Source organism: Stenella coeruleoalba (assembly GCF_951394435.1).
Source record: "Stenella coeruleoalba genome assembly, chromosome: 6".
NCBI classification, from domain to species: domain Eukaryota; kingdom Metazoa; phylum Chordata; class Mammalia; order Artiodactyla; family Delphinidae; genus Stenella; species Stenella coeruleoalba.
The window spans coordinates 80,291,221-80,535,013 of NC_137151.1; the positions used below are offsets into that span (position 1 = coordinate 80,291,221).

The 243,793-nt window shown below is 35.7% G+C and overlaps 1 protein-coding gene across 1 annotated transcript; it reads left to right on the plus strand.

Annotated features, from left to right (window-relative positions):
* Positions 1-109,909: 109,909 nt before the first annotated feature.
* FSIP2 (fibrous sheath interacting protein 2) lies at positions 109,910-236,246 on the plus strand (the record flags this gene model as incomplete). The annotated part of the gene is made up of 21 exons (XM_079924127.1): positions 109,910-110,008; positions 110,329-110,454; positions 113,855-114,016; positions 114,708-114,797; positions 116,055-116,194; positions 117,281-117,422; positions 117,901-118,011; positions 137,037-137,160; positions 139,545-139,634; positions 147,691-147,806; positions 148,630-148,675; positions 172,482-172,539; positions 193,312-193,348; positions 195,928-204,901; positions 206,717-216,189; positions 218,701-219,201; positions 220,737-220,837; positions 228,010-228,056; positions 231,161-231,204; positions 233,835-233,904; positions 236,110-236,246. The coding sequence occupies 21 exons, from the start codon at positions 109,910-109,912 to the stop codon at positions 236,244-236,246; spliced, it is 20,688 nt and encodes a 6,895-aa protein (XP_079780253.1).
* Positions 236,247-243,793: the final 7,547 nt, after the last annotated feature.

Here is a 243,793-nt window from a genome sequence, read left to right on the forward strand (position 1 = left end):
ACTTCATCAAAAGTGGAGCACTTACCCATACTGTTTCATTGAAGATGGGTAGATGGAAGTTCAGCTCCCTTTGGTTCAGCCTGACACCTTCCTGGTGAGAGAGGACACTAACTCATATCATTTCAGTGCCTCCTAGTTGTGGGGGCAGGGTAATATCACCATCAACAAGGAAGGTGGAAGTGGAAGGATTGCTCACACTGTTTTGTTGTTGCAGGTTGGGAGCAGCAGCTTTTGTCTCCTTTGGGACCAGCTGACACCAGGAGACAGTGTGGAAGAAATACAGTGCCAACTAGACCTTCCTCATTCCACACCTTTCTGCTTCACTGATGCTGGTTGGTTGTGGAACCTCAGATATCCACTGGATCCCACTGATACCAAGAGGACTAGAGCACTGACTATTTCATCTTGAAGAACTTTGTTCTGCATTGATGTCAACTGTGTGTGGAGTCTCAGCTTGTCACTTGACTCACTGACATCACCTCCAGAGTTGATTACTCCCATCTGCATCCCCAGTTAACATTATCTTTAGCAATATATCTAAATATATGGCATATCATGTTACTTTCCCTTTGTAATAGTCCAAAAGCATTCTATTACTCTTTCAATAAAATCCAGATTCGTTATTGCTTCATGAAACTTTTTCAATTGTTTCTTGCTAATCTTTGCTTTGTCTCTGACCATTTCTCCATTTGTTGCTTGTGTTTTAGTTATTTTGAACAATTACAATGACCCATGCTCTCTAGCAGACAGTGCATTTTATATTGCCTTAGGTATGGGTTTGCTGTTATATATGTATATGTATGTGTGTGCGTGTATATGTGAAATACTTGTTGCTCATAGTAACATGTATACTGTGGTAGAGAAATACTTCCATGAAATTACCCTTAATTGGCCCTAATTTTGTCATCTAAATAACCAAAAAAAATCAATAGCTGAAATTTCAAATTTAGTCACTTATAGCACATTTTGGGAGATCTCCAAAATACAAATATCATACTACTACAACTATATAGATAAGTGAATAAATAAAATGAATTAAATCTTTTATTACCTGTATCTCATGGAAAATTCTTTCAAAGAAAAAGTCATGTACTATACAGTCTCATGGGGACAGTGAGAATCACTTCCCATGTATTGTTATACACATTATATGCTAAACACAAACACAGATAAAACTAAATGTACAGCTTGCTGCACAGGAATAGCTGACCGCATATATTACCAGCATGGCAGGTGAACCTTCCTTTTACTGCCAAATTAGTTCCAGGTATGAGATGTTGTTAGTGTCTCCAGTAGTCCTGACTGGTCTAAAATTGGACTGCTTTTGGATTTAAATCTGTGCCACTGTTTTGTTTGAGATGTGATATTCTAGTATTAATACATAATTTCTATAAACAGAAACTCAAGTGTCATCTGGTTATTAAAGACTCTACCTTCTACACGGTCACATTATAGTGGAAATAAATGTAATTATGTACATGTATAATATGATAATTTTACTTTTGATCAAAGAGGACAAATGTAGAACAGCTGTATTTTCTGTTTTAAAGTTCCCATCAGTCAATTACAGCACATTATCTGAAAACAGATGGCACTGAAGTCAGGCAGAATTCTCCAGCACTGAGTATTAACATGGAGGAATTTTAGTAATATAGAGTGTCACCCATAAGGTAAATCCTGTATGATATTTACCACTGTGCTATTACATAATATTTTTTTAAGTAAAATTAACCTGATTCTCTATTGTTGACTGATGTTGCATTGTATTTATAACCCATTTTCTATCCTAGCAGCCACATTACCTGGAGAGAAAGAATACTTATGTTTTCAGGGACTTCTAAATATTATTTTGGCCAGATGGCTATTAAATGGTCAGAGTTTTTGGATGAGTACTAAAACATCTGTTCTCAGTATTGTCCTGCTTTCAACAATTCAGCTTGTTAGTAGATGGAGAGAAGTTCCCCTATGAGTTATCTCCCATAGTTGAGACTTATAGGATTACATTTTGTAGGAATAATGAGAAAGAAATGTTAGCACCTATATTAAAACTGTATAGATTCATCTGATAAAATTTTCATACCACACTACAGATGCTCATTGAATTAAATCTCTTTACACAAAATGACGATTGATCTTTTTACTGCTTATAGAATATAAATGCTGACGTATAACATATTACATTCATTGCAAGCAAATTAATTCTAAAAACAATGTGCATATATACCACAACAAGCCTAAAAAAGCAGAGTTGTACTGATTCTACCACTTCACAGCTAAGTTCAATGTAAGTAGACATGCACATCTTGAGATAAATAACTAAGAAAAGAATACTGGCAAAACATGTCCTTTACAAGACAGTTCAAGATATAATTCTTAATATTTCAGTGACATAGGTACAAATAAAACAGGGAAAAATATTGAAATATTACTGGAGGATTTCTGATTCTACAAAGATTATTTCTTCAAGACCCTGTACAACTAAAACACTCTTGCCACAAGCAAGAACAGGAAGACTATGATAGATGGAAAGAAGAAGAAAATCAACTTAGGGACCTCCAATCATGAAGGATAACACATGGTGAGTTCCATGGGTTTTCTTATTGCCTCCCACATATCCTGATAAAACATTACAGATTATAGCACCTGCATTACAACAATAACAATTCTAGATGTCAGTAGGATAATATCTTCCTAAACCTAAAGCAAGCAAAGGCTGTTTTTCAAATAGAAAATGAAGAGGATGAATCCCGAAGAAAAAGTAAAATTTTAATTATCAAAAAATAGTGCTGAGAGTGAAGGGGAAAGGTATAAACTTTGAAGAGATATCTGTAGATCATAAGAGGCATAAATGACTTGTACCCAGCATATATGTCATGGCAATTTTTAAAATAGAGAATTGCATAGAAAACAGGTTAAAACTTTGAATGGGTATGTCACAAAAGAATATATATAAATGACTAATGAATAAAAAGGTATTCAATATCATAGTAATTACAGAAATGCAAATTAAAACTAAATTAATACACTACATATCTACCAGAATGATTGACTCACAGAAATTTTACTAGATTTAACCATAGATCTGAAAAATAATGAATTATTTTATTATTTATATCTCAAAAATAGAGTTTAACCTCTGCTGGAATATCATTAAAAATAAATTGTTGGGCTTCCCTGGTGGCGCGGTGGTTGAGAGTCCACCTGCCGATGCAGGGGACACGGGTTCGTGCCCCGGTCTGGGAAGATCCCACATGCCGTGGAGTGGCTGGGCCTGTGAGCCATGGCCACTGAGCCTGTGCGTCCAGAGCCTGTGCTCCACAATGGGAGAGGCCACAACAGTGAGAGGCCCGTGTACCACAAAAAAAAAAAAAAAAAAATTAAAAAATTAAAATTAATTGTTTATATCTGAATGTAAAATATCCATTTTTATTAAAGCTATGTGATGTTCCTCTTAAGAGTGAACTCCTGAAATAGTCTAAGTTATTATTTAGATGGGTTCTGATAAAACAGACTACTTTATTAGAGCTAAAAATGACAACTTTATTTTGGGTTCAACACATAGTAGAAGTAGACTTCAAAATTATGAATATTTTCTTCCCTAAAACAATTGCAACTGAATATCTGTAGCTTTCAATTAGTAATGCAATTTCAATAATATAAAATTGATGGACTGTAATGAACTAGAAGTATCAATTGCCTACAAGCTCTCACTGAAAGTTTTTTTATGACAGATGCCATATATAATTAAATTTCACAGTCAAAGGAAAAAGCCTTTCAAGTGCTTTTGTTAGTATGATAACTATACATTTTCAAAAGGAATACAGTATCAACCTTTGTAGTAACATTTCTGTTTTTCTTCCTGCACTCAGAATAGCACTGTCAAATTATAGTTAATGACCCATTTTAAATCCCTCAAATTATAGAGTGAATGATGTGAGTTAATGTGCTCCCTTACTTTTTTAACATTTCTTAAGTAGTTTTCTAAGTTTTTTAAAAGAGAAAATATGCTTTAGTCATATCAAAAGTTATGTTCAACTTTTCCAGACGGGGAAGATGGTTTTTCTAATTTTATTTCTTGTACAAAAGATTTGAAAGCACAGATAAAGCAGTACCTATAAACATATCAATTGATTTAACTCAGCTGAGTGAAATTTATGTTAAAGAAAAAGAATCAAAATATCACATTTTGGAAATAAAAAATATTTTATAATAGGAAGTGATGCTGAACTTTATACTCTTCTCTCAATTATGCACTCCACTTAATTAAATATTAGGTTTATAGTAAGAGAACACTTCTCTATTCTCATAGTGATTCCTATTTCAGATGAGTAGGTCTTTCTGTACGTTCCTAACACTGTCTGCAACTTGACAGAATTATGCATTCATAGGCAACGATTCATATTTGAAGGAAATGCCATAGAGGATAAGAGTTCACTACATGATCCTTAGCTAATAGGAAGGTTTTCGTGGAAGCTTCTTCCTAGAAGCATAATGGAAGCTTCTTGTGCATGTAACTTCCAAAATTACAAGATGTTACCATTATGAGTCTACAAAATATGAAGGGAGAAGAATTGATTAATAAAAGTTAGGTAACACTGAATATTGTCATCATGACATATATAACAGCCACACAATAAGCAAAATTATTTTTAACTATTTAGGGTCATGAAGCATATAACTATGGTGTCCTTTCTTCCTTTATTCAATAAATGCTTACTGTTTTAGTAAATTTGGCGAGGTGATGGATGTGTTAATTAACTTGAATGTGGTAATCATTTTACAATGTATATGTATATTAAATCATCACATTTGCATCTTAAATCACACTGTAAAACCTAAATATAAAAAACTTTTATTTATCAAGCATACCTCAACAAGCTAGAAAAATATAATAAAAAATAAGGTCGTAAATAAACACTAATGGTTCTCATAAAAAATATATTTTAAAAAAATGCTTACTATCTGTAATTGCCAAGGATTGGCAAGGTATTTATCTGGAGTGATTTAAAAAATGAAATACCTTTTTAAGTCTGTAATTAGAGTTTCCAATGTTGATTTAATGTAATTATTTTTTGTTTCCTTTTCTTCTGTGAATTACAACTGTGAAATGTCTCTTATTTGAATAAAGTAAAGAACTTTTCTTAACTGCTTAAAGAGACTGATACGTAGAATGTTTTGTGGTTATTGTAAGACAATGGATTAAATAAATGTAAGTATTCTCCTGCCATAAACATCTGGAAATCATGGGTAAAAACTAATATATTTCAAATTCAAGTCTGATCTTATCTTAAAGAAAAAGAAGTTTCCAGTTTCCAAGTATTAGGTGGAACACTGGAACCTAGTGAGGAAAGCAGATAAGCTGATACTGCTCCTGTGTGAGGTCTCGGCGATAAGAGTACACAGCAGGAGAGGGTTCCATCCACATAAACCCAACAGACTAGGCCTTGTGCCCATGTAGGGCAGAAGGTAGAAAATAAGATCACTGAAGATAAACCAGGAACCCCAGCTATCTGAAAACCAGGAAAAGTAGGTGGACAGAGAAATGCAGACTATTACAAGCTTCTCTGTATCTGCATAGGCTGTAGGTGAAAACAAACCAAAAAAATAGGATTCTCAGTTCAGCCTAGATATACCCTGGATATCCCCAAGCCATGAAATTAACATAAAAGTTGGTTATTGGCATTTGAATTCCTAATATGTCTAATGAAAGCAAACCAAAACCCACTGTGGAGATACACTCCCACTCAGAGACAAAATTTACCAGAATAGAAGATGAGATTTTTCAATGCAAAAAAGCATAAAATTTCAAGTAAGATAAACGAATAAAAATTCACAGCTGAACATATCTGAGTGAAATTCCATAATACTATAAAAAAGAGAATTCAAAAATAATCATAGGCAAGAGATAAAACTACATCTAGAGCAAAATTTTATGATCAATATGAAGCTAACTGAATATCTTTAAAATACTAAGATAGTCATCAAATCACAAGAGAAAAGAACAAGAGAAGTAGAAAAAATCTACAAAAACAAATCCAAAACAATTAACAAAATGGCAATAGGAATATAGATATCAATAATTACCTTAAATGTAAGCAGACTAAGTCCTCCAACCAAAAGACACAGACTGGATAAATGGATACAAAAACAAGACCTGTATATATGCTGCCTACAAAAGACTCACTTCAGACCTAGAGACACATACATACTGAAAGTGAGGGGATGAAAAAAAGTATTCCACGCAAATGGAAATCAAAAGAAAGCCAGAGTTGCAATACTTGTAACAGAAAAAAATAGACTTTAAAGTAAATACTGTTTCAAGAGATAAAGGACACTATATAATGGTCAAAGGATCAAACCAAGAAGAAAAAATAACAATTGTAAATATATATGCAACCAACATAGGAACACCTCAATATATGAAGCAAATGTTGACAGACATAAGAGGAGAATTTGACACTAACAAAATAATAGTGGGGGACTTTAAGAGCCCACCTACATCAATAGATCATTCAGGAATAAAATCAATAAGAAAACACAGGCCTTAAATGACTCCTTAGACCAGATGAACTTAATTGATATTTATATAGCATTCCACCCAAAAGCAGAATACACATTCTTTTCAAGTGCACATGGAACATTCTCGAGGAGAAATCACACGCTAGGCTACAAAGCAAGCTTCCATAAACTTAAAAAATCTGAAATCATATCAAGCATCTTTTCTGACCACACTATGAGGCTAGAAATCAACTATAAGAAAAAACTGCAAAAACCACAAATACATGGAAGCTAAACAATATACCACTAAACAACCAATGGATCACTGAAGAAATCAAAGAGGAAATCAAATAATACCTAGAGACAAATGAAAATGAAAACATGATGATCCAAAACCTATGGGATGCAGCAAAAGCAATTCTAAGAGGGGAGTTTATACAAGCTTACACCAGGAAGCAAGAAAAATCTTAAATAAACCACCTAACCTTATGCCTAAAGCAACTAGGGAAGAACAACAACAACAAAAAAAACCCCTAAAGTTAGTAGAGGGAAATAAATCATGAAAATCAGAGCAGAAATAAATGAAATAGAGACTAAGAAAACAGTAGAAAAGGCCAATGAAACTAAAAGCTGGTTCTCTGAAAAGATAAGCAAAATTCATAAACCTTTAGCCAGACTCATCAAGAAAAAAAGGGAGAGGGCTCAAATCAATAAAATGAGAAATAGAAAAGAAGTTACAACAAACAACACAGAAATACAAAGGATCATAAGACACTACTACAAGCAACTAGACACCAATAAAATGGACAACCTGGAAGAAATAAACAAATTCTTAGAAAGTTACAATCTCCCAAGACTGAACTAGGAAGAAATAGAAAATATGAAAAGACCAATTACAAGTACTGAAATTTTGAATCTGTGATTAAAAAACCAGAGACGGGCATGAGACACTAAGGCTGCTGCTACAGCCACAAAGAAGCCTGTGTGCAAGCACAGGTCATGACCACACCTCCACTGCTGGGAGCCTGTGCAGGCTGCCACCACCAGGGTCCTGTGATCTAGGGACAAATTCCCCAGGAGAACACATGGCATGCCTCAGGCTGTTGCAACATCACGGCAGCATATGCCACCACCATTGCCCCTCATTCCATACCCAGCCTGAGTGAGCCAGAGCCCCCTAATCAGCTGCTATTTTAACCACACTGTGTCTGGCCAAGGAAGAGACACCCTCAGGTGACCCACACAGAGGTGGGGCCAAACCAAAGCTGAACCACAGGAGCTGTGTGAACAAAGAGAGAAAGGGAAATATCTCCCAGCAGCCTCAGGAGTAGCGGACTAAATCTCCACAATCAACTTGATGTATCTTGCATCTGTGGAATAACTGAATAGACAATGAATCATCCCAAATTTGAGGCGGTGGACTTTGGGAGCAACTATAGGCTAGGGGTTTGCTTTCTGCAACTAATTTGTTTCTGGTTTTATATTTATCTTAGTTTAGTATTTAGAGATTATCATTGGTAGATTTGTTTATTGATTTGGTCGTTCTCTTCCTTTTTATATACATATATTTTTTTCTTTTTTTCTTTTTCTGAGTGTGTAGTGTATGCTTCTTTGTGTGATTTTGTCTGTATAGCTTTACTTTGACCATTTATCGTAGGGTTCTGTCCATCCTTTTTTTTTTTTTGTATACTTGTAGTGCTTCTTATCATTGGTGGATTTGTTTTTTCATTTGGTTGCTCTCTTCTTTCCTTTTTTTAATTACTTTTTTAATTTTTAATTTTTAATATATTTTTAAATTTTTTATTTTAATAAATTTATTTTATTCTTTTTTTTTCTTTCTTTTTTTTTCTCCCTTTTCTTCTGAGCTGTGTGGCTGACAGGGTCTTGGTGCTCTGGCCAGGTTTCAAGCCTGAGTCTCTGAGGTGGGAGACTGAGTGCAGGAAACTGCTCCACCAGAGACCTCCTGGACCCACATAATATCAAATGGTGAAAGCTCTCCCAGAAATCTCCGTCTCAACATTAAGACCCAGGTCCACTCAATGACCAGCAAGCTACAGTGTTGGACACCCTTTGCCAAGCAACTAGCAAGACAGGAACACAACCTCACCCATTAACAAAACGACTGCCTAAAAACATGATAAGTTCACAGACACCCCAAAACACACAACCGGAAATGGTCCGGCCAACCAGAAAGAAAAGATCCAGCCTCATCCACCAAAACGAAGGCATCAGTCCCCTCCACCAGGAAGCCTACACAACCCACTGAACCGAACTTACCCACTGGGGGAAGACACCAAAAACAACAGGATGTATGAACTGGCAGCCTGCAAAAAGGAGACCCCAAACACAGAAAGTTAAGCAAAATGAGAAGACAGAGAAGCACACAGCAGATGAAGGAGCAGGTAAAAACCCACCAGACCAAACAAATGAAGAGGAAATAGGCAGTCTACCTGAAAAAGAATTCAGAAGAATGATAGTAAGGATGATCCAAAATCTTGGAAATACAATGGAAAAAATATAAGAAACGTTTAACAAGGACCTGGAAGAAGTAAAGAGCAAAAAAAAAAAGGATAAACAATACAATAAATGAAATTAAATTAAATACAAGAAAAAATATTAAAAGCAGCAAAGGAAAAGCAAAAAAAAACATAAAAGGGAATCCCCATAGGGTTAACAGCTGATCTTTCAGCAGAAACTCTGCAAGCCAGAAGGGAGTGGCAAGACTTATTTAAAGTGATGAAAGGGAAAAACCTACAACCAAGATTACTTTACCCAGTAAGGATCTCATTCACATTAGATGGAGAAATTAAAACCTTTACAAACAAGCAAAAGCTAAGAAAACTCAGCATCACCAAACTAGCTTTACAACAAATGCTAAAGCAAATTCTCTTGACAGGAAACACAAGATAAGGAAAAGACCTACAAAAACAAACCCAAAACAATTAAGAAAATGGTAATAGGAATATGCATATTGATAATTACCTTAAATGTAGATGGATTAAATGCTCCCACCAAAAGACACAGACTGGCTGAATGGATACAAAAACAAGATCTATACATATGCTGTCTAAAAGGGACCCACTTCAGACCTAGGGACACAACAGACTGAAAGTGAGGGGATGGAAAAAGATATTCCATGAAAAAGGAAATCAAAAGAAAGCTGGAGTACCAATCCTCATATAAGACAAAATAGACTTTAAAATAACAACTATTATAAGAGACAAAAAAGGACATTACAAAATGATTAAGGGATCATTCCAAGAAAAAGCTATAACAATTGTAAATATTTATGCAACCAACATAGGAGCACCTCAATACATAAGGCAAATGCTAACCTCCATAAAAGGGGAAATCGACACTAACACAACCATAATAGGGGACTTTAACACCCCACTTTCACCAATGGACAGATCATCCAAAATGAAAATAAATAAGGAAACAGATGCTTTAAATGACACATTAAACAAGATGCACTAAATTGTTGTTTATAGGACATTCCATCCAAACCCAACAGAATACACTTTCTTTTCAAGTGCTCATGGAACATTCTCCAAGATAGATCATATGTGGGTCACAAATCAAGCCTTAGTAAACTTAAAAAAATTGAAATTATACCAAGTATCTTTCCTGACCACAATGCTATGAAACTCGATATCAATTACAGGAAAAATATCTGTAAAAAATATTAACACATGGAGGCTAAACAATACATTATTAAATAACCAAGATATCACTGAAGAAATCAAAGAGGAAATCAAAATATATCTAGAAACAAATGACAATGAAAACACAACAGCGTAAAACCTATGGATGCAGCAAAACCAGTTCTAAGAGGGAAGTTTATAGCAATACAATCTTACCTCAGGAAACAAGAAACATCTCAAAGTAACAACCTAACCTTACACCTAAAGCAATTAGAGACAGAAGAACAAAAAAACCCCAAAGTTAGCAGAAGGAAAGAAATCATAAAAATCAGATCAGAAATAAATGAAAAAGAAATGCAGGAAATGATAGCAAAGATCAATAAAACTAAAAGCTGGTTCCTTGAGAAGAAAAACAAAATTGATAAACCATTACTCAGACTCATCAAGAAAAGAAGGGAGAAGACTCAAATCAACAGAATTAGAAATGAAAAAGGAGAAGTAACAACTGAACTGAAGAAATACAAAGGATCATGACAGACTACTACAAGCAACTATATGCCAATAAAATGGACAACCTGGAAGAAATGGACACGTTTTTAGAAAAGCACAACCTTCTGAGACTGAACCAGGAAGAAACAGAAAATATAAACAGACCAATCACAGCACTGAAGTTGAAACTGTGATTAAAAATCTTCCAACAAAAAAAAGCCCAGAACCAGATGGCTTCACAGGGGAATTATATTAAACATTGAGAGAAGAGCTAACACCTATCCTTCTCAAACTCTTCCAAAATATAGCAGAGGGAAGAACACTCCCAAACTCATTCTATGAGGCCACCATCACCCTGATACCAGAACCAGACAAAGATGTCACAAAGAAAGAAAACTATAGGCCATTATCACTGATGAACATAGATGCAATAATCCTCAACAAAATACTAGCAAACAGAATCCAACAGCACATGAAAAGGTTGACACACGATGATCATGCAGGGTTTATCCCAGGATGCAAGGATTCTTCAATATATGCAAATCACTCAATGTAATAAACCATATTAACAAATGGAAGGAGAAAAATGATATGATCATCTCAATAGATGCAGAAAAATCTCTGGACAAAATTCAACACCCATTTATGACAAAAAGTCTCCAGAAAGTAGGCATAGAGGGAACTTTCCTCAACATAATAAAGGCCATATATGACAAACCCACAGCCAACATATTTCTCAATGGTGAAAAACTGAAACCATTTCCACTAAGATCAGGAACAAGACAAGGTTGCCCACTCTCAACACTACTATTCATGTAGTCTTGGAAGTTTTAGCCACAGCAAACAGAGAAGAAAAAGAAATAAAAGGAATCAAAATTGGAAAAGAAGACATAAAATTGTCACTGTTTGCAGATGACATGATAGTACATAGAGAGAATCCTAAAGATGCTACCAGAAAACTACTAGAGCTAATCAATGAATTTGGTAAAGTGGCAGGATACAAAATTATTGCAGAGAAATCTCTTGAATTCCTATACACTAATGATGAAAAATCTGAAAGAGAAATTAAGGAAACACCCCCATTTAGCATTGCAACAAAAAGAATAAAATACCTAGGAATAAACCTACCTAAGGAGACAAAAGACCTGTATGCAGAAAACTGTAAGACACTGATGAAAGAAATGAAAGATGGTACAAACCGATGGAGAAATATACCATGTTCCTGGATTGGACGAATCAACATTGTGAAAATGAGTCTACTATCCAAGGCAATCTACAGATTCAATGCAATCGCTATCAAAATGCTAATGGCATTTTTTACAGAACTATAATAAAAAACTTCACAATTTGTATGGAAACATGGAAGACTCCTAATAGCCAAAGCAATCTTGAGAAAGAAAAATGGAGCTAGAGGAATCAGGCTCCCTGACTTCAAACTATACTACAAAGCTACAGTAATAAAGACAGTATGGTACTGGCACAAAAACAGAAATACAGATCAATGGAACAGGACAGAAAGCCCAGAGATAAACTCACGCACATATGGTCACCTTATCTTTGATAAAGAAGACAAGAATATACAATGCAGAAAAGACAGCCTTCTTCAATAAGTGGTGCTGGGAAACTGGACAGCTACATGTAAAAGAATGAAGCTAGAACACTCCCTAACACCATACAGAAAAATAAACTCAAAATGGATTAAAAACCTAAATGTAAGGCCAGACACTATAAAACTCTTAGAGGAAAACACAGGCATAACACTCTGGGACATAAATCACAGCAAGATTCTTTTTGACCCACCTCGTAGAGAAATGGAAATTTAAAAAAAATAAATGGGACCTAATAAAACCTAAAAACTACTGTACAGCAAAGGAAACCATAAAAAAGATGAAAAGACAACCCTCAGAATGGGAGGAAATATTTGCAAAGGAAGCCAATGACAAAGGATTAATCTCTAAAGTATACAAGCAGCTGATGCAGCTCAATAACAAAAACACAAAAAACCCAATTCAAAAATGTGCAGAAGACCTAAATAGACATTTCTCCAAAGAAGATATACAGATTGCCAACAAACACATGAAAGGATGCTCAACATCACTAATCATTAGAGAAATGCAAATCAAAACTACAATGAGGTATCACCTCACACTATTCAGAATGGCCATCATCAAAAAATCTAGAAACAATAAATGCTGGAGAGGGTGCAGAGAAAAGAGAACCCTCTTGCACTGTGGGTGGGAATGTAAATTGATACAGCCACTATGGAGAACAGTATGGAGGTTCCTTACAGAACTAAAAATAGAACTACAATATGACCCAGCACTCTCACTACTAGGCATATACCCTGAGAAAACCATAATTCAAAAAGAGTCATGTACCACAATGTTCACTGCAGCTCTATTTAAAATATACAGGACATGGAAGCAACCTAAGTGTCTATCAACAGATGAATGGACAAAGAAAATGTGGCACATACATACAATGGAATATTACTCAGCCATAAAAAGAAACGAAATTGAGTTATTTGTAGTGAGGTGGATGGACCTAGACACTGTCATACAGAGTGAAGTAAGTGAGAAAGAGATAAACAAATACCATATGCTAACACATATAAATGGAATCTGAAAAAGAGAAAATAAATGGTTCTGAAGAACCTAGGGGCAGGACAGGAATAAAGATGCAGACGTAGAGAGAATGATCTGGGAGACTTCCAGGAAGATGGCGGAAGAGTAAGATGCGGAGATCACCTTCCTCCCCACAAATACACCAGAAATACATCTACACGTGGAACAACTAATACAGAACACCTACTGAACGCTGGCAGAGGACCTCAGACCTCCCAAAAGGCAAGAAATCCCCCACGTACCTGGGAAGGGCAAAAGAGAAAAGAATAAACAGAGACAGAAGGATAGGGACGGGACCTGCACCAGTGGGAGGGAGCTGTGAAGGAGGAAAGGTTTCCACACACTAGGAAGCCCCTTCATGGGTGGAGACTGCGGGTGGCGGAGAGGGTGAGCTTCAGAGCCGCAGATGAGAGCACAGCAACAGGGGTGTGGAGGGCAAAGCGGAGAGAATCCCGCACAGAGGACTGCTGCCAACGGGCACTCACCAGCCCGAGCGCCTTGTCTGCTCCCCTGCCGGAGCAGGCGGAGCTGGGAGCTGAGGCTCAAGCTTTGGTCGGAGCGCAGGGAGAAGACTGGCGTTGGCGACGTGAACACAGCCTGCAGGGGCTTAGTGCGCCACGGCTGGCCGGGAGGGAGTCCCGGAAAAAGTCTGGACCTGCCGAAGAAGCAAGAGACTTTTTCTTCCCTCTTTGTTTCCTGGTGTGCAAGGAGAGGGGATTAAGAGCGCTGCTTAAAGGAGCTCCAGAGATGGGTGTGAGCCGCGGCTAAAAGCTGGGACCCCAGAGAGAGACATGAGACGTTAAGGCTGCTGCTGCCGCCATCAAGAAGCCAGTGTGCGAGCACAGGTCACTATCCACACCCCCCTTCCGGGGAGCCTGTTCAGCCCGCCACTGCCAGGGTCCCGGGATCCACGGACAACTTCCCCAGGAGAACGCACTGCGCGCCTCAGGCTGGTACAACGTCACGCTGGCCTCTGCTGCCGCAGGCTCACCCTGCACTCCGTGATTCTCCCTACCCCCGGCTTGAGTGAGCCAGAGCCCCCGCATCAGCGGCTCCTTTAACCCTGTCCTGTCTGAGCAAACAACAGACGCCCTCAGGCGACCTACACGCACAGGCGGGGCCAAATCCAAAGCTGAGCCCCTGGGAGCTGTGAAAACAAAGAGAAAGGGAAATCTCTCCCAGCAGCCTCAGAAGCAGCAGACTAAAGCTCCACAATCAACTTGATGTACCCTGCATCTGTGGAATACATGAATAGACAACGAATCATACCAAATTAAGGAGGTGGACTTTGAGAGCAGTATTTATTATTTTTTCCCCTTTTCCTTTTTTTGTGAGTGTGTACGTGTATGCTTCTGGGTGGGATTTTGTCTGTATAGCTTTGCTTCCACCATTTGTCCGAGGGTTCTATCCGTCTGTTTTTTGTTTATTTTTTTCTTAATAATTACTTTTTTATTTTAATAACTTTATTTATTTTACTTCATCTTCGTTCTTTCTTTCCTTCCTTCCCCCCTTTAGACAGCGAATCATCCCAAATTGAGGAGGTGGATTTTGAGAGCAAGATTTATGATTTTTTCCCCTTTTCCTCTTTTTGTGAATGTGTATGTGTATGCTTCTGTGTGAGATTTTGTCTGTACAGCTTCGCTTCCACCATATGTCCCAGGGTTCTAACCATCCGTTTTTATGTTTTTTTTTCTCTTAATAATTATTTTATTTTAATAACTTTATTATATTTTCTTATTTTACTTTATCTTCTTTCTTTTTTTTCCTTCCTTCCCTCCTTCCTTCCTTCCTCCCTCCCTCCCTCCTTTCTTTCTTTCTTTTCTTTCTACTTCTACTAATTTTTTCTTTCTACTTTGTCTCCCTTTTCTTCTGAGCCGTTCTTCTGAACGGCTCTTGGTGTTGCAGCCAGGAGTAGTGCTGTGCCTCTGAGGTGGGAGAGCCAACTTCAGGACACTGGTCCACAAGAGACCTCCAAGCTCCACATAATATCAAATGGCGAAAATCTCCCAGAGATCTCCATCTCAACACCAGCACCCAGCTTCACTCAATGACCAGCAAGCTACACTGCTGGACATCCTATGCCAAACAACTAGAAAAACAGGAACACAACCCCACCCATTAGCAGAGAGGCTGCCTAAAATCATAATAAGTCCACAGACACCCCGAAACACACCAGCAGACGTGGAACTGCCCACCAGAAAGAAAAGATCCAGCCTCATCCACCAGAACACAGGCATTAGTCCCCTCCACGAGGAAGTCTACACAACACACGGAACCAATCTTAGCCAGTGGGAACAGACACAAAAAACAACGGGAACTATGAACCTGCAGCCTGCAAAAAGGAGAGCCCAAACACAGTAAGAGAAGCAAAATGAGAAGAAAGAAAAACACACAGCAGATGAAGGAGCAGGATAAAAACCCACCAGACCTAACAAATGAAGAGGAAACAGGCAGTCTACCTGAAAAAGAATTCAGAATAATGATAGTAAAGATGATCCAAAATCTTGGAAATAGAATAGACAAAATGCAAGAAACTTTTAACAAGGGCCTAGAAGAACTAAAGATGAAACAAACCATGATCAACAACACAATAAATGAAATGAAAAATACTCTAGATGGGATCAATAGCAGAATAACTGAGGCAGAAGAACGGATAAGTGACCTGGAAGATAAAATAGTGGAAATAACTACTGCAGAGCAGAATAAAGAAAAAAGAATGAAAAGAACTGAGGACAGTCTCAGAGACCTCTGGGACAACATTAAATGCACTAACATTCGAATTATAGGGGTTCCAGAAGAAGAAGAGAAAAAGAAAGGGACTGAGAAAATATTTGAAGAGATTAGAGTTGAAAACTTCCCTAATATGGGAAAGGAAATAGTTAATCAAGTCTAGGCAGCACACAGAGTACCATACAGGATACATCAAAGGAGAAATACGCCAAGATACATATTAATCAAACTGTCAAAAATCAAATACGAAGAAAACATACTAAAAGCAGCAAGGGAAAAACAAGAAATAACACATAAGGGAATCCCCATAAGGTTAACAGCTGATCTCTCAGCAGAAACTCTACAAGCCAGAAGGGTCTGGCAGGACATATTTAAAGTGATGAAGGAGAAAAACCTACAAGCAAGATTACTCTACCCAGCAAGGATCTCATTCAGATTTGATGGAGAAATGAAAACCTTTACAGACAAGCAAAAGCTGAGAGAGTTCAGCACCACCAAACCAGCTCTACAACAACTGCTAAAGGAACTTCTCTAGACAAGAAACACAAGAGAAGGAAAACACCTACAATAATGAGCCCAAAACAATTAAGAAAATGGGAATAGGAACATACATCTCGATAATTACCTTAAATGTAAATGGACTAAACGCTCCCACCAAAAGACACAGATTGGCTGAATGGATACAAAAACAAGACCCATATATATGCTGTCTACAAGAGACCCACTTCAGACCTAGAGACACATACAGACTGAAAGTAAGGGGATGGAAAAAGATATTTCATGCAAATGGAAACCAGAAGAAAGCTGGAGTAGCAATTCTCATATCAGAGAAAATAGACTTTAAAATAAAGACTATTAGAAGAGACAAAGAAGGACACTACATAATGATCAAGGGATCGATCCAAGAAGAAAATGTAACAATTGTAAATATTTATGCACCCAACATAGGAGCACCTCAATAGATAAGGCAAATACTAACAGCCATAAAGGGAGAAATCGACAGTAACACATTCATAGTAGGGGACTTTAACACTCCATTTTCACCAATGGACAGATCATCCAAAATGAAAACAAATAAGGAAACCCAAGCTTTAAATGATACATTAAAAAAGATGGACTTAATTGATATTTATAGGACACTCCATCCAAAAACAACAGAATACACATTTTTCTCTAGTGCTCACGGAACATTTTCCAGGATAGATCATATCTTGGGGTCACAAATCAAGCCTTGGTAAATTTAAGAAAATTGAAATTGTATCAAGTATCTTTTCCGACCACAATGCTATGAGACTAGATATTAATTACAGGAAAAGATCTGTAAAACATACAAACACATGGAGGCTAAACAATACACTACTTAATAACGAAGTGATCACTGAAGAAATCAAAAAGGAAATTAAAAAAAACCAAGAAACAAATGACAATGAACGCACGATGACCCACAACCTATGGGATGCAGCAAAAGCAGTTCTAAGAGGGAAGTTTATAGCAATACAATCCTACCTTAAGAAACAGAAAACATCTCGAATAAACAACCTAACCTTGCACCTAAAGCAATTAGAGAAAGAAGAACAAAAAAAACCCAAAGTTAGGAGAAGTAAAGAAATCATAAAAATCAGATCAGAAATAAATGAAAAAGAAATGAAGGAAACGATAGCAAAGATCAATAAAACTAAAAGCTGGTTCTTTGAGAAGATAAACAAAATTGATAAACCATTAGCCAGACTCATCAAGAAAAAAAGGGAGAAGACTCAAATCAATAGAATTAGAAATGAAAAAGGAGAAGTAACAACTGACACTGCAGAAATACAAAGGATCATGAGAGATTACTGTAAGCTATTCTATGCCAATAAAATGGACAACCTGGAAGAAATGAACAAATTCTTAGAAAGGCACAACCTGCCAAGACTGAATCAGGAAGAAATAGAAAATATGAACAGACCAATCACAAGCACTGAAATTGAAACTGTGATTAAATATCTTTCAACAAACAAAAGCCCAGGACCAGATGGCTTCACAGGTGCATTCTATCAAACAGTGAGAGAAGAGCTAACACCTATCCTTCTCAAACTCTTCCAAAAAATAGCAGAGGGAGGAACACTCCCAAACTCATTCTACGAGGCCACCATCACCCTGATACCAAAACCAGACAAGGATATCACAAAGAAAGAAAACTACAGGCCAATATCACTGATGAACATAGATGCAAAAATCCTCAACAAATACTAGCAAACAGAATCCAACAGCACATTAAAAGGATCATACACCATGATCAAGTGGGGTTTATTCCAGGAATGCAAGGATTCTTCAATATATGCAAATCAATCAATGTGATAAACCATATTAACAAATGGAAGGAGAAAAACCATATGATCATCTCAATAGATGCAGAAAAAGCTTTTGACAAAATTCAACACCCTTTATGATAAAAACCCTGCAGAAATTAGGCATAGAAGGAACTTTCCTCAACATAATAAAGGTCATATATGACAAACCCACAGCCAACATCGTCCTCAATGGTGAAAAACTGAAAGCATTTCCACTAAGATCAGGAACAAGACAAGGTTGCCCACTCTCACCACTCTTATTCAACATAGTTTTGGAAGTTTTAGCCACAGCAATCAGAGAAGAAAAGGAAATAAAAGGAATCAAAATCAGGAAAGAAGTAAACCTGTCACTGTTTGCAGATGACATGATACTATACATAGAGAATCCTAAAGATGCTACCAGAAAACTACTAGAGCTAATCAATGAATTTGGTAAAGTAGCAGGATACAAAATTAATGAACAGAAATCTCTGGCATTCCTATATACTAATGATGAAAAATCTGAAAGTGAAATCAAGAAAACACTCCCATTTACCACTGCAACAAAAAGAATAAAATATCTAGGAATAAACCTACCTAAGGAGACAAAAGACCTGTATGCAGAAAATTATAAGACACTGATGAAAGAAATTAAAGATGATACAAATAGATGGAGAGATATACCATGTTCTTGGATTGGAAGAATCAACATTGTGAAAATGACTCTACTACACAAAGCAATCTACAGATTCAATGCAATCCCTATCAAACTACCACTGGCATTTTTCACAGAACTAGAACAAAAAATCCCACAATTTGTATGGAAACACAAAAGACCCCGAACAGCCAAAGCAATCTTGAGAACGAAAACGGAGCTGGAGGAATCAGGCTCCCTGACTTCAGACTATACTACATAGCTACAGTAATCAAGACAGTATGGTACTGGCACAAAAACAGAAAGATAGATCAATGGAACAGGATAGAAAGCCCAGAGATAAACCCACGCACATATAGTCACCTTATCTTTGATAAAGGAGGAGGGAATGTACAGTGGAGAAAGGACAGCCTCTTCAATAAGTGGTGCTGGGAAAACTGGACAGATACATGTAAAAGTATGAGATTAGATCACTCCCTAACACCATACACAAAAATAAGCTCAAAATGGATTAAAGACCTAAATGTAAGGCCAGAAACTATCAAACTCTTAGAGGAAAACATAGGCAGAATACTCTATGACATAAATCACAGCAAGATCCTTTTTTACCCACCTCCTAGAGAAATGGAAATAAAAACAAAAATAAACAAATGGGACCTAAAGAAACTTCAAAGCTTTTGCACAGCAAAGGAAACCATAAGGAAGACCAAAAGACAACCCTCAGAATGGGAGAAAGTATTTGCAAATGAAACAACTGACAAAGGATTAATTTCCAAAATTTACAGGCAGCTCATGCAGCTCAATAACAAAAAAACAAACAACCCAATCCAAAAATGGGCAGAAGACCTAAATAGACATTTCTCCAAAGAAGATATACAGACTGCCAACAAGCACATGAAAGAATGCTCAACATCGTTAATCATTAGAGAATTGCAAATCAAAACTACAATGAGGTATCATCTCATACCAGTCAGAATGGCCATCATCAAAAAATCTAGAAACAATAAATGCTGGAGAGGGTGTGGAGAAAAGGGAACACTCTTGCACTGCTGGTGGGAATGTGAATTGGTTCACCCACTATGGAGAACGGTATGGAGGTTCCTTAAAAAACTACAACTAGAACTACCATATGACCCAGCGCAATCCCACTACTGGGCATATACCCGGAGAAAAGCAAAATTCAAAAAGAGTCATGGACCAAAATCTTCATTGTACCTCTATTTACAATAGCCAGGACATGGAAGCAACCTAAGTGTCCGTCAACGGATGAATGGATAAAGAAGATGTGGCACATATATACAATGGAATATTAGCCATAAAAAGAAACGAAATTGAGCTATTTGTAATGAGGTGGATAGACCTAGAGTCTGTCATACAGAGTGAAGTAAATCAGAAAGAGAAAGACAAATACTGTATGCTAACACATATATATGGAATTTAAGGGAAAAAAATGTCATGAAGAACCTAGGGCTAAGACAGGAATAAAGACACAGACCTACTGGAGAACGGACTTGAGGATATGGGGAGGGGGAAGGGTGAGATGTGACAAAGCGAGAGAGAGGTATGGACATATATACACTAACAAACGTAAGGTAGATAGCTAATGGGAAGCAGCCGCATAGCACAGGGATATCGGCTCGGTGCTTTGTGACCACCTGGAGGGGTGGGACAGGGAGGGTGGGAGGGAGGGAGACGCAAACGGGAAGAGATATGGGAACATATGTATATATATATTACTGATTCATTTTGTTGTGAAGCAGAAACTAACACACCATTGTAAAGCAATTATACTCCAATAAAGATGTTAAAAAAAATTAAGAAAAAAAAAGATGCAGACATAGAGAATGGACTCTAGGACACGGGGAGGGGGAAGGGTAAGCCGGAACGAAGTGAGAGAGTGGCATGGACATATGTACACTACCGAATGTAAAATAGATAGTTAGTGGGAAGCAGCCGCATAGCACAGGGAGATCACCTTGGTGCTTTTTGTCCACCTAGAGTGGTGGGATAGGGACGGTGGGAGGGAGATGCAAGAGGGAGGAGACACGGGAATACATGTATATCTATAGCTGATTCACTTTTTTATACAGCAGAAACTAACACAACATTGTAAAGCAATTATAATCCAATAAAGATGTTACAAAAAAAGTAAGTAAATTCAGTAATTCTACATAATGGCCAAGTTCACCAATGAATAATCCACCTAATTAATATAAACATTAGGTCAAAAAATAAGCAACAAACCTACCCTGATTACATATGCCATCATCACTTTCTAAATGCTTCATTTTACAGAAATCAGTCATAGAAAATATAGTGAGAAAAAAACCTGTTAACAAATAATGTTTAAATGGTAACATATATATATATATATATATATATATATATATATATATACACCTACACAGATATACATATGCATACATATAACAAGTTTCACTTCACTCACACTCCATTTCACTTTTACATTCTTTTAAAGTAGGGTTGACTCCAGGCTGATATATAAAACGTCTAGATCCTATGGAACTGAAGAAAACATGCATGTAAAGAGCTTAATGTTATTACATTTGTTTTCTTAAACAGAAAGAAAACATGCTTTTCCATATTGATTTACTTGGTTTTCCTAGTCCAGAAATAATTGCATATCTATCAAACAGAAACAAGAGAAAAGTAATCCTTTACTTTCACATATCTGTTTATTGTAGACTTTCACTATGTTACAAGACCTTTCAAATCTCAAATAGAGTGAAACAAATAAAATATTGGTGTTGGGTTCATTAGCATTTAATGAATAACAAATTAGCTTGCCTGGACTAGTAATGTGAATTAGTCATCCTCCTGAGTTTTTCATTTATGTTATCTTCTTTCATTCAAATGAAGGAAGTACACAAACACAATTAGATGTGGTAGCAATCTCTGTAGCAAGTAACAGGAAATGGGCTTTGCAAAATGAATTACAGATATATTTTTCCTCATACCAGCAACAATCAAACATTACACTTCAGGTAAATTTTAGACTTTTTCATTACACCATCTCCTATAAGTTAGAGGGTAAGTTAATACAAAGTAATGTTTTTAAGAAAGTGAATTAAGCTGTTTTTCTCATGAATAGTTGATTTCATGAAGTCTTGGGGGAAAGGCATGTTAGAGTACTTCTGCTGAATCCAAGGTTGCAATGTTCCTAGAATCCACTACTATCACCAAGCACAGGCATGAGCATAAACACATACATTCCCACTTGTCCATTTGATTTGGCTTTATGCCCTCGGTAGCAAAAGCTGAGTTGTTTAAACAAAAATAAAATTTGATTCTAGCTCAGCAATACTCTTTCAGACATAAATAAATAGTGACTGCCTCACGGCACAACTGGGTCCAGGTGAAACTGTAGAGTAAGCAAAATTTGTCTACAGTTGCTGTAATATTTTTCCACTTCTGCGAAAAACATCTCAGGCATTAAATTTACCTTAGTTGAACATTAACTCATTTTGCATGTGTTAAACAATTTAATCCTCCTCATAACATTGTGAATTAAAATGAACTAAATTTTAATTCAGAGGAGCTAAGTGAAAACAAATTACACAGCCAGTAAATGATAGAGCGAGTGCTTAAACACAAGTCTGAATAACTCCAAAAGAAGCACTCTTAACTCTTTATCACACTGCCTGCCAGAAAACTGGGTTTTTCACAATTTCTTGAACATGGGAATTTGGACTGAAGGCTCACCTCATGACATCCAATTCTTTAACTAGGTCAGTGCTGCTGGGTCTACTTCTTGACTTTTCCCTTAAGCTCAGTGACAGCCCACATTAAGTCCTTCATTGCTGTAGTCACTCATTTTTAAGCACCTGGTAGAAATGGGTTATTATTTTAGTACCAAAGGGCACGGCTTCTGTGCTAAAGTAGTTTGGAGTCCAGTGGGACAATAGATAGGTGATATAGTTCTGGAAAATTATGGATATTATGGTAAAGGTATGCAGAGAGGCCTGTGAAAAAAGAATCTAATGATTTCAACAAGCTCCTGCAAATTTCTGGGGAAAAACATTTACATGGTGATCTCTGGCTCATTTCTTTGTTCAGCCCCTTGCAAGTGTTGGTTTCTTCAGTGACACAAATGTGGAACTCAGCTCTTTTCTTTATATTACTACACACAAAACTAAACTTAAAAAAAACACTAGCCTAATCCTGAATGTCAAACTAGGTAACTGGGTAAAGAGAGGAGAAAGAGAAGAGAGTTAACTCAAAACAAAATGAACATTAGTCAAACATTACATATCTTTGTCCTTGAGGGTTCTACAACTAATCTATGTTGTCCTTACAATATCCTACTCTTCTCTCTCTCTCCTTTCTTCTATTCTCCCCCCCACCCCCAGTTTCCTGTTTGTTCTGTCAATTAGAAATCGAACGATATTTGTGTGTGTGTCTGTCTCTATAAAAGGCACTTATCTTTTATCCCAAGTGAATATCAATTGTATTTTCCTAAACAAAAGTTCTTCTCCATAATAGAAACTTCGATAAGTTCTGTAGCTCCTGAAGATATATAGGTAGGTAAAGTCTCTCAAAGGAGAGTATGAAAAACAGGACCGAGAGTAAATTTATAGAAGTTATCTGTGTAAGGCTTATCTAAGTAAGAGGAGCCATACATGTAAGAAAAGGATAAAAATAAGCTTAAAAATACTGAGAAGTAACTTCCAGTATGGTGGGTTTCACAGACCGCAGGATAGAAAAAACTTTCAGGAAGGACGAATGAGCAAACAGTGTCAGGGATGCCAGGGAGATGAAGGACAAAACAGGCCATGCCTCTGGCAATGTGGCAGTTACTGCTGACTTCTGCAAGAAGAGTTTCAGTATTGTATGTAATGCTGGCCAACTTTATATAAAGATTCAACCTAAAGATAAGTACTGTTCACAACGCAGTTTTCCTTAAAAGCTCAGCTAAAATAAAAGAGCTTGGATAAATAATTTAATATAAAAATATCTTAGTTTGATTAGTGTATTACCATTTTAAAGATCTCCAGATGGATCTACAGTTTTCACAACTTATACACCAGACAAGTGCACACACAATATTCTCTTCATCTGAAATAATTTCATTCCTGTATATAACTACAATTGTTATTTTTTAGGATAAAAACATCCTATATATAACTGAAGCAGGAAAAAAATGTAGTAAAAATTCTAATCATAAATACAAATGAAAACAGGAAGCATTTATATATGTAAAATGACAAGTTATTAGTATTATTCACAATATAAACATAACATTTTTGTTCATTATCATACCTATTTATTCTTAAGCATGATTATAGATGATAAAGTGGTGTAAGTATCAGAGGCTCTGATACAACTAGTTTTATCATACATACATGCCTTTGAGGGTCAGGGGGAATGAGTACAACCAGAGGAGTTACTGTGGCCCTTCCCAAAATGTCTAAGACCTCTCTGGTTCTCTCAAGGAGGATTTATTCCTTTCTGATCTTGACCTATATACTGGCATAAGCGGCTGCTTGGACCAAGAATGGAAGAGGACTGAAATAGCGTTTAGGCAGGAGCCTAGGTAAGGCACATTTATGCTGCCAGTTTCTTGAATACCCATACCTTTTTAAAAACTTAACTTTTATTAGAACATCTAACATGACGGTATTTATTATTAGAATATTTTGAAGTTAGGTTCTTCATGATTATTCATTTGAATAATTCTTATATTTTATACAATATTACCCATTTCTAATGAGAAAACTGTGTCAAATGATGTATCGACATTCTCTCAACATCGTATTTTGAAATTCTAACCCTCAACATTAGGAGGTAGAGACTTTGGGAGGTATTTAGGTCATGAGAGTGGAACTCTCATGATGAAGTCAGTGCCTTTACAAGAAGAGACAAGTGAGAGGTAATCTCTTTCTCCACCATATGAGGACACGAGAAGACAGCCATCTATAAACTAGGAAGGGGGTCTTCACCAAGAATCCAACCACCCTGTCAGTCTGATCTTAGGCTTCCAGCCTCCAGAACTGCGAGAAATAAATGATTGTTGTTTAAGCTACCCAGTCTATGTTATTCTATCACAGAAGCCCTAGGACATTCAGTATTATGAAAAAGACATTACTGCTCAATGCTTTGCTTCTTATTTTTGTGTTTGACCAAACGCTCACCAAACACCTGCTAACTTGACTTGACAAAACTTCAGTCAGGCTTCTGTCCTCTTACCAGACCCCTGAAATTTGTCCCACACTTGAGCTTAAGCACTGTAATGAAAACCAAGGTCCTGCTAATGGCACCTTCTGAAAATCAGCTGACCACAAAGACAACATTTTTTGTTCAGTTCTTTGATAATGCTACCTGCTCACACCACTCCTCTACACCTAGTCCTTTTCTAGCCTGATTTTGCTTCTCCTTATAAAAGAAAGAATCCCCTTCTTTCTTTACTCACAGACACAGATTCTATGGTCAGAGCATTCTCCCTCTACCACAGTCTTTCTGAATAAAAACTTTCCTTTTTTAAGTCAGGGCTTATTTTTATTATGATATGTTAAAATATTTTCTACATTGGGTTGACCCTGGATAAAGTTAGGAGAAATATTTTTGAGGGCATAAAAGATGCTTGTGTTGAAGAGAGCTTTCATTACTACACTGAAATCTTTAATTAAAAAAGATAAGGCGGCTTCCCTGGTGGCGCAGTGGTTGAGAGTCCACCTGCCGATGCAGGGGACACGGGTTCGAGCCCCGGTGCGGGAAGATCCCACATGCCGCGGAGCGGCTGGGCCCGTGAGCCATGGCCGCTGAGCCTGCGCGTCCGGAGCCTGTGCTCCACAACGGGAGAGGCCACAACAGTGAGAGGCCCGCGTACCGCAAAACAAAAAAACAAACAAAAAGAAAAAAACATGTAGCTGAGAACCCAGGCCACAGGAAGAGCAGAAACTAAACTTATTCAAGATGTTGGCCACTTCTTAATTTTTCTCTTTCATGGCCCTTCTATTTCACATTATCATTTCCCCTCTCACCTAACTAACTTCTGATTCTGCTTCCCTTTTTCTCAACATGCATGGAATTTACAATGACTTTGACTATGATATTTACTCCCTCTCATTAATACTCCACTTAAATTCCTCTGGCATAGCAGGAAATTCTCTCATTCACTCAGTTTCAGTAGCATGACCAGCTATATAATTTGAAAGACCCAGTGAAAAGTGAAAATGAGGGGCTCCGTCTTCAAAAAGTATTAAGAATCTCAAGAGGCAGAAATAAACCAGGGAAGGAGTCTTTCTAAAGGAGGACTATAAAGGTCACATACTTATGAAACTGGCCCTACCCAGGAATAAAATTAAATTACTCAAGTTCTTTTTATTCCAACCAAATCATACCTTTTGGCCAGTTAATGGATGAGCTGCTTCTGCATCTAATCTAGTGCATGTATCAATATTAGTTATAACTGTTAGAAAGAGTATGGTCACATGGTGTATTGTTCAGAGTAAAGCTAGATGCTATAACAAATACACCCAAATGTAAAACACAATAGAAGTTTCTTCTTATTTATATGATGATTCAAGAACCTGCATTCCTTCTATGGTATTGCTCCATTATCCCTTATGGCCTCATTGCCACTATATTTAGCAAGTAGAAAGGTAAAAGTTAACAAAGAAGCACCACATCCTCTCTTAGCAGGAACAGCCCAGAATGGCAAACAGGATTTCTATGCACATCTGATTGGCTGGAATGAGTCACACTGGCATACCTAACTACAGGGAAACCAGAGGACATAGTCTAGTACTGTTGCCAGGCAGAAAAGGAAATGCATTTCTGATAAACAGGTACTATTCTGTAGCACAAACGGCATACAAGATAGCTGCCTAGGCCAGCTTTATTACCATGCTATGAATTTTACACAAGGATTCCTTCCCAGATCCTCCAGTCTAAGTCAGCTTCCTTTATTATGTCCTCGTATAAACTCGCAATTTTCTTTCAGTGTGTCCCTCTCCAATAATATATCCATTAACAGTAATCTAATTAATATCTGCCTCCTCCACTAAATTCATGAGTAAGCATACCATGTGTGTCTTAACCTAATCATTTTATTCACTACCCAGTACTCACAGAATAGCTGACCAAGTCTGAGTCTACATTTGAAACCTGGACTTGGTGGAATCTAACTTCCAATGACATTCTTTCAATAATGCATATAGTTTAAACCTCCTTCAATTTTCCTGTTTTTGTGAGCCAGCATTAGGACCCAGAGTCCCATACAGGTCTTGGTCAGCAATGAATTACTCAGGTTTGCCTTAGACCCGTATGAGAGAGAAATCTTACAATTTTACCACAAAACCAAAATTATCAGTCAGTACTATTGCTGCCATGTAAGAATCAGAAGTGACTGAAAATATAAAAAATGAAAATCCCAAACCCTTTGCAACAGTGAGGGTATAATAGAGAGGTTCTTGGTTGCAGAGATCAAGCAAAAAGTCTAGCAGTCCTTTAAAATCTTTACAGCACCTAAATAACATAAGAAAATTAAGAATTCCTGATAAACCCTGGGCCAAAGATGGCAAATTATCTTCCAGTATAAAGTCTTTCCCTCAACTCTTTAAGAATAGAACTCCCTAGGCTTTCACCAAGCCCATGTCATCCACCTACAGATTATATTTCCCAGCCCCCCTCACAGATTCATTTGGTTATGTAACTAAGTTCTTAGCAATGAAATGGGAGCAAAAGCAATGTATACATTGAGTCTTGCCCATAAAGTGATTAGATGGGTAATCCCTTTTCTATTGAATTTTATTTATACCTTCACAAAGCTGCAATATAAAACTGTGCTAGTGAGATAGATTCTAATCCTCACTGACTATGCAGATGATGGAGCAGATATGTAACCTCGCAGATGGTAGACCAATCAAATTGAAGTAACCTGGGTATTTGGGTGACCATGTGAAGCATAACAGCCTAACAGTATGTCTGCATGTAGTTTCTCAATATTCCTCAACTGTTAAGCAAGAATTAACCAAGTTTTGTAATAGCTTGTTAGAGACTTATAGAGTTTTGGTATAGCAGTTTAGCCTGTACTTTTACCAATGCAGAGGTGTTATGCTTGATGAAGCACAAACACAAGGCCAGAATACCAGCTTGAACCAGAAACACTTCCAAGATTTCTTTCTTTTAAGCTGGTTGCATAAGAAATTCCAAAACAGGTACACAAAGTATCAAGATAAAGACATATTTTTGAAAACAAGGAGACTATAACAACCATATCTGATATTTGCCCCAACTGAGACAAAATATTTATAATATCTCAACCCATACAAAGTATTCATACTATGCTTAATATCCATACTCATGGAAAGTAATAAGTCTCAGTTAAGTTTTAGGACCGTAGCAACCCCAACATGTCAGAGAGTTCTGGTCATGGAAGAGATAAAGAAGCAACAACAATAATCTTTATACTTTTTGCAGATAGATTTCGCCTCACATGGAGACATCAGGAAGCAATAGAAAAGCTAAGCAAAAAGCACTTGATACAATCATTTAAACCAAAGAATTCTGAGGAGATATCATATTTGTAATAAATCAGGAGACCTATGCATGTTTGTATGTTACTTCAAGTGGCAAATGTTCTGTAATGCATCAGTAACCCAATCCTCTTTACTTCTTCCTATAGGTGAGAAAACAAAGGATAGATAACCTTTGGTCCCTGACTTTAGTCTTCCTAAATTTCTCCCCAGCACATGAGATGAAATGAGTAGCATAGTCCAAGGAACACCTAGGTGTGATGACTTTGATATGAACTGATTTTCTGTTCTCCCAAAGATCATGTTATACTTTTTCTCCCCTTCCTTGCAGTCTTTCCACTGTAAATTACAGACATGCCCCTCTTCCAAACCCTCTTTGCTCAGAAACATATTCTTTCTTCAACCAAACCACTTACCCTAACTTCCAACTATGATGGAATACTGTGTAAGCAGGACAATGCACAGATCAAGAACAGTAATAATATATTTTTCAATATTTATTATTTAATATTTTTAGTTTAAAGGAATCAGAGAACCTCAAAGGCCTACAGGGCTTGAAGGGCCAAGATCTTGAGAAGAAGGGGATTTTTTTTCAGGGTAAACCCAATTTTCTGTGTACAACTTTTCTCTTCAGGAATTTCTGACAGCAGACTTCACTAAAATATATAAAAGTCCCTTGGGTAGGAGAATAGGCTGGGCGAGGGTCAATGTTAAGGTAACCAGGACATAAGAGATCAAGAGCTTGAAAAGGAAAGAGGTTTGATTTCTGAGAGAATGGAGGTGAACAGAAGTAAGCATGGCACATAACAGTTTTCCCCTTGAGGCTTTTGTCGAATTCTTACTAAGCAGAGCAAGAGGCTAACAAGTCAAGAAAAAGCCACTGAAACGCAGAACAGTTTTTGGCACTCTCAAGATACTGAGGAGAAAGACTGTAATTTAGGATCCACCAAGAAAGAAAGGCACTGGTAAACTTTCCAAGCTTTCAGTTGTTATGCTTGGAGACTCACACCATAGGAATTACAATTAACAAGACATAGACTGAGCTTTCTAAAAGTGCAATGCCATCTAGTGTAAGCTTAGTCTAAGTTTGTTTGTGATTAACTTCCCCATTCTAGCTCTTTGAAGAAGGATAGGGTAAATGCTGTCTAACAGAAAATCAAATAAGTCATAGCTTCTAAGATTTGACATAGGCAAATGTGAGTTTGTTGTAGGTCTTTTTCCTATGGATGTTTACATGGCATCTCAAATAGGAAAAAGCCCATTTTCTAAGTGTCTGCCACTCATTAAAAGTATCTGATATGGTTCTGATAAAATTTGGAGCATGGTGGTTAACCATTATACCTGAAATCTCAGGCATATTTTTGATATATTGCAGTAATCATACCTTAGATGTTAATAAGAATTGAATCCTGAAGGAAAAGAGTGCTGTGTGAGAGTAGTTATATCACTGGATGTATGTTCCCAAACCCTGGCAGACAGATACCTACTATTTCCTGACTCTGTCATGAGTTAAATGTTTTCTTCAGAGCTTCTGAACCAGACACATTCTGGACTTAAAACTTTGAATACAATAGTGATCAGGTGTGAAGTGCTGAATTGAAAAAAAGGTGACTACAAGATAAAGACCCATCATCCTTGCCCATCATCTCCCTTTTCTGTCTTAATCCAAAAACTGGAGCTATACTTCTGTACTCCCAGTAGAAGTGTGTGGGATTTCTCTCTGCAGAAACTGGCCTAAAAGAAAGGATCTATACTTACTGGCAGTGGGATTCTCCATCGAAATATCTTTATCCCCCACTTGATCACTCTGCAGTAAAAGCCACCAATTAATTAGGCCAGCCCATGCCCGTTTGTCCCTCATTCTAAAATATAAATGGATAGTCACGGACCAGACATTTCGACAAGGCCTTCAACTTGGGAAGAAAAACAAAAACAAACAAACAAAAAAATTCCCTTAAATCAATCAAATAGGGGAAAAAAAGGGAAGAAGATGAAGGTCAGGTGAAAAAGACTAAGCATAAAAGCCAAGAAAATTTAAACGACCTTTAATTCATAACCTCAGAATTAAAAGAAGATGTGGGATCTTTGAAATATAAAAGGACATGATAAAATATAACATTTCTTAAGCTATTAGAAAAAAACATTATGATGGCATAAAGAAAATAACAGAAGTAAAAAGAGATAAAGTTAGAAAAATCTTTCAGAAACTAGAACCAAAATATAAAACGAGAAAGAAAAGAAAAGCAAAATTAAAACAAGAAAGCTAGACCTAAAAAATTCAGTAAAAATGCATGTGAATAAAATGATTATCAAACCTGCAGTGAATATGTATTGCCTATAAAATTAAAGAAAACAATGTCATTAATATGAAAAAAAATAAATTTTAAATAAATTAATAATAAAAGTTCATTAAAAAAACTGCACTTCCCAAAACGAATCATTTTGAAATAGACTTAAATTTCCGAGTTTCTGAATTTTATTTCAATATTAAATATTTAAATTTATTTTTGATGCAAACAATACGTTGTATGTCTGGGAATGTTTACTGGTAGCTTCTGAAATATATATATATATATATTCCTTTATAGATATAAATATCTTTAGAACAATGTTCCTGGCCTTTCTTTGGATTAGGGACAGTCTGAGGAGGTAATGAAAACTATGGAAGAGTGAATCCTCAGAAAAACACATAAGCACCCAAACGTGCATTAATTCCAGGCCTTTTTTCCCCCCTTCAACCTCGCCACCCATCTATGCCCTCCCAACTCCATCGTCACGTCCTCTTACCAAGATTAACTGGGTATTCACACCAGGTTAAACCCTCTAAAAGAGATGCTGGATAGCGTGTCTCTCTCTCTCTCTCTCTCTCTTTGAACTAAGTTTCCTATTGAAATCTTCAATTTCACTCTTTTTCTGATGTTTTATTTGTCCTTGCTTTTTTGCTCCTTTAGTTATGCATACATTTTCTCCCTCCTTCTGTGCCCCTTGCATTGTAGCAGTAACTTTCACTGAAATTGTCCTTGTATCAAAAAAAGCAAGGGTTTTTATAAAAAGCCTTCATCAAATCATTTTCAAGCTACATGTGTTATTAGGAAAAAAGGCCACGCTGAGTTTCCCCCTCCCTAATTCGATGGCAAAATTTTTAGTTCTTAGCATTGTTATCCGTTTGAAGTGAGACCACAAACAAGCAAACAACAAAAAAACCCTCTCCCATATAAAAATATATTGAAATAATTCTGACTTTCATGAACTTAACACAAAAACTATTTTGTAAGTAACATTAAATGCTTGTTTTTAACTGCAGTGTGTTTTTTAACTGTTCATAGCTTTCCAGATACTTTGTGATGACCTTAACAACATGCATTTTCCTTTCACTCTTCTTTCCCAGTAGCCTCAAATTATAGGTGACAAATAAATCTACCCTATTATACTACCAAGAAACCTGGTTGCAAAACATATAGAAGAGTTGCTTTATTTTTTCCTAAGAGATACTAACTTTTTACTAAATTTCTGTGGCAGGCACTTTTAAACACTGGAGGATAAATAAGCTGCTAACCCTAACCTTACAAACTGTAGTACAGGAAAAAAGTAGATAAGACATATATACAAAAAAATTACCCTTCTATCTTCTCATTAACATCAATTTCATATACTAATCTTTCTAGATGCAAGATTATAATTGAAATGTTTTTTCTTGATACTACAGTATGCGTCAAAGAATCAGCATAAAAATGTGGTGGTAAAATTATTTTAACATATCAACTTCATACTTTCACCTGTTAATGACCAGGCATTGCCAGAAAATTTATCTCCTATTGCAGGGTTTGGCATATTTAAGCAGTGTGTTTATACAGGGAAAATCCTAGATACCAGTGATCATTAAAAAATAGGAGATTAAGAGGTACAAGCTACTATGTATAAAACAAATAAGTTTCAAGGATACATTGTACAGTATGGACATATAGCCAATATTTTATAATAACTTTAAATAGAGTACAATCTATAAAAATATTGAATTTCTATGCTGTATACCTGAAAATAATATATTATAAATTAATTATACATCAATAAAAAATAGCCATAAAAATGATTTGAGAATAATTTTTAATTAAATTTTTATTAGAATAATAACACCTGCACCTAGTTTAAACATACAAAATAGTGTTTCAAGGCTTATAATGGAAAATAGCATTCTCCTAATTCACTAGTGCCATCTCCCCAGAATAGACTCTCAATATTTTTATCATTTATTAGATTCACACTTCTAAATAATAATAGATTCACACTTCTAAATAATAACACTTTACTGGTATATCTTGCTTTTTATCTTTCAAATGTATCTGTTGGCTCTCTATTAAGAAAATTATTTATCTATGTGAAATATCTCCTCTTTCTCCACACATCTAAATGTCTAAAGAAGTTTCATTGCCTTCCTTCCTCCCAATACAGTTACACCAAAATATTTGAGTAAATAAGTATTTAATTTTTTTAATTGTATGACAACATAAGTATTGCCTATAGATAAATGACAGGGTCAGTTGGGATTACCATCTACTTTTGTGTTTTCTCTGGAATTAATAATTTTTTCAATTTTTAAAAATATTTCTTGTTTTCTTCACTTATCATTAATTACTCTTCAAATTCTCCAACAGATTTCTTAAATGCTTATCAGTGTATTCAAATAATATAAGCCAAAATGTGTAATTTCCCTTATAGAGATCTTACATACAATCTTTGAAAAATCTACTTAAAACAATATTAGTTGTCAACTACCACTGGTTTCCTTGCCCCACTCCTCTCTGTTGGAATTCTCATTTCCTCTAACAACTCTTTCCCTTTGAGATTTTAATAGAATATATACTCTATTAGTCATAACTGGTTTAGTTAAGCTGTAATAAAAAAATATCAGTGGCGTTACACAACACAAGCTTTCTTATCCCTCATGTCATTTCTACTATGGGTCACCAAGGTAGAAATGACTTAGTCATTTGGGCTGCTTTATTCTTGTGGCCCTGATATCTCCAAATGAGGTCTTCTTTGTCACAGTGGAGAGAGAGAGGAAAGTAGGAAATACAAATTTTTTTCAATTCAATACACCTTTTTTTTTTTTTAACATCTTCATTCGAGTATAGTTGCTTTACAATGGTCTGTTAGTTTCTGCTGTATAACAAAGTGAATCAGCTATACGTATACATATATCCCCATATCCCCTTCCCCTTGAATCTCCCTCCCACCCTCCCTATGCTACCCCCTAGGTAGTCACAAAGCACCGAGCTGATCACCCTGTGCTATGCAACTGCTTCCCACTAGCTATCTATTTTACATTTGGTAGTGTATATATGTCAGTGTTACTCTCTCACTTCGTCCCAGCTTACCCTTCCCCCTCCCCGTGTCCTCAAGTCCATTCTCTACATCTGCATCTTTATTTCTATCCTCCTTCTAGGTTCTTCAGAACCTTTTTTTTTTTAGATTCCATACATATATGTGTTAGCACACAGTATTTGTTTTTCTCTTTCTGACTTACTTCACTCTGTATGACAGTCTCTAGGTCCATCCACCTCACTACAAATAATTCAATTTCATTTCTTTTTATGGCTGTGTAATATTCCATTGTATATATGTGCCACATCTTCTTTATCCATTCATCTGTCAATGACACTTAGGTTGCTTCCATGTCCTGGCTATTGTAAATAGAGCTGTAATGAACATTGTGGTACATGACTCTTTCTGAGTTACAGTTTTCTCAGGGTATATGCCCAGTAGTGAGACTGCTGGGTCATATGGTACTTCTATTTTTAGATTTTTAAGGAACGTCCATGCTGTTCTCCATAGTGGCTGTATCAATTTACATTCCCACCAACAGTGCAAGAGGGTTCGCTTTTCTCCACACCCTCTCCGGCATTTATTGTTTGTAGATTTTTTGATGATGGCCATTCTGACTGGTGTGAGGTGATACTATTGAGCTCCCACAGGGTGCATGAATTTAGGATCTATAATTTACATAAGTAGTTAAGTGTTACTTTAGTCTCTTAAAAATAAAAGTTAAAAAATTATAATTTCTCTATATATTTCAAGTGAATTATTTAATATGAATGAGGCTCAGTTTGATATTATCATAAGTATTAACAAAAGAAAAATGGGAAAGCATAAACATTTTCCCTTCTACCTAAAAAGGGTTTGGTGCTGAAGCTATCATTGGTCTAGCAATTGCTGATCAAAAAGGCTAGAGAATCTAAAAGTAAAAAATGTACTTGGAAGCACTGTTTTCTGAGGGCTCATTCCCCTGAGGGCAGCAAAACACTGAAAAAAATTAATTGGCTCAAAAATTATATTGAGAGATCAAGAATAGGAGTTAGTAGTCACAGCTTGGGAAAAACAACTGAGAATAACTGACACTAAATGTAGCTAGATTAATAATTCTGAATTTTCCCAGGAGTTGTAATAGCAGTCTGAGAAAAGTCCAGAGAAAGAGAAAAGTGGAAATCCACAGAAAAAGAAAAGTCTAGAAATTCACCATCTGCTTTTCAATTTATAATCCAAAAGGTGGCAAATGTCATTCCCACCACTAGCTCACTGGGTAACTGCAAGGAGGTAGGAAGTATAGTCATCTGGGTGCCCTTTAAAAAGAAGGGAGTCTAATATTGTTAAGTACTTTAAAATATTTACAACAGAAAGAAAATACTTTGAAGCTTTTTGTGTCTGAAAACATTTTTATTACATCACCATTTCTGATTGGTAGTTTATGTCAGTATTGAATACTATAGAATTAAACAGAATTTTAAATACATTTTCCCATTATTTTAATTCTTCCAACGAATAAATAGTTGCTTCCAGTAGTTAAATCAGTCCACATGATTCTTGGCCCTTTGAATTTTATAATTTTTCAAGAATGTGTCTTATGTTAGACATTGAAAGTTGGCATAAAATATCAATCTGTGGAATAATTTCTGTCCTTTATGAAGATTTTAAATTTTTTGATTACTAGTCCAACCTTTGAATTCTTTCTGGAAATATTATTTAGATACTGAACCAAGAGAATTGAGAACCTAGGTTAATTAATAAAAATATTTCAAATTTTTTGAAGCCTGAACTATATACCCCTGCCCTCACACTGTGTACTTGTGTCTGAATCTAAACTTCTTCAGCATTAGTCATCTCAGAGTTGGTCAACAACCCTATCTATCTTCCTCCACATACCAAGGCATTAGCATCACGCCTGTCCAAGTCTAACATCTTAAGTCAACACTTTTGTTTCCATCTTCTGATTTTTCCAGAAGCTTGTTCCTCAATCAATGACTTTTACGTTCCACCCCAACCTCCCTAAGCACTTGCATATTTTGTTTTCACTGAAGTGAAATTCACATGCTATAAGATTAGTTAGTTGAAAGTCAACAATTCAGTAGCATTTAGTACATTTACAATATTGTGCGGTCATCGCATCTATCTAGTTCCAAGACATTTGCTTCACCTCAAAAGAAAATATGCATTAAACATTTATTCCCCATTCTTTGCTCTCCCCATCTACACCCCAGCCCCTGGAACCAACCTGCACTATGTCTCAATGTATTTATTTATTCTGGGTATTCCATATAAATGGAATTATACAATAAAGTATCTTTTGTGTCTGGCTTCTTTCACTTAGAATAATGCTTTTGAGGTTTATCTATGCTGTAGCATGTGAAAGTCCTTCCTTTTTATGGCTGAAAAACATGCTATTGTACATATATATCACATTTTCTTTATCTATCCATCAGTTGATGGACAGTTTTGTTGTTTCTACCTTTTGGTTATTGTGTATAGTACAGCTATGACATTCATGTACAAGTTTTTGATGAGTACTTGTTTTCATTTTGGGGGGGTATATACCTAGGAATAGAATCCTGGGTCATACAGTAATTCTATGTATAATTTTTTGAGGAATGGCCAAACTGTTTTCCAAAATGGCTGAAACAATTTACATTCCCACAAGCAAGGTATAAAGGTTCCTATTTATCCACATCCTCACCAATATTTGTTATTCTGTTTTATTATTAAAACAGAAAAACAGGAACTGACGAGACAAACAACTGAATTAAATTCCAGAGAGTGATAAGCCTCACAAAAGAAAGACATCACCCACAAACTTTTTCAGCTCTGGGAAAGCACAGCAGGGAAAGGTGGCTGCCATACAAGGCAGGAAAAAAGAAATTGGGTAAAATTTTAACAAATTCATAAAGGAGTAGCATGAGATAGCATGTCAGTGTGGACTAACTGATAACTCCAGCTGTAAACAGAGTTCACATTTGCTTATAGGCTTTTTTCCATGGCCTCTTCTGAGTACTCATGAAAATAATTCAGAGCAGAGCAGATGCCCGGAGACAGATCCATGGTTTCACGGAGACGGAGAAAATTCTCTTCCCCACTTGGACCCTCTTGTGCTCCAGCTTCTTTTTCAGTACAAAGTAGAGGTCTGCTGCCATTGAGGAAGGTGAAGGAAACTGTTTTCTACCCAAGATCCACCACAGATACAGGCCAGAGATTGGCTTTCATGGAGAGAAGGGAAGGAATACTGAGAAACACCTACCCCCAAGAATCAGGCACATATGCCTAACTCTTAGGCACTACAGAGAAAATGAAGCGTCAGCTAACAAACATCACCAGTCTACCACTGGGAGAGGGACAAGAGCATGGAGCCAGGCCCCATTTGTGGCACAGACTTATATAAATTACTGGAAGATGAAGAACCAAAGCACTGAGGAAAACGTTCTGGCACCATAGATGCTTCTCTAAGCATAGGATAAGAGCAGCCCATTGCTGAGGAATCTGAAGTCTGTAGTGAACTGAATGTAACAGTAGCAAAAACAAAACTCAAACTCAGTTCATGTACTACTATATAGAATCAATTGCCCATGCTAGTGGCCTGACAGAATAGGCATGCCCATTTCTGGATACAAACACTAGTTATCTCAGTCTTCTTTCACATACAATGTATAATGCATAAATATTACAAAGACACAGTAACAAGGAAAAGCAAACCATTTTCAAGAGATAAAGTAAACTATATAGCCATACTGAAAGATGATCATACTACTGGTACTATCACACAGGAACTTTAAAATAACCATGATTTTTAAGTTAAACAAACCAGCAGAAACACACATTAATGTATAGGGAATTTGAAAACTATAAAAATAATTAAATAAAAATGCTAGGAGGGAAATCATGATGTAAGAGATGAAGAATTCCTTTAATGGACTCATCAACAGAATGATCATAGCTGGGGAAGAATCAATTAACTTGAAGATAGATCAAAAGAAATTATCAAAACTGAAACAAGCAGACAGAAAAAAATAAAGAAGAAAAATCAGAACAGAGTATTTAAAAACCACAGAACAATATCAAAGGCAAGACATGTATGTAGTTCAGATCTTTGAAGAAGAAAGAGAAAGAGGTAAATAAAAACCTTGAGATAATGGCAGAGATTTTGCAAAATTAATGAATGGCATCTAACACAGATCCTAAAAGCTCCTATTGTTATACTATTTCTTGGAATTTAAAATCTAAAGTCCAATGTAGTCAATCAGATATATAATTGGAATAGAATGTGAAACACAATATAATTTTATAAGAATTTAAGTGATAAGTGAGATGGATGAAAGCTTTAATTTCCGTCTTATAGAATAATATCAGTGTATTAAATGGCTTTAAATAACCATTGTGACTACAATAACCTCTACCATACAGTGGTTGCTAAAAAAATCAGTTTTGTTGTCATTCTTTCATCTCTCTTGATATCTTTCAGTCAGACATATTTTTTTAGATGCATTAAATAAGACTGACAGATGTATCTACAATTCTACTTTCTTTCTGTTTGTGAAATTAAATGTACATAATTTATAGTTCTTTCTACATTAAGAAGCAATCTATTACATGTTGCTGTGCACTATCATATAAACACATTTTCTTTATTTTTCAATAGATATTGAATTTTATTCAAGTTAGGAATTTGCCTAAACACTTTTGATTTCTGGAATGATATATCGGTACTTCTATTCTGAAGGCAATGATAATGAAATTTTATAAATTGCATATGTTAACTCATGTGAGAGGATGTAAAAAAGAGTATTGTTCCAAAAATGTTTCGAAACATTTTTTACTTAGAGTAGTTTTGCAATCATCAGAATACAAAGAATGCATTATTGCTGTAAACAAGGATAATATCGTACAAATTGACAGCATTACTTATTTAAAATTATGAGGCAATCATCATCATTATCATCATCATCTAACATTTCTATTATGCTCATTATGCATCACACACTGTTCAAGCCTTTCAGATTTATTTTATCAGTCCTCACAATATCCTTATAATGGTTATTTTCTTTATACAGATACAGAACTTGAAGCACAGAAAACTTTAAAAAATTGTGTAATATCACACAAGATACAAGTGTTAGAACTGGCATTTAAATCAGGGAGTCTGAAGCATTATGCTCATAATCACTCAACTGGTTCGTATATTTTAACTTAAGTCAGTTCAGGCTGCGCTAACAGAATACCATAGACTGGGTGGCTTAATTTATTTCTCACAGTTTTGGTGGCTGAGAAGTCCAAGATTAAGGCATCAGCAGATCCAGTGTCTGGTGAGAGCTTACTTCCTGGTTTGCAGATGGACATTTTCTCATAGTATCCTCACATGGAGGACAGCACAGGAGAGAGAAAGCAAGCTTTCCATGTCTTTTTGTAAGGGCATTAATCTCATTCATGAGGGCTCTATCTTCATGACCTAATCACCTCCCAAAGGCCCCATCTCCTAATACCATCGCACCGTCACTGGGATTTCAACACATGAAAAAATTCTCCAAAGATTTTCTGTTATCTACAGGCAAAAGTACTTCCATACTGTTCCCTAGGCCAAAAGAAAAAGCCACATGGCTCTCTAAAAGAGAATCAGACAGATTTCAAAAACATATTTGTGAGGTGGGTTAAGTCCTTGACACCAAAATCTAATTACAGGGACAGATAATCATTTTATCTCTGGAAATTGCCTAAATTATAGTTGGATGATGAGTCCTTACAAGAATCTTAAATGCTATCTCACAACCATTATTATGTCATAAGATTTAACAATTGATCCTACAGCAAAAGGAACAGGAGGGAACCACTCTAAACTAACTACAATTAACATTTTCCAGACAATGTACTGATCAACAGAATCTTGGCAATGGATCACAAGACTGATATACTGTGGCCTGTCTTGGACAAAATAGAGAAGAATGAGAAAGAGGAAAAAAATACAAAGAAAATAAAATGGCCCTGAAAGCAGTTATCAAATAGGCTATGGTATTCTCTACTGAACAAAAGTCAAGAAAAATTAAACAAGATCATTTTATGACTACGGTGGAACATAAACCTTCTGTAATTATGCCTGAATATAATACAAAGAGAAGGATTCTATGCTGCCACAAAAATAATCAAACAGTCCCCTCTGTCACCTAAAACAAATGACTGCTAATCCTTTACCAATGACAGCTCTCGCTCCTTACTCCCACCTCCTACATGTAAATTATTAAGAAATAAAGTCATTGAATTGCTATTACTTTCTGGCAGTACTGAATCCTTGAACACTCCCCCAAATCACCTAAAAAAATCCATTCTAATTCTTTCATACCAAGATGCTCCACGGTTCCCTTTGTTATGCATTCTCCTTGCTACGGAAAATTAATACACTCCACTGTGTTTGAATATAGTCAATGTGTTCCTGGTGCTCTTTGCACCAGGACTCCAACAATACTTCAATCTTTTCTCTCCTTTACTATCCAAACCTAATCACTCATTGGGTGTTTGAAAATTTCCTTCTTAAGAACTTTTAGATATTTCAAAATTTTACATCTCCATTGTAACTACCTAGTTTAGTCCACGTCTATTCTCTTTTCTGAATTATCAATCCCTAACAGATCTCCCTAAACTCAGGGTTAGACCTATCCACAATGCAGTAAGAGTTTCCATTCAAAATCCACCTTAAAACATATAAATTGGATTTCCACAGCCCTTTGGATCTGATTTACAAAGATGTTTACTGTGCAGTAATCACCTCCACAACCTTCTCACCAGCCATTCTTTTGCTCCAATCTTGCTGATTATTTACAATTAGTTGTTTTCTTCATGGTGTTGTTTACCTCTGGTCTATCTCTAATCTGCCCTCTCTTCACATATCCTTGCTACATATATTTTAGAACTCGGTGTATATGTCACTGTCTTCAGGAAGATGTTCCATAGTATATTTGCATTCCTCAAAGCACTTCCTACATATCAAAATAGTATCTTACAGGTGTCTTCCTCACCTCCCTTCTCTTTCAACCCTCAAAGTTCCATGAGGTCGACAACATGCCATTCTTTATCACCTCAATGTCTACATCTGAAAGAGGTTTCCAAATCTTTTGAAAATTTTATCATATATTTTATTAAGTTCCATATAATGTAAAAAGATGGATTAATTAACAAATTTTTGTGTGAGAATAACTGGTGTCTGGTACATCACATACATGTGCCATGAATTTTCACAAATTAAATAAATACTATAGGATTCAGTTAACTCATCAAAGAAGATGAAAATTCCTATCTCAAAGGTATTGCTCTGAATTTTAATTTTTGTATATTGATTGATATATTGAGTATAACATATACAATTTCCAGTATATGTAAATATATGTGCACAAATATACAGATGTTAGCTAATTTAATCCTTCATTTTTTTCTTTATAGGTATTCACGTGTACTTTTTTCTTTTAGATAAATTTATTTTAGACTAATAAATTCTAAATTCCTCTTTTAAACCCCAAGATCTTTAACCTTCAACAAAACTATTCAGTTCTTAAACATTTTCTGCTAAAGATTCCTTTACTTTCATAAAAATTACTGAAAACCATAAAGAGCTTTAATTTGTATGGGCTACATCTACTAATATTTAGTATATTGAAAATGGAAAAGTTTTAAACTATTAAATCATTTAAAAATAAAATCATACACCAACCACATGTTCATTTAGATAACATTTTTATGAAAAAACTACATTGTGAAAAATAAAAAATAGGGAAAGGGCACTGTTTTACATTTTTGAAAACCTCTTTAATATCTAAATTAGTAAAAGACAACTGGATTGTTTATCTGCTCTGCATTCAATCTTTTGCAAATATGCTGAAGAAAATCCAGCATCAAACAGATTATGTAGTAGGATATAAGAGGAGTATTTCAAAAGTCTTCTCAGATTATGCAGACATTATTCTTTGACACTACTCCGAAACTCAATAAATGGCGATTTCATGAAATGTATTCCCAATGCAGAATCCAAAAGCTTATTGATGTTACATTAAAATCCATTGGTCTGTGAAATAGCTAGTGGGAACCTGCTGTATTGCACAAGGAGCTCAGCTTAGTGCTCTGTGATAACCTAGATGGGTGGGATGGGGGGATGGGAGGGAGGTCCCAGAGGGAGGGGATATATGTATACATATAGCTGATTCAGTTCATTGTACAGCAGAAACTAACACAACATTGTAAATCAATTATACTCCAATAGAAAAAACAAATCCATTGGTTTGTTTTGTAATTTGAATGGATCTTTTACCCAAGCATAATTTTGTAGCATCAAGCATTAGTCATTTGGAAAATATTAGTTCACTGAATAATAAAGATCTTCCAATTGTTAATATATTTCTTTACACAATATTTTTCTTTTTTTTTTTTTTTTTGCGGTACACGGGCCTCTCAGTGTTGTGGCCTCTCCTGTTGTGGAGCACAGGCTCCGGACGCGCAGGCTCAGCAGCCATGGCTCACAGGCCTAGCCGCTCCGCAGCATGTGGGATCTTCCCAGACCGGGGCACGAACCCGGGTCCCCTGCATCGGCAGGCGGACTCTCAACCACTGCGCCACCAGGGAAGCCCCAACACAATATTTTTAATTACATTCATTTATATCACTACTATTCTCATCATAAAAGTATACTGTAGTACTGGGAGGCTGTCAAAGTCATGGTGAAGAACAGAAGTTTTCCAAAGTTCTAATTTTAACCAAATCTTACATTTTATCACTGGCAAAATATCTTCACTGTCTTCCTTGAAGTGACATCCATTTTGAGATCTAAATAGCCATAGTTTGCCTAGTGAAAAATGCTGTTCTATGAATAAACAACTAGGTCAGCTCACAACTCAAACAATCAAATTATTTTCCTGGAGACAACCACCATATTTTTACATGAAACATCATGTTTCTTTCATATTTTCCATTTTGTCATAGAGTCTATTGAAAATCATTTCACTCAAGGGTCAAGATTTAATAAAATCTTTTTCTGCTTTATCAAGAATATTCTTAAGTAAAACTGATATCTTAAAACATTGTTATAGTGTGGTGGTTACAAATACAATAATTACTAAGAACTGGAATGTACAGTGTTTTCACCTAGCTACATTTACAGGCTGGCTAGTTGTTGAATTTACAAGCAAATTGGAGCCAGTTTGTAGCCTGAGATAAAAGTTGGCAGAATGAGTCAAGTAGAAAACCCATGGAAGAAGGTACATTGAGAATCAAATAAAATACTTGAAAAAGTATTAACACAAAGAGAAGTAGAGAGAAAAATATCAAAAAAATTGTCCAAAAATTATAGATTGCAAAGTGATTTTGGAAAAGTTTGTAAACAGAGCCTGAAAAGATTCCCTAAAATATTAGCTAGTGGTAATCCAGATATCAAGCAGAGAAGGTAGTTGCATTGCTTCCAGGCTGCTGGTGCAAAGCAGCAGAATGGAAACAAGGGATTTAGAATGTTGAGGATGCTGGCAAGAACTTGTGTACAGTGTTGCACACTGGAATTTAGGCTACATAGGGAATGAGATAAGACAATAAGAAGACTGGCTTCTAGAGGCAGAAGAGTAGGTTAGGTAAGAGTTTTTAAAAAGGATCCAGTTTGAAGGTTTATTAACTTTTATAAAGTAACCACATTATATATATTATATATATAATATTATATATATAATATATATAATTACAAATAATTACAAATATATTATTATAATATAATATATTATTATAATATATAATAATATATAACCACATTATATATATTATATATATATTATAACCACATTTATAAGTAACCACATTAATGGGAGTGGATGAATGAAGTAACGTGTAGACATAGTCTAATCACAGTAGTAGTGACTATTAAGCATGAACTACTGACTCATTCACAAATAGGCACACAATTAGAATACTATATGAAGAAGCAATCCACCCAAAATGAGAGAAAATTATTGTGGCTGAGCCACTAGATAGGTCACTTAATTGAATGTTACACGTTTGCAGAAAAGCCACCTTACTTAAATTTAAAAGAAAAGCTATCAGTTTGTTTCCAAAGGTATTTATCAAAAGAAAGAAAAGTGTGGGTATGGGGGACAGGACATAAGTAGATGGTATCAATAGGATCAGTAAAGAGAAAGGAAGAACCAAATACATATACACAATGAAAAGGAGATTTTATATAATAGAGGAATATAAAGAGTGTAAAAATCATAGTGGCAGTCAAGGCATCTTCAGTGTCCTCAAATGGTAAAATCAAGGTGTGTACTGATGCTGGTTCTATACCTAAGGACTGCAGTATATGAGGTCAGTGAGCGAGACACCCATGAGAGATTTCTGAGAAATTACCATTCTCTTAGGGGAGCCAGGTTTGGTATCAGAATAAGAATGAAGCTTGTTTTGTGAAGTAATCCTGAAGGGGAGGTGTGGGGTTTAATTTATGTAGGACACAAGGAAGGAGATGTCAGTAATAAAATAAAGGGGCATGTAAAGAAATACAAGGTAATATGTAAAATTATGTGATAATATTGACTGGAATTGACCTAAGTGGTTTACATTTTGGAGAATGGTTGATGCTGAAGAATGAGCATAATCATGGGTTTACCTAGATCCAAGATTTTTGAACAGATGTATGCACACACCAGGAAATGTCAGAGGTCAGGTGAGATTCATGAGTATTCCAACTCTAATAATGGTGAGGGATTTTTGAAGACCCTAGAAGTGGATAGAATTGTAACATGAGGTTTCAAGAATACATCTGATCTTAAAGAGATCATTTTTCTACGGGTTTGTCAGATGAAATACACTATTTCCAAAGAAACTCACTGCCCAGAGAATTAGTCCCTTAAGACTTAAGTGGTGACAAACTCATGATAAAGAATCACTCAATTGTACCCTTAGTTCTGAGATTCCATCTCTTGGTCTCATTTATATGGCTGTTCCATGTAACTCTATCTGAGTTGGGAATGTCACTACAAAGTTATCCCTAAAATGAGGTAAAGACATTAGCAGATACATATCTCAGCTAGTGATTACTTAGCATGAACTACTGACTCATTTACAAATGGGCACAAAAATAGAATACTAGATGAGGAACATAAGAAGCTAAGAGAAAAATCTTGTGTAGGGATTAAAAAAATAACATACTATTTTTAATCACTTTAATACAATAGAAAATTCCATGGAGTTAAAGTGAAATTAAATCTTTGGCCAAATTGAGAAAGTGACTCACACTAGTATTTTTTTTTAATTATTACTCTGTTAATGAAAAACAAAATATTAACTATTTACATGCAAATCTCAGAAACTCAATATCAGTACTGAACAGTTTTAACACTAGTGCCTTCAATACTACATATATATTTTTCCCTTGCTTATAAAACTTTTATTGTATCATATAAACATTTGCAGATAAGTTGATCTGTTTGCAAAATAACTATATATATTCAAACATATGCATAGCATATGCAAGGTCTTAGAGTATTTTTCTCTGTGCTCCTAAGAAGTTTTTATCTGTGAACTTTGTCATTGACTATTGATAAATTAATAGATTATAATGAAGACTAAAATTTATTTCTGTTAAAAAACACCCATGGAGTTTATATATTCATCGATTACAACATGACATCATTTCTATGGAGCATTAAATAACGTTATATTTGATGAAAAGCTTTTATAATTTGAAGGGGGGTGGAATTAATGTCTTGGTACAATGCCTCTTTGTATTTGAAGCCCAGATAGTCCTGTTCAAGGAGTGGAAAACACTAGGAAAATGGTTTCTATAATTACAATATATTTATTACATAATCTAACAGAATAATTCAGCACTTGATTTATGTCCATAAAGCAAAATACTATAAAAAGTAAGGATATAAATACATTTTTAAAAGTCAACATTTATTATTATACATTCCATTTACTCCACTGCTCTTATGCCAGTTCCATAACATGACATTTGACCCCTGGGGGATGACACACTTGGTATGAATTTAGTGTGTTGTCTGAACAGTCACAGGTAATTTTAACATTTTCAGAATATATTGATTTTACTGCTTCCATAAAAGATCAAAATTATATTTCCCACAGGGATTCTTAACTGCTATATTAAGATGTATAAAAATATATTTTTTAACAAGAGAGACAGCAAAAATGAAGTTCGATTTCATTTTATGACAGATGTCATAGAGACAAAAGGAAATTCTAAATTAGTCTTTGGATATTTTCATTATAATTTCATCCATCACAATATTTGAAGTGCACATAGTACAGATATTAAAGAGAGAATGAAAATATATTCACTGCAAGTATCTACATAGCTTATCTTTCTCAATATCTTTCTACTTCCTGCTGGCTTGGTTGAGCTTCCTAATCAGCAAAATAAAACAGTAAAATGGGTATACATACAATTACATTTTAGAATCAACTATCAATCAACATGAACTTTTATTTATGAATCAATATGAACTTATTACATGCAATGTGAATACTTCATTGTCTGGGTTTTTAATCAAGGAGTTCTCCATGATTTGGTGCAAATCCAGAAAGGGTCCATTTGGCTTTCACATTTTTCTGAAATCTTATTCTAAAAAACTTAACACTCCCCCAACAAAGTACGTTTTAAATGTGGTTTATTGTGAATTTTCATCTTTTTCATCAGGAGTGTCTCTAATAAAGTAAAAGAAATGTTGAGGAATTATTGAGATAGTCTATTCAACCACTTAAAATTCTCAGCATGGTTTTAAGTACTCTAGTCACCTTTGAAAACAGAGATTCCCAGGTGTTTTAGGCCTTAAGAAAATATCTGAGATAAATCTCAAGAATACCTGATTTTGAGCCCCACTGCGTCGATTACTGTTGCTGCTTTTTTTCTGGTTTTTGTGGAAGGAACTGTTCAGATACCACATCAATATTGCAGCCATAAGTAAGACAGATGGCACAAAAACTGGTTTAAACTAAAAATGCAATAATGATTCAGTTTATATGTAATATATGTTAGTTACTCTTCAAATTCTATAGTGAAAAGTTCTTGGTGGGATAAATTAGGAGTTTGGGATTAACAGATACACACTACTATATATAAAATAGATAAACAACAAGGACCTACTCTACAGCACAGGGAATTATATTCAGTATCTTGTAATAACCTACAATGGAAAAGAATCTGAAAAAGAATATAAACATGTTTTATACAGATATATAACTGAATAATTTTGCTGTACACCTGAAACTAACACAACATTATAAATTGAAGTATTAGATGATGGTTTTATATCTGTATCTATCTATACATATATACATATAAAATATACATGTATTATGTGTATTCTACATATACATATATAAAGTTTATTAAATTGTAGAAATGTGAATGCTAATAAGTAGTTACAATAGGACCAAATTTTATTAGTATTTACATCTATCTCTCCTTCCCCAAAAAAGAGAGAAAAACAAATATATTCTGCTTTTAATAACATTTGATGTCTACTCAACTATTCCCTATTCCTTAGTAGAGTTTTTCAGCTCTACTTACATGATTTATGTTTTTTAAGTGTGAACAGATAGGATGTATTTTACTATAACTTCTTAACATTAGTTTATATTTAAATGCACTTTTAAATTACCTGATTAAGGAAAATTGTTCAGCAGAAACAATATTTATTTTTATTGCAACCTTTCTAACAACTCAAAATGATAGAAAGTTAAAGTGTGTTTTCCTTCCTTTTTATTTTGGTTTATTTTCTCTTAAAAAAATCACAAGGGGGGCTTCCCTGGTGGCGCAGTGGTTGAGAATCTGCCTGCTAATGCAGGGGACACGGGTTCGAGCCCTGGTCTGGGAGGATCCCACATGCCGCGGAGCAACTAGGCCCGTGAGCCACAACTACTGAGCCTGCGCATCTGGAGCCCGTGCTCCACAACAAGAGAGGCCGTGACAGTGAGAGGCCCGCGCATCGCAGTGAAGAGTGGCCCCCGCTTGCCACAACTAGAGAAAGTCCTCGCACAGAAACGAAGACCCAACACAGCAAAAATAAATAAATTAATAAACTCCTACCCCCAACATCTTAAAAAAAAACAAAACACAAGGGTATTATTCACATATTTGCATTTTATTTTCTGATATAAAACTCAGATATGAACTTGGAATGTTTATGTAACTCTGTTTTCCATCTGGACCATTAAAATTTACCCTGAACCTGGCATGTGTTTATAAACTTCTTTTCTCTGGTATGATGTTTTAAAAATTAATAAATTAGGGACTTCCCTGGTGACGCAGTGGTTAAGAATCTGCCTGCCAACGCAGGGGACATGGGTTCAATCCCTGGTCTGGGAAGATCCCACATGCCGTGGAGAAACTAAGCCCATGTGCCACAACTACTGAGCCTGCAGTCTAGAGCCCGCACACCACAGCTACTGAAGCCCGCACACCCTAGAGCCAGTGCACTGCAACTACTAAGTCTGCGTGCTGCAACTACTGAAGCCCTCACACTTAGAGCCCGTGCTCTGCAACAAGAGAACCCACCTCAATGAGAAACCCATGCACCGCAGTGAAGAGTAGCCCCTGCTTGCCGCCAACTAGAGAAAGCCCACGTACAGCAATGAAAAACCAACACAACCAAAAACAAATAAAAATTTTAAAAAATTGATAAATTAGATGTAAACATGGAAATATACATTAGGGTTAGGAAGCAGAAGGAACTGAAACAAAGGGGAGTTTTAAAATGAGAATGGAAAATTTTAAAAAAGATGCTAAAATGGATATGAGCTGGCAAAATTGCAATGTTTGAACAGAGGGGTAAAATGGTGATAATTCTAGGGAAAGACTATATTGGTAAGTTATTACCAGCTCTCTGCGATGAATAAATTAAAAGACTGAATATGCAAAGCTCAGAAGACACAAGGTAAAATGTAACCTTGCAAAAATAGTTCCTGAAACTGTAATTGGGGCATGGCTAATAATGCCAGATTAGTAATATTGTTGTTGCAGAAGATATCTGGCCTCCTGGCTTTGAAATACTATCTATAGCTTCATTCCAGACCTCCTGTCCAAATTCTGATTTTGTATTGCCAACTGACTACTCTACATCCTCATGCTTATGTCTATTAGACAAATCAAACACAGTATTTCCAAACATAAAACTCTTCCCTCCATGTTTGCCATCAAAGTTAATGGTAATTCCATTTTTTCCAACAGCTCTGGCCAGAAACCTTAATGTCGTTCTTAACTCCTTTATTTCTCTCTTACACCTTATATCCAATAATCAGGAAATCCACTGACTTTACCTGAACATATATGCAAACTCCTTCCCATTCTTTCTACCTTCACAACTACCATCTCACTCAGCCACCACCACTTCTCACTTAAAATACAAAAACAGCATCCTGAAGTTATTCCTGGTGCTACACTCTGCCCTACCACAGTCTGTTTTTAACAGAAAATCATTTAAAAATATGCCACTTCAGTGTCCATTTCACTTAAATAAAAGCCAAAATATTTGTGATGTCATATGATATCATCCGCTCCTCAGTTCCACCATATATCACCTCTCACATTCTCTATTCCATCCACATTGCCTCTGAAGTATACCAGGTCTACTGCTACATTTGCAGCTTTACTTTAGCCCTGTCCTTTGTCTGCAACACTCCAGCCTCAGATATCTGCATAGAAGTCCCTTACTCTTTTCAAGGAGTTTCTCAACAGTCAGCTTCTCAGTAAGTTCTATTCTTAACCACCAAATTTAATGCTGTAATCTGTAATATCTCACTCCACAAACTTGTGAGCCTTCTTCCTGCTCTACTGTTTATTTTCTTCCACAACACTTATCACCTTACAACATGCTAGATTATTTATTATCTTTATTGCATGTTATCTGCCTCTCATCCCTGAACTATAAGCTTCAGACAGGCAAAAATTTTTGTTTGATTTGGTCACTGATATATCCCAAATGACTAAAAGAGTATCTGGTACTTAGTGTGTATTCAATAAATATTTGTTTTCAAAGTTTAGAAATATATAGTTTATAATGATAACAACATACATTTAGACAACAAGGATAAGCTCAGTATACTAATGACACCTCTATGGATTTGTGTACTATAAAACCTAAGATAGTAAATAAATGCTTCATTATCTGGTTGTACAATAAATACACTAGACTATCCAACAAATAGACTAAGTCTACAGTTCAGTAATGTTTACAAAAATTATCAGACAAGAAAAATTATCAAATAAAATAGTGTAGGTAACAGAATTACTACAAAATTTTATTTCCGGGAGTATTTCACACAATTTTCCATAGTTGAGGTTCAAAATTGTGTTCAGTAGACTAACTGCAACAATATCACCTCAAATGCTTGTTTACAATGTAAGTTTCTTTGGCTCTACCTCAAATTTATAGCACCAGAATTTGGGGGAGTGGGGTGGATATCACCTGGGAATGTGAATTTTTCCCATTTTTTCCAGGTAATATTTTGGAAGCTAGTGTTTAATACAATTTTTTTATTTAACTGAGAATAATGACACAAAATCTAAATGCATCTGTCTTCCCTACTTACATTTTAATTAACTTCTCGATATATGATACAATTTATTTGAGATTCACTCATTAGATATACAGAAGTTGTTTCTAACTTCCCTTGTAATATGCTGCTGCACCAATTATATCCTCTTGGCTCTTCTCCCATATCCTCTGATATTTTACCTTCAGAATACAAACATGATAAAATCCCACCAATTTTAAACCTCCATGGTCTCTGAACTTTTACAAAGGACTAAACTGTTAAATCACACTTTCATGTATCAGACATCTTACCCAGTGTCAAGCTTTACTATAATTTCAAGGATAGAGGAAATTAAGAGCCACAGGTGGGGCAGGAAGTAGTCGAGGATTCTTAACACATCTTCCCAGGTCCTGCTTCTCTTTGTCAGATGAGGTTTCTAGGTGATGAAGGTGGTTTACTTTATTTACACGGAAGGAACTAACTCAGTTATGAAAATCTACATTTAATATTTAGATAGTTATGTACCTTATCTGATGTCTTTCTGGGAGAGAATCTCCCATAAATCTAAAATTTCATGTTTGTTTAACACAAGCAATCAGTCCATGGGCATCATGATAAAAAACAATCCCCAACTTTAACTTTCCCAATAAGAAAAATAATTTATTTTCCAAGTAATTGTTTACAAGAATGTTTATAAGAATATTAGACTGAGTCACCTGCCCTCTACACCCTCTCCTCATCATAGGAGAAAAATTTTTTCCAGGCCAGTTGCTTTCTTCTTTCCTTTTAGTTTTATTCCCTTACTTTTTTTTTTTTTTTTTTTGTGTTACGCAGACCTCTCACTGTTGTGGCCTCTCCCGTAGCGGAGCACAGGCTCCGGACGCGCAGGCTCAGCAGCCATGTCTCACAGGCCCAGCCACTCCACGGCATGTGGGATCTTCCCGGACCGGAGCATGAACCCATGTCCCCTGCATCGGCAGGCGGACTCTCAACCACTGCGCCACCAGGGAAGCCCAATTTTCTTATATTATTTATTATAATATCTTGAACTCTTTCTGTTGATTTAATTCTTATATTTTAAGAAATAAATGTAACTTACTATTATATTCATTTTTGTATAATTAAGGATTTACAACTATATTTTACAAGATTCTGTCAAAGAAAACAAAGAGATTTTTTTCTTGGAATTTATACCAAAAAATGACAAAATCCAAGGAAAAACATTTGTTTTTTGCCTTAGGGACACTACTGAGCTCCTAACAGTTTGTGTTTCCATTCTTGCTAAGCTTTCCATATCTAATAAAGTATTTTGTGCAATATCCCCAGGTTGGCTTTATGTTCCCTTCTAACTTTTTCTAGATTTTCCCATATCCTAATATAATTAATTTTTGTTATTTATTTTTCTCACCCTTTCTAGGTCACCAAGAACTAAGAATAGTGCTTGCCCAAGAGCTGGCAAGAAAACAGTGACCAAAATACAGTCAAAAAGAAATGAATTCCATCAGCAACTGAACATGGAAAAGGACTTTGAATTTCAGAGGATATCACAGTCCTTGCCCACACCCTGATTTCGGCCTGTCAAGGCCCTAAGCAGAGGAACCAGCCAAACTACACTTAGATTCCTAACCCTAAATCTGTGCTCTTAAATCAAGTTTGTGGAATTTGCTACACTGAAATAAAAACTAATATAGATTTTGGTATCTGTGGGGTGGTGCTCTAACAAATACTTTAAAAATGTGGCAGTGGCTTTGGATCTGGCAAAGATGAAGGCTGGAATAATTTTGAGAAGCGTGATAGAGAAGGTTTTTTATATTGCTTCTAACAGACTGTTAAAAACGCTGCTGATAAGACTTCTGAAGGAAGTGAAGAATATGCTTTTGCAAACTGGAGAAGGGGAGATCCTTGTTACATAATGGCAGTAAGCTTAGTGAAATTGTATCCTGCAATTATGTGCAAAGCAGAACCTGTAAGTGACAAATATGATATATAGTTTCAGAACTTTTTAAGCAAAAAGTTGAGGATGCTTGTCTGGTTTCCTCTTGCTGCATATAATACAATGTGAGAGAAGAAAGGTAAATTGAGAAAAGAATAGTATGACGAAAAAAAAAAGAACCAGGACTAGATGATTTTGAAAATGTGCAGTGCTTCCAAGTGGCAAATATTCCAAAAGTCAGAAATGGCTACTGAAAGTGTGGCATACAGAAATGACTAAGTATGTGACTATGTAACATTTTGTTAAAACCCCAGAAAGATGAAAGGTCAGATATTCAACATACAATGGGCTCTTTCCAGGAATGAAGGATGTGTCTTACGGACCTCAACCAAACCAGAGGATCTCTAAAACTTAAGGGTGCTGACCCTTAGCCATCTCGACAGGAAGCCATGGTAGAGAAGGAATTAACTCTAAAATATCTGTGGATCTGACTTTTACTATATGGGGTAAATACACGATAAATCCATGGAAGACCCCCAAAATTCTTGAGAAAATTGTTTCAGTAGAGACACTCCCAAATTGGACTAAAAGAGACAGAGAAAGTACAAAGTGAAGGGAGGCTGTCAGACCATCAAAATTCTACTGGCAGGAAGCAAGTTGATAAAACAACTCAGCTGCAAAGATACAGTAACTTTTTTGATAAAATAGGATGACTCAGACATGGGAAGCTAGAACCAAGACGACAGAGCTGAGAGCAAAGGAAAATTATTCCTAGGCCTTAATACCTAATGAAGAGAATTCTAACATTTGCCTGGCTGGATTTCAGAACTATTTTGGACCAGTGACATTTTTGTGCTTCTATTTCCCCTCTTTTTTGATCAATGCCTGTTGTATTATTCTATACTTGTCCTATCATTGTACATTGGGAATCCTGGGGGCAGATAACACATCTCTGTAGTTTCACAGTCCCACATAAGGCTAGGGATTATGTCCCAGGAGTTGATCATAATAGACTATGCTCAGGAGCCTCATCATAACCTTAGATGATTTAAATGAGATTTTGGACTTTGAGTCGATGCTATAATGGGACTAAACTCTTGGGTCCTTGGGAGGGAGTCAATGTATGCTACATGTGAGAGGAATGTGAATTTTTTATGGTCAGAAGGAAGACTATGGTAGGAGAATTCTAGGATGGCCCCCATGATTCCCCCAAGAGCTTATTAACTATGTTATACAAAAATTCATAGCTCTTATTATTTGTTTTCTTTATCTAGCAAGTTCTGAGGATGGTGTGTTAAAAATCCCCAATGATACATTATATTATATTTCTCCCTGCAGTTCTGTCAATAAATATTTAAGGCTATGTTGGTAGGTGCAAATATTTTGAAAACCACAGTAATACTTTTAAATTTATGAATCATTTTATCAATATTCTTCACATTCCTTAGGATATTTAGCCTTAAATACTTTTAGACATTTATCAAAATTGCTACTCTGAAGGGTAAGCTGGGACGAAGTGAGAGAGTGGCATTGACATATATACACTACCAAATGTAAAACAGATAGCTAGTGGGAAGCAGCCACATAGCACAGGGACATCAGCTCCGTGCTTTGTGACCACCTAGAGGGGTGGGATAGGGAGGGTGGGATGAAGAAGCAAGAGGGAAGGGATACGGAGATATATGTGTACATATAGCTGATTCACTTTGTTATACAGCAGAAACTAATACAACATTGTAAAGCAATTATACTCCAATAAAGATGTTAAAAAAAAATTGCTACTCTGGCTATCCTCTTGTTCAATTTTTTTTTTTTTTGCCACTCCATGCAGCATGTGGAATCTTAGTTCCCCGACCAGGGATCGAACCTGTGCCCCCTGCCTTGGAAGCACGGAGTCTTAACCACTGGACTGCCAGGGTAGTCCTGGTTCAATTTTTATGGTCTTTATTTACCATCCTTGAAATTTTCTATATAATCATGCCTTTTCATTTTCTATATATCAGTTATATAATATATATTATTAGATGTTTAAAATTGAATCTGATAATTTGCATTTTCAAATTAACATTATATTAAGTTTTAATTTTATTATCTATTTTCTCTTTACCATTACAATGCTCACCAGGGAATCTTTTCAGTATCAACCAAATGTTCAAACTGACAAGACTAAAAAGGTCACATCTGGCATCAGAGTTACTTAAAAGTATACAGGGTAAGAGAAAACTGCTTGTCATCAGGAAAGTATCAAGTTTCCTCTATGTTAAGAATTGTCTTTGCAGCACTTATATAGCTGTCCAGGAGATATTCTCTGAGCTCTCAAGTAAGTTCAGGTGTCAGGAGACCAGAATCCCACCAGTGGTAATGGATTCATTTAGTTTGGAAATTTCAAGTCACACATGAGCTGGTATCTCTTGTAACAAGTCCAGAAGAATAGCTCTTAGAAAGGCATGAGCTCCATCATCAGGAAAACGTAAAGTTCAGGTTACCTCTTGATATTTATAGTTCCTCCAAGTTCAGTTTCAATTTAATAACCAGTAGTTAATTTTACCATAAGTAATGCTGCCTAGTTGATATTCCAATTTTAGCAGGTTTACAGGCAGAAAAGCTAGAAAGTTAAGAGTCAAATTCTTATGAAGAATAGAAAAATGTTTACTTAATACCTAACCAAAATTAGATTTTTCTTTTGGTTTTCAATTATATATATCAAAAGATTCATATAATATTTTACTGGCTTGAAAACTTCCATTATTACTTTATTATTCTGATTACTCCTAAATAACCCATTTTAAGTTATTTTTACTTATTCATTTCTTAAGCTTAGCAAAGTTTACATTTCATCTGAAAACTACAGATATACCTTCTGTTACTTTACTTTGCCCATTCTCTAGCATTATTTTACTTTAAGGTTTTAGTGAGGAATGCTTTAGATATTTTCTTTCTTAATGTCATTGCTTATCATGCCATCGGTAAACTTAATTTAGAATTATTCACCCATCCTTCCCATAATTCTCCGTGATTTGTTTCTTCTTCTACCAGAATACTTTCTCCAAGAATTCGTTCAAAGGAGCCTTCATGTGATAAACATTCTGAGGCTGTATACGCCAAGGGATACTTCTATTTCTCCTGTTCATTTAATTAGCAGTTTTCCTGGATATAAACATAATTAATCATACGTTTTCTTGAACTTAAGTGTGGTAGTCAGAATTATAATGTTATCTCCAAGATTCCTGCTTCCAGGAGTACATAGTCTATATAATTCCTGAGTTCAGCAGGATCTGTGAACATTATGTGATGTCATTTCTGTGATTAGATTATGTTGTGTGGCAAAAGTGAAGGTGTGATTACGTCCCTAACCAATTGACTTCAGGCTAATCAAATGTGAATTATCTTGAGTGGTCTTGAACTAATCAAGTGAGCGCTTTCAAAGAAAACCTATTGGTTAGAGATTTTCTGCTTGACCTAGAAGAAATTAACTACCATCTTATGAGAGGGGGCCAAATGGCAAAGACTTGAGGGTGACATCAAAAGAGCTGCAAGCAATCTCTGACCAACAGTTAGCAAGAAAATGGAGACCTCAGTCTGGCAATTGCATAGGAGTAAATTCTGTCAAAAACCTGAATGAGCTTCAAATAGAAATCTGAGCTCCAGATGAGAACATAGTCTGGATAACAGCTTGAACTTCGTGAGATCATGAACAGAAGACCCAACAACTTACCCTTGCCCAGACTCCTGACCCCTGGAAACTGTGTGATCATAAGTTTGTGTGATCTTTTAAGGTAGTAGATGTTAGAGATTGATGGTGCCCCCACAAAAGATGTGCTGAAGTCCCAATGCCTAGAATCTGATACTTGTGAATGTGAACTTCTTTGGAAATAGGATCTTTGCAGATGTAATCAAGTTAAGATAAGGTCATTATGGCTGGTGTCCTTATAAGAGAGAAATGTGTATACAGAGAGAGGAGAAGAACACAAAGAAAATCATGTTCCCTGGAGACAGAGATTGAAGTACTATACCTGCAAGCTCAGGAACACCAAGGATTGCCAGTTAAGCACCAGAAGCTATGAAGAAGCAAGGAAAGATTCTCCTCTACAAGTTTCAGAAAGCTTGGCCCTGCCAACACCTTGAGTTCATACTTCTAGCCTTCAGGGCTATAAGACAACACATTTACATGTTTTAAGCTACCCAGTTTGTGGTACTTTGTTACAACAGTTCTCGAAAATTATTACAGTAAATTTGTCGTAGTTTGTTACATCACAATAAGAAACAAATATACCAGGTTTTGTGGAGCTGTCTGATGTCAATTTAATTCTTTCATTATTTTTCTGAAATTTTAGAATATCTCTTTTGATATTTTTAATTTCAAAATATTTCCCATTTTTAACTTAATTATGTTTGATAACAAATTATTTTTCAACCTAAAGTACTACAACTGTCTTAATTCTTGACAATTCTTGCTCATTATTTTTGCAAAATATCCTGTATTACATTCATTTTTTCACTCTTTCTGAAACACGTATACTTTAATGTCCTAAATATTATATATTTCATATTATGTATTTTTATTTTAATTATGTGTATGTATGTATACACTTTATATCATGGCAATAATATTAATAGTAAAGCACCCATGTATCTCACATCCAGTTTACAACTTAGAACATTAACAATAGTTTTAGAATCTCCTGTGTGCCTCTCCATACCATTTCTTTGATAGAATATCCAATGCTGCTTATTCGAGAGAACAACTCTTTGCTAAGTGTGTCATCCTGTCAGAAACTGAAAGTCCCATATTTAATTTCATAGCTTAGTTTAAGCAGTCTACTTCCTCATTCAAAATTAAAATCCCTAATTAACTCTTGGCTACTTCAGATTCTAATTACCAAGGCTTCCTTCTAGGGTTGGAATGTTTTGCTGGTTGGAAGTTTTTTTAAATGCAGGTAACTTCTCTCTCTCTTTTTTTTTTTTCCTAATCTGCTTAAAGTCTCTTTTTGTGGTAGTCTGAGATTATCTCAGGTAGTTCAATTTCCCTTGTTGGCTCAAATGATAAACTCCACATTCTATTTTAATAAACCATTTTCATTTTGATTGCCAACAGTTGCAAATTTTTGGCAAGGGCTGAATCCAAGCAATTCAAGTAATAGATGGGTTTTATTTACCATGTATGGGAGGTTTAAAAATTATGTTTGAATACCTTAAGTGGACATAAAACTGTTGGAGGAGGTCATTAAGAAGATGTGACTGCCCATTTGACCTGGACCTGGGCAATCAGAGGCTCCTCACCCCCACTCCTGTCCTTGGAATGTATGTTCCACTTGCTTTTCCTGAGCTAGAAGCTGCCCAGGGACACAGCCTTGAGACGGTAATATGGTGTTGAGACCAACCTGACTGTGTATGTGACTGAACCCAGTTAAGGCCTCTATATAAACTTTTAAGATTTGGCAAGCAAGTGCAGAAATCTACACATCTTGCGGCCACCCAAGACGAGCCTGATAAGTAAGTTTCCTTGCTTACTAAACCGGCCACTGGGAAGAGATCAAGATGGCAGAGTAGGACATGGCACTCACCTCCCCCCATAAACACATCAAAAATACACCTACATGTGGAGCAATTCTCACTGAAAACAACTGGAGACTGGCAGAAAGACACTAATACAACCAAAGCTGTGGGAAAGATCTACACAGAGTCAGGTAGGAAGGGAAAAGAAACAATCATGTTGGGACCTGCACCACTAGCAGGAAGCACACAAGAGGAAAGGGATTAACTGAGCTCAGATATCCTCCCTGGGGAGTGAGCTGTTCAAACCACACATTGGGCAACCCAGCCCTGGGGGTCCAACACTGGATAGACAAGTACCCTTAGGTGGTTTGAAAACCAGTGGGACTAACAGCAGGGCTGTAAGACCTATATTCTACTCATGAAGAGTGTGCACATGCTTGCTTACTCCCAAAACAATGTGGAGGAAGAATACTGACACTGCTCAGAACTGTGGTCAGTTTCCCATGACCACACTAGTGTATGTCCCAACTCACAATGGGTGCCCATTCCAGCTCCTCGTGCTACACAACACAGCTCCACACTAGAGTGAAGGCTGCCGTGTGAGGAGAGTGCACAGTTGTGGACAACAAAGCCAGCTCAGAACTGGTGCAGCATCCTCACAGGTTGAGGGCAACCATTACTGGTGTTCATGGGGGCAGCATATCAGGAGCAGTCTGGAACACTGGTGCACTGGGACCACCCCAGCATGAGCCCCGACCCACACAAGGGAGCTGATCTGGCCCCTCTTGCTCCACAGTGCATATCCCCACTAAGGCAAAGGTGCCATTGCTGAAAAGTATGTACTTTTGTGGGGGATGGATCTGGCTCAGACTCAACATAGCATCTCAGCAGGTGAGGGTAGCCATTACTGGAATTCGTGGAGGCAGCAGATGGGGAGCAGTCTGGACCTCTAGTACCCAGACTGCATCAGCACATGCCTTGGCCTGCACCAGCGCCCACTCCAGCCCATCCCGCTACAATCTGCTGCCCTTTGAGGAGAAGGTGCCAATGCTGAGAAGGATGATAGTGCACACTTAGAGGGAACGGAACCAGCTCAGACCTGACTCTCTGGGCTCCAGAAACTTAGGACCCAAACCTGCCTCTGAAAGGGTGGTGTTGGCCAATGAGCAGAGAAGGAGCCCTGGCTCATACCTGGCTCTGACTCCAGCCACTCCATCTCTAGCCCCAACTACTACCAAGGTGATAGCTACCAGCACACCCTAGGGGAAAACATGCTTACTTCAGATCCTGCTCTCCCACCAAAGCTCTGGGCCCATGCACATTCTATAGAAATGCTCTCACACAAGGACACCCCTTCAAGACCAGGATATGTAACTATTTCACCTAATTTCATACAGACAGAGAAAGTTAAGCAAAATAAGACAGAGCAAGTTATTTCAAATGAAAGAACAAGAAAAAAGCCCTGAAAAAATAACTAATGGACAGAGATAAGTAATTTAATAGATAAAGAGATTCAAAGCACTAGTAATAAGAATGCTAACTGAACTAGGGAAAAGAATAGATGAACACAGTGAGAATTTTAACAAGGAACTAGAAAATATGAAAAAGAACCAGTCAGAACTGAAGAATACAATAACCGAAAAAAACACACTAAAAGAAATTAACAGTAGACCAGCTGATAAAGAAGAACACATGAGTGATCTGAAAGATAGATAATGGAAGTCACCCAATTAGAACAGCAAAAACGGAAAACAAATTTTTAAAAAAGAGAAGAGTTTAAGGGACCTCTAGGACAACATCATGCATAGTAACATTAGCATTATAGCAGTCCCAGAAAGAAAAGAGGGAGAGAAGGGGGTTAAAAATGTATTTGATGAAATTATGGCTGAAAACTTCCTGAACCTGAAAATAGAAGAATGTATAGGAAAGGAAAAATTCCACTAATACAGGCAAATATAGAGTAAAAGCTGAGGCTCAACCACTTAAATAAGCTAGTATGAAGATTTTAAAAGACAATTGAAAAATGAACCATAACTATAATAAACAGTGAAGGAATAAATATGAAGATGTAAAATATGACATCAAAACACAAAATATGGGGAGGGGACTAAAAACTATAGAACTCATGGAATGTCTTTAAACTTAAATGACTACCAGTTTAAAACAAGTAGATATAGGTTAAAATACATGAACCCCATGGTAACCACAAATCAAAAATGTACAACAGATACACAAAGACTAGAGAGAAAGGAACACAAGCACTAATTAGAGAAAAACCACAAAGAAATTAGAAGACAAATCAGAGAAGAACTATTAAAAAAAAAAAACAGAAAACAAGTAACAAAATGGCAATAAGTACATACCTATCAATAACTATTTTAAATCTCAATGGACTAAATGCACCTATCAAGAGATAGAGAGTGGCTGTTTGGATAAAAAACAAGACCCATCCATACACTGCTTACAAGAAACTCACTTCAGACCAAAAGGCACACATCGACTAAAGGTGAGAGGATGGAAAAAGATATTTCATGTAAATGGACATGATAAAAAAGCTGGGATAGCAATACTTTTGTTAGACAAAATAGACTTTAGAACAAAGTCTATACTAAAAGACAAATAAGGGCATTATATAGTGAAAAAGGGATCCATACAAGAAGAGAATATATTCACCTAATATAAGGGTACCTAAATATATAAATATTAACAGACATAAAAGGAAAAATTGACAATAATACAACAATAGTAGAGAACTTTAACAGAATTTAACACAATATTGTCTATTGAGATAACACACTTACCTCAATAGACAATAACCCAGTCAGAAAGTCAATAAACAACCATAGTATTGAACGACACTTTAGACCATTTGAACTTAATAGATATCTACAGGATGTTCCATCCAAAAACAGCATAATACATATTTTTTCAAGTACACATGGAATATTCTCCAGGATAGATCACATTCTAAGCCCCAAAACAAGTATCAACAAATTTAAGAGGATAGAAATAACATCAAGCATTTTTTTCTGACCACAGCAGTATGAAACTAGAAATCAGTTATGGAAAGAAAAATGGGAAAAACACAAACATGTGGAGACTAAACAACATGCTGCTAAAAAACCAATGGGTCAATGAAAAGATCAAAGAGGAAATCAGAAAACACTTCGAGACACATGAAACTAAAAACACAGCTTGTCAATATCTATGAAATATGTCAAAAGTAGCTCTAAGAAATGCAAATCAAAACTGAAATGAGGTATCACCTCACACTGGTCAGAATGGCCTTCATCAAAAAATGTACAAACAGTAAATGCTGGAGAGGTGTAGAGAAAAGAGAACCCTCTTGCACTGTTGGTGGGAATGTAAATTGATACAGCCACTATGGAGAACAGTATGGAGGTTCCTTTAAAAATAGAGTTACCATAGGAGCCAGCAATTCCACTCCTGGGCATATATCCAGAAAAGATGAAAACACTAATTTGAAAAGATACCTGTACCCTAATGATCACAGCAGAACTATTTCCAACAGCCAAGACACAGAAGCAACTTAAATGTCCATCGACAGATGAATGGATAAAGACAATGTGATAATATATATATGTGTGTATACACACACACAATAGAATATTACTCAATCTTAAAAAACAGAGTGAAATAATACCATTTGCAGAAACATGGATGGACTTAGAGATTATCATACTAAGTGAAGTAAGTCAGAGAAAGACAAATTATATTATATCACATATGTGGATTCTAAAAAAATGATACAAATTAACTTATTTACAAAATAAAAATAGACTCACAGATAGAAAACAAACTTATGGTTATCAAAGGGGAAAGCGGGGGAGGGATAAATTAGTAGTTTGGGATTAACAGATACACACTATTATATATAAAAATAGATAAACAGCAAGGGCCTACTATACAGCATGGGGAAATATATTCAATATCCTGTAATAACCTATAATGGTAAAGAATATGAAAAGATATATATATATCACTTTGCCAAATACCTGAAACTATCACAACACTGTAAATTAATTATACTTCAATAAAAAAAGTACATTAATGTTTAAAATAAAAATAAAATAACAATACTTCAAAAAGAATAAAATATCTAGGAATAAACTTAACTAAGGAGGTGAAAGACCTATGATCTCAAAACTATAAAAAAACACTGATGAAGAAAATTGAAGATGATACCAAAAAATGGAAAGATATCCAATATTCATAGGTTGGAAGAATTAATAATAGTTAAAATGTCTATATTAGCCAAAGCAATCTACAGATTTAACACAATCCCTATTAAAATACCCATAACATTTTCACAGAACTACAACAAATAATCCTAAAATTTATATGGAAACACAAAATACCCTGAATTGCCAAGGCAATCTTGAGAAAAAAGAACAAAGTTGGAGGTATCACTCTCTGTGACTTCAGACTATACTACAAAGTTACAGTAATCAAAACAGTATGGTGCTGTCACAAAAATAGACACATAGATCAATGAAACAGAATAAAGAGCCCAAAAATAAACCCACAGTTATGGTCAATTAATCTATGACAAAAGAGACAAGAATATAAAATAGAGAAAAGACATTCTCTTCAATAACTAGTGCTAGGAAAATGGAACAGCTACATATAAAAGAATGAAAGTAGAACATTTTCTCATACCATATACAAAAATAAACTCAAAATGGATTAAAGACCTAACTGTAAGCACAGAAACCATAAAACTCCTAGAAGGCAACATAGGCAGAACACACATTGACATAAATCATAGCAATACATTTTTTTAGAAATGTCTCCTAAGGCAAAAGAAACAAAAGCATAATAAACAAATGGGACCCAATTAAACTTAAAAGTTTTTACACAGCAAAGGAAACCATCAACAAATCAAAAAGACTACCTACTGAATGGGAGAAAATATTTGTAAATGATATGACCAATAAGGGGTTAATACCCAAAATATATAAACATCTCGTACACTTAACATCAAAAAAAGAAAAACACCCCAATTAAAAAATGTACAGAAGAATAGATTAGACATTTTTCCAAGAAGACACACAGATGGTCAACAGGCATATGAAATGATGTGCAACATCGCTAATCATCATAGAAATGCAAATTAAAACCATAATGAGATATCACCTTACATGAAAAGACCACATCAAGTTATCAACAAAAAGACCACAAATAACAAAATGTTGGTGAGGATGCAGAGATTCAGGGACCCTAGTACACTGCTGCTGGGAATGTAAATTGATTCAGCCTCTATGGAAAACAGTATGGAGGTTTCTCAAAAAATCTAAAACTAGAAATACCATATGATCCAGCAATTCCCCTCCTGGGTATATATCTGAAGAAAAGGAAACCATTAATTTAAAAAGATACATGCACCCCAATGTTCATAACAGTATTAATTACAATAGCCAAGATATGTAAGCAATCTAAATGTCCATCAACAGATGAATGAGAGAATGTGGTGTATATATATATATATATATATATATATATATATATATATACACACACACACAGTAGAATATTGTTCAGCCACAAAAAGAATGAAATTTTGCCTCTTGCAAAAACTTGGATATAACTGAAGGGTATTATGCTAGTGAAATGAGTCAGACAGAGAAAGACAAATACTCTACATTATCACTTACATGTGGAATGTAAAAAATAAAACAAATGCATAAATATAACAAAAAAGAAACATACTCACAGATAACAGAGAACAAGCTAGTGGTTACCAGTGCTGAGAGAGAAGGGGTGAGGGATAAGATGGAGGTAGAGGATTAAGAGGTACAAACTATGCTGTATACAATAATTAACCTACAAGGATATACTGTAAAGCACAGAGGATTTGGTCATATTTTATAATAACTTTAAATGGAGTATAACCTATAAAAATATTGAATAACTATGCTGTACACCTGAAACTAATTTAAAATTGTAAATCAACTATACTTCAATTTTTAAAAATTAGAAAAAAACCTGCCACCTACCAATCTAGAGTACTCTGCCTCTTTCATTGGTCTCTCCTTGCCTTCTGTATATGCAGGCTGGTTTCAGATTACACCCAGGAAGCTCTGGAGGATGTTCAATCCAACAGAAACACAATCCTCTACAAATTTTGCCCCCTTAATATCCACTGTAATTGCTTGCATTATCTGTTTTGTCCACAAATATAATAGAATTTATACTTTATGTATTAGATAGCAAATCTTAGAGTGTCAGTTTAGAATCCACAAAGGAAGGGGGAACAACAGAATTGTCCCAAGTCTCATAGTGCATTTTAAAGCTTAATTATTTATATCATTCTCATTCTTATTAAGAATTAGGTGGACTACGGGTTAATGAGTGAACAAAGCCTATATTATTCCTTTAAAATTCAGTTTCAATGTAAACTTAAACTTTTCCTCTTCCATTCCTTTATATCTTGCATCCAGTATAGATTTAGATATCCCTAATATTATTTCCAATTTCCCTGTTTTATGTGTATATATTTTGATTCATGGAAACATATTGTGACACACACACACATATGTCTTATATATAATTACACATTCCATATATATATATATATATATATATATATATATATATACACACAATTCTTTTTTTATATAAACTTAAAAATATTTATCTATGTTCCTCTGTCCATCTAATCTACTGTTTCTATTTGGGGCACAAAACTCATGTTGTACTTACATGTCATTTAACTATCCTCTAATCCAGTAAAGGACACAGACATTTTCTCCATCTTGTTGACAGCACAGATAATTTAATAGACATTGTAATGCATGTCCCATTATTGAACTGTAAAAGAAGTTTGGTGGGAGAGGAGAGTAGAGAGTGGAATATATATCTAGGATCACAATTGCTAGGATACAGGGTATCAGTAAAATTAATTAGACTGAGATGTGCCAGACTGTTCACCTGAATGGCTGCCCCATTCTACGTTCTCAAAGGTGAAGGACTATTTTACATATTTCTACATCCAAGAACACTTGATTAATTTCTATATAAATGCCCTTGTCTCCTGCACTTCACTCTTCTGAATGAAATGTCTGTGTGTCGGTAGGAAATAAGTGGACAAAAGGTAAAGTTATAATTACTCTACTGGTGCATACACGTTCTGTGTGTATATAGGGAGAGCAACACATTTCCACTGGGGAGAGGACAGCTTAGACGCTGGGAGGAATGAGGAAGAGGAAGCATTAATGATCTTTTGTCACTGATGATCTTTTAGTACTGCCCCTGCAGCCTTGTTCATGAAGGGAAATACTCTGGTAGCACTCTCCCAAGCTGAATTCCCAAACTTGCAAGCATCACAAATTTAATCAACTGCTTGGTCTGCAATGCTCCTCCAGGTAATTCTGGCCATGACTTGCTTGCCATTCCCTTTAACCTTACTGAAAGGGTTATCAAAAAATTCAGGAAATCTCTCCAGCTTCTGTACCTCTTGTGCAAAACACTTCCAGATCTTCCACACTTTCACTCTCCATTATTCCACACGTGTGAAAAGAAGGCCACCTAGCTGGTGGCGCGGACAAATGACACATTAGATTAACTGTTTTCAGGCAGCAAACAAAAACAAGGATTAGACTCAATTATTTAAACTGAATTGGGGGACCCTAAGACTTACCAGCGTGTTGCAAGGCCACATTAGAGACACTTTCCAACTGTGCCCCCTGTCTAATATAAGTCCCATTGGAGGGGGGGAGGCCCAATAATTGTAAACACCACTTTCTAGGTGTATATATGTGCTCCCAGAATTGTACATCTTATGTGGAAGCCAGGCATAAACTCTCCTGTCTTCTGAAACACAGTGACTTTAACCTCAGGGGAGCTCATAAGCAACTTACAAGCAGATTATGTAGCTCTCAAATGACTGAAGAAATTTCTCCCAGATGAGGCTGCCCTTATTTACGTGTATGCTGCAGGCAGTTTTCCCTGCAATAGAAGTTGTTCAATTAAGAAAGTGAACACAAAATTTGTCCCTGATTTTAGCTGAAGCAATCAATGACACTCTTGGCTGTGGAAGTTATTCAGGTCAGCTTTGATTGCTTAGACAATATAGATAGAGATTATAGTATTGCTCAGATGGCCTCTTCATGGGCCAAGTTAAACCCTGTACATCTTGCTCTAACTAGATTAATGCCTTAGGCTAAATGGAAAGGCTAATACAGAAACTTAAAAAGATAATCAATCACCTTTCTCTCTGAGTTAGACCCTAATAGTGTATAGCATTTGTTCAATAAGTTGATACTGGTACCCTGCAGGGGAAGGCTGAAGTCAACATTGCAGGTTGACTCATCTTGCTGGTTCTAGTCTTGTTGATAGTGGCCTTAATTATATACTGCATGAAACAAATCTGGTCCCAATCCTTGTCAATCAGATTAATCAGAGTAATTTACATTCCCATGAAAGATTCACCAGAGGTAATGCAGTGTAGAAATGTGAGGTGGATATTGCTGAAAGACATTTCTCCAGGGGTCTCTTGCATTTCTGCAGAGACACTGACAACTTCAAAGTACCCTTTCAAGGATGTCCGTATAGCAAAGAATTTTGGAAGATGGAGATATTATCTCCCATTGGAATAAAGGAAAGACTTGTCTCCTGTTCAGTGTAATAAAGATAATGTCTTTCTCCAGGGCAAAGTTTGGGCAGGCTTGCTTGCAGAATCTGATAATGAACTTGGGTTTCCTAAGCTCAGGGTTACTCAGTTTTAACACAAACCCACTGTGTATTCAGCATCCACTTTTGTCCTCTTCCACTTCACTTGGGAGACTGGGGCCAAAGTAAACTAATACAAACATAAAATTCATATTGCCTTCTGTGCTGTGAGTAATAAATCCTTCATCTCTGACAAAGGAGTCTCAAGCTATATTCCATGAAGCCAAGTTGTTAACTTACAAGTAGGGTAGAACGTCAGCCCCATCATAGTACATGACAGTATTATATGTTTAACAGATGTCCATAAAGAAATATTGCTCTTACATCTACTCTTTCTCCCCATACTACAAGATCTAATTCATTTTTTAAAAGCATAACTTGCATTGCCAAACACAAGCATGCATTGTGCCTCATAATATCTAATGTAATATAAAGTATGCAACTCCTTGTATCAATATGGCTTTATTCTACTGAAAAGATATAATCACATGGAACATTACAAAATTTTTAACAAAGGAAAGTAAATGTTGGTATTTGTATGTTTTACAAACAGTTATATCTTGTATAATTATTCAGTTTGGTTTATTTCAAATTGAATTTTGTTAATTTAACCAAATATTTTAGGAATAAGTTGTAAATGCTATTGAAGGAATCTTGTAGGAATATTAGAAAAAAGTACAACGTGAACTCAGAATCTAAAAGTTTTACATTCTACAGCACTATCTCTAGAAATCCAACACACTCAGCATCATTTCAAAGACTTTTTTTTCTAATCAATACACAGTGATGCCTGAGAAAGAAGCATCCCTTTTCTATGCTTATTTACATATATTTATTCAATGAATATTAAATTAACACAACATGGCTAATTTAGAGCTGTGCAAACAAATGTCCTGTTCAAAGAATGATGATGGCCCACTTCTAAAAAAAGAAAACTACATCTTACTTGTCCTTTATTCCTTATGCTCCTCCTTATGTCATTTTATGAACTGTCTGAAATTATGTTGAATAATATAGTTGTCATATTACTTTGGTTGGTAGATACTGTAATAGATGCAACAGATGCAAACTAGTCTTCTTAAATAAAACACAATTTTTGTATTTTTAATTTAAAACTATTTTATAAACATAGTCACATCATGAAGTAAATATGTAAGCATCTAAACATCAGAATATGCATTTGGAATAATTTTCAATTGTCCCAAAATATGATGACGTTGAGGAAATCAGGATGGCCCTTTTCTATTACTCTAAGCTGATGATTAGCAAGCAATTTATGTATAAGCATGAAAACGCTACATATATTTATTCTGTTAATTTTCCACATCCATTTTTCTTTTCAATACGTTTTAATTTGTCAAACATAAAGTTTAAACCAACCAAAATACACACAAAAAAATAATTTTATGCTATAGATGGAGAAAATCATTTAAGAGCACTGATATACCTTCGTATCTGACAAAGAAATGCAGTAACTGCTGATTTTTTCTAAGGCAATACCTATTGAGCCCCTGAGATAATTTAATCAATCAACATATTTGAGAATATATACTCATGTTTACTAGATACCATGATTGGTAAATGATAAACTTCTGTAATCCTTTCCAAAAAAGAAAATATACATATATAAAATTATATTTTATAAATGATTCACCACTTTTTAGACAAACGTATTAATGAGGAAAAAATAAGAGAGATCAACTCTAAAAGAAAGTACATCATACATAGCTTCAGGCTTCAAATAAACTTCTTTCATATCAAATAAATTGTACAAAATATTCTAGTCTTTACATTCATGGGCAGCTTGTATTACTATAAAAAAATGGCTGTAAATAAACAATGTAATAATTTTGAACTTAGATTTGAAAATAGTTCATTGTAAACAAATGCCATGCAAAAATTAAAGAACTGTCTTTATCATTTGTTTTGTTCTACTATGTTCACCTCACATTTGAAAAAGAAGAGGGAAAATCAGCATGAGAAAAAAAGTAGTTTAAAAGTGATCCCACACTAAACTCTATGAAAAGTTATTCATCTTGGATTAAAAAGAAAAACAACTGTGTCTCATGACAAACATCAAATTGTTTTAAGAATGACGGATGAATACAAAGGTATTTCTAGTGTACAAAAAACAAATGAAAACAAAGATAAAGGGAACGTTTCCTGACTCTAAAAAAATCGACATTGGTAACTATATATTCAATTATAATTTGATTTTCCTTGTTGTTTGTGCTCATGTATAATGCAATGATAATCTGTGAGAAGTAATTTCAAATATTGAATAAGACTATTAATTAATACAAGTGTTACATTTGACATCCACGACTTCTTTCTTATATTCTGTACAATACTTGTCAGGCCTATAGTAGATACATAGCGCTAATTCCTGCTTTCATCCAATCTTAGGACTGGTTGCTCTATTTTCAGTAAAATAATTTCGGATATGTTAACCATTAGACTATATTTTTGTACATTTACTTGTTCTTGCTCCAAGGGCCCACCGTCATTCAACACTTTAACAAAATTGTTTTAATTATATGCGCGCGCGCGCACACACACACACACACACACACACACACACACACGGCACATACAACAAGCCAGATGCTGAAAATGTGGTCAGACAGGATTACTCAGGTCACCTGAATAATCTAGATCATATGAGTCCTCATATGAAAACACTATATTTTAAATAGATAATATGTGATGTATTTTCAAAACATAAAACTATATTTTATTAAGAAGAAATAGATATAAAGGGGAAAAAAAGTGAAAATAAATCAAATAAAGTTTCCCAAATACAAAATAACATAGAAGTTGCTTTAACTGTAGATGGATATATAATGGAGACAAGTCGGAAAGAATAAATGGAGAAGGATAAGGATACACTGTAAAATTCCTATGCAACAACCAGCTCTATGAAGAATACATGTTTGAATTATAGTGAAAATTGAGCAGTTGAAACCTTTGGGAGAAAACAATATGAGGTGTATACTACCTATACCTTGATAAGAAATGAAGTATACAGCCCAGAAATGAAGTATCCAGCCCAGATCCACTGAATTGAGAAGCAATAAAATATAAACTATTCAATTATACACCTGAGATAAAAATAAAGAGAAACAACCAAGTGCCAAAAAAGAGTAAATAAATTCAAAAAAATAGATGTAAGAAGATACTATAGTTTTGAATCAGCTATAGATCTTGGAGAGGGTAGATTTTTTTTATACCCATGTAGCTCCCCTTTCTGGCTCCATAAAGCAGGAATTGGAATTGCCATGACAGATTTCAAAATATGTTTTAAAGCTATTGTTTTAGAATAAATTTTCTTCCACATAAAAAGTTAAGCAAGGTTATATCTTTATGAATAAATAATGCTGATGAGAAAGGGGGAAAATGTTTCTACAGGTATACAATTGATTCATTCTAATGGGGTAACTGACTAATCTGAGTCTATGGGAATCTACATATCCAACAAGATTGCCAGGTGATTCTTGGTCACACTCGTGTTTAAGAAGCACTGACTTGGGGATTTGGTCCAATAAAAATAAAAGTATTCTATTCCAGATAGGTTAGCTCAAAGTGATTTAAAGGAAAGAGAGTTTACTCCATCTGATTGACCATCAACTCTCAGTTATTTTATATTTAATGCTGAACTAAGATGATATAGAGTATACACTAAGTAGAGACAGGAAAAACATTTTTCTTTCATAAGAATACCTAATAGAGAAATTATTCCAATAAGTCTGTTATATTTCAAAAGCTTTTTACTTATATTTTAATGGCCCAAGTAGCTAACTCAGTGTCCTATTTAAAAGCATGGTAGTTTCCAGAAATTTAATACTGAAATAAAATAAACTTCATAATCCATGGCAGATTTTTTTGTTATTTCTGTAGACAATGGAAAAATTGCTTTAAATATTCTCATGGATTCTTTCCTTTCTCCTGGGGACTCTTTAATGAACCAAGGACGTCACTATTTGGGAAACCAGTTTGATTATCAAGTGCTTAAATGATGTATCAATTCAAAATGATTTTGTGGATTCTGAATGGGAGAGATTTGACAGCTTGTTATTTTATAATAAATACTCATTAAATGTCATCTACACCAAGTAACTGAAAAATACACTCTGTGCCTCGTTCAATTTACCTTCCAGCATGGAATAGTTATAACTGGTTGAAATCAAGATGTGGGGCTGAAAATTTACTCATTTATCCTCCCCCAAACTGAGAGAAAATGAATATTTAAAATTGGATTATTTTGAAGTATGTGAGTTTATCTTCTGCAGGGAATTTGAATTTTGGTCATAAATGCTTACAGTACATCTGGCACATAGGATAAGGAAAATAAGTTCATTAGACAAATTGCAAAGGGTCACAATGGAGAGTGTGCCCATGCATGAATATGGGGACTGCACCCTGGGGTAGTACTGAGGCATGTTTGGCCGGCTGCTTTAATTTGTCCTACATGATTTGTTAAGCAAACAAAAGAATATGAGAAGCTTGTTTGCTTGAGTGTGCCAAGGCTGCAATCAGGCACTTCATCCATCCATTCCAGCCACCACCCCTGTGAGAGCTGCAGATGCAGAAAGGCTGGCTGCTGCACCAAGGTAAATATGGCACAGTAGCCAGAAAGAATTATGAACTACAAAAATGTGAACTGCAGATGCTGTACCGGAAGAATACACAAAGATGAAAAATACAAAAGAAAATTTAAAAGGCATAACATATTCATTGAAGGCAAAAACTAAAACTCACTTTCTTAGATATCTAAAGTTTGTGTATTTAAATACACTATAAGGAATTATGCAAACATTGTCATGAATCGTATGATAATAATATAGAAACTCTAACATGATGGAAACTAAATTTGTAGAGGAGAAAAACAGTCACCTGTGAGAGAAAATCGTGTGTCAACTCATACCATAAATTTGAGGCAGGCCTGAAATTACAAGTTGAGCCTCATAATTCCTAGTCTAATCCTCTTTCCATTGAGGCATGCTGCCTATCTCTCATCATCATCACGCTCTCTATATCACCAATATCACTCACCTTGCGTTGCTGTTCAACATGCTATTTGATTATTTATCAAATATTACTGCCTATTAAATTCAAGTTATTACTTGATGTTTTGATAATATATGAAATGAACAACCTTTGTTAAATTTCTCATTTTATTGAACAAATTATAATAGTAGTTTAAAATATTTTAATGAATGTAATATATATTATAATTTTTCCTGTGACAATATTGCTATTATTTAACCTTTTTGTTTTCAGGTTTTTTTTTAGTTCCTTAAAATACTGGACATACTGTACTCTTAATCCTTTTAAGGAATATTAATTACATTTTTTAAAATGTTTCTTCCATTCTTTACATTATCTCAGTATGTTTTGGAATCTCTGGTTCGGTTTTTATATGCTGATCTTACTCTTTCTGCTCCTGGCTTTCATCCTTGATTAGTATTTCATATTTATGAATAAAGAAATATGTTGCTTAGTATTGGTATTGGCGTTTTATTCCTTTGCAGGGGTGAAAGGTTGCAAACAACATGCAAATAGTACAAGGTTTGCAAAATGGGCAGGTTCTAAGTAGAAGCAGCCTTCCATTTAAATTATTTATTAGGGAGATGCTTAAGACTCTCCAACTCACTATAATCACAAGGAAGCTGCTCTGGGGTTGGCATATTTAATACTTATTTCAAAACTAAGTGACACTGAGCTCCTCTACTTTTTTTTTCCCTTGTTTATTTTGGGGATTGAAATTGTCTTAACTTCTGTCTGTTCTCCAGTTCCCACACTAGTTCCCTTCTGTGGAATGGTTAATTAGAAAGTATTTCTTGGGTCCAGCTAAGGCCATATGCTACAGCCTGTTGCTCCTTGTACACAGAATGTATGCATTTTTGAAGACAGTTCTTTAATTCATTACAGTGATTTCTTCTCCAAAAGCCTATCACTGCATTCAGATTTTCTACTGCATTCCCTTCTGTGCAAAATTAGAGTTACACATTCTACTCCTCAGATGTCTTAGTCAATAAATCATCTGCTCTCTCCCCTCAGGAATTTGTCAGTGTTTCTCTTCAGTTGATGGTACTATTTCTTATTTTGATACTGATATACTTTTGTGATTACTATTTTGTATATAACGTCAATCAGAGTTTATGAAAAAGAAAGGGTAAATTATGTACTCTGCCATCTTGAATTAAATATGCATTTGCTTTTTATCTTTGTTTTTCATTGTTGTTTTGACCATACACTTTAAAAATTCATATAAATCTTTGTCTATCATTTCCTTTTTTAGGTTCTGTCTTTGTAGTTTTTATTAGGAAGATTTTTCCCTCTCTAAAAATACACAGCATTTTCTTACTTAATTTTAATTATCTCAAGGTTTTATCAATTTTTTTCTCTTTCTGTATGATGATTAGAAACAAAATGGACAAAAAACCCCACAACATTATGGACATCAACATACAATTTACCTACCTCTACTTGGAGGAAGAATTAGTGTGTTCTGCACGGTATTGTGTAATGAACAAAGGATAGAATTAAGATTGTGGGGACTTGGGTTTTTAAGTAGATTATACTATAATGAGAATGCATTAGAGCATTTATGAACATCACAACCCTATAGTTTTCCCAACTGGCATGAGTTATAATCAGTGTAAATAAACTAAATATTAAGACATCTATACGTTTACATCCTCTATCTTGCCATTGTTTTCTGGACGAAAACTTCAGAGCTAGGAAATAATGGTGACATTCTCTGGCTTCAGGTGTGATCTGGAGTGGGCTATTACTATTAAAGCATCTGTAATAAGAAAGCTAACTGAATTAATGAAAAGAGTTGATGAACACAGTGAGAATTTTAACAAGGAATTAGGAAACAGAAAAAAGAGCCCATCAGAACTGAAGAGTAAAATAACTAAAATGAAAAACACAATAGAAAATCTATTTTGAAGATTTTCTTATAATGTTAGGATCTGTGTAGAAAAAGCACGTTTTCTGGACGCTATTTTAGTCCTTAAGTTCACTTTCCTTTCCTCCAAGTAATTTTACCTAGTGGAATAGATAAATTTGAGACCTTGTCTTATTAATGAAAGTAAATATGCAAGAATCAGCTTTCTTTTTTTCCCTGAAGATTGATATTAAGTGAATCTCTATAAGAAATCTAGTCTGACCACAACAAAATTTACTCCAAATGAAGTTCTATAGGGAAAGTAATTACAAAGAAAGAGAATCCCAGAGGTCAAATGCTTTTTGACAAAGAATCAAAAGCAATTTAATTAAGAAAGTATAGTCTTTTTAACAAATGGACTGGAACACCTAGACACCCATATGCAAAAAACAAACATCTAAACAGAAACCTTTCACCTTTCACAAAATCAACTCAAAATAATCATAGACATTAATGTAAAATACAAAGCTGTAAAACTCCTAGAAGATAAAATAAGAGAAAATCTCGCTAACATTGGGTCTGGGGATGACTTCTTAGGTACCACACCAAGTGTGAGCCATCAAAGAAAAAATCTGTAAGCTGAAATTTAATAAAATTAAACACTTCTCCACTGTGAAAGACACTGGAAGAAATATTTGCAAAACACATATATGATAAAGGACTGGTAACCCAAATATGCAAAAAACTCAATAATATGCAAAATTCAAAAAACACCTCAACAATAAGAAGACAAACAACCCAATTAAAAAATGGACAAAAGATCTAAACAGACACCTCACCCAAGAAGATATGTAGGTGGTAAGCACACTAATAGATGTTCAACATCATGTATCATTAGGGAATTGCAAATTAAAACAATAAGATACCACTACACACATATTAGAATGGCTAAAATCCAAAACAGTGCCAACATCAGATCTTCGTGAGGATGTGGAGAAAAAGGAACTTTTGTTCATTGCTGTTGGAAATGCAAAATTTTACAGCCACTTTGGAAGACACTTTGGCAGTTTCTTACAAAACCAAACATACATTTAACCATATGATCCAACAGCTGAGTTGCTTAGTATTTACTTTGCCCAAAAGAATTGAAAATTTATGTCCTCACAAAAGTCTGCACACAAATGTTTATAGCAGCTCTATTCATCATTGTCAACCAGGATAAACTTCAATAAGGTGAATGGATAAACAAACTGTAGTATATTCAGAAAACGGGATATCATTCAGCATAAAAAGAAAAGAGCTATCAGGCCATGAAAATACATGAGAAAATCTTACACAGATATGGCTAAGTGAAAAAAGCCAAACTGAAAAGGCTACATGTTTCCAACTATATGACATTCCAGAAAAGGTAAAACTATGGATTCTCTAAAAAATATCAGTGGTTTCCTGGGGTTTAGTGGGGAGGAGATAGAGAAAAGGAGGGATAAACAGGTGGATCACAAGGGATTTTTAGAGCATTGAATCTATTCTGGATGAGACTGTAATGGTGACTTCATGTCATTACACGTTTGTCAAAACTGGTAGAAACTGTAACACAGAGTGAGCCTTAATGTGAATTATGTACTTTAGTTAATAACAATGTATCCATATTGGCTCACCTATTTTAACAAATGTACCACAGTAATGCAATATGTTATAAAAGAGGGATAATAGGGCAAGTGAGAACATATGTGGGAACTCACTGTACTTTCCACTCAATTTTTTTGCTCTGCATACCTAAATTTGCTCTGAAAAAAAAAAAGTATATATTTTTTAAAATGGGCAAAGGAATTGAACAGACATTTCTCCAAAGAAAATAAATCAAAGGCCAATAAGCACATGAAAAAATGCTCATCATTACTAGTCATTAAGGACCCTTTAAAACCACAATGAGATAGCACTTCACACTCAATAGGATAGCTACTATGAAAAAACAAAAACAAAAAACAAGTATTAATAAAGATATAGAGAAATTGAAGCCTTCATACAGCGCTGGTGGGAACATGAAACGGTCTGTGGAAAACACTTTGGCAATTCCTCACAGAGTTAAACATAGAACTACCATATGACCCAAAAAATTCTACTCCTAAGTATGTAACAAAGAGAGCAGAAAATATTTTCACACAATAACTTATACATCAATTATCATAGCAGCATTATTATTATTATTTTTTAATGTTGAGCCTTCTTTTATTTATTTTTATTTTTGGCTGTGTTGGGTCTTCGTTTCTGTGCAAGGGCTTTCTCTAGTTGTGGCAAGTGGGGGCCACTCTTCATCCCGGTGCACGGGTCTCTCACTGTCGTAGCCTCTCCCATTGCAGAGCACAGGCTCCAGATGTGCAGGCTCAGTAGTTGTGGCTCACGGGCCTAGTTGCTCCATGACATGTGGGATCTTCCCAGACCAGGGCCTGAACCCATGTCCCCTGCATTAGCAGGCAGATTCTCAACCACGGCGCCGTAAGGGAAGCCCAGCAGCATTATTCTTAATAGACAATAAGTGCAAAAATCTAAAATGCTCATTAACCGATGAGTGATAAACAAATGAGGCATGCCCATACAATAGAATATTATGTCGCCATAAAAAGAATGAAGTACAGATACATACTACCATCTGGAGGAACCTTGAAAATGTTACACTAAGTGAAAGAAGACAAACATGAAATGTCTAATGTTGTATGATATGTCAGTTATAAATATCTTAAATAGGAAAATCTATAGACAGAGCAAGAGGATTAGTGGTTGAGTAGATTTGAGGAGGGTGAGAGAATAGGGATATGATACCTAAAATATATGGGCTTCTTTTTCAGGTGATGAAACAGTGTTATAATGGACTCTGTGGATGATTGCTCATATCTGTGACTATACCATAAATCATTGAATTGTTCACTTTGAACGGGTAAATTGTATGTTATGTAAATTAATATCTCAATAAAGTTGTTTAAATAATAATGTTGGGAAAATTACTACATGCAAAGAAGCGGCATAAGTAGATTCATAAATAGGAAAAAAATCAGTCAATAAAAATAGAATCAAAATGAGAGAGAAGATGGAATTAGAAGACAAACATTAAAACTGCTATTATAAATATGCTTAAAGAGGGACTTCCCTGGTGGTCCAGTGGGTAAGACTCTGCGCTCCCAATGCAGGGTGCCCAGGTTCAATCCCTGGTCGGGGAACTAGATCTCACATGCATGCCACAACTAAGAGTTCGGATGCTGCAACTAAGAGTTTGCATGCCACAACTAAAGATCCCGCATTCCACAACTAAACATGCTGCAACAAAGATCCCATGTGCCACAACTAAGACCCAGCGCAGCCAAAATAAATAAATATTTAAGAATAAATAAATAAATATGCTTTAAGAAATAAAAATATAGATATAAAGAATTAAAAGAAAATATGAAAATAGAAACAAATGATATTAGAAAACAACCAAATGTTAACTCTATAGCAGAAAAGTATAATTTATGAAATATAATTTATGAAACTTTCACTTGGTAGTCAAAAACAAACAATTCTTTTGTTATATGTAGGACAATATCATGCAGTCTATCATATGAATAATAAAGGTTAAAAAATGTCTAAAAGTCTTCTTGTGAGAAAAAAAAAGAATGTCTAAAAGTCTTGTGAGAAAAAAAAGAATACCTAGAGAAAATGGAAAAAGTAAAAGATTTTTAAATAAAATTTTCAACCTAGAATTCCATATTGAGGAAAAACATCCTTCAAAAGTGAAGGCAAAATAATTTTTTACATGGAAAAAGTTGAAAGAATTCATGGCCACCAAATGTGAACTACAAGAACTATCAAAGTATGTGCCTCGGGAAGAAAGAAAATGACGTTGCATTGAAACTTGGATCTACTCAAAGTAAATACCAAAGTATTGTGGATAAGTATAATAAAAGATGTTTTTCAGTTTATGATTTCATTAAAAGGTAATTGACACTTAAAGGAAAAATAACAATCATCGTGGGTTTCATAACATATAGGAAAAAACATGACAACAGCCAAAAAAAAAAAAGCAAATGAAAATATACCCTTATAAGAATTTACATTATAAATGAAATGATTTAACGGTATTTGTAGGTAGACTGTGTAGAATAAAGAGGCAAACTGTATTCTCTAGAGCATGGCGAAAAATAAATCAAAGAGATACAGATAGGAATACACAGAGGAGATAGCATAGAACACTGAAAATATTCAAAAAGGAGAAAAAACAAATAATAGAGGGGGCAAATGGAAAATCAAAGCAAGATAGTGGGTCCAGATATGTTATGTCCCAAGCCAGTTTCTTCCTCAAGCCTTAATGTTGCTTCTTTCAAGATATGCTCAGTTATCTCAGTTTCAAGAAGTGCTGATCATTTTTTTGGTTAATATTAGTCAACATCTTCACCCCACCCTACTTCTCAAGAACTTAGGATTCAGCTCTTTTAGCTGTAAAGGAATAATTTCCTTCTCAATGACATGGATCTTTATGTTAACACTGAATTATCTCACTCTATGTATAGCTCATCTCATCCAGTTCTTAGATATTTAAAAAAATTTTTTTAGGTTTACATTTCCCTCTAATAAGTATTTACACCATAATTCCCAAGATGCAAGAGGTAAATTTGAAAGTTATTTCTGAGTTATTATTTTAAAACTACTTTCCATTTAGACATATGTGGTATTCTTTTTGTGTTGATTCTTAGAATCATATTCCTGTTTTTCTTAGTCTCTGGAATCCAGACTTTATACTCCCCTTCTTTTTCTGAGGACTTATTTCTGGATATTTGCTCATCCTTTCTGTATCTATTTAGTAATTGGATTTAGCTACACAAAAGAAAGACCTGCCCATAGAAGCTTTAACAAATAGGGGTTTATTTTTCTCATGCAGTTATAAGTCTGGTATAGGCAGTCCAGAGCTTATTTAGCTGCCAAAAAAAGTTTCTTCTATCTTTCAGTATTTGAGCCTCTGTGACTTTTCCCCTCATGGTACAATAACGCTATTCTGCCTTCAGTCTGTTAGTATGCTATGTTCCAAGGAGAAAGAAAAGGGCAGAATGAAGCAAAACCTTTCCCAGAAATCCACTTCTACTGACTTTACATCTTTTTGTCCAAAACTGTAATACTTGGCCACACTAGCTGCAGGAGAGTCTGAGGAAGTGAGGATATTTAAATGGACACATTGCCTTTCTCAACAAAATTATGAGTAGTAAAGAACAGAGACACTGGAAATCAGGATGCAAATAGCATAGACTGCCTTAGGTCAGAAGGTTTCTTCCATAACTTCTTTCTGGATTCCTCAGTACAATAATTACAGTAAAATCTATTTTTTTATCTACATCAATATTTTATTCTTTCCAAAGAAAACAAAGCAACCAATTTCACGTATACGTTGTTCTCTCGTCAAAATATTTGAAAGGGCACCAAGTGTGCCTCTCTTCCATCTGAGGACATGCATATACTCAGTAGTCCTATAGCACTTTCTTTCTTCAAGAAACCTCAAGGTGGTATGAAATCAGAACCCAGATACTTCCATTTCCCAGATCCTTTTTCCTCTAGCCAAATACATTTTGTCCATTCCAGAGCCCTCCCTCACAGATCTGAACTATAAAACCCTTTATCTACATCAAGAATGTATTAAGGGATTCCCTGGTGGTCCAGTGGTTAGGACTCCACACTCTCACTGCCAAGGGCCCGGGGTTCAGTCCCTGGTCAGGAAACTAAGATCTCAAAAGCCGCATGGTTTGGCCAAAAAAAAAAAAAGTATTAAATCTGCCAGTATGCTACATCATGAGGATTTATAAAACTATTTTTTACCTTATACATAGATATTTCTAATATTCTAAAGTTATGCTAAGAAAAATTCATGATATATTTTAATAAATTATTCAAAATGTATAATATTTGCTTATGATTTTATTATTTATCATTCTCCAGTATCTTATCACCAACTTTTTCTCTTTTCTGGGGGTGGGGAGGGCCGGGGGGGACTGACATAGCAAACTGCATCAAACTAAAATAAACTTTTGAATCAAATATTTATAGATTTTCTTGTCCGTAATTTTTAAATCAATTGGCTATTTGCAGCTCTTTAACTAGTTTTCCCATAATTAATTTCATATTTTTGATATGTTTCAAAGTAAATGCAAACGTTATTACATTTACCCCTGAATACTGCAGTATGGACAGAGTTCAAAATTCGTTCAAATTTTTGTTCAAGTTTAGGTTTTTTTTAATGTAATATTCAAATACAATAAAATGCACAAATCTTAAGTGTACATTGGCTGAGTTTTGATGAACGAATAGTCCTATGAAAGCCAAATCCTTATCCAAGATAAAGAACATTATCATCACCTCAGAAATTTCCTTTCTTTCCCTTCCCATTCAATTCTCACTCACACTCCAAATGTAAGTATTGCTATGATCTTCCCCATAAGCATTAGTTTTATGCATCCTACAAATCCATATAAATTGAATCATTCAATATGCATTCTTTAGAGAAAGCATATTTCACTCAACAAAGGGTTTTTACAATGTACCCGTGATGCAGTATATATCACTAGTTTGTTCCTTTTATTTCTGATTACTTTTACTTTATTTATTCATTTATTTTAATTTAAGCAATTTATTTGAGCAAAAATTCATTCAAGTCAGGCAGCAACCAATATAGCAGATAGAAAGCTCCAAAGAGTTGTACAAAATGAAAGTTTTACAGGCAGAGGGGAATGGGAACAAGGAAGTTATACTAAGCAAAAAAAGTAGGTTGGTTATTACAAAGTTACTTTCCTTTCCTTTCCTTGAGATGGCAAGAGTAACTCAGATTACCTAACTAGTGCTGATCAGGTGATTCCTGATTGACTGGTTTAAGATTCCATTTCCCAGAGAGCTGAAGCTGTAATTAAGTTTAAGTCTTAGCTAGCTACGTGTGGCTTAGCATAAGTGTCTTCATTTTGGGCCTGTTGTCTTGTTTTTAACACATTCTATTAATTTTCCTTACCTTAGAAACTCGATGATCACCCCTTACAACTGGTTACCATGAAGAATTAGGTTGATGAATATAGTAGCTGTCCTGGGTGGTTTTCCTTTGCTGCTGTAGACCTGTTTTCCTAACAGTCCATTCCTTTTAATGTAAGGACCAATAGGGTGTTTTTTGGAAGTGGGTCTTGGTGTTGGTGGAACACAGAGGGAGCTAGGCTGTGGATCCCCACAACTACCAAAGTAAAGGCTCTTCTAATCTCCAGGGAGAACATCTGCATTTTTTCCTGGGTAAAGTCGCCTTCAACACTTTTGTTACACGTGTATTTTTTTTCAGCATCTGATATAAAGTCCAGAGTTTCCTCAAGCTTTGCTCTTTTATCTTGGGCTTGACAACCCACACTGGTTTGCTACCTAGACAAACAACTTTCTTTTGAGAGTGGTTCTCAACTTTTATTCAAGAAGTTAAAGCTTTCCAATACTCTACAGAACCTGGGAATGGGGAGAGGGAGCATCCACATGGCCACCTGTCATGAATAAATGTTGTTAGTAGTTAACCTGCCTGGGGGCCCGAGGTCCACACCTGCTCCTTATATTGGTTGCTTCTCTGCTGCAGTTTGTTCAGAGCTCTTTCAGGAAGAACTACGCTTTCCTCTGCTCTCTTGGGTGAGTGTTTCCCCTGGTTTTTATTCTTTCATCAGTCTGTTTTTCAGCATGTTGGACTGTAGTTTTTCCATTTCATATTTTCCAACCTTGTTTTGGTTTTTCTGCTTCCCTTTATGTTTCTTTTTTGCTCTTTCATCAGGACCTTAAGAGATACAGAAGGTAAGCAGACAGACTGGTTGTCTTTGTTCGGTTCACAATATTTATATTGTAGCTTCTTTAGGAAAAAACCAAACTAAAACAAGAGAAAAATCTTGTTAGTCATGATGACACAGTTTTGCGAAGTGCTGATAAAGTGTTTTAGACTTTAGAGAAATATTTAGCTACTGGAAACTTGTGAAATACTAGTTTGTTCCTTTCCACTTCTGAGTAGTAGTCCACTGTAGGAATGTAACACATTTGTTCAGCAGTTCTCCTGTTGAAGGACACCTGGGATGTTTCCATGTTTTTGCCTATTATGAAATAGAGCTGCTATTAACATTCATCTACACTTATTTTTTTGTGAAAATAAGTTATTTCTTTTTAATAAATACCCAGGAGGGGACTGCTGGGTCAAAGGGGAGTTTATTTTTACTAAAAAAGAAGGGGAAAAAAAGCTTCCAGATTGTCTTTTGGAGTTGTTTTACCATTTTACATTCAACCAACTATATATTGGTTGGTTGTTCCAATCAACAACCAGAGAGGTCTGGATATTTCACATTGTTGCTGACATTTGATGTTCGCAGTCATTTTAACAGACATTCTGATGGATGTGTGTAGTGTCTCATTGCAGTTTTAATTTGCATTTCCTTAGTGGCTAATCAGTCAGAGATTTTATCAGAATTTGTACATAGAATTTGGAGCTCCTCACCTCTATTTTCAGATCTAATATTTCAATTGAATTTTCTTTCAAATTTGCTATTCCTCTACTGATATTGCCTATGTTTACACTCATTACAAGCATATTTTCCTTTGCTTCAATGAACATAGTCGAAAGTTATTTTAAAATCTTGGTCTGAAAATTGCACCATCTGAGTTAACTAGCAATCGCCATTTGTTGAGAGCTTTTTCTTGATACTAGGTCACATTTTCCTGTGATTAACTTGATTTTTGTCCTGAACATTGTCAATAGTATGTTTGGTACATTCTAGATTCTTTTATACTTCTCCAAGAATACAAATGTTTCATTTTAGTTTATTAGACTTAAATTGCTGACTCATGCCTGCATAGAGTGGCAGTTTAGATTTCCACTCGATTCCTTAATCTTCGGTTGCAATCTGCTTTCAATTTGACCCTCATGTGCCTTGTTCAGGCACCATTCAGTGAACACGGACTAAGTTAATGAAGGAATCAGGTTTCTCCTGTCTCTTCCCTTACTAGGGACTCCTTCCTCACTTTATAGCAGCTGTGGTTTCCTGGAGTTCCTTCACAAGGTTCCTTTAGCTTCACAGATTTCACATTTTTCTATTAGGCTTTTGGAACCTAGTGCTGCCACTTTTGTAACTATGGTAGGAATCACTCCATGTTGATCAATTCTCCCAAGTTTTGCTGCCTCTCAGAAGAAAAAAAAAAAAAGCCTACTCTTTTAAAGCTATAGCGCCCCCAGGGAGTGTTGTGTTATTTTTTCCTCCCAAATTATTAATAACTTATTTGTGAAAAGACCAGTGTGTTAAATGCTTAGTCCTCTGTGGCCGACAACAAATTCTGGCAGCAATTATGTATAAAGACTTTGCTATGTCAGACTAAAACCCTGTCATTTAAAGTGTCACAAATATCAGTTACTAAAGGGGCTAGCCATCCTAAAAGTATTTTTGTGGACCTTTCATCTTTCATTTGAACTATATTACTGAACCGGTGTCAAATGAATTCATGGTATTTTTGTACCTGCTACAGGCAACCATTCTATTAGTCCAACTATTTCAGTAGTCCTTTTCATTTCTACAATTCTTATAAATGCTTAGACAAGTAAGGCATTTTAATAGAGCGTATGTAGGTAAACTGGAAAAATGAATATTGTGTCTACTATGTAGTAAATATTTTGCTAGAGAAGTGAATCGTACATATCTAGTCCTGCCTAAGCTTATCCCAGCTACTGTATTTCTCCATGTGGCTCTGATAGTAAAAACCTCAGATTTTAAGGGCTCAAATATAACTTAAGCAGTATAAGTAAAAAACAGAATCCAGTTACTACGTAATTGTCAAATTTTAAAGTTTTCATGGTAAATTAGTATTTTTTAATCAAGGTAAGTTGGAAGTTTAAGATATAATTATGGAGACAATGGGAGATGAAATAAGTGCATAAAATAAGTACAATATATAAAATTCCACATGCAAAAAATAGACATAATGATTTTCTTCATTTGTATGTAATATGGCATCAAGAATAAATATGCCTTGGGCTTCCCTGGTGGCACAGTGGTTGAGAGTCCGCCTGCCGATAGAGGAGCAAGGTACACAGGTTTGTGCCCCGGTCTGGGAAGATCCCACATGCCGCGGAGCGGCTGGGCCTGTGAGCCATGTGAGCCTGCGCGTCCGGAGCCTGTGCTCTGCAACGGGAGAGGCCACAACAGTGAGAGGCCCACGTACCGAAAAAAAAAAAAAAAAGAATAAATATGCCTTAAATTTTGACACACGTTAATATTTTATGAACCTTTCTCTAACCTGCTGATTAAAATCAATTTCAAGAGTCAATTTTTCTTTATTTTCATTTTCGTGTCAAATGGGTTTTATAACTTATGAATTAATAATGGCCCATCTACTCCAGATTTTAGAAATACTGTATATTATTTCTACTTAAATAAAATGAATCTTAGGATCCTTGTGATTATTTTATAGGTATATCATTTTTGTTATATATTTTGCAATAGATTGAATTTAAAACTGCAATTCTTTTGAGTTACTTTATTACTATATTGATACACTGAAAATCACACTAAACTTAATACAGATTGATAAAGTCCTTCTGTTTAATGAACTCCAAACATTCTTTACGGTTCAGTCTACTTTCACAAAGTCTTTCACATATCCTTACTTCTTTGATACCACGCAACATCATTCAAGTGGTATTAAGCATGTGCTATCCTGTGACCTCAACCGTAGCATGAGTTTTATTTTTCACACCATATGTCCTATTGCCCCAAATAAACAATCTCAGGGAGATTACATTGTACTTTAAATTGTTTCTATAGAGAAACTCAAAAGATATGTATACATAATCTGTTGACTATATACCAAAAAAATGAAATATACCTGTTTGAAAACATGAAATATCTATTTTTGTCTTAATAGAATAACATTTAATAGAAATGTTACATTTCTGAAGATATAAACAGTGAAAGCATTCCAGAATGTCTACAGCTGAATTTAACTAGATATATATATATATATATTTTGTTTTATTATGTCATCCTATGATTTTATTATGTATACATTTTAGGTTGTTGGCTGTTTTTGATTTGATTTTTTTGATAAATTTGCCACGTTACATTTTATATATTTAAAGTGCACAGTGTATTACTTTGTTAGCGTCTTGTTCTCTTGACCCTTTATCATTCATTACATAATTACCTTTCTTATTACCATTTTTGGCTTGATCCATTTTGTCTGATGTAAGTATGGCTATACCTGCTTTCTTTCAGTTAACATTTACTTGCAGTATCATCTTCCACCCCCTCACTTTGAATCTGTTTGTCTTTGGAGTTGAAATGAGTCTCCTAAGGCAGCATATAGTTTGCTCTTCAATCCATCCAGCCACTCTGTGCCTTTCGATTGGTGAGTTTAACTCATTTATATTTAGGGTGATTATTGATATATAAGGACTCATTACTGTCGTTTTATGTTTTGTTTTCTCATTGTTTTGTATCTCTATTGCTTGTTTTTACTTTGTGTTTCTGTTTGCCTTTTTGGGTTGGTAGTTTTCTATGATGATTTGCTCAGTTTCCCCTTTTGTGCTTTTCTTCTAGACTTTGGTTTTGTGGTTACCATGAGGTTTGAATAAACTGTCATAAGATGAAACAGTCCTTTTTCTATTGATAGCAGCTTATCTTCATTTGCTTATACAGGCTCCATCATTTTCCCACCCCCTTTTATATTTTTGGTGTCACAAATTATCCTTTTTTATGCTGTGAGTTTGTTACTAAACTGTAGTAGCTATAGTTATTTTTAATGCTTTTTCCCTTTAAACCTCTATGCTATAATTGTTTAACATCCTACTCTAAAATAGTTACAATTTTCTGATTCTGTCTTTTATCACTGTACTCAAAGTTTTGTGTATTTTTGTCTTACTGCTTTAAGTAGAAAAGCTCCCTTCAACATTTCTTGTAAGGCAAGTTTAGTAGTGGTAAAATCCCTCAGTTTTTGTTTATCTGAGAAAGCTTTTATTTCCCTTTCATACCTGAAAGATAACTTTGCTGAATAAATTATTCTTTGCTGGAAGTCTTTATCTTTCAATACTTTCAATATGTCATTCCACTCTCTCCCAGTCTGTAGAATTTCTGCTGAGAAATTTGCTTATGGTCTAATGGGGGTTCATCTGTAGGTTTTTCCCTGACTGCCTTTAATAGTCTTTTATCATTGACTTTTGGCAGATTCATTGTAATGTGTCTTGGAGGGGGTCTTTTCTCATTGAGATAGTGATCTGTTATCTTCATGGACTATATGTCTACTTATTTCCCTTGGTTTGGGAAATTCTCAGCTATTATTTCCTTGAATAACCTCTCTGCCCTCTTCTCTTCTTCTGGTATACCTGTTACTCTTAAGTTAGCTCTCCTAATGGAGTCTGATAATTCTCATAAGGTTTCTTTACTTTTTTAAAGTCTTAGTTCTCTCTCCTATTCCACCAGAATCATTTCTAGATTCCTATCTTCCAGATTGCTTATTAGCTCCTCCACCTGATCTGTTTCCATGTGTTCCAATGCATTCTTCATCTCATATGTTGAGTTCTTCAGCTCCAGAATTTTTGTTCTTTATAATTTCAATATTTTTGGCAAATTACATCTGTTCACTAATTTTATTACTGAGTTAACTGAACTACCTTTCTGAATTACCTTTCTGAGTTTTCTTGTAGCTCACTGAATTTCTTCATAACAGCTATTTTGAATTCTCTCTCAGTTAGATGCCAATCTTCCATGACTTTGGCTGCTGGAAAATTGCCATTCTCTTTTCTGTGATACCATATTACTGTGATTTTTCATGGTATTTGATGAGATGTGCCTCTGCTGGCACATTTGAACTAAGGACACCTTTCCTTTTTTTAAATTTATTTTTATTTATCTATTTTTGGCTGTGTTGGGTCTTCATTGCTGCATGTGGGCTTTCTCTAGTTGCGGCGAGCAGGAGGCTACTCTTCATTGTGGTGTGCAGGCTTCTCATTGCAGTGGCTTCTCTTGTTGCGGAGCACAGGCTCTAGGCACACGGCCTTCAGTAGTTGTGGCATGAGAGCTCAGTAGTTGTGGCTCACAGGCTCTAGAACACAGGCTCAGTGGTTGTGTCACAGGGCTTAATTGCTCCACGGCATGTGGGACCTTCCTGGACCAGGGCTCAAACTCGTGTCCCCTACATTGGCAGGTGGATTCTTAACCACTGTGCCACCAGGGAAGTCCCTAGGGACACCTTTCTATTTAGGAAAAGCTTCTTTACCTATTTAGGTAAAGCTTCTTTACCTAGGGAATTAGAGGCCTTTCTCTTGTTTTCTAGCAAGTGGCACTATACCACATATTTTCTTTTGCTTGTTTTTAAAGGCGTTGCCTCCAGCTATATTTGTGAGTGCACACTTTCCACCCTCCACTCCTTCTGCCAGAGGGGTTGTGGGTGCCATTGTCCTTGCTTGTACCACAGAGGTCACCAGTTCTGTTGCTGCTAACAAAATTGCCAGGGTCACAGGCACCACCATCATTGCTGGGGTCACCAGGATTGCAGGCACCACAACCACTTCTGGGGGAGCTAGGGTTGCAGGTGTTGCCACTGCTGCCAGGGATGCCAGGGTCATGCGTATCACTGCTATTCCTGGAACTGGGATTGTGGGAACCACCACCACTGCTCCTCCAGTTCCACCACTGCTCCTCCAGTTCCACCACTGCTCCTCCAGTTCCACCACTACTCCTCCAGTTCTACCACCTCCATGAGGTCCAATCCACCCACCTTCAGATGTACAGATCAATAGACATATAACATTTTATAAGTTTAAGGTGTATGTATTGATTTGATAAATTTATATATTGCAATATGATTACCATCAAAGCATTAACTAACACATCTATAATATTACGTAAGTATCACTTCTTTTTTGTGGTGAGATCATTTAATATCTAGTCTCTTAGCATCTATTAAGTATATAATGCAGTATTGTTGGCTATAATTACTATGCTATGCATTAGATCTCTAGAACTTATTCACCTTCTAATTGCAATTATGTATCCTTTAATAACATCTTCTGATTTCCCCGCCCTCTCCAGCCCCCGGTAATCAACATTCTACTCTCTGTTTCTACAAGTTTGGCTTTTTTAGATTCCATATATAAGTGATATCATACAGACTTTGTCTTTCTCTGACTTATCTCATTTAGCAATATGTTTTTTTAACGAATTGGTAGTAAGCTGAGGTAACAGTTTAGAAGTAAGTCAAGGTTAGATTAGACATGACATAGGGCAAAGAGACAAAAATATATCATTTCTGGAGAAAAGACTCAAAGAAGGTAAGAACCATATCTAGATCCAGAGATAGATGTTAGTCCTATTCCATAGTATTGCAGCAAGCTCAATATCCAATAGATATTTCTCTGGGAGAGAAATTAGTAGGATAAAGTACAAGCTCATTTTAAGGTTTTTGTCTTTTGAATCTTACAGACTCAATTTTATTTTCTATTTCAGCATTTGCCAGATGGGTTAATGGTAATTAATGGTAATTCAGCAAGAGTTGCATGAATTTATATACATTATAAATGTATTAGTATTCTTGAAATATTAAGTGAATATTTTGGTTAATAAATATATAGTATGTTTAAAGAAATGAATCTATATACTTATTATTCATAATGTGTTCCTTCAATCAGCTGAATCTGAAAATTCAAATGCTAGCATGGTAAATGGCTGAAATATTTTGGTATTTAAAGGGTTCCATGCTCAAAATGTGTGGAAAACAATTATTTTAAGTGAATTTATTTCTTATGTTATTTAGTTACCTATATAAAATTAACACTGTAAAGGAATTTTACAGATCTCATTGATGGACATTTTGTAAAATATACCTCTTTAAATAACAAAACAAAACATGATGATTTAGACATATTGCTTCTATCTGCTGCCAACCTGAGTACTGTAAAGATATTTGTTCTCTAAAAGTGTCTGATGACATTTTACGAAAAATGGCTTACCCTTTTGATATTGAGTAATCTTTCTTCTGAAAACCCTTTTCTATCATAAAACAAGGACCCCATTTAGAGACAGTTCCCTACGTCAGGTTCTACAAGAGAATGATGATGATCAATATACATGGAGAGATCTAAATATGGTTTTTCATGAGTATATTCAATCAGCAATTGTTCACAACAGCATTATATATTTTCCAGACTAAGGCATCACTGTTGTTCAGAGAACACAAAAAATAGTTTGTTTTGATCTAACTTCTTAGAAATACAAAGTTTATTTCAAAAAAATCCTTATGAAAATAACTACTAGTTTCATGTACTAGCTGGTTAAATTATAGTATCATAACAGAGAGGTATGTGTGTATTACACAAGATCTGTCCTCATATTTATCCCATTGAGAACTGTGCCATATGTACAAACATAACATAGAGAGCTGTACTCTGAAACTCACAGAAGAACCTTATTGATTCTTTATAATATGTAAAAACAGCACATTAAATTCTAAATTATAAGTGTGCTGTTAAATATATACTGCTTGCGTTTAAAGTCTTGATAGTTGCTAACTGAAACTTGAATATTATAAAACAGAAGTGTCTTTATCCTATAAAACCTCTCACAGGCTTTGTTTTAATGAAAATATTATTGGAGTTATTCTTCACTGATACTCCTATCTTCTCTTCATCCCACATTTCCATTCTCAGTAATTTAAGCCACATATTTGCTTTTGATTCCTTTCTTTCCTTTATCTACTCTCATCCTAAACAACTAAATTATGAAATATTCCTTGTTCTACTTTCTTAATATTTCTGAAATCTATACCTTTTCTCCTTCAAGCCAATAGTTAGCTAAGCCCATGATCTCTAGCTTAGTTTACTTCAACAGCCTATGAGCTGGGCTACCTGTCTCTTGTAAATGAACTCTTCTGATTCACTCTCTGTATTGCATTCATTCACTCATTCATTTATCTAGTATTTAATATATACTATGGGACCAGACACTGTTTTGTGTGTATGGTTAATCTTTCTAAAACTCAGTTAATCATATTATTATCTTCTTTAAAACTCTTCAATGAGCTCATCTTTTTCTATGAAATCCAATTATTTAAATTATTTATCTCCTCATTAATTTACTATTTCTCATTACTGGTCCATTGCAAATGTTTAGACGCCTTTTCTGGCTAAGATCTCCCTTTTACCTAATGCTTTGTCAAGACTCTTATGTTCTCCCATAGTATTCATGAAGAGCACTCATCATACTGTATTGTAAGTACTTGATTAAAATGTCTCATCTCTTGAAAATAAGCTCCTTGAAAATAGACAATGTGCATTAGTATTAATTACATGTAAAGTGTTTAGTAAAAGCATGGGGACAATAGAATCTCAATAAAGAATAACTGAACAGTCCTGATCACCTGAGTATTACAGTATATGCTAAACTTAATTTTCCATCATTTATGTCAAACTTCTGAATCTCAAATACAATATTAAAAATACAGATCCAAAAACATATTGGGCAAAACCTAGTCACTTTTTTCTGGAGTATCTGAAACATTCAGGCAGAACTGTAAACCAAGAGGTATACAAACCTCATAAGAAAGGCAAAGGGAAAGCCTTGTGAGTGACAGATTGTTCACACTTTGGATGTGACCTAGGAAGTCATATGTATTCTGGCAGCATATTATGAAAATTCATTCTTCAATATTCTTGTGTTGTAATTTTTATACAGCATCCCATATTGTATACTAATAAGCAAACATCATATCATTTAATTTTTCTGTACCATATTTATGACCATCTCTTCATTATACCACTGTGAACTCACATAGATTTGTGTCCAGTAAGATTGACACAAAGATCCCAGGTCTAAATTCATATGAGAATTGAATTCTAGAATTCAATTGATTGTTGATTCTAGAATATCAAGGTGACAGCTGGACTCATTCATATAAGCTTTGAGGTGAGTAATGGAAAATAAAATGTTTTAGTGAAATGTGTCCTCTCTCCCCTGTTTTAAGGTGTTTTGGGTGACTGTGTGCTGGCTTTATGATGTGTCAACTTGGCTGAACAATATTCCCCAGAATTCTCTTCCTAGTATATTTCTAATTAGAGTAGGCTACAGGGAATATTTTGACATAGTTAAAAGAAACGTGACAGTAGTAATTTTTTACCATATGCACACCTTCTCCTGGTTATTCAATCAAACATTACTCTATGTGCCACTGTAAAGGGATTTTATAAATATTAAAGTCCCTAATCAGTTGATTTTAAGTGAATCAAAAGACAGCATCCTGCATACACCAAACTTGATCTGTTGGTATTTATTTATTTAGTATAATTGACCTACAACACTGTTAGTTCCAGGTGAACAACATAGTGATTTGATATTCCTACACATTACAAAATGATCACCATGATAAGTTTATTTACTACCTGTCACCATACAAAGAGATTAATATTGACTATATTCCCCTAACCATACATTTCATCCCTGTGACTCATTTATTTTGTAACTGGAAGTTTGTACCTCTTAATTTTTCTCAAATATTTTCCTCATCCCACCATCCTCCTCACCTCTGGCAACCACCTGTTTGTTCTCTGTATGTACAACTCTGTTTTATTCTTTTTTGTTTTGAATTCCACATAAGTGATTTCATACCATATTCATCTTTCTCTGACTTATTTCACTTAGCATTATGCCCTCTCCATCTATCCATATTGTTGCAAAAGGCAAGATTTCATTTTTTTATGGCTAACTGTATAAATATACCACATCTTCCTTATCCATTTATCTATCAAAGGTAGCATCCACATTTTGGCTATTGTAAATAATGCTGTGATGAACACTGGGGTGTGTTTATCTTTTCAAATTAGTGTGTTTGTTTTCTTCAGAAAAATACCCAGAAGTGGAATTTCTGGATCAATTTTTAAGTTTTTGAGGAACCTCTCTATTGTTTTCCATAGTGGCTGCACCAATTTTGCATTCCTACCAACAGTGCACAAAGATTCCCTTTTCTCCACATCCTCACCAACACTTATTTATCTTTTTTATAATACCCATTCTGACAGATATGAGGTAATATTTCATTGAGGCTTTGATGTGCATTTCCCTGATAATTACTAAGGTTGAGCATCTTTTCATATGTCTGTGGGCCACCTGTATCTCTTCTTTGGAAAAAATGTCTATTCAGGTTCTCTGCCCATTTTTTATACAGGTTGTTTTTTAATACTGAGTTGTGTGAAGTTTTGTGTATATTTTCGATATTAATCTCCTATCAGATATATCATTTGAAAAATATTTTCTCCCATTCAGTAAATCAGAAGGTGTGATACTTCCAGCTTTCTTCTTCTTTCTTAAGGTTATTTTGGCTTTTTGGGTTTTTTGTGTTTCCATACAAATTTTAGAATTATTTGTTCTAGGCTTGTGAAAAATGCCATTGGTATTTTGATAAAGATTGCATTGAATCTATAGATTGCCTTGGGTAATATGGTCATTTTTAACAGTATTCTTCTAATCAATAAGCATGGTGTGGCTTCACATGTTTTTGTTGTCTGTATTTTATGAATGTCTTATAGTTTTCTGAACACAAGTCTTTTGCCACCTTGGATAGTTTTATTCCTAGGTATTTTATTTTGATGCAATTGTGACAGATTTCTGTATTTTGTATCCTTTAAATTTACTGAATGCTTCTACTAGTTCTAATAGTTTTGAGCGGAGGCATATTTGGAATTTCAATATGGCATCCTGTCATCTGCAAACAGTGGCAGTTTTAAATCTTCCTTTCCAATTTGAATTCCTTTTATTTTTATTGTCTTATTGATTTGGCCAGGAATTCCAATACTATGTTGAATAGAAGTGGTGAGAGTGGGCATCCTTGTCTTGTTCTTAATCTTAGAGGAAATTCTTTCAGCTTCTCATCACTGAGTCTGATGTTAGCTGTTGGCTTGTCATATATGGCCTTTATCATGTTGAGATATGTTCCCTCTATACCTGTGTTGTTGAGAGTTTTTATGAAATGGATGTTAATTTTGTCAAACGCTTTGTCTGAATCTACTAGGATGATCATGTGATTTTTCTTCAATTTGTTACTGTGTTTTATCACACTGATTTTTGGATATTGAACCATCCTTGCATCCCTAGGATAAATCTCACTTGATTAGGTTTTATGGTCCTTTTAATGTATTGTATAGTTAGGTTTGCTGATCTCTTGAAGATTTCTGCATCTTTATTCATAAGTGATTATTGGGCTGTAACTTTCGTTGTGGCATCGTTTTCTTGTTTTGGTATCAGGGTGATGCTAACCTCATAGACTAAGTTCAGAAGCATTCTTTCCTCTTCCTTTTTTTGGAGTAGTTTGAGAAGGATAGGTGTTAAATCTTTTTTAAATGTTTGGTAGAGTTCACTTGTTAAGCCTTCTTGTCCTGGGCTTTTGTCTCTTTACAGTTTTTGGATTACTGATTCAATTTCATTACTAGTAATTTGTTCATATTTTCTATTTCTTTCTGATTCTGTTTTGGGAGATTGTATATTTCTAGTAATTTGTCCTTATCTTCTAGTTTGTCCATTTCATTGGTGTATAAATCAACTAATTTGTAATAATCTCTTATGATCCTTTGTATTTCTCTAGTACATATTGCAACTTCTTTTTTCTTTCTGATTTTATTTGGGCCTCTGTTTTTCTGATGAGTCTGGCTAAAGGTTTATCAATTTTATTTATTTTTTCTAAGAACCAGCTTTTAGTCTCATTCATCTCTTCTTTTGTTAAATCTCTATTTCATTTATTTCTGCCCTGACTTTAACATTCCTTTCTTTCTAACTTTGGGTTTTATTATTTTTCTAGTTCCTTTAGGTGTAAAGTTAGGTTGTTTGACATTTTACTTGTTTCCTGAGGTAGGCTTGTATTGCTATAAACTTCCCTCCTAGACAGTTTATCCTGTGTCCCATATATTTTGAATCATTGTGTTTTCACTGTCATTTGTCTCCAGGTATCTTTTAAATTTCCTGTTGATTTCTTCAGTGATCCACTGGTTGTTTAGTAGCACATTGTTTAGCCTCCATGTGTTTGTGTGTCTTACAGTTGATTTCTAGACCCACAGTGTGTCAGAAAAGATGCTTGAGATAACTACAATCTTCTTAAATTTATTGAGGCTAATTCTGTGGCCTACCACATGATCTATCCTGAAGAATGCTCCAAGTGCACTTGAAAAGAATGTGTATTCTGTTTTTGGATGGAATGCTCTCTATATAACGATTAAGTCAATCTGATCTCATGTGTTGTTTAAGGCCAGAGCTTCCTGACAGATTTTCTCTCTGGATGATCTATCCATTGATGTAAGTGGGGTGTTAAAATCCCTGACTATTGCTATATGACTATCAACACCTCCTTCTGTTTATTAATATTTGCTTTATGTATCTAGGTGCTCCTATATTGGGTGCATATATGTTTACAATTATATCTTCTTGTTAGATCGATCCCTCTATCTTTATATCATGTACTTCTTTGTCTCTTGTACCATCTTTGTTTTAAAGTCTATTTTGTCTGATACACGTATTGTTACCCCACCTTTGTATCCATTTCCTTGAAATAACCTTTTTCCATCTGCCGATTTTCAGTCTGTGTGTGTCTTTAGATCTGAAGTGAGTCTCTTGGAGACTCACATATGCATGGATCTTGTTTTTTTATCAATTCAGGCACTGTATGCTTCTGATTGAAGTATTTATTCCATTTACATTTAAAGTAACTATTGATAGGCATGTAATTATTGCCATTTTGTTCATTGTTTTCTGGTTGTTTTGTAGATTTTTTTTCCTTTTTATTTTACCCTCTTCCTATGTTTAGTGTTATGTTTGGATTACTTTCTCTTTTTTTCTGTATGTATTATAGTTTTTTGATTTCTGGTTACCATGAGATTCATATATATAACTTCTTAAATATATGTGATTATTTAAAGTTGATGCTTTCTAAATTCAAACACATTCTAACCACCCTACATTTTACTCTCAAGTTTAATGCTTTTGATATCATATTTTACATCTTTTTCTGTATCCCTTAACTACATATATGCATATAGATGATTCTACTACTTTTGTCTTCTAATCTTAATACTAGCTTTATAAGTGGTTGACCTACTACCTTTACTGTATGTTTGCCTTTACCAATAAGATTTTTCCTTTCATAATTTTCATATTTCTAGTCATGGTCTTTTCTGCTTAGAAAGATCCCTTTAACATTTCTTTTAAAGCCAGTTTAGTGGTGCTGAACTCTTAATTTTCCTTTTTTGTAAAACTCTACCTCTCCTTCAAACCTGAATGATAGACTTGCCAGGTAGATTATTCTTGGTCGTGGGTCTTTTCTTTTCTTCACTTTGATATATTATGCCACTCCCTTTTTGCCTGCAGAGCTTCCACTGAAAAGTCAGCTTACAGTCTTACAGAAGTTCTCTTGTATGTAACTAGTGCTTTTCCCTTGCTGCTTTTAAGAGTCTCTCTTTGTCTTGACTTTTGCCATCTTAATTACAAGTTGTGGACCTCTTTGGGTTGATATTCTTTGGGACTCTCTGTGAGTCCTGGACATGGATGTCTGTTTTCTTTCCCAGATAAGGTAAGTTTTCAGCTATTACCTCTTTAAGTAGATTTTCTGCCCCCTTTTCTGTCTCTTTTCTTTCTGGGACCCCTACAATGTGTATGTTAGTACACTTGATGTTGCTCCAGAGGTCTCCTAAACTGCCCTCATTTTTTTAAATTCTTTTTTCTGTTCAGCTTGGGTGATTTCCATGACTCTATCTTCTAGTTTGCTGATTTGTGCCTCTGTATCACCTAATGTACTGTTGATTCCTTCTAGTGTATTTTTTATTTATTATTTCATTCTTAAGCTATGTTTGGTTCTTCTTCATATTTTCTAACTCTTTTTTTAAACTTATACTGTGTTCATCCATTCTTCCCCTGAATTCATTGAGCATGATTATGATGAGCTTTTATTGGGTAGATTACTTATCTCCACTTTGCTTAGCTCTTCTGTGGCTTTATCTTGTTCCTTCATTTGGGACATATTCCTCTGTTGCCTCTTTTTGACTAATTCTGTTTTATTTCTATGTATTAGGAATGTCAGTAACATTTCTCATCTTGGAGAAGTGGCCTTATGTGGGAGACATCCTATGGAGCCCAGCAACACACTCATCTCTGGTCACCAGAGCCCTGTGCTCTAGGGGTGTTCCCTATATGGACTGTGTGTGGCCTCTTCTTTTGTGGCAGGGATGATTACTGTGGGTGTGCTTGTAGGTGGGCTAAGGTCCCAGCGTTAATAGTCTAGAAAGAGGACTCCAAAATGGTGCTTACCAGTACCAGTGTCCTCACATTGGAAGAAGCTCCTACAAACGGTTGCCGCCAGTGTCTATGTCCCCAAACGGTCCCATTGGCCTCTTGCCTCTCCAAGAGGCTTCTCCAAGATCTCCAAGTAGGTCTGAACCAGGCTCCTTTCAAATTACTGCCTCTGCACTAGGTCTCAGAGTGTGTGAGACTTTGCATATGCCCTTTAAGTACAGAGTCTCTTTCCTACAGTCCTCTGGCCCTCATGAAAGTAAACCCTGCTAGCCTTCAAAGCCAAACACTCTGGAAGCTAATATTTCCAATGCAGACCCACTGGACTGGGCAGCCCAATGTTGAGCCAGAACCCCTCAGTCTTTGGGGAAAGCCTCTGGAATTGTAATTATTCCTTCTGTTGGTGGGTCGCCTACCTGGGGGTATGGGCCTTGACTGTACTGTGTCTCCACCCCTCTTACCTGCCTTGTTGTGTTTCCTTCTTTTTATCTTTAGTTGTAGAAGATCTTTCCTGCTAGTCTTCAGGTCATTCTCATTGATACTTCCTCTGTAAATCGTTTTAAATTTCATGTGTCCATGGAAGGAGGTAAGATCAGTGTTTTCCTACTCCACCATCTTGGCCACTGCCCTCTGTTGGAAGAACATTAAAAGAGGGCTTAGCACTTCCCTGATCAAAGACTACAAACAGAAGCTGGATCTGCAATTTCTCTCCTTTTCAGTGGACCTTCCTTTCTGGTTGCCCAGCTGTGCACCATAAGCTTCAGCTCATCTCATGGCATTTCATCCTGCTCATGATCTACCTTTTCTGGCTGCCTGCCCTGTAGACTTTAGGGCTTGTTTAGCCAGCCCCCACAACTGCATACAGTAATTCCTCACGATAAACAAACAAATATATATATTCACTTTCCTACTGACTCTGTTTCTCTGGATGAGCCCTGACTAGTACACACTAGCTTAAAAATATGACAACTGTCCATATCTATAATTACTCGTTAGCTTTAATATATTTTAAGAAACATGCCAGGTATGCTTTTTGTCTCTTAGCAAGAATTTAAAGAGTAAACATATCAGGTGTCTGGCTTACAAGAAGAAGTAGTACTGCAACTGTAGATCTCAAAGTCTAATCTTGGATTTTTTTAAGGAATGGTAAGTAGCTATATGATTTATGTAGCTTCTGTAATATAATGGCCAGAAGTTTCCAGGCCAAAATCTAAGAGCTTCAGTGATTTATATGAAACAAGAGTAAGAAACAGAACTAAAAAGTGCTTTAACTCTCACTAGGATGACTTGCCCTGAAGAAGTGATCTGATATAGGAACTACCATATAAGAGGAATTATCCTGAAACTTTACAGAATTTGCTTATTCTAACAGTTTTTTAGTGGAATCTTTAGGGTTTTCCATGTAATAGTATGTCATCTCCAAAGAGAAACAATATTATTTCATCCTTTCTGATTTGGCTGTCTTCTTTTTCTTCCCTAATTGCTCTGGCTAGGATTTCCAGCACTATGTTGAATAAAGATGGGCACACTTGTCTTGTACATATCTTAGAGGAAAAGCTTTCAAACTTTCCCATTGAGTATGATGTTAGCTGTGGGTTTGTCATATGCAGCTTTTACTATGTTGAGGTATGTTCTTCCCAATATGTTCAGAGCTTTTATCATGAAAAGGTGTTGAATTTTGTCAAATACTACTTCTGTATCTATTTAGAGAATCATACAATTTTTATACTTCTTTCTATTAAGGTGGTGTATGGAGTTTATTGATTTATATAGATTGAGCCATCCCTGCATTCCATGGATAAATCCCACTTGATCATGGTGTATGCTCATTTACATATGCTGTTGAATTTGGTTTGCTAGTATTTTGTTTGGAATTTTTCCATTTATATTCACCAGGGATATTGGCCAGTGGTCTTCTTTTCTTGTAGTCTTTATCTGACTTAGGTGTCAGAGAAATTTTGTCTTTGGGAACAGAGAACACTTTGGGAGTATTCTCACCTCCTCAGTTTTGGGGTGGAGTTTGAGAAGAATTGGCATTAATTCTTTAAATGTTTGATAGGATTCACCAGTGAAGCTACTTGGTCCTGGGCTTCTTTGTTGCTAGGGTTTTGATTACTGCTCGGTCTCCTAAGTCATTATTGGTATGTTCAGATTTTGTATTTTTCATGATTCAATCTTAGCAAATTTATCCATTTCTTCCAGCTTATACAATTTATTGTCATATAATTGTTCATAGTAGCCTCTTATGATATTTTGTATTTCTGTGGTGTAAATTGTAATTTTTTCTCTTTCATTTATAATTTTGTATATTTGAGTTCTTTTTTTCTTGGTTATATTTATTTCTGCTCCAATCTTTTATTTCCTTTCTATTGCTAACTTTGGAATTAGTTTCTTTTTCAAATTCCTTGAGGTATAAAATTTGATCATTTATTTGAGGTCTGTTTCTTAACATAGGCATTTACCACTGTAAACTATCCTTTTAGAACTGATTTTGCTGCATCCCATAAGCAATTTTATTGTTTTCATTTTCATGTGTCTCAAGTTACTTTCTGATTTCCCTTTTGATTCTTTCATTTACCCACTAGTTTTTCAAGGTTGTGTTTTAATTTTCAAGTATTTGTACGTTTTTCCATTTTCCCGTTATTGACTTCTTGTTTCATATTATGATCAGAAAGAAACAACTGATAGGATTACAGTCTTCTATAAATTTATTAATATTTGCTTTGTGGCCTAAAATATGATCTAGAGAATGTTCTGTGTGCCTTGAAAAGTATGTGTATTGTGGTGCTGTTGTCTAGAATGTTCTATATATGTCTTTTAGGTCTATTTGGTGTAAAGTGTTATTCAGGGCCACTGTTTACTCATTAATTTTCTGTCTGGATGATCTACCCAATATTGAAAGCAAGGTACTGAAATCCCCTATTATATTACTGTCTATTTCTCTCTTTAGTTCTGTTAATATTTGCTTTTTATATTTAGATGCTCGTTGCATTCCTCAATTCCAGAATTAGTTGCTCTGTGGTTTCTACTTCTTTATAAAACTTCTCATTCTATTAGTGCATTTTTTCCTGATTTTATTTAGTTGTCCATCTGTGTCCTCTTGCATTTCATTAAGTTTCCTTAAGACGTCTGACAAAGAATTCAAAACAGTTAATTTGTAGAACTCCATTTCTTTAGGGTAAGTTACTAAAGCTTAAAAGTTTCCTTTGGCAGTATCATATTTGCCTGTTTCTTCACGATCAATGCACTCTTGCATTGGTGAGCAACTCCTCCCAGGCCCTTAGTAAATAGTGCTAGTGACAGGACCATGGCTAATGGGGCTGTAGCCTACTCCTTAGGGGTACAGAGCTGTTTCTGGGTCTTTAATCGAGACCACAATTGGCAAGTCAGTGTCTTGGGTGCAGGCATGCCTTCTCAAAATGGATTTCCTAAGTTTTGGACTCCACTGAAGTTTCACAACTCCTACCTAGATCCCAAAGCTCCTACAAAGGCACTTTTGCCCATTTATGGTTGCCAAGTTATTGTTGCTGAGGTGAGATATCAATGAGAACCTCTTTTTCCTCCATCTTGCTCACTTCATCTATTTTTCTTCCCTGTCATTTTGTCTTCTATCTTTTCTCTTCAAAAAAGAGAAAAGAAAACTGTTTCAATTTCTTTCCATTTTCTTTCCTTTTATCAAGGTGACCAAGATAGAAGAGGCAAATATGACTGAGGTAGAAGTAACTGGCAGGATTGGGGAATGGTTAAACAAAGGGGTCATGAAAAAAATAAGTAAATTTATTAAGGATAATGGATACCAGCAGGGAATTAAAACATGAGAAAGATGAAGACAAGAATGAAGCCTGTGGCATTTGATTGGACTTAGATAAATTGGTGTGAGCTGTGTGTTAACAAATGGATATGAATAAACAAAGAAACAGATATAGGTCTCTTTGTGCATGTGTGTGTATCTTAGCTCTGTCTAATGAAAATACCTGGAAGCTACGAGCACATTTAATGTCTAGGTTTTTAAAATAAAAGTTTCAAAAGCAGTAATAACAAACAGGAACTAGTATTGGGAATGAATAAAGTAGGGAAAGATCATTTTTACAGTATAACCACAATTAAGAAGTTCTACATAAATAGAATGAATTGTAGAATCAGAAACAAATAAAAATTTGGTAAACATAACAGTCCTATTTTTTCAGGTGACTATCCTCAGTGGATACTAACACTCATGGATGAAAATGTGTTGAGAAACATACTATATAGTCTTAAAATATCTCCCACAATTCCAATCAAAATTATGGAACATTTTTGTTTTCGTAGAAATTTACAAACTTATTCTAAAATTTATATATAAGTGGAAAGGGTCCACAAATCTAAGATTGGTTTGAAGATGATAAAGAAAGCTGGATGTTGTACAATGACAGGCAAATCTGTAGTAATTAGGAGAATGTGGTACAGGTGCAAGGAAAGACAAATAGCTCAATGGAGCAAAGAGAGAAACATACTGACTCCTATTGTCACCTGGTTTACGTCCAAGTGACACTGCATTGAAATGAGGAAAGGTGTTCTTTTTCGAATAAATGGTACTGGATCAGTTGGAATCTGTGTGAAAAATACATCTTTTCCTCCACAACACACAAATAGCAATTCAGATAGATTATAAAACTAAATTTGAAAGTTAAAACAATAAAGCTTTTAGAAGTTAACACAGGCAAATATCTTCAAGACCCTAGGATAGACAACAATTTATGAGTAAGTATATAAGAAACAAAATATTAAAGAAAAGATAGATTAATTATATGTCAAAAATTAAGAGATTCTGGGACTTCCCTGGTGGCTCAGTGGTTAAGAATCCGCCTGCCAATGCAGGGGACACAGGTTTGAGCCCTGGTCCGGGAAGATCCCAAATGCCACAGAGCAATTAAGCCCGTGTGCCACAACTACTGAGCTTGCACTCTGGAGTCCGGGAGACACAACTACTGAGCCCAGATGCTGCAACTACTGAAGCCCGCAGGCCTAGAGCCTGTGCTCTGAAACAAGAGAAGCCACCGCAATGAGAAGCCCGCACACCACAAGGAAGAGTAGCCTCCACTCTCCACAACTAGAGAAAGCCCGCACGCAGCAACGAAGACCCAACGCAGCCAAAAAATAAATAAATACAATTACTAAAAAAAGATTCTGACCAACAAAAGACATTAAGAAAGTGAAAATTAGGCCTCAAAATGACAGATATCTGCAATATGTGAAAACAACAAAGGATATATGCAAGTCCATAAAAACTGCTACAAATCAATAATAAAAAAGCAGACATGCCAGCAAAGTCAAAAACTTCACAAAAGAGGATAAACAAATGACAGACGGCACATGGGAAAATATGCATCATTAGTCACTAGAGAAATGAAAATTAGATACCACTACCAGAGGGCTAAAACAAAATAACAACAACTGATTATGCCAATTATTAGTGATGATGTGGAGAGCTAGAACTTTTCTGTCCTACTGGTGGGGCTGCAAATTAGAAATCCACTTTGGAAAATAGTTTGCAGTATTTACTAAAGCTGAAAATATTCATACTACCACTCATCAATTCTATTCCAGAAATACATATACTTGTGCATCAAAGAGCATGTACAAAAATTTTTGTAGCATCATTATTTGTAATATCTCCAAACTAGAAACAATCAAAATGCCCATCAATAATGAAATGTAAAAGTACAGTTTGCTATATCCATATAGTGGATACCATTCAATGAACTGCTCCTACAGGCAACAACATGAATGAATCTCACAGACATAATATTGAATAAAATAAACCAAGCACAAATGATACATGTCGTTAGATTCTATTTATGTAATATATAAAACATTCAAATTTCATCTATAGTGATATATGTCAGAATATTTTGCTTGGAGACATCACTGATAGACTTCTGGTATACTGATAATGTTCTAGATCTTGATCTAGGTGACAGTTATATAGGTGAGTTCATTTAGTAAAACTCATAGAGATATATGCTTAATATTTTTGCATTTTACTGGATATAGAGTATGCTTCAATAGAAAAAATTAAATAGACAAGAAATCAAGCCCCAATTCATGCAGTTTGGTCAGCTTCATTGCAATTTGTGGCTCCAAGAAGACTGACAGAACTAAGCCAGCAGAAATCTTCTATTTCTTTTAATAAGTTAAAGAAGCTGTTATAATACTTTTGAAAATAAATATCAAAAAGATAAAACACAAATTGACAGCAGTGTGCGATGCTCAACATTTATTTAAGAAAGTTTTAAAATTTTATGTCTCAGAATTTTAAGATTAGCACATTCATACTCAAAGAGAGGCTGTAACCTGGACTGAGTTTTTATACACAAGATAGAAATCCAAGGCAAAAAGTTGGAAAGGAATCACAGAGTGTCATATTAAAGTTCTGATCACTTACTGTTTAACTGTTTATATTTCATTTTATGATAATACACATAAAAGATCAATTGTTCTAGAAACAGGAAGATAAATGCTTATTTTATCAAATATAAAGAAAACATTATAACTGTGCTAGATTATCTCCTCTATACCTGTCTCTAACATAATCTTGCTAAGGATAAAAACTAATTTTTCTGGAATCTTCTTCCCCGTAAGCTCTAGGTCAGAATTTGCCAATGAAAGTAATTTGTGTGAGATACGGAAGGGAGAAGTGAAGCAAAAGCCATTGTTTTCAGAGATCAGTCATAGTGCCTTAATCAGAGTGAAGCTGCAGATGACTTTACAAGCTCACACTGTCCCACTGTGGCAGACTTCGCAGAATTCTTCATGAGCTCTCTCTTCATGCTCCCACCTTTTGGCTAGACACATCGCATAACTGGATTTCTATTTAAACACCAGCTTTTCCTCTTGCTCTAGTGCTTTAGGCTCTAGTTGTTACTGTCTCAGTGATCATCCAGCTGTAGCATTTCAGATGTTCATACTAGCCTTTCCTGCTTTTGTATAAGCTCTAATTCATTTTATTAAACCCCTCACTCATATAAAAGTTGAATGGCTCAGTTTTGTTAACTGAGAAGCCACTTTGATATTTTACACATTGAAGTTTTCCAACTTTACTGCCACATTCACATTTTTTAAGTTAAAGAACAGGATAACTTACTGACATGTTATTTAAGCACTTCAAAACAATTTAAAGAGATGTAATTTATAATAAGAACAATGTACCAATGTTAGCAGTGAAAGCATATTTTCTATATTCTACATGCAAAACTTAGACTTTATTAACTTTTAATTAATGTAACAATCTTCTTATTTATAAAGGTAGACTGCTTCCTTTATCACTCTAAAAGTCTTCGGAAACTTTACCAGGTAATTAACAAACTTGAGTTACCAAAACAAAGATTTTTTTAAAATTCTTGTACTTCGTGAAGGTTAAAGAAATAATTTTGGTTTTAAAATATATTTTATGAAGCATAATGGTTATAGACACTAAGATTTTGCAATGTTAGCATTTTGCAATGGTAGAAAGATGATAATTAGCAAAGGTCAGAAACTGTTCTTATTTATGATTAGCTGCAAATAAAGTAGGAATTGAAATGTGTTATCTGAATACCTTTGGACAATCAGATATTCATTGGTAAGAGTTTCCTCCTTAGTGATAAAATAGTCTCCAAATAGATGTGATGAAAATACTATCTTTGAAGTAATTTTTGATGAAATCTGATAAAACTCAATTATAGAAAACTGCATTATTTGAGTAAAAAATTAATGAGGAAAGTGAAAGTTGCCCAAAGACACAGAATATGCATTTGAATCTTATGATCACAGGCAGGCATTATCTATTCAAGTTCTCACAATAATTCTTGTTTCCATAAAGGGAAGAGGAAAAAATTATATAAAGAAGTGTAAAATAACATCTATTTAGGGCTGTCTACAAACGATTGCACAGCTTCTTTACATATGCTATTTCACCTTGTAATAACATAATTATTTAAAATAGATATTATCATTGCCATTTTATGAATTAAGGAATTGTGGTTCATAGCTCATTCAGTTAAGAGTTGGTAAAGGTGAACTTAGGACTACCTTGTACAAGAGCCTGTTGGAAATTTTTTAAATTAGTGTGACAAAGATAAATTTTATTCCTGTGAACACACTAATATATAGTGTGTTCTGGAGTGAAGGAGGAATCACTTTCTAATTCTGTAACCTTGAACAAGTTATTAACCCTGAGATAACACAAAGGATTCCATTTCCAAATCAGACTTAATGATTTGAAGATCTTTTCCAATATAAACCTCTCCTAATAATTTCAAAATAATTTTACTAGTACTTTCTGTTTAAAGATATCAAAGAAATCTAGAAGCATTAATAGGGCAGTTAAGTAATAAAGTTAAACAAGAAAGGGAGCAAGAAAGTCACCAAAGGAATCTTAGTAAATACAGCATAAAATAATTTGACAGTAGAACATATATTTATGTTAATAAGTTAAAATGGGTTTATTAAATTTTTTAAAAATTTCAAATTGTCCCACAAAACAAAACCCAACTGTTTTCTGTATGTCACAGATATATCTAAAAGTGATTCAGAACGATTTACAATAAAGAAATAGGCAAATGCATATGTCTGTCATGCCACCACTAATAAAACAGAAATGAGCTCCTATATCAGACAAGGTAAAATTCAGACAAAAGTCTCAAATGAAAAAGAATTGAGAGATTTTTTTTTTCTACCAATGTCCTCTAAGGTCTTTTTTATTCCCACCTTCATTATTTTTGAAACCATACTAAAGATAAAAGTTTTTTTCAGACTGTTCACTAATTAGGTGAAAATTAACCAAACAAACAAAAAGCCCTGCAACTGATAAGCTGCTTCCTGTGAAATAACCCTGTGATTCCCTGCAACATTAATATAAATGACCAACTGACAGAAGACCATAGGACGTAGTAATATTTTTAACTGGTGCTTATTCTGAACACTTATATTAGGATAGTTTTGATACCAACTACATGAAAAGGTGACAATTATTCCATGTTAACAAAAATTTCTCAATTCATTATTACAAGGATAAAAAAGTTAAATTAATAAATGCCTCTAATTGTGGTTATACATTTAAATGAATGTCTATTTTTTTAACAAAGTTGAACAACCACATTTCTATGGTGATTGCACCTAGTATAAAACAAATATGCTTATTGAAAAAAAATTAATCTTAACTTGATTCCAGTTTCAGTCTGAGTAGAACAGATCCAAAGTTATATTCTCGAACAGCATAAAGCATTATATTCTCTTAAGTGCCACGATTTGAAAAATTGACAGAAGCCTTGAGTTACAACCTTAAATTTCCCATTAATCTATTGGTAATTTTGGAAGATTTAATTTTACTAATTTCCTGTGATTTTATTTGTAAAATAAAAGTATTCATTTAAATGTCTGATACCATTTTCTGTTCTAATATTCTGAAGGATTTTCATGTTTTAAAATCTTTTTATTGAAGTATAAATGCTCATAATCTATTATTAGATTTTATTTTGTGGCTGTCCTTCCTTAAATTCATAATACACACATTACATATATAAGGAAAATATGTCAATTATAAATCTATAACTAAAGAAAATTTGCATAAAGTAATCATGCTAATTCTGAAAAACTATTTTTTTATCTTTTCTCTTTTGTTTATCTTTAAAAATATTGCCTTGATCAACCGAGTTAATTTCACAAGGAGCTAACAGTTTTTGATCCTCCATTTAACAAAATAACTATACCTTTACCCAGATCAGTAAGCCCCTGAACTTTGTTTAATCTGCAGATACTGATAGGTTTTATACGTATCACTGTATGAAAGCCGAACAATTGCAATTAAAATATTCTGATGCAGTTGAAGTATGCAAGAAAGTTATTACTATAATTTAATGATGTATCTATCTTTAAATAAATAATTAAATGAAAGATAAAGAGGAATGACAAGCTATTACAGTTTTTTTTTTTTTTACTACCCTATAGCTCATTTTTTAAAATATATATTGGAGCACAGTTGATTTACAGTGTTGTTTCAGGTGTACAGCACAGTGATTCAGCTATACACATATCAATCCTTTTCCAAATTCTTTTCCCATTTAGGTTATTACAGAATACCGAGTACAGTTCCCTGTGCTATACAGTAGGTCCTTGTTATATGTTTTAAATACAGTAGTGTGTATATATCAACCCCATACTCCCAATTTATCCTTTGCCACCCCTCCCACCCCCGCACCTTTCTCCTTTGGTAACCATAAGTTTATTTTCTAAGTCTCTGAGTCTGTTTCTGTTTTGTAAATAAATTCATTTGTATCATTCATTTTAGATTCTGCATGTAAGCGATATCATATGATATTTGTCTTTCTCTGACTTACTTCACTTACTATGATAATCTCCAGGTCCATAGCTCATGTTCTTAACACCGTGTAGGAAAACAATAATTTAGGGATTAAAAATGTGGGATGCTATCTAAAGAAGATAGTGTCAATTAGAAAGATCATTGCTCAGAAATGGATGCAATAAAATAAAATGAAAACAAAAGCATAAATATCCTGAAGTAAACACTGGTAATGTCCTTTTAAGCAATAACCAAGAAAAAAAAATTTCCCTTTTCTTAAATTTACTCATTTACTGAAATGGTGTTTATTGATTACCTCCTACTGTCTTTTCTATTTAATAATAATTACTGAGCACTGATCTAGTTATTGAAGAGTACATTGAACAAGACAGACAAATCTTCCCTGAAGAATTATCATTTTATCGTGATGAGACAGACCCATGTCTTCATATGATCCTCCCTCTGTGCCTGTCTATATCCTAACCTCCCATTCTGATAAGGATATCAGTCATATTAGATTAGGGCCTATTCTGATGATGTCATTTTAACTTAATCACCTATTTAAAGGCCCTCCCTCCAAATATGGCGACATTCTCAGGTACTGAGGGTTCGGATTTCTACATAGGAATTTTAGGGGAACACAATTCAACCCATAACAGAGCCCAAGGTTTTTATGGTGGATGATTAGATAGCACCTGCTCCCTAGCACATATCAAAATCCCAGATAGAAAGCACGTGTCCCAGCATAAACACTGTCTTTACAGTCTAGGAACAGTGAACCCATGTAATCAGTTTGTGAGTGGTTCAACTGCCAAGTTCCCAGATGCTAGTCATGAGAGAATCTTGCAAGCAGGCTTCTCTAAAAAGATAGCAGGATCAGGTGTAGTGTATTAACCCTTTTGTACACAGGCTGACAAGTTCAAGCTTATTTTTAATTTGTGATATATTTTGGGCTAAATATACACATATGTTTATTATGATTACTAAATGTTGCTTTAATTTTTAAAGGAGACAAAAAATATATTTTGCCGGTTAGTCCATAATAAGCAATTTGGCCACTACTTTCCTTTTATTCATTCCCTAAGCTTATATAACTTTAAATACATTAACAGAAAATTATCCAGTGATTTTGCTTAAGGTTAGCAGAGTAAAGGTTTCAAAATACAAGAGTAAAAAAAAAAAGAGCATGAAAATTGAGGGAAAAGTATCTATATTGTCTCTGAAACAAAAAAAAATTATAAAAACTAGTTTTAGCTGTTACTTGAAACCACAACCTATGAGAAATATCTACTCAGGACAGAAAGAAGACAATAACATCAGGCACATACCTTACCAAATCTCTGTTTGTGGTAGGATGAATTAGTATAACTGCTTTGAGGGAAACATGACAATATCTGTAAGAAAAAAAAACAACATACCCTTTAATCTAGGAATCTATTTAAAAGGATGCTTATTACAGAATTTTTGTAACAGAAGAAAATAAAAATTCATAAATATAAGACTAGTTGAATAAATTATGGTAATTACACACTATACATGTGTAGTTAAAAACTAAATTAAATCACAGTTGTTCATATGGAATGATCTTCAAGACACTGTTCAGTAAAAATGAATACTAAATGCTTCATAAGGTATGTCTGCATGTACATAACAATACACAGATTATATCAGTAGTTGCTTCTGGGTTGAGAGTCTTGGGATCTGAGAATAAGGGCAAATTAATTTTAGTCTTCAGATTTTTACCCACATATGTTATTACTTTACCAATATAAAATTCTTCATCTTATGCCTTCTGAGGGACATCAAATGACTAAATCAATCAATAGGATGAAAGCTGAGAAGGGCTATCATAGAAATCAATGCATCTTGGAATTTAAGATAACATAAAGGATTAGCTTGATAATTCAGATTCAAGGGACTCATACCCAGTATCAAGCTTTACTAATAATTTCAAGGATATATGTAATCATAAGGCACAGGTAACATTTAAAAAAAGGTCCAAGACCTCTAGCACAGTTCTCCAAGTCCTACTACACCACATCAGATGCACTCTGGCCCAAGTTAACAGATGAGGTTTTTGTGAGGAATGCATTACTTCACTTTGATAGAAGGAGCCAGTTAGATTATAAGACATTTATATTTTATATTGGGTTATGCAGATTATGTAACATTCTCCAACCAACCATTATCCATAAATCTTTATATTCCAGTTTGTTTACCATAAGCAATTCTAGACAATTTAGGAAAGTCCTGCTAAAAGCATTCCATAGAAAAAGATTTTTGCTATTGCTATTGTGTGGGTAGGGCCATCATTAGTATGTAGCAACAAAAATATACTTAGGACTCACTAAACGCTTGCTAGGTACTATGCCAAGTACTGTACATAAAAAATTGAATAGGCAAATACCTGCTTTCAAGGAGTTTCCATTTTATTAAAGGGAGAGTGACAGGTAAAGAGACATTTTTGATGTATTGGGAAAAGTGCTAAAACGGAGGGAAGCACAGAGGAAGATAATTTGAAAAAGCTTAGAAATGTCAGAAAGGCTTCCTAGAGGAGAGAATACTTAAGCAGTCTTAAAGGCTGATTGCAATTAGCCAAGCAATGAAGTGCAAAGGGCTGTCAGGCAGAGGAAACAGCACAGCAAAGACACAGTCAGTCTTGAATCAGCAGGCTCAGAAGGGGAAGTATCTAGAATTTCTCACCTTCTGGTTTGGGTAGATACTGACACTGTCACTGAGATGGGAAATGCAGGAAGAATAGGGTCTTTGTTTTGTTCTATGGTGGAAGGTGTCGGTTGAGATTTGAATATATTAAATTTGAGATGATTGTGAGACATCCGTTCAAATTTAGGAGTCCTAAGCAACTGCATGGCATTAAAACAAATAGAGCAGATGTAAAAGTAGAGTGTACGGATTTAAGAAACTGCCTCTGGGGCCACTATTTAATAGTGATTGTTATTCTTCTTTAATCTTTGAAAAAAAATGGGGTATTTCTTGACAAGGCTGTTATAAAGGTTAATGTAGAGAGTGTTTAGCACAGAATCTGGAGTTAGCAAATTCTCAATAAATGGTAGGTATTATTACTAATGACCCCAAAGTAAGAGGATAAGAGTGTGCCAAGGAATCTAAGAGACTAAGTCCAAATTCCTGACATCAGATACAGTCTCTGCCCTCAAAGTACTCACAGTCTAGTTAGCTCCTTGAAGAAAGGGACCATATTTTTTTTCTCATCACTGTATCCTTTAGTACCCAGCTCAGATGACTGGCCCAAAGGTGTCAGGCACTTTATAAATTTTGGCTGGATGGTTGAGAGGAGAAAGAGGCATCTAGGAGAAGAGCAAGAGAGGTGGAGAGTTGGCGAGGAGGGATTGGGAGAGAGAGAGAAGAGAGCTATAAATGAAAGAGGAAGACTAGAGGGGGGTCGGAGGACGGTACGTCCTGTGGGACCTGGAGTGGGGTGGGGCGAGGTTATGGGAACCTGGGGATGTGGTATGGTCAAGTCTGCAAGGGGGGTGGGGGGGCGGGGCATGTAGAAAGCCAGGCCTCTGGCCCTAGAATGGGCTGCACAGTCACTCTTTTTTGTTTGTTTTCTGCATGGAACCAAACCTTCTCGGAGGCCAGGAGAAATTAGCCAGCTGGCACGCCAGCAAAGCTTTATACATTTTGATTCTGAGTTGGTTTGACTGAGGGCTGTAGGGTTCAGAGAGAAAAGATATTTCGACCTTGGCGCGCTGGGACCAAGCCCCTAGTACCGATTTCCCCAGCTCTGAGGCGCCCAGGCCTCCGGCGCAAGGGACCGGCCCTCGCGGAGGGCACTGCTGTTGCTGCGCCCGCACATTCGGAGCCTGTGACGCCGCGAGGGTGGGCAGCCGGAACTCGGGGTACCGGCCATTCCGGCCCGGTGGGGACTGAGGGACAACGACGGGAAAGGGGTGCGAGGGGAAGCGAGAGGGGAGGGCGGCAGAGGCGCAGAGGGGCCCAGGCCGGCTATGGAGTTGTACCTCAGCGCCTGCTCCAAGGCTGCCAATGTCGCCGCTACCAAGACGGCCGCCAGCGGCGTGGCCGCGGACAGCCAGCAGTGCGGAAACGTGAGTGTCAGCGAAGACCGGTCGTCCTTGTCCTCTACCAGGCCTCAGGCCTGCTGGGCGCAGTGGTGGGGCGGTGCCGCGGACAGTCACGTGCGATCCCTGTGGACCGTAACCGTCCAGCTTCTGGCGCCCTCGTGCGGCGCGGCAGATGGCAGGGCTTGGGCGGCACTGGCCCCAACTGGCGCGGTGGGAGGGAGCTGGTAACCCGGAAGCGGAGGTCTTTCCGGCTGTCTGGCAGGGCTGGACCCTTCCGTTCCTTAGGTTGGAGTTAAACTAACATACCTAAAGGAAAGACAAAACTCTCCAATTGTACCTGACAGGTCGCGCACAAAACCCACTTTCCGGGGATCGGAGCGGCTCAACTACTGGATCTGCCTCTTGGGGTGAAGCTGCCTGTGATCCCAGGAAGCAACCCTTTATACTATACCACGAAATTAAGTGAAAAGGTAAAGTGATGTTTAATTGGCTTACGTTGGTTTCTTTATCCTTTTCGACTGCTGTTAAATTCAGGCGCTAGCTACATCAGGCGAAGTGCATTGAGGGAATTTGCACTAATGTTGCGTACCTATCCTATCCTAAGGTATTGTTTAGGATGCGTACCAAGCAACTTCATCTAGTATGATTTGGACAGAATCATGGGCTAGAAAGTTTAGATTCTTAGTTCTGTCTTAATATGATTCCATAAATTAACTTTATAATAACACTTCACTTATACCTATTTGAGATTTAATTCACTTAGAAATGTTTGGTCGAAAGGTGGAAGGTTATCTGTACTGGCTGGCATTTAATTATATGTTATGATTTTAACCAATAATAGCTTGGACAGAATTCTCATTACAGAACACCTCTCTTTGTTTTGAGCTGAATTCTGTTTCACACACAAAGTGTGAAAAAAAAGTAGAGTTGAAATGAATTAAAGTGTTTAGTCCTTTAACCTGACTTTAGGAAAACAAGGCTCTGTCTCCCTTGCCCCAGCCTCCCTATCCAGTCTTTTCTCCAGTGCACAACCTCTGCTTTTTCTAGTTGAGGTCTTTTATACCTACTCACACAGACCATGTTAATACTTCTGTGACTTTGTTCACCTTGCCTCCCAAACCTGGCATACCCTTTGCTCTTCTCCCCAACTGTGAATTTGGGCCATCTTTCAAGATTCCTTCTCAACCATTACAGCCCCCCAATTAGCTTATATTTCCTTATAATTTGCATTGCCCTTGGTTTGTATAATTTTACTCAACACTATAATTTTATAATTTAAATCTTACTGGGTTATAGTGTATACTGCCCTCAAACTCTTTCATGTTTTTAGTCCTCAGTGTGACCCCCTCTCTCAAACCTCCCCATTCCTTGATTCAGTACTTAACACTAAAGGAGGTTCAATACATTCTTTTTGAGCAGTTGCTTTGATCCGTATTGCAAAAAATTCTACAAGGAAGAATTCTGAGTTACCCCCTTACTCATCTAGTATTTATGATGTCATCAGAAATGAGTAGGGGCCCTTCATATTTGATACTTGCCTAATAAACATGATTTCTTAAAGTAAATTTTGTTTATGGAAAATACATAACTTCCCTTTTTAAAAAAAAGTGTCTTCTACTAGAATACAGCAAGTTAACTAAAAATATGCCAACCTCACACAATTTGACTAAGTCATATACACACAAACCAGCTTTCCTAAAGCATGCTTGAAACCTATATCACTCCTTTTTATTATGTAAACTTAGCCCTGTCTTCTGTCTGCTTCCTCAAATATTGTTTGCTATATTACCGTTTTCTCTGTCAAATAATAATTCACTTGTCAACTACTTTTTAAAAAGATGTTCTCTGTTCTTTATTACATTCATTTTCCCCCAGACTCTTCATTTAATCATAATTAGGCCCAATTTCCCTGAAGACTGACTTTGTACTGAAAGAAAAAGAAGGATATCAATCTCCTCAATGAAGTAGTGCTTTATATTTACACTTTTAGTTGTTTCTTTCCAATTATTTTAATTGACAACAGATGGGTTACCCTGACACTAATAAATGGGTTTGTATTGGGTTGCCCAAAAAGTTCATTCAGGTTTTTCGGTAAGATGTTACTGAAAAACCCGAACGAACTTTTGGGGCAACCCAATATGAAAGGTGTTTGTTTACAGGTCACTAGTCCAGGGCTGGTTTTGAGAAACATAGGCCATCAAAGCTAAAATTCAACATCTAAAAGAAGTTGACAGCTAAACATCAACATCTAAAAGAAACAATCCACTCCTTGACTCATGATTTTTGACTATTTCCCTTACAAGAAAGATATGAACTTTTTATCTGGTCTCACTGAATTTAAGACATTGCCCTATAGAATTCCCTTTTTTTTTTCTTGCCTTCTCAGGGAAGCTTTGGTAATTAGGGAATTCTACTTTACAACTTAGACCGCTTGGAAGAGATTAAAGTCTGGTATTAAGCAAGTGGTCAGAAACTTACCAGGAAGCTTTTAAATGGATAAGGAACACTAGCATCCTATCAGGTTCCCCAGTCTCCCCTTTTGTCCACATAAGAAGAATCCTCATACTTACCTTGAGGGAGTTCTTTTTAGGGTCCCAACCTAGGCTCCTTAGTGTTGAGAATCTGACTGAGGTGGCTACCGCCAGACAGAACACAGACTGAGCACAAATTGGTACCTCCAGACAGTTCTGGATTGATGCACAATGTGTGGGGTCATATAAATTGAATTAGATGCCTGCAGACAGGGCACGTGCTCTCAGGTTTGCCACATCTCCCAACTGCCTTTCACTTGAGGCAATTCCTGCTTTGACATCACTTTAGACTAAAATTTCTGTTGTTCTGGCCAAGAAAACCTAAAGGAAAGCACAAAGATAGGATGCAAAGACAACATTCGGGTGACTTCCACACCTGCTTCCATCCTCTACTTTTTCCCTTTCAGAGGTTCTCCCATTACCCATTATCACCATCCTGCTATTGAAAAATTTTTGAAAAATGGACTAAGTACTCACATCCCCCCCCCCAAATTTTAAACCCCCTCACTCTGTAATGTTTTAACTTACAGATGAGATTAAATAATTCATCTGCTTCCTCTAAAGTAACAGATATAGCATTATGACTATTAGCTGATATTTTCCTTCTTTTATATGTTAATGACTACTTCATAAGGTTGTATTTGGTCTTTACACATATGGAGAAACCTCAATCCCTATCAATATCCTTTATAATTGGTTCTTCAATATGTTGAACTGTATAATATAGACCTTGAATTTTTTCCTGACTGTAGTGCTCAGAAATCATTTGGTTTCTTGTATTAGATAAGAACTGAAAATACAGTAACTCTTTAATTCATCATCTTTAACATCTGAGTTTTACTTCTATTTTTTGTCAGAGTTGTTTCAATGAATTTTTGTGAAAGATTTTCTGTTTTCCTTCATTTTCAGATTATTGAGATATAATCATGATAATTGATATTATCCCTTTATCCTTCTAATGCAGTGCCTTGATCTGGAAGAGGGAGGAAGAAAAGGGAGAATCTTAGTATTAGTTTTATACATTAAAAACAAATTTTATACTATTCCCTTTCTTTTCCTTTCCTCCTCTGTTTTCTAGCTTTGGGTCAGGAGCTGATGGAGATTGGGGTGGGGGGGTGGATTAACTGAGTGAGGGTGGATTTTTAGAATAATTCAGGTCAGTGAAGAAAAGAGGTAGGGATAAGAAATTAACATTGCCCATTCCAAATTCTTCTATTGCTGGTTTTTCCCCACTTCACATTCTTCTTGCATACTTTATTTTCAGTGAACAATCTGGTATTTTAATAGGTTGATATTAAAAGTAAAATTCATTAATTTATGTTTAAATCCATGTTTGCAGCTTTTCCGACCTTCTTATGGTTTTAACCTGACTGATCCTTATTGTCGACTTTTGGAAAACCAATATAAAAGTCTCCATGATCCACATTTAAGAGCCTACCATAACCGTAAAGACATCTTGAGGAGATTAAAGAAAGGTGGCTACATCACCAGCAATAATAGAGTGAGTTGAAGATAATTTCTTTTAATCATTGAAAACCTCCAAGACTTGGTATAAGCTTGCTTCTGTACCTCACTGGGTGACCTGTATCACCTTTAACTTTGTCATAAGAGATACTTAATGGAAAAGTCCATAAATTATTCAGTATTTGGATCAAAGGAAGTCAGACAGCAGTTGTTTTCTAAGTGAAACTACTTCCTCATTTACGTTTTTTCTTTGTTATATCAAAAGATGATTACCAAATAATTTGAGGATATACAAATAATTTTCCCAACTGTATCATAGTCCTCTTTCTCTGTTTCTGATGGCATGTATGCTTGTCAAGGATTATGTCCCATACACTTTTTAAAAACTTTAGACAAAATAAGAATCTAGCAAAATCAGCCCGATAGAGTCCTGATAGACTCTATTCTTATTGGGGTTGAACATTATTACGTTGGTATTTTTTAATAGCTCCAATTGTGTGTACTCAATTCCTTATCATGGCATAAGTCATATTAATAAAGTAATGTTACTTGGATAGCAGTTTCCTATTGATTAACAATTTTAGAGAGATATTACTTACAAAATTGTTAGCAATTTATTACTCGATATCAAAATGTTATTTTTGCTCTGGAAAGTAATTGCTTTGATTTTAAAATATTTGTATTTATATATTTTTGTTGTTATTCTTGTTTTGTGTGTTTTTTTTTAGATTGTATGTACCTTGAGGGAATTGAATAAGTACAGGCAATATCTTACCAGTTTAAAATTAGACTTTGAAAGAAACTATATAAGAGAACAAGTAAGTTAAATACTTAAATTTGTTTTTTTTACATAGAGTTTGGAGGAAAGATTTGTATACAAAGTATTTTCTTATAATATTTTACTTTGAATTTTGATAACTTAATTTTTCCAAGTAAAAATTTAGAGCAGTAGTAAATAATATTTTGAGGTTCCTATTTTGTGCCAAGAGAAGGAAAGGGACCAAATCATCTATTAATATGCCAGTGGTAGCTGACAAAATTTAGTAATTAAATTGCTACTCAGATGTGTCCCTTCTACGTGAGCTGGGACCAATGGGAAGAGTCCATTGTAGTAGCAAGATTCTTAAGCTGGAAACCAAAACAGCTTAAGTAACAGGAGAGGAACAGTATGAATAGTTATAACATCCTAAAGGTGACTCAAAGAACATGTACACTGTATGTTTGTACCCACACACATGTAGCTGTGTTCATACAGTAAAAAATGTCCTTAAAGGTGAACTGGAATGATTGGTATAGAGTGAGTGGGTAAAGTTAGTGACTTCCTTTCACATTTTCACTCAAAGTTCATGTGAGAGTGTGTGCACATGTGTGCCTGCGTGAGTGAATTCAGGCGTTAGAGTCAAGAGAGTTGGGTAAAAATGAGAAAGGTGCTCATATATGTACTTTTACAAGTTTATGTTGTAAGGTCAAGAGAGTTGTATAGAAATGAGGATTACTCCCCAGTACTTTTAAGTGTTCTGTATTTCCCCCCATTTCCTCCTCTGTGCCTACAGTTTCTCCTCCACTTCTTCCATTTTTTAAAATTTCTTCAGAATGGGTAGAAAAATAAGCTGAAATATTTATCTTTTATTTTCAGAGAGAGAAATCTTTACTTTGGTTCAGTTGTCCATGTCTGCAGTGGATTCAAAATAGATTTAAATGCAGTTAGGGACTTCCCTGGCAGTCCAGTGGTTAAGACTTCACCTTCCAATGCAGGGGGTGTGGGTTCAATCCCTGGTCCAGGAGCTAGGATCCCACATGCCTCAGGGCCAAAAAACTAAAAACAAAAAACAAAAACAATATTGTAACAAATTCAGTAAAGACTTTAACAATGGTCCACATCGAAAAAATCTTTTAAAAAAAAGATTTAAATACAGTTAAACAATATTAGTTATTTACAAAGTATGGGAATTTTACTAAACGCTAAATATGAAAAGACATATCAAATGACAGTTTTCTGGGAAATGTTTAAAAAAATTTATATATATATATATACACACATATACATATATATGATACACACTTTTTCTTAATAGAAAATACTTGCAAAACAAGTAAGTAAACTACAGGAAGACAATCAAATACGTGGACGTTCTGATGTTGCACAGTTCCAAAATTGGTTGTTACAGGAGGGCACCCCATCTATTAAGGACCAGGAACGATTAATAAGGCACAGGTGAGATTGAAGTTAATGCATATTTTATATATATAATGTGGACCCAAATAAGTTGGAAAATACTACAAATAATTGAAGGTAGGAAATTTTTTAAAGTACTGGATGCTATTTAACTCCACTCTTTCAGTATGGAGAGGAAGGGAGATCAAGAAGTACAGGAATTGGAAACTTGGGTGCCAAGGCTAAAGATGAGTTTCTACTAGAGAAGATAGAGTTTCTGGGAGTTCAAGAGGTAATCCAAGCTGATAACTGAAGAATTAATCAAATCCAAAATCCTTCCTATAGTAGGAGATGGTGGGAAAGTATCTTTAGCACATGCCTCTAATAATAGTTTTTTATGGGTCTTCTTTAAGCTCTGACAGCATTAAGTTTGAGGAAATTAATGCAAAGTCAATAAAGGAGTTTGGTATAACTTTAATACTAATATAAACATGCATTATCTCAAAAAAAAACCCTGCAAGCTCTTTAGATATTATCTACTTACATTCAATCATTACCTTTCCATGGTCAAGACCATTTCTTACTATAGTTCTTTCCTCCTTCTCCATTAAGGTGAGAAATTAAGCTGCATTACCTGATTTTATGTTCCATGGTAGTTCCATAATACAGATTGACATACCAGAGACCCAGACTATAGATGGAAGATTTGTTCAAGGCCTTATAAATTACAAGGGGGCTCAACACACATCTTTCTAAGGAAATTCAAATCTGAATTTTTCCAGATTTGAAGTTAGTGTTTCAGTTATTTCAGTCTTCTTTGCAAACTCATATTCCTAAGTCTATTGTGAATATGTACTGTACAAAATGTTTTTAATCAGTCTGCTCCACATTTTATCATTGTCTTGGCCATAACAACAGATTCTTATATATATAGTAGGGAGATCTGTATAATGAATAAAATATGGTGAGTTCATGGGTCAGGCTGGGTTAAAGTCCATGAACAGAGCTGATAGAAAAACAGTAAAATTCCTGTAGCTCAAGAAATAAAAAGCAAGAAAGGAGGTAGTTTGGGAATATCAAAGCAGATGATGCCATAATAAGGAAAACTCTCAATTCACCTTCACTTACATTTGCATTTTTACTTAGATATTTGGATACGATAAGTAGGGAATTAGAACATCTTGAGCGCACAGCAGCAGAACAACGCCTAATACGGATGGATAGAGAAGAAAGACAACAGCGAGAACACACAAGAAGAAAACTTGATCTTCGTAGAAAAATTGAAGAGGTGAGAGACAACAAATTTAAAATATTGAGAGAAAAATTGTGTACAGTTATTTCATTTGTAAATAATTTGAGCTGTCCATCATACTTCTTGAAGTCATTTCAAGTCTAAGCATTTTACCCACATTGATCTTTGTTCACAGCTATGGTATGCATGTTGTTACATAAAATGAGGATGACACCACAAACTACATATATGAGCTAATATCTGCTCTTAAAGTGATGATGGTGAAAGTTACTAGATACTGTTTAACTCTCCTATAGCCCTCAGTGTGGAGAGGCAAAAATTTTAAATTTAGCTTTAGTTAAAAATAACCATCCCTGCATTCCTAATAGGAGTGCAGTGAAGGAAGCGCATTCTAAAGCCAATGTATGACTTCAGTTACGCTTGACCTGATTTCTGTTAGGCTCTTGACTTGTTCTAACTTGCTTGTTGGTTTATTGTGAATACATCCTGAATACAGTAACATCGTGCTCTTTAGGAATGGAAGGCAAAAGAGATGTTACTTCTAACAAGGATCGGAGAAGATGCTAAAAGAGAAGCTAGGATAGAGGAACAACGGCGTAAAAACAGAGAAGAGAGTGACAGAAAGGTAGGGTGAGCTTTAACCTCTAATTGGGGCTGTTTGAGGACAAACTTTTGATAGTTTTGATTTTTGAATGTAGTTCACTTTGTGAGACGATAGAATAGTTACCCCAAATGATTTGTATTACACAGAACTGAAAGTTATAAAAATTTTTGCTATATTTTGGTCATATTGCAACTATAATATAAAAAGTACTTCTCTGTTTTTTGATATAACTACTTTTGACTTTATCTCACACCATAAACTACACTTGTAATTCCTATAGAAAACAATGACATAACTGATTGTTTTTCTTAGAATCAGAATTTCTTGGAGAAAGTTCTCAATTTTTCCCCACCAGTTAATTTTTTTAGAGTAACTGTTTTGAACCTTAAATAATATGTAATATTTTATGATTCAGAGTATAAATCAGTATAAAGAGAAAGAAAATTCATTTGTAATCCCAGCACCACCCTATTTATTGGTATACATACACACACAACTACATACACATACATTGCATAATATGTCTATGAATATTTATATATTGCAATAAATACATGTTATTGTTCCTTATAGGCTGTTTTGTAGACTGCTTTTTCATTTAACAAAATAACACTGACAACTCTTCATGTCAATAAGTATTAACCTAAAATAATCTAATCTAAATGATTATTTTAGGTAGTATGTTGTTGAGAAACCGATATGTAAGTGTAAGATTTACATAATTTGGTCATACTGCTATCTACTGCTATATAATTTTTTAAATATTGGAAATTGAAATATGTTGGTAATCTTTTATTCTACCCTTCATACATGTACCTTTAAGTATTATCAGGGACTCATTACCCATATGGCAAGCTCAGCTTATTCTAATTTACTATAATTATTATTTTCTAGTATTTAATTTTTCACCACTTTTTTATTGGAGTATAGTTGATTTGCAACATTGTTAGTTTTCAGGTGTACAGCAAAGTGATTCAGTTATACATGTACCTATATTCATTCTTTTTTAGATTCTTTTCTCATATAGGTTATCACAGAATATTGAGTAGAGTACCCTGTGCTATACAGTAGGTCCTTGTTGGTTATCTATCCTATATATAGTAGTGTGTGTGTATTCATCCCAAGCTTCTCATTTATCCCTTCCCCCACCACGTTTCCCCTTTGGTTACCCATAAGTTTGTTTTCGATATCTGTAGGTCTGTTTCTGTTTTGTAAATAAGTTCATTTGTTTCTTATTTTTTTAAATTAGATTCCACGTATGAGTTATATCTCATGATATTTGTCTTTCTCTTTCTGACTTAGTATGATAATCTCTAGGTCCATCCATGTTGCTGCAAATGGCATTATTTCATTTTTTATGGCAGAGTAATATTCTATTGTATATATGTACCACATCTTCTTTATCCATTCCTCTGTCGATGGATGTTTAGGTTGCTTCCCTGTTTTGTCTACTGTAAATAGTGCTGCAGTGCACACTGGGGTGCATGTATTCTTTTAGATTATAGTTTTCTCTGGATATGTGTCCAGGAGGGGGATTACTGGATCATATTGGATTGCTGGATCAAAAATAGAATCATAGTTCTATTCTCCAGCATTTGTTGTTTGTAGACTTTTTGTTGGCCATTCTGACCAGTGTGAGGTCATATCTCATTGTAGTTTTGATTTGCATTTCTCTGATAATTAGTGATGTTGAGCATCTTTTCATGTGCTTTTTGGCCATATATATGTCTTCTTTGGAGAAATGTCTATTTAGATCTTCTGCCTATTTTTTGATTGGGTTGTTTCTTTGTTTTGACATAGAACTGAATGAACTGTTTGTATATTTTGGAGGTTAATCCCTTGTCAGTCACTTCATCTGCAAATATTTTCTCCCATTATGAGGTTTGTCTATTCATTTTATTTATGGTTTCCTTTGCTGTGCAGAAGCGTTTAATTAGGTCCCATTTGTTTAGTTTTGTTTTTATTTTCATTATTCTAGGAGGTGGATCAAAAAGATATTGCTGCAATTTATGTCAAAGAGTGTTCTGCCTATGATTTCCCCTAAGAGTTTTATAATGTACGAACTTACATTTAGGTCTTTGATACATTTTGAGTTTATTTTTGTGTACCATGTTAGAGAGTGTTCTAATTTCACTCTTTTACATGTAGCAACAACGTGCCCTAGGTTTCCTCTTAATTTTTGCATGATTACAATTTGCTTTTCAAGGAGTCTTGGCCAATTTAGTGACATCTAGTGCAGTGGATCAAATTATGGCACTGGGAGTGTCCATTAAACATGACCACTGATGGTAGGTATGGTAACACCACAGGCTACCTGAGGCATCTTAATGGCAGAGCTATTTGAATTATTGATATTTCCAATGCAGCTATTCTAAATTGTCGTTTTTGAATCATGTTTTAATATGAGAGGTTTTCAATTCATTTGTATATTTTTCTTAATATATTTATTTTTTTGCTTTAAGATTTGATATCTATTTTTACTCCAATTTATGTGCTTAAGTTACAGGGTTGTCAAAAACTTTAAAGAGATCTGTCTTAGCTTCTTTGTCAAAAATCATTTGTATTAGTCTAAATTTACTCCTTTTCTGCTCTTTGCCCTATGTATTTCATGATTTATGCTATTGTAGTTTGTATTTTTAATTTCAAATTCCAATTGAGGTTAGGATATAGAAAAACAATTTTTAATATTCTTTTCGTATCTTGTATTGATAAAAACACTTTTTAGTTCTAGTTGTTTTATTCTATGTACCAATCGATATTCTACATGATCATGTTGCTAGAAATAAAAGTAGTTTAACTTCTCACTGAACATGGATGCCTTCTTATTTTCTTTTCTTGCCTGACTGCACTGACTAGAACCTCCAGTATTATGTAGAATAGAAGCAATTATAATGGATATTATTATCAAATTTTTTTTGTCCTATCTTGCCTCTCTACAGACATAATAGCCTGCTTGACACTGTACCAGGCTTCACTGATATGCTTTTCATTTTGTAACTTTTAAATTGAAATATAGTCAGTGTACAATATTATGTTAGTTTCAGATGTATTACATAATGATTTGACATTTGCATACATTATAAAATGATCACCACAATAAGTCTAGTAATCCTCTATCCTTATACAAAGTTATTATGATATTATTGACCATATTCCCTATGCTATATATTTTGTCCTTGTGATTCATTTATTATATAACTTGAGGTTTGCACCTCTTAATCCCCTACATCTATTTCACCCACTTTCCACCCCCTCCCTTCTGGAAACCACCTGTTTCTTCTCTGTATCTGAATCTGTTTTATTTTGTTGTTGTTGTTCGTTTTATTTTTTAGATGCTACACGTGATATGCAGTATTTGTCTTACTCTGACTTATTTCACTTAGCTATAATATCCTCTAGTTCATCCACATTGTCACAAATGGCAAGATTTCATTTTTAATGGCTGAGTAATATTCCATTGTGTGTGTGACCACATCTTCTTTATCCATTTGGCTATGGATGGACACTTAGGTTGCTTCCATATCTTGGCTACCGTTAATAATGCTGCAGTGAACACTGGGGTGCAGGTATCTTTTGTATTAGTGTTTGTATTTCCTTTGGTTAAATACCCAGAAGTGAAATTCCTGGGTCGTATGGTAGCTCTATTTTTAATTTTTTGAGGAGTTTCCATACTGTTTTCCGTAGTGGCTGCTACCATCTAATAATTTACAATCCTATCAACAGTGCCTTGAGGGTTGCCTTTTCTCCACATCCTCACCATTTGTTATTAGTTGTCTTTTTAATGATAGCCGTTCTGGCAGGGGTGAGGTGGTAACTCATTGTGATTTTGGTTTGCATTTCCCTGAAGATTAGTCATGTTGAGCAAGTCCTCTGACCATTTTTAAGTTGGCTTGTTTTTTTTGTTTGTTTTTTTTGATGACTCGTAAGATTCCATTGTGTATTTTGGATATTAACCCTTTATTGGGTGTATTGTTTGCAAATATCTTCTCCTATTCAGTAAGCTGCCTTTTGTTTTGCCAATAGTCTACATGTCCGAAAACGTTTTAGTTTGTTGGAATCCCATTTGTTTATTTTTGCTTTTGTTTTTCTTGCCTGAGGAGACAGATCAAAGTAATAATAATAATGCTAACATCGATGTCAAAGAGCATACTACCTGTTTTCCCCTAGGAGTTTATTGGTTTGGGGTCTTCAAAATCCAATTTTGAATTTGTTTTTGTATATGGTATGAGAAAGTAAATCAATTTGATCCTTTCTCTGTAGCTGTCCAGTTTTCCCAGCACCATTAATTGAAGAAGCTGTCTTTTCCCTGTTTTATATTCATGCCTCCTTTATTGTAGATTAATTGACCATGTATGTGTGGGTTTATTTCTGGGCTCTCTTCTGTTCCAGTGATATATGTGTCTGCTTTGGTGCCAGCTCCATACTGCTTTGAACTGTAGCTCTGTAGTATACTTTGAAATCAGGGACCATGATTTTGGTCATCTTTCTCAAGATTGTTTTGGTTCTTCAGAGTCTTTTGTGTTTTCATACCAATTTTAGAATTATTTGTTCTAGTTCTAAAAACTGCCATTGGTTAGGGTTAGGGATTACATTGAATCTGTATATTGCCTTGGGTAATACGGTCATTTTAACAATATTAATTCTTCCAATTCATGAGCACAGTATATCTTCCCATTTGTCTTCAGTTTATTTCATTAATGTCTTATAGTTTTCAAGTATTAAGTCTCTTACCTCCTTTGTTAGAGTTATTGTTAGGTATTGTATTCTTTTTGATGCAACTGTAAATGTGATTCTTAATTTCTCTTTCTGATAGCTCATTGTTAGTGTGTAGAAACAGGACAGATTTCTGTATATTAATTTTGTATCCTGCAACTTTACTGAATTCATTTACTAGTTCTAATAACTTTGGGGGGCATCTCTAGGATTTTCTGTATATAGTATCATGCCATCTGCAAACAGACAGTTTTACATCTTCCTTTCCAATTTGGATGCATTTTATTACTTTTGTTGTCTGATTGCCATGGCTAGGACTTCCAATACTATATTCAAGGAAAGTGGTGAGATGGGGCATCCTTGTCTTATTCCTGATCTTAGAGGAAATGCTTTCAGTTTTTCACCATTGAGTATGATGTTGACTGTAGGTTTGTCACAAAGGGTCTTTATTATGTTGAGGTCTGCTTCCTCTGTACCCGCTTTGTGGAGGGTTTTTGTTTTTATCATAACTGGATGTTGAATTTTGTCAAAACTTTATTCTGCATCTATGGAGAAAGTCATATGATTTTTCTTCAGACTGTTAATGTGGTGTATCACATAGATTGATTTGCAGATATTGAACCATTCTTATATCCCTGTGATAAATCCCACTTGATTGTGGTGTGTGATCCTTATAATGTATTGTCAATTTCTACTTCTAATATTTTGTTGAGGATTTTTACATCTTAGGTTCACCAGTGATAATGCCTGTAATTTCCCTTTTTTGTTGTGTCTTTGTCTTGTTTCAGTATCAGGGTGATGCTGGTCTCCTAGAATGAGTTTAGAAGACCCTTCCTTTCTCTTTGATATTTTGGAATAGTTTGAGAAGAATAGGTGTTAACTCATCTTTAAATATTGGTAGAATTCACCAGTGAAGCCCTTAGGTCCTGCTGGTTAAACTTCATTACTGGTAATTGGTTTGTTCATATTTTCCTCCCAATTCAGTCTTGGGAGATTGTACATTTCTGGGAATGTATATTTCTTCTAGGCTGTATATTTTATTGGCATATAATTGTTCATAATAATCTCTTATCCTTTGTATTTCTGTGATGTTGGTTGTAACTTCTTCTTTTTCATTTCTGATTTATTTATTTGGGCCCTCTCTTTCTTGATGAGTCTGGCTAAAGGTTTATCAATTCTGTTTATCTTTTCAAAGAACCAGCTCTTAGTTTCATTGATATTTTCCACCTTTTTATTTTTAGTCTTTATTCCATTTATTCTGCTCTGATCGTTATGACTTGTTTCCTTCTACTAACTCTGAGTTTTGTATGTTCTTCTCTTTCTAATTCTGTTAGGTGTGGGTTAGATTCTTTATTTGAGAATTTTCTTGTTTCCTGAGGTAAGCTTGTATTGTTATAAACTTCCTTCTTAGAACTGCTTTTGCTGTGTCCCATAGATTTTGGATCATTGTGTTTCTATTTTCTTTTGTTTCCAGGTATGTTTAGTTTGATTTCTTCAGTGACCCATTGGTTGGTTAGTACCATGTTGTCTAGCCTCTACATATTTGTGTTTTTTGCACGTTTTTTCTTGTGGTGATTTCCTTGTGGTCAGAAAAGATGCTTGATATGATTTCAATCTTCTTAAACTTATTTAGATTTGTTTTGTGGCCTAACATGTGATTGATCTATGCTGGAGAATGTCCCACATGTACTTGAAAAGAATGTGTATTCTGCTGCTTTTTGATGGAATGTTATATGTATATATAAAATCCATTGGGTCTAATGTGTTATTTAATGCTAGTGTTTCCTTATTGATTTTCTGTCTGGATGATCTATCTATTTATGTAAGTGGAGTGTTATTGTCCCCTACTATTATTGTGTTACTGTCAATTTCTCCCTTTATGTTTGTTAGCATTTACTTTGTGTATTTAGGTGCTTCTATGTTGGATACATAGATACTTAAAATTGTTATATCTTCCTGGATCAATCCTTTTATCATTATGTAATATCCTTCCTTGTTTCTTGTCGCAGTCTTTGTTTTAAAGTCTATTTTGTCTGATAAAAGTACTGCTACCCCAGATTTTGTATGGAGTACTTTTTCATCCCCTTAACTTTCAGTTTGTGTGTCTTTAGATCTGAAGTGAGTCACTTGTAAGCAGCATATGTATGGGTCTTGTTTTTGTATTCATTCAGCCACTCTGTCATTTGATTGGAACATTTAGTCCATTTACATTTAAAGCAGTTATTGATATGTATGTACTTAATGCCATTTTGTTCATTGATTTGTGGTTGTTTTGTAGTTCTTTTACATTCCTTTAATCTTTTGCTCTCTTCCATTGTGACTTGATGAGCATCTTTAACATTATGCTTGGATTTGTTTCTCTTTTTTGTGTGTTTTATTATATATTTTTGGTTTGTGGTTACTGGGAGGTTCTTGTGTAAAAACCCATATATATATATGATTATTTTAGTTGATTATCTCAGATTCAAATGCATTCTAGCAACCCTACATTTTTACTCTCCCCTCCACTTTTAATGTTTTGATATATTTTACATCTTTTTGTTTTATGTATCCCTTAACTACTTATAGTGGATATAGATGATTTTACTACTTTTGTCTTTTAACTTTCCTACTAACTTTATAAGTGGTTGATTCACTGCCTTTATTGTATGCTTGCCTTTACCAATGAGATTTTTCCTTTTGTGTTTTTCATATTTCTAGTTGTGCTATTTTCTGCTTAGAGAAGTTCCTTTCACATTTCTTGTAAAGCCAGTTTAGTAGTGCTGAACTCTTAGCTTTTGCTTATCTACAAAACTTAAGAGCTGTCCTTCAGATGTGAATGATAGCCTTGCCAGGTATTCTTGGTTATAGTTTTCCCTTTCACACTTTGAATATATTGTGCCACTCTTTTCTGGTCTGCAAAATTTCTGCTGAAAAGTTAGCTCAGAGTCTTATGTGAGTCACCTTGTACATAACTAGTTGCTTTTCTCCTGCTGCTTTTACGATTCTTTAACTTCTGCCATTTTAATTATAATGTGTCTTGGTGTGGATCTCTTTGGGTTGATCTTGATTGGGTTTCTTTGTGCTTCCTAGACCTGAATGTCTATTTTCTCTCCCAGGTTAGACAAGTTTTATTCTATTTCTTCAAATAAGTTATCAGTCCCTTTCCCTCTCTCTTCTTCTTCTGGGAACCCTGTAATGCAAATGATAGTGTGGTTGATGTCCAGAGATGTCTTAAACTCTCCTTATTTTGTTGAACTCTTTTTTTTTCTTTTTTCTGTTCAGCTTGGGTGATTCCAACTACTCTGTCTTCCGGTTCACCAATCTGTTCTTCTGTATCAGCTAATCTGTTGATTCCTTCTAGTGTATTTTTTATTTTAGTTATTGTATTATTCAGTCTGTTTGATTCTTCTTTTTTTTTTAACATCTTTATTGGGGTATAATTGCTTTACAATGGTGTGTTAGTTTCTGCTTTATAACAAAGTGAATCAGTTATACATATACATATGTTCCCATATGTCTTCCCTCTTGCGTCTCCCTCCCTCCCACCCTCCCTATCCCACCCCTCCAGGCGATCACAAAGCTCCGAGCCGATATCCCTGTGCCATGCGGCTGCTTCCCACTAGCTATCTACCTTACTACGTTTGTTAGTGTGTATATGTCCATGACTCTCTCTCGCCCTGTCACAGCTCACCCTTCCCCCTCCCCATAACCTCAAGTCCGTTCTCTAGTAGGTCTGTGTCTTTATTCCTGCCTTACCCCTAGGTTCTTCATGACATTTTTTTTTTCTTAAATTCCATATATATGTGTTAGCATACGATATTTGTCTTTTTCTTTCTGACTTACTTCATTCTGTATGACAAACTCTAGGTCTATCCACCTCCTTACAAATAGCTCAATTTCGTTTCTTTTTGTGGCTGAGTAATATTCCATTGTATATATGTGCCACATCTTCTTTATCCATTCATCAGATGATGGGCACTTAGGTTGTTTCCATCTCCGGGCTATTGTAAATAGAGCTGCAATGAACATTTTGGTACATGACTCTTTTTGAATTTTGGTTTTCTCAGGGTATATGCCCAGTAGTGGGATTGCTGGGTCATATGGTAGTTCTCTTTGTAGTTTTTTAAGGAAACTCCATACTGTTCTCCATAGAGGCTGAACCAATTCACATTCCCAGCAGCGGTGCAAGAGGGTTCCCTTTTCTCCACACCCTCTCCAGCATTTATTGTTTCTAGATTTTTTGATGATGGCCATTCTGACTGGTGTGAGATGATATCTCATTGTAGTTTTGATTTGCATTTCTCTAATGATTAATGATGTTGAGCATTCTTTCATGTGTCTGTTGGCAGTCTGTATATCTTCTTTGGAGAAATGTCTATTTAGGTCTTCTGCCCATTATTGGATTGGGTTGTCTGTTTTTTTGTTATTGAGCTGCATGAGCTGCTTGTAAATTTTGGAGATTAATCCTTTGTCGGTTGCTTCATTTGCAAATATTTTCTCCCATTCTGAGGGTTGTCTTTTGGTCTTGTTTATGGTTTCCTTTGCTGTGCAAAAGCTTTGAAGTTTCATTAGGTCCCATTTGTTTATTTTTGTTTTTATTTCCATTACTCTAGGAGGTGGGTCAGAAAGGATCTTGCTGTGATTTATGTCATGTTTTCCTCTAAGAGTTTGATAGTTTCTGGCCTTACATTTAGGTCTTTAATCCATTTTGAGCTTATTTTTGTGTATGGTGTTAGGGAGTGATCTAATCTCATACTTTTACATGTACCTGTCCAGTTTTCCCAGCACCACTTATTGAAGAGGCTGTCCTTTCTCCACTGTACATTCCAGCCACCTTTATCAAAGATAAGGTGTCCATATGTGTGTGGGTTTATCTCTGGGCTTTCTATCCTGTTCCATTGATCTATCTTTCTGTTTTTGTGCCAGTACCATACTGTCTTGATTACTGTAGCTTTGTAGTATAGTCTGAAGTCAGGGAGCCTGAGTCCTACAGCTCCTCTTTTCGTTCTCAAGATTGCTTTGGCTATTCGGGGTCTTTTGTGTTTCCATACAAATTGCGAATTTTTTTCTTCTAGTTCTGTGAAAAATGCCAGTTGGAGTTTGATAGGGATTGCATTGAATCTATAGATTGCATTGGGTAGTAGAGTCATTTTCACAATGTTGATTCTTCCAATCCAAGAACATGGTATATCTCTCCATCTATTTGTATCATCTTTAATTTCTTTCATCAGTGTCTTATAATTTTCTGCATACAGGTCTTTTGTCTCCTTAGGTAGGTTTATTCCTAGATATTTTATTCTTTTTGTTGCAATGGTAAATGGGAGTATTTTCTTGATTTCACTTTCAGATTTTTCATCATTAGTATATAGGAATGCCAGAGATTTCTGTGCATTAATTTTGTATCCTGCCACTTTACCAAATTCATTGATTAGCTCTAGTAGTTTTCTGGTAGCATCTTTAGGATTCTCTATGTATAGTATCATGTCATCTGCAAACAGTGACAGCTTAACTTCTTCTTTTCCGATTTGGATTCCTTTTATTTCCTTTTCTTCTCTGATTGCTGTGGCTGAAACTTCCAAAACTATGTTGAATAAGAGTGGTGAGAGTCGGCAACCTTGTCTTCTTCCTGATCTTAGTGGAAATGCTTTCAGTTTTTCACCATTGAGGATGATGTTTGCTGTGGGCTTGTCATATATGGCCTTTATTATGTTGAGGAAAGTTCCCTCTATGCCTACTTTCTGCAGGGTTTTTATCATAAATGGGTGTTGAATTTTGTCAAAAGCTTTCTCTGCATCTATTGAGATGATCATATGGTTTTTCTCCTTCAATTTGTTAATATGGTTTATCACATTGATAGATTTGCGTATATTGAAGAATCCTTGCTTTCCTGGAATAAACCCCACTTGATCATGGTGTATTATCCTTTTAATGTGCTGTTGGATTCTGTTTGCTAGTATTTGTTGAGGATTTTTGCAACTATGTTCATCAGTGATATTGGCCTGTAGTTTTCTTTCTTTGTGACATCCTTGTCTGGTTTTGGTATCAAGATGATGGTGGCCTCGTAGAAGGAATTTGGGAGTGTTCCTCCCTCTGCTATATTTTGGAAGAGTTTGAGAAGGATAGGTGTTAGCTTTTCTCTAAATGTTTGATAGAATTCGCCTGTGAAGCCATCTGGTCCTGGGCTTTTGTTTGTTGGAAGATTTTTAATCACAGTTTCAATTTCAGTGCTTGTGATTGGTCTGTTCATATTTTCTATTTCTTCCTGATTCAGTCTTGGCAGGTTGTGCCTTTCTAAGAATTTGTCCATTTCATCCAGATTGTCCATTTTATTGGCATAGAGTTGCTTGTAGTAATCTCTCATGATCTTTTTTATTTCTGCAGTGTCAATTGTTACCTCTCCTTTTTCATTTCTAATTCTATTGAGTTGCGTCTTCTCCCTTTTTTTCTTGATGAGTCTGGCTAGTGGTTTATCTATTTTGTTTATCTTCTCAAAGAACCAGCTTTTAGTTTTACTGATCTTTGCTATTGTTTCCTTCATTTCTTTTTCATTTATTTCTGATCTGATTTTTATGATTTCTTTCCTTCTGCTAGCTTTGAGGTTTTTTTTTCTTCTTTCTCTAATTGCTTGAGGTGCAAGGTTAGGTTGTTTATTCGAGATGTTTCCTGCTTCTTAAGGTGGGCTTGTATTGCTATGAACTTCGCCCTTAGAACTGCTTTTGCTGCATCCCATAGGTTTTGGGTCGTTGTGTGTCCATTGTCATTTGTTTCTAGGTATTTTTTGATTTCCTCTTTGATTTCTTCAGTGATCACTTCATTATTAAGTAGTGTTGTTTAGCCTCCATGTGTTTGTATTTTTTACAGATCTTTTCCTGTAATTGATATCTAGTCTCATGGCGTTGTGGTCAGAAAAGATACTTGATACAATTTCAATTTTCTTAAATTTACCAAGGCTTGATTTGTGACCCAAGATATGATCTATCCTGGAGAATGTTCCATGAGCACTTGAGAAAAATGTGTATTCTGTTGTTTTTGGATGGAGTGTCCTATAAATATCAGTTAAGTCCATCTTGTTTAATGTATCATTTAAAGCTTGTGTTTCCTTATTTATTTTCATTTTGGATGATCTGTCCATGGGTGAAAGTGGGGTGTTAAAATCCCCTACTATGAATGTGTTACTGTCGATTTCCCCTTTTATGACTGTTAGTATTTGCCTTTTGTATTGAGGTGCTCCTATGTTGGGTGCATAAATATTTACAATTGTTATATCTTCTTCTTGGATCGATCCCTTGGTCATTATGTAGTGTCCTTCTTTGTCTCTTCTAATCATCCTTATTTTAAAGTCTATTTTGTCTGATATGAGAATTGCTACTGCAGCTTTCTTTTGGTTTCCATTTGCATGGAATATCTTTTTCCATCCCCTTACTTTCAGTCTGTATGTGTCTCTAGGTCTGAAGTGGGTCTCTTGTAGACAGCATATATAAGGGTCTTGTTTTTGTAGCCATTCAGCCAATCTGTGTCTTTTGGTGGGAGCATTTAGTCCATTTACATTTAAGGTAATTATCGATATGTATGTTCCTATTCCCATTTTCTAAATTGTTTTGGGTTCGTTATTGTAGGTCTTTTCCTTCTCTTGTGTTTCTTGTCTAGAGAAGTTCCTTTAGCATTTGTTGTAAAGCTGGTTTGGTGGTGCTGAACTCTCTCAGCTTTTGCTTGTCTGTAAAGGTTTTAATTTCTCCATCAAATCTGAATGAGATCCTTGCTGGGTAGAGTAGTCTTGGTTGCAGGTTTTTCTCCTTCATCACTTTCAGTATGTCCTGCCACTCCCTTCTGGCTTGTAGGGTTTCTGCTGAGAGATCAGCTGTTAACCTTATGGGGATTCCCTTGTGTGTTATTTCTTGTTTTTCCCTTGCTGCTTTTAATATGCTTTCTTTGTATTTAATTTTTGACAGTTTGATTAATATGTGTCTTGGCGTATTTCTCCTTGGATTTATCCTGTATGGGACTCTCTGTGCTTCCTGGACTTGATTAACTATTTCCTTTCCCATATTAGGGAAGTTTTCAACTATAATCTCTTCGAATATTTTCTCAGTCCCTTTCTTTTTCTCCTTCTTCTGGAACCCCTATAATTCGAATGTTGGTGCGTTTAATGTTGTCCCAGAGGTCTCTGAGACTGTCCTCAGTTCTTTTCATTCTTTTTTCTTTATTCTGCTCTGCAGTAGTTATTTCCACTATTTTATCTTCCAGGTCACTTATCCGTTCTTATGCCTCAGTTATTCTGCTATTGATCCCATCTAGAGTACTTTTAATTTCATTTATTGTGTTGTTCATCGTTGCTTCTTTCATCTTTATTTCTTCTAGGTCCTTGTTAACTGTTTCTTGCATTTTGTCCATTCTATTTCCAAGATTTTGGATCATCCTTACTATCATTATTCTGAATTCTTTTTCAGGTAGACTGCCTATTTCCTCTTCATTTGTTAGGTCTGGTGGGTTTTTATCTTGCTCCTTTATCTGCTGTGTGTTTTTCTGTCTTCTCATTTTGCTTATCTTACTGTGTTTGGGGTCTCCTTTTTGCAGACTGCAGGTTCGTAGTTCCCGCTGTTTTTTATGTCTGTCTCCAGTGGCTAAGGTTGGTTCAGTGGGTTGTGTAGGCTTCCTGGTGGAGGGGACTAGTGCCTGTGTTGTGGTGGATGAGGCTGGATCTTGTCTCTCTAGTGGGCAGGTTCACGTCTGGTGATGTGTTTTGGGGTGTCTGTGGCCTTATTATGATTTTAGGCAGCCTCTCTGCTAATGGGTGGGGTTGTGTTCCTGTTTTGCTAGTTGTTTGGCATAGGTTGTCCAGCACTGTGGCTTACTGGTCGTTGAGTGAAGCTGGGTGCTGGTGTTAAGATGGAGGTCTCTGGGAGATTTTCGCCATTTGATATTATGTGGAGCTGGGAGGTCTCTTGTGGACCAGTGTCCTGAAGTTGGCTCTCCTACCTCAGAGGCAGAGCCCTGACTCCTGGCTGGAGCACCAAGAGCCTTTCATCCACAGGGCTCAGAATAAAAGGGAGAAAAAGTAGAGAGAATTAGTAGAAGTATGAGGAAAGAAAGAAGGAAAGGAGGGAAGGAAGGAAGGAAGAAAGAAAGAAAGAAGCAAAGAAGGAAAGAAGGCAAGAAGGAAAGAAAGGAGGGAGGGAGGAAGGAAGGAAGGAGGGAAAGAAGGAAAAAAGACAGAAAGAAAGAAGATACAGTAAAAAATAAAATAAAGTATAATAAAGTTGTTGAATTACAAAATTCTTATTTAGAAAAAAAAAGGGATGGATAGAACCTTAGGACAAATGTTGGAAGCAAAGCTATACAGACAAAATCTTACACAGAAGCATACACATACACCCTCACTAAAAGAGGTAAAGGGGGAAAAATCATAAATCTTGCTGTCAGAGACCACCTCCTCAATTTGGGATGATTCGTTGTCTAAAGGAGGGAAGGAAGGAAGGAAAGAAAGAAAGAAAGAACGAAGGTAAAGTATAATAACGTTATTAAAATTAAAATTGATTATTAAGAAAAAAATTTTAAGAAAAAACCATGGACGGATAGAACCCTAGGACAAATGGTGGAAGCAAGACTATACAGACAAGATCTCACACAGAAGCATACACATACACATTCACAAAAAGAGGAAAAGGGGAAAAAATCATAGATCTTGCTCTCGAAGCCCGCCTCCTCAATTTGGGATGACTCGTCTATTCATGTATTCCACAGAGGCAGGTACATCAAGTTGATTGTGGAGCTTTAATCTGCTGTTTCTTAGGCTGCTGGGAGAGATTTCCCTTTCTCTTCTTTGTGCTCACAGCTCACAGGGGCTCAGCTTTGGATTTGGCCCTGCCTCTGTGTGTAGGTCGCTGGAGGGCGTCTGTTTTTTGCTCAGACAGGACGGGGTTAAAGGAGCCGCTGATTTGGGGGCTCTGGCGCACTCAGGCCGGCGGGGAGGGAGGGGCATGGAGTGCGGGGCGGGCCTGCGGCGGCAAAGGCAGACGTGACTTTGCACCAGCCTGAGGCCCGCCGTGCGTTCTCCCGGGGAAGTTGTCCCTGGATCCCGGGAACCTGGCAGTGGCGGGCTGCACAGGCTCCACGGAAAAAGGGGTGTGGAGAGTGACCTGTGCTCGCACACAGGCCCCTTGGTGGCGGCAGCAGCAGCCTTAGCGTCTCCCGCCCGTCTCTGGGGTCCGCGCTTTTAGCCGCGGCTCGCGCCCGTCTCTGGGGTCCGCGCTTTTAGCCGCGGCTCGCGCCCGTCTTTGGGGTTCGCGCTTTTAGTCACGGCTCGCGCCCGTCTCTGGGGCTCCTTTAAGCAGCGCTCTTAAACCCATCTTCTCGCGCACCAGGAAACAAAGAAAGAAGAAAAAGTCTCTTGCCTCTTCGGCAGGTGCAGACTTTTCCCCGGACTCCCTCCCGGCTAACCATGGTGCACTAACCCCTTCAGGCTATGTTCAAGCCGCCAAACCCCTGTCCTCTCCCTGCGCTCCGTTGGAAACCGAAACCCGAGCCTCAGAGCCTCAGTTCGCAGCCCCGCCCGCCCCGGCGGGTGAGCAGACAAGCCTCTAGGGCTGGTGAGTGCCTGGTCGGCACCGATTCTCTGTGCGGGAATCTCCCCGCTTTGCCCTCTGCACCCGTTGCTGTGCACTCCTCCGCGGCTTCGAAACTCCCCCCTCCGCCTCCCACAGTCTCCGCCCGCGAAGGGGCTTCCTAGTGTGTGGAAACTTTTCCTCCTTCACAGCTCCCTCCCACTGGTGCAGGTGTCGTCCCTATACTTTTGTCTCTGTTTTTTCTTTTTTTTTCTTTTGCCCTACCCAGGTACGTGGGGAGGTCTGAGGTCTTCTGCCAGCCTTCAGTAGGTGTTCTGTAGGAGTTGTTCCACGTGTAGATGTATTTCTGGTGTATCTGTGGGGAGGAAGGTGATCTCCGCGTCTTACTCTTCCGCCATCTTCCCACTTCCACCTGATTCTTCTTTATGTTTTCTAACTCTTGTTGAACTTCTCACTGTTCATCTTCTTCTGTGTTCCTTGAGTGTGTTTATGACCATTACCTTGAACTCAATTTTATCAGATAAATTGTTTATCTCCACTTTATTTAGTTCTTTTTCTGAAGTTTTGTTTTTGTTTGGAACATATTGCTCTCTCTCCTCATTTTGCCTAATTCTTTGTGTTTATTTCTGTGTATTAGGTAGATTAGTTACATTTCCCAATCTTGAAGAAGTGTCCTTATATAGGTACCATCCTATGACGCCCAGCAGCACACTCCCCTCTGGTCGTGAGAGCTCTATGCTCTAGGAGTGTCCCCTATGGGGGCTGCATGGGCTCTTCTCTTCTGCAGTTGCAGGGCTGACTACTTTGGTGCGCCAGTAGGCAGGGCTGGCCCCTGGTCTGGTTGGCTACCAGGCCGTGCCTCATGTGATGGCTGCCTGCCCACTGGTGGACATAGCTGGGTCCTGGTGCAGCTGGTTACAAGGCCCAGGGAGTCCCATGTCTCATGCCAGCCAACTGGTGGGCAAAGCATGTCCTGGTGAGGCTGGCTATGGGGCCTCTGGTGGCTGGGTTAGGAACTAGTCACCTGTTGGGAGATGGTGGGTCACAGTGAGGCTGGTTGTATGGCCCAGGTGGATCCCAGGACTGGTGCCAGCTCCCTGGTGAGAAGATCATCCCCCAGTGCTAATAAGCTAGAGGGAGGATTCCAAAATGGCACTTGCCAGCACTGGTGTCTTCATAGTAGAACAAGTCTCCCAAAATGGCTACCACCAGCATCTCCATCCCCAAAGGGAATGCCAGCTGCCTCCTATCTCTCCAGGAGTCTCTCCAAGATGAACAAGTTGGTCTGACCCAGGCTTCTTTCAACTTACTGCCTCTGTACTGGGACTTAGAACATGTGAGATTTACATGTGCCCTTTAAGAACAGAGTCACTATTTCCTACAGCCCTCTGGTTCTCCCATACACAAGCCCTGCTGACCTTCAAAGCCAGATGTTCTTGAGGTTCGTCTTCTTGGTGCAGGACCCCCTGGCTGGGGAGCCTGATGTTGAGCTTGGACCTCTTTCTCCTTGGGAAGAACCTCTGCAATTGTGATTATCCTCTTGTGGATACCCCAAGGATACCCCAAGCTACCCCAAGGTGTGGCTCTTGACTATACCTCACCTCTTCCTCTCCTACCCATCTCATTGTGGTTACTTCTTTATAGCTTTAGTTGTGGAAAATCTTTTCTGCTAGTCTTCATGTCATTCTCACAGTTTCCCTGCAGATAGTTTTAATTTCGGTGTGCCCATGGAAGGAGGTGAGCTCAGGGTCTTGCTACTCTGCCATCTTGGCCACAGCCTCTCATTTTGTAATTTTCTTTTTCTCTCAGTGTTTCTTTTTAGATGGTTTCTTTTTCTGAACATGTATTAATTAATCTCTTTCCCTGCAATATCTACTCTGCCATTAATGCATCCATTGCATTACTCATCTCACACATTAAAAAAAAAATTGATTTGGGCCCTTTTTATATCTTCCGTGTCTCTTGTTTACCTTGTAAATATATGGAATGTAGTTATGTTATCTGTTTTTTTTTAATTCAAGTATAGTTAATTTACAAGTCGTGTTAGGTTCAAGTGTGCAACAGTGATTCAGTTGTACATATATAAGTATATCTAGATAGATGCTTTTTCTGATTCTTTTCCATTATAGGTTATTACAAGATACTGCATATAGTTCCCTGTGCTATAGATCAAGTCCTTGTTGTTTACCTATTTTATATATAATAGTGTATGTATATGTTAATCCCAAACTCCTAATTTATCTCTGCACCCACTCTCTGCTATCCCCTTTGGTAACCATAAGTTTGTTTTCTATGTCTGTTGAGTCTATTGCTGCTTTGTAAATAAGTTCATTTGTATCATTTTTTTAGATTCCACATGTAAGTGATATGATATTTGTCTTTCTCTGACTTACTTCACTTATGTGATGATCTCTAGGTCCATCCATGTTGCTGCAAATGGCATTATGTAATTCTTTTTTATGGCTGAGTAATATTCCATTGTATTTATTTATATATATATATATGTATATATATATATACCACATCTTCTTTATCCATTCCTATGTTGATGGACATTTAGGTTGCTTCCATGTCCTGACTGTTGTAAATAGTGCTGCAGTGAGCATTGGGGTGCATGTATCTTTCCAAATTAGAGTTTTCTCCAGATATATGCCCAGAAGTAGGATTGTGGCATCATATGATAACTCTATTTTTAGTTTATCTATTTTAATGTTATCTTTAATTCTAACAGCTGTATCATTTCTGGATCATTTTTGATTGATTACTCACTTTATGGGTCTGTGCTTCTTTATATGCTTGGTATTCTTTGATTAGATGCCAGATATCGTGAATTTTATATTGTGTGTGCTGAATAGTTTCAGCTTTTTATAAATATTCCTTAGCTTTTTTTCTTGAATGTAGATAGGTAGTTTATTTGGAAATGGTTTGATTTTTATAGGTCTTGCTTTTTAATAGTTGTTAGATGGGGCCAGAACCATGTTTAATCTGGGACTAGTTATTCCCCACTACTGAGGCAACATTTTAGTACTCTACCCAGTGCCCTACGACTTACAGAATTTTTCTGGGGTGGCTGGTGAGAATAGGCATCATAGGTAGGTGCCAAGTACTGTTTTATTGAATCTTTTGGGATGATCCTGTCTTTGGTCTTGGATTGTCTCCTCACATACACATAGTGATCCATTCCATTGCTGACTACTTTAGGAAATTCTCTGAGGATTTCTGGGTGATTTCCTCTGTGCAGCTATCTCTTTTCTGGCACATCCAGTATCAATATTAGTCCAGAGATTTACAGAGAGAAGTCAAATTTCATGTATGATATTACATTTACCTATAATATAATATATACAATTATGTATTATTATAATATAATATAATATATATATTATATTATTATTATATATTATTATATATATAACAATATATTATTATAATATATAATTATATATAATATATAATATAATAGGCCTGAGTGACTCTTGGTTAAGGAATCCTCCAACTGAAGATGATTTGAAATTGCCTAAACTCACCAGGAGAGCAATGCATTGAGATGCTATCTGATCTGAAACTAGACACCCTGAAGGTGTGCAGTGAGATAAGTTGCATCTAAGGGTTAAATATATTCTTCATGTGTGGAAATTTACCCCTTACTACCCTCCCAAATTTGTACTCAGAATAACCTTACAAGTCATAAGGCTTGCTCATTTCCAACATACTCTCACATTTTAAATATTTATTTGTATTTCTAAACAGCAAGTTGATGTTAACCAATATACTTCTTTAATATTTTAGAAACAAGCCCTTCTAGAGAAAAAAATGGCTTATCATTTACAAAAAATGCAAGAAAGTGGCATTAAAAGAGAAGATATGAAGAAAAATACAATTGATTACAGAGAACAAGATGGACCACATGAATGTGAGAACATTAAGGGCTGATGTAGCTATGTAGAAAGTGCTTGTCTGTGTATTTATGTAAAAGATCCTTTTACAAAACTCTGTTTGCTCACGTTTGCTACCTGCTTTGTGCCAGCGAAGGGTTCTAGGCATTTCCCTATAATAGTTCAAGTTGAAAAGTAGACATACATGTAAAAATTAAAATAACCTTATCAAGTGGTTCAGCAGACAGGCTTGCCTATATTGCAGTTCTAACCAACTTCCCTATACTTAATGTATTTTTTGCTACTGAAACCTTAAAAATTTGTAAGATAATTGCTATCACATATCAACATGGTGTTCTACTATTTTGCCAGCCATAAAGAATAGACAGTACCAGAAAAGAACACAGGGAAGAAGGAAAGGAGGAGGTAGAGAAAGATAGAAAGTAACAAAGAAAGGAAAAAAAGGGAAGAAATGAAAGTTTAAAGGAAGAACATCAAGTCATTACTTTGTTATGCCCAGTATCTACCAGCTTCCTTTTATTTTTAACATTTTAAGACTATAGTAGGATTTATTAAATTAATTAATGATATTAAAATTTCATGGCCAGAATACAAAAATGTAGACTTGTTTTAATTATCTGTGACTAAATGTATCAGGAAAGAAGATAATAATCTTCCATGAGTTATCATCATAGCATCCGATCAATCCTATCTCTGTCCCATCAATCCTGTTTCTATGTGAGAGCCTCCCTTTGTCACTTAAGTATATTACTAACTAGTCTCCATTGGCTCTTATTTTTACCTACTTCAGATCCATTTTTTACACTGCTACATAATTACATGTAAAACTCTGTTCTAGTTTTTTTCTCCTGGCCTCAAAACTTAAAGATCCCCATTACCTCTTAAATGAAGCTCAGACTTCTTAGACAACCATTCATCACCATCTAGAGTCAAACCCAAACCTAACTATTTCACATTACCTCCTTGAATAAGGCAGATATGATCTAGGGGTGATATGCTTAGGCTCTAGAGCCAAACTGCTGAAGTCAAAGTCCTGCTTTACCATTGTCTAGCCATGTAAATAGCTTGAACAAAATTATTTAACCTCTTTGAATCACAGTTGCATCATCTGAGAAGAAAATACTCCTAAATCCCATAAAGAGCCCAAGAGTTCTAGCCCATAGTAAGCATTCAATTAATTTCATTGTCTAATCAAACGAGACTGCTGACCGTTCCTAAAACACAAGTGAACTTTTATACTTCTGCGCCTCTCTTTATCCAAGTTTCTAGCCTGGAATGACATGCTCACTGTCCATCTCTGTAACTCCTACAATTCTTTAAGCTCCACTGTAAGTGACACTACAAAAAGTCTTTCTTGATAACTGTAATTGGAAGATACCTGTCCTTCGAATCACTTATAGTACTTTGTATTATTCTTAATACATGTATTCCATACTTCCCACTGTCTTAATTACCTATTATATTGTAACTCCCACCTTTCTGTTTCACAGAGCACCTAGTATTGTATGTATATATGTATATCTTTGTGTGTGTTTGTATACATGCATGCTTACTGAATGGACTATTCAGTCTATTCAGCTCATTGAGATAATGATAGCAATTTCATCCTTCAAAAAAGAAATCACTTTAGAAACTATATACATCCCTGCATCAACAACCATTGATTTTCTCATTTAATAGGAAAAGAGTTTCAAGAAGACATTTTTAAACACTTGTTGCCTCAAATCCCTTTTTTTGAAGAAGTGGGATATAAATTAATTTATTTTATCAAGGTGACAAATGAAATTGAATTATTCCTCTGTAGTAATATTGTCATCTTCCACCAAGTAGATAGCTTCCAGAGGGACAGAGAGAATAAGAGAGGACAGGAACATTGGGTGAACCTGCTCCAATGAGAAGACAGATCACTCTCACATTTGACAGCCTTAATGAAAACCCATTGAGCGCACATGCTGTGAGGATCCTTTGCCCTCCTAAATGGTTAGAAATGGGAACTATAATTTCCTTTATCACAAAGGAGGAATATGTATATGGTTGTTTATGCTAGGCTGTGAGGTACATTCAAGAGTTGCAATTGTCACTGTGGGCTGGTGGGTCTCCAGCCAGTAGCTATATTGGTATCCATCTCTACAAAGACGAAATGGCGTGTTACAGTTGAGCCAGGTATAGCTTTTCTCTCTGTCAGAGGAAAATTCTGTCCTTCTATCTTTTAACTTGAAAGGATAATATTTGAAGAGTAATCGTTTTTCACATTCCTCCATCTTCTCCAATACCTCCCCACAATCCTAAATAGAAATTAGCATATAGGCTCACTTCCTATTGGGCATGAAAAGAGAGCCTGTCTTGGGTAATTCTGTGATCATCATTATTAAAAATAAATGTTTTGTTGCATTTTTTTAAGCTTATTCTCCAAAGAAGAAAAAGAAGAGTAATGATGACATAAAGATAATTTATCCTCTTGATGACCAGAAAGCAAATAAAGGAGCATATGGTAATTTAATATTGTGATAAGAAATATTAAATAGTATTTTTGGGAAAGACTGAATTTGGATGGCCTTTTTTGCTTAAGTTCAGATAATTCCTCTGTTCTTTGGTGTCAAATGACAGATTTAGAGTGATGCTTACAAACAATGATATAACCTCTATTGCTTTCAGAATTTCATCTCAAGTTACAGATTTAGTGTTCTAAACTTATCATTTTAGACAAATTAAATGGTCTATTGCTGCTGAATGAAAAATACATGGACGTAACAAATTGCAAGATAATTTTTATATTGCTCGAAATGATTTTTAAAAACTCTGAAACGCAAGAGGGAGGGGATATGGGGATATATGTATACGTATAGCTGACTCACTTCGTTATACAGCAGCAACTAACCCAACAATATAAAGCAATTATACTCCAATAAAGATGTTAAAAAAAAGAAAAAAAACTCTGAAGTGAGTCAGAAATTAAGTTTATGTACATTCACTCAACCCACTAGGGACCCCAGTGAAATATCACTTTCTTTATTTATATCATTCTATGTTACTTCATGTTGTCCATTAGAGCTCATTGGATTAGACCAGAACCCAAACAACAGCATAAATATCCTCCAAATAATATACTATCAAAAGTATAAGACTGGGCTTCCTGGTGGCGCGGTGGTTGAGAGTCCGCCTGCCGATGCAGGGGACGCGGGTTCGTGCCCCGCTCCGGGAGGATCCCGCGTGCCGCAGAGCGGCTGGGCCCATGGGCCGTGGCCGCTGGGCCTGCGCGTCCGGAGCCTGTGCTCCGCGGCGGGAGAGGCCACAACAGTGAGAGGCCCGCATACCAAAAAAAAAAAAAAAAAAAAAGACTGTTAGAAATTGAGCAATATGAATTCTTCTCCCATATTAAATTTCCAGGGAAAAATTAAAGTATAAAAATTAAATCCCTTTGTCTTTATCAGTTAAATTCTAAAGAAAAAGTTTAAAATCTTTTCTTCCCTGACTGTGTAATTTGATTAGTCTCATAAAGTCTCTGGGATAAGATACGGTTAGCTGAGGCTGTCTTCCACTCAGGACTACTGAGGTTTACTTAATTCAGCTCTAAGCTTTAAAGACCAAAGATTTTTGAAGTCCAAAGATTTTTTGGTCCCATTTTTAAAGTCCGAAGATTTTTTAAATAAAATATCAAAGAGTTACTTACAACACATACAATTGTGACAACACAAGCCACATATCTACTAAATGTAGACAATAAAACTAAATTCTCAGTCTCTAAAGCAGTTATCTCATGCAGATGGTCTTCTAAAAGTCTAGTGTTGAATGCAGGCCAGACTGGTCTTACTGATGTCAAAAAAATCTCAGTGTTATTGGAGGAAAGGATGATAGATGGAAAATATGATTTTCAGCCTCACTAAGGTACCACTCTATCTGTGACAGTTGTCCAGGTATCAAAACTATAAATTTAATTAAGCATAGTTGGGAGACAAAGATGAATTCTAAAACTATATTAATACATATCTGGAGGGGAGAGGATCTATTTCTACCCTCTAAGAGATTGGCAAGTGAATCATTCTTGTTTTGTGTGAATTTTAGAAATGTACAGTAGTGATATCACAATTCATTATATATTAAAAGTGCCCCTCTTTCCCATTCACCATAATCAAACCTCCTTAGTTTCCATCTCATCACTGAACTGAGTATGAACTCCATACAGTGTCACAACCTTTACACTCTTATGGGCAGTCTGCCTCCACGTTTTATAATTGGCAACTATCCAGAGTTCAGAGGCCAGAATTCTCTATAGTTCCTGCTTCTGATCTTGTCTCTGTATTTTTTCATTCTCATAAAAAGATCCTGAGGTAATTTATTTTGGATTTTAAATTACCCTAAAGCAAAATGGAATTTTTTTATATAATTGCATGAATTTTAACACACGTATGAATTAGTATGACCTTTACCACAATCATGTGAGAACATTTACAACATTCCAAAAATGTCCTTTTGCAGTCACACCGCCTTCTCTCCCACTAATAAGCCCAGGCAACCACTGATATGTTCTCCATCACTATAGTTCTTTTTCCTTTGGAAAATGCCTTGTAAATGGAATCATATCGTATTTGATCTTTTGATAATTGCTCCTTTCAGCATGCCTTTGAAATTCTTTCAAATTATTTCATTTGTCAATAGTTGACTCTTTTTTATTGCTGAGTAGTAGTCCATTGTGTGTATGTACCAGGTTTATTTATGTATACATCAGTTGAAGGAAATTTGGTTGTTTCCAGATTTTGGTGATTATGAATAGAAAGATCAGAAGTATACATTAAGCTTTTTGTGTGAACAAGGAATTGTTGTATATGTTTAAGTTTATAAAGAATTGCCCAACTGTTTTCCAGAGTGGCTTTAGCATTTTGCATTCCCTGTTTGCTGTGCATCCTTGTAACTGTTGGTATTATCAGTACTTTTTATTTTAATCATTCTAATAGATGTAATGGTATCTCATTGTGGTTTTCATTTGTATTTGCCTGATGGCTAATGATGATGAATATCTTTTCATATGCTGTTTGCCTTTTGTAAATCCTGCCTGGTGAAGTATCTGTTGAAGCTTTTTGCTCTGTTGAGTTTTGGGAGTTATTTGTATATTCTGAATATAAGTATTTTTCAGGTGTGACTTGCAAATATTTTCTCTCAGTCTGTAACTTGCCTTTTAATTTTCTGTTTCTGTTTCTGATTGATCAGTGTGTCTCCCCCTTTGCCCATATTGCTCTGTCTTTGATTACTGTAGCTTGTTATTAAAATGTAGCATAATTCCAGCAACTTTACTTTTCTTCAAAATTTTTATGGAGATTTTAATTCATTTGCCTGAGTATAAACTTTATACTCAGCTTTACTGCAAAAATTATGCCAGGATTTTTGAATGAAGTATATTAAATCAATCTATAGATCGATTTAAGGGGGAAAGAAATTTTTACAGGGTCCTTCCAATCAAGGACTTTTAGGTAGTCCTTGATTTCTTTCATAAGTGTTTTGTAGTTTTCAGTATAGAAATCTTGTATATGTTGTTATGTGTATACATAAGTGCTTCATTTTTGGTACTGTTGTACATGGTATTTTTAAAGTTTGATTTCCAATTGTTCATGGCTATTGTTTTTACTATGTCTCTTTGTACAGACTTTTTAGTGGTTGTTCTAAGTAACAGTGTACTTACTTAGCTTATCACAGTCAACCCTAACTAGATATTCTACTTCTTTATGTAGAATGTGGAAACCTTACCACTATATATGCCTCCTTACTCCTCTCCCCTTTGTTATAATGATCTTATGTATTACATCTACATATACCAAACAGCCACTCAGAGTAATCATCATTTAAATGACTAAATAGGGGAAGAACAGCCTATCATATTTACTCAAATTTGGTCGCCCATTAATTCCTGATGTTTCTGGTCCCATGTTTCTTTCTGGTATCATTTTCCTTCAGTCTGTAGAACTTCCCTTAGCATCTCTTTTAGAACAAATTATCTGGCACTGAATTATCTTAGTTTTCCTTCACCTGAGAGTATTTTTATTTTACCTTCATTCCTGAATTATACTATTTACCCTTGATATCGAATTATAAGTTGTCAGGCTTTTTTTTTTCCCCAAAAAAACTTTAAAACTGTTGTTCTCCAGGGTTCTGATGGACATAGATAACATTATTAAGGTATTTTACTATAATTGGTATGATATTGTATACAGTGTTTTGTGACTTGCTTTTTATACTCAGCATTATATTTCAAAAGTTTTACCTATGTATTGTCTGACATTTTACTTCCTTTCAGTACTAATCCTATCCCATTGTGTGAATATCCCATTGTGTAAATATACCACAATTTAATATGTTTTTCTTTTGGTGGAAGTATCGGTTATTTGAACAATATTTCACCATTCTATACATATATATCTCCTGGTATTCATGGACAGGTGATTCTTTAGGGGTTATATGCCTCGATATGGGATTTCTGGGTCATGTTCCCTCTTCTGAGAAATTATGTTTTCAAATCTCTTGTCCATTTTCCTATTGGGTTATTTTTCTTTCTTTTACAGATTTGAAAGATTTTTTTGGTCACACATTCTATTATATACATATATACGGTATAGCAATATCTTCTTCCAATTTGTAATATGTTTCTATTCTTTTTTTATCTTTTGATGTACAGAAGTTCTTAGTTCAGTATAATAAAATGTTACATTTTTCCTTATAGTTTGTATATTTTGTTACTTTTTATTTGAGGTTCATTTCTATGAGTTCTCTTTGATATGGCAAAGACATTAATCTTTTGTCTTATTTGTGGCACATATTTCCATAATTTTGTTAATGACTTTTTTTAGGCTTATTAAGCATTTCAAACATAAGCAAAAACCAACAGAATCTTTATGTGCCTATCTTTCAGCTTCAGCAACTCCTGGACAGTTTTGTTTTGTCTATGCCCTCAACTTCTCCCTGCTGCCATATTGTTTTAAAGCACATCCCACACATATTATTTCATCCATCAACATATCAGTATGTACCTAAAAGATAAGGATTATTTTTTTAATGCGTAAGCACAATACCATGATCACATTGCACAAATAATAATTCCTTAATGTAATCAAATATCTAATTACAATTCAGCTTTCCAGTAATCTCATAAATGTCACAAAAGTATTTTGACGTTACTTTGAATCTACATTGACACATACTGCGATAGTTTGTATGTCTTTTGAGTCTTTTAATCTATAGGTTCTCCTTCCATATATTCCTCTCTTTCCCTCCCTCCCTTCCTCCTCTTCTTTAAAATTAGTTTATTTGTTGAAGAAATTGAGTTGCTTGTCTTGTTGAGCTCCTCAGTTACTGAATTTTTGCTGATTGCATCTATATGGTATATGTTATTTCTTCTGTATTTCCTGTAAAGTATTAGTTAAATCTATGCACTTTCAGGTTCAGTTTCTTTAGCAAGACTGATGCATACATGATGGTGTATCTTTCCATCAAGAGACACATAATATTGCATTGTCTTTCTCTTTGTGATATTAGCAGCCATTTATGTTCAAGGCCTTGATCCACACATTAATTATGCATTAAAAAATTGGGATATTTTTCCTTCTTCGTAAACTAGCTAGAAAATTTCTAATAAAAAGAAACTTTCCCCCAACTACTATTTGGTTACTTTGTGATACAGGATACTTGAGAAAAGCAGACTGATGCTTAATATTTTACCATCATTTATTAGTTTTCAAAATAATGTATTGTTTCAGTAGCATCTTCTAACAGTGAGCAATTAGTTTTGTTTCATTATGAATTCACAGATTTATATAAATTTTATGTGCTTAAAATTTTCTATTACTGTGCTTACTAATGTTGAAATTGTGACAGCTCTGGCCAGTGAGGGCCCCTTCAAGATAACTTTCGAGTCCTTTTTGACACAACCCTAGTGATTTTTGTTAGCTTCCTTGCTATCTGAGAAGACTGGACTATCCAGTCTTACCTTGAACACATTCAGTTGTTTCAACACCAGTGAGTTTCATTGGTATCTTTGAGAAGATGAAGTAATCATATATTGTTGGACCTATTTCTGGACATGCTCTTTTCTTTTATTGGTCTATTTGTCCTTATGTGAGTATATTCAATAGCATTCTCATAATTACTGTAGCTTTATAATAAGTCTTGAAATTTGGCAGTTTGAGTTCTCCAACATTTGTTGTTCTTCTAAGTTGACTTGGTTGTTCTAGGGCCTTTGCATTTCCACAGAAATTTTATTTTTTTTATTTAAGTATAGTAGATTTACAATATTGCAATAGTTTCAGGTGTACAGCATAATGATTCAGGGGTTTTTTTGGCAGATTATATTCCATTATAGGTTATTACAAGATATTGAGTATAATTCCCTGTGCTATACAGTAAATCCTTGTTGCTTATCTCTTTTATGAATATAGTGTGTATCCATTAATCCAATACTAATTTGTCCCTTCCTTATTCCCTCTCCCCTTTGGTAATCATTAAGTTTGTTTTCTAAGTCTGTGAGTCCATTTCTCTTTTGTATAGATTCATTTGTATTATTTTTTAGATTCCACATATAAGTGATATATAGTATTTGTCTTTCTGTGTCTGACTTAATGCACTAAGCGTAATATTCTCTAGGTCCATCCATGTTACTGCAAACAGCAATATTTCATTATTTTTTATGGTCGCCTAATATTCCGTGTGTGTGTATACACATACATGATACACCACATCTTCTTAAGCCAATCATTTTTTGATGGGCACTTGGGTTATTTCCATGTCTTGACTACTGTAAATAGCAGTGCTGTGAACATTGGCATGTATGTATCTTTTCAGCTCTCCAGTTTCTACAACATAGTCAGCTGGGATTTTATTTGGGTTCACCTTTCATTTCTTTTTCTTGCTGGCCAGGACCTCCAGAACAGTGCTGAACAAAATGGTGATTGTGTACATCCTGATCTTGTTCTAAAATATAAGGCCAAGTGATCAATATAAATTAGAATATAGTTCTGGAGATTTGAAGATAGCTTTTATCAAAGGAAGGACATACCCTCATACTCCTCATTCACTAAGAAGTTTCATCATGAATGGGTGTTGAATTTTATCAAGTTTTTCCTTTCATCTTTGAGATAATTGTCTACATTTCCTCCTCTTTTCTCTTACTGTAGTAAGTTACTTTGGCTTATTTTTGAATGATAAACTAACCCTGCATTCTTGGAATAAGCCTCACTTATTCATTATGTATTATCTTTTATTGTATATTATTAGATTCAATTTATTTATAGATTTTGCATCTTTATTCATAGGAGAATATTGACTGAGTTTTTCTTTTCTTGTAATGTCTTGTAATGATTTTTATATCTGAGTGATTCTGGTATCAAAGTATGAGTTGGGAGAGGAGTTTACTGCTCTTCAATTTTCTGGATGAATTTGTGTAGAATTAGTGTAAATTCTTCCTTTGGTATTTTGTGTAATTCAGAAGTAAAGTCTTTTGAGCCTGGAGTTTTCTTTGTAGAAATGTTTTAAACTATATATTCCATTTCTTTAATAGATATGAGATTCTTCATATTTTCTATTTATTCATGAATGAGATTTGATTGTTTTTGAGGAAAATCTGTCCCTTTCATATAAGTTTATTGCTATAAATTTTCATAATCTGTTATTTTTAGTATTATCTATAGACTGTTATGCTGTTATCTCTAATTTCCCTGATGATGGAAATTTGTGTCTTCTCTTTTTCCTGGTCAATCTGGCTTTATCAGTTTTATTGAACTTCTCAAGGAGTCAACTGTTAGTTTTTCTCTCTTGTTTTTCTATTTCTTTTTCACTTTGATCTTATTTCCTTTCTTCTGCCTACTAAGTGTTGACAAGGATGTGGGAGAATTAAAACTCTGACACACTGCTGAATGGTATGAAATGGTACAGCCACTTGGGAAAACAGTTTGGCATTTCTTAAAAGTTAGACATATACTTACCATATGACCCAGCCATTCTACTACTAGGTGTATTTACCCAATAGAAATGAAAAAGTATGCCCACACAAAAACTTGTGCAGGTAAGTTCATAAATATTTGTAAGTTGCCAAAACTGGAAACAACCCAAACAACAGGTGAATAGATAAAGAATGGTAGCATATCCATACAATGGAATACTTCTCAGAAATTTTTTAAAAAAAGGAATGAATTATTAAAACATACAATACTGAGTGAAAGAAGCCAGGCAAGGAATACTATATATCACATACTATATGATCCCATTCATATAAAATTCTAGAAAATTCAGATTAATCTTGTGTAAGAGGTAGAGAGCACTGTTGTCTGAGGATGGGAAGAAAGAGATAAATGGATTACAAAGGTGGATGAGAAAACTTTCAGGGGTATTAGAAATTTTATTTTGGTTGCAGTGATGACTTCACAGTTATAGATGTATTTTTAAATTGAGGAAACCATTCAATTTAAATAATTAAGTTATAATTAAACCAAACAATTATAATTAAACCATTAAATTATACTTCAGTGAGTTCTTTTAAAAACTATACTGTTTCTTTCATTTACTTTTAGAACCCTTTGTAAACACCATTCATCGGTCTCTAAGTAGTTCAAAGAATATTGCCAAAACATCAGTACCTTCTCTTGTTTCTCAACCAGATGTACAAGATAATGATACTGAACAAAAGGTATGAAATTATGTCTCAAGCTTCTGTATGGTGATTATTAATTTATCTAGTTAACTTTTACTTCTGTGACCCATCTCCCTCTCTACCGTGTTATGGATTGGTTAGGGATATTAGGATCTATTTATGAGAACTGATCCCTTTCCCTAGAAGTGTTGAGTTACCTTTGTGCTAAACTCACTCACTCTCATTAGTAGAAACTAATCCAAACAAACATTTAGCAATTGCAATATCTAATATTTATTGAGCATCTACTGTTGGCCAAAGCCCTGTGACTTTTTCCTGAAGGAAGGGAAAATGAATAAATTGGTCACATAGGATACAAAGAAGAATCAGATATAATCTTTCCCCTTGAGGACTCATTGTCTAATGGGGCAGACAGATGCAAAAATGTTATTACAGTAAGTTGAGAGTCTGGGATGATAAATTTTATTTTGATTCTTAGCAATGTGTTTTTAAAGCATTAGATTGGATTAGAATAGGTTGGATTGTATTTCCCTGAAACAAACTGAATGACTAAACGTTTTAGAACCAACCACTAAATAGATTACCATGTCTTTAAAAAAAATGTGGAGTACTAGAAGAGGGTAAAGTTTGTACGTGGCTGCATATTAAACTCAATTTTGAACTAGTGAAATTTGAGATCCCTGTGGAAGGTGTCCTAGGAGGTTGGTAATAAGTATTGTCCCTGAGACAATTTTCATGAGAGAGTTAGAAGATAAAAGGGAAGAAAATCTGTATTAATTTGGTTGATTGGTAGAAGGCAAAATCTTTCAGAAGTGAAGTTACTAACGAATGTTTTTATCTTTAATGTTGTACCATATAGAAAGATGGAGAGACAAATAAAAAATCAAGTGTTTCTGATAATAGAGGTAAGAAAATAAAAAACATTCATAATTGTTCTGTTGTTTGTTAAGTACCTAATTATGGTTTCACCATATGGTTTCTCAAGTTACTTGTTATACCATGGATTTTAAAAACCATGGTTATTTTGGAAAATAAAGCATGGTATAAAACTGTTTATGAATTTTGATGTTATAATTAGCCTATATGTTTGAATGATTGCTTGATAAGTATGACTTCTGAAATATGCAAAGTGTGGAAAAGTTAGAGTCTCTGCTGTAGCTGTTTATAGTGATAGGTAGAGTAAGGTACTGACATACTATGGTTCAGTAGGTTATAATACAGAGAAATATGCCCAGGAAGGTCCTCATACTGCACTGCCATCTATTCCCCACAGACAATACATCCTATTTCCCATCTCCCCTTGAGTGGAATATACAATAACTAAGTTTTTCTGCACCTTGTTAGATTTTTGGAAGTCACTAAAAACACTCTCATGCAAAACCTATATACACACATAGAAAATACTAGACACCTCCATCCAGTGGCCAATGACCACCTCAAATTCAATACAAAAATCAAAATTTTCAACTTCTTGATCCTTCTGTTTTTACCCAGGCACAAAACTGGACTTATCTTTGACTCTTCCTCTTTCTTGAATTTTGTATCCCCAAGTTGCCACTCTCTGTCTAATCTACCTCCTTCATTCCTCCTTCCCTCTCTTTTGTATTCCCACAACTGCTGCCTTTCTTTCCTCCATCCTTGACTATTTCAGTAACCTTCCTCCAACCTCTCCTCGTCTTTTTAATCCACCCTACATTTTGGTGTAAAGCAATCTTTCTAAAACACAGATCTGTTTCTTAATGTGGTGTATTACAGTTAACCACTTGCATATGTTGAACCATTCTTGCATCACAGGGATAAATCCCACTCGATCCTGGCATATGATTCTTTTAATGTACTAAAAAAATGGTTTGCTAATTTTTTTTTTTTTAGCTTTTACATTTCCTGTTTATTTTTTTAATTTTTTTTAACATCTTTATTGGGGTATAATTACTTTACAATGGTGTGATAGTTTCTGCTTTATAACAAAGTGAATCAGTTATACATATACAAATGTTCCCATATCTCTTCCGACTTGCGTCTCCCTCCCTCCCACCCTCCCTATCCCACCCCTTCAGGTGGTCACAAAGCACCGAGCCGATATCCCTGTGCCATGCGGCTGCTTCCCACTAGCTATCTACCTTACGTTTGTTAGTGTGTATATGTCCATGACTCTCTCTCGCCCTGTCACAGCTCACCCTTCCCCCTCCCCATATCCTCAAGTCCGTTCTCCAGTAGGGCTGTGTCTTTATTCCTGTCTTACCCCTAGGTTCTTCATGACATTCTTTTTTTCTTAAATTCCATATATATGTGTTAGCATACGGTATTTGTCTTTTTTTTTCTGACTTACTTCACTCTGTATGACAGACTCTAGGTCTATCCACCTCATTACAAATAGCTCAATTTCATTTCTTTTTATGGCTGAGTAATATTCAATTGTATATATGTGCCACATCTTCTTTATCCATTCATCCGTTGACGGCCACTTAGGTTGCTTCCATGTCCTGGCTATTGTAAATAGAGGTACAATGAAGATTTTGGTCCATGACTCTTTTTGAATTTTGCTTTCCTCCGGGTATATGCCCAGTAGAGGGATTGCGCTGGGTCATATGGTAGTTCTATTTGTAGTTTTTTAAGGAACCTCCATACCGTTCTCCATGGTGGCTGAACCAATTCACATTCCCACCAGCAGTGCAAGAGGGTTCCCTTTTCTCCACACCCTCTCCAGCATTTATTGTTTCTAGATTTTTTGATGATGGCCATTCTGACTGGTGTGAGATGATACCTCATTGTAGTTTTGATTTGCATTTCTCTAATGATTAATGATGTTGAGCATTCTTTCATGTGTCTGTTGGCAGTCTGTATATCTTCTTTGGAGAAATATCTATTTAGGTCTTCTGCCCACTTTTGGATTGGGTTGTTTGTTTTTTTGTTATTGAGCTGCATGAGTTGCCTGTAAATTTTGGAAATTAATCCTTTGTCAGTTGCTTCATTTGCAAATATTTTCTCCCCTTCTGAGGGTTGTCTTTTGGTCTTGTTTATGGTTTCCTTTGCTGTGCAAAAGCTTTGAAGTTTCATTAGGTCCCATTTGTTTATTTTTCTTTTTATTTCCGTTACTCTATGAGGTGGGTCAGAAAGGACCTTGCTGTGATTTATGTCATAGAGTGTTCTGCCTATGTTTTCCTCTAAGAGTTTGATAGTTTCTGGCCTTACATTTAGGTCTTTAATCCATTTAGAGCTTATTTTTGTGTATGGTGTTAGGGAGTGATCTAATCTCATACTTTTACATGTATCTGTCCAGTTTTCCCAGCACCACTTACTGAAGAGGCTGTCCTTTCTCCACTGTACATTCCTGCCACCTTTATCAAAGATAAGGTGTCCGTATGTGCGTGGGTTTATCTCTGGGCTTTCTATCCTGTTCCATTGATCTATCTTTCTGTTTTTGTGCCAGTACCATACTATCTTGGTTACTGTAGCTTTGTAGTATAGTCTGAAGTCAGGGAGCCTGATTCCTACAGCTCCTTTTTTTGTTCTCAAGATTGCTTTGGCTATTCGGGGTCTTTTGTGTTTCCATACAAATTGTGCAATTTTTTGTTCTAGTTCTGTGAAAAATACAAGTGGTAGTTTGATAGGGATTGCATTGAATCTGTAGATTGCTTTGGGTAGTAGAGTCATTTTCACAATGTTGAGTCTTCCAATCCAAGAACATGGTATATCTCTCCATCTATTTGTATCATCTTTAATTTCTTTCATCAGTGTCTTATAATTTTCTGCATACAGGTCTTTTGTCTCCTTAGGTAGGTTTATTCCTAGATATTTTATTCTTTTTGTTGCAATGGTAAATGGGAGTGTTTTCTTGATTTCACTTTCAGATTTTTCATCATTAGTATATAGGAATGCCAGAGATTTCTGTGCATTAATTTTGTATCCTGCCACTTTACCAAATTCATTGATTAGCTCTAGTAGTTTTCTGGTAGCATCTTTAGGATTCTCCATGTATAGTATCATGTCATCTGCAAACAGTGACAGCTTAACTTCTTCTTTTCCGATTTGGATTCCTTTTATTTCCTTTTCTTCTCTGATTGCTGTGGCTGAAACTTCCAAAACTATGTTGAATAAGAGTGGTGAGAGTGGGCAACCTTGTCTTCTTCCTGATCTTAGTGGAAATGCCTTCAGTTTTTCACCATTGAGGATGATGTTTGCTGTGGGCTTGTCATATATGGCCTTTATTATGTTGAGGAAAGTTCCCTCTATGCCTACTTTCTGCAGGGTTTTTATCATAAATGGGTGTTGAATTTTGTCAAAAGCTTTCTCTGCATCTATTGAGATGATCATATGGTTTTTCTCCTTCAATTTGTTAATATGGTTTATCACATTGATAGATTTGCGTATATTGAAGAATCCTTGCTTTCCTGGAATAAACCCCACTTGATCATGGTGTATTATCCTTTTAACGTGCTGTTGGATTCTGTTTGCTAGTATTTTGTTGAGGATTTTTGCATCTATGTTCATCAGTGATATTGGCCTGTAGTTTTCTTTCTTTGTGACATCCTTGTCTGGTTTTGGTATCAGGGTGATGGTGGCCTCGTAGAATGAGTTTGGGAGTGTTCCTCCCTCTGCTATATTTTGGAAAAGTTTGAGAAGGATAGGTGTTAGCTCTTCTCTAAATGTTTGATAGAATTCGCCTGTGAAGCCATCTGGTCCTGGGCTTTTGTTTGTTGGAAGATTTTTAATCACAGTTTCAATTTCAGTGCTTGTGATTGGTCTGTTCATATTTTCTATTTCTTCCTGATTCAGTCTTGGCAGGTTGTGCATTTCTAAGAATTTGTCCATTTCATCCAGATTGTCCATTTTATTGGCATAGAGTTGCTTGTAGTAATCTCTCATGATCTTTTTTATTTCTGCAGTGTCAGTTGTTACTTCTCCTTTTTCATTTCTAATTCTATTGATTTGAGTCTTCTCCCTTTTTTTCTTGATGAGTCTGGCTAGTGGTTTATCTATTTTATCTTCTCAAAGAACCAGCTTTTAGTTTTATTGATCTTTGCTATTGTTTCCTTCATTTCTTTTTCATTTATTTCTGATCTAATTTTTATGATTTCTTTCCTTCTGCTAGCTTTGGGGTTTTTTTGTTCTTCTTTCTCTAATTGCTTGAGGTGCAAGGTTAGGTTGTTTATTCGAGATGTTTCCTGCTTCTTAAGGTGGGCTTGTATTGCTATAAACTTCCCCCTTAGAACTGCTTTTGCTGCATCCCATAGGTTTTGGGTCGTTGTGTGTCCATTGTCATTTGTTTCTAGGTATTTTTTGATTTCCTCTTTGATTTCTTCAGTGATCACTTCATTATTAAGTAGTTAAGTATTATTAAGTATTGTTTAGCCTCCATGTGTTTGTATTTTTTACAGATCTTTTCCTGTAATTGATATCTAGTCTCATGGCGTTGTGGTCAGAAAAGATACTTGATACAATTTCAATTTTCTTAAATTTACCAAGGCTTGATTTGTGACCCAAGATATGATCTATCCTGGAGAATGTTCCATGAGCACTTGAGAAAAATGTGTATTCTGTTGTTTTTGGATGGAGTGTCCTATAAATATCAGTTAAGTCCATCTTGTTTAATGTATCATTTAAAGCTTGTGTTTCCTTATTTATTTTCATTTTGGATGATCTGTCCATGGGTGAAAGTGGGGTGTTAAAATCCCCTACTATGAATGTGTTACTGTCGATTTCCCCTTTTATGACTGTTAGTATTTGCCTTATGTATTGAGGTGCTCCTGTGTTGGGTGCATAAATATTTACAATTGTTATATCTTCTTCTTGGATCGATCCCTTGATCATTATGTAGTGTCCTTCTTTGTCTCTTCTAATCATCCTTATTTTAAAGTCTATTTTGTCTGATATGAGAATTGCTACTGCAGCTTTCTTTTGGTTTCCATTTGCATGGAATATCTTTTTCCATCCCCTTACTTTCAGTCTGTATGTGTCTCTAGGTCTGAAGTGGGTCTCTTGTAGACAGCATATATAAGGGTCTTGTTTTTGTAGCCATTCAGCCAATCTGTGTCTTTTGGTGGGAGCATTTAGTCCATTTACATTTAAGGTAATTATCGATATGTATGTTCCTATTCCCATTTTCTTAATTGTTTTGGGTTTGTTATTATAGGTCTTTTCCTTCTCTTGTGTTTCTTGTCTAGAGAAGTTCCTTTAGCATTTGTTGTAAAGCTGGTTTGGTGGTGCTGAACTCTCTCAGCTTTTGCTTGTCTGTAAAGGTTTTAATTTCTCCATCAAATCTGAATGAGATCCTTGCTGGGTAGAGTAGTCTTGGTTGCAGGGTTTTCTCCTTCATCACTTTCAGTATGTCCTGCCACTCCCTTCTGGCTTGTAGGGTTTCTGCTGAGAGATCAGCTGTTAACCTTATGGGGATTCCCTTGTGTGTTATTTCTTGTTTTTCCCTTGCTGCTTTTAATATGCTTTCTTTGTATTTAATTTTTGACAGTTTGATTAATATGTGTCCTGGAGTATTTCTCCTTGGATTTATCCTGTTTGGGACTCTCTGTGCTTCCTGGACTTGATTAACTATTTCCTTTCTCATATTAGGGAAGTTTTCAACTATAATCTCTTCAAATATTTTCTCAGTCCCTTTCTTTTTCTCTTCTTCTTCTGGAACCCCTATAATTCGAATGTTGGTGCATTTAATGTTGTCCCAGAGGTCTCTGAGACTGTCCTCAGTTCTTTTCATTCTTTTTTCTTTATTCTGCTCTGCAGTAGTTATTTCCACTATTTTATCTTCCAGGTCACTTATCCGTTCTTCTGCCTCAGTTATTCTGCTATTGATCCCATCTAGAGTACTTTTAATTTCATTTACTGTGTTGTTCATCGTTGCTTCTTTCATCTTTATTTCTTCTAGGTCCTTGTTAACTGTTTCTTGCATTTTGTCCATTCTATTTCCAAGATTTTGGATCATCCTTACTATCATTATTCTGAATTCTTTTTCAGGTAGACTGCCTATTTCCTCTTCATTTGTTAGGTCTGGTGCATTTTTATCTTGCTCCTTTATCTGCTGTGTGTTTTTCTGTCTTCTCATTTTGCTTATCTTACTGTGTTTGGGGTCTCCTTTTTGCAGGCTGCAGGTTCGTAGTTCCCGCTGTTTTTGATGTCTGTCTCTAGTGGCTAAGGTTGGTTCCGTGGGTTGTGTAGGCTTCCTGGTGGAAGGGACTAGTGCCTGTGTTGTGGTGGATGAGGCTGGATCTTGTCTCTCTAGTGGGCAGGTCCATGTCTGGTGATGTGTTTTGGGGTGTCTGTGGCCTTATTATGATTTTACGCAGCTTCTCTGCTAATGGGTGGGGTTGTGTTCCTGTTTTGCTCGTTGTTTGGCATAGGTTGTCCTGCATTGTAGCTTGCTGGTTGTTGAGTGAAGCTGGGTGCTGGTGTTAAGATGGAGGTCTCTGGGAGACTTTCGCCATTTGATATTATGTGGAGCTGGGAGGTCTCTTGTGGACCAGTGTCCTGAAGTTGGCTCTCCTACCTCAGAGGCAGAGCCCTGACTCCTGGCTGGAGCACAAAGATCCTTTCGTCCACACGGCTCAGAATAAAAGGGAGAAAAATTAGACAGAATTAGTAGAAGTATGAAGAAAGAAAGGAGGGAAGGAAGGAAGGAAGGAAGAAAGAAAGAAAGAAAGAAGGAAAGAAAGGAGGGGGAGGGAGGGAGGAAGGCAGGTAGGAGGGAAGGAAGGAAAAAAGAAAGAAAGAAGATACAATAAAATAAAATAAAGTATAATAAAGTTATTGAATTAAAAATAATTATTTAGAAAAAAAGGGACGGATAGAATCTTAGGACAAATGTTGGGAGCAAAGCTATACAGACAAAATCTTACACAGCAGCATATACATACACCCTCACCAAAAGAGGTAAAGGGGAAAAAAATCATAAATCTTGCTCTCAGAGACCACCTCCTCAACTTGGGATGATTCGTTGTCTAAAGGAGGGAAGGAAGGAAGGAAGGAAAGAAAGAAAGAAAGAGAAAGAAAGAAAGTAGAGTGTAATGAAGTTATTAAAATTATAATTAATTATTAAGAAAAAAATTTAAAAAAAAAACCATGGACAGATAGAACCCTAAGACAAATGATGGAAGCAAAACTATACAGACAAGATCTCACACAGAAGCATACACCTACACATTCACAAAAAGAGGAAAAGGGGAAAAAATCATAGATCTTGCTCTCGAAGCCCACCTCCTCAATTTGGGATGACTCGTCTATTCATGTATTCCACAGAGGCAGGTACATCAAGTTGATTGTGGAGCTTTAATCCGCTGTTTCTTAGGCTGCTGGGAGAGATTTCCCTTTCTCTTCTTTGTGCTCACAGCTCACAGGGGCTCAGCTTTGGATTTGGCCCTGCCTCTGTGTGTAGGTCGCTGGAGGGCGTCTGTTTTTTGCTCAGACAGGACGGGGTTAAAGCAGCCGCTGATTCCGGAGCTCTGGCGCACTCAGGCTTGGGGGGAGGGAGGGGCATTGCGTGTGGGGCGGGCCTGCGGCAGCAGAGGCCAGCATGACGTTGCACCAGCCTGAGGCCCACTGTGCGTTCTCCCAGGGAAGTTGTCCCTGGATCCCAGGAACCTGGCGGTGGCGGGCTACACAGGCTCCGCGGAAGAGGGGTGTGGATAGTGACCTGTGCTCGCACATAGGCCCCTTGGTGGCGGCAGCAGCAGCCTTAGCGTCTCCCGCCCGTCCCTGGGGTCTGTGCTTATAGCCGCGGCTCACGCCCGTCTCTGGGGTTCACGCTTTTAGCCACGGCTTGCGCCCGTCTCTGGAGTTCCTTTAAGCAGCGCTCTTAAACCCATCTCCTCGCGCACCAGGAAACAAAGAGGGAAGAAAAAGTCTCTTGCCTTTTCGTCAGGTGCAGACTTTTCCCCGGACTCCCTCCCGGCTAGCCGTGGTGCACTAACCCCTTCAGGCTACGTTCAAGCCACCAACCGCAGTCCTCTCCCTGTGCTTCGTCTGAAACCGAAACCCGAGCCTCAGAGCCTCAGCTCGCAGCCCCGCCCGCCCCGGCGGGTGAGCAGACAAGCCTCTTGGGCTTGTGAGTGCCGGTCCGCACCGATACTCTGTGCGGGAATCTCCTCGCTTTGCTCTCCGCACCGCTGTTGCTGTGCACTCCTCCGCGGCTCCGAAGCTCCCCCCTCTGCCTCCCGCAGTCTCCACCCGCGAAGGGGCTTCCTAGTGTGTAGAAACCTTTCCTCCTTCACAGCTCCCTCCCACTGGTTCAGGTCCTATTCCTATTCTTTTGTCTCTGTTTTTTCTTTTTTTCTTTTGCCCTACCCAGGTACGTGGGGAGTTTCTTGCCTTTTGGGAGGTCTGAGGTCTTCTGCCAGCCTTCAGTAGGTGTTCTGTAGGAGTTGTTCCACGTGTAGATGTATTTCTGGTGTATCTGTGGGGAGGAAGGTGATCTCCGTGTCTTACTCTTCCGCCATCTTCAAGGTCCCCCCTCTGGTTTGCTAATATTTTGTTTTGAATTTTTGCATCTATGTTCATCAGGGATATTGGCCTATAGCTTTTTTTTGGTTTTTTTTCCTTGTAGTGTTCTTGTCTGGCTTTGATATCTCAGTAATGCTGGCCTTGTATAATGAATTTTGAACTGATCCCTCATCTTCTGGGTTTGGGGTTCTTTTGGTTTTTTTTTTTTTTTTGGAAGAGTTTGATAAGGATTTGTATTAATTCATCATCTTTGAATGTTTGGTCAATTCACCAGTGAAACCATCTGGTCCTGGACTTTTCTTTGCTGGAAGGTTTTAATTTTTTTCATTGAACTATACTTGATTTACAGTGTTGTGCCACTCTCTTCCATACAGCAGAGTGACTCAGTTATACACATATATACGTTCTTTTTTTATATTATTTTCCATTACGTTTTATCATAGGATATTGAATATAGTTCCCTGTGTGGAAGGTTTTTGATTACTGATTCAATCTCCTTATTAGTAATTGGTCTGTCAGATATTCAACTTCTTTATAATTCCGTCTTGGTAGGTTGGACGTTTATAAGAATTTATCCAGTTCTTCTAGGTTATCTAATTTGTTGGGATATAATTAATCATGGTAGTTTTTTATTATCCTTTGACTTTATGTGGTATCAACTGTAATGTCTTTTTCATTTCTAATTTTGAGTCTTTCCGCCTTTTTTTTCCTGTTAAGTCAAGCTAAAGGTTTGTCTATTTTGTTAATCTTTTTTAAAAAGTACTTATTTTTATTAATCTTTCCTATTTTCTTTTTAGGCTCTATTTCATTTATTTCCACTCTGATCTTCGTTATTACTTTCCATCTATTATCTTTGGGCTTAGTTTGTCCTTCTTTAATTAGTTCCTTGAGCTGTTAAAGCTAAGGTGTTTATTTCAGATATTTATCTTCTCAAAAAATCAGTAATGCAATGGAGGTCCTGCATTGACACAGTAGACAAGTTTGACTTAATTGACATCTACAGGATACTACATCCAAAAAAAAAAAGACTACACATTCTTCTCAATCATGCATGGAAAGCTCTAGAATAGACCACATACTAAGATAACCAAACAAGCTTCAACAAATTTGAGAGGGTGGATATTATTTCAAGCATCTTTTCTGACCACAATAGTATGAAACCAGAAATCAACCACAGAAAGAAAAATGGGAAAAGAATGAACACTAATGGAGACTAAACAACATGATACTAAAAAACCACTAGGTCAATGATGAAATCAAAGAAGACATCAGAAAATACCTCAAGATAAACAAAAATGAACTCACAACCATACAAAATCTATGGGATACAGCAGAATCACTTCTATATACAAAACTACAACAGTCACACAGAGATAGATAACAAATATATGGTTTCCAAAGGGGAGAAGGGAGGGAAGGAGAGACAAATGAGAGGAGTATGGGATTAACAGATACAAACTACTATACATAAGCAACAAGGATTTACTGTATAGCATGAAGAATTAAATTCAGTATTTTGTAATCTATAATGGAATATAATCTGGAAATATATATATATATTGAATTACTATACACCTGAGACTAAGGAAATATTGTAAATCAATTGTAGTTTAAAAAATAAATAAGCAAAAAGTAAATTTAATAAAGTCAAAGTCAAACATCCATTTTTCCATAGAGATAAGGACAGAGCATTCCCAGCCAAGCTATTAACTCTGTCTTCCAAAACTGTGGAATTTTGTTTTGTTTTTTATTCTAATAATAATACCCTCTATGCTAAACGTTTTCATGTGAGTGTAGCTCACAACTGTAGATTTTGATATAAATTGCTCTGTTTTTTATTGGTTTACACATAGATTTTACTTCCCCTCTTAAATTCTCTTTCAAAACAGATATCTGTGTATATATTTAAATTTCTAATAAATAATTTTGGTAACATTCTTATTTTTAATTTCTTTGAATTAGTATCAGAAAATATAGCCTTTAAATCTCTCTTCATTGAAGTTAAGTTTTCTTCGTGGCCAAATATGTATTGATATTTTTTAATGTTCCACAGATATACCAAAAAAATGTCTATTCTTTATTTGAGAGACCTAAGGTTTTAATTCATGTGTTAGCCAGCCATGAAGTCTCTATTGCAACTATTCACCTCTGCCGCTGTAGCTGTAAATCAGCCATAGGCAATATGCAGTGAATGGGCATAGCTTGAGTCTTTCATCAGTTTTGCTTTTGACAATGTCACATGTAGTTCTTAGCCCTATGATTTCTGGGTTCCTCTTAAGTGAGTTTTTAATTTTCTCTACTTGGTCATACTTTTTTTTAATGACCTTAGCTGTTAGGCCTAGGTATTAGCAGGAAATCAGCAAGTAGAGGAAACCACAATTATTTCTGCATAAGGGGAACAGGATGAATAGAATCATAAATAACCCTCTGTAAAGAGAAAGTTCCTGTACCTCCCGTCAGGTATAATTTGTAGCCCTTTCTTGCCTTAAGGACCTACAGCAAAACCAGTCTACCAGTAGAGCTCCCCTTCAGGTCCTCTCAGTGTAAAACTGTTATCTCCCTTGCCTTCCTCCCCACATGAATAACTGTTTGCCTGAGAACTTTTTTTTCCTTTTTAAATTTTTACTAGAGTATAGTTGATTTAAAATACAGTGTTAGTTTCAGGTGTACAGCAGAGTGAGTCAGTTATACATATACATATATCCACTCTTTTTTAGATTCTTTTCCTATATAGGCCATTATACATTACAGAGTACTGAGTAGAGTTCCCTGTCATACACAGTATGTCCTTATTAGTTATCTATTATATATATATAGTTATCCATATATGTATACACACACACTGTGTATATGCAGTGTGTGTATATATCAATCCAAGTCTCTCATTTTATCCCTTCCCCCCCTTTACCCCATAGTAATCACAAGTTTGTTTTCTACACCTGTGACTATTTCTGTTTTGTAAATAGATTCATTTGTACCTTTTTTTTTTTAGATCCCACATATAAGTGATATCATATGATATTTGTCTTCCTCTGTCTGACTTCACTCAGTATGACAATCTCTAGGTCCATACCTGTTGCTGCAAATGACATTAGTTCTTTTTTATGGCTGAGAATATTCCATTGTATATACGTACCACATCTTCTTTATCCATTCCTCTGTTGATGGACATTTATGTTGTTTCCATGTCCTGACTATTGTAAATAGTGCTGCAGTGAACACTGGGGTACATGTATCTTTTTGAACTATGATTTTCTCCAAATATATGCCCAGGAGTGGGATTGCTGGATCATATGGTAAATCTATTTTTAGTTTTTTAAGGAACATCCATACTGTTCTCCATAGTGGCTGTACCAGTTTACATTCCCATCAACAGTGCAAGAGGGTTCCCTTTTCTCCACCTCCTCTCCAGCATTTATTGTTTGCAGATTTTTTGATGATGGGCACTCAGACCAGTGTGAGGTGATATCTCCTTGTAGTTTTGATTTGCATTCCTCTAATAATTAGTGAGGTTGAGCATATTTCCATGTGCTATTTGGCCATTGACATGTTTTCTTTGGAGAAATGTCTATTTAGATCTTACGCCCATTTTTTGATTGGGTTGTTCGTGTTTTTGATACTGAGCTGCAAGAGCTGTCTGTATATTTTGGATATTAACCCCTTGTTGGTCGCATCATTTGCAGATATTTTCTCCCATTCTGTAGGTTGTCATTTCATTTTGTTTATGGTTTCACAGCACTATTGAAAAGACTGTCTTTTCTCCATTGTATATTCTTGCCTCCTTTGCCATAGGTTAGGTGACCACAGGTGCATGGGTTTATTTCTGGGCTTTCTATCCTGTTCCACTGATCTATATTTCTTTTTTTTTATATTTCTTTTTTTGTGCCAGTACCATACTGTTTTGATTACTGTGGCTTTGCAGTATAGCCTGACATCAAGGAGTGTGATTACTCCAGCTCCATCTTTCTTTCTCAAGATTGCTTTGGCTATTCGGGGTCTTTCTTGTTTCCATACAAATTGTAAAAATTTTTGTTCTAATTTTGTCAAAAATGTCATTGGTAATTTGATAGAGATTGCATTGAATCTGTAGATTGCTTTGGGTAGTATAGTTATTTTCACAATATTGATTCTTCCCAGGAACATGGTATATCTCTCCATCTGTTTGTGTCATCTTTGGTTTCTTTTGTCAGTACCTTATACTCAGTACTTATTCTGAGTACAAGCGTTTGCCTCCTTAGGTAAGTTTATTCCTAGGTATTTTATTTTATTTGTCTTGATGTGATGGTAAATGGGATTGTTTCCTTAATTTATCTTTCTGATCTTTCATTATTAGTGTATAGAAATGCAAGAGGTTTCTGTGTATTATGTATCGTGCAACTTTACAGAATTCATTGATAAGCTCTAGTACTTTTCTGGTAGCATCTTTAGGGTTTTCTATGTATAATATCATGTTATCTGCAAACAGTGACAGTTTTACTTCTTCTTTTCCAATCTGGATTCCTTTTATTTCGTTTTCTTCACTGATTGTGTGGCTAGGGCTTCCAAAACTATGTTGAATAGTAATGGCAAGAGTGGACATCCTTGTCTTGTTCCTGACCTTAGAGGAAATGGTTTCAGTTTTTGCCATTGAGAATGATGTTTGCTGTGAGTTTGTTGTATATGACCTTTATTATGTTGAAGTAGGTTCCCTCTATGCCCACTTTATGGAGAGTTTTTATCATAAATGGGTGTTGAAATTTGTCAGAAGCTTTTTCTTCATCTATTGAGATGATCATATGGTTTTTATTCTTCAATTTGTTAATACAGTGTATCACATTGATTGGTTTGCATATATTGAGAATCCTTGCATCCCTGAGATAAATCCCACTTGATCATGGTGTATGATGCTTTTAATGTGTTGTTGGATTTGGTTGGCTAGTATTTTGTTGAGGATTTTTGCATCTATGTTCATAGGTGATATTGGCCTGTAATTTTTTGTGTGTGTGACATCTTTGTCTGGTTTTGGTATCAGAGTGATGGTGGCCTCATACAATGAGCTTGGGAAGTATTCCTTCCCTTCCTCTGCAATTTTTTGAAGAGTTCCAGAAGGTAGGTGTTAACTCTTCTCTAAATGTTTTACAGAATTCCCCTGTGAAGCTATCTGTTCCTGGACTTGTGTTCGCTGCAAGTTTTTTAATCGTAGTTTCAATTTCAGTACTTGTGATTGGTCTGTTCATATATTCTATTTCTTCCTGGTTCAGTATTGGAAGGTTGTACCTTTCTAAGAATTTGTTTCTTCTAGGTTGTCCATTTTATTTGTGTATGGTTGCTTGTAATGGTCTCTTATGATCCTTTGTATTCCTGTGGTGTCAGTTGTAAATTCCTTTTTTCATTTCTAATTTTATTGATTGGAGCCCTCTCCCTTTTTTTTCTTGATGAGTATAACTAAAGATTTATCAGTTTTGTTGTTCCAAAAGAACTAGCTTTTAGTTTCATTGATCTTTACTGCTGTTTTCTTTATCTCCATTTCATTTATTTCTGCTCTGATTTTTATGATTTCTTTTCCTTCTACTAACTTTGGGCTTTGTTTGTTCTTGTTTCTCTAGTTGCTTTAGGTGTAAGGTTAGGTTGTTTGAGATTTGTTTTCTGAGGTTAAGATTGTATTGCTATAAACTTCCATCATAGAACTCCCTTTGCTGTATCCCATAGGTTTTGGATTCTCTTTCTTTTGTTGTCATTTGTCTCTAGGTATTATTTGATTTCCTCTTTGATTTCTTCAGTGATCCATTGGTTGTTTAGTAACATATTGTTTAGCCTCCATGTGTTTGTGTTTTTTATAGGTTTTTTTCCTGTAATTGATTTCTAAACTCATAGCGTTGTGGTCAGAAAAGATGCTTGATATGATTTCAGTTTTCTTAAATTTTCAAGGCTTGATTTGTGACCCAAGGTGTGATTTATCCTGGAGAATGTTCCATGTGCACTTGAGAAGAAAGTGTATTCTGCTGGTTTGGGATGGAATGTTCTATAAATATCAAGTCTATCTTGTCTAATGTGTCATTTAAGGCTTGTGTTTCCTTATTAATTTTCTGTCTGAATGATCTGCTATTAGTGTAAGTGGGGTCTTAAAGTCCCCCACTATTATTGTGTTACTTTTGATTTCCCTTTTTATGGCCATTAGCATTTGCTTTATATATTGGTACTCCTATGTTGGGTGCATATATATTTATAATTGTTATATCTTCTTCTTGGAATGATCCCTTGATCATTATGTAGTGTCCTTCCTTGTCTCTTATTTTAAAGTCTATTTTGTCTGATATGAGTATTGCTACTGCAGCTTTCTTTGATTTCCATTTGCATGGAATATCTTTTTCCATCCCCTCACTTTCAGTCTGTGTGTGTCCCAGGTCTGAAGTTGGTCTCTTATAGACAGCATATACACAGGTCTTGTTTTGTATCTATTCAGCCATTCTGTGTCTATTGGTTGGAGCATTTAATCCATTTACATTTTAGGTAATTATTGATATGTATGTTCCTATTACCATTTTCTTAATTGTTTTGAATTTGTTTTTGTAGGTCTTTTTCCATCCCTTCCTCTTTTGTTCTCTTCTCTTGTGGTTTGATGACCATCTGTAGTGTTGTGTTTGGGTTGCTTTTTCTTTTTTGTGTGTGTATCTATTTTTTGGTTTGCATTTCCCATGAGGTTTTGATGTAGCAGTCTATATATATACAAGTTTGTTTTAAGTTGCTGGTCTCTCAATTTCAAATGTAATTCCCATTTCCTGTATTTGTACTCTCCTCATGTTTGCTGGTTTTGCTATCATATTTGTGTATGGATGATTTCCTACTTTTACTGTAGGTTTGCTTTTACCAGTGTACTTTACAATTTGTGAGTTTCTTGTTCCTAGTTGTGGCCTTTTTTTTTTTTTTTTTTTTTTAACCTCACCTGCCTAGAGAAGTTCCTTTAGCATTTGTTGTAAAGCTGGTTTGGTGGTGCTGAATTCTCTTAGCCATTGCTTGTCTGTAAAGCTTTTGATTTCTCCATCGAATCTGAATGAGCACCTTGCTGGGTAGAGTATTCTTGGCTGTAGCTTTTTCCCTTTCATCACTTTAAACATATCCTGCCACTCCATTCTGGCCTGCAGAGTTTCCACTGAAAAATCAGCTGATAACCATTGGGGATTCCCTTGTATGTTGTTTGTTGATTTTCCCTTGTTGCTTTCAATATTTTTTCTTTGTATTAATTTTTGTTAATTCGATTAATATATGTCTGAGCATGTTCCTTCTTGGGTTTATACTGTATGGGACTCTCTGTGCTTCCTGGACTTGGGTGACTATTTCCTTTCCCATGTTAGGGAAGTTTTCTACTCTAACCTCTTCAAATATTTTCTCAGTCTCTTTCTCTTCTTCTGGCACCACTATAATTCAAATGTTGGTGTGTTTAATGTTGTCCCAGAGGTCTCTGAGACTGTCCTCATTTCTTTTCATTCTTTTTTTCTTTATTCTATTCTACAGCAGTGATTTCCATCATTCTATCTTCTAGCTCACTTATCCATTCTTCTTCCTCATTTATTCTCCTATCAGTTCCTTCTAGTGTATTTTTCATTTCAGTTATTGTATTCATTTCTGATTGTTCTTTAGTTTTTCTAGGTCTTTGTTAAATATTTCTTGTATCATCTCGATCTGATCCTCCATACTTTTTCTGAGATTTTAGATCATCTTTACTATCATTACTCTGAATTCTTTTTCAGGTAGATTTCCTATCTCCTCTTCATTTATTTGGTCTTGTAGGTTTTTATCTTGCTCCTTCTGCAACATATTTCTGTCATCTAATTCTCTATAAGTTACTGTGTTTGTGGTCTCCTTTCCATGGGCTGCAGGATCATAGTTCCTCTTGCTTCTGGTATCTGCCCCTTGGTGGGTGAGGTTGGTCCAGGCTTCCTGGTGGGGGGGACAGGTGCCTGCCCTCAGGTGGGTGGAGCTTAGTGTTGTCCCTCTGATGGGCAGGGCCATGTCCGGGGTGTGTTTTGGGGTGTCTGTGAGCTTAGTACAACTTTAGGCAGCCTGTCTGCTGATGGGTAGGGCTGTGTTCCTGTCTTGCTGGTTGTTTGGCCTGAGGCATTCCAGCACTGGAGCCTGCAGGCTGTTGGATGGGGTTGGTTCTTGGTGCCAAAATGGGGACCTCCAAGAGAGCTCACGCTAATTAATATTCTCTGGGGCCTCTGCTACCAGTCCCCTTGCCCACACAGTGAGGTACAGCCAACCAACCCCCATCTCCCCAGGAGACCCTCCAAGACCCCTAGGTAGATCTAGCCCAGGTTCCTATGGAGGTACTGCTTTATGCTGAGTCCCAGTGCACATGAAACCTTGTGTGCACCCTCCAAGAGTGGAGCACCTGCACTCAAGCCCTGCTGGGCTTCAAGGCTAAATTTTCTGGAGGTTCTTCCTCCCGATGCCAGACCCTCAGAGTTTGGAGGGCTATTTTTATGTGGGAACATCCCTATGTAGCCTGCTTGGGTTTAATGGGTTTTTTTTGTTTTGTTTTGTTTTTCGTGCAAGGGCTGTTTTTAGTATGGATGACTGCCACCTCTTTTCTCAGTGTATGCCCTATCCCTTTGATGGAGGGTTTGACTGGTGTTGTGCTGACTATAGCCTGCCCTGGATATTGAGTGGGGCCTCCCCTTCACTCTGTGGTTGTCACTGCCCTGTCAGGGGCAGGGTCTGCTCCCTAGTTGTTCACATAGAGGCCTCCAGATCTGTTTCTTAGCTGTGTTTCTGGTCTATGATATGAGGTAGGTGGGACTGGAGCACTCCCATGGGGAGAGAAGCCACTGAGTATTCCACCTCTGGAGCTGTTCACCTGTGAGTGTGCTCTGTTGTGTCCCCTTTTGCCTATTGTGCGGGCTCACAAAGTACACTGTTGTTGTTACTGCTCTCAGTCCCAGCTTAACCGTGGGTATACCAGCAACTGCTATTGACTCTCTGCCTGATAACTATTCTTTTGAAAGATCTGTCCTCACCCACTTATCTGGAATGCCAGCTTGCTAATATGCAGATACCATATATGTGTGGATCTGTTTCTGATTTCTCTATTCTGTTCCAAAAGATCAGTTTGTCATTGCACTAGTATCACACTGTTGATGATTCACAATGTCTTGACATCAGTAAGGAGAAGACACCTTATCCACCAGCTCCCATCTGCTACCACTTTTACCACTTTGTTCTACTTTTCTGGGAGTGCCTTGGCTAAATCTATCTTCCTCCATATAAATTTTAAGTTGACCTGCCAGTCTCAGAAACACATGCAAACACACCCAGCTGAGGTGTTGACTGAAACTGCATTGAAACTATAAATTAATAAGGGGAGAACAGATATCTTTACAATACTGATTCTCCCTATCAGCGTAAATGGTCTATCATTCCATTTTATGGAAATTTCATTTCTTTAAGTTTAGTGTTTTCGCCAGAAACATCTTACACATCTTTTTGTTAGATTTGTTCCTAGGTACTATTTCTATTGCTATTAAAAATTGTATATTCTCTAACTACTTGTTACTAATGTATACTAATGTGATTGGTTTTTATATGATTATGTGTCCAGCAACCTTTTCAAATCTCTAATTCTTATTCCTTATTTGTTGATTCTTTTGTTTTTTAATATAAACATATTACCGGTAAATAATGACAGATTAGTTACTTTATTTGCAATCTTAATATTTTTAAATTATTTCTTGTACTCTTCCCATTTCTAGGGCCTTCAGAGAAATGGTGAATAAAATGATGAAAGTGGGCTTTTTGTCTTCTTTCTGATTTAAAATATTTTAAAATTATTCATTAAATATGATGCCCACCACAATATTTTGGTAGATGCCAGGTTAAGAAAATGCACTTCTGTTTCTAACTTGCTAAGGTTTATCAGTGAATGTTGACTTTTTAGTGCATCTCTTGTTGAGATGATCACTTTTTATTCTCAGAACAATCGTTCATTCCTTGATTAAATCAAATTTATTCATCATGTAGTATACATTTCTAGATTATATTTTCTAGTAATTATTGTAGGATTTTAGCATCCAGGTTCTTGAGAGAAGTTCAGCTGTAATTTTCCTTTTTCATAGTTTTCTGGTGTGTTTTTTTTTTTTTTTTTTTTTTGCGGTACGCAGGCCTCTCCCTGTTGTGGCCTCCCGCTATTGTGGCCTCTCGCGTTGCGGAGCACAGGCTCCGGACGCGCAGGCTCAGCGGCCATGGCCCACGGGCCCACGGGCCCAGCCGCTCCGCGGCATGTGGGATCTTCCCAGACCGGGGCACGAACCCGTGTCCCCTGCATCGGCAGGCGGACTCTCAATCACTGCGCCACCAGGTGGTGTGGTTTTTCTACAAGTTTACACTAGCTTTATGAGTTATATTACCTCTTTATTATTTTCCGGAAGTTTCTAAAGTTAGAATCATATATTTCATAAATGCTTGGTAGAAATTCCTGGCAAAATAACCTGGGCCTGGCTCACTATGTGACAAAAACTTTACAGATTCAATGACTTTAGTGATTCAGAACTATTCCTATTTTTCATTTCTTTTCAGATTTTTGGGGCATGTTAAACTTTTCTTGAAAATGTATTCAATTCATATGAATTTTCAAATTTATTGACATAAATTTATCATATATCCTTTCCATACATATTGAAAGGATAGGATTATTGAAAGGTAGTATGGCATAGTGGGAAAGAACACATACTCTGACCCCAGACTAGTTAAGTTGAATCCACACTCCCACACTTAAAATTTATGTTTGGCCAAGTTGTTTAACTTCTCTGCTCTTTAGTTTTTCCAACTATAAAATGAGACTAATAATAGTATGTTGTTCATATGATTGCTGTGGCAATTCAATAACTTAATATTTGTCAAGTGTTTAGAACTGTGTATGACACTAAATTGGTGGTATGTACAAAAGAGATTTTGAAATGTACTGCAAAATTTGATGTGCAGTATTTTTATTCCCTAAATCATATCTAAATTCCAATTTTGTGTGTTATTTTGTATTCATGAGTTTTAAAATTTCAAGTATATTGGATTTGTTTTTCTTTTTGTTATTGATTTCTAATTGCTTTGTAGACTGAGAACATGACATTTATGTTACCAGCCTTTTGAAGTATCTGAAGAATTGCTTTATTGGCTTAGTGTACATGATTAAGTTGTTTAATGTCCTGTTTGAAAACAATGAATATTGTCAACTTTGAAGTACAATATTCTAAATATTTCCGTTCAACTGAGATGTTTAGTTGTATAGTTCAAGTAGTCTATAGTCTTACTTTTTAAATTCTTCAAAAAATTATTGGGAATGATAGGATAGTTTAACTCCTCTGTGTAGTTGTATCCATTTTTGCTTTTTTATTTCTTTTTTTTTTTTTTTTGCGGTACGTGGGCCTCTCACTGCTGTGGCCCCTCCCGCTGCAGAGCACAGGCCCCAGATGCACAGGCTCAGCAGCCACAGCCCACGGGACCAGCCGCTCTGCAGCACGTGGGATCCCCCCAGACTGGGGCACAAACCCGCGTCCCCTGCATCAGCAGGCAGACTCCCAACCACTGTGCCACCAGGGAAGCCCTGCTTTTTTATTTCTTGATCAAGGTTATTAGTCATACCTAGGGTTATCTTGGTAACTTATTACCAAGTTAATAACTTAATCTTATTATTATGTAGTGACCTTTATCCTGAGCCATGCTTTCTGTCTTAAATTCAATTTGCCTGATGTTACTATAGTTGTATCAGCTTTCAATCTTAGAGTCTTTAAGAACTACAATGTTTAATTGTAGCTCTTACAAATACTTGACTTTGGATTTTGCTTTATTTTATTCAGTATTAGAAGTACTGATTTTTAACTGAGTTTAAACCATTTACATTTATGTTAATTACAGATCTTTGGAAGATTTTTACTGCCTTATTTTTGCTTTCAGTTTGTTCTCCTTTTAAATATATATATATATATATATATATATATACACACACACCTATATTTAATTTTTCCTTTCTTCTTCTCTTTTAGAATATTAAGTGTATTTTTTAATTCAGCTTTCCTTCTGCTGTTTTGGACATTTTTTACTATGTGTATATTTCTTTTGACAATTACCCTTAAATTTTAACATGTATACTTAAAGTAAAAGTCAAAGTTAGAATAATTTACTTCTACTCACTATCTCGTATCATATTTAATAATTTATCTGGTAAAAAATTCAAAATTAAATTACTTTTCTATGTTATAGAAATTATGTTTCTATTTTTCTATTAAATTACTATTCTATTTTTCAAGTTTTATTTATATTTTCTCACATGTTAACCATTTTATTGTTGTTCATCATTCCTTTTTGCATTTCATACTTTATAGAATCACCTTCATTTTTCCTAAAATACATCCATTCTTTAGAAATGTCACTAATGAATGTATTTTGGGAGTAAAGTCTCAGATTCTGTTTAATAAAACTGTATTTTATCCATGTTATGGGATATAATTATGGCTGGATATACCAGTTCTCAGGGACAGTTCTTTTTTTCTTAGCACTTTAAAAATATTGTTTTACTTAAATGATCTACTTTCTGTTCTACTTAATTCCTATGTAGTGGTCCTTCCTCCCACATCCCCCTCCCTACCTTCTCACCCCTGCCACACACACACCAAAGGCTGCTTTTAAGATCTTTCATCTGCTTTACTTTAGTATCACTATGATGAGCAGTTCTGGCCAAGTCTCAGCTGTTTTTCTCTCCTATGTTGCTTCTCCTCATTTTCTTTATTCTTTTCTTCTGAAACTCCAGTTATATACATGTGTGTGTGTGTGTGTGTGTGTGTGTGTGTGTGTCTACTTCTACATCGTCTAAAAACCACATTTTCCATTTCTCTCTATTGTATTCTGGTTAATTTCTTTGAGGTTGTCTTCCATTTCACCAATTCTCTCTTCAGTTGTATCTATTTTACTATTATATAAATTTAATGCACTTTTAAATTTGTTTGATTAAACATATATATATAATATATATTATAAAATGTCTCATTATTATTCAGATTTGATTGGACTTTTTTGATAGGTTCCATTCCTGTGATTTCCAATTACTACTTTATTTATTTAAACATATAAAATGCACATATTTTATATTCTATATTTGATAATTCCAATATCTGAAATATTTGTGGTCTAATTTTAATGCTTTTTTTTTTCCTGATAACTGGCATGTTGGTTTGTTTCTTCATATTTGGGTATGTGTGAGTGGCAGGGATGTGTTGTTATATGTTAGCTTGTTTTTGACAGAAATGCATCATTTTTGACAGAATTCCATACTTTGATAGGATGTATTACTATGTAGAAACTCAAACTGAACACATTAAATATGTACAGTTTTGCAAATATCAATTATACTTCAATAAAGCTGTTAAGTTTTCTTCATATGCTACTGCTAGGCATCTGGGAGAGCGATAAAAACAGGTTCATTTTAAATTTCTCATTTGGAGTTTTATGGACCATACAGTGAATTTGAACCTCAAAGTCACGTAAGAGATAATATATGGTTATGAATTCTTCAGAGATATTTTTCTTTTCTGCTGTTCTTCCTCTATCCACAGCTGATGCCAAGGCATAATTTGTTTGTGCTGCTACCTCTGTGGCATGATTTTTTTAAGACAGCTCTTTCACCAAGGGTGTAGTTTTGTGGGATAAAGTATATTTTCACAAGCTCTAAGATTTTATTTCCCATCTGGTTTGAGCCTGATATATGGTTTTAGGTCCCCTGGTTATCCATTAAGTTTGCAGTTATGGCCAGTGGGTACAGGGCAGGCATCAGCTTCATCATTTGCTTACAATTCCATATGTGTGTTCCCCCCAATTTTTTACTCTCAAAGATTTCTCTTACCTCCTTGAAAGCTTAGCTGTTTTTAAGAGGATGGTTTTAATATTTTATATAGAATTCTAGGAAAATATTTTTAGAATATTTACTCCAGAATATTAATGAAACCACAGAAGAGTTTGTTTTTTATTTTGCTTTTAAAATTATATTATCTTCACACTTAATTTCTCAGGTCTATAAATTCTTAATTTCAGGTACTGCTTCTCCAAATCTGAACACACACAAAAAAACATATCTACACAAAGTCAAAAAGGTTCATAAGGATTTAAGTAAGACTTTTTTATGCATCACTGGTACCTATTGGTTACTTATTTATTGAGAGAAACGAGTTACCACTTAAACTTGACTGAACAGGCTCTAATTACTAACACTACTTTCTGTAACCAGGACATTCTTTTTGTCTACAATTTTTATTCATTTGTGTATTTGCATAATTAACAAACACCAAATCCAGTGTGAAGGTGTTGTGCATAAAAGCTTTCTATGTCATCTGTATCCAGAATCTTTACTAAAATCCAGTAATGAAATCTAGCTAGATTACATACAAAGCGAGTGAGATGATGTTTGAGTGGGAAGAGATTAATGGCCAACAAATCAATGAATAAATGTTGAGGAAACATATTAATTACGTAGTATTCTCCAAAAATAAATGCTGGAGATATAGTGAGAAATTTACATCATAATCAGGGAGACAGAAGAGTAAACCTTTAATTACAGTATAGCATAATGAGTTTTATAATAGAAATGGGTAGAATGCCTTAGGACCACTAGAGAAGAAGATTTACTTAGTTTCAAGGAAGGCTTTCTAGAAGAGTTAACACAAGCTGACTGAGACCTAAAAGATAAGTTAAAAGAGGGCATGGGGGCTTCCCTGGTGGTGCAGTGGTTGAGAGTCCGCCTGCCGATGCAGGGGACACGGGTTTGTGCCCCGGTCCAGGAAGATCCCACATGCCGCAGAGCGGCTAGGCCCGTGAGCCGTGGCTGCTGAGCCTGCGCGTCCGGAGCCTGTGCTCCGCAACCGGAGAGGCCACAACAGTGAGAGGCCCACATACCGCCAAAAAAAAAAAGAGAGGGCATAGGGTGCTCCAGACAGAGGAAATGACAAAAACAAGGGCCCAGAGGCATGGAAAAGATGATACATTTAGAAAATAAGTTATTTTGCACCTCTGATCCATAGAATACACATGGAAGACTAGCCAGAGAAGACACTAGAGAGGTAGATAAGAACATCAGATTGTATGGTATATTTTATGCTTTGCAAAGAAATTTAGACTTCATTGTCGAGAGTCTCTGGAGGCTTTTAAACAAGACTGTGACAACAGAGAATAAAGAACTATTAGAGGATATTATCATTTTACAAGTTGTTGGGGAAGTATGCAAACTAATTATTTTCTTTTTCTGGTAAATAGGACCTCGGGCTCCTGCCACAGTCCAGGGTACTTTCTCTTCTTCTGTTTTCTCAAATACGTAAGTATCTAAGAAAATTAATGTATAATGATAAATTAATATTCTAATAAGTACGTGGGTCATATTAAAAAGCAAATAATTACGTGGAATCCTCCATTCTTGTACTTCTACTTAGATTTAGTGAAACGTTTGTCTTTTGCAAATTCTCCTCACTAAGCTTAAATTGTAAAGTAGACAAAGTTAATGTTCTTCCTTTTCCTTATTTCCTTACCCCACTGTGGTTCTACACTTGCCCTATTTTCAGAGTCTTCATGCCACTTTCAAGTATATCCAACCATGTCTTCTCCTCTTCAGGTAGCTTTCCAGGATCTGGACTTGTCTCTTTGCCTTTCTCCCCTTTGAAACATTTACCATTCCTTAAACCTTTTGAGATTACTGGTTTCCTAAGGACAGGTTAGTTTAGATTAGTTTTACTTTTAAAATTTTTAATTAGTCATTCCTAACCTAAAGTGTATTTGCCATATAATCCAAAATAATAATCTCTAATGATGGAACTTGCAAGTCTCTGGAGAAGAAATTTGGGGAGCCTGAGGGATTTTTATTCCTCAAACTGGTGGCAGCCTATTTCTGTTGGTGTCTATATATGGCTTTCTCAACTTTAGAGACTATCATTTTAGACCCAACACTGTTGCCTTTTTTAAAAAAATCAATAACTCAACTGAGGTCCAGGAAAGACTTTACAAACCCCAAATTTCTATGAAAATGGTTGGATAGAGTTAAGTGGTATATGATGGTAAATGATGTTGACATATTCAGACCAAGCTTTCTTGGAGGAAGGATCTTGACTTTAGGACTGATGAACATCAGTTTAACTGACTTACTGAGAGTTCATAGGATACACAGCACTATAATAGATGCAGAAAGAAGGAAACTGGACTAGTCCAGTTTAAAGAAATAGAACAAGGTGGAAGAATGGTGATCGTTTGTACAAAATGGCCATTTTTATTTTAGTTATTTAATAAATGTTTATTAAATATAAATACCTGCCTCTATATAGAAGTGGTTAGAGGAAGATCATAATAAAGTCTTGAGTGCTGCCTCTTTATTCTCCACCCAACATTATAGAACTACAGAGTCATTTGGATCTTTCATAGCAAATACTTTGGATACTTTTTCATTAAAAATCTTAGCTCGGTAAGATGAGTAACTCTGTATTACCTGGAGATTCTTCACCACGCCCTCCCAAATTGACAGGGAAAAATACTTTTAGTTGCAGCCAGCCAGCCCAACATCCTGTCAGAATACAAACAAAACACAGCTAACAATACTTTCTGGTCTGACTCTGCCCATCATACACATTCACATTCTTCTCATTCTGATTTAATTCCAGATTTTGTAAGACTTTACTGTGGAATCATTGCATGTATTTTATCATCCACCCTATCTCTCCCTCCCTTTCGTCTATTGATTAGTTCTATTTTTTCTAATGTTAATACAAAAGACAGAAACATTTGTAAAATAGACATGGAAATTCAAGACCAAGGGAATGAAGACAAAGCAAGTATGATAGCAGTGGGTATAAACAGTTTCAACAATTACGCATTACACTTAGATAATGAATATATTTATATTATTGGGATGGAAGATGTAGGAAGTAACAGAGTGATGAAGACAGTAAGTCTGCCTGCTACTTGCATACTGTGGTCAGAAATTTATAGTTTACTTATTGGGCAATACTCTGATGTGTTGGAAGGGGAATGATATGGTCAAATTAGCATACATGATGGATAACTCCAACAGAAATATATAAGAAAAATTGATGGCAAGAAACTAGGAACCAGTTGTAGAAGTCCATTAGTGGCCTGCACAAAGGCTTCATTTTGTGTTAGAGTGAGTAGGCCCAAATCCAAACGATTTTAAATGGGAATTTATTTATGTTCAAAGCATAATGCTAGATATTGGGCATATACCACAAGGAAGAAACCTATGCCACTGTGATTGTGAGCTGTTCTTTTTCAAAGATACCCTGTTGGTGAGAAAGAGAATGGAAATAGGACAAGTTAAAACACCACAAAGCTCACTGTTCTTACCTAGATGATCTATTTTTCTTGAGTAAACACTCTCTGGAATGCTGAAAGCCTTTGGTTAATTTTCAGAGTTCTGAAAACTGAAAAAAATTGACTATGAAAACCATTTACTATAAAATAATGAAAAAATTTGTTAGTTTACCTATTGCTTTTAAGAAGGAGTAAATTTTCAGAGCTCTTTACTCTGCCATTTTCACTGATGTCAACCTTTATCTGGTTATCACAGTTGTTTTTTAGTGGTCTTCTTTGAAGTTTTCTCAGTTATTTGATTATTTTTATTCTTAGTTCTTTTCTCTTTGTTTGGATATTTCTGCATGCCTTTGAGGAAGAAAGTCTGTTGGAGTCAGGTACAGGTATCAGTTAATACAGTGGACTCCTTGAGTTCCATTTGGTGCCTACAATATAATGTGAAGAGAATGGAAAAATGAATCTGGGAGAGTTAGGTTGCAGAATATCAAAAAGAAAAAAAAACAAACCTGTGCTTAGGTTGACCTAAGAAAACAGATCCTGACAAAATAAAGGAGGCCAAAAGATAAAAACATGTCACTGACATTACCTTTCAGGCTCCAGGTTCCATATTGCAAAAAGTACTAGTCTGAGTATGGACTGTTGCTACAAAGCCCATGTCTGAGCTGAAACCAGGGAGTTTTCATTTTCTGCCAAGATATAGGATATAATTCTCTGTCTTGCTGTTTCTCGTAACTGAATTTTAGACTTTAGGAAATTTTTAATTTTATTTATTTTATTTGTTTATTAAAATTTTTTTTATATTGGAGTATAGTGGATTTACAGTGTTAGTTTCAGGTATACAGCAAAGTGATTCAGTTATACATATACATATATCTATTCTTTTTCAGATTTTTTTCCCATATAGGTTATTATAGAATATTGAGTTGAGTTCCCTGTCCTGTACAGTAGGTCCTGTTAAGTATCTATTTTATATATAGTAGTGTGTATATGTTAATCCCAAACTCTGAATTTATCCCTCCCACCCCATTTCCCCTTTGGTAACCAGAAGTTTGTTTTCAAAGTCTGTGAGTCTGTTTCTGTTCTGTAAATAAGTTCATTTCTATCATTTTTTAGACTCCACATATAAGTGATATCATATGATATTTGTCTGACTTACTTCACTTGGTATGATAATCTCTAGGTTGATCCATGTTGTGGCATCATTTCATTCTTTTTTGTGGCCGAGTAATATCCCATTGTATATATGTACCACATCTTCTTTATCCATTCCTCTGTCAATGGACATTTAGGTTGCTTCTATGTCTTGGATACTGTAAATAGTGCTGCAATGAACATTGGGGTGCATGTATCTTTTTGAAGTATGGTTTTCTCTGGATACATGTCCAGGAGTGGGATTGCTAGATCATATGGTAGTTGTATTCTTAGTTTTTTAAGGAACCTCCATTGTTCTCCATAGTGGTTATACCAGTTTATATTCCCACCAACAGTGTAGGAGGGTTCCCTTTTTTCCACACCCTCTCCAGCATTTATTGTTTGTAGACATTTTTCTTTGGCTGCGCTGCATAGCTTGTGGGATTCTAGTTCCCCAAACAGGGATCAAACCCAGGTGCCCTGCAGTGGAACCGCAAATTCCTAACCACTAGAAAGCCAGGGAATTCCCTGTTTGTAGACTTTTTGATGATGGCCATTCTGACCAGTATAGGTGATACTGGATTGTAGTTTTGATTTGCATTTCTCTAATAATTAGCAAAAATGTTGAACATCTTTTCATGTGCCTCTTGGCCATCTGTATGTCTTCTTTGGAGAAATGTCTGTTTAGATCTTCTGCCCATTTTTTCATCGGGTTATTTGTTTTTTTAATATTGACCTGCATGAGCTGTTTATATATTTTGGAGATTAATCCTTTGTCCGTTGATTCATTTGCAAATAATTTCTCCCATTCTGAGGGCTGTCTTTTCGTGTTGTTTATAGTTTCCTTTGCTTTGCAAAAGCTTTTAAGATGCATTAGGTCCCATTTGTTTATTTTTGTTTTTATTTCCATTACTCTAGGAGGTGAGTCAAAAAAGATCTTGCTGTGATTTATCAAAGAGTATTCTTTCTATGTTTTACTCTAAGAGTTTTATAATGTTCCATCTTACATTTAGGTCTTTAATCCATTTTGAGTTTATTTTTGTGAATGTTGTTAGGGAGTTTTCTAATTTTATTGTTTTACATGTAGCTGTCCAGTTTTACCAGCACCACTTATTGAAGAGACTTTCTTTTCCATGTATATCCTTGCCTCCTTTGTCATAGATTAGGTGACCATAGATACATGGGTTTATCTGTGGGCTTTCTATCCTGTTCCATTGATCTATATTTCTGTTTTTGTGCCAGTACCATTCTGTCTTGATTACTGTAGCTTTGTAGTATTGTCTGAAGTCAGGAAGTCTGATTCCTTCAGCTCCATTTTTTTCCCTCAAGACCGCTTTGGCTATTCGGTGTCTTTTATGTCTCCACACAAATTTTAAGGTTTTTTGTTCTAGTTCTGTAAAAAATGCCATTGGTACTTTGACAGGGATTGCATTGAATCTGTAGATTGCTTTTTGTAGTATAGTCATTTTCACAATATTCTTCTAATCCAAGAACATGGTATATCTCTCACCATCTGTGTCATCTTTGATTTCTTTCCTCAGTGTCTTATAGTTTTCTGAGTACAGGTCTTTTACCTCCTTAGGTAGGTTTATTCCTAGGTATTTTATTATTTTTGTTGCAGTGGTGAATGGGATTGCTTCCTTAATTTATTTTTCTGATCTTTTGTTGTTAGTGTATAGGAATGCAAGAGATTTCTGTGCATTAATTTTGTATCCTGAAACTTTACCAAATTCATTGATTAGCTCTAGTAGTTTTCTGGTGGCATCTTTAGGATTATCTATGTATAGTATCATGTCATCTGCAAAGAGTGACAGTTTTACTACTTCTTTTCCAATTTGTATTCCTTTTATTTCTTTTTCTTCTCTGATTGCCATGGCTAGGACTTCCAAAACTATGTTGAATAATAGTGGCGAGAGTGGACATCCTTGTCTTGTTCCTGACCTTAGGGGGAATACTGTCAGCTTTTCACCATTGAGAATGATGTTTGCTGTGGGTTTGTCATATATGGCCTTTATTATGTTCAGGTAGGTTCCCTCTATGCCCACTATATGGAGAGTTTTTATCATAAATGGGTGTAGAGTTTTTCAGAAGCTTTTTCTGCATCTATTGAGATGATCATATGGTTTTTATTCTTCAATTTTTAATATGGCGTATTACATTGTTTTGCATGTATTGAAGAATCCTTGCATCCCTGGGATAAATCCAACTTGATCATGGTGTATGATCCTTTTAATGTGTTGTTGGATTCTGTTTGCTAGTATTTTGTTGAATATTTTTGCATCTATATTCATCAGTGATATTGGTCTGTAATTTTCTTTTTTTGTGATATCTTTGTCTGCTTTTCATATCAGGGTGATGGTGGCCTTGTAGAATGAGTTTGGGAATTTTCTTTCCTCTGCAGTTTTCTGGAAGAGTTTGAGAAGGATTTGTTTTAGCTCTTCTCTAAATGTTTTATAGAATTGGCCTGTGAAGCCATCTGGTCCTGGGCTTTTGTTTGTTGGAAGATTTTTAATCACAGTTTCAATTTCATGACTTGTGATTGGTCTGTTCACATTTTCTATTTCTTCCTGGTTCAGTCTTGGAAGGTTATACCTTTCTAAGAGTTTGTCCATTTCTTCCAGGTTGTCCATTTTATTGGCATAGAGTTGCTTGTAGTAGTCTCTTATGATGCTTTCTATTTCTGCAATATCTGTTGTAACTTGTCCTTTTTCATTTCTAATTTTATTGATTTGAGTTCTCTCCCTCTTTTACTTGATGTGTTTGGCTAAAGGTTCATCAATTTTGTTTATCTTCTCAAAGGACCAACTTTTAGTTTTATTCATCTTGCTACTGTTTTCTTTTTCTCTATTTCATTTATTTCTGTTCTGATCTTTATGAATTCTTTCCTTCTATGACTTTGGGTTTTCTTCGTTCTTTTTTCTCTACTTTCAATAGGTGTAAGGTTAGATTGTTTATTTGAGACTTTTGTTTCTTGAGATAGGATTGTATTGCTATAAACTTCCTTCTCAGAACTGCTTTTGCTGCATTCCATAGGTTTTGGATCATCATGTTTTCATTGTTATTTTCTCTAGGTATTTTTTGATTTCTTCAGTGATCTCTTGGTTATTTAGTAATGTATTGTTTATCCTCCATGTGTTTGTGTTTTTTACATTTTTTTCCCTGTAAAAGATTTCTAATCTCATAGTGTTGTGGTTGGAAAAGGTGCTTGATATGGTTTCAATTTTCTTAAATTTACCGAGGCTTGATTTGTGACCCAAAATGTGATCTATCCTGGAGAATGTTCCGTGTGCACTTGAGCAGAAAGTGTTATCTGCTGGTTTTGGATGGAATGTCCTATAAATATCAATTCAATCTACCTGGTCTAGTGTGTCATTTAAAGATTGTGTATCCTTATTAATTCTCTGTCTGGATGATCTGTCCATTGGTGTAAGTGAGGTGTCAAAGTCCCTCACTATTATTGTGTTACTGTTGATTTCCTCTTTTATAGCTGTTAGCATTTGCTTTATGTATTGAGGTGATCCTATGTTGGGTGCATATATATTTATAATTGTTATATTTTCTTGGATTGATCCCTTAATCATTATGTAGTGTCCTTCCTTGTATCTTGTAACATTCTTTATTTTAAAGTCTATTTTACCTGCTTTCTTTTGATTTACATTTGCATGGAATATCTTTTTCCATCCCCTTATTTTCAGTTTGTATGTGTCCCTAGGTCTGAAGTGGGTCTCTTGTAAACAGCATATATATGGGTCTTGTTTTTGTATCCATTCAGTGAGCCTGCGTCTTTTGTTTGGAGCATTTAATCCATTCACTTTTAAGGTAATTATTGATATGTATGTTCCTATTACCATTTTCTTAATTGTTTTGGGTTTGTTTTTTTAGGTCCTTTCCTTCTCTTATGTTTCCCACTTAGAGAAGTAACTTTAGCATTTGTTGTAGAGCTGGTTTGGTGCTGCTGAATTTTCTTAGCTTTTGCTTGTCTGTAAAGCTTTTGATTTCTCTTTCGAATCTGAATGAGATCCTTGCCGAGTAGAGTAATCTTGATTTAGGTTCTTCCCTTTCATCACTTTAAATACTTTAAATATATCATGCCATGCCCTTCTGGCTTGTAGAGTTTCTGCTGAGAAATCAGCTGTTAACCTTATGGGAGTTCCCTTTTATTTTATTTGTCATTTTTCCTTTGTTGCTTTTAATAGTTTCTGTCTTTAATTTTTGTCAGTTTGATCAATATGTTTCTTGATGTGTTTCTCCTTGGGTTTATCCTGCCTGATACTCTCTGCACTTCCTGGACTTGGGTGGCTATTTTCTTTCCGATGTTAGGGAAATTTTCAACTTTAATCTCTTCAAATGTCTTCTCTGGTCCTTTCTCTCTCTCTTCTCCTTCTGGGACCCCTATAATGTGCATTTAATGTTGTCCCAGAGGTCTCTTAGGCTATCTTCATTTCTTTTCATTCTTTTTCCTTTATTCTGTTCTGTGGCAGTGAATTACACCATTCTGTCTTCCAGGTAACTTATCCGTTCTTCTGCCTCAGTTATTCTGCTATTCATTCCTTCTAGTGTATTTTTCAATTATTGTATTGTTCATCTCTGTTTGTTCTTTAATTCTTCTAGGTGTTTGTTCTTTCATTCTTCTAGGTCTTCATTAAACATTTCTTGCATCTTCTGGATCTTTGCCTCCATTCTTTTTCTGAGGTCCTGGATCATCTTCACTATTGTTATTCTGAATTCTTTTTCTGAAAGGTTGCCTATCTCCACTTCATTTAGTTGTTTTTCTGGGGTTTTATCTTTTTTCTTCATCTAGTACATAGTCCTCTGCCTTTTCATTTTGTCTGTCTTTCTGTGAATGTGGTTTTTGTTTCACAGGCTGCAGGATTGTAGTTCTTCTTGCTTCTGCTGTCTGCCCTCTAGTGGATAAGAGGCTTGTGCAAGCTTCCTGACGGGAGGGACTGGTGGTGGGTAGAGCTGGGTGTTGCTCTGTTGGGAAGAGCTCAGTAGAACTTTAATCGGCTTGTCTGCTGATGGGTGGGGCTGGCTTCCCTCCCTGTTGGTTGTTTGGCCTAAGGTGACCCAGCTTTGGAGTCTACCTGGCTCTTTGGTGGGGCACATGGTGGACTCTGGGAGGGCTCACACTAAGGAGTACTTCCCAGAACTTCTGCTGCCAGAGTCCTTGTCCCTGTGGTGAGCCACAGCCACTCCCGCCCCCACCTGTACAGGAGACCCTCCAACACTAGCAGGTTGGTCTGGTTCAGTCTCCTATGGGGTCACTGCTCCTTTACCTGGGTCCTGATATACACACTACTTTGTGTATGCCCTCCAAGAGTGGAGTCTCTGTTTTCCCAAATCCTGTCGAAGTCCTGCAATCAAATCCCACTAGCCTTCAAAGTCTGATTCTCTGGGAATTCCTCCTCCTGTTGCCAGACCCCCAGGTTGGGAAGCCTGCTATGGGGCTCAGAACCTTCACTCCAGTTGGTGGACTTCTGTGGTTTAAGTGTTCTCCAGTTTGTGAGTCACCCACCCAGCAGCTATGGGATTTGATTTTATTGTGATTGTGCAACTCCTACCATCTCATTGCAGCTTCTCCTTTGTTTTTCGATGTGGGGTATCTTTTTTGGTGAGTTCTAGTGTCTTCTTATTGATGATTGTTCAGCAGTTAGTTGTGATTCCGGTGCTCTCGCAAGAGGGAGTTGAGAGCACATCCTTCCACTCCGCCATCTTGAACCAATCTCCAATATCTGTCTCTAGGTATTTTTTGATTTCCTCTTTGATTTCTTCAGTGATCCCTTGGTCCTTTAGTAACATATTTTTTAGCCTCTACTTGCTTGTGGTTTTTATAATTTTTTTTTCTTGTAGTCAGTTTCTAATCTCATAGAGTTATAGTTGGAAAGATGCTTGATATGGTTTCAATTTTCTTAAATTTAGCAAGGCTCACTTTGTGGCCCCACATATTGCCTATCCTGCAGAATGTTCCATATGCACTTAAGAAGAATGTGTATTCTGCTGCTTTTGGATGGAATGTCCTATAAATATCAATTAAGTCTGTCTGGTTTAATGTGTCATTTAAAGCCTGTGTTTCCTTATTGATTTTCTCTCTGGATGAACTGTCCATTGATGAAAGTGGAGTGTGAAAGTCCCCCACTGTTATTGTGTTACTTATGATTTCTGTTTTCTGAAGTTGGCTATTGCTTTAATTCTGATTTTAAACATCTGAATACTGCCCAGCTAAGAAATTCTACTTCTAAGAATTTATTATAAAAAAATGAGAGATGTGCAGAAATGCATATATAAAGGTGTTCATCGAAACATTTGTGTTAATAAAGATTAGGCAAAAGCATAAATGCCCAATAATAAAGAATTGGTTAAATACTTTGATATAGTCATTTTATGGAAAGTGCTTTGGTTATTAAATATGGCTGTATTTTTATCTCTCTATATACCTGTATTTTCTCATTTTTATCTACCACAAATATTTTGTAGTTATATAACTTAATTGAAAAGTTTTAAAATCTGCCCAGCTCAATGCTTTGTCCAAAATTATGTTCCTTACTTGTTTTTATTATGCTTTTTTTCCAATTTGACTTTATAACTGAATAGCCAAAGTTCAGTATATGTAGACTCTAAGTTTTAATTTTTCAACTTTAGCCTTTACATCTTCTGGTTTTACGTAGTTTAGCTTAACTTCAACACCTGACACTGAGCTGCTATAGAACAGCACACAAGCCAATGGAAAGCTGTCATTTTCATTTTGAACACTGTCTGTCTCCTGCAAGCTCATATCTGAGGCCTGTACATTCTAATTAAGTATCAAGAAGGACAAGCACAACCATAAACTCAAATAACTAGGAAATATTTGAAGATGTAATCAGTTGAAACATTCCTTTTTTCATCTAGACCTGACTGCATCCTAACTCAGAGTAGGAATTTTGACATGATTTTGCCAGGGTTGCAGCCTGTTAGCCTAAAAGCCAGAATGAATAGTATCTTTAGTATTTATAGGTCAAAAATTGTCTCTTTGAAAGGAAGACAAAGAGGTGCCTGATTACATCATAGCTATGTGTGCCTGTGTATGCACCTGTGTGCCCACAAGTGTGTGTGCATGTGTGTCTGAGAGAGGAGGGATGGGGGAGGGGACTGAATGGAGGAGAGGGAGAGGAGAGAGTGAGAAAGTGAGTGGGATTGTGTAAAGGGTTTCTGTTATCTTTCGCACTCGGTTAATTTGCCCTTTTAAAGTTCTTATAGACTCCAATCGTTCTTCCTAGTAGATGTTCTACTTTTAATTAATTGATTAGTTGTTCAATGTCTGACTCTCTTTCTAGCAGGTAAGAGACATGAGGGCAGGAACCATGTCTCCACCCACTCCCCTCTCTCTTTCCCTAGTTCCTACCATGGTGCTTTTTGCATATGTAGTGAGGATTTAATAAATATTAGTTGAATAAATGCATGTATGGGTCTTAAAAAACCATATATAAATATATATATATATATATATATATATATATTTTTTTTTTTTTTTTTTTACCTTGTCTAACAGCTTCTGTGGCTGGTGTAGCTCCCCCACCCCCAACTGCTCCTTAAAGCCATCTTTATAGCAGGAGAGGACCATTTCCTCAAACTGAAGGAGGTGCTTGTTGGCTACTTCTGCAGCGGGAGGGTTGGCCCACCCTCCATCCGATGTGAGCTTCAAAGGTGGGACCTTCAGCCCTGTTTTACGGCAGTTAGGATCGGTGTTTGCACCTCCCTTCCTAGCTGCCCCTATGCTCTAGATAGTTCTGTGACAAAAACCAAGCATGCGTTTCACAGTCTGCAGTAACACAGGGCTGTAGCCTTTTTAGGTTGTCTCATTTGGATGCCAGTGTGACTGTGGGAACTCCAGCTCTCTCATAGACAAAGTACACATCCATCTTTAATTTGTGCTACATGCTAGGCTTTGCCTCATGAAAGCTTGGCGAAGGCAGGCATTTTTGTCTGTGTTGTTCACTGCTCTGTCTTCATCTTTAAGGACAGGGCTTGAATGCCCACTCTGGGCACTCAGTAACTGTTTGTGGAATGAGCGAATGAATGATGAAATATCCTTATAGCTGGTGAATGTCATCTTGTGTTTGATGTGGCATTTTGGCTATAGTTCACTCAGTTAAGAACTTGAAATGTGTACTATTTATGAAGAGGGCAATCTTTTTCTCACCCCCCTATCCCCATTACATTTCTGATACTCTGCTGCATGATCCTTCTAAACTGGATGCCATTTCTCCCATTTTCCTTTACAGAACAGACCAAACCATTAATGTTGGCAATCATGTGCTATTGAGTATGTTGTTACCAAATTTCCAAATCTTTTTCTGATCAACCCACAGAATTTACAAATATAACAAATTCACTTTTTTTATTGGTAAAATGCTATACTTTCAAATCAATGTTTTCTGTAAGAATACTGATTTTTGCTGTGTGATTCAGAAATCAGAGGACAAATGGTGATAGTATATGCTAAAATTAAAATTAGTCCACCTCCTTTTATATACAAGAACCTTGTCACTTCCCAGTTTGCTTTGTCTCTCAGGAAGCTCAGAGCTAAGAGTTATGCCCACCTATTCTTACCCTCAATTTTCTGACACAGGGATTTCATCTCTATTTCTGTTCATTACTTTATTCTTTTAAACATAAAAAAATATATATGATATCATGCTTTGTCAAAAGTAACCTCAAATTCTTTTTGGTATTTGAAAAATTATAGTTAATGAGAAGAAAAATATTTAACTATTCACAGGTGCTTTTCAAAGCCTGCCTTCCTTGATGCCATCAATGCCTGCCTCTCACTCACTAGATATCAATACTTTTCATGAGCTGGATTTCTCTATCATCACTGGCACTGGGAAATAAGCATGTTATGCTGGAACATTAGTGTGCAGCAGAAAGAGCCCTTGGTTTAGAGTCAGAACTGGGTTCTTGTTACAACTCCACGTACTACTGGAGTGATCTTGGACAAGTCACTTAACCTCAGTTTCTCTTCTAAACATTGAGTATAAAGTCACATGTTATACCAGCTACCTTGGGTTCTCATGATGTAAATGAGATAAGATGTGCCCATGTGTTTTGTAAATATTACAGTTGCCTACACATCTGTGTCCCCACAGGTCTGTACACTCCTTAAGATCAGGGACTACATCTTGTTCATATTTGTGTCCCTGGGGCTTGGCTTGTTGAACTGAAGACACAGAGGGCGCTGAATGTGGGTGACACTAATTTACTCATTGTTTTCTTTCAGAAAAGTTCCACTGGAGTCTGTTCATTAATAAGCCTTCATTGGTCAGCAGATCTTAATTGAGTACCTTCTACATGCTTTCTACTACCCCTAAGTTATTTATTTATTTAATCTTTTTTTTAATTGGAGTATAATTGCTTGACAGTGTGCTAGTTCCTGCTGTACAATGAAGTGAATCAGCTGTATGTATACATATATCCACTCCCTCGTGGACCTCCCTCCCACCCACCACCCCTCCCACCTATCTAGGTCATCACAGAGCATTGAGCTGAGCTCCCTGTGCTCTACAGCAGGTTCCCACTAGCTATCTATTTTACACATGGTAGTATATTTATGTCAATCCTAATCTCCCAATTCATCCCATCCTCCCCTTCCCGCCATGTCCACACCTGCTTTCTCTATGTCTTCATCTCTGTCCCTGCGCTGCAAATAGGTTTCATCTGTACCATTTTTCTCAATTCCACATAATGCATTAATATGCAATATTTGTTCTTTTTCTGACTTCACTCTGTATGACACATTCTAGGTTCATCCAAATTTCTACAAATGACCCAATTTTGTTCCTTTCTATTGTTGAGTAATATACCATTGTATATATGTACTACATTTTCTTTATCCATTCATCTATCAATAGACATTTAGGTTGTTTCCATGTCCTGGCTATTGTAAATCATGCTGCTATGAACATTGTGGTACATGTCTCATTTTGAATTATGGTTTTCTCAGGGTTTATGCCCAGTAGTGGGATTGCTGGGTCATATGGTAGTTCTATTTGTAGTTTTTTAAGGAACCTCCATACTGTTCTCCATAGTGGCTGTATCAGTTTACATTCCCACCAACAGTGCAAGAGGGTACCCTTTTCTTCACACCCTCTCCAGCATTTGTTGTAGATTTTTTGATGATGTCCATTCTGGCTGGTGTGAGGTAATACCTCATTATAGTTTTGATTTGCATTTCTCTAATAATTGTGTTGTTGAGCAGCTTTCCATGTGCCTCCAGGCCATCTGTATGTCTTCTTTGGAGAAATGTCTATTTAGATCTTCTGCCCATTTTTGGATTTGGTTGTTTGGTTTTTTTTTGATATTGAGCTGCTTGAGCTGTTTGTATATTTTGGAGATTAATCCTTTGTTAGTTGTTTCATTTGTAAATATTTGCTCAGAATATTTCCCATTCTGAGGGTTGTCTTTTCATCCTGTTTATGGTTTCCTTTGCTGTGAAAAAGCTTTTAGGTTTAATTGGTCCCATTTGTTTATTTTTGTTTTTATTTCCATTACTCTAGGAAGTGGGTCAAAAAAGATCTTGCTGTGACTTATGTCAGTGTTTTTCCTATGTTTTCATCTAAGAGTTTTATAGTGTCCGGCCTTACATTTAGTTCTTTAATCCATTTTCAGTTTATTTTTGTGTATGGTGTTAGGTAGAGTTTGAATTTGATTCTTTTGCATGTAGCTGTCCAGTTTTCCCGGCATCACTTATGGAAGATACTGTCTGTCTTCCATTGTATGTTCCTGCCTCCTTTGTCATAGATTAGGTGACCACAGGTGCATGGGTTTATCTCTGGGCTGTCTATCCTGTTCCATTGATCTATATTTCTATTATTGTGCCTGTACCATACTGTTTTGATTACTGTACTTTGTAGTATAGTCTGAAATCAGGCATCCTGATTCCTCCAGCTCTGCATTTCCTTCTCAAGGTTGCTTTGCCTATTACGGGTCTTTTGTGTTTCCATACAAATTGTAAAAGTTTTTGTTCTAGTTCTGTGAAAGATGCCACGGGCAATTTGATAGGTCTTGCACTGACTCTGTAGATTGCCCTGGGTATGATAGTCATTTCCACAATATTGATTCTTCCAATCCAGGAACATGGTATATCTCTCCATCTGTTTGTGTCGTCTTTGATTCCTTTCATCAGTGTTTTATAGTTTTCTGAGTACAGGTTTTTTGCCTCCTTACTTAGGTTTATTTCCTTAGCTTCTCTTTCTGATCTTTCATTGTTAGTGTATAGGAGGTACAAGAGATTTCTGTGCATTAATTTTGTATCATGCAACTTTACCAAATTCATTGATTAGCTCTAGTAGTAGCATCTTTTCTGGTAGCATCTTTAGGATTCTCTATATATAATATGTCACCTATAAAGAGTGACACTTTTACATTGTCTTTTCCAATTTGAATTCCTATTATTTTTCTTCTCTGAGTGCCACAGGTAGGACTTCCAAAACTATGTTGAATAATAGTGGCGAGAGTGGACATCCTTGTCTTGTTCCTGATCTTAGATGAAATGCCTTCAGTTTTTCACCATTGGGAATGATGTTTTCTGTGGCTTTGTCATATATGACCTTTATTATTTTGAGGTAGTTTCCCTCTATGCCCACTTTATGGAGAGTTTTTATCATAAATGGGTGTTGAATTTTGTCAAAACCTTTTTCTGCATCTATTGAGATGATCATATGGTTTTTATTCTTCAATTTGTTAAAATGGTGTATCACATTGATTGTTTTGCGTATTTTGAAGAATCCTTGCATCCCTGGGATAAATCCAACTTGATCATGGTGTAGGATCCTTTTAATGTGCTGTTGGATTCTGTTTGCTAGTACTCTGTTGAGGATTTTTTCATTCTATGTTCATCAGTAATATTGGTCTGTAATTTTCTTTGTGATATTTTTGTCGGGTTTTGGGTGACAGTGGCCTCATAGAATGAGTTTAGGAGTGTTCCTCCCTCTGCAATCTTTTGGAAGAGTTTGAGAAGAATTGGTGTTAGCTCTACTCTAAATGTTTGATAGAATTGGCCTGTGAAGCCATCTGGTCCTGGATTTTGTTTGTTGGAAGATTTTAAATCACAGTTTCAATTTCGTTAATTGTGATTGGTCTGTTTATATCTTCTAATTCTTCCTGGTTCAGTCTTGGAAAGTTGTACCTTTCCAAGAATTTGTCCATTTCTTGCAGGTTGTCCATTTTATTGGCATATAGTTGCCTGTAGCAGTCTCTTATGATCCTTTGTATTTCTGCAGTGGAAGTTGTAATTTCTTCTTTTTCATTCCTAATTTTATTGAGTCCTCCCTTTTTTTCTTGATGAGTCTGGCTATAGGTTTATCAATTTTATCTTCTCAAAGAACCAACTTCTAGTTTTGATCTTTGCTATTGTTATCTTAATTTCTATTTCATTTATTTCTGCTCTGATTTTTATGATCTCTTTCCTTTTACTGACTTTCAGTTGTCTTTGTTCTTCATTCTCTAGTTGCTTTAGGTGTAAGGTTAGATTGCTTATTTGAGATTGTTCTTGTTTCTCAAGGTGAGATTGAATTGCTGTCAACTTCCTTCTTAGAACTGCTTTTGCTGCATCCCATAGGCTTTGGGTTGTTGTGTTTTCATTGTCATTTGTTTCTATGTATTTTTTCTTTCCTCTTTGATTTCTTCAGTGATCTCTTGGTTGTTTAGTAGTGTACTATTTAGCCTCCATGTGTTTGTATTTTTTACAGTTTTTTTCCTTTAATTGATTTCTAATCTCATAGTATTGTGTTCAGAAAAGACACTTGATACAATTTCAATTTTCTTCAATTTTCCAAAGCTTCATTTGTGACCCAAGATGTGATCTGTCCTGGAGAATGTTCCATGTGCACTTGAGAAGAAAGTGTATTCTGTCCCTTTTGTGTGGAATGTCCTATAAATAGCAAGTCTATCTGGTCTGTTGTGTCATTTAAAGCTTGTGTTTCCTTATTTTCTGTCTGGCTGATCTGCCCATTGGTTTCAGTGGGAAACCAAAGTCCCCCACTATTATTGTGTTGCTGTCAATTTCCCCTATTACAGCTCTTAGCATTTGCCTTGTGTATTGAGGTGCTCCTATGTTGGGTGCGTAAATATTTGATTGTTACATCTTCTTCTTGGATTGAACCACTTGATCATTATGTAGTGTCCTTCCTTATCTCTTGTAACAGTCTTTAAAGTCTATTTTTTCTGATATGAGTATTGCTCCTCCAGCTTTCTTTGATTTCCAGTTGCATGGAATGGCTTTTTCCATCCCCTCACTTTCAGTCTGTATGTGTCCCTAGGTCTGAAGTGGGTCTCTTGTAGACAGCATAGATATGGGTCTTGTTTTTTTATCATTTCAGCCAGGCTGTGTCTTTTGGTTGGAGCATTTAATCCATTTACATTCAAGGTAATTATCAATACATATGTTCCTATTACCATTTTCTTAATTGTTTTGGGTTTGTTTTTGTAGGTCTTTTCCTTATCTTGTGTTTCCTGTCAAGAGAATTTGCTTTAGCATTTGTTGTAAAGCTAGTTTGGTGGTGCTGAGTTTTCTTGTCTTTTGCTTGTCTGTAAAGTTTTTGATTTCTCTCTTGAATCTGAATGAGGTCCTTGTTGAGTAGAGTAATCTTGGTTGTAGGTTTTTCCCTTTCATCACTTTAAGTATTTCCTGCCGCTCCCTTCTGGCTGGCAGAGTTTCTGCTGAAAAATCAGCTGATAACTTTATGGGGATTCCCTTGTATGTTATTTGTTGCTTTTCCCTTGCTGCTTTTAATGTTTTTTCTTTGAATTTAATTTTTGTTAGTTTGATTAATATGTGTCTTGGTGTGTATCTCCTTGTATTTATTCTGTATGGGACTCTCTGTGCTTCCTGGACTTGGGTGCCTATTTCCCATGTTAGGGAAGTTTTTGACTATAATCTCTTCAAATATTTTCTCAGACCCTTTCTTTTTCTCTTCTTCTTCTGGAACCCCTATAATTCAAATGTTGGTGCATTTAATGTTGTCCTAGAGGTTTCTGAGACTGTCCTCATTTCTTCTCATTCTTTTTTCTTTATTCTGCTCCTCAGCAGTGATTTCCACCATTCTATTTTCTAGCTAACTTATTTGTTCTTCTGTTACTGATTCCTTCTAGTGTATTTTTTACTTCAGTTATTATGTTGTTCATCATTGTTTGTTTTTTCTTTAGTTCTTCTACATCCTTGTTAAACATTTTTTGTATTTTCTCGATCCGTACCGCCATTCTATTTCTGAGATTTTGGATCATCTTTACTGTCATTACTCTGAAATATTTTTCAGGTAGCTTGCCTATTTCCTCTTCATTTATTTGGTCTTGTAGTTTTTTACCTTGCTCCTTCATCAGTAACATATTTTTTTGTCATCTCATTTTTTTTCATGGGTGGGGTTATGTTCTTCTTTTACTGGTTGTTTGGCCTGAGGCATCCAGCACTGGAGTTTGCAGGCAGTTGGGTAGAGCTGGGTCTTGGTGCCAAGATGAGGACCTCCCAGAGATCTCACAGCAATTAATATTCCTTGGGGTCTGAGGTTCTCTGTTAGTCCAGTGGTTTGGACTCAGTGCTCCCACCACAGGAGCTAAGGTCTGACCCCTGGCCTGGGAAACCAAGATCCTGCAAGTTGCGTGGCACAGCCAAAAAAAAAAAAAAATTGGCAACAAACAAAAAGGAGAACAACAACAAAGAATAAAAAATAAAATTAGAATAAAAAATACATTAGAAAAAATAAAAATATAAATGAAACAACAACAAGGCAAAACCAAACCACAACAGCAACCAAAAATAAAAAAGGGCCAGAAAAGACCTCGATGGGGGGTTGGGGATTAGGTGAGGGGAACAGGGCATAGGCTCAGGACTGGCATGCCGGAAAAGGCCTTGGGGGATTGAGGGACAGGGCCTAGGCTCAGCACAGCCAGGGGGTGAAGGTTTAGGCTTGGGACCCCAGGGTCCGGAGCCAATGGGGAAAATGCTGGCCGTGTTCCCTTCTGATCCCCCAAAAGTCTCTCCCCATCCCTGCTGATCCCCTCTCCATGTGTGGGCCCCTCTGAGCGTGGGAACTGCCCCCATACCCCAGCCTCTCAGGGGCACGTGTCCTGTCTTGCCTCTACTTGCTATTTTCTTAATTTTGGGGGGTTTGTTTATGTAGGGTTTTTTTCTTCTCTTCCTCTTCTCTTGTGATTTGATGACTATCTTTAGTGTTGGATTCCTTTTTCTTTTTTGTGTATGTATCTATTGTAGATACAGTTACCATGAGGTTTTGATAAAGAAGTCTATATATATGCAAGGTTGTTTTAAGTTGCTGGTCTCAATTTCAAATGCATTTCCAATATATCATGCATTTATACTCTCCTCTTCTCACGATTGATGGTTTTGATATCATATTTGTGTGTGGATGATTTCCTACCTTTATTGTTATGTTTGCCTTTACTGGTGAGCTTTTCCATTCATACTTTTCTTGTTTTTAGCTGTGGCCTTTTCTTTTCCTCCTAGAGAAGCTCCTTCAGCATTTGGCATAAAGCTGGTTTGGTGGTGCTGAATTCTTTTAACTTTTGCTTGTCTGTAAAGCTTTTGATTTCTCTGTCAAATCTGAATGAAAGCCTTGCTGGTTTGAGTATTCTTGGTTGTACATTTTTCCCTTTCTTCACTTTACATATATCATACCACTCCCTTCTGGCCTGAATGTCTATGTTTGTAGTCTCCATTCCGCATGCTGCAGGATTGTAGTTCTTGCTTCTGGTGTCTGCCCCCTGGTGGGTTAGGTCGGTTCAGGGGCTCATGCAGGCTTCTTGGCAGGAGGGACTGGTACCTGCCCACTTTGGGTGGAACTGGGTCATGTCCCTCTGGTGGACAGGCCTGTGTCAAGGGGCTCAGGAGGACTTTAGCCAGCCTGTCTGTTGATGGGTGGGGCTGTGTTCCCATCCTGTTGGTTTTCTGGCCTGAGGCATCCCAGCACTTGAACCTGCAGGCTAATGGGTGGGGCCAGGTCTCAGTGCCAAAACGGTGACCTTTGGGAGAGCTCATGCTGAGGAATTTTCCCAGGGGCCTCTGCCACCAGTGTTCTTGCCCCCCAGTGGGCCACAGCTGACCCCCAGTAGACACTCCAAGACCCACAGATAGGTCTGGCCCAGGTTCCTACAGAGACACTGCTTTGCCCTGGGTCCCTGTGCACATGAAACCTTGTGTGCACCCTCCAAGAGTGGAGTCTCTGTTTCCCCCAGTCCAATGGAGCTCCTGCACTCAAGACCTGCTAGCCTTCAAACCAAATGCTCTGGGGGCTCCTCCTCTTGGTGCCAAACCCCCAGGCTGGGGAACCTGATGTGTGACTCAGAACTCTCAGTCCTGTGGGAGAACCTCTGTGATATAATTAAGTTTCCAGTTTGTGGGTTGCCAACCTGATGGGTATAGGATTTGATTATATTATGAAAGCACCCCTTCTACCATCTTTTTGTGGCTTCTTCTTTGTCTTTGGATGTAGAATATGTTTTTTGATAGGTTCCAGTCTTTTCTGTCGATGGTTCTTCAGCCATTAGTTGTGTTTTTGGTGTTTTCATGAGAGAAGGTGAGCTCAAATCCTTCTACTCGGCCATCTTGCCACCCTTCTGAGGGAACCCATTTAACTGTATACATGTTCTTCTGAGATCTTGGGAGAACACAGTTGATGAGTAAGCTATCACTGATTTCAGTCCAAGTTTGTTTCCTCTGCGTGTGGTCTTCTTCACAGGTCAGTGATGCTCACTGCTATTGGAGCAGGATCCCAGCTCTCATCACTGCACAACACAAACTCAGTGTCTAATTTTATAATGTAAAGTACAGGCCTAGAAAAAGTAAAAAAGGTATATCAATTATCTCTTAAGAAAGCAGGAAGAAGGTAAGCAAAGGACCTATGTTGAAATTTTTGAAAATAAATATCTGAAATATACAAAAATAAATCAGAACTAAAGTCTTAGATCTTGTTTCATTAACTGTATGTTATTCTATATTTTTCACTGAGTTCTTTAATTTTTACAATTCAGGAAACTATGTTGTTTATTTCATTAGTATCATGATAAAAAATCTAATTAGAACACATGATAGAATATTGTCATACATAGAAAAGGGCTACATCTAAATTAGTATTTAATATGGCTAGAAATTTATGATTTTAACCCGTAGTTATTAAATAGTCACCACTTAATTCCTTACTACTGTTTGATGAGAGTGTGGGTAGGACTATGGGATTTGAAAGGGTAAGTAAGAATTATCCGGAAGCTCTTGTCAGATTGTCTTGCTACCTCATGTGTCTTTTAGCAAACAGAAAGGACTAGCTCACTGTCTCCCTCCAAGTCTGTGGCCTTCCCCAGAGAACCTCAAAGCAGGAATGGTTAACATGGGTCAGAATTGGAATTTTCAAATAGACATATTTTTTATGCAGCAGCCACAATTCTACTCCTCTGAGTAATAAATCATGTGGGCCAAAATCAAAGAAGGAAGAGAAATAGGTGGTGGGGGTGGACAATAAAAAAGTTTATTCTTTTGAATTTCTTTTAAAAATCTCTTAAAGAGAAAAAACTGATTCACTGATTAGAAGTTTTGGAAAAAGCTACATAAATTCGTGACCCTAAATAATAACTAAATCATCAACCTTTCTTGACTTTACAGACAACAGAATCTCCTACAAAACTGCTTGCAAGAAAAAGTATGTATCATAAAACTCATTGATAAAGCAGCATATTAACGATACTCTTGTATGTGTCATAATAGGAAAAAAACTCTATGAATCAAACAATGAGTAATCATTTATTGATATTAGTGTCCCTCTTTGCCCTTTTTTTCTTCTTTAATAAGTTTACTTTAAGTTAATTCTTAGATTTCACAGTAGTCTAAAGTTCTCATCAAAATATAATTTTGCCTCTTCAGGAAGATGTCTCATGGGGATGAGCAAGAAGTCAGGGAAGGGTCATTAAGGGACCTAGCCATCAAATAATCATAAACCCAGTCTGTCATGGGAAGCCATTAACAAAATCACTTCACAGACTTGGCTGATAAGTTGAGATGCCTGGGTTTGTCTCTAGCCAGTTTGGTGGGAAGCACCCAGTCACATAGAAAGGACCTGGTCACCTATGAGCTGAGACTTGGATAAGAGGGTATTTTTATAAGGCCTAATTCTGGATCCAGTCAGACCAGTTAGGAAAGAGAGAGGTTTGAAAACAACATATATTCTGACATACTTTTTCACATGGACTCAATTCATAGAACATGTAGCAAAATGAAAACTTTGATTCAGGAGAATGTTTCTCAGTTTAATATAATGGAAAGCAACTGCAAACTAGGTTCTATTTATCGTATTTTACTACATAGAAAATTTTAGGAATATCTTTCATATATCAAGGTTGGAAACTTTTTCTCATACCTAGCCTAAGAGTAATAATGTAGGGCTACTGTTTATTATCTCTGGTACTAAGAAAAATAATATATGTTGAATGTCTTAGTTTATATGTCATAGTAGATTAGAACAGTTGCTTTGTTCTTAAAATATTAGATTTTGGATGTGATTATATAAGTATTATATGACATATATGCTATCGCCCAAAATATGTTTTTCAGACCACTAGCCATTGTCTGTATAATAAATGCAAAAATGTATTAGGAGATTCAGGGATTAGAGCAGAATAAAATAGCTTTCCTTGGGGTGCCCGTAAACAGTCTTTAATGTGTCAGGAGAGAGTATGCTACATAGGTGTTAACTTATTTTTCAATGTTGGTCTGAAATGGGAATAATTAATTCTAACTAACTTAAGGCAATATTTTGGGTGTGAACAGCTCCATTACAGGAATCCTATTCTTTATCCTCCTCCCTACAAGCCAGCCTTCCAGGCTTTGCTGCCAATTACTTGTACTTATTGCTTTTTGTTTTAAGAGTAATAACAATTTAAAACATACTATTAGTTTATTATAGGCAAGAGGATGTTTTGTGAGTCCAAAATATATTTTCAGGGGCTTCCCTGGTGGCCCAGTGGTTGAGAATCTGCCTGCCAATGCAGAGGACGCAGGTTTGAGCCCTGGCCAGGGAAGATCCCCCATGCCATGGAGCAACTAAACTACTAAGCCTGCGCTCTAGAGCCTGTGAGCCACAACTACTGAGCCCACACGCCACAACTACTGAAGCCCATGCACCTAGAGCCCATGCTCTGCAACAAGAGAAGCCACTGCAATGAGAAGCCTGTGTACCCCAACGAAGAGTAGCCCCCGCTTGCTGCAGCTAGAGAAAGCCCGCACACAGCAATGAAGACCCAATGCAGCCAAAAATAAATGAATAAAAAAAATATTTTTTTCAGTACATAATTTGAGGTATATAGAAACAGATAGATTTTGTTTCTACTGTTGGTCCAGTTTAAATGTAGGACAGCACCACTAACCACTAAGGAAACTGTCATTCAAATCTGGTCCCTGAGTTGTTATTTCCAGCTCAAAATGAGGGATTCTCCAACACCTATTCTTGCTCAGCCCTCCTGACTGACTCTTTGAGACTCAGTTCTAGCTTGCCCTTGTTTTCAATCTAAATTCATTTGTTCCCTCAGTGCATCACCTTTTCTCAGCCTTCTTAACAGTTTCCACTGATAACTTTTTTGTTGGATACAAAGCCACTCAATCTCTGTAAAGCATGAACTTTTTTGTTGCCTATCAAATGATTCTTAGCAATTAGCTGTAGTCATTTCCATATGTACACATCACAGGCTCACCCCTGCAGCAGGGAAGGGGAGGAGAGATGGCTTCTTGTCCATCCTTACATCTTAGCTAGACAGATGCCTCTGAAGGCACCCAAATGTTTTGACTGCATCTGTTTGAGAAATGCTTTGTTAGAAATAATCTGGTTCATTTCAAAGTAATTTTGCTGGGTTGTAGACACCATATTTCTTCTTGCCGAAATACTTGCCAGTAATGTGCCTGGATAGCTAGTTAGTGATCTTTTTTTTTTTTTTTTACCAGAAATTCATTTATCCTAGCAATAAAGGTTGGGGGGGAGAAAAAGCTTCTGAGGGAATGGGAGTCAATTGGAAACTTATACAAAAAGTATTTTACTGTAGCACAGAATAAACCAACTTGAAATTAATTTGAAATTCCAAATAGGTTTTCTTTCACTGTGTTCTTTTTATAACGATGGTGGTATCAAGCTATGCATTGTTTGACATAAAAAATTAAATGTTGTCCTCTGTCCCAGAATAGAGTAAGTTGTTAACATGATTTTCTTTTCATTCCTGCTTGCCTCTTTTCCAGGTAACTTCTGGGGAACTGAATAGCACAATTCAGAACATAATGACCTGGGTTGTGGCTACAGTGACCAGTATATTATACCCAGCCATCACAAAGTATGAAGAAAGGTTGAAAAATAATGCATACCCAGTATCTGATGACTCCATCCTCTCTTCAGATAGTTCGAGTTTTTGTAGCACATGCAGTGAAGAGTTTACATATGGAAGCTACACATCTGCAACAACTAAAACATTTCAGGGAGAGCCCTGTGCATTTGCAGTTGACATATCAGTAAGGCGACCGACCACACCTTTAAAACCACCATCTGCCCATGTGGAAAGAACAGTTGTGGGAAAAACACATCACATTAAAGGACAATCTATAACATCTGAACTCAACTATAATAAAACAAGCATGATATATACATACCCTAAGCTCAGAAGTTGTAAATCTGATAGTCACCTTCTAGCATCATTTGAAACGGGCACAAAAAAATCAAAGGATGCTACCACTGAAACAGACGGCTTAGAGAGTCCATTGTTTTCTGATCAAAAAACAAAAGCTATGAATGAAATGAAGAATTTAAAGAATGTTTTTGTTAACTTTAAATGTCACTTAAAAGGGGAAACTGAATTGATTTTGGAAAGCATTTTTCAAGAAATAATGTCTGATTTAACACAGGCCATTCCTTCTATTTCTTCTGTTACTGCTGAAGTTTTTGTTGACCAAAGTGAGCCTGAAAAAGGAGACTTGGTTTCTAATGCTGATATCTGCTCAGTAGCTTCAGAGATCGTGGAAAACATGCTTGAGAAGCTACAGTCTGCAGTTGAGAAAAAATGTATCCAGATATTTTCACAAGAAGATTTGTCAGTCAACATTAAACCAAGCTTAACACCCAGTGGAGAATCTCTCACTCCATCATATGGAAAACCTTTAATAGATTCACTGCCTCATACTGTGGAACCCATGTGTGATATTGCAGAGGATATGGTGCATGCCATTTTAGAAAAGTTGATGACTCTTGCATCTTGCAAGCAATATGAACTTCCTCATCTTGAAGATGCAGCTAAACTTTCTTATCAGCAACATATGGCAGACCCAACATATATGTGCTTTATAAAAGCCAACAAAAAGAAATGTCCTGAACTTGATGCAGCTAATTTAATTGTTAAAGAGGAAATACAAAATTTAATGTCAAATATTTTTTCCCAGTCCTCTTTGGTTGGCTTTATAGAGGAAGCAATCAGCACTATACTAAGACATGTACAAACCGAACTTAACAATGAGAGACTTATTGCATCTGATGAAACAGTAGTACTCCTTAAGCTGCTCGATGAGATCTTTACTCAGTTACATCAGGAACCAGTAAAAGCAGATAATCAAAAATGTAGACATTCTAGACTGAGAAGTCCTTCTGACACTGAAGTAAAGTACAGACTCACTGGCACTAGATTATCTAATGGTTCTGTGTCTGGAAGACCATTTCCACCTATTAATGTTCCTGGCATGGTCCTTTATTCTGAAGATGATAATGAAGAAATAGACAAAATTGTGGAAAATGTGCTTGATTCATCTTTTAAAGATGAAAAAGCAAAATCACAAGAACAGATTCCTGAGCATTGGTTTACAAAAGGAAACACTTGTCTTGAATACAAAAGAAATAGCAAACAACCTACAAAGCCTGCTTCTCCAAGAAGCAAAACTGCATTTCATGATCGGAGGTTAAAGACTGAGCTACCATTTTTTAAGAATAAAATTTTAAAGGAAAATCCCTGTTTAAATAAAGACATTTTGTTTTTCAGCCAAGATCAAAAGCATCAAATACAAAAGGCTTCAGAAAACATAGTTAAAAGTGTTTTAACGGAAATGCTCAAGGACGTATCTTCTATTCCTCTTGGTCATTTAGACAGTAAAACTGGCAAAGAAGCTTCAGTTGTTGTTTCAGAAAAACCTCAAGGACTGTCACATCAAGAATGGATGGACCAGATGTTTTCTGTGTCAGAAATTAGTGCAGTGGCTCAAGAAATAACAGATGCTGTATTAAATATACTTTATAAGGCAAGCTGCATTCCCAATACCACCAAAAGTTCCATTTCATCATCAGTTCTTCAAACTTCTCTAGAGAGTCCTGACACTCTCCACATGGTCAAAAAAGCACCAAATCAAAAGCCATTAAAAATATGGTTCGAGAGTGAAAAGAAAATGAAATATTTATCTTCACTCGATGTAGATCCTGCAAAGCCTTCCCTGTTAAAATCTGAAGAAAGTGAACCTAAGCCTATAGATGACATTACTGATAAGATCATTAATGCAGTTTTTAAAAGGCTGAAGTTATTTGTTTGTCCAAAATTGCAAATGGGCTTCAAACCTTCACTTGCAGAGCAATCTTCATTACAATCTCAACTTAGTACTTATACAACTAAAGTGGTAAACATTGTTTTGCATGCTATCCAGAATGAACTGGAACTCAATAAGAAAAACCTAAATCTTAGGGAAACAGACCATACCAAATCCCTTACAGGTAAAGGATTTTTTACTGACACTGATAAATCAGAATCTCTTGTCTCAAATCTCAGTGATGACATTATGGCATCTGCATTATTAACTTGCATTTGTGAAATATTATCAAGTGGACATTCAGATCAAAGCAATATTTCACTCCCTTCAGAAAATCCAAAGCCTATGACGTCATGCGGATCTGATAATGTTGATAAAGGGAACATTTTGCCAAGTGGACAGGATAAAAACACTTTTTACAAATTTTTAGCTACGCCATGTGCTCTCCACAGTGTCATTAATGAAAAAGATCTCAAAGAGAATTCCAGATTGCAAGTGTTAGATGATATTGGGGAAACACTCTATGAAATGTTATGCAAGCTCATAGGAGCCCACCCTCACTGTCAGCCATCTTGTAGTAAGCTAAGCAGAGAGAAGACAAATGAGAATCAGCAAACAGCCACTGAAATACAGTCTAATATTCAGCTCATTTCCACAACAATTTTGGAATATATCCTTGCAAAATTATGTAGTGTTGACATGGATAGTAGTTCTGTAAGTTCAGGATTTAAAGCTGTCTCAGAGTCTCTTGATATTGACAGCCTATTGTTTACTTCAGTTATTGAGGAAATGGCCAAGTGCACTGACATAATCTCCAGCATAGTTTCCAGGATGGTTCAGCAGGGTAATAAAGAGAAGACTAAAAGCAAGGAAAAATCTATTGCTCCTAAGTCTTCCAAAACAGGGAGCAAAAAAGAAATTCATTCTAATAAACTGAAAGCTGTGGCTTCAGATATTCTTAATATGGTTTTTGCTAAACTAGAAGAGTTTGCCAATGGAAATTTAGAAACTCTGGAGGCGTCTATCAATGATGGAAATAAAAAAATCAGTAAGATGGACTTGGAATGTGAAAGTCCCAGTGTTTTCACGGACACACATGAAGAACTATTGCAATCTGCTTTATACACGCATGCAAAGAAGGTATCAAGTGCTATTTTGAAAGCTATTCAAACAGAATTAAAGATGAACTTATTAGATTTGAGGACAAGTATGGAAACACCATCACCTGACAAACAAATGCTTGAGAATATAGTCAGTTTAATTTTAGATGCAGTATCCTCAGATATGCTTAATGAAACTGAATCTGAAGAGAGAGGCATTCAAACTTACAGATACAGGCCAACCTATGGAAATTTTCTTCCTGGTGGAGTTGAATCAGATTCATTTCTAGAAGATGCTGCAAATACAGAGAAAGAATTCATTGGAGAGAGAAGATCACTTAGAGAAGAAACTAAATCAGATTCTCTTCAACAATGTGTTCTAGAAAGAACCTTAAACAAAACTGAAGTGAAACTCAAAGAACCACAGAAATCTCCAGTTGTTCCCATTATAAGAAATATTTTGAATGAAATTTTTCAAAGTGCTTTGGTCAGTCAATTAAATATGCTTTCTCTCTCCCACTCCTATTTAAGTGGCATCCCTCACAATATTGAAGAGACAGTTGCTCAAACATCTGTTCAATTTATAGATAAAATGATGGTGTCTGAAGCAGATGTAACCATAGTGGTAGATGATGTTGTTAGGACTGTGTTTGATAAACTTTATTCAGCTGCTATGACAGGGAGAAATGCAAGTGAAAACAGGTATAAGACCATCACCTTTTCAACAAATGTTTCTTTTCATGAACACACCAGTGGAGGAGGAAAGCCCTCCATCACTGTGCCGAACAAGAATCCGTATACTCTTCAGTCCAGATTCAATGTTGACAAACAGGCTAAAGTAAACATAGTTGAAGATATTATACAGGCAATATTAATAAGTTTAGAAATTTTTGCTACTTCCAAAGTACAATCTCTCTTTTGTCCCCAGATCAACTTCACAGTTCCAATGGCTTTACCTATTCAGCAGGATAAGAGTACATTAAGCAAAGCATTATCAGCCAAAGATTTGTATTCTGATGATCAATTTTCCTGTTGCTCAGTGGATCATATTATGTCAGAAAAGACCAACTCATTATGTCAAGTCTCTTTGAATAAATTAAATACATATGCAACAGAAGTGGCCAGAAAAATTTTACAAGGAATCAAACATGAATTAGATAAAGAAAGGGAAAATTCTTTCTTAACTCATAACATTGTGGTTTCTGAGAGTATTGCAAGTCAAATTGTTAACACAGTGTTAGATATTGTATCATCTAAAGGAAAATGTGACAAAAACAATCCTGACAAAGACATTAATTCAGATCAGCAAGAAGGTATTATTGAAAAGCTGTTTATTAAGACTGAGTATCAAAAAGTACTTCAGTTTCAAATACAAGATACCATTGAAAGTATCTTATGTGATATTTATGAAAAAATACTGTATCAGAATAATCTCTCATTTGCCACACCCACTTTGAAATGTAGCATAGCTGGCAAACATTCCAGAGCAAATTCTGAAATGTTCATTGAGGGTGCAAATAAGATTCTTCCAAATTTTTCAGTTCCTAACTCAGATGTCATATTGATATCCACTGATATAGTAGATATCGTTCTTCATAATCTCAGTTCTGCTGTCATACTTAGCATAAATTCAAAGGATCCTACTTCTACAAGATTGCCCCTGACCTTTTGTGATATGTTTCCAAAAGCAGAGTGTCAACAGCCTCTTCTTATGGAGTCAAAAAGTGAAAGAAAAACAGGGCATTTTCCATCTTCAAAAAATCTGAAATCAGCTTATGCTAATGATACTCATATAACTATAGTAGAGAAAGAAGACCCCAAGAAATCTGTTCCTGACCCATGTGAGGAAAGTGCTGACTTCATTACTAAAACTATTTTCAATCGGTTAGAATCATTTGCCACAGAAAGAATGGATTTGTTAATTACTCTTGCTTTCCAGCCTAAAGAAAAGTCATTTCTGAGCCCAGAACTGGAAAACTGTAGACGAGATGACAGCATCTTTCATGAATCAAGCCAGGTGGAATCAAATGTGAATATTCTGAAAATATCAAATGAAACTGTTCTCAGTGAAGAGCTCACAGATTTCACTTTTGCCAGTTACAGAGAAAAACTTGGATCTACAATTCATCTATCACAAGCTAGTCTTAAAGAATATGCTGACATCATTGCCAGTGCCATTTTGAAGCTGATTAAAAATGACTTAGACCTCAAAATCCAAAAGATGCATCCATACCCAAACAACATTTCATTCCAAGAAATCACCACTGTGAGTGAAATTGTCAACAGTATCTTAAAGATTTTATATAATAAAAGATCTGTAAAGGAAATCAGTTTTTACTCAAAGGACAATCCTAACTTATTTTCACAACGAACTGCATCAAATGAAATATCACTGGGACAAAGAGCTCAGGAAACACACACCAAACTGTCTCTGTTTTCAAAGTATCCATTAGAACAAAACCAAATGGCATTGGAAAGGGAAAGCCAGAGAATTGTTCTAGAGGAAATATTTACAAAAAATGAAGAATCAAAACAAAAAGCAAGAACTGCATTATTCAGTGCAGTGGAAGAAGTTTTAAGTAAAGTGTATCAAAGAATAATGGAAATCATAGGCCATTTGCCTTCATTTAATGAAATCCCCCACTTTATGTCTAGCTCTAAAATTAAAACATTAGACATAACACAAAAAAACTTCTTTCAATCCCATATTAACAGTGTAGCAAGTGACATAATTGAAAGCGTTTTGGGGGAAATGTACTCTGTAGTTGTGACGTCGTTATATGAAAGTAATAAAGTACAAGCAACTGACAAAAATATTTTACCAAAGAAATCATCATGCATCAGAGAAACTACACAAGCAGGAATAGGAAGTAATCTCACTAGCTATATGCTACCACAGGTTTATCCTTATGCAGGCAGTCAAAATGTCTCTCTATTGGAAAAAACTTTTTTACAATATTCACCATTAAAAGTGGGGAAGGATTTAGTCCAAATGGTTCTCAATAAGATCACAAATTTTGCCTCACTTTATCTAGAAGAGGCCCTGTCCCATAAAGGTGGTTCTGTTGAGTTGCAACCTCTAAGGCTACACAGTTCTAAACTAAGCCCTAAGGGCAACCCTAAGCCAGGTTTTAAAACAAGTTTAAAAGCAAGATCAAAAGTTACTCCTTTGCCTAAATTTAGAGCAAAACCACACCTAGGACCTAGTCGTACTAAGGCCAAAAGCAAGACTAAATTAGGTCCTGGAGAGAAGACTCCAAAATACATCTGGTCCAAGACTGCCATTGGGCTGCCACACATCCTATCAATGGGAGATGCCAAAAACTTACTGAAAGTAAAGTTGCCTACTTCAGAACTAAAAATGTATGCCAAGGATATAATAAGTAATATCCTGAAAACAACTGTTAAAGAATTTGAAAAGGTGACGCAAATTAGAGCAATGGTAGGTGATAAAGCTTTACCATCCGATCAAATCATGGCAGCACATAAAATAGTTAGTACGGTTTTGCAAGGATTATATGCTACAAATAACCAAAATTTGGCTAATCCTATCGTATTCTGTCATCTGGATGATCCCAGACTTTCACAGGGGAATATAGGTGCAGAGTCTCTTGCCAAACCACAAGCATGTTTTTACTTGGAAGATGTTTCTTCACAGTTAGAACAGATTTTTCCTAAAGAAGGTGTATTTAAAAAAATGTTTGACAAATGGCAAGCAGAATCAAATGACATGGAAAATGAAAAATGTAAGCTCTTGATGATAGCTGAAAATGGTTTGACAGAAATTTCAATAAAAGCAAAAGAATTAGAATATTCTCTTTCACTTTTAAATTTGCCACATCTTGAAGATTGTGAAAACAGGTTTCATAGTTGTTTTAAGGGAGCTTCTACAAGAGCTGAAGACACCAAAGCACAAATTAATATGTTTGGAAGGGAAATTGTTGAAATGCTATTTGAAAAATTACAGCTGTGCTTTTTATCCCAAATGCCCACCCCACGTGGTAAAGAAACTCCAGCAAGCAGGAAAGAACACATTACTACTAAAAGTAAATGTGGTTTTCCAACCAAGGACATCCTCAGCAATGAACCAATATATAACACTAAAACCGAAGACCAAAGTCCTTTGGGCTCTAGCAACCAAATTGTTCGAGAAATTGTAGACAGGGTTTTAAACCTGTTAGAGTCTTTTGTAGACTTACAGTTTAAACATATCTCTAAATATGAGTTTTCTGAAGTAGCGAAGATGCCTGTAGAAAACCTTTTTCCTGTCCAACAGAGACTAAGCAAAAAGATGTTGCCAAAATTACAACCACTAAAAAAGTTTTCTGATGAATCCAAGTCAAGTACTGTTATTTCCAAGGAAAATGTACAGAATACCCTTCTACAGGTTCATTCGTTCCATTCAGAGTTACTTACATATGCCATTAATATTGTCAGCGACATGCTTGGTATAATTAAGAGCAAGCTGGACAAAGAAATAAGCCAAGCAGAACCATCTTCAATTAGCATATTGAAAGAAAATATTGCAGCAAGTGAGATCATTGGTACACTGATGGACCAGTATACTCATTTCAATGAGTCTCTGATCAAAAACCTTCCAAAGGAAAGTTTGTTCCAAGGAGTAGAAAATACCTACATTGTTAATCAGGTTGAATTAGCAACTGATACGAAAATGCCCATGTCAAAGTTAAAGGAAGTAGGATTCGGGAATCATCCTCCACAAAGCAGCATACCAGGTTTAGGGTTTTATTCAGAGGAAGATAAGAAAAAAAGGTATAAGTCTTCATCAAATTTACCCTTATATTCCAGAGCCTCCGTAGAAGACACAATTAGAAGCTCAGAGCCAATGGAAAGGCCTGATTCAGAAAACATACCATCATGCTCTAGAAACAAAGTACAAGACTTTAGCCGAAAGGAATCTGACTTGGGCTATTTTGATCAAGCTATGAAAGGAAATAGCTCCCTCCCTGAAGGGAGTGTCTTACAAAAACTGTTAAAGAAAGCAAATGAATCCACAGAAACAGCATCACAGCAAGTCATGTCATTCACAGAAATGAGAAAAGGTGAAAATCCAAGAGTGTTTCATTATCAGATCTCCAAACCAGTTGTTGAGCCAAACCAAATTCAGACAACTGTCTCTCCACTCAAAATTTGTTTAGCCGCAGAAAATATTGTCAGTACTGTGCTGTTAAGCTACGGCTTTCCAAGTCAACCACACATTAATGAAAGCACAGAAACAATGAAACCATTTTTCATATCAAAGCAAAACCCTTTGTCTGTAATATATGGTCAAAAGAATGAGGAAAAAAGTTTGCTTAGAATGTGGGATAGAAGAATCAGTTGTATACCTGAAGAAGAAAACAAAAAACCTGAAGCCAGCAGAGGAGATTTTTCTTTAATGCAAAAATTGGAAAATAAGAGTTACCTGAAGATAAAGACTCTGAAGGAAGTTGAAGTCATTGCTTTTGCTGATCATGAACTGGGTCCAAATGAAATTCATTTGGTAGCAAGACATGTCACCACATCTGTGGTCACATATTTCAAGAACTTTGAAACTAGAGGTAAGTAAGAGTGGGCATAATTTAGAAAAAAATAGATATATTTAAAAGATCTCCTGTCCAAGAAGCTTCATTTACTGTTTTTCTGAAAACAGCCTTAGAAGGAGGGTATTTAATTACTTCTTAATATATCAGGATACTAAAAAAAAAAAAAAAAAATTAAACATTCATATGGTTTGAATCTGAAAAGGTCTGTCTCTCAATTTTCCATATCTGCAGATGAGAGAAAATGTGACTTTTTTAAAGCAGGGGATTTTGGTTGAACATGAGGTCCGAGTTCCAAAGATTATTAAAGTTCTCATGCATGATTTCTTTATAATCATACCAAATGTACAGGTAACTGAAGGTTGTGATTCAACTTTAATGTGTACAGTTGAAGTCGTTGCTATTATTAGTCACAGTGTATAAGAACAGTTGTGTTAAACATCTTATTTTGCTTATATTCCAGTGTTATTAAATTCCTTTTAGGTATAATACTCTAAACATATATTTAAAAATATATTTTCATTCCCTTTTTAAAAAGGCTTATCTGTATATGCTAGAGGTTGAACCATATGTGATAGCTACTTTCATATGTGAAAATTTATTATTGGAAAGTTCATAACATTCAATCGAATAATCTATTATAGCTTTGAACTGGATCAGTAATTCTAGTTGCCAATAATTAGTTGCTACGTTACCAGTCCAGATACATCACTTGCCCATCATTCAAATTGCACAACACATACTATCAGTCCTACCTACCTGCACCATGAGGCCATTTCCTATACTTAAAACTGGTATGATTTCAAGGTGGGCAGTTGTGTATCTGCAACTGCAAGCTTATAAGTAGAATTTCTTTAAGCATAGCCTAATTGAACTTAGAGAATAAGAAAAAGAAAGCAAACAAGAGAAGATCCATGATTCCCTCCCACTGGTATTTGGCTCTTTCTATCATATATCTTCTCTATTCCCAGACATGTCCAGGGCCTTCCAGCGATTTCACTCATGTTCCTTCCACGTGGAGCACTCTTTCCTCCCTCCCTTCATCTCAACATGGCCAAAACCTGTCTAGCTGTCAAAGTTCAGCTTAAAGCCTCCCCTCTCCACTGAGTCTTGCCTGATTCCACATGCAGAGGTATAATAGGTTATTACATTCTGAGGTAGTTTTGTGAAAAAAATAGTATGTAGCTCTGGCTGCCACTCCAAGAAATTGGCCATACCAAGTAGGTATATGATTTGCAGTACTCTGTTGAATAGCAGAATACAGTCCTGTGCCTGGTTGGGTTGGCCCATCATCTTTGTAACAAACTAATCTAGGGGTTAAAGTACTGCTGATGTTACAGTCCATCCCTAACCTTTCTGAAGTGAGCACTCTTATTTCAGTCAAGTTGTTATTGCAACACAACTCTTTAGTTTCCTAAAAGTAATACATATTATATGTTTGACTAAAAATATTTTTTAAATAATTATATGAAGTCTCTAGAGATCACTGCAGACATGTTAAGATGTAACATCACACTTGGAAATCATTTCTCTGCCCCAGGATTTCCAGCTTCTTTGAGCACCTTCACCCATCTAAGCAAGATAGGTATCAGCACTAGACTTAGAGATTTGAATTCTTTAGGGTTATTTTCTCAACTTTATGGCTAAAACTAAGATTCCACAGGTGGGAAAATAAGTATCTGAAGAAAACCCAATATCTTTCTTGACTAGATTTTTCTTTTTCTTTAGTGAGGTGTTCCAAAGGTGAAATTCATATGTAAATAACTACCAATATATAGAATTTTCCATATGTCCCTTAATGCGTGCTAAAATGGTAATGTTTTCTTTTTTAAGTTTCCAGTGAGGAGGTGTCTATTGTTTCCACACCGTCAAGAAAAAAATATGAATCAAAACAGCCTCTAAGAAGCATATACAATGATTATTCTCTTTATCAATTTTGTGAACATCTCACTGAGTCCGTCATTTGCCATTTAATTTCAAGCATTTCTGATAGCACCACAGATAGCAGAGAAAAGGAGAAAGCTTCCCATGCAGCATTTAACACAATTATTTCAATTGATTCTCAAGTGTTTGAGAGTAGGTCAATTTCTGTTGGAGAACTTGCTTTAAGTATTTCTGAAATCATTGCTGAAATCCTTTTAAATAGTAATATCATAGAGATTGACACTGCACAGCAAATGTCTTCCTTAAAAAGAAAGTACATTTGCTGCCCAGGAGTAGCTGCTGCTGACTTTGATGATCTCTTTCAGGATCTCTTAATAGGTGTGATTCATGTACTGTCCAAAGAAATAGGGTTAAATCATCACCTGGAAAACAGTGGAAGAAATAGACCATTTTCCATGCTTAGAAGCAACAGTGTGCCCATTTGCAACAAAAAAAATACCATGCAAAGACAGAAAGCTTCCAGAGACTGGGAATTATCTACTCACAAAACTGATCATATCATTCAAAAAAATAAATTAAGTTATCTGGCCCATAAGTTAGATAGTCTGGCTGGTAGCCTAAAACCTCATGAATCCAAAGAAGTAGTCAACAAAGTTTTCAGTATTGTTTTGGATTTATTTTTACCAGATGAACAGCCATATGAGGCTATGGATGCTGATAAAAAAGCAATATTTTTTGCATCATCAAATGATCGGCAATGTAATAACATACTTGGAAATAACTTAGGGCTCACCCCCAAATCAGTTTTCCTTCTCAATGTTGTGTGTGAGAAACTTATTAGAACACTTTTAGAAAAATGCACAAACTCTGTCTTTCTTGATAATAGCCCTCTTTCTGAAGAGATATCAGCAGAAGAATGTCAATTTTTAAAAATACTTCGAAGTGTACAAGGTGAAGAATTCGGTTGTTGTAAGAGAACGATGGACTGTGAACAATTTCAAGGGGATTATATGTCAGACGTTTTGGAAAATCTGGCAGAAATGGATCAAGATTTACTGTCATCAGACTCTATTCTTACTGTTCTTTCCCACAGCTTGGTTAAATCATTGATGGATAAATTATGTCACAGTATACAACTGCCCCAAAGTCCACCTTTTGCAAACAAGCATTTGAAGTATGGAACGAGAGAAATACAGTCTAGTTTCATAAAAACAAAAAGGCCAGAGTTAACAGAATTAGGACAAGGTAAAGGTTCTTTAGGACTCACGAGTTATGATGGCAATGCTTTGACAGGACCCCTGAATAATCTCAGTGTAGTTAACTCCAAAATACAAGCACCATTTGGCAAGACGTATTCAGCAAATTTTGCTAATGTGTCACCTTTTAAAAGACAGGGAACAAAGGATATGGATACAATAGCCATCCATAATAAGCTATATCCAGGAGATATGAATACGGGTGTTTATTCAGCCACATTTTTAGAGGACATAATTTCAGAACTGTTTTTTAACCTCTCTATTTCACTGTGGGGCAAAAATGAAAACATCACTGAAGCCCAGCTCAATGAGATGAATGCATTATTTATCAACAGTGTAGTGAATGAGTTTAATAAGGCAAGGGTCACTGTTTTACGGAATTCTGAAGAAAGACTGTGTTTTCCACCAATCCATAAAGAAACTTTTAGTAGGATTGTTGACTCCGTTTATTATGATGTTTTACAGCAATATAAGTTGAAAATGACCTGTGGTGGTAATCTGGCATGTGACAGTACTTCAATAGCAGAACAAATAACGAATAGCATATTGTTAGAGATTTTGGACTACCAACTCCCATCTTGCTTCAGGGGAAAGCTCTTACATAATTCATACTACCCTCTCAATGCTGAAATTATATTACAGAAACTTCAAAACAACCTGGGAGAATTTACTTCCCAAGCTAGGTCTTCAGCGGGCTATAGCACCATGTTATCACACTCATTTTTAGAAGATATCATCAGAAGACTTTTATCTCAACTCATTCCTCCACCCAGTAAGGCGTCCTCTTTGGGAAAAAAATATTTCATGAGTTCAGATTTTAATGAAATATCAACCTGTATAATAAATAAGGTTATATCAGCCATTTCAAAACATAAAATTTGGTTCACTATATATGATAATCAATATCTATGTACAGGAAAAAACCTCCAGAAGATGGTGGATTCTGTTTATAGAAATATTATGCAAACATCTGACTCTCTTCTTTCAATACAGAAAAGTATAGTCAGCAGAAGCCCAATTATGGTTGACCAAATAGCCAGTTTTATTATCCAAGAGATTATTGAAAATCATCTTCAACCATTTTTGTGTGGAGAAGGTTTACCTCGTCCAAAGACTCCATCGGATACAATATCGAATACGGTTAAACAGGTTCTCAGTGAAGTCATAGAGTCACACAGACCCCAGACACCATCACCCTCAGGTATTTACCCTAAGACATTTGTAGGGGAAATTGTTGCCAGACTTTTATCAAAAATTTTCAGTCCAAAGCATAACACTGAAATTGAGCTGGAAAACATGACCCAAAAAATAGTAAACTCAGTAAATAACCATTTTGACAAAGCTAAAGTTCACATTCTATATAATGACAAAGAACAGTCTTACCCCTCTGTAGATACAGATATTGTGGATGAACTCGTCACCTCAGTTTATAGAAATGTTTTAAAACAGCATGGATTAGACCCTGAGGTTGATAAAGAGTCTGAAGACAGAGATATTTTTGTGGAAAAAATTACCAACTTAGTTGTAGCAGCTATTTCAGATTACCTTCTTCATCCACTGTTTTCTGGGGATTTGCCATCTTCATATTTTATTTCAACAACTGAGAATATCATTCAAGATGTTCTTAGTAACATCAGTAGGTCTACCAAGCCAAGTCAGAGTTTATCTCCATATAACACCTTGCTGCCATATACATTTTTAGAAGACATGATCAGAATACTATTATCTAGAATTTTCCCTTCTGCATCTAGCATTGTTGCAAACAGAGAAACTCCAAAAGATAGATCAAAAGTTAATTTCAATGAAATTGCTTCAAATATAATCAGTGATATTAGGATGAAAATTTCCCAACATGACATTCGATGTTCAAGAGATGAAGAAACCAAGTTTGTTTATTCAGAAGACAGTGTTCAGCATCTTGTGGACTCAGTATTCAAAAATATTTCAAACTCTGAGTCTCAAGAATCAGTTGAGCAAAATATCACAAGCAGTAATGATGTTTTTATTGACAGAATAGCTGGTTTTATCATTAAACATATCTGTCAACAACATCTTCAGCCATTTGTGAACAGAAAGTCATTACCTTCTTCATCATATACATATTTTGGTGATGAGAAAAGGCAGTGGTTTTATGCCAGTGTTTATTCCTCAACTTTTTTGGAAGATGTGATTTCTGGGGTTTTAGGCAAGATATTCCACAGGGTGTTAGGCATTGTACAAACAAAATCAGTAACAGATTCAGAAGATGAACTGTTTGATAAAGCTGAAAAACTCATACAGTTCATAACAGAGGAATTCTCAAAAGCCCAAGTTAGCATTTTAGAGAATGCTGAGGAAAATTTATGTTTGCCTCCAGTGGAGAGAGATGTAGTCAAAAACATCATTGACATGGTGTACAGCAAAGTTGTGCAAGAATATGAAATGGATATGATGCCTGATAAAGATTTTCTAAATGACACAAAGACACTGGCTGCAAGGATAACTAAAACCATCCTAGCCGAAACCTTTGATTTCCAAATTCATACAAATCTTATAGAAAAGTTTCCATTTGGATCACAATCCAAACTTAGTACTGATATTTTGATAAAGAAAGTTCAATGTGACATTACTAAATCAAGATTCCAAAGACAGGCTTCAACAATATATACTACTATGTTATCACATACTCATTTGGAAAAAATTGTGTCTCAGCTTATATCTCAGATGAGTCCATTGGCCTCCAGTACAGAACACCAAAATACTTCTCAATCAGACTTAAGTAATACAGTAATAAAACTGATAAATGAAATCATGTCAATAATTTCAAAACATTCAATATGTATTATTAAACATGGGAATGAAAAACATAGTATGATTTCAGAAAAAGATATCCAATCCATGGTTGATTCCATTTATGCTGATCTTTCCTATTCAAATATATACCAGTCTCTTACAAAAGATAAAAAAAATATAAGTAATATACCTGTTTCAAAAATAGCAAGTTTTATAATAAAAGAAATCTTTAACCATCATCTTCAGTTATTTTTATCTGGAGATAAAACTCTCCTTTCAGCCGCAGTTGATCAAACTTACAAACAGAAAGTAGTAGATCCTAAACAAAAAGAGTTGTCTTTAATTGTGAATTCAGCTGTCTTTTTGGAGGAAGTAATTTCTGAACTTTTATGTAAACTTCTTTATGCATTCTCACATAATGTCTTGGCTGCTGAAAATCCAGATATAGTTAAAGACAAAATTACTGGCATTGTTACAACATTAGTAAAATCAATTGTTCTGGAGTTCACCACAGCGGAGATTTTAGTTTCAGATAACTTTGATGATGATATGTGTTTTTCAGAAGGATATAAAGAAATGGTTAAAAAAACAGTCAACCTAATTTATGAAAAACTATTAGATGAATATAAATCTCTGATTCAAATATATAGGGCTATACAAAGTGACACAGCTTGTTTTGGAAGAAAAATATTTAATTTGCTTTTGGAAGAAATTTATGATTATCAGGTGCAGTCATTAGTTTCAGGAGAATTAGTATCTTCTTCCTACTCTTCCCCTCAAGCTGATAAAATCATCAGAAATGTGCTCAATGTCATCATGAGAGATAGCCATGCCTTGCCATTACGTATTACTGTGCTGTCACATTCTCTTTTAGAAGACATGATTTACAAGCTTCTAGTGCATATCTTCCCTTCAACTGACACTGAAAGTGAACTACAAGAGGAAGAGGTTTCACCAGATTATGAGTTTGTGGATGCAGCATCAAAATTAACTGATGAAATTATCAAAGAAATTTCTGAACATGAGATCCGTCTTGCTAGGGCAGAGGAGAACACAGAGAGTATGCAATTAGAAGTGACTGAGAACTTGGTTGACTCTATATGTAATAATATTTTCAAAAAATCTGAATTTCAAGCTGAAGTCCAGAAAGATGCAGACAAAAAAGGAGGCTCATTCCTCAGTAAAGTAGCTGGTTTCATTATGAAGGAAATCATGGATCATCATCTGAGGCCATTTTTACATGGTGAAGAATCATCTTCCAATAACTTATCTAATTATGACCATGTCTCTGTACATACTAAACCTGGTAAAGAAAAGAGACAGCCTTCTCTATATTCAGCTACATTTTTGGAAGATGTAATTGTTGACCTTGTTCACAAGTTTTGCTCTCTTCCAAGTATTACTGAAGATTCTAAGAAAAAAGAAACACCAGAGCCAGACATTGTGAGCTTGGCTATAAAATTTGCAAACTCTCTGGTAGGAGAATTTAGGAAAAGTGAAACTAAAGTTCTACCAAATGCTGAAGAAATTTTTTCTTTTCCACCAATTGATAAAGAGACAGTTGATAAGATATCCAATTTTGTGTATGATCAGTTCATAGGAAAGTATGGATCTAATGCTATTCAGAAGGATGATAAAAACAACATTGTTACAGAAATGATTGCTGCTTCAGCCCAGAAGGCCATCTCTGCTTTCAAGATTCAACCACTTTTTTCAGGAGACTGGTCTTCCACCTTCTATTCATTTCTAAATCCAGATAACATCACCCAAAGGGTTAAACACCTTCTACAGAAAACCTCTACACAGATAAACAGATGCTTAAAAGGGAACCAACTTACTTTACCAGAACAATCATATAAACACACATCTCTAACCTCAGACCAGAAAAATGTGTTGGATACTTTGGAAATAGATAGAGGTGCAATGAGTAAAAAGAAAAGTTTCAAAACTAAGGAGACATCAATGAAAAAAGGTGACATCCAAGATCCAATAGTTACCTCTGTAACTAGAATTATGGAAAGCAACATGGTTAACCTGTTATCAGAGTCAGCTGCAGATGTGGCAAATAAAAAGAAAGAGAATGAAAATAAAATGGGAATTCCAATTCAAAAATATAATGTATCAGAAGTTACTTCTCCAACTACTAGTGTGAAAAATAAAGATAAACAGGAGCTGTATTTGAAGGGAACACTTAAAAATAATGAAATTGAGAAGAAAAGCATATCACTTTCAAATAAGGAGGGGCAAGGTAAGGAGGTACACACACAGTTTCTAGTAGCTACTGATGGTACAGAATGTGAAAAGGAAATACTTAGACCAGATTTTGCAATAGACATTGAGAAGAAGATTGACAAAACAAGAGAAAATTCATTAAAAAAAGAAGACAAGCCCTTTCAGTTATCTTCTTTGACAACCAAAGCAAGAAATACAAAGACCACAATAGAGAAAACAGTTGCCCAAAAGCCAAACGATGAGGAAAGGAAAGACTCTCCAGCTCAAATAGATATAAAGGAAGGACAGTGCTCACATTATGAATGTGTTCAAAATGTCACTGAAAATATTTATGATAATATCTTAGGAATATATCATTCTCAAGAATTAGCAGATTATTCAAAACGACAAAGTCTGCCAAGTTATATATCATTGCCTCTAGTTCAAGAGGTTGGCAAGGATTTTGCACAGTCCATTTCAACAAAGGATTTATACCTGTCAATTAACAAAAATCTCCCTGCCAAAGAGAAAAAAGAAGAAAAAGAGAAAGCAAGAGAAATAGAAAAACAGAGGGAGAAAGAGAAAGAGAGAGGGGAAAAAAGAGAAAAAGAGAAAGTAAAAGTTAAGGATATTAAAAAGGAACCTAGTAAATCAGACAGTCCTCAGTACCCACCAAAAAGTGAACCTGGAATTTTTCCTGCTAAATTTTTAGAAGATGTTATCACCGAAGTGGTTAACAAATTGGTCTTTTCTTCCTCACCAGAAACACAAACATATGATAGATGCCAAAATGTAAGTGATGATGAAAATCAAGCTGAACTCTATGACACAGCTATGAGACTTATTGATTCACTGTTGAAGGAGTTTTCAGATGCTCAAATTAAGGTATTTAGGCCAGATAAGGAAAATCAGTTTTTTCTACCTGTAGATAAAGTGTCATCAGTTCCTAAAGAACCTCCCAGGCATAAAGAATCAAATATAGATAAAGCACCATCCAATGTCAAGAAAATAACTGTGGATAATATGCATAAAATGACTGAAAAACCCTCTTCAAATAAGATACTTTTCCTAGATAAAATATCAATTGATAAAACATTGGTCAACAAAGTTGTTCACTCCTCTGTGTGCAATATTTTGAAGGAATATAAATCTCAAGACTCCATTTGTAAGACTATAAAGAGTAATGGGGGAAATTTAGCAAGACAACTAACTAGTGCAGTGATAAGTGAAATTTTTCAATATAAGCTAAATTTGATATCGTGTGATGAGTTTCCACCTTCATGTTTGCCTCTGGAAACTAAGGATGTTGTTAAAAAGGTCCAAAAGCTGGCTCGAACAGCCAGCAAAGAATGTCAAACATCATCGCCATATACCATCATGCTGCCTCATGAATTCTTAGAGAATGTGATTTACGCTCTTTCATCTAAAATTTTCTCAACAGTATCCAACACTGAAGCAGAAACATCTGAGGGCAACCGGTTCACAGAACTAGATTTCTTTCAAATGAAGTTATTAAGTACAGTTACAACAGAGATCTCCAAAAATGAAGATATGATTATACAGTATGTGGAATCCTTACATCCCAATGATGATGAAATTATTCAATTAGTGGTTCAATCGCTCTATAATAATCTCTTGTCACAGTTTGGATCACAAGAGATTATACAAAATTGTGCAACCAGTGGATGTAGAATTCTTTCAGAAACCATGGTTGACTTAATTCTACAAGAAGTGACTGGTAATCAGTTGCAGAACTACTTTTCTGGAGAGCTAACTCCATATCAGTGTGCAGAAGTTGACAATGTTGTTGAAAATATTCTTAAAGATGTTATCCAAACTGCTGATGTTCCCCAGCCTCAACCATCACATGCTCGTATACTGCCTTATAACATAATAGAAGAAATTGCTGTGAAATTTTTATCGAAGCTTTTATCTATGTTTCCAAAAGTAGATAATGAAAGACCCAAATCCCTAGAAACTGAAATTCAAAAAATTATCTCAAAAATATTAAATTCAATACAAGAATTTATCTCCAAAAGTAAGATTAAAGTTGTATCACCAGCGAAGGAATTGCCTACTGTACCTTTAGCTGACAATGAAACCATTGAAAAAGTAGTTAATTCTGTTTATACCAGTATTTTAAAGCACTCTGGCTCACACATTTCTATATTTAAAGATTTAATGGGTAAGAGTAATGTCCTCTCTGATATAATAGGTTTTTTATTGGTGAAAGAAATTTCCAATTCTAAATTTCAACCTCAAGTAGAGGAAGAATTACCAAGTTCAGAATTAGCTCTGGAAGCTATCAAAATTATGGAAAGAGTGGCCAAAATGGTTAATGAATTTAAGTCCCAGGAAAAGTCTTCATCCAAAAAAGGTTCTGTGTTAGATGCCACGTTTTTAGAGGAAGCATTGGCTTTGTTCTTGGCTAAAATAGTAAGGTTGCCAAGTGCCTCAAGCAAACATGCAAAAAACTTATCAAAGCCTGAGTTAAATAAAATTGCATCTCAACTGACAAAATCTGTGACGGCTGAAATTTCTAAGAGTAATATTAATCTTGTTGCTGCTGATTCTGAAGAACACTTTTTAAATCCAGAAAGTATAGAAATGATTTCTCAGGTTATTGATTCTATTTATAGTAATGTACTACAACAACCGAGAACCCATAAAGATCTTTATTATGATATAAAAAGTACAAATGGAGTTTTCCCTAAAAAAGTGGCCAGTTTAATTATTAATGAAGTTTCAAATTTTCCCTTAGATATCGTTAGTCCAAAGAATTCAAATGCTGGTCTCTTAGGAGATCTAGACATTAACAGAATTGTTCAAAAGGCACAAGAGCATGCTAAAGTGATCCCTGACTTAGATAAAGAAGAGTCAAATAAAGATTCAATTGTAGAGGACTCTACAATTAAAATAGTTCCACATGTTGGGAATAAACCACTCAAAATAGATCCAAACATTATCTCAGAACATTTAGCAGTAATTTCTGTAAAAACTCAACCTCTTGAGAAACTTAAGGTGGAATGTTTTAAAAACACTGGACATAACATAGCAGAACTGAGAAGAGCATCAATAAGTAGAAGAAGTTATTCCTCAGACACATCTACTGTAGGACAGTTAAAAAGAGAAAGACGTACCTCATTGAATAAGATGGGACGACTCGATGTAAAACCCTTTGAGGTAAGTGAAAAAGAAATAGAAAAAAAAAAAGTGAGCCATGGTTGTTCTGTGATTCCCTTCCTCAAATAGGTATATGGGAATGTATTTTTTTGTTGTTGTTGTTATTGCCTAGCCCAATAGGAAAATTGGTTGCACAAGTTCATTCGTATAGTTATATGACTTACTGGGACTTGCCATATCAGCTCTGTGGCTCACTCTAAAGGTCTCAGGCTAGTTTTCCTAAGACAATAAGTTTAAACTGGCTTTAAAAAAATAATGGGAATGTAGGGAAATAACAGTAAAATCAGGCTGACTGAAATTATAATGATAAAAACTATCTAAAATACATTTCTCAAACCTAAGGCTCTACAAGAGTAATACTACTCTTTTTCCTTTTAACAACATTCATCAACACATATCAGACTACTCTGATTACTACTGCTCTATAAACTCTTAGGTTATACTTGTTTCTTATTATTTCACTTTAATTATATTAGCCTTCCTCAAGTTCTTCTATACTCTCAAGAAGTGGCACGTTTCTTTCTTCTTCTATCCTTGTTCTAGATTTAGCTGCTTTAATGCTGCCATATTTATGAACCTGTTTCCTCATGCTTTAGTCCCTAGCTCTGCCCTGCAGCTCCATACTTAGGCCCCAAATATATTAAACTAATTGAGACTTTAAAATGACAAAATGATGTCCTTGTTACAAGGAAACTATACCACTGAGGTCAAAGGGTGGTCTAGCCAATAGTTACACTGATCTACTACACATTTTGATTTTTATCAGAGCCTCTTCTACTCATGGTATTCACTCATAAGAGGACTGAGTGTGCTTAGGGGTACAGTCTGTGGCCTGGACAATGAGCAAAGTTTTATAGAACCATTCTCGCTGGAGCATAAACTTGAAGTAAATTTTCTCCAGCACTATCCTGCAACCCATTGAACTAGGTCTCAGGGCTGTTAAATATGTTAATTGGCACTTTGTGTTTTCATACTCAAATACTGAGATTATTATGGGCTAACATACTAATTTAATCTTTTCCCTAAATTTTTTGAACCAGATGACAGTCCTTTCAAACTCTAAAATTTATCCTTCAACATGGATTCTCATTGTTTGCATTAGCATATTATTTGGTAGTCTTCATTCATACATAAGTAACCCCTTAGGAGTAAAATCTGTTGAACAGACTATAGAATAACATTAGTCAAAAGCAGTTTTTAATTATCTGTAGAATTTTCTGTCACAAATCTTACTCGTATTTACCAGTTCTCTTTCATTAAGTCATTTATAGACCACAGGAAAGCAGGATGGGAATATTTAAACCAAAATAATTACTGCTGTCCTCTTAAGGGGAAGAAAATCCATCCTCAAAATAAAACACAAAGAAGCAGACCTAGACAACTCTGATACGACATACGATTTGTACCAATCTGAGTATCAATCTCCTGCATAGGGACCAGAGAAGAAACCAAAGAACAGTAGATTAGATCAGCGAATCTAGACACTTGTTGGCCTCACCCAAGGGCTTTATTTTCTGTTTTGAGATACCATAAGTTCCCAACACACTAGGCATGTACATATGAAAACCATATATAGTCACAAATTCCAAAGCCATATAGAAAGATTTTGGATTTTGTAAACCACTGGTCCCCTCCACTAACACAGAAATCAAAACTGATTGGTTTTAAATTCTTAAGGAAGCTGTTTCTATATTTTTTTTCCACAGAAGATATTCTTTTAGGACACCAATATCTGAAAAAACTGGCTTAAAGTGTTACACAGGGATGTTGAAGTCTAGAATTATTAACTCAAAACAATTTGGAGGTTCTGTGGCATCATCAAAGGCTACTGAAATGCAGAAGTTCTATTATTTAATTGTAACTGTCTTTTATCTGTCTTAAGACATTGAAAATGGAAAGTGAGATTTGACTAGGGAGGTGAGAAAAAAATGAAGATTTATATTTTCAAGATTCTTTTGGAAAATATATCCAAAGGATCAGGGGTGGAATGATAGGGATTAAAGAGTCAAAGACCTTCACAATCTTGGTTATTCATCATTTTTAAAAGTCAAGATCAGATAATACCTTGCTTTCTTGTTGAAAATATGTACATTTCAATTTCTCTATGATAACCCATCTACAATTTTAGAAAAATATATTATCATGTCTACTTCTGTCACAAACTTTCAAAGTAACCAAAAAACAAAGAAGTAAATATGATGCAACAAAATATAAAGTTTAACCAAAAAAAGAAGAAAAAGTCCTTCCTTTAGTCCTTCCTTTAAACTCTGAAGTAAATTATGGTAGATTAATAAAATAACCTCTGAAGGTAAAAGAAATGATACCAACAAATATTTCTTACAATTTTCATGTTTTTTTTTAAAATATTGCTAATGTAAGCATGGCATCTTAAGATAATACTACTTTAACAATGAAACTAAAAATCATACTAAAATAGCTGTATTATAATAGAATCATAGGAAAAGTGATTGAGGCATTTGTTTTTGATATTCATTATACCTTCAATTCCAGGCTGTTTGCAGAAATTCATTTCAGAATATAAGGAAGCCTGATATCACCAAGGTGGAGCTTTTAAAAGATGTTCAGAACAAAAAAGAACTTATCCTTCGTTTAGTAGCTCATGATATTGATCAAGAAGTTTCAGAAAGTACCATAGAAGAGGAACTAATGTCTGATGAAAATGAAGTTGTTTTAAGAGAGATTGTACAAGAAGAACACTTAGGAGAAAAAGTTGAAGATCAAGTGAAAGAAGCCACAAAGCCAATAGAAACCAAAGTTGTTTCTCCCAAGCCAACACGAAGCACAAGTAGCCTGAAAAAGAATTTTTCATTAAGCAAATGTTGTCAGCCCACATCCAATGCAAATGTTGAAAATACTGAAGCAACCTCAAATCATGTAATAGAACCGAAGGAGGGACAAGTTAAAGGAACTCTTGCTAAACTTGACATGGCCACCTGCTCAAGAACCTTGACTGAAACAGATTCTATTTGGGAGGAAAAGCCACAGAGGAAGGTGAGTGAGAAATATGACTGTCAATAACCAGATATCTATGGAAAGAATAGAGATCTTCAGAAATTCTGTCCAAGAATGTACCTTAATTGGGCAGAAAAAAATACTAAAATGGTTCCAGATAGTCTCTTCCTTAGTCTGGCAACATTTACAGTATGAGAGAAATAACTAACAGATGAAGCCATAAAACAGAATTGAGGGAAAGCAGGTAATGGAAAGAGACATATATTAGCTAGAAGTCCAGGGATAACAGAAAATGGAAGCTATTTAAGAGAAATGCAAGCTAATTATTTACATCCATCTTTTAATAGATTCCAGCCCTTTTGTATTTTGGCTGACAAATACCTTTTGAGCAGGTAGGGTGGGACCAGAAAATAGGCCAAGGTAGGAAGAGGTAAAAAAGAATCCATACGAATTCAGATTGTCTGAGTTTGAATCTTGACTCTCACTTTAATAGATATATATCTTTTGGGCAGTTACATAGCCAACTTTTTCCTTACAAGTTAGCCAACTTTCCCAAAGTTAAGTTAATCAAAATATTTTAAATATCACCCTTGCAATCAGCCCATAAACTCCACTCTCGTCATGGGGAACAGCTCTTGTCCCTAATACCATACCCCTCACATAACATAATGGTCTAGACTTCAGTGACCCTTTGGGTGGTTCCTGTCCAAAAATCCATACCAAAACATGTCTTGGAAAAGTGTATATGGTACAGGATTTCCTGGTGAGACAATTCTATTGATTATCCATTTGACATTATTCCTAGGTTAACACAAAAGCTGAGATGAGCCAGAGAAAAAGAACAGAGATACAACTCTTCAGTTCAGAAGTTTCCCAGGTAAATCATTTTAACACATACTCTGACCTATTTGTTGGGAATCTATGTGTGATTACATGACCAAATGCAGTCTGCAGAATAGTTTTGTTGAGCCTCATAGTCAGAAATCCTGGCTTCATAGATAACTAAAGAATTGTTATAACAATACCAAAAGTCAAAATGGATTTCATATAATGGATTATTGTTCATATACAATAATCCCAATAATAGTAGTCTGTTTTTTCAAGATTCTAATAGACATAACAATTAAGGTATTCTTACAAAAGTTATAGCCATAAAATCACACATGACTTCCCAACAAACAGATCAGAGTACGGTTAAGATGGCTGACTTGACAAACTTCTGAACTGACCAGAATTATATATATATCTGTTTTTTTTCTTTTTGAACTAAGTTTTCATTAAAATATTTGTAAAGTACAGAAATGGAAAACTATATTCTTCAAAGTTTGTGCTAGGTTAATCTTTAATGTTTATTCAGACTTCAATATTATAATATAGATCATCTTTACTAGCCATTTCCAAAGAATTATTGGAAAGAGACCTTTTAATTAGAATTACAGTGTTCATCCATTTTTAATGTAATCTCTGAAACTTTTTCTAATAATAGTGTAGATTAGAGGGCAGAATATGCCAAGTATATGAGAAAGTGCATATCAAACGCTACTTTATATAACATATGGTTTGCACTTTTCCAGAAAGAAGAAAGAAACCATATTTCTGAGCCGACACATTACTTCATACACAGAATTATGAGTTCATCTTCATACAACCAAGAAGACCTGATTTCATCTGCTGGGTACATGAGATTAAAGCAATATAAAAATAGAAATATGAGATGAAAGTAATGCTTATGGGAAGAATGAGGTCTCTGGTAAAACTACGATTGGGCAAGTATTCAGCCCTAGACCTTCCCTCACTCCTTATCCTTTTCTCCCTTGGCTCCCTACTGTGGACATTCCCTAAACCCTCTCCTTTCTATCTGATTCCCCATTTCTAGTTACTTGGCCTCTATGTTCTTCCTAGTATAAAGTGTCTTGGATGAAGAATTTGCTAGTGTGTTTTGGTTTTGTTTTTTGTTTTTCTTACCTGGAAGATAGAGCAGATTCTATTGTGACCCAGTGCCTTTCAGCCCAAAGGGTTCCTGCTCAACTCTCTTTAAGTAACAAAATGTTCCAGTGTGTATAACTGCCTCTAAGAAGAATCCAAATAAGAGAGGGAGCAGTGTAAGCCGAAGCATTCAGGGATGAATTCTAGAAAGCAATTGAGTTTGATGTGGGCCTGTAAAGATAGACAGCATTTACATGAGGAGAAGGCAACCCAAGTTCGGATGACTATAGGAGGAAAGTCTGAACTATATGGCATTTATAGAGGACAGAGAGAAAAAGTACACTGTAGACTTGAAATCTAATTAATAACTATATCTAAAACAATAACTATCTAAAACAGTTAGAACTTGTCTAAAATTATTCTTAAGTTTATAAGAATATTCATAACCTAGAAGAGGTAGCATTTCTATTGTGGGAGAAGCAATAGGTATAAATAGGAGAAAAATCTACCTGGTTATAATTTTTTCCCACTCAACATGATGGAATTGTTTCTTTTTGACACTGACACTATTTTGGGACATATTTTCCTGACCAATCATTGCCTCTTTTTTCCTGTGTAATGATTATATTAACATACAAAATTAGTAATGCAGGTACCTCTCTATTGTTTATATCAGTGGAGACAGAGGACACAGATAATACCAAATAAAAGATAATTTAGAGCAAGATAGCAGACCAAGAAACTGCACACCCTTATTTTCTTGTAGGAAGAAAAAATAGACAACTACACACTGCTAAAACAACTTTATAGGAGCTCTGGAAACCAGTCAAATAACTGCAGCAACCAAGGGAATGCCCAATCAAAGAAAAGCCACATTCAAAGTGGCAGGAAATTCCACACACTTTTACTTGTTTTTGCCCAACCCCCTTCTGCAACATAATGTGGCACAGTTGGGAAGAAATGGCCAATTCTCAGTTTTCTCTCTTGAGGTGGAAAGAGTAGATTGGAACTTGTTTGTAATGTTTGGGCCTATCTGTGGGCTGCCTGAGGGAATGTTTTCTGTCTCACCTGAATAGGAGCTCAAATTGGGAATGCTGGCATTGTTTGGGTCTAAGCCTAGAAGCCACTGAAGTCAGTAGATGGATGCCATGGTGCATGAAAATCACAAGGGACTGCAGATGCACAAACAGGTACCTGAGGGAAAGAGATTACAGGCAGGGGGAAACAATAAGATAGCTAAGGCCCTTAGAAGAAACATGATGAGACCCTTAAGAAATAAAACATTGAAAAGCAGGTCAGGAAAATGGAGGAAGGAAAAAAAAAAAAGTACATACATAGGCCCAGAAGGACATATACCCAGAACAAAAGTAAGATTTGAAGGCTTTACCTCAGACTGTTCCCAAGGTTCAGAGTCCTACTAATTAGTGAAGGGCTTCTACAACAATCTCCAAAAACTGGAAGAGGTAGCTATTTCTTTAAATGCTCAAATTTCGACATAAGATCACAATGCATATTAATGAAAATAGGGCACATTTTAAGAAACCAAATAAATTCCCAGAAAATGTCCATGGAGAAGCACACGAACTAGACATACATGAAAAAGATTTTAAAATAACTGTCTTAAATATGTTCAAAAGCTACAGAAAAACACAAAGAACTAAAGGAAATCAGGGGAAAAGTATATGAATAAAATACATATAAATAAAAACAAAGAGATAGAAACTAAAGAGGAACCAGACAGAAATAACAGAAATTCTGGAGCTCAAAAATTCACTAGATGATTCAAGAGCAGACTCAATCAAGTTGAAGAAAGAATCAGTGAACTTGAACACAAGTCATTTGAAATTATTGAGTCTGAGCAGCAAAAAAAAGACTGAACAAAGAGTGAACAGATTCTGTGGCACTTAATGGATACCTTCAAGCAGCGATATATACATATGTAAGTATATATATATATATATATATTTATATACACACATACACACCATGGTGAGTTCCAGAGAAGAGAGAGAGAAAGAGGCAGGGAGATTATTTGAGGAAATAATGGCTAAAACCTCCTCATATTTGAAAAAGCATGAATATACAAATACAATAAGTTCAGTGAATTCTAAGTAGCATAAGCACCCAGAGACTACCTGAGACATCTTATAATCACAGTCATCAAAAGCCAAAGACAAAAAGAGAGTCTTGAAAGTGACAAGACAGAAATGACTTGTACAAGAGATCTCCATAAAGTTATCAGTAAAATTTTCAGAAGCAATCTTGCAGGATGGAAGGCAGTAGATTATATATTTAAAGGGCTAAAAGAAAGAAAACTATCAAGTGAGAACACTATAACCAGCAAAAAATACCCTTCAAAAATGAGAAAGAAATCAGAATATTCTAAGACAAAAACTAAAACAAAAAGCTGAGAAAGTTCATTACCATTAGACATGACTGCAAGAAACACTAAAAGAAGTTCTTCAAATTGAAAGTAAAAGATGCTAGACAGTAACTCAAAACCATATGAAAATATAAAACTCTCTAGTAAAGGTAAACACAGGGACAAATATAAAAACCAGTATTATAATAATTTCAGTTCATAATTCCACTTTTATTTTCTACAAGATTTAAAAAACACATAAAAATAATTATAAATTTATGCTGATGGGCATGGAATATATAAAGCCATAATTTGGGACAGTAATAACAAAGGGATGGGTGTTGATCTATAAAGGAGTAGAGTCTTTGTATGAAGTTGAGGTTAAATTGGTATCAATTTAAGATAGACTGTCATAACTTTAGAACATTATATGGAATCTGTGTGGTAACAAAGAAAATATAGAATATAAATGAAAGAAAATAAAAAGGTAATCAAAATGCATCTCTGCAAAACCTCAACTGACACAAAGGAAGGCAGTAGTGGAGGAAATGAGGGATTACATACCTCAATATAATAAAGGCCATATACGACAAACCTACAGCTAACATCATACTCAGTGAAAAGCTGAAAACATTTCCTCTAAGATCAGGAGCAAGACAAGGATGTCCAGTCTTGCACTTTTATTCAACATTGTTTTAAGAAAATAAAGCTACCATATTATCCTGCAATCTCACTCCTGGGCATATATCTGGAGAAAAACATGGTCCGAAAGGATACATGCACCCCAATATTCACTGCATCACTGTTTACAATAGCCAAGACATGGAAGCAACTTAAAAGTCCATCGACAGAGGAATGGATAAAGAAGATGTGGTACATATATACAATGGAATATTAGCCATAAAAAGGAAGAAAATAGTGCCATTTGCAGAGACATGGAAGGACCTAGAGATGGTCATACAGATTGAAGTAAGTCAGAAAGAGAAAAACAAATATCATATAATATCACTTATATGTGGAATCTAGAAAAATGTACAGATGAACTTACTGGCAAAGCAGAAATAGAGTCACATAAGTAGAGAACAAACTTATGGTTACCAAGGGGAGAAGGGTAGGGTGGGACTAATTGGGAGATTGGGATTGACATATATACACTACTATGTATAAAATAGGTAACTATTGAGAACATACTGTTTAGCACAGGGAACTCTACTCAATGATCTGTGGTGACCTAAATGGGAAGGAAATCTAAAAAGAGTGGTTATATGTATACGTATAACTGACTCACTTTGCTGTACAGCAGAAGCTAACAAAACATTGTAAAGCAACTATACTTCAATAAAAAAGAAAAAAGATCTTATAATAACAACCTAACATTACATCTTAAATACCTACCTAGAAAAAGAAAAATAAGCTAAACTCAAAACTATTAGATGGAAGGAAATAATAAAGATTAAAGTAGAGATAGACAAAATAAGAGAATACAAAAATAAAATCAGTGAAACCAAGAGTTGGTTCTTCAAAACATTGATAAAATTGACAAATTTTAGCTACATTGCCTAAGGAAAAAAAAAGAGAAGACTCAAATAGCTAAAATCATAAGTGAAAGAAGAGACATTATAACTGATTTTACAGAAATAAAAAGAATTATAAGAGTACTATGATTTTACAGAAGTAAAAAGAAGTATAAGAGTACTATTAACAATTGTATGCCAACAAATTGGATAATCTAAATGAAATAGACAAATTCCTAAAAACATGACCTACCAAGATTGATTCATGAAAAAATGGAAAAATCTGAAGAAACCTATAACTAGTAAAGAAATTGAATCAGTAATTAAGAAGCTCCTAACAAAGAAAAACTCAGGACCAGATGATTTCACTGGTGGATTGTAGCAAACATTTAAAGGAGAATTAAAACCAATCCTCCTCAAACTATTGATGTAAAGTAAACTTCCTCCAAAGAAAACAAGAAAAAACCTCTTCAAACTATTGATACAAAAATCTTCAACAAAATACTAGTAAACAGAATTCAATAGCAGATTAAAATGATTATACACTATGACTAAGGTTGATTTATCCCAGGAATACAAGGGAAGTTCAACATATGAGAATCAGTCAGTGTAACACAAGACATTAACAGGATGAAGGAAAAAGAAACACATTCTTATCTAAATGCAGGAAAAACCATTTAACAAAATTCAACACCTTTTCATGATAATGACACTTAACAGACTAGAAATAAGAGCAAATTACATTGAAATAATAAAAGCCATATATGGAAAAACTACAACTAACATTATTGTACTCAGGGTGAAATTCTGAAAGATTTTCCTCTAAGCTCAGGAAAAAGACAAGGGTGCCCATTCTTATCACTTCTGTTGAGTATATTACCAGAAGTCCTAGCCAGAGCAATTAGGCAAGAAATAAAAGGCATCTAAATTGGATGAGAAGTAAAGTGAGCTCTGTTCACAGATGGCATTATCTTATATGTAGAAAACCCTAAAGATTCTATACAAAAAAGAAAGAAAACTCTTAGAACAAATAAATGAATTCATCAAAGTTGCTGGATATAGAATCAATACAGAAGAAGAAAATTGCATTTCTAAACACTTAACAATGAACAATCCAAAAACAAAGAAAAATTCAATCTGCACTAGTACCAAACAGAATATTTAGGAATGGACTTACCAAGCGGCAAAAGATTTGTACACTGAAAACTACAAAACATACCTAAAGGAAATTAAAGGAGACACAGATTAATGGAAATAGGCCGTTAAGATTTCAGTATTACGCAAAGGATTCTACAGATTAAATGAATCCTTATAAAAATACTTAATGACCTTTTTCTGCAGGAGAAGAAAAAATTCATTCTAGAATTTATGTAGTATCTCAAAGGACTCCAAACAGCCAAAACAATCTTGAAAAGGAAGAACATACTTGGACTTCCTGATTTCAAAACTTACCACAGAGCTATGGTAATCAAAACAGTGTGGTGCTGACATGAAGACAGATATGTAGACCAATGGAATAGAATAAAGAGCCCAGAAACAAATCCTTAATATATGGTCAAATAATTTTTGATAAGCATGCCAAGACCATCCAATGGAGAAAAAAAAGTCTTTTCAACAAACAGTGTTGGGAAAACTAGATAACCACACACAAACAAAAATGAAGTTAGACCCTTACCTTATATTGTGTATAAAAACTAATTCAAAATGGATCAAAAACCTACATAAAACTATAGAACTCTTATAAGAAAACATAGGGGGAAAGCCCCATGACACTGGATTTGACAATAGTTTCTTGGATATGATACTAAAAGCACAAGCAGTAAAAGAAAAATTAGATAAGTTTGACTTAACCAAATTTAAAAACTTTTGTGCTTCAAAGGACAGAGTGAAAAGTTAGCACATAGAATGGGAGAAAATATTTGCAAGTCATATGTCTGATAAGGGATTACTATCCAGAATACATAAAGAACTCCTATAACTCAACAACAGCAAAAAACCAAACAACCTGATTAAAAATTGGGCAAGGGACTTGAATAGATACTTCTACAAAGAGGATGTACAAATGGGCAATAAGCACATGAAAAGATCCTCAACATCACTAATCATCAGGGAAATGCAAGTCAAAACCATGAGATGCTATTGCACACCCATTAGGATAGCTATTATCAAAAAAATTTTCAGAAAATAACACGTTGGCAAGAATGTGAAGAAACTGGAACCCTTGTACAGTGCTGCTGGGAATTTAAAATGGTGCAGTCACTACGGAAAACAGTGTGAGAGTTTCTCTAAAAAGTTAAATATATAGAGTAACCATATGATCCAGCAATTCTACTTCCGGGTATATACCCCAAAGAATTGAAAACGGGGACTCAAGCAGATATTTTTACACTCATATTCATAGCATCATTATTCACAATAGCCAAATCATGGAAGCAGCACTAAGAGTACATTGATGGATGAATGGAAAAACAAAATATGGTACATACATTCAGTAGAATATTATTCAGTTTTAGAAAGGAAGAACATCCTGACACATGCTATATGTCACCTTGAAGACATTATGCTAAGTGAATAAGTCAGTCTCAAAATGACAAATATTATATGATTCCACTTATATGAGATACCTAAGTAGTCAAATCACAGAGGCAAAAGGTGAAGGTTGGTTCCAGGAGATGGAGAGAGAGGAATATGTGGTGTTAGTATTTAGGAGTACAGAGTTGCAACTGGGGAAAATGAAAAAGTTCTATAGACGAATGGTGGTGATGGTTGCACAATAATGTGAATGTACTCAAGCAAAGAACTGTACACTGAAAAATGGTTAAGATGGTAAATTTTGTGTTATGTGTATTTAACCAAAATTTTTTAAGTTGGGAAAAAAGAGTCAATTTATAAATAATTTGCATTCAATTTGGAAACTCAGTGATACACTCTTCCAGGTTTATTTCCATATGAAGAATGACTGAGAGATTGTTCTTTTACTTAACCAGTAATTTCTTGATTCATTAAATACACAAAAAAATTAAATATTTTTTTCTTTTGTTTTAGTGAGACTGAAGATTGTATGGCAGATAAAAGTACAAAAATTACGGAAGGTTGGAGTTTTGTATTTCTTGATTTAAAGTAGAAAGTATTCAAAAGGACACTCTACTGCTTTGATCAGTGTTTTTAGTTATCAAACCTGAAATTGATACTTTTTTTTTTCCTATGAGCTTATCTACTTTTAGAAATGATCCAGTACGACATCACACATGTGTTAAAATAAGTCAGCTAGTTTGTCTTATTAATGATTTTGGTCAAGAATATAGTATAATATGAATTTATATTTACCATGCTCCTGTGAGAAATATTCATAAAATCAGGGTATATCATGATAGTTTCTAGCTGAACCAGAACCCATGATACTAGGATTTAACAATTTCTTTGAGAAGTTATCCTTCATTTGTGCTTAACCCTATCAAAATGTACCCCAAAAAAGACTTTTAAAGCTAAATTTATTTGCTTAAATTTAAATATGGCTAGTATGGACCTCACTTTGTTGTTGTTTTTTTAATCTATAATTGTACTGACTGCTTAGAACATTTGTGTGATGACTGTTTGGCACTCTGTTGAAACCTCAGATGATTAATGTGGTTCTAACGATGGTAGCATGTCCAAGAGGTTGAGTGTCATGTTTACTATAAAGTGGCCTTGAAATTTGAACCACAGGTTTACCCTGGCTATTTCAAACATACAACTCACTTAGGTTGTTACTACAGAAACATATTCTCTCAACTTGGAAGTGGAAGTCATTTTTATTAAGATGGGATTCATAGAGTAACAGTAAGCATGCCAAAATTCTATAAATGTACCATAACCAGGGGTCAAAATAATCACTGTATGATTCCTGTATTATGGAATCCTAGGCTGCTAGAGTTAGACAGAAATCACTTACTATGACGCCCCTCATTGTTTACATGAGGAAACTCAAGCTCAAGATGAGAAAATGTCCAAGATTACTTTGAGTCAGAGGCGGAACACAGTCTAGATCCCAAGGCTCCTGACCCTAAATTCAGTGTTTTGTTTTTTCCAACTTTGTTGCAATTATCCAGCTTAATTCTTATATCCTTCAGTAATATTGCAGCTGTCCAATTCAATCGTTTATTCATTCATTCATTCAAAGATTTTACTGAGCACCTCTTTTGTGTTCTAAAATCCCATGTGTGAACAAAACTGAAAAAGTCCTTGATCTCAAAGAATTTACATTGTAACTTGAGGCAGGGCATCAAAGATAATTCCAAGTATAAGTATTTCCCATCTCATCTGGGACAAAAGCCAAAGAACTTACAGTGGCTTGCAAAACCATACATCATCTGGACATCACTCCAAACCCCTATTACCTCTCTAACCTCCTCCTCTGTTTCTTTCTGGCTCACCCTGCTCAGGCCTCACTGACCTTCTTGCTGTTCCTCAAATATTCCAGGAATTCAGGGCCTTTGCACTTGCTGATCCTCATGTAGTGCTCTTTCCTCTGTATCTACATTGCTCATTCCTCACCTTCAGAACTTTGCTCCAATGTCACCTTCTCAGTGACATCTTCTTTGACCACTTTTTGAAATTGTAACCTCATTCTCAAGATGGCACTGCATATTCCACTTCTTTGCTATTTTTCTCCCTAGCATTTATTACTATATGCCAGACTGTATGTTTTAATTAATTGTTTTTTCACTACCTCCCTCTAGAATGTAAGCTCCATGAAGATCACAGCTATATTCCCAAGAGCCTAAAACAGGCATATAGTAGGAGGAGTTAGTAAAATAGGAGCGACTATGGGAATCTAAGGAGGTTACACAAGAATTCTCTTTTGGTTATGTTAAGGTATTAGATATTAGATATTTAAGTTGAGGTGTCACATAAGCAATAGGATATTTCAGTCTGGAGTTCAGTGACAAGCTTAGGGTTGAACACATACATTCCTAATTTTAGTTTATAGTTTTATACAGAATATGGGAGAAAATATCAAATAAATCTGAGTATGTTAGATCCTGAATTAGCAGGAATTTTTCTGTGACTCTTCATCAAAACAAATTCCTAGTATAATCCTGGAAAGTTGATAGCCATCTAACCTGGAAACATAAAAACTAGTGTTTGGAATAATAGTCCTGGTAGTAAACCCAAATGTCCTCAGTCATTTAAAAGCAAAAGTCAGTTCAGCTATATGTGATATAGAGTCAGACACTTCAGAAATATTATCAACCAACAATGAAATTTTACCAATTTTCTCAGATAAGTCAGATTATCAGCTCTTATCATATTTGAGTTAATTGAGGTTTTACTATTTTTTTCCAGAACCTACACTGCCCCAAAGGGTAATTCAGAGAGTAATCACATGTGTGGACTCTTGATGATCGCATGTCTATAAAATGCATACTTTTTACGTATGAGATATCTCATTGAGTCCTCTTGAGTGACAGGCAGGAAGATAGTCTTATTCACATTCTACATAGGAGGAAACTGGGAGAGAAGTTAGATTAAATTTGCCAATATTCACACAGCTCTAAGTAGTGAAGCCAAGACTCAAACTCGGGTTTTCTGACTCTCTAACACGTTAGCTGGGGTCTTTATGAAACTTACCTCACAGTACCATTTCTACCTCCTTGGGTTGAATTCTTCTACTGGTGTCTTGACCTCACCTGAAATTTAGGTAACTTTTAGTTCTGTACAACTCCACAAGGTTTCTTCTTGGTATTGCCTCAAAATTCTCCTGATTTTCACTCAGAGTATTTCATAAGACCAGCACCTTCCTCTTTGTTCCAATTATCTGCTTTTAATTAACTATGTAGAATCAAAGAGTGTTAAAGCTAGAAAGGCCCTTAGGAATCACCTACAGGGTAACTTCTCATTTTACATGTACAATAAATAGGTCTGTAGGGATTGAGTGGCCATGCATAGATGTATGCCTACTAAGTTACAGAATCTGCCTTACCTACTACATCACACTTCATCTTTCATAATTTCTAAAAGAAGGGCTAAGATATGCCACAGAATTCTAGCAATCTCACCTATTTCAGTTTTGTTCACATTGTCTGTACACTAAAAATAATAATAATTTCCTCTATCAGCCTAAATTATATGACTTTTTGGTGAAAAACAATAAGATCAGATTTGTGTCAACACTATTTATGCCTCAGAAAAAATACTACTTTTCCCCCCTCTACAGCAAGTTCTCGGGAACGAAGGCCAGAAAGTTCAAACGGTGTTAAGGTAAATATTTTTCAATATCCTCTAATTAGAATACATGGAGTCCAGGTGAACATAGCCCAATTTTCAAGGTCAAACCAGGGACTACGTGGTGCTATTTGAGAGGCATCAGGAAGCATTCCCCTATTTGCAATTTCTTCATGCTCAGATCTCTCCTCCTGGCTGAGACTTGTTGGTGGTACCCAAGAAATCCATTAGTTCTCACCTTAGGGTTAAGTTATCATTCCTTGCTTAAGTGCACTGGATAAGCCACCGTTCCTCCCTAGCACCTAATTGCAATTCCATCCCTTAACCCTGTTACTGCAGTCTCTGGAGGAAATCCTAGAGGGAGTGAGTCACTTGGCCCTGCCTAGGGCAGGTAGACCCAAGTGAGGGACTTGGTGGAGGCAGGGAGGAAATACAAGCAAAAATGGAAGAGAGCAGTTTATAAGAAATAATTGCTGATTCCATCTATTTCTCTGTATTCCTAAGGACTGACTGTCTAAAGGCAGTTTTCCAAAAGGCCCAGCTGTTCTCCAGTGTAAACTCAGAAAGTGTCCTCTTTGCTAATCCTTTTCAGAAAGCTTCCAATGAGTGCTCAAGCTACAAATCCTCTTCTGTTTTGTTTGTTTCTTCACTCAATTTAATCCCATTTTTAAGCAAATCTCCCCAACCCCATGACATTATAGTCCATCGATTATCCAGTCACTTCTCATTATCAGAGTAATTTTCAGAACTACAACTCATACTTAAGATAACTTTTGCCACATATCTAAAGATGCTGGGTTAGTTCCTCACTCAACCTAATCTTCATTTTTGAACATAAACATCTATTTGACAACCTCAGGCTGCACTTAGGCCATATTTTCCAAGTAAAATCATATGGCACTAAAGGGGAGACAATGATTCTCTAGTCTGATGACAGGCCATTCCTTGTGCCAAAGTGAATTGCAGGCTAATCTGGACCCTTTTGGTTCTTGCTCTTTTCCTTGCTTACTGCTTTTTCCATGGTAAAACTATAACTAAAGTTGTTATTCAGTCCAGTTCTGAGTAAGGTGGAGTAATAAGCACATTCCACCTGTATCTCTCACTGATTAAAACTAAAAACTTTGGACAACTACTGAGGGTTCTGAAAAGTAAATAATAGAAGGAGTTTGAGGAGGGAAATCAAAACTCAGAAAATAATACCATTATGAGTTTCCTGCGTTTTTTCCTCTCACATCTCCTAGCAATGACCCAGGGCAGTTCAAATCCTGTAATTATATAGAGGGAATGGATAAAATAAGAAAGCTCCAAGAGAATCCACTGCTCTCTTACCAGAATTAGGAAGAAGTTCCTATGAAATGGAAAATAGGGAAGCCCACTTTTTCCCCCTCTTCTGCCCCTGCCACAAGGTAAGTTTCAGCCATGAAGCTACACAACAATGGCAGCAAAGGCTGTGAGGCACTTAGGACTGAAAGAAAATCCTTCTGACCAGAGGAATTAGGAAAAAGGCTCCAGTAACCTGAAGGACATTAGGGGGAAACGTGCTACTTTTTTCTCTGCTTTCTCTTGTTAATTTACCCCAGACGTGGATACAGTCATGGGATGTGAGAGACAGCACACAGGAAGGCTAGAAGCACACAGCATTCCAGGCATAGAACCAGAAAAGGGGACTGTTGAGCGTCAGAGACACTAAAAGAAATCAAAGAGAGGAGGGATATCAAAAAAGGAATCCCTCCAAATCTGTTTATAAATTGTCTCCTGAGATGTGCATGCCAGGAACTGACCTGAAGTTCTATAGACAAAAGACTATGAGAACTTGAACTACAGTCTTAATAGTGGTATAGACTAAAAAATAACACCAAGACTTTGAAAACTGAACTTACATTGGAACCACAGCCATAGAAGGCAGAGTAGGATGTGTGGTCTGAAACTTAATGGGTTAATTACGTACTTTAAAAAAAGTGAATTGTGGTAAAACTCATTAATATCTGGTAGTCTTTACATAATCTATATACAATACATTTTATGTTACATGTATTTAGCCTCACTTCATTGACTTTTTTACTTTTTAAATTTCTAGCATTATAGAATAGTTACAGTGAAGCCCAGGTACCTGTCCCAGGCTATTTTATGCCTTTCTGGGAAAATTGCTCCCTTTGCATTCAAAGATACGATAAAGATGTACAGAGTAAAACCAGTACCTGAGCCATGTTCCTGGCCCTAGCTCCACACACCTACTTTACTTCTCTAGATTCCAAAATTGCTAAAATTTCCATAAAAGGAAATTGGGCTTATATAGTAAACATCCATTTTCCTTCTCTTATCTCTATTATCAGAAAAGAATTTATAACTTACTTCTCACTCCAATTCATCCAAAAGGGGAGGGGGGAGAGACAGAGCTGACATTTTTTGTCACTTTTAACATGGCTGAATCTTTAATCATCATTTGGTAGCCAAGGCCCATATCTATGAAAAGGGTCAATCCTAGCCATCATAATTGGCAAAATGTATGAGTCTAAGTCTCAGAGAATAATTATTTGTGACTGCAGAACACAGAAATTATATAAAATGCTGTAATGATTGTGCTACATCTCTTGAGGATTTCTAGGTATCTCTAGTGTGTAGTATCCAACAAAAGATCGAGTCAATACTTTGTTTTGTCTTGGCAGTTTACCACCATATTTGAAGGAAACAAGAATATTCTTGGTAGTGTGAATTCCTCAAAAGAAGTCATTTCAGGTACAAAATATACTATCCTTTTAACATTACTCCTAGAATGGGTAGTTTCTCCCTTGCAGTATTGACATGTATTATCAATATGAGATTGCTATATATAAAAATATAAATAGTAAGATATTATTTCCATTTGCAGTTTTCTATGCAATTCTTAAACCAAAGGAGTAATAGATAACAGAACTAATGTTGAACAGGTATCAGCTATCTTCATTTTACTAAAGAGAAAGTGAGAGTAGGTTACTCAAGGTCACCCCAAGCTAGTAAGCTGCAGAGCTGGGATTCAAATAACAGATCTGCCCGACTTCAAAGCCTAAGCTCATTCAACATGACCACAGTTCACATAATCAAATGTTCACAGGAGCTAGGTAGGTAAAAAACAAGAGCAGTATTTTGAGCAGGGGTCTGTGGTCCACTGGAGATGGCATGCCCCATTTAAAGAAGGGAGCTGTTACTCAGGTCCAGTCATTGGCATGCTGGATTGTTGCCAGGACTTCTAATTCAGGTTCTAGCATTTTTCAAAGAAACTGGAAATGGAAGTTCTATGTGAAAATTCCTGACTTTCAGGTTTTATCAAGTAATGCAAAACACTTTATGGACCAAACCAAACTTGTTCATATCTCCTACACCGTATTATATTCCCTCTGCAAGTCTTAGAGCCCTAATTTACAAATGAGAAAATGTAGGTAAATAACTGGCTGAGGTTATACAGCCAACAAATGGAGAGCTTTTAGGGCTCAAAAACATATCTTCTGACTCTGACCCAACATTCTTTCTTCCCTCTACATTGTGGTTCCATAGAGTTGCCATTGCATCCCAGAATTATGTCCTCAATGACAAAGATAGCTTAAAGTTTTACTGCGAAAAGAGCTATTAACTGATAAGCACAAGCATTCACTATTCTCTCTGGGGATGATGCTATTAACCTAGGACACCAGCAACCCACCAGTCTTCTAATAGTGAATATGGATTTGGGCAGTGTCTTCATTGTGTTTCTAGGAACTGCTTTATACTGGAACCACCCAGAATACTTTTTAAAAATGGACCATCTCTAGCTGGCTAAGTTAGCATCTTAGAGTAATGATGCCCAGGAATCTGCATTTTTAACAAGGCCACCAAGTTTTCAGAACATTAACTCTTACCTCTCCAACAAGAATTTCAGAAGCCTTGTATCAGTGCCTTGGTCGTGTTAGTAAAAGTTTTATCTTGCCTTTTCAGAATATACATCTTTCTCTTTCATTCATGCTTTTGTCTTATCTGCTGCAGATTTTGGCTTTTTCCTTTTTATAGCACAGTAAAAACCTAAACATACATTTTTATTCTTTATTCTGTTGGCTTTCTTAGTTTTAAATCTGCTGTTGGCTATCTTAGCTTTAACAATAAAAGATTACCTTGCTAGAAAAGACAAATCTAGGTAACTGCAAGAGGTATAGTCATGAACTTTGGCATGTACTGAAATTAAGAAAAGATGGGCTTTTACTATCATGTGTGTTTTCATGTCCTATCACATCCTATCATAAAGTTTCAGAGAAGTACATATTTACTTGTCTTTACATGTAAAATATTCATTTTGTTAAATTATAATATATTCTGAGAGTCCATGCCCTGAAGAGTGGTATAGAAAAATGAATCCAAATGGAAATTTTTATTATCTATACAGTCTTCTGTTACATGACAAAAAATAAAAAATACTTGAAGTTATCAACTAAAAGTTTACCCAAAGTGGTGAGAAATTATAGCAGTTTTAATGCACTTCTGTTTTCAAGTGAACACTCTGAAATAGACACCCTCACTGTATAGCGCTGAAAGTTACTTTCCCTTGTGAGTTTAGCTCATCAGACTTTTTCAGAGGTTTTTCTGCTAGAAAAAGAAAGGTATTCTTTGTACACCTGATTAACGAAATATCAGAGTGCAGCATATAATAATGCCATGAGAGAAAGCTGTTCCCTGTCCAAGCTTGGCCACTCCTCATGTGACCTTAGGCAAGGTTTCTGACCTCGCCAAGATTCACATACAAAAATGGAGATATTTTCCCTGTTTCCTTCACAGGAGTGTTGGAAGAATCCAATCAAAAGAATCTTTCTTTTTTAATCCCATAAATTATTCTATAAATGTCAGTTTTTGAATTCTAAATCATTAATTGTATAGTATGGCTGCCTCAACTAGAATGTCTAATAATTATCTATATTACTTTTGTTGCTTTGTCCACAGAAACTCCGAAGGCTAGTATTCCTAAACAAGGATCTAAAATGCTGGCAAAGATATCTTCAGCTCTGTCAAAGGTGTTTTCTCGAACTAACACCAATATTTCCAAATCTTCCTCACCACCTCGCCAGGACAAGCACTGAAGTTTCTACACCTGATATAACTATGCTTACTTCCCTTAGAAAATAAAATATTTTTTAAAACATAACATAGTGTCCTGTAAGATGATTCTTGTAATGCTGAGCAAAATATTAAAAGCAAGAGAAGTATATTAGAGACCTGGGTGAGAGAAAGTTTTGATAATGCTTTTGATAAGCATTTTGGTATAAGAAGATGCTGAGTGCTAGTATTATTCAATACAAACATGCCATGAAGATAAAGAGACAAAAAGTGTACCTAGTAAACCAGTTAGTCCTCATTACCCATCAGAAAATGAACTTGAATTTTTCCTGTTAAATTTTTAGAGGGTATGATCACCAAAATAGTTAGCAAACTGAGATGAAACTCAAGTTTAATTCTATGACACAGCTATGAAACTGATTGGTTCACTATAAAAGATGTATTTGGATGTTCAAATAAAAGTATCTATACTACCTGCAGATAAAATTTCATCAGTTTATAAAACACCTCCCCAAAAGATCCAACTATGGATAAAGCACCATCAAGAAGTAAAGAATTATTGTGCATAAAATATTATATATACATAAAAAGACTCCGTGACTAAAAAACCCTTTTCTGACAAGGTACATTTTGTGGATAAAATACCATCAATACATAAATTGTTGGTCAATAGTTATTAAATCCTTTATATAGATACCTTATATGAATATAGATATAAAGATTCTATTTGTGAGAACATAAAAAGCACTGAGGAAAACTTAATAAGATGGACAGCTAGTGCTATCTATTTTTTCAAAATCAGTTAACTTGCTACTTTGTGACATGGATCCAACTTCGTTCAGCATGTTTGCCTCTAGATTCTAAAAGTCTTGTTTAAAAGATAAAAAAGGTGGACCAAACAGTAAAGAATTTCAGTCATCATCACTATCTACCCTAATGCTGACTCACACATTTTTAGAGAATGTGGTACCTTTTATCTATAATCTTCTTGACAGTAGCCAGCGCTAAAGCAGAAACATCTGAGAAAATTTTGTTTCACAAAATTGGATTTCCTTTAATAAAGTTAGTCAGTGAGGTTATAACAGATAGCTCCAGAGGGAAAAAATGTAATTATAAAGAATTTTTACATTCCAGTGATGATGAAGCTACTCAATTAGTAATGTAGTCTATTTATAATAATCTCTGATAAATTATTTGATCTCAAAGATCATACAAAATGATGTACCCTATAGATGTAGACCTTTTCAAAAATGATAGTTGATGAGAAATGACTGGCAGTCCAGATCAAAACAATTTTCAGGAGAACTAATTCTTCCAGTGTGCATAAATTGACAGTGGTATTGAAAGTATCCTTACAGATGTCGTCCAAACAAACCACTGATGCTCCCCAGCTTCAGAAATCACATACTTTTAGGTTGCCTTTTAACATAACAGAAGATTTTAGTGTAAAATTTTTTTATCAAAGTTCTCGCCCATGTTTTCAAAAGTTGATAAGGAAATAATCAAATCTTTAGTGCTGAAATGCACTCTGATTTTAAGGCATTCTGGTTCACATACGTCTCTAATTAAAGATTTAACATATAAGAGTAATGTACTCTCTGATAGAAGGTTTTTAATGATAAAGGAGATTTCCAATTTTCTCCAACTCGAGAAAGAAGCATAAAGTTCAGAATCCTTGAAGCTGTCAAAATTATGGAAAAAGTGGTTTAAATTATTGATAAATTTAAGTTCTAGGAAAAACCTTAATCCCAAAAAGCTTCTGTTATATGTCATGTGTTAAATGAAACTTTGTGGGGCTTCCCTGGTGGCGCAGTGGTTGAGAGTCCGCCTGCCGATGCAGGGAACACGGGTTCGTGCCCCAGTCCGGGAAGATCCCACATGCCGCAGAGCGGCTAGGCCCGTGAGCCATGGTTGCTGAGCCTGCGCGTCCGGAGCTTGTGCTCCGCAACGGGAGAGGCCACAACAGTGAGAGGCCCGCATACCGCCAAAAAAAAAAAAAAAAAAAAAAAAAACTTTGTGACTGTTTAGATAACTTAGTGGGAAAAAATGCATATTACCTGATAAAGTCTGTAGTAGCTTAAATTTCTATAAGTAACGAGCTTTTGATTCTGAAGAATACCTCTTAATCCATAAGGCATGGGAATGAGTTCTCAGGTTGTTGACTCTGTTTCTGTTGTACAGAGGCTGGCAAACCTTTTATGTGAAGGGATAGATAGTAAACATCATACTTTTGCAGGGCATAATGGTCTCTGTCAAAATTATTTCATTATGCCTTGCTAGCACAAAAGCAACCATAGACAATATATGAACAAGTGAATGTGGCGGGAATTCAATGAATATTTATGAAAAGTAAAATTTGAGGGTTTTTTTTATAGTTTTACACCCCAAAACATCATTTTTTTCCAGTGATTAAAAACTTATAAAACCATTCTTACTTTACAGGCTTGTCAAAAATAGATGGCAGGCCAGGTTTACCCCATGGGTGGTAGTTTCCTGACTCATGTACTATGAAAATTTGGGACCCATAAACTAACTGAGTTTGATATTAAGGGCACATATATTTCTAAAAACAATGAACTTTGGGAGTTCCCTGGCAGTCCAGTGGTTAGGACTTGGAGCTTCCATTGCTGAGGGCCTGGGTTCAGTCCCTGGTCAGGGAACTAAAATCCCACAATCCGTGCAGTGAGGCCAAACAAACAAAAGCAATGAATTTTACTAGGGAAGTTTCAAATTTTATTACAAAAAATTAATACATAAGGTTTAAATATTCATATTTTTAGTAATTTGGATATTGAATACATTGCTGAGAAGGCACATGAGCATTCTGCTAAAATATACCTTGAGTTAGAAAAAGAAAGTTGGAAAAAAAGTTAGATCAAGACTTAATGTGAGGTTGAATTTCCAGTAAAAATTGTTTATTACCTTAGAAATAGCCAATCAAAATGGATCCAGACATATTTTCAGAACACGTGGTAATCACATTTGTGAAAACCTCACCATTAGTCTAGATTGCAGCAAAATGGAGTATACACCTTTAAGTTCCCATACCCCCACAGAAACACTGACAAGCAAAAACTGTCAAACCCAACTTTTCAGAACTCTGGAAAACAGTTAAAGGTTTACAGTAACTAATCAAACATTGAATCAAGAAAAAGGTAACTTTCAAATGGTAGCAAAGATTTATGATGTTTTTACTTGTCCTTGCCCCACCCCCTCCCCAGCACAGTAGCAGTCTTAAAGAAAGAAACTTGCATTCCTTGTGTAAGTCCTTGGTCCCTGCTTTTGAAGGAAGCAGAGCAGACTTCATTGGAAAATTGTTGTGTTTGTCTGTTACAAACTGGGAGCTGCCTGAAATGTAGAAAAGCACTTGTCCCCGTTCAGCTTAACTGGGAACTCAGACCAGAAAAGCAGTAGGCATAGCTCAAAAAAGCTGCAAGCCAAATTAACAACTCACAGATGCTTAGGGGAAAAAAATGTGATGGAAATATAAAACAGATGCCAAAAGCCCTGGAACAAAAGTTAGGGAGTTTCATTAAGAAATTAAGGCATTCAAAAGCATCCATGAGAGGAATTTAGAAAGCCATGGACAAGCCCAGAACAAAACTCATGCTCAGAAAAGATATGAAACACCCTAAATTTTCACCTCAAACCAATCCTTAGGCTCAGTGTAAGCCTACCTAAGTATTTGAAGTAGTTCCCTTCATAGATCCAATCTGCACAGACTAGGGTGTGTATGTTTTTTAGCTCCTGGTCTTCAAGGGAATCTCTATGAAAACTCTAGCTTAACACAAGGAACGGAGACTTCAGTGACCACAGAAGATAAGGAACACATCCTCTGAAAATATAGTTTGGGGAAGTCACTAAACAAATGGGCTACTATAGCCTTCAAAAATCAAAAACATAAAAACACCAAAAAACACGGAAAAGAGGCAGATCTGATTTCCAAGTTACCACATTATAATATGCAAATGTCCAGTTTTCAACAATAAAAACAACCCAAAAAACCCCACAAGGAATACAAAGAAACAGGAAACATATAGCCCCTTTAGAGGAACAAAATAAACATTAAGAAACCCTCCTTGAGGGAGTCCAGACTTTGGAGTAGTTATACAAAGACCATAGAACAATTATATTAAATATCCTCAAAAAGCCAAAGGAAAACATAGACATAGACTGAAGGAAATCAGGAAAATAATATGTGAACTAAATGAGAATATCAGTACAGAAGTAGAAATTATAAAAGGGAACCAAACAGCCACCATGGAAAATTTTGACAGTCCCTCAAGAAGTATAGAATTGCTACATATTTCATTAATTCCACTTCTAGGTATATAACCAAAAGAACTGAAAGCAGGGATTCAGATACTTGTACACCAATGTTCATAGCACCACTATTCACAATAGCCAAAGGTGGAAACAACCCAAATGTTCATCAATAGGTGAATGGATAAACAAGACATAGTATAAATGTACAAAATATTATTCAGCCTTAAAAAGGAATAAAATTCTGATATACACTATAACATGGATGAACCTTGAAAACATTACGCTAAGTGAAATAAACCAGACACAAAAAATGGTTAATGTATGATTTCACTTATCTGAGTTACACAGAACCAAAAAATTCACAGAGAAAAGTCAAATAGATGTCAACAGGAACTGGAGAGAGTGTGGATTGGGAAGTTATTGATTAATGGGTACAGAGTTTCTTTGGGGGATGATGAAAAAGTTCTGGAAATGGATAGAGGTAATGTTTGCAGATCATTGTAAATGTACTTAATGGTGCTGAATTACACACTTAAATATGGTTAAAAGGGTAAATTTTGTTACGTATTTTTATCATCATCATAATAATAAATAACTTGTAAAAAATGGAACCACACAGATTCTGGAGATGAAAGTACAATAACTGAAATAGAAAATTCACTAGAGGGGTTCAACAGAAGATTTAAACACACAGAAGAAATAATTAGTGAACTTGAAGATAGAAAAATTGAAATTATTTAGTCTGAGAAGCAGAAAAAAAAATGAAGAAAAATAAACAGAACCTAAAAAATATATATGGACCTATGTTAAGAGATAAGGACCTATGTGATACCGTCCAGTAGACCAAAATATGCATTATGTGAATCCCAGAAGGAAAAGAGAAAAAGGACAGAAAGAATATGTGAAGAAATAATGGCCCAAACATCCCAAATTTATCGAAATTCATGAATCTAAAAACTTTAGTTTCAAAATTGGATAGACTCACACCAAGAAACATTATAATCAACCTGTCAAAAGACAAGCTATCATGAAAACAGTGAGAGAAGTGACACCTCACATTCATGTACAAGGAACCTCAATAAGATTAACAGGTAATTTCTCATCAAACTATGTGTGGCAGAAGACAGTATGATGACCCGTTTAAAGTGCTGAAAGAAAAAAACTATCAACTAAGAATTCTGTGTCAAACAAAACTGTCCTTAAAATAGGGAGAAATTAAGACATTCCCAGGTAAAAGCTGAGGGAGTGTGTTATCACTAGACCTGCCCTACAAGGATTTATAAAAAGAATTCTTCAGATTGAAATGAAAAGATGCTAGACAGTAACTCAAAGCTTTGTGAAAAAGTAAAGTTCTCTGGTAAAGGTAAATACATAGGCAAATATAAAAGATAATGTTATTAATTTTTGGTTTGTAATTCCAAATTTTCCTATAGGATTTAGAAGACAAATACATTAAAATTATAATTCAGTGGTATTGGCCATATCATGTATATATTTTTTACAATACTTATTGTATTCTACATACAATAAGTACAGGGGAGAAGAGGAGATAAAGCTGTATAAGAAAAGTGATTTTCCATGCCATTAGAGTTATGTTGACATCAATTCAAATTATGTTATAAATTTGTAAATGTATTCTCTCCATGGTATGGTAATAAAATAATGTTATTTTATTAACATTTTAGATATTAATAAAACATCTAAATATATACAGAAAATAAAAAGATAGTCAAATGGTTCATCACAAAAAAAGCAACAACACACGAAAGAAGGCAGTGATGAAGAAAGTGAAGGATAAAAATAGCTGTAAGCACACAGAAAATAGTTAAATGGAAAAATCCTTCCCTATCTGTAATTACTTTACATGTAAATGGAATAAATTCTCTAATCAAAAGGCAGAGGCATATAGAATAAATAATAATAATACAACTATATACTGCCTACAGGAGACACATTTTAGATCCAAAGAAACAAATAGATTTAAAGGATGGAAAAAGATACTCCATGCCAATAGTAACCAAAAGAGGCCTAGGTTGCTATATTAATATCAGGCAAAATAGATTAGGTCAATGTTACGAGACAAAAAATGGCATTATATGTTGATGAAAGGGTCTATTCATTAATAAAACAATTATAAACATATCTGCACCAAACAACAGAGCCCCCAAAATAAATAAAGCAAATAATGACAGAATTCAAAGGAGAAACAGTTTTTCAATATACCACTTCCAATAATGAATAGAACTTCTATATAGAATATCAATAAGTATTATAGAAGACTAAGGTAAAACTATGAATTGATTAGACCTAACAGACATATAGAGCACTACACCCAGGAAGAGAATCCACAAGGGCAAACAGAATATTCTTCAGAATAGACCATGTTAGGCGACAAAACAAATCACAATAAATTCTAAAAGACTGAGTCAAACAAAGTATCTTTTCTGACCACAATGGAGTAATGTTAGATATCAATAAGGAACATTGGAAAATTCACAAATATGTGCAAATTAGACAACATACTCTTAACCAATGGGTCAAAGAAGAAATCTCAAGAGTTTAGAAAATACTTTTAAATAAATTAAAATAATGATGCAACATAACAAAACTTATGGGATACAGCAAAGGCAGTGCTCAGAGGGAAATTTATGGCTGTAAATGTCTACATTAAAAAAAGAAGAAAGATCTCAGGTCAATAACCTTAACTTCACACCTTGAGGAACTAGAAAGAGGAGCAAAATAAACCCAAAGCTAGCAGAGAAAATGAAATAATAAAGATTAGAATGAAGAAAAATAAAATATGAAGTAGAAAAACAATAGAATCTATGAAGCCATATGTTTGTGTTTTTGAAAAAATGAAAATTTACAAACTTTTAGCTAGATTGACCAAAAAATAGGAAACTTTCCACTTTTCACCATTGAGTATGATGTTATTAGCTGTGGATTTTTAATAAATCCCCTTTATCATGTTGAGGAAGTTCCCTTCTATTCCTAGTTTTATGAATGTTTTTATCATGAAGGAATGGTGGACCTTGTCAAATGCCTTTATCTCTGTTCATTGAGATGATCATGTCACTTTTCTTCTTCAATCTATTAACGTAGTCCCAATTAGTTACTTAGGGCTACTGTTACAAAGCACCACAAACTGGTGCATTTCTTAAACAACAGAAATGTCTCAGTTCTAGAAGCTAGAATTCTGAGATCAGAGTTTGCAGGGCCATCCTTCCTCTGAAAGCACTAGAACAGGATCTGTTCTAAGCCTGTCTTCTAGCTTTTGGTAGTTCCTTGGCTTTGGGCAGTATAA